Raw genomic sequence first — 288,358 nt, 5'->3', positions numbered from 1 at the left:
GTTTATACTATGGTGCTATGTGCATGCGCGTATTTGGGCAGTGTGCATATATGGGGCTGTGTGTGCGTATGTATGTATATGGGGCTATGTGTGTGCGTATGTATGTATATGGGGCTGTGTGTGTATATGTGGCTGTCTTTGTATGTGGCTTTGCATGTGTATTTGTGTCTCTTTGTGTGGCTGTGTGTGTGCACATATGAGGCTGTGTGAGTGGGGGGGGGGGCACACCATTGTCTAATTCGCCTTCGGGCGTCTGGTTTAAACTTACGCCCCTGCCCGGAGTGTCTGTGGTGTGTTTGTGCACGTGTGTGACATGTCTGAGGCAGGGAGCTCTTCCCATGAGGGAGCCATTTTAGGGACACAGAGTTGTAATGTGGTGGCGCTGCCGGCACACCATGAGCCTGAATGGGTGAAAGAATTACGTGATAGTGTGAATCATATCAGTAAGAGATTGGATAAGTCCGAGTCTCATGCAGAAACCTGGAGAAAATCCGTGGAAGATGTGATTTTTCATAGTTCTGCTCTTTCATCCACAGGTGACCCCTCTGGGTCACATTAAAGGTAATTTACACAAATAGTACAAACTGATACCGACACGGACTCTGATTCTTATGTCGACACTAGTGATTCCAGGGGAATAGATCCAAAATTAGCGAAAAACATTCAATACATGATTGTGGCTATAAAGGAGGTCTTAGAAGTTACGGAGCCCCCTCCTTTACCACAGGAGAAGGCTTACTTTTATAAAGAAAAGAAAATTAATGTAACTTTTCCTCCATTTCATGAGCTGAACAGTCTCTTTGAGGGAGTCTGGGCAAACCCTGAAAAGAAATTTCAGATTCCTAAAATAATTCAGGTAGCTTACCCTTTCCCTGCAGAGGACAGAAAAGGGTGGGAGCCAGCCCCAGTTTTAGACAGTGCTCTGTCACGGTTAACAAAAAAGGTGATTCTGCCTGCGCCTGGGACGGCTTCACTAAAAGAGCCGGCAAACCGCAAGGTAGACACTACGTTGAAATCTATTTATGTGGCCAATGGGACACTTCTCAGGCCTACCATTGCTTGTGCGTGGGTGAGTGGTGCTTTTGAAAAGTGGTCAGAAAGCTTGTTATCAGAAATTGACACAATAGATAGAGACGAGATACTCCTAACGTTAGGTCATATCAAAGACGCTGCTACGTATATGCTAGAAGCCATGAAAGATATTGGTCTCTTGGGATCATGAGCCGCTACCATGGCAATCTCAGCACGGAGGGCATTGTGGATTCGCCAATGGAATGCAGACGCAGATTCCAAAAGGAATATGGAGGCTCTCCCGTACAAGGGTGAGGCCTTGTTTGGAGATGGGCTGGATGATTTAGTTTTTGCGGCTACCGCAGGTAAGTCGACATTCTTGCCTTGTGCTCCTGCACCGGCGAAAAAGACACATCACTCTCAGATGCAGTACTTTCGGCCCAATAAATACAAAAAGGGTAAAGGTTCCCCTTTCTTTGCGGGTAGAGGAAGGGGAAAAGGAAAAAAGGCCACAGTGCCTCCAAGATCACAGGAGCAGAAATCAACCTCTGTTCCTGCCAAATCTTCAGCATGACGCTGGGACTCCCTTGCGGGAATCCGCTCAGGTGGGGGCACGTCTGAAACTCTTCAGTCACTTTTGGGTTCAATCTGGCCTGGACCCGTGGGTCATACACATAGTGTCCCAAGGGTACAAACTGGAGTTTCAAGACTTTCCCACATGCCGATTTTTCAAATCGGCCTTGCCAGCTTCTATCCCGGACAGGGAAGTGGTAGCAGCAGCAATACAAAAATTGTGTTAGGATAAAGTCATTGTCCTGGTTCCCTTGTTACAACAAGGAGAAGGGTTTTATTCAAGCCTATTTGTAGTTCCAAAGCCGGATGGCTCGGTCAGACCGATTCTAAACCTGAAAATTCTGAAACTCTACCTGCAAAGGTGTTATGCACACCAGTGCCTGCAGGAAAGTACTGGTGTCAGAACTGTTATGCACTCCAGTGTCTGCAGGAATGTACTGGTGTTTGAACTGTTATGCAAAACAAATGGACTCACAGACAAACTGGGGAATATGACATAACGTACACAGAAGGTAATAGGGTAACAAAATACACACAAAGTGAACAAAGAAGCCCAGAGGCTAAGGAACTGGGTATCTCCCTTGTATTAGAACTGCACAGATGGAAAAAGCAAGATGTTGTGTTTTAATACGTAGAGAACCCGAAATGCTGTTGCTAAGGGCAACAGCAAAACCCTAAAGGGTTACCAACGGGTGTGGCAGTAAACTCCTTGGTCAGAGATGGAATGATAGACACAAGGAGAGTCTCCACAATCCTATTTCTCACTTGCAGTGCACAGGTTTTAGCTTACTGCCACTAAACTGACCCCTGACACCTAGCACAGTGAGATAGGATTAGACAGGCAAGTCTTAGAATACAGCCGCAAACTTGCTAAGTTCACAGAGTAGTAACAGAACCCCAGCAAGCTAAACGACTGACTCCAGTCTTACTGCTAGGTCTGGATTGGCAGAGTGTAATACCAAATCCCCAGGCCTATTTGCAGTAAGCAACAAACAAATACAAAGCTACACAGTACTGGCTAACTTTCATGAACTGACTAACCAACAAAGATTCAGCAGCATCTGCTTACCCTGAAAAGAGGCCTTATAAAGCAGGTGCTGTCCACGCCCCACTCAGACCTCACAGACTGTGAGCACAAAAACCAGCACCGGATCCCCTGCCGTGCACAGAGCCTATAACCACTGCACAGCAAAAGACCCGAACCGGAGTATCAGCTGCGCTCAGGTTACTCCACTAGCACTTGTCTCCCGGTTGCCATGACGACGTGGCAGCACAGGGCAGGAGACCCTAACAGTACCCCCCCTCTGACGAGGGGTCAAAGAACCCCTACCACCGGGTTTATCGGGGAACTGCGAGAAGAAAGAGCGTATCAGTCTGGGGGCATGAAGATCACAACTGCGCACCCACGACCGCTCCTCCGGGCCATACCCCTTCCAGTGCACCAAAAATGACAGCCGACCCCGAACCACCTTGGAGTCAAGAATCCTTTCAACAACAAACTCCCTCTGGCCACGTATCAGAAGAGGGGAAGGTCTTCCACTGGAAGAAGGATTACTAATCGCCCGTTTTAAAAGGGAACAATGAAATGTTTTATTGATACCCAAAGAACGGGGCAGATCTAACTGAAATGCCACCGGATTGATAACCCTGGTGATCTTATAAGGGCCGATGAACCGGGGCCCTAACTTATGAGATGGCTGTCTCAACTTCAAATTCTTGGTAGACAACCAGACGAAGTCTCCTAATTTGAAGCTGCAGGGTCTTTTCCGCTTATCAAAAACCCTTTTGGTCACTAATGACACAGACACAAGGGCTTTCTTCACGTTCCGCCAAATACCTCTAAGGACCGAAACCACAGAGGAACCACCAGGCGTGGAGTCCAGGGGGTCAAAAGAATTGGCCTTAGGATGATGCCCATACACACAAAGGAAGGGAGAGATCCCTGTAGCAGAGTGAGCCGCGTTGTTATAGGCAAACTCCGCCATGGACAGATGAGCAACCCAGTCAGTCTGACACTTGGAAACATAACACCTGAGGAACTGCTCCAAGGACTGGTTCACCCTTTCAGTCTGCCCATTAGACTGCGGATGGTAGCCTGACGACAAGCTGACAGAAATCTGGAGATCGGAACAAAATGCCCTCCAGAATTTGGCCACAAACTGGGATCCGCGGTCAGAGACCACATCAAGTGGCAACCCGTGGAGACGCACAACATGCAGCATAAATAATTCAGACAGGCGTCTGGCTGATGGCAGCCCAACCAGTGGAACGAAGTGCGCCATCTTCGAAAACCTGTCAACGACAACCCAGATGGCTGTCATCCCCGAGGATTTGGGCAAGTCCACCACAAAATCCATTGAAATGTGGGTCCATGGCTTAGATGGGATAGAGAGTGGATGTAATGGGCCAACAGGAACCCCTCTAGGAGTCTTATTTCGGGCACAGATGTCACATGCCCGAACCCACTGATCCACATCCTTAGCCACCGAGGGCCACCACACCGCCCTAGATAGCAACTCCCGAGTTCTGGCAATACCCGGGTGACCTGCCGACTTCTTGGCATGGAATTCCAGGAACACTCGCTGTCTTAACCTAGGAGGCACAAACAAAAGACCTACCGGAAGGTCTGGAGGAGCCTGCTCCTGTGCTCTAAGGACTAATGATAAGAGGTCCTGGGTAATGCCCACTTTAATACATGATGGGGAAACAATGGGCAACGGCTCCTCGGTGGTCTCCTGGATTGGAGCAAAACTCCGCGAGAGCGCATCAGCCTTGATGTTTTTTGACCCAGGGCGATATGTTATCAAAAAATTAAAGCGAGCAAAAAACAAAGCCCATCGTGCCTGCCTGGCATTGAGACGCTTCGCTGACTCTAAATATGCCAGATTCTTATGGTCAGTGAGAATTGAGACCACAAACTTAGCCCCCTCAAGCCAGTGTCTCCACTCCTCGAGTGCATCCTTAATAGCCAACAATTCCCGGTTACCCACGTCATAATTCATCTCGGCAGGCGAAAATTTACGGGAAAAGTAAGCACAGGGATGAAGGCGATTATCAGACACTCCCATCTGAGAAAGCACTGCCCCAATACCCATCTCAGAGGCATCCACCTCCACCACAAAAGGACGCTCTGGATCTGGGTGTCGCAGCACCTTGGCCGAAACAAATGCCCTTTTGAGACGGGCAAAAGCCGCTTTAGCCTCACAAGACCAGTGAGCAACATCCGCCCCTTTCTTAGTGAGTGCCACCAAGGGCGCCACTATAGACGAAAATCCAGCGATAAATCGTCTATAAAAATTCGCAAAGCCCAGGAAACGCTGAAGCGCCTTCAAACTAGTGGGCTGCACCCAATCCAGGACTGCCTGTACCTTAGAACCCTCCATTTGGAAACCTTCTGGGGAGATAATATATCCTAGAAATGCGATTTGCTGAACTTCAAATTCGCACTTCTCCAGCTTCGCCCCAAGCCGGTGGTCTCTGAGTTTCTGGAGGACTAAGCGTACATGCTTCCGATGTTCCTCCAGGGAATGGGAGAAGATTAGGATGTCATCTAAGTATACAACTAAAAATCTATCCAAATATTCCCTGAGCACATCATTCATGAAATCCTGGAAGACTGCCGGGGCATTACAGAGCCCAAAAGGCATCACCAAATATTCATAATGCCCTGAGTGGGTATTAAAGGCAGTCTTCCATTCATCCCCCTCTCTTATTCGGATTAGATTGTACGCACCGCGTAGGTCAATCTTAGAAAAAATGGTGGCAGTACGAAGCTGGTCAAACAAGACCGAAATGAGAGGCAGTGGGTATGAGTTTTTAATCGTGATACGGTTCAATTCCCTGAAGTCGATGCAGGGTCGCAACGAACCGTCCTTTTTACCCACGAAGAAGAACCCCGACCCAACTGGAGACTGTGAAGGTCTGATAAATCCCTTAGCCAAGTTCTCCTGAATGTACTCTGCCATAGCCTGAGTCTCAGGACGTGACAGGGAGTACAACCTGCTCTTGGGAAGCTTAGCATTTGGCAACAAATCAATGGCACAGTCATAGGGGCGATGGGGAGGTAGTACCTCTGCAACTTTTTTGGAGAACACGTCCGCAAAATCTGCATAACACCCTGGCAATCCTGGCAAACTTAGCTGCGAGAGCCTGACTGGAAGGCTCAAGCAACTCCTGAAACAATCAGTACCCCAACTAAGAATCTCCCCAGAGACCCAGTCAAATTGAGGATTGTGGGCCCTTTACCAGGGTAACCCCAACACCAATGGGGCAAAAGTACAGACAGTCACATAAAAGGACAATTTTTCAGAGTGTGTGGCTCCAATAAACAAAGAAATCTGGCTAGTGCAAGAGGTAATTTTACCTTGGGATAATGGTTCCCCGTTTAACCCACAAATCTCAATTTCCGATGCCAAGGGTACTAAGGGAACAGAGTGTTTCAGGGCGAATTGGCGGTCCATAAAAACCCCGTCGGCCCCACTGTCCACAAAGGCCTCAGTCTTGACAGTTTGACCGAGGATCTTCAAGGTCACCGGAATGATAAAAGTCTTCTTGGGAAATTCTGACTTCTGGCCTGACAGGATATTTCCCATCACCCTCAGGCCCTGAAGTTTTCCGGCTTTTCTGGGCATGATACTACCACATGACCTTTATTCCCACAGTACAAACACAACCCCTGCTGTCTCCTCCGCGTCTTCTCACGCGAGGAGAGGCGGGTAGCCCCAATCTGCATAGGCTCCTCAGAAAATTCCTCAGAGTCTGAGGTTCCCTTGGGAAGGAAGGAAATCTCAGTCTCCCTTTCAAGCCTACGCTCTCTCAGCCGTCTATCCACCCGGATGGATAACTGCATGAGCTGATCCAAGCTATCAGGCAAGGGATATTGTACCAGTTGGTCCTTTATCTGGTTAGAAAGACCTCTTCGGTACTGGTGTCTCAGGGCTGGGTCATTCCACTGGGTATCATGGGCCAACCTCCGAAACTCCGTACAGTAAACCTCAACTGGCCTTCGCCCTTGCTTAAGGATCGAAATCTGAGCCTCGGCTGAGGCCGTCTTGTCAGGGTCATCATACAACATGCCCAGTGCCGTAAAAAAAGCATCAACACTTTTAAGCGACGGACAGTCAGGCTGCAACCCATATGCCCAGACCTGTGGGTCTCCTTGTAGCAAGGAAATCACTATGCCCACCCGCTGAATCTCCGACCCAGAAGACTGAGGCCTAAGCCGGAAGTATAGCTTGCAGCTCTCCTTGAAACAAAAGAACTGCGAGCGATCTCCAGAAAAACGATCCGGGAGATTTACTTTCGGCTCCTTAACCCCTGCAGGTGCTGCTGCTGCTGCGGGAGCTCCGCCAGCAGCCTGGGAGGTGTGCATTTTAATGGACAAATCATTAAATTGTCGAGTCAGGACCTGCACCTGATCGACCACCTGTTGCAACGTATTTTGAGGGGTATGCTCCATATTCCCACAAAATTTCAACAGGAGTATTAGGCTGCTGAATATGTTATGCACACCAGTGCCTGCAGGAAAGTACTGGTGTCAGAACTGTTATGCACTCCAGTGTCTGCAGGAATGTACTGGTGTTTGAACTGTTATGCAAAACAAATGGACTCACAGACAAACTGGGGAATATGACATAACGTACACAGAAGGTAATAGGGTAACAAAATACACACAAAGTGAACAAAGAAGCCCAGAGGCTAAGGAACTGGGTATCTCCCTTGTATTAGAACTGCACAGATGGAAAAAGCAAGATGTTGTGTTTTAATACGTAGAGAACCCGAAATGCTGTTGCTAAGGGCAACAGCAAAACCCTAAAGGGTTACCAACGGGTGTGGCAGTAAACTCCTTGGTCAGAGATGGAATGATAGACACAAGGAGAGTCTCCACAATCCTATTTCTCACTTGCAGTGCACAGGTTTTAGCTTACTGCCACTAAACTGACCCCTGACACCTAGCACAGTGAGACAGGATTAGACAGGCAAGTCTTAGAATACAGCCGCAAACTTGCTAAGTTCACAGAGTAGTAACAGAACCCCAGCAAGCTAAACGACTGACTCCAGTCTTACTGCTAGGTCTGGATTGGCAGAGTGTAATACCAAATCCCCAGGCCTATTTGCAGTAAGCAACAAACAAATACAAAGCTACACAGTACTGGCTAACTTTCATGAACTGACTAACCAACAAAGATTCAGCAGCATCTGCTTACCCTGAAAAGAGGCCTTATAAAGCAGGTGCTGTCCACGCCCCACTCAGACCTCACAGACTGTGAGCACAAAAACCAGCACCGGATCCCCTGCCGTGCACAGAGCCTATAACCACTGCACAGCAAAAGACCCGAACCGGAGTATCAGCTGCGCTCAGGTTACTCCACTAGCACTTGTCTCCCGGTTGCCATGACGACGTGGCAGCACAGGGCAGGAGACCCTAACAAAAGGTTCAAGTTCAAGATGGAATCGCTGAGGGCAGTGATTTCCAGTCTGGAGGAGGGGGAATTCATGGTGTCAATGGACATAAAAGATGCCTACTTACATGTTCCCATTTATCCTCCGCATCAAGCTTATCTGAGATTCGCAGTGCGGGATTGTCATTACCAATTTCAGACGTTACCGTTCGGACTCTCCACGGCACCGAGGGTGTTCACCAAGGTGATGGCGGAGATGATGGTCCTCCTTCGACAGCAGGGAGTCAATATAATTCCTTACCTGGACGATGATCTGATAAAGGCGAGGTCCAGGGAGAGGTTGGTGCAGAACATTGCACTCTCCCTGACAGTACTTCAACATCACGGGTGGATCATACATTTTCCAAAGTCACAATTGGAACTGACGACAAGATTGTCCTTTCTGGGGATGATACTGGACACAGAAGTACAAAGGGTATTTCTTCCAGTAGAAAAGGCTCTGGAAATCCAGAGAATGGTCAAACAAATTTTGAAACCAACAAGAGTGTCGATTCATCAATGCATTTGGTTGTTGGGAAAGATGGTAGCGGCCTACGAGGCCATACAGTTTGCCCGATTCCATGCCAGAGTATTCCAGTGGGACCTATTGGACAAGTGGTCCGGATCCCATCTACACATGCATCAGAGGATAATCCTGTCATCCAAAGCTAGAATTTCACTCCCGTGGTGGCTACACAGTTCTCACCCCTAGAGAGACGCAGGTTCGGGATTCAAGACTGGATCCTGGTGACCACGGATGCAAGTCTCCGAGGCTGGGGAGCAGTCACACAGGGGGAAAGCTTCCAAGGAAGATGGTAAAGTCAAGAAACTTGTCTCCACATAAACGTTCTGGAATTGAGAGCCATTTACAACGGCCTTCTACAAGCGGTGCATCTTCTTCAAGATCAACCCGTACAGATCCAGTCGGACAATGTAACAGCAGTCGCGTACATAAACCGTCAGGGCGGAACGAAAAGCAGAGCGGCAATGGCAGAGGTGTCAAAGATCCTCCTCTGGGCAGAAAGACATGCAAGAGCTCTGTCGGCAATTTTCATTCCGGGAGTGGACAACTGGGAAGCAGACTTCCTCAGCAGACACGATCTCCATCCAGGAGAATGGGGCCTCCACCAAGAAGTCTTCGCAGAGGTGACAGGTCTTTGGGGAGATCCTCAAGAAGACATGATGGCATCTCGTCTCAACAAGAAGCTTCAGAGATATTGTTCCAGGTCGAGAGACCCTCAAGCAATAGCAGTGGATGCACTAGTGACCCAGTGGGTGTTTCGGTCGGTATATGTCTTCCCTCCGCTTCCACTCATTCCGAAAGTTCTCAAACTCATAAGACGAACAGGCGTTCGAGCGATCCTCATTGTCCCAGACTGGCCAAGGGGGGCTTGGTATCCAGATCTTCAGGAGTTGCTCATAGAAGATCCTCGGCCTCTTCCTCTTCGCGAGGACCTGCTGCAGCAGGGGCCGTGCATGTATCAATATTTACCGCGGCTATGTTTGACGGCATGGCTGTTGAGCGCCGGATCCTAGCCCGAAAGGGTATTCCCAAAGAAGTCATCCCCACTCTTATTCAGGCCAGGAACGGAGTAACGTCTAAACATTACCACCGTATTTGGAGAAAATGTGTCTTGGTGTGAAACCAAGAAGGCTCCAACGGAAGAGTTTCAGTTAGGACGTTTTCTCCATTTTCTCCAGGCGGGTGTGAAAGCGGGCCTACGATTGGGTTCAGTCAAGGTCCAGATTTCGGCCTTGTCCGTTTTCTTTCAGAAACAATTGGCCTCCCTTACAGAAGTTCAGACATTCGTGAAAGGGGTTCTGCACATCCAACCTCCATTTGTGCCTCCTGTGGCACCATCAGATCTTAACGTGGTGTTGCAATTCCTTCAATCGGATTGGTTTGAACCTCTACAGGAGATAGAGTTGAAGTTTCTCACTTGGAAAGTGGTCATGCTGTTGGCCTTGGCATCCGCAAGAAGGGTGTCTGAGTTAGGGGCCTTGTCTCACAAGAGCCCGTACTTGGTTTTCCATGAAGATAGGGCTGAGTTAAGGACTCGTCAGCAATTTCCTCCAAAGGTCGTTTCTTTTTTCCATATAAACCAACCTATTGTGGTGCCAGTGGCTACTGACACCTTCGCTGCTTCAAAGTCTCTGGATGTGGTCAGGGCTTTGAGAATCTATGCCGCAAGAACAGCTCGGATACGGAAAACAGAGGCTCTGTTTGTCCTGTATGCTCCCAAGAAGATTGGGTGTCCTGCTTCTAAGCAGACGATTGCGCGCTGGATCAGAGGTACGATTCAGCACGCTCATTCTACGGCAGGATTGCCGATACCGAATTCGGTGACTGCCCATTCTACTAGAAAGGTGGGCTCATCCTGGGCGGCTGCCCGGGGGGTCTCAGCATTACAACTTTGTCGAGCAGCTACTTGGTCAGGGGCAAACACGTTTGCTAAGTTTTACAAGTTTGACACCTTGGCCGATGAGGACCTACAGTTTGGTCAATCAGTGCTGCAGGGTCATCCGCACTCTCCCGCCCGTACTGGAGCTTTGGTATAACCCCATGGTACTGAAGTGGACCCCAGCATCCTCTAGGACGTATGAGAAAATAGGATTTTAATACCTACCGGTAAATCCTTTTCTCCTAGTCCGTAGAGGATGCTGGGCACCCAGCCCAGTGCGTACTTTACCTGCAGTTGTTTATTTGTTAAAAAATGTTTTCATCATGGTTGCTGTAATGTTCATGCCGTTTTCATGTGTTTTGTTGAATGCCATGTGTGCAGCATGGTTGAAGAGTGAGCTGGTATGAATCTCACCATTAATTTAAAAGTAAATCCTTTTCTCAAAATGTCCGTTTCCCTAGGCACAGTTCCTATACTGAGGTCTGGAGGAGGGTCATAGAGGGAGGAGCCAGTTCACAATCTGAAAAAGTCTTAAAGTTCCCATGGCTCCTGCAGAACCGTCTATACCCCATGGTACTGAAGTGGACCCCAGCATCCTCTATGGACTAGGGGAAAAGGATTTACCGGTAGGTATTAAAATCCTGTTTTCTGTTTGTCCACATATTTTATGACTGACAGCCACCAGCACTGGTTTTGCCTATTACATTGCCCATAAAATGTTTTAAGTGGTCCTGGACCACCAACCCACGGCACACAGATTAAGAGCCACTGGCCTTGTGTTAAGTTGAAAATGTATCTGTCACTTACCCTAACAGCCAGCAGGGGTCGCCAAATGATTGGCCTTCTTCAAGTTGTATTGCTGCCAAAGTCGAGTCCTCCATAAAGTGACTGTCTAGCATTTGCGTCTGCTCTCTATGGTGAATGAATACTGTTTGCCACCAGTTATGATAGTGGCGCCCACACTGCACTTGTATCCTCTCACATGCTGTGGTGATCTGATTCTGAAGAAAGGGATTTCTGGGTGACAGAGATGACAGGAAAGTGTGTGTGTGTGTGTTAGCATTGGTTCCCAGCAATTTATCCTGTAGCCTGTGTATTCAGCGTGTGCACTGCACATACGTGTGTGCGTTGTGCCAGTTATAGTTAGATTTGTACTCTGTTCAGATTCATGTATGATTAGTAAACTGTGTTTTCATTTATATTAGGACTCAGTAAAAAGGATGACATTTAATTTTCCTATTAATGGAAGGAAAAATCTGTAAAATCCCATTTCTCCGTTGTTACCACATTGCTGTTACATGTACCTAGTAAAGTATTCTAAATGATTAGACTGCAGTTTACACACCATTAGCTTACCGGGTCTGGGACTCAGGGTCGACAACAAAAAGGTCGACACACCTTAGGTCGACGCCAATTGGTCGACACACCTTAGGTCGACAAGGACAAAAGGTCGACATGAGTTTATTTATGTTTTTTTGGTGTCGTTTTCTTCGTAGAGTGACCGGGAACCCCAATTAGTGCACCGCGTCCCCTCGCATAGCTCGCTTCGCTCGCCATGCTTCGGGCATGGTGCCTTCGCTCCACTTTGCTCGGCACAGATTACCGTTCCAATCGTAGTCCACGTGGATCGTTAAGTATGAAAAGGTTCCAAAAAAGAAAAAAAAAACATAAAAAACTCATGTCGACCTTTTTCCATGTCGACCTTGTTCCTGACGACCTTTTGTCCACGTCGACCTAAGGTGTGTCAACCAATTGGTGTCGACCTAAGGTGTGTCGACCTTTTTGTTGTCGACCTGGAGTCCGGATACCTAGCTTACCTTCCCCAATTCCACCTACTAGACCAGAGGTTCTCAAACTCGGTCTTCGGGGGCCCACACAGTGCATGTTTTGCAGGTCTCCTCACAGAATCGCAAGTGAAATAATTAGCTCCACCTGTGGACCTTTTAAAATGTGTCAGTGAGTAATTAATACACCTGTGCACCTGCTGGGTTACCTGCAAAACATGCACTGTGTGGGCTCCCGAGGACCGAGTTTGAGAACCTCTGTACTAGACTGTGATGTGATTAATACTACTCCATGTAAGGATGGACATCGGAAACCAATGGTTAGGAACCATCCATAGAAACATAGAATTTGTCGGCAGATAAGAACCACTTGGCCCATCTAGTCTGCCCCTTTTTTTTTTTTTTTTATATTATTTTTATCTCTAACCTTATTTGATCCTTATTTCTTTGTAAGGATATCCTTATGTCTATCCCATGCATGTTTAAATTGCTCTACTGTCTTAGCCTCTACCACCTCTGATGGGAGGCTATTCCACTTGTCCACTACCCTTTCTGTGAAATAATTTTTCCGCAAATTTCCCCTGAACCTCCCCCCCTCCAGTCTCAGTGCATGTCCTCGTGTCCTATTGCTTCTCTTCATTTGGAGAATGTTTCCCTCCTGGACTTTGTTAAAACCCTTGATATATTTGAAAGTTTCTATCATGTCCCCCCCCTTTCCCTTCTCTGCTCCAAACTATACATATTGAGATTTCTTAGTCTTTCTGGGTATGTTTTGTGATGTAGGCCATGCACCATTTTAGTTGCCCTCCTTTGTACAGTTTCTAATGTATTAATATCCTTTTGAAGATATGGCCTCCAGAACTGAATACAGTATTCTAGATGAGGCCGTACCAATGACCTATACAGTCAGTGGCGGTTCTTGCCACGGGCAAGCGGTACTTTTGCCCGGGGCGCCGCCTTCCGGAGGGCGCCGGCGCCATCCGGAGGGCGCCGCACCAGGGCAAGATCCGCCACTGTGTCCCCCGCAGTGCCCTGCTGTGCCCCCCCCCCCCCGCTTTGAAGGGAACTAGACGCGTAGCGTCTAGTTTCCCTTCATTGAGGGGACCTTAGTTGTGCGGTGCGCGATGACGTCATCGCGCACCGCACAGCAAAGGTCCTCTCCATGAAGGGAAACTAGACGCTACGGTCTAGTTTCCCTTCGTCTAGAGGACCTTTGCTGTGCGATGTGCGATGACGTCATCGCGCACCGCACAGCATAGTGGCACAGACACTAGGGGTCATAATTGACCTCTAGTGTCTATGCTGTTCTATGGGAGAGACGTAATAACGTCTCTCCCATAGATTGAAGAGAGGAGAGGAGAGGAGAAGAGCGGCTCCGCCGGCGGAGGGGGTCTGGATCAGGAACGGGGATGGTAAGTATACTTTTTATTTATTTTTATTTTTTCTTTCAGCGCGTTGACCACGCCCCCAATTGAAGCCACGCCCCCATATTTTGCCCGGGGCGCCACAAATCTTAGAACCGGCCCTGTATACAGTGGCATTATTACTTCTTTCTTTCTGCTGCTGATTCCTCTCCCAATGCAGCCAAGCATCTGACTAGCCTTCCTCATTGCCTTGTTACATTGCTTACCTGCCTTTAAGTCATCTGAAATAGTGACTCCTAGATCCCTTTCCTCCTCAGTAGTTTCCAGTATAGTGCCATTAATACTGTATTTAGCTTTAGGATTTTTGAGACCCAAGTGCATGATTTTGCATTTTTTGGCATTAAACTGTAATTGCCAGACTCTTGACCATTCCTCTAGTCTACCTAGATCCTCAATCATTTGTTTTACCCCACCTGGTGTGTCTACCCTGTTGCATACCTTTGTGTCATCTGCAAAAAGGCATACTTTCCCTTTAATGCCATTTGCAATGTCACCAATAAAGATATTAAAAAGCACTGGTCCAAGTACAGATCCCTGGGGTACTCCACTGGTAACATTTCCCTCCTGTGAATGCACTCCATTTACCACAACTCTCTGTTTTCTATCCTTCAACCAAGATCTTATCCATTCAATAATCCTAATATCCAATCCCAAACTTTCAAGTTTATTTAGCAGTCTGCGATGTGGAACTGTGTCAAAAGCCTTACTAAAGTCTAGATAAGCTATATCCATGGCTCCACCTTTATCCATCACTTTAGTCACACAGTCAAAAAAGTCAATAAGATTTGTTTGACATGATCTCCCCCCAGTGAATCCATGCTGTTTGGGATCCAGTAAATTGCCGGATTTGAGATAATCTACAACTCTTTCTTTTAAGAGTGTTTTCATCAATTTCCCTACTACTGATGTAAGACTCACTGGTCTGTAGTTGTTTGCCTCTTCCTTGCTTCCACTTTTGTGCAGTGGGACTACGTTTGCTCTTTTCCAGTCCCCTGGAATTACTCCTGTAGCTAATGACTGGTTGAATAAATCTGTCAATGGTGCTACCAGCACCTCTTTAAGTTCTTTTAGTATCCTTGGATGTATCCCATCTGGCCCCATAGATTTGTCCACTTTCAGCTTTGAGAGTTCTGTTAGGACCTTCTCCTCTGTAAATGTACTTGTTTCATTTTCCTGAATATCCCTGCAACTTAACTGTGGCCCCTTCCCCTCTCTTTCAGTAGTAAATACTGAGCAAAAATAATCATTAAGATGATCTGCTATTAAATTGTCTCCTTCAACAAGACTCCCAGTGTCCGTCTTTAGTTTTATAATTCCGCCTTTTGTTTTTCTCCTTTCGCTTATATACCTAAAAAAAGTTTTGCCTCCTTTACCCACTGACTGGGCCATTTTCTCCTCAGCTTGTGCCTTTGCACATCTGATTACCTTCTTTGTCTCTTTCTGTCTAACAAGATATATCTTTTTGTCTTCATTATTTTGTGTCTGCTTATATTTCCTAAAAGCCATCTTTTTTGCTCTCACAATATTTGCTACTTCTTTTGCAAACCACACTGGCTTCCTTTTCCTTGTGTTTTTCCTAACGATGTTCCTGATCTGATGGAAGTACTTCTTCCATCGAGTTGTGGGTATTTGATGTTTGCCAGCCATCGGATGCAGCTTTCTGATGCCCACCCCTGAATGGTTTTGATGCGATAGCTAGTAGCCATTGCATCTCTCGATTTAATGTTGCAAGCCCGGCAACCATTCGTTGTGGGGCTTTCGATGTCCACGGCTACTTCCATGTTCTGGAAGGATTTTGGTGTTGCCTAAATATTTGTCTCATTAACAGGGGGCGGCAGTCTGACTCCTATTCATTCTCAGTATTCTGCTTTCCGCACTTATTTTCCCATTGCAATAACCTGGGATAGATTAAATGTGTGACATTAACAATGGGGGTAATTCCAAGTTGATCGCAGCAGGAAATTTTTTAGCAGTTGGGCAAAACCATGTGTACTGCAGGGGAGGCAGATATAACATGTGCAGAGAGAGATAGATTTGGGTGGGGTGAGTTCAATCTGCAATCTAAATTGCAGTGTAAAAATAAAGCAGCCAGTATTTACCCTGCACAGAAACAAAATAACCCACACATACAGTATGTCGGTGCCAGCAGAGAGTGGAAGGGGCTCTCACCGCACTTGGTGGGGGGACAAAAATAAGATTTTAAACCTACCGGTAAATGTTTTTCTCCTAGTCCGTAGAGGATGCTGGGGACTCCGTAAGGACCATGGGGTATAGACGGGCTCCGCAGACTAAGACTTTAGATGGGTGTGAACTGGCTCCTCCCTCTGTGCCCCTCCTCCAGACCTCAGTTAAAGAACTGTGCCCAGAGGAGACGGACAGTACGAGGAAAGGATTTTTGTTAATCTAAGGGCGAGATACATACCAGCCCACACCATCCACACCGTACAACATGGTATATACTAAACCACTAAAACCAGTTAACAGTATGAACAAAACAGCATCAGCCAGAAGACTGATCTCAACTGTAACATAACCCTTATTTAAGCAACAACTATATACAAGCCTTGCAGAATTTGTCTGCACTGGGACGGGCGCCCAGCATCCTCTACGGACTAGGAGAAAAAGATTTACCGGTAGGTTTAAAATCTTTTCTCTTACGTCCTAGAGGATGCTGGGGACTCCATAAGGACCATGGGGTATAGACGGGCTCCGCAGGAGACATGGGCACTCTAAAGACTTTAGGATAGAATGGGTGTGCACTGCCTCCTCCCTCTATGCCCCTCCTCCAGACCTCAGTTAGATCCTGTGCCCAGAGGAGACTGGGTGCATTGCAGGGGAGCTCTCCTGAGTTTTTCTGAAAAAGACTTTTGTTAGGTTTTTTATTTTCAGGGATCCCTGCTGGCTACAGGCTCCCTGCATCGTGGGACTGAGGGGAGAGAAGCAGACCTACTTAAATGATAGGCTCTGCTTCTTAGGCTACTGGACACCATTCACCATTAGCTCCAGAGGGTCGGAACACACATCCTCGTCATTCGTTCCGGAGCCGCGCCTCCTCAAAGAGCCGGAAGATAGAAGCCGGGTGAATATGAGAAGAAAGAAGACTTCAAAGGTGGCAGAAGAGTTCAGATCGTCACTGAGGTAACGCTGCGCGCCATTGCTCCCAACACACACACACACACACACACACACACACACACACACACACACACACAGCACTGCACGGGTGCAGGGCGCAGGGGGGGGGGCGCCCTGGGCAGCAATTATTACCTCATAAACAGCACTGGCACAGATATTAGATACTGCTGAGGCAATATATATTATAAAAACCCCCGCCAGTATAAAGAAATTGAGCGGGACCGAAGCCCGCCGTCGAGGTGGCGGGGCTTGATCCTCCAGCACTAACCAGCGCCATTTTTTCTCCACAGCATGCTGCAGAGAAGTGCTCCCAGACTCTCCCCTGCTGAACAATAACGGGACAAAAACGAGGGGGGGCACATTTATTTGGTGCAGATGGTACATATATTTATATATATAAAGCGCTATTTAGGCTGGGACCGTGTTTTCAGCATATTGTGGCGCTGGGTGTGTGCTGGCATTCTCTCTCTCTGCCTCTCCAAAGGACCTTGTTGTGGGTCAGTCCCCATATTTATTTATCCCAGTGTGTGTGGGGGTGTCAGTACATGCGTGTCGACATGTCTGAAGCGGAAGGCTCGTCTTGGGAGGTAGCAGAGCAGATGGTGGTGGTGTCTCTGTCGGCACAGCCGACACCTGACTGGGTGGACATGTGGAATGTTTTGCATGATAATGTGGCTTTATTACAGATTGGACAAAGCAGAGTCCAAAAGCGAGCAGGGAATTAACCCAAGGCTTTTACTGTGTCCCAGGACCCTTCAGGGTCCCATAAATGTCCCTTTACCCAGTTAGCAGGCACTGATACCGACACGGATTCCGACTCCAGTGTCGACTAGGATGATGCAAGGTTGCACCCATGGGTCGCGACAGTATTCAATATAGGTTTATTGCAATAAACGTTGTTTTGCATATCACAGAGGACTCCACTGTCCCTGACACGAGGGTCTGCATATTTGAAGAAAAATAACCTAACTCATCTCATGAGCTGACCGTTTTATTTAAAACAGCTTGGGAAGACTCCTGACATTAGACTGCAGGTTCCCAAGGGTATTATTATGGCGTCTCCTTTCTCCTCAAAGGACAGGTTACGGTGGGAATCCTCGCCCACGCTGGACAAGGCCCTAACGCCCTGGTCCAAGAAGGTAGCATTACCGTCCCCTGATACGGCGGCCCTATAGGATCCTGCGGATAGTAGGCAGGAATCTACCTTAAAATAAATTTTATGCGACTGCCGGAGCCCTATTTAGACCTGCAGTAGCGTCAGCATGGGTAGGTAGCACAATTACAGCTGGGGCTGGTAACTTGTCGTCTAACATTGACACCCTAGATAAAGATAGTATGGTGTTGGCCTTAGGTCACATCAAGGACGCAGCACTATATATGAGAAAGGCTGCGAGAGATATTGGGTGTTTGGGTTCAAGGGCTAAGGCCATGGCAGGTTCTGCTAGTAGGTCCCTGCGGAACTGTCAATGGACAGGTGATGCTGACTCAGAGAGTCATATGGAAGCTTTACCTTGCAAGGGTGAAGTTTTATTTGGGGAGGGCCTCGCGGGTTTTCACAGCTACCGCGGGTAAGTCGTCTTTTTTGCCTTATGTTCCCCCACAGCAAAAGGAAACACCCTAATAACAGATGCAGTCCTTGCGGTCACGTAAGTTCAGAAAGGGGCGTGGCTGTATTTCCTCGCCAGAGGTAGAGGTAAAGGGAAAAGATCACCGGCTACGGCCAGTTCACTGGAAAGTGTCCTCCCCGGCCTCTACCACATCCATGAAAGAGGTGCTTCCACACCGATTTTCAAATCGGCCTTGCCAGCTACTTCCCCGGAGAGGAAAATAGTTTTGGCTGCCATACTAAAGCTGGGTCAACAGCAGGTGTTTATCATGGTTCCCCTAGTGCAGAGGCGGCCAAAACGTCGATCGCAATCTACCGGTAGATCGCGGAGCTCTCACCGGTAGATCGCGATCCAAGTGTAACTTGCTGCCCCTGCCCGGAGTGTTCCCAATGATGCATTGCGCGGGTGACGTCATGACGTCAGCCGCGCACCCGCGCAATGCACGATTGGGAACGCGATGTGAGGAGTCTGTGCGCCTGCTGGATCTGGATTGATCCAGTCAGCGCAGTGGCAGCAGGACAGCAGCAGCGGCAGGAAGCGGGAGCAGGCACGGGAGCAGGATCCAGCCAGCGGGGATCCAGCCAGCTAAAGTAAGTATATCTGGCACTGTGGGCACATGGCACTGTGGGGGCATATGTGGCACTGTGGGCACATGGCACTGTGGGGGCATATGTGGCACTGTGGGGGCATATGTGGCACTGTGGGCACATGGCACTGTGGGGTCATATGTGGTACTGTGGGCATATGTGGTACTGTGGGGGCACTGTGGGGGCATATGGGGCACTGTGGGCACATGGCACTGTGAGGGCACATATGGCACTGTGGGGTCATATGTGGTACTGTGGGCATATGTGGCACTGTGGGGGCATATGGGGCACTGTGGGCACATATGGCACTGTGGGGTCATATGTGGTACTGTGGGCATATGTGGCACTGTGGGGGAATATGTGGCACTGTGGGCACATGGCACTGTGGGGGCATTTCTGGCACTGTGGGAGCATATGTGGCACTGGAGGCATATCTGGCACTGGGGGCATATGTGTATCTGGCACTGTAGGGGCATATGTGGCACTGTCGGCACATGGCACTGTGGGGGCACATATGGCACTGTGGGGTTATATGTGGTACTGTGGGCACATGTGGCACTGTGGGGGCATATCTAACAGTGTGGGGGCATATCTGGCACTGTGGGGGCATATGTGGCACTGTGGGGGTATATGTGGCACTGTGGGGGCATATCTGGCACTGTGGGAGCATATGTGGCACTGTGGAGGCATATTGGGCACTGGGGGCATATGTATATCTGGCACTGTGGGGGCATATGTGGCACATGGCACTGGGGGCATATCTGGCACTGTGGGGGTATATCTGGTACTGTGGGGGCATATGTGTATCTGGCACTGTGGGGGCATATGTGTTTGAGGTTTTTACCTGTGGGGGGCCAATGAGTGATTTCGTGCGAGACAGTCATAACACCCAGTGCAGCAAGGATACGCCCCTTTTTGTTATACCACGCCCCTTTTTTGTTATACCACACCCCTATTTGTGGCGCGCGCCTGCGGCACGCAAAATTATCCTGCATGAGTAGATCACAAAAGCTTTTCAGCTTTCAAAGTAGATCACCGACTCCAAAAGTCTGGCCACCCCTGCCCTAGTGCAACAGGGAAAAGGGTTTTATTCAGCCCTATTTGTGTTCCCAGAGCCGGATGGCTCGGTCAGACCAATTCTGAATCTAAAATCCCTAAACCTACATTTAAAGAGGTTCAGATTCAAGATGGAATCTCTCAAGGCAAGGATATCCAGCCTGGAAAGGGGGGGATTTTATGGTGTCACTAGACATAAAGGATGCATACCTTCATGTCCCCATATATCCTCCTCATCGGGCGTACCTAAGGTTCGCTGTACAGGATTGTCATTACCAGTTTCAGACGTTGCCGTTGGGGCTTTCTACGGGCCCGAGAATTTCACCAAGGTAATGGCGGAAATAATGGTACTCCTGCGCAAACAAGGGGTCACAAGTATCGCATACTTGGACGATCTCCTGATAAAAGCGAGTTCAGGGGAACAGTTATTAAAGACAGTGTCTCTCTCCCTGAGAGTACTACAACAGCACAGCTGGATTCTAAATTTACCAAAGTAGCAGTGGGTTCCGACAGCTCGGTTGTATTTTTTTGGGCATGATTCGGGATACGGAAAAACAGAGGGGTTTTTCTCCCGGTAGAAAAGAGCCCAGAAACCCCAGAACATGATCAAAGACCTGTTAAAGCCTAAAAGAGTGTCAGTCCATCAATGCACTCGAGTACTGGGAAAAATGGTGGCGACCTACGAGGCCATCCCCTTCGGCAGGTTTCATGCGAGGACTTTTCAATGGGACCTTCTGGGCAAGTGGTCCGGGTCCCATCTTCAAATACATCAGAAAATAACCCTGTCCCCCAGGGCCAGGGTGTTTCTCCTGTGGTGGCTGCAGAGTGCTCACCTTCTAGAGCAGTGATTTTCAACCTTTTTCAATTCGGGGCACGCAAAACAAAATTCTAAAATTGCCAAGGTACACCGTCAGTACTCCACGAACCAAAACGCCCCCCCCAAAACACACACTTTGGCCCACATGGGGAATTAAAACACACATTGGTCCCCACAGTAATGAAACGAATGCACTGGCTCCCACAGTAATTACACATATTGTCCCCCCACAGTAATTGCACATATTGTCCCCCCCACAGTAATTGCACATATTGTCCCCCCCACAGTAATTGCACATATTGTCCCCCCCATAGTAATAGCACATATTGTCCCCCCCACAGTAATTGCACATATTGTCCCCCCACATTAATTGCACATATTGTCCCCCCCACAGTAATTGCACATATTGTCCCCCTCTCAGTAATTGCACATATTGTCCCCCCCCCACAGTATTTGCACATATTGTCCCCCCCACAGTAACTGCACATATTGTCCCCCCCACATTAATTGCACATATTGTCCCCCCACAGTAATTATACATATTGGCCTTCCACACACAGTAATTACACATATACACACACACACACACACACACACACACACACACACACACACACACACACACACACAGTAATTACACACATGGGCCCCCCACACTAATTATACATATTGTTCCCCCCAGCAATTACACACATTGGCCTTCCACACACACAGTAATTACACATATCATTCCCTTCCCCCTTCCCCCCCAACACACACACACACACACACACACACACACACACACACACACACACACACAGTAATTACACACATGGGCCCCCCACAGTGATTACACATATTGGCCCCCACGTTAATTCCTCACACATACACTGGACCATACCTGTAAGTAGGTTTCAATATTACTTTTCCCTTTGCCTCTCCCTCCCTCAGCGTCAGCCGGCAGGAGTTAAAGAGGCCGTGAGCAGTCAGGAGCAGCAGGGAGTAGCACTTGGCTGGCGGCTGGCGGCGGCGGCGGGCGGGTGGGCGGCGGGCGGGTGGGTGGGTGGGTGGGCGGCCGGCCGGCCAGCCAGCCAGCCAGCCGGGCTTGCAGCGGGCGGCCACGTGATGTGTCATGGTGCGTTGCCAAAGTTTACAGGCGTGCTGACGGGCAGCGCATCTCTGGCGGCACATGTAAAAGCTACTGGCGGCACACCAGTGTGCCGCGGCACAGTGGTTGAAAACCACTGTTCTAGAGGGTCGCAGGTTCGGCATTCACGACTGGGTTCTGGTGACCACGGACGCGAGCCTCAGAGGATGTGGAGCAGTCACACAAGGAAGGAATTTTCAGGGACTATGGTCAAGCCAGGAGGCTTGTCTACACATCAACATACTGGAATTGAGGGCCATATACAACGGCCTACGACAAGCGGAGAATCTTCTTCGCGACCTACCGGTTCTGATTCAATCAGACGTCACAGCCGTGGCTCATGTAAACCGCCAAGGCGGGATAAGGAGCAGAGTGGCAATGGCGTAAGCCACCAGGATTCTGCGCTGGGCAGAAAATCACGTAAGCGCTCTGTCAGCGTGTTCATTCCGGGAGTGGACAACTGGGAAGCAGACTTCCTCAGCAGACATGATCTCCATCCAGGAGAGTGGGGACTTCATCAAGAAGTTTTTGCAGAGATAACAAGTCTTTGGGGACTTCCTCAAATAGACATGATGCCGTCACGCCTCAACAAGAAGCTTCGGAGGTATTGTGCCAGGTCAAGGGACCCGCATGCAGTAGCGGTGGACGCCCTGGTGACACCATGGGTGTTTCAGTCGGTCTATGTGTTCCCTCCTCTTCCTCTCATCTCAAAAATATTGAGAATCATAAGACGAAAAAGAGTGCAGACAATACTCATTGTTCCAGATTGGCCTCGAAGGGCCTGGTATTCAGATCTTCAGGAGATGCTCACAGAAGATCCTTGGCCTCTTCCTCTCAGGTAGGACCTGTTGCAGCAGGGGCCCTGCGTGTTCCAAGACTTACCGCGGTTACGTTTGACGGCATGGCGGTTGAACCCCGAATCCTAGCTGGAAAAGGTATTCCGGAGGAAGTCATCCCTACTCTGATAAAGGATAGAAAGGAGGTGACGGCGAAACATTATTACCGTATCTGGAGGAAGTATGTATCTTGGTGTGAAGCCAAGCATGCTCCTACGGAAGATTTCCACTTGGGCTGTTTTCTCCACTTTCTACAGACAGGAGTGGATATGGGCCTAAAGTTAGGCTCCATTAAGGTACAGATTTCGGCCCTATCTATATTCTTCCAGAAGGAATTGGCTTCTCTCCCAGAAGTCCAGACTTTTGTAAAGGGAGTGCTACACATCCAGCCTCCTTTTGTGCCCCCAGTGGCACCATGGGACCTTAACGTGGTGTTACAGTTCCTAAAATCTCACTGGTTTGAGCCTCTTCAAACAGTTGAATTAAAATTTCTCACTTGGGAGGTGGTCATGTTGTTGGCCTTGGCATCTGCAAGGCGGGTGTCCGAATTGGCGGCTTTGTCTCACAAAAGCCCCTATCTCATTTTCCATGTGGATAGAGCTGAGTTGAGGACAGAGAAACTGTGCCCAGAGGAGACGGACAGTACGAGGAAAGGATTTTTGTTAATCTAAGGGCAAGATTCATACCAGCCCACACCATCCACACTGTATAACCTGGAATATACGTAACCAATTAACAGTATGAACAAAACGGTATCAGCCAACGACTGATCTTAACTGTAACATAACCCTTATGTAAGCAACAACTATATACAAGTCATGCAGAAATATGTCCGCACTGGGACGGGCGCCCAGCATCCTCTACGGACTAGGAGAAAAAGATTTACCGGTAGGTTTAAAATCTTATTATTTTCTCTTACGTCCTAGAGGATGCTGGGGACTCCGTAAGGACCATGGGGTTTATACCAAAGCTCCAGACCGGGCGGGAGAGTGCGGATGACTCTGCAGCACCAATTGAGCAAACATGAGGTCCTCATCAGCCAGGGTATCAAACTTGTAGAATTTTGCAAAAGTGTTTGAACCCGACCAAGTAGCTGCTCGGCAAAGCTGTAATGCCAAGACTCCTCGGGCAGACGCCCAAGAAGAGCCCACCTTCCTAGTGGAATGGGCCTTTACCGAATTTGGCAACGGCAATCCAGCCGTAGAATGAGCCTGCTGAATCGTGTGAAACAGATCCAGTGAGCAATAGTCTGCTTAGAAGCAGGAGCGCCAACCTTGTTGGCTGCATACAGGACAAACAGTGCCTCTGTTTTCCTAACCCGAGCCGTCCTGGCTACATACATTTTTAAGGCCCTGATTACATCAAGGGACTTGGAATCCTCCAAGTCACCCGTAGCCACAGGCACCACAATAGGTTGGTTCATATGAAACGATGAAACCACTTTAGGCAGAAATTGAGGACGAGTCCTCAACTCTGCTCGATCCACATGGGAAATCAGATAGGGGCTCTTGTGAGACAAAGCCGCCAATTCGGACACCCGCCTCGCAGATGCCAAGGCCAACAACATGACCACTTTCCAAGTGAGAAATTTTAATTCAACTGTTTGAAGAGGTTCAAACCAGTGTGATTTAAGGAACTGTAACACCACGTTAAGGTCCCACGGTGCCACTGGGGGCACAAAAGGAGGTTGGATGTGCAGCACTCCCTTTACAAAAGTCTGGACTTCTGGGAGAGAAGCCAATTCCTTCTGAAATAATATATATAAGGCAGAAATCTGCACCTTAATGGAGCCTAACTTTAGGCCCATATCCACTCCCGTCTGTAGAAAATGGAGAAAACGACCCAGCTGAAAATCTTCCGTAGGAGCATTCTTGGCGTCACACCAAGATACATATTTCCTCCAGATACGGTGATAGTGCTTTGCCGTTACCTCCTTCCTAGCTTTGATTAGAGTAGGGATGACTTCCCCCGGAATACCTTTCCTAGCTAGGATTTGGTGTTCAACCGCCACGCCGTCAAACGTAACCGCGGTAAGTCTTGGAACACACAGGGCCCCTGTTTCAACATGTCCTCCCTGGGAGGAAGAGGCCACGGATCTTCTGTGAGCATTTCCTGAAGGTCTGAATACCAGGCCCTTCGAGGCCAATCTGGAATAATGAGTATTGTCTGCACTCTTGTTCGTCTTATGATTCTCAATATTTTTGAGATGAGTGGAAGAGGAGGGAACACATAGACCGACTGAAACACCCACGGTGTCACCAGGGCATCCACCGCCACTGCCTGAGGGACCCTCGACCTGGAATAATACGTCCAAAGCTTTTTGTTGAGGCGTGACGCCATCATGTCTATTTGAGTAAGTCCCCAACGACTTGTTACCTCTGCAAAGACCTCTTGATGAAGTCCCCACTCTCCTGGATGGAGATCGTGTCTGCTGAGGAAGTCTGCTTCCCAGTTGTCTACTCCCGGAATGAAGACTGCTGAGAGAGCGCTTACATGATTTTCCGCCCAGCGAAGAATCCTGGTGGCTTCTGCCATTGCTGCTCTGCTCCTTGTCCCGCCTTGGCGGTTTACATGCGCCGCGGCTGTGACGTTGTCTGACTGAATCAGAACGGGTAGGTTGCGAAGAAGATTTTCCGCTTGTTGTAGGCCGTTGTATATGGCCCTTAATTCCAGCACATTGATGTGTAGACAAGCCTCCTGGCTTGACCATATTCCCTGAAATTTTTTTCCTTGTGTAACTGCTCCCCATCCACGGAGGCTCGCGTCCGTGGTAACAAGAACCCAATCTTGAATGCCGAACCTGCGACCCTCTAGAAGGGGAGCACTCTGAAGCCACCACAGGAGGGATACCCTGGCCCTGAGGGACAGGCTTATCCTCCGATGCATTTGTAGATGGGACCCGAACCACTTGTCCAGAAGGTCCCACTGAAAAGTTCTTGCATGGAACCTGCCGAACGGAATGGCCTCGTAGGTCGCCACCATCTTTCCCAACACTCGAGTGCATTGATGAACTGACACTCTTTTTGGTTTTAGCAGGTCCTTGACCATGTTCTGGAGTTCCTGGGCTTTTTCCGTTGGTAGAAAAACCCTCTTTTTTTCCGTGTCCAGAACCATGCCCAAAAATGACAGCCGAGTTGTCGGAACCAACTGCGACTTTGGTAGATTTAGAATCCAGCCGTGTTGTTGTAGTACTTTCAGGGAGAGAGACACGCTTTTCAGTAACTGATCTCTTGATCTTGCCTTTATCAGTAGATCGTCCAAGTATGGGATAATTGTGACTCCTTGCTTGCGCAGGAGCACCATTATTTCCGCCATTACCTTGGTGAAAATTCTCGGGACCGTAGGAAAGCCCAAACGGCAACGTCTGAAACTGGTAATGACAATCTTGTACAGCGAATCTCAGGTACGCCTGATGAGGCGGATATATGGGGACATGAAGGTATGCATCCTTTATGTCTAGTGACACCATGAAATCCCCCCCTTCCAGGCTGGAGATCACTGCCCGGAGAGATTCCATCTTGAATTTGAACCTTTTCAAATATAGGTTAAGGGATTTTAGATTCAGAATTGGTCTGACCGAGCCATCCGGCTTCGGGACTACAAATAGGGTTGAATAAAACCCCTTCCCCTGTTGCATTAGGGGAACCTTGATAATCACCTGCTGTTGACACAGCTTTTGTATGGCAGCTGAAACTATTTCCCTCTCTGGGGAGAAGCTGGCAAGGCCCATTTTAAAAATCGGTGTGGAGGCACCTCTTCGAACTCCAGTTTGTAGCCTTGGGATACGATTTCGACCGCCCAAGGATCCAAATCCGACTGAACCCAGACCTGGCTGAAGAGCAGAAGACGTGCCCCCACCGGTGCGGAATCCCTCAGCGGAGCACCAGCGTCATGCGGTGGATTTTGTAGAGGCCGGGGAGGACTTTTGTTCCTGGGAACTAGCCGTAGCTGGTGTTCTTTTCCCTCTACCTCTGGCGAGGAAGGAAGAGCCCCGACTCTTTCTGAACTTATGCGACCGAAAGGACTGCATCTGGTATTGAGGTGTTTTCTTTTGCTGTGGGGGAACGTAAGGCAAAAAAGAAGACTTACCCGCGGTAGGTGTGGAAACCAGGTCCGCGAGGCCCTCCCCAAATAAAACTTCACCTTTGTAAGGCAAAGCCTCCATATGTCTCTTTGAATCAGCATCACCTGTCCATTGACGGGTCCACAGGGACCTTCTAGCAGAAACTGCCGTGGCATTGGCTCTTGAACCCAACAGCCCAATATCTCTCGCAGCCTCTCTCATATATAACGCTGCGTCCTTAATGTGACCCAAGGTCAACAAAATACTATCTTTATCTAGGGTGTCTATGTCAGATGACAAGTTATCTGACCACGCTGCAATTGCGCTACCCACCCATGCCGACGCTACTGCCGGTCTGAGGAGGGCACCCGTAGTCGTATAAATTGATTTTAAGGTAGTTTCCTGTCTGCGATCCGCAGGATCCTTGAGGGCTGCCATGTCCGGGGACGGTAGTGCAACCTTTTTGGACAAGCGCGTCAAGGCCTTGTCCACCGTGGGCGAGGATTCCCACCGTAACCTGTCCTCTGAGGGGAAAGGATACACCATAATAATTCTCTTGGGAACTTGCAGTCTCTTGTCTGGAGTTTCCCAAGCCTTTTCAAATAAAGCGTTCAGCTCATGAGATGGGGGAAACGTTACCACAGGTTTCTTTTCTTTAAACATGCAGACCCTCGTGTCAGGGACAGAGGGGTCCTCTGTGATATGCAAAACATCCTTTATTGCAATAATCATATATTGAATACTCTTGGCCACCCTTGGGTGCAACCTTGCATCATCATAGTCGACACTGGAGTTTTTTGTCCCCTGTTACTTGTTCAGCAGGGGAGAGTCCGGGAGCAGCTTCTCTGCAGCATGCTGTGGAGAAAATGGCGCTGGTTAGTGCTAGAAGATCAAGCCCCGCCCCCTCGACGGTGGGCTTCGGTCCCGCTCATTTGTTTATACTGGCGGGGGTTTTATAACATACTGCCTCCGCAGTATCTGATAATGGTGCCAGTTTTATGTAAGGTAATTATAGCTGCCCAGGGCGCCCCCCCTGCGCCCTGCACCCTTGCTGTGCCTTGTGTGTGTGTGTGTGTGTGTGTGTGTGTGTGTGGGAGCAATGGCGCGCGGCGCGACCGCTGCGCGGTACCTCTCTGAAGATCTGAAGTCTTCTGCCGCCTTTGAAGTCTTCTTACTTCATATACTTACCTGGCTTCTATCTTCCGGCTCTGTGAGGAAGACGGCAGTGCGGCTCCGGGACGAACAGCAAGGACGACACCTGTGTTCCGACCCTCTGGAGCTAATGGTGTCCAGTAGCCTAAGAAGCAGAGCCCATCAGTCCAGTAAAGTGGATCTGCTTCTCTCCCCTCAGTCCCACGATGCAGGGAGCCTGTTGCCAGCAGTGCTCCCTGAAAATAAAAAACCTAACAAAAGTATTTTCTAGAGAAACTCAGTAGAGCTCCCCTGCAGTGCATCCAGTCTCCTCTGGGCACAGGATCTAACTGAGGTCTGGAGGAGGGGCATAGAGGGAGGAGCCAGTTCACACCCATCTAAAGTCTTAGAGTGCCCATGTCTCCTGTGGAGCCCGTCTATACCCAATGGTCCTTACGGAGTCCCCAGCATCCTCTAGGATGTAAGAGAAATGGAAGCTCTTGCCGCCAATTACACTCCCTCGCCAAATGCAGTAGAGGATGCTGGGAAGTCCCTATTAAATATGCTGAATCTGTGCCCACATTATTCCTCTTCACCCAGTATACCTTCTCTTCTGCCACTCTTTGTCTCTGCCATGCTAGGAGACAGATCATCTGGGTAAAGGAGGATGTAGAAGTGATTTGTCCGGATTTGTTATCAATTTATATCTTCACTGGCCTCTTCTGTGCAGCGTTACAATACAGATTATCCGTGTTGAAACAGAGTATCACTTCCCAGATAGTACACAATACAAAACGGGTCGCAAAGCTTCTATAGCATAGTAATGTCAGAAGGATGATCTTTCTTTCTATATATGTTCAGAATTGTCTCTTACATTTCCATAACAACCATACAGCCAGCTGCACGTGCCCTTCCCCTGCTCCGGAGAAGCCCAGATCGCTCACGACACATTGTGCCCGGACGCAGAGCCCAGGAAAGGAGGCGTCAGCAAGACATTGAGCATCACAGACAACGTTCTCCATGTGTAAGTGACGCCGCTCCAGCTCTTACCTCAGCTGCGGCAGCCGGGTCTCATGTTCTGCTGTCTGATCAGGGTGTAATAGTCTGGCACTGTTTGTCACATAGGCAGTATATTTCAATGGGTCACTGTCAGACAGAGGGCGCACTGACAGATGGGGGCGCCACACAGCTTTACATAGTAGACTCATCCTAACCCTCTGTTCTACACTCTCTATGTACCCCATCTGTGTCACCCCTGTCTGTCTACCCCTCCCCTTTAGAATGTAAGCTCTCACGAGCAGGGCCCTCTTCCCTCATGTGCTTATCCTTTCTTACTTTAATAATCTTCAACTGCATCAACTCCAGCAGTCTTCTGCCACCTGATACTTATTCCAGTGTCATCTGCTGATGTAACTATGTTTATTTACCCTGTACTTGTCCTATACTGTCATCAACTGTAAGTTGCTGTTTTCCTGTTTGATTATTCATGTACTCTGTAATTGGGCGCTGCGGAACCCTTGTGGCGCCATATAAATAAAGGATAATAAATAATAATAATAATAATAGACGCTGTCCCCTAATCCCACAATGTCTTTAGTTTACAGAGTAAGGCTCCTTTCACTGTTGTTCGCTCCTTGGGGGTCATTCCGAGTTGTTCGCTCATTGCCGATTTTCGCAACGGAGCGATTAAGGCTAAAATGTGCATGGTGCGCAGTGCGCATGCGCTAAGTATTTTAACACAAAATTTAGTAGATTTACTCACGTCCGAACGAAGAATTTTCATCGTTGAAGTGATCGGAGTGTGATTGACAGGAAGTGGGTGTTTCTGGGCGGAAACTGACCGTTTTCTGGGAGTGTGCGGAAAAACACAGGCGTGCCAGGATAAAACGCGGGAGTGTCTGGAGAAACAGGGAAGTGGCTGGCCGAACGCAGGGCGTGTTTGTGACGTCAAACCAGGAACGAAACGGACTGAGCTGATCGCAGTGTAGGAGTAAATCTTGAGCTTCTCAGAAACTGCTAAGAATTTACTATTCGCAATTCTGCTAATCTTTCGTTCGCTATTCTGCTAAGCTAAGATACACCCCCAGAGGGCGGCGGCCTAGCGTGTGCAATGCTGCTAAAATCTGCTAGCGAGCGAACAACTCGGAATGACCCCCCTTCTCACCTATAAAAAAAATGGATTAGACCAGAGGTTCTCAACCGTGGTTTTAAGTATATCCATGCTTGGCCACAGGTGACTTAATTAGCACCTCAGTCAATTTGATTTACCCATCTGTGCTGAGCCATGGATATACACAAAACCTGGACTGTTGGGGTGCCTTGAGGGCCGCGTTTGAGAACCTCTGGACTAGACTAATCATGAGGAAGCAGCGTGGTTTCTGGCCACCCATAAAGTATAAGACTTCCCCAGTTGTTTCTATATGTACACACTGCTTCATAGCTGATTTTAGCAAGTCTTCTTCATAAACCGCTTGACATCAGCTACAAAGACGAGCAGCGAGTGGGAAAGACCAAGTGATCGCTCTGTCCTACAACCAGCTACTCTTCTTTTTCTGTCATCCCCATCTACCTGTTCTGTTCCCCTGCCTGAGGTCATACCCTGCTGGTGTTAGATCCTGATGGCCTGAGTGCTGCAGTTCCCAATCATGGGGGTAAATTTACTAAGATGAGAGTTCTATTTAAGATGGGATGTTGCCAATAGCAACCAATCAGATTCTACTTCTCATTTATCTAGCACCTTCTAGAAGATAATTCCTGGAATCTGATTGGTTGCTATGGGCAACATACCATCTTAAATAGAACTCCCATCTTAGTAAATTTACCCCTTGGTATCCTTACTAAGTGGTTTGTTAGACCATTGGCCAAGGCGATGAGTAGTCATCAATTTCGAAACCCTGTTACCACAACATGGACAGTAATTGCCCGCTCTGACTTTGGGGGTAATTCAGCCCTGATTGCTGCTGTGCTTTTTTCGCACAGCGGGCGATCAGAGGCAAACTGCGCATGCGTATGAACCACAATGCGCAGGCGCGACGGACGGCTGCAAAGCGGATCGTCGGCCAGCGTCGGGTTTGAGCGAAGGATCCACTTGCACCGGCGATCGCAAGGAGATTGACAGGAAGAGGGCGTTTGTGGGTGGCAACTGACCGTTTTCAGAGTGTTTGGAAAAACGCAGGCGTGTCCAAGCGTTTGCAGGGAGGGTGTCTGAAGTCAAATCCGGTTCTGAACAGGATAAAGTGATCGCAGCGGCCTGGGCTGCGCAGAGACTGCACAGAATCAGTTTGTGCAGCTCTGCTACACATGCGATCGCACACCTGCACAGCAAAAATACACTCCCCCTGTAGGCAGCGGCTATCTGATCGCAGGGCTGCAAAAATCGCTGCCAGCAGGGCCGTTTCTTGGGGCAGGCGAGCAGTGCAACCGCACTGGGCGCCCGCCGCGGCACTAACTGTGGCTCCCTGCTTCCCCCTCCTATTTCTCCCAGAGTAACCCGCTCGGGGGGCGGAGTTTCACGGAATGACGCGCTTGCATCGTTACGTCACAACGCAACCCCGTCACTCCGCAAAACTCCCCCCCCCCCCCCCCCCCCCCCCCGAGCGGAGTACAGAGGGGGATCCAAGTTAGGAAGAGGGAAAGGCCGGCGCGAGGAGCGACTGGTGAGGCGGGCCGAAGAGCGGTAATCGCCTCTGTAAGTATTCTCTCTCTCTCAATGTGTAAAATGGGGACACCTGCCGTAATGTGTGAAATGGGGACTTTTGCCTGCCGTAGTGTGGGGATTTAATATATCAAGGGCATTGCTGTGTGTGGCATAATATGGTGCAGGGGGCATTACTGTGTGGGGCTTAATATGGTAGAATTTTTTTTTCCTGTGGTGGTGGTCGTGATCTGTTGGAGCAGGGTCAAAAACTGGATTGTTTTTTCAGACGAGGCCATGCCCATTTAGATGAGGCCACGCCCATTTAGATGAGGCCACACACCCTTTTTTATCTCGCACTGGGAGCCAAATTGGCTAGAAACAGCCCTGGCTGCCAGCGATCAGGTCTGAATTAGGCCCCTTGTCCCTGCTGAGCAGATCCACTCCATAGAACCCAGCGTCTCCTACTCAGAATCACTCATCATTGTGTCTCCTAGTCAAAACAGACCTCCCTGAGCCTCACTTCCCAAATAACTCCCTGGATTGAGAAAGTACCCATCAGACCTTGATGACGGTCAGGTCCCGCGCTGTCTCTTTTTGGTCCTGATGGTGAGCGGATACTATCAGGCCCTTTTGCACTGCCGTGCACACTGTGTATCCCCATACTCATCAGACCAATTTACTGTCATCCAATACGACTTTAAGAACTCCATGGCGATGTATGTATTTAAATCTGAAGTTTGTATTATTTTATGTGTGTACATCATTAAGTTTTAGACTTTGATTCTATGGAGAATGTGTTAGCGGTGTCATGGGCATCATACAGTGAGACGTCACAGCCGTGCATGAATGTCACAGCTGCAATAGGCACCTAAGTAACCCCCAAGTGTTCCCATGTTGCTGACCCACAGGTAGCGGTAGCACCGTGCTGTTATGTGTCCTCAGAGTATGGGTAGACTGCATTCTTATATAGATGTTGGTTTAGCTGTTAAAAATGTCTGCCCCCATGTTATTTAACCAACGTGATCTTCGAATGACTCTCTGATTCCAGCGTAATGTTGTATTTGTGCAGACACTGGCAAGCAGATGAAGCCCGCATCCTCCGAGTGTCCGTCAGCTCTTTCCTGGAGCACCTCTCACTTGTGGTCCAGACAATGGACAGATTCGGCCCTGCAGTGTCCGACTCCTGGCGCCCTATACAGGCACCTTGCTGCGCTGATGACGAGTCCTTCTGTTGGTTGACATCCTGCAAAGTACAGCAGCCTGCTGAGATGTAACGCCATTGTCAGCACCTAGTAGCACAGAGACTCTTTCTTGTCTCGTTCCATTTAACCAAATCTCTGACTGTTTACCACTGTTTCTCTGACGTCCTAGTGGATGCTGGGGACTCCGTAAGGACCATGGGGAATAGCGGCTCCGCAGGAGTCTGGGCACAAAAGTAAAGCTTTAGGACTACCTGGTGTGCACTGGCTCCTCCCCCTATGACCCTCCTCCAAGCCTCAGTTAGATTTTTGTGCCCGAACGAGAAGGGTGCACACTAGGTGGCTCTCCTGAGCTGCTTAGTGAAAAGTTTAGTTTTAGGTTTTTTATTTTCAGTGAGACCTGCTGGCAACAGGCTCACTGCATCGAGGGACTAAGGGGAGAAGAAGCGAACTCACCTGCGTGCAGAGTGGATTGGGCTTCTTAGGCTACTGGACACCATTAGCTCCAGAGGGATCGAACACAGGCCCAGCCATGGAGTCCGGTCCCAGAGCCGCGCCGCCGGCCCCCTTACAGAGCCAGAAGCAAGAAGAGGTCCGGAAAATCGGCGGCAGAAGACATCCTGTCTTCACCAAGGTAGCGCACAGCACTGCAGCTGTGCGCCATTGCTCCTCAGCACACTTCACACTTCGGTCACTGAGGGTGCAGGGCGCTAGGGGGGGGGCGCCCTGAGCAGCAATAAAAACACCTTGGCTGGCGAAAATACATCACATATAGCCCCCAGGGCTATATGGATGAATTTTAACCCCTGCCAGAATACACAGAAAAACGGGAGATAAGGCCGCCGAGAAGGGGGCGGAGCCTATCTCCTCAGCACACTGGCGCCATTTTCCCTCACAGCTCCGTTGGAGGGAAGCTCCCTGGCTCTCCCCTGCAGTCACTACACTACAGAAAGGGTTAAAAAAGAGAGGGGGGCACTAATTAGGCGCAGTATTAAAAATACAGCAGCTATAAGGGGAAAAACACTTATATAAGGTTATCCCTGTATATATATAGCGCTCTGGTGTGTGCTGGCAAACTCTCCCTCTGTCTCCCCAAAGGGCTAGTGGGGTCCTGTCCTCTATCAGAGCATTCCCTGTGTGTGTGCTGTGTGTCGGTACGTTTGTGTCGACATGTATAAGGAGGAAAATGATGTGGAGACGGAGCAAATTGCCTGTAATAGTGATGTCACCCCCTAGGGGGTCGACACCTGAGTGGATGAACTGTTGGAAGGAATTACGTGACAGTGTCAGCTCTGTATAAAAGACAGTGGTTGACATGAGACAGCCGGCTACTCAGCTTGTGCCTGTCCAGACGTCTCATAGGCCGTCAGGGGCTCTAAAGCGCCCGTTACCTCAGATGGCAGATACAGACGCCGACACGGATACTGACTCCAGTGTCGATGGTGAAGAGACAAATGTGACTTCCAGTAGGGCCACACGTTACATGATTGAGGCAATGAAAAATGTTTTACACATTTCTGATAATACGAGTACCACCAAAAAGGGGTATTATGTTCGGTGAGGAAAAACTACCTGTAGTTTTCCTGAATCTGAGAAATTAAATGAGGTGTGTGATGATGCGTGGGTTTCCCCCGATAACAACTGATAATTTCTAAAATGTTATTGGCATTATATCCTTTCCCGCCAGAGGTTAGGGTGCGTTGGGAAACACCCCCTAGGGTGGGTAAAGCGCTCACACGCTTGTAAGAACAAGGGCTCTACCCTCTCCTGAGATGGCCGCCCTTAAGGATCCTGCTGATAGAAAGCAGGAGGGTATCCTAAAATGTATTTACACACATACTGGTGTTATACTGCGACCAGCAATCGCCTCAGCCTGGATGTGCAGTGCTGGGTTGGCGTGGTCGGATTCCCTGACTGAAAATATTGATACCCTAGATAGGGACAGTATATTATTGCCTATAGAGCATTTAAAAGATGCATTTCTATATATGCGTGATGCACAGCGGAATATTTGCCGACTGGCATCAAGTGTAAGTGCGTTGTCCATTTCTGCCAGAAGAGGGTTATGGACACGACAGTGGTCAGGTGATGCGGATTCCAAACGGCATTTGGAAGTATTGCCTTATAAAGGGGAGGAGTTATTTGGGGTCGGTCTTTCAGACCTGGTGGCCACGGCAACAGCTGGGAAATCCACGTTTGTACCCCAGGTCGCCTCTCAACATAAGAAGACGCCGTATTATCAGGCGCAGTCCTTTCGTTCCCAGAAGGGCAAGCGGGCAAAAGGTTCCTCATTTCTGCCCCGTGACAGAGGGAGAGGAAAAAGGCTGCAGAAATCAGCCAGTTCCCAGGAACAGAAGCCCTCTCCCGCCTCTGCCAAGCCCTCAGCATGACGCTGGGGCTTTACAAGCAGACTCAGGCACGGTGGGGGCCCGTCTCAATGAATTTCAGCGCGCAGTGGGCTCACTCGCAAGTAGACCCCTGGATCCTTCAGGTGATATCTCAGGGGTACAAATTGGAATTCGAGACGTCTCCCCCTCGCCGTTTTCCTAAAGTCGGCTTTACCGACGTCTCCCTCTGACAGGGAGGCAGTTTTGGAAGCCATTCACAAGCTGTATTCCCAGCAGGTGATAATCAAGGTACCCCTCCTGCAACAGGGAACGGGGTATTATTCCACACTGTTGTGGTACCGAAGCCGGACGGCTCGGTGAGACCGATTCTAAATCTAAAATCTTTGAACACTTACATACAGAGGTTCAAATTCAAGATGGAGTCACTCAGAGCAGTGATTGCGAACCTGGAAGAAGGGGACTACATGATGTCTCGGGACATCAAGGATGCTTACCTTCATGTCCCAATTTACCCTTCTCACCAAGGGTACCTCAGGTTTGTGGTACAGAACTGTCACTATCAGTTTCAGACGCTGCCGTTTGGATGGTCCACGGCACCCCGGGTCTTTACCAAGGTAACGGCCGAAATGATGATACTCCTTCGAAGGAAGGGAGTTTTAGTTATCCCTTACTTGGACGATCTCCTGATAAGGGTAAGATCCAGAGAACAGTTGGAGGTCGGTGTAGCACTATCTCAGGTAGTGTTGCGGCAGCACGGTTGGATTCTCAATATTCCAAAATCGCAGCTGGTTCCGACGACTCGTCTTCTGTTCCTAGGGATGATCCTGGACACAGTCCAGAAAAAGGTGTTTCTCCCGGAGGAGAAAGCCATGGAGTTATCCGAGCTAGTCAGGAACCTCCTAAAACCGAGCCAAGTCTCAGTGCATCAATGCACAAGGGTTCTGGGAAAAATGGTGGCTTCCTACGAAGCAATCCCATTCGGCAGATTCCACGCAAGAACTTTCCAGTGGGACCTGCTGGACAAATGGTCCGGGTCGCATCTTCAGATGCATCAGCGGATAACCCTGTCACCAAGGACAAGGGTGTCCCTCCTGTGGTGGTTGCAGAGTGCTCATCTTCTAGAGGGCCGCAGATTCGGCATTCAGGACTGGGTCCTGGTGACCACGGATGCCAGCCTGCGAGGCTGGGGAGCAGTCACACAGGGAAGGAATTTCCAGGGCTTATGGTCAAGCCTGGAGACATCACTTCACATAAATATCCTGAAGCTAAGGGCCATTTACAATGCTCTAAGCTTAGCAAGACCTCTGCTTCAAGGTCAGCCGGTGTTGATCCAGTCGGACAACATCACGGCAGTCACCCACGTAAACAGACAGGGTGGCACAAGAAGCAGGAGGGCAATGGCAGAAGCTGCAAGGATTCTTCGCTGGGCGGAAAATCATGTGATAGCACTGTCAGCAGTGTTCATTCCGGGAATGGACAACTGGGAAGCAGACCTCCTCAGCAGACGCTCTGGTAACACCGTGGGTGTACCGGTCAGTGTATGTGTTCCATCCTCTGCCTCTCATACACAAGGTACTGAGAATTATAAGATGGAGAGGAGTAAGCACTATATTCGTGGCTCCGGATTGGCCAAGAATGACTTGGTAACCGGAACTTCAAGAGATGCTCACGGAGGATCCGTGGCCTCTACCTCTAAGAAGGGACCTGCTCCAGCAAGGACCCTGTCTGTTCCAAGACTTACCGCGGCTGCGTTTGACGGCATGGCGGTTGAACGCCGGATCCTGAAGGAAAAAGGCATTCCGGATGAAGTCATCCCTATCCTGATCAAAGCCAGGAAGGATGTAACCGCAAAACATTATCACCGCATTTGGCGAAAATATGTTGCGTGGTGCGAGGCCAGTAAGGCCCGACGGAGGAATTTCAACTGGGTCGATTCCTACATTTCCTGCAAACAGGAGTGTCTATGGGCCTGAAATTGGGGTCCATTAAGGTTCAAATTTCGGCCCTGTCAATTTTCTTCCAAAAAGAACTAGCTTCAGTCCCTGAAGTTCAGACGTTTGTAAAAGGGGTACTGTATATACAGCCTCCTTTTGTGCCTCCAGTGGCACCTTGGGATCTCAATGTAGTTTTTGGGTTCCAAAAGTCACATTGGTTTGAACCACTTAAATCTGTGGAGTTAAAATATCTCACATGGAAGGTGGTCATGCTGTTGGCCCTGGCCTGGGCCAGGCGCGTGTCAGAATTGGCGGCTTTATCCTGTAAAAGCCCTTATCTGATTTTCCATTCGGACAGGGCGGAATTGAGGACTCGTCCTCAATTTCTCCCTAAAGTGGTTTCAGCGTTTCACCTGAACCAACCTATGGTGGTGCCTGCGGCTACTAGGGACTTGGAGGACTCCAAGTTGCTAGACGTTGTCAGGGCCCTGAAAATATATGTTTCCAGGACGGCTGGAGTCAGAAAATCTGACTCGCTGTTTATCCTGTATGCACCCAACAAGCTGGGTGCTCCTGCTTCTAAGCAGACTATTGCTCGTTGGATTTGTAGTACAATTCAGCTTGCACATTCTGTGGCAGGCTTGCCACAGCCAAAAATCTGTAAATGCCCACTCCACAAGGGAGGTGGGCTCATCTTGGGCGGCTGCCCGAGGGGTCTCGGCTTTACAACTTTGCCGAGCAGCTACTTGGTCAGGAGCAAATACGTTTGTAAAATTCTACAAATTTGATACCCTGGCTGAGGAGGACCTGGAGTTCTCTCATTTGGTGCTGCAGAGTCATCCGCACTCTCCCGCCCGTTTGGGAGCTTTGGTATATTCCCCATGGTCCTTACGGAGTCCCCAGCATCCACTAGGACGTCAGAGAAAATAAGAATTTACTTACCGATAATTCTATTTCTCGTAGTCCGTAGTGGATGCTGGGCGCCCATCCCAAGTGCGGATTGTCTGCAATACTGGTACATAGTTATTGTTACCAAAAATCGGGTTATTGCTGTAGTGAGCCATCTTTTCTAGAGGCTTCTCTGTTATCATGCTGTTAACTGGGTTTAGATCACAAGTTATACGGTGTGATTGGTGTGGCTGGTATGAGTCTTACCCGGGATTCAAAATCCTTCCTTATTGTGTACGCTCGTCCGGGCACAGTATCCTAACTGAGGCTTGGAGGAGGGTCATAGGGGGAGGAGCCAGTGCACACCAGGTAGTCCTAAAGCTTTACTTTTGTGCCCAGACTCCTGCGGAGCCGCTATTCCCCATGGTCCTTACGGAGTCCCCAGCATCCTCTACGGACTACGAGAAATAGAATTATCGGTAAGTAAATTCTTATTTTTGTTTTTTCTCCAGATTTTATATAAAAGATAATTTATTACGTATAAAAGTTTATCAGCAGCTGTCACCGATTGTTTCACTTTTATTTTTACTGCGACTTTGAAACTATCATGGTGTGGGATTAATTTCTAGCTCTGTTTTAAAACAATAATCGTCAGCTTTAACAAACTGCTTCTTAGTAAATCTACCTCCTAGACTGTAAGCTCATTTGGGCAGGCCTACTGTAAACCTCCTGTTTCAGGTAATCCTATAACAGAAGTTAGGATCCCCTCTATGTCAGTGCTGTATAAATAAAACATTACGTGAATGGTAACTTGTCATAACGGATGTTGCATACTCCTGTTATTTTATCTTGGACATTATTATCCTTTATATATCGCCAACATATGCTACCAGCGTGTTGTTACTCAGTCACACCAGTCCCTGCCCCAGGGGAGCCTACAGTCTGGGTTCTCTATTGCCATAGTTGCCTACCCTCCCTCATTCTGCAGGAGACTCCCTGAAATAGTAGCAATCTCCCTCACTCCCTGAATAGTCCCTCAATCTCCCTCAAAAAAAGAGAAATCATACATACATTCAAATGGGAACATCAGTGCCATTTCCCTGTATTGGTTATAAGGCACAATGATCCCTATGGCTACATGTATTGTAAAGGTTTCTTGTGGCCACTTACAGTATATGGAACCTCTTGTATAACACAATACACAAAAAAATTATGCTAAATATCTGTATTTTCTTCAACAAATAGATCTTACTAACTTTGGGGATCATTTACATTTGGATGTAAGTAATTTTCATGACACGCCTCTCAGATGTAGCGGTACACACCCGTGCTGATAGGTGTTACTTTCACAATCTCCCTGAAATGCTTTTTTAAAAGTAGGTAAGTATGTCTATTGCTCTCCCAGCACACGGGTCAGGTGTGTTACTAGTAGGTTTCTGGCTGTGGTAGGTGATCCTGCAAACACAACCATACTTCAATGAGACCTTCTATCTGTGCTATTTGTCAATAGTGAACTGTACAGTGTAAACGGATAACACAGGTGCAGTGTAATCTGCCTGCGCACAGTCCTGCAATGTACATGGGAATAGTATGTGTCACGTAACTCACACATGACTAAAAGGATAACATTGCGTGAATCTAGTCCCCGACTATCAGGTGTCACAGTCACCGATACTGTTTCTATGACAACTGCTCTACACACTACTGTCACCCATAGTGACCACACACGCCTTCATTTTCTAAACTAGAAACTTATAGGCTATCTATGGTTGCTATAGGCAACACCACCTGTTCTAAACAATATGAAAATATGGGGCAGATGTATTAACCTGGAGAAGGCATAAGGAAGTGATAAACCAGTGATATGTGCACGGTGATAAAGGTACCAGCCAATCAGATCCTAACTGTCAATTTACATATTGGAGCTGATTGGCTGGTGCGTTTATCACCTTGCACATATCACTGGTTTATCACTTCTTTCTCTGACGTCCTAGTGGATGCTGGGGACTCCGTAAGGACCATGGGGAATAGACGGGCTCCGCAGGAGACTGGGCACTCTATAAGAAAGATTTGGTACTATCTGGTGTGCACTGGCTCCTCCCTCTATGCCCCTCCTCCAGACCTCAGTTAGATTTCTGTGCCCGGTCGAGCTGGATGCACACTAGGGGCTCTCCTGAGCTCCTAGAAAGAAAGTATATGTTAGGTTTTTTATTTTACAGTGAGACCTGCTGGCAACAGGCTCACTGCAACGAGGGACTAAGGGGAGAAGAAGCGAACCTACCTGCTTGCAGCTAGCTTGGGCTTCTTAGGCTACTGGACACCATTAGTTCCAGAGGGATCGACCGCAGGACCCGTCCTTGGTGTTCATTCCCGGAGCCGCGCCGCCGTCCCCCTTACAGAGCCAGAAGCAAGAAGGTGGTCCGGAAAATCGGCGGCAGAAGACTTCAGTCTTCACCAAGGTAGCGCACAGCACTGCAGCTGTGCGCCATTGCTCCTCATGCACACTTCACACTCCGGTCACTGAGGGTGCAGGGCGCTGGGGGGGGCGCCCTGAGCAGCAATAAAAACACCTTGGCTGGCAAAATAACCACAATATATAGCCCCAGAGGCTATATATGTGGTAATTACCCCTGCCAGAATCCAGAAAAAAGCGGGAGAAAAGTCAGCCGAAAAAGGGGCGGAGCCATCTCCCTCAGCACACTGGCGCCATTTCTCCCTCACCGTTCCGCTGGAAGGAAGCTCCCTGACTCTCCCCTGCAGTCTACACTACAGAAAGGGTAAAAAAGAGAGGGGGGGCACTAAATTTAGGCGCAGTATAACTTATAGCAGCTATAAGGGGACATAATTCAGTTAGTCCCTGCATTATATAGCGCTCTGGTGTGTACTGGCATACTCTCTCTCTATCTCCCCAAAGGGCTTTTGTGGGGTCCTGTCTCCTTTAAGAGCATTCCCTGTGTGTGTGCGGTGTGTCGGTACGGCTGTGTCGACATGTTTGATGAGGAGGCTTATGTGGAGGCGGAGCAGATGCCTATAAATGTGATGTCACCCCCTGCGGGGCAGACACCTGAGTGGATGGACTTATGGAAGGAATTACGTGCAAGTGTCGACTCCTTACATAAAAAATTTGACGACATGCCAAATGCGGGACAGCCGGCTTCTCAGCTCGTGCCTGCCCAGACAATTCAAAGGCCATCAGGGGCTCTGAAACGCCCACTACCTCAGATGGCAGACACAGATGTCGACACGGATACTGATACCAGTGTCGACGACGATGAGTCAAATTTAATGTCCACTAGGGCCATTCGTTGCATGATTGAGGCAATGAAAGAGGTATTACACATTTCTGATATAAACCCAGGTACCTCAAAAAAGGGTATTATGTTTGGGGAGAAAAAACTACCAATAGTTTTTCCCCCATCTGAAGAATTAAATGAAGTGTGTGAAGAAGCGTGGGCTTCCCCCCAGGGCCGTCTTTTCGTATGGGCTCAATGGGCTCTTGCCCAAGGGCCCCAAGAGAATAAGGGCCCTAGGCTGATAGCTGAGGGTCTCCTCTTTCCAGGTGTACCAGATTTTTGAAAATCGGCCCTGGGGAACCGGAGATATTCGACTTGAAAGCAGTGGTCCCCATCCAAGCCTATTAATTGCTCTTCCCAGCCTGATATCTCGGGTTCTGTCTGACTTAGAGTATTTCTGAGGGTAAAAACCAAAAGCTGTGGCTCTCCCCTTTTGGTGGACACTTGCAGCTTGTCTCTACTATGCCCAGAACCAGAGATATCAGCCTTCAAGCAGCTGGTCCCTGCTCCAGCTCCACACGCCTGGTATGCAGTTTTATATTTTCGTTGGTGGATTGCTCTGCCTCCTGAACTCTGATCCCCAAGTACCCAGAACCTTCTGAAAGGTGGGCCTCTCTAGTTTTTTTATCACATTCAAAGCTAAGAAATATATTTTCAGGAACTTGAGATATCTGCAGTCAGGCAAGCTGACCTCCCACCGGAAATTGATAAATATTAAGCCCACTCCACTAGCCACCCCTCCCCTATGTATTATACACCCCCTACCACCCTGGAAGTCATGTACCAGGGCTTCTTCATTTAGCCCAATGCCCCTTCTACAGTTTAGCCCCATCTGTGCAGTAAAGGAGTAATGAGAGAAATTACTGCTCCAGGTCCTACATGCTGAGCGGAAGATAGAACACCCCCTACCGCCCGCAGGACATCAAAGCTGCCGCTGATAGCACCCCCACCCCTACCACTGGAGGATGGGTAGGGGGCCCAGTGCATTGCTGTGCCCAGGGGCCTACACTGCTTTTAAGACGGCTCTGCTTCCCCCGATAAAAAATTGGTGATTTCAAAAAAATTACTAATGGCGTTCCCTTTCTCGCCAGAGGATAGGTCACGTTGGGAAACTCCCCCTAGGGTGGATAAAGCGCTCACACGTTTGTCTAAAAAGGTGGCACTACCGTCTCCGGATACGGCCGCCCTAAAGGAACCTGCTGATAGAAAGCAGGAGGCTATCCTAAAGTCTATATATACACACACTGGTGTTATACTGAGACCAGCTATTGCTTCGGCGTGGATGTGCAGTGCTGCTGCTGCTTGGTCAGATTCCCTGTCGGAAAATATTGACACCCTAGACAGGGACACTATATTGCTAACCGTAGAGCATATAAAAGACTCTGTCTTGTACATGAGAGATGCACAGAGGGAGATCTGCCGGCTGGCATCTAGAATAAGTGCATTGTCCATTTCTGCTAGGAGAGGCTTATGGACTCGGCAGTGGACAGGGGATGCAGATTCTAAAAGGCACATGGAAGTTTTGCCTTATAAGGGTGAGAAGTTATTCGGGGATGGTCTCTCAGACCTTGTTTCCACAGCAACAGCTGGGAAGTCAGCATTTTTGCCCCATGTCCCCTCACAGCCTAAGAAAGCGCCGTATTATCAGGTACAGTCCTTTCGACCCCAGAAAAACAGGCGGGGAAAAGGCGGGTCCTTTCTGTCTAGAGGCAGAGGAAGGGGAAAAAAGCTGCAACACACAGCAGGTTCCCAGGAACAAAAGTCCTCTCCCGCTTCTTCCAAATCCGCCGCATGACGGTGGGGCTCCACAGGCGGAGCCAGGTACGGTGGGGGGCCGCCTCAAAAATTTCAGCGATCAGTGGGTTCGCTCACGGGTGGATCCCTGGATCCTTCAAGTAGTATCTCAGGGGTACAAGCTGGAATTCGAGGCGCCTCCCCCCCGCCGTTTCCTCAAATCGGCCTTACCGACAACTCCCTCGGGCAGGGAGGCTGTGCTAGAGGCAATTCACAAGCTGTATTCCCAGCAGGTGATAGTCAAGGTACCCCTACTTCAACAAGGACGGGGTTACTATTCCACACTCTTTGTGGTACCGAAACCGGACGGTTCGGTGAGACCCATTTTAAATTTGAAATCCTTGAACACATACATAAAAAGATTCAAGTTCAAGATGGAATCGCTCAGGGCGGTTATTGCAAGCCTGGACGAGGGGGATTACATAGTATCCCTGGACATCAAGGATGCTTACCTGCATGTCCCCATTTACCTTCCTCACCAGCAGTACCTCAGATTTGTGGTACAGGATTGCCATTACCAATTCCAGACACTACCGTTTGGACTGTCCACGGCACCGAGGGTGTTTACCAAGGTAATGGCAGAAATGATGATACTCCTTCGAAAAAAGGGAGTTTTAATTATCCCGTACTTGGACGATCTCCTAATAAAGGCGAGGTCCAGGGAGCAGTTACTGGTCGGAGTAGCACTATCTCGGGAAGTGCTACAACAGCATGGCTGGATTTAAACATTCCAAAGTCACAACTGGTTCCTTCCACACGCTTACTGTTCCTGGGGATGATTCTGGACACAGAACAGAAAAAAGTGTTTCTCCTGCAGGAGAAAGCCAAGGAGCTGTCATCTCTAGTCAGAGACCTCCTAAAACCAAAACGGGTATCGGTGCATCACTGCACACGAGTCCTGGGAAAAATGGTGGCTTCATACGAAGCAATTCCATTCGGCAGGTTCCATGCAAGGACCTTCCAGTGGGACCTCTTGGACAAGTGGTCGGGATCGCATCTTCAGATGCATCAACTGATAACCCTGTCTCCAAGGACCAGGGTGTCTCTACTGTGGTGGCTGCAGAGTGCTCATCTTCTAGAGGGCCGCAGATTCGGCATACAGGACTGGGTCCTGGTGACCACGGATGCCAGCCTTCGAGGCTGGGGCGCAGTCGCACAGGGAAGAAATTTCCAGGGACTTTGGTCAAGTCAGGAGTCGTCCCTACACATAAATATTCTGGAACTGAGGGCCATTTACAATGCCCTAAGTCAGGCAAGGCCCCTGCTTCAAAACCAGCCGGTTCTGATCCAATCAGACAACATCACGGCAGTCGCCCATGTAAACCGACAGGGCGGCACAAGAAGCAGGATGGCGATGGCAGAAGCCACAAGGATTCTCCGATGGGCGGAAAATCACGTACTAGCACTGTCAGCAGTGTTCATTACGGGAGTGGACAACTGGGAAGCAGACTTCCTCAGCAGACACGACCTACACCCGGGAGAGTGGGGACTTCATCCAGAAGTCTTCCTACTGTTGGTAAACCGTTGGGAAAGGCCACAGGTGGACATGATGGCGTCCCGCCTCAACAAAAAGCTAAAGAGATATCAAGGGACCCTCAGGCGATAGCTGTGGACGCTCTAGTGACACCGTGGGTGTACCAGTCGGTTTATGTGTTCCCTCCTCTGCCTCTCATACCAAAAGTACTGAGAATAATAAGAAGGCGAGGAGTAAGAACGATACTCGTGGTTCCGGATTGGCCAAGAAGAGCTTGGTACCCAGAACTTCAAGAAATTATATCAGAGGACCAATGGCCTCTACCGCTCAGACAGGATCTGCTACAGCAGGGGCCCTGTCTGTTCCAAGACTTACCGCGGCTGCGTTTGACGGCATGGCGGTTGAATTCCGGATCCTAAAGGAAAAGGGCATTCCGGAGGAAGTCATTCCTACGCTGATAAAAGCCAGGAAAGAAGTAACCGCAAACCATTATCACCGTATTTGGCGAAAATATGTTGCGTGGTGTGAGGCCAGGAAGGCCCCTACAGAGGAATTTCAGCTGGGTCGTTTTCTGCACTTCCTACAGTCGGGAGTGACTATGGGCCTAAAATTGGGTTCCATTAAGGTCCAGATTTCGGCTCTGTCGATTTTCTTCCAGAAAGAACTGGCTTCACTGCCTGAAGTTCAGACTTTTGTAAAAGGAGTGCTTCATATTCAGCCCCCTTTTGTGCCTCCTGTGGCACCTTGGGATCTCAATGTGGTGTTGAGTTTCCTAAAATCACATTGGTTTGAACCACTTAAAACTGTGGATCTGAAATATCTCACGTGGAAAGTGGTCATGTTATTGGCCTTGGCTTCGGCCAGGCGTGTGTCAGAATTGGCGGCTTTGTCATGTAAAAGCCCTTATCTGATTTTCCATATGGATAGGGCAGAATTGAGGACTCGTCCCCAGTTTCTCCCTAAGGTGGTATCAGCTTTTCACTTGAACCAACCTATTGTGGTGCCTGCGGCTACTAGGGACTTGGAGGATTCCAAGTTACTGGACGTAGTCAGGGCCTTGAAAATGTATGTTTCCAGGACGGCTGGAGTCAGGAAAACTGACTCGCTTTTTATCCTGTATGCACCCAACAAAATAGCTTCTAAGCAGACTATTGCTCGCTGGATTTGTAGCACAATTCAGCTGGCGCATTCTGCGGCTGGATTGCCGCATCCTAAATCAGTGAAAGCCCATTCCACGAGGAAGGTGGGCTCATCTTGGGCGGCTGCCCGAGGGGTCTCGGCTTTACAACTTTGCCGAGCTGCAACTTGGTCAGGAGCAAACACGTTTGCTAAATTCTACAAATTTGATACCCTGGCTGAGGAGGACCTTGAGTTCTCTCATTCGGTGCTGCAGAGTCATCCGCACTCTCCCGCCCGTTTGGGAGCTTTGGTATAATCCCCATGGTCCTTACGGAGTCCCCAGCATCCACTAGGACGTCAGAGAAAATAAGAATTTACTCACCGGTAATTCTATTTCTCGTAGTCCGTAGTGGATGCTGGGCGCCCATCCCAAGTGCGGATTGTCTGCAATACTTGTATATAGTTATTGCCTAACTAAAGGGTTATTGTTGAGCCATCTGTTGAGAGGCTCAGTTATATTTCATACTGTTAACTGGGTATAATATCACGAGTTGTACGGTGTGATTGGTGTGGCTGGTATGAGTCTTACCCGGGATTCAAAATCCTTCCTTATTGTGTCAGCTCTTCCGGGCACAGTATCCTAACTGAGGTCTGGAGGAGGGGCATAGAGGGAGGAGCCAGTGCACACCAGATAGTACCAAATCTTTCTTATAGAGTGCCCAGTCTCCTGCGGAGCCCGTCTATTCCCCATGGTCCTTACGGAGTCCCCAGCATCCACTACGGACTACGAGAAATAGAATTACCGGTGAGTAAATTCTTATTTTATGCCATCTCCAGGTTAATACATCTGCCCCTATGTACTGTAGCCCAGTGGTTCTTAAACTCAGGCCTCGAGGCAACTCCAGGTTTTATGGATATCCATGCCTAAGCACAGGTGACCTACTTAGTACCTCAGTCAGTATGATTACACCATCTGTGCACAAGCATGTATGTCCTTACACTTGGACTGGTAGGGGGCCTTGAGGACCGAGTCTGGAAAATCCGGGTGTAGCCATTATTTCTCTTACATCCTAGAGGATACTGGGGGCCATTCAGTGCCATGGGGTATAGACAGGTCCACTAGGAGCCTTGGACACTTTAAGAGGGGGGTGGGGGGGGCTTTATTTATTCAAATGTGGCTCCCAACACTCAAAAGTCACGTGACCACAAGAGATCTGTAAACCTCTGCACTCCAGCCAGACATGCAGCTGCACTACGTAGACTGAGAACTGAGGGAGTCAAATACACATGGCGGAGCTGGCTGGAGTGACACAGGCGGGTGCTGGCTGGAGTGACACATGGGGGAACTAAATTGTATTATGTGAATCTGGCTTTTCAATATATTTTATGCGGATCTGGCTTTTTCAATTATTTGATGTAGAAGTGGCTTTTTCATTGTAGTTTATGTTGGATCTGGCTTTTTCAAAGTATTTTATACCAGGGGCGTGGCCTAGCAGGCACAAAGTCACACCCCATATTTGCAAGTGCGCCTTCGGCTCGAAGTCGGCTCTTTGATGTACCTAACAAAATTTCTCTATCGTCCTAGTGGATGCTGGGGTTCCTGAAAGGACCATGGGGAATAGCGGCTCCGCAGGAGACAGGGCACAAAAAGTAAAGCTTTCCGATCAGGTGGTGTGCACTGGCTCCTCCCCCTATGACCCTCCTCCAAGCCTCAGTTAGATTTTTGTGCCCGGCCGAGAAGGGTGCAATCTAGGTGGCTCTCCTAAAGAGCTGCTTAGAAAAGTTTAGCTTAGGTTTTTTATTTTACAGTGAGTCCTGCTGGCAACAGGATCACTGCAACGAGGGACTTAGGGGAGAAGAAGTGAACTCACCCGCGTGCAGGATGGATTGGCTTCTTGGCTACTGGACATCAGCTCCAGAGGGACGATCACAGGTACAGCCTGGATGGTCACCGGAGCCTCGCCGCCGGCCCCCTTGCAGATGCTGAAACAAGAAGAGGTCCAGAATCGGCGGCAGAAGACTCCTCAGTCTTCTAAAGGTAGCGCACAGCACTGCAGCTGTGCGCCATTTTCCTCTCAGCACACTTCACACGGCAGTCACTGAGGGTGCAGGGCGCTGGGAGGGGAGCGCCCTGGGAGGCAAATGAAAACCTATTTGGCTAAAAAATACCTCACATATAGCCTCCGGGGGCTATATGGAGATATTTAACCCCTGCCAGAATCCACTAAAGAGCGGGAGACGAGCCCGCCGTAAAAGGGGCGGGGCCTATCTCCTCAGCACACAGCGCCATTTTCCTTACACAGCTCCGCTGGTCAGGACGGCTCCCAGGTCTCTCCCCTGCACTGCACTACAGAAACAGGGTAAAACAAGAGAGGGGGGGCAAAATAGTGGCAAAAAATTATATTATAAAAGCAGCTATACAGGGAGCACTTATTATAAGGCTATCCCTGTCATATATATAGCGCTTTGGTGTGTGCTGGCAGACTCTCCCTCTGTCTCCCCAAAGGGCTAGTCGGGTCCTGTCTTCGTTAAGAGCATTCCCTGTGTGTCTGCTGTGTGTCGGTACGTGTGTGTCGACATGTATGAGGACGATATTGGTGTGGAGGCGGAGCAATTGCCAAATATGGGGATGTCACCTCCTAGGGGGTCGACACCAGAATGGATGCCTTTATTTATGGAATTACGGGATAGTGTCAACACGCTAAAGCAGTCGTTTGACGACATGAGACGGCCGGACAATCAATTAGTGCCTGTCCAGGCGCCTCAAACACCGTCAGGGGCTGTAAAACGCCCTTTGCCTCAGTCGGTCGACACAGACACAGGCACTGATTCCAGTGGCGACGGTGACGAATCAACCGTATTTTCCAGTAGGGCCACACGTTATATGATTTTGGCAATGAAGGAGGCGTTACATTTAGCTGATACTACAGGTACCACTAAACAGGGTATTATGTGGGGTGTGAAAAAACTACCTATAGTTTTTCCTGAATCAGAAGAACTAAATGAGGTGTGTGATGAAGCGTGGGTTGCCCCCGATAAAAAGATGCTAATTTCAAAGAAGTTATTGGCTTTATACCCTTTCCCGCCAGAGGTTAGGGCGCGCTGGGAAACACCTCCTAGGGTGGACAAGGCGCTCACACGCTTATCTAAACAAGTGGCGTTACCCTCTCCTGAGACGGCCGCACTTAAAGATCCAGTAGATAGGAGGATGGAAAATATCCAAAAAAGTATATACACACATACAGGTGTTATACTACGACCAGCTATAGCGACAGCCTGGATGTGCAGTGCTGGAGTAGCTTGGTCAGAGTCCCTGATTAAAAATATTGATACCCTGGATAGGGACAATGTTTTACTGTCTTTAGAGCAAATAAAGGATGCATTTCTTTATATGCGTGATGCACAGAGGGATATCTGCACACTGGCATCACGGGTAAGTGCTATGTCCATTTCGGCCAGAAGAAGTTTATGGACGCGACAGTGGTCAGGCGATGCGGACTCAAAACGGCATATGGAAGTTTTGCCGTATAAAGGGGAGGAGTTATTTGGAGTCGGTCTATCAGATTGGTGGCCACGGCTACAGCCGGGAAATCCACCTTTTTACCTCAAGTTACTCCCCAACAGATATCTGCCACGAGGCAGAGGAAGGGGGAAGAGACAGCAACAGGCAGCTCCTTCCCAGGAACAGAAGCCCTCCCCCGCTTCTACAAAAGCCTCAGCATGACGCTGGGGCTTCTCAAGCGGACTCGGGGGCGGTGGGCGGTCGTCTCAAGAATTTCAGCGCGCAGTGGGCTCACTCGCAGGTAGATCCCTGGATCCTGCAGATAATATCTCAGGGATACAGGTTGGAACTAGAGACAGATCCACCTCGCCGTTTCCTGAAGTCTGCTTTACCAACGTCCCCCTCCGAAAGGGAGACGGTCTTGGAAGCCATTCACAAGCTGTACTCTCAGCAGGTGATAGTCAAGGTACCTCTTCTACAACAAGGAAAGGGGTATTATTCCACTCTATTTGTGGTACCGAAGCCGGATGGCTCGGTAAGACCTATTCTAAATCTGAAGTCATTGAACCTGTACATAAAGAAGTTCAAGTTCAAGATGGAGTCACTCAGAGCAGTGATAGCGAACCTGGAAGAAGGGGACTTTATGGTATCCTTGGACATCAAGGATGCGTACCTCCACGTTCCAATTTACCCCTCACACCAGGGGTACCTCAGGTTCGTCGTACAAAACTGTCACTATCAGTTTCAGACGCTGCTGTTCGGATTGTCCACGGCACCTCGGGTCTTTACAAAGGTAATGGCCGAGATGATGATTCTTCTTCGAAGAAAAGGCGTATTAATTATCCCATACTTGGACGATCTCCTGATAAGGGCAAGGTCCAGAGAACAGCTAGAGATGGGATTAGCACTGTCTCAAGAAGTGCTAAAACAGCACGGGTGGATTCTGAATATTCCAAAATCCCAGTTAATGCCAACAACTCGTCTGCTGTTCCTAGGGATGATTCTGGACACGGTTCAGAAAAAGGTTTTTCTCCCGGAGGAAAAAGCCAAGGAGTTATCCGAGCTTGTCAGGAACCTCCTAAAACCAGGAAAGGTGTCTGTACATCAATGCACAAGAGTCCTGGGAAAAATGGTGGCTTCTTACGAAGCAATTCCATTCGGCAGATTCCACGCAAGAATTTTCCAGAGGGATCTGTTGGACAAATGGTCAGGGTCGCATCTTCAGATGCACCAGCGGATAACCCTGTCTCCAAGGACAAGGGTATCTCTTCTGTGGTGGTTGCAGAGTGCTCATCTATTGGAGGGCCGCAGATTCGGCATACAGGATTGGATCCTGGTGACCACGGACGCCAGCCTGAGAGGCTGGGGAGCAGTCACACAAGGAAGAAACTTCCAGGGAGTGTGGACGAGCCTGGAAACGTCTCTTCACATAAACATTCTGGAACTAAGAGCAATCTACAATGCTCTAAGCCAGGCAGAACCTCTGCTTCAGGGAAAACCGGTGTTGATCCAGTCGGACAACATCACGGCAGTCGCCCATGTGAACAGACAGGGCGGCACAAGAAGCAGGAGTGCAATGGCAGAAGCTGCAAGGATTCTTCGCTGGGCAGAGAATCATGTGATAGCACTGTCAGCAGTGTTCATCCCGGGAGTGGACAACTGGGAAGCAGACTTCCTCAGCAGACACGACCTTCACCCGGGAGAGTGGGGACTTCATCCAGAAGTCTTCCACATGCTGGTAACCCGTTGGGAAAGACCAATGGTGGACATGATGGCGTCTCGCCTCAACAAAAAACTGGACAGGTATTGCGCCAGGTCAAGAGATCCGCAGGCAATAGCTGTGGACGCGCTGGTAACGCCTTGGGTGTACCAGTCGGTGTATGTGTTTCCTCCTCTGCCTCTCATACCAAAAGTATTGAGAATTATACGGCAAAGAGGCGTAAGAACGATACTAGTGGTTCCGGATTGGCCAAGAAGGACTTGGTACCCGGAACTTCAAGAGATGATCACGGAAGATCCGTGGCCTCTACCTCTAAGGAGGGACTTGCTTCAGCAGGGTCCCTGTCTGTTTCAAGACTTACCGCGGCTGCGTTTGACGGCATGGCGGTTGAACGCCGGATCCTAAAGGAAAAAGGCATGCCGGAAGAAGTCATTCCTACTTTGATTAAAGCAAGGAAGGAAGTAACCGTGCAACATTATCACCGCATTTGGCGAAAATATGTTGCGTGGTGCGAGGATCGGAGTGCTCCGACGGAGGAATTTCATCTGGGTCGATTCCTACATTTCCTGCAATCAGGATTGTCTATGGGTCTCAAATTGGGATCTATTAAGGTTCAAATTTCGGCCCTGTCGATTTTCTTCCAGAAAGAATTGGCTTCAGTCCCTGAAGTCCAGACTTTCGTTAAGGGAGTGCTGCATATACAGCCTCCTGTGGTGCCTCCAGTGGCACCGTGGGATCTCAATGTGGTTTTGGACTTTCTAAAATCTCATTGGTTTGAACCACTAAAAAATGTGGATTTGAAATATCTCACATGGAAAGTGACCATGCTACTAGCCCTGGCTTCGGCCAGGAGAGTGTCAGAACTGGCAGCTTTATCTTACAAAAGCCCATATCTGATTTTCCATTCGGACAGGGCGGAACTGCGGACTCGTCCGCATTTTCTCCCTAAGGTGGTGTCAGCATTTCATCTGAACCAGCCTATTGTAGTGCCTGCGGCTACAAGTGACTTGGAGGACTCCAAGTTACTGGACGTTGTCAGAGCATTGAAAATATATATTGCAAGGACAGCTGGAGTCAGAAAATCTGACTCGTTGTTTATATTGTATGCACCCAACAAGATGGGTGCTCCTGCGTCTAAGCAGACGATTGCTCGTTGGATCTGTAGCACAATCCAACTTGCACATTCTGTGGCAGGCCTGCCACAGCCTAAATCTGTAAAGGCCCACTCCACAAGGAAGGTGGGCTCATCTTGGGCGGCTGCCCGAGGGGTCTCGGCATTACAACTTTGCCGAGCAGCTACGTGGTCAGGGGAGAACACGTTTGTAAAATTTTACAAATTTGATACTCTGGCTAAGGAGGACCTGGAGTTCTCTCATTCGGTGCTGCAGAGTCATCCGCACTCTCCCGCCCGTTTGGGAGCTTTGGTATAATCCCCATGGTCCTTTCAGGAACCCCAGCATCCACTAGGACGATAGAGAAAATAAGAATTTACTTACCGATAATTCTATTTCTCGGAGTCCGTAGTGGATGCTGGGCGCCCATCCCAAGTGCGGATTATCTGCAATAATTGTACATAGTTATTGTTAACTAATTCGGGTTATTGTTGTAGGGAGCCATCTTTCAGAGGCTCCTCTGTTATCATACTGTTAACTGGGTTTAGATCACAAGTTGTACGGTGTGATTGGTGTGGCTGGTATGAGTCTTACCCGGGATTCAAAATTCCTCCCTTATTGTGTACGCTCGTCCGGGCACAGTACCTAACTGAGGCTTGGAGGAGGGTCATAGGGGGAGGAGCCAGTGCACACCACCTGATCGGAAAGCTTTACTTTTTGTGCCCTGTCTCCTGCGGAGCCGCTATTCCCCATGGTCCTTTCAGGAACCCCAGCATCCACTACGGACTCCGAGAAATAGAATTATCGGTAAGTAAATTCTTATTTTCTTGGCTCTTTGTTTTTGACTGGTTGGCCACCCCTGTCCTATAGGGTTAATGGTCCCTTTCCCCGCTGACAGGACTCCGAGCTCCTGAGGGAACCATTCGCAAGCCCCCACCATGGCGAGCGTACGGTCCCGCAGCACACCGCCACCCCTAACAGAGCCAGAAGTTAGAAGAGTGGTGAGTACTATGCCAGCGTCCCGATTAGCGGGTAGCCGGCTATTATGGCGGCACAAGGGTAGGAGCGCAGCTCTGAGTGCAAGCTGCGTCTCCAGGCTCAGATCAGCATTGCTGCACCACTATGAGGGACGAGCTGAGCTGTTTTTAAACAACTACCCACTGGCACAGCGCTTACAGGGGCTCTTACCCACTGTTAAGCACCAAAATCACCTCAGCCAGTATAAAAAAAAGGGGAAGACAGCGCGCCATTGAGCGGATCCAGCAGCTCACCAGCGCCATTTTCCTTCTGCAACTTGCACAGACAGACTGGCAGGGAAGCGCAGCTCCTCCACGAGGACTCCAGATTACCTCAGCGATACCAGGGGGTCATAGCAAGGGGGAAGGGGGGGGGGGGGGGGAGAGCAATATTAGAATACTAAGCCCTATTAAGGTTTGCGACCCAACTAAGCTTGGCATTAGCTATAAGGGCGCGGTGTGGCTGGCTCCATCATACTCTGTGTCTCCCTAGAGCAGTGATGGCTAACCTTGACACTCCAGCTGTTGTTGAACTACATATCCCAGCATGCCATGCTACAGTTTTATTTGGCCATGCTAAAACTGATGCAGGGCATGCTGGGATGTGTAGTTCAACAACAGCTGGAGTGTCAAGGTTAGCCATCACTGCCCTAGGGGGTTCTGTGTCGGTTAACTGTGCTTTTAACCTTTCTCCTGTGTGGGTGTGTTCTTTCACATTTTACAATGTCAAAGGAGCGTGTTTCATGCACAGCAGAGTGTTTTTCTTCCCCAGGGGGATCACTACAGTGTACTCAGGATAGTACACATTCTCAGGCTAGTGGGTCCGAACCAGTATGGTTGGATTCATTAAAAGGGATGATCTCAAATATTTCACATAAATTGTCCCAAAATGAGAGAGAGACGCAGTACTTGAGACAGTCTGTGGATAGATATTCAGTTTCTATACCAGCGTCTCAGACCCCTACCATTTGTACACAAAAGCGTACACTGGCCCATATCCTGCAGGCTGACACTGATGATGATGTATCAGACGCAGAGGAGGGTGAGGTGGACTCGGGAGGGGGGGGATGCAGCTCTGTCACAAGGAATACAGGCCCTGATAGAAGCTATTAGAGACGTCCTGCACATTCCTCACAAAGTGACAGGAAAAGATGAGATATCTTATTTTAATGTAAAAAAGAAATCCTCTGCTACTTTCCCTGCATCTAAGGAATTAAATTCCCTATTTGAGGAAACTTGGATTAATCCTGACAAAAAGTTTCAGATCCCTAAAAGGTTACTGGCATCCTTCCCTTTTCCTCAGGATGATAGAAAAAAATGGGAAAACCCATCGACTGTTGAAGCATCGGTATCTCTGTTGTCACGTAAGATAATCTTACCTGTCCTGGGGGCTGCCTCCTTAAAGGTTACGGCTGACCGCAAGATTGAGACCACTCTCAAATCTCTGTACACAGCTGCGGGGGTGGCCCAAAGACCCACTATAGCTTGTGCATGGATCACTACGGTCATTGCAAAATGGTCAGGTAACTTAACTGAGGGGATAGATTCTTTACCCAGAGGGGAGATAGTTTTACTCCTACAGCATATACAGGACTTTGCAAATTTTATGGCCATACGTACCACAGCCATGGCAGTGTCAGTACACAGGGGCCTATGGCTACGTAAGTAGACTGCAGATACGGATTACAGAAAAGGTGTGGAAAACCTACTATTCACAGGTGAGGGCCTGTTTGGAGATGAACTAGATACGTGGATATCCAAGGCTACGGCGGGTAAGCCTACATACCTTCCTTCCGTAGCCCCCCCAGCTAGGAAGACCTACTCTGCTCCAACTCTACAGTCATTTTGGACAGCAAAATTTGAAAAAATAAAACCAAAGTTTCTTCTACAGCCTTCAAAGGCAATAGAGGTAAACCCAGAAAACAAGCAACTGCAGGTTCACAGGAACAGAACTCAGGTTCTGTTTCCTCAAAGCCTTCAGCATGATGGTGGACCACGCTGCCTGGAAGACAGGCAGGTGGGAGCCCGATTAAGAGATTTCAGTCACATATGGGTGATATCATGCCAGGATTCCTAGGTCAAAGAGCTCATCGCCCAGCGGTACAGACTGGAATTTTAGGAACTCCCACCTCACAGATTCTTCAAATCAGGCTTACCAGCTTCTCAGGAGGCAAGTATATTTTACAGCATGCAATTCAAAAACTGGTACAGAGTCAGGTCATTGTTCCAGTTCCAACTCAGCTACAGAACAAAGGTTATTATTCCAACCTGTTTGTGGTACCGAAACCGGACAGTTCGGTAAAAATAAGAATTTACTTACCGATAATTCTATTTCTCGTAGTCCGTAGTGGATGCTGGGGACTCCGTCAGGACCATGGGGGGGGGGGGGGGGTAGCGGCTCCGCAGGAGACAGGGCACAAAAATAAAGCTTTAGGATTAGGTGGTGTGTACTGGGTCCTCCCCCTATGACCCTCCTCCAAGCCTCAGTTAGGATACTGTGCCCGGACGAGCGTACACAATAAGGAAGGATATTGAACCCCGGGTAAGACTCATACCAGCCACACCAATCACACCGTATAACTTGTGATCTGAACCCAGTTAACAGTATGACAAACGTAGGAGCCTCTGAACAGACGGCTCACAACAAATAACAACCCGATTTTTTTGTAACAATAACTATGTACAAGTATTGCAGACAATCCGCACTTGGGATGGGCGCCCAGCATCCACTACGGACTACGAGAAATAGAATTATCGGTAAGTAAATTCTTATTTTCTCTAACGTCCTAAGTGGATGCTGGGGACTCCGTCAGGACCATGGGGATTATACCAAAGCTCCCAAACGGGCGGGAGAGTGCGGATGACTCTGCAGCACCGAATGAGAGAACTCAAGGTCCTCCTCAGCCAGGGTATCAAATTTGTAGAATTTTGCAAACGTGTTTGCCCCTGACCAAGTAGCAGCTCGGCAGAGTTGTAATGCCGAGACTCCCCGGGCAGCCGCCCAGGATGAGCCCACTTTCCTTGTGGAATGGGCCTTGACAGATTTAGGTTGTGGCAAGCCTGCCACAGAATGTGCAAGTTGAATTGTGCTACAAATCCAACGAGCAATCGTCTGCTTAGAAGCAGGAGCACCCATCTTGTTGGGTGCATACAATATAAACAGTGAGTCAGACTTTCTGACTCCCGCCGTTCTTGAAATATATATTTTCAATGCCCGGACCACGTCCAACAACTTGGAATCCTCCAACTCGTTAGTAGCCGCAGGCACCACAATAGGCTGGTTCAGGTGAAACGCTGACACCACCTTAGGCAGAAAATGAGGACGCGTCCGCAGTTCTGCCCTGTCCGTATGGAAAATCAGATATGGGCTCTTATATGATAAAGCCGCCAATTCTGATACTCTCCTGGCTGAAGCCAGGGCCAGTAGCATGGTTACTTTCCATGTAAGATACTTCAACTTCACCGATTTGAGCGGCTCAAACCAATGGGATTTGAGAAAATCCAAGACTACATTAAGATCCCACGGTGCCACTGGGGGCACAACCGGGGGCTGTATATGTAGTACTCCTTTTACAAAAGTCTGGACTTCAGGAACTGAAGCCAATTCTTTCTGGAAGAAAATCGACAGGGCCGAAATTTGAACCTTAATGGACCCCAATTTGAGGCCCATAGACAATCCTGTTTGCAGGAAATGTAGGAATCGACCCAGTTGAAATTCCTCCGTGGGGGCCTTCCTGGCCTCACACCACGCAACATATTTTCTCCAAATGCGGTGATAATGTTGTGCAGTCACCTCCTTCCTGGCTTTTACCAGTGTAGGAATGACCTCTTCCGGAATGCCTTTTTCCCTTAGAATTCGGCGTTCAACCGCCATGCCGTCAAACGCAGCCGCGGTAAGTCTTGGAATAGACACGGTCCCTGCTGAAGCAGGTCCCGTCTTAGAGGTAGAGGCCACGGATCCTCCGTGAGCATCTCTTGAAGTTCCGGGTACCAAGTTCTTCTTGGCCAATCCGGAGCCACTAGTATCGTTCTTACTCCCTTTTGCCGTATAATTCTCAGTACTTTTGGTATGAGAGGCAGAGGAGGGAACACATACACTGACTGGAACACCCACGGTGTTACCAGAGCGTCCACAGCTATTGCCTGAGGATCTCTTGACCTGGCGCAATACCTGTCCAGTTTTTTGTTGAGGCGGGACGCCATCATATCCACCATTGGTTTTTCCCAACGGTTCACAATCATGTGGAAGACTTCTGGATGAAGTCCCCACTCTCCCGGGTGTAGATCGTGTCTGCTGAGGAAGTCTGCTTCCCAGTTGTCCACTCCCGGAATGAATACTGCTGACAGTGCTATCACATGATCTTCCGCCCAGCGAAGAATCCTTGCAGCTTCTGCCATTGCTGTCCTGCTTCTTGTGCCGCCCTGTCTGTTTACGTGGGCGACTGCCGTGATGTTGTCCGACTGGATCAACACCGGCTGACCCTGAAGCAGGGGTTTTGCCAGACTTAGAGCATTGTAAATCGCTCTTAGCTCCAGTATATTTATGTGAAGAGACATCTCCAGGCTTGACCATACTCCCTGGAAGTTTCTTCCCTGTGTGACCGCTCCCCAGCCTCTCAGACTGGCATCCGTGGTCACCAGGACCCAGTCCTGTATGCCGAATCTGCGGCCCTCTAACAGATGAGCACTCTGCAACCACCACAGAAGAGACACCCTTGTCCGTGGCGATAAGGTTATCCGCTGATGCATCTGCAGATGCGATCCGGACCATTTGTCCAGCAGATCCCACTGAAAAGTTTGTGCGTGGAATCTGCCGAATGGAATCGCTTTGTAAGAAGCCACCATCTTTCCCAGGACTCTTGTGCATTGATGCACAGACACTGTCCCTGGTTTTAGGAGGTTCCTGACAAGTTCGGATAACTCCCTGGCTTTCTCCTCCGGAAGAAACACCTTTTTCTGAACCGTGTCCAGAATCATTCCCAGGAACAGCAGACGTGTCGTCGGGGTCAACTGAGATTTTGGAAAATTCAGAATCCACCCGTGTTGTTGCAGCACTAGTTGGGTTAGTGCTACTCCGTCTTCCAGCTGTTCTCTGGACCTTGCCCTTATCAGGAGATCGTCCAAGTATGGGATAATTAATACGCCTCTTCTTCGTAGAAGGATCATCATTTCGGCCATTACCTTGGTAAAGACCCGAGGTGCCGTGGACAATCCAAACGGCAGCGTCTGAAACTGATAATGACAGTTTTGCACAACGAACCTGAGGTACCCTTGATGTGAAGGGCAAATTGGGACATGCAGGTAAGCATCCTTTATGTCCAGGGACACCATAAAGTCCCCTTCTTCCAGACTCGCTATCACTGCTCTGAGTGACTCCATCTTGAACTTGAATTTTTGTATGTACAGGTTCAAAGATTTCAGATTTAGAATAGGTCTTACCGAGCCGTCCGGCTTCGGTACCACAAATAGCGTGGAGTAATACCCCTTTCCCTGTTGTAGGAGGGGTACCTTGACTATCACCTGCTGAGAAAACAGCTTGTGAATGGCTTCCAATACCGTCGCCCTGTCTGAGGGAGACGTTGTCAAAGCAGACTTTAGGAACCGGCGAGGTGGAGACTTCTCGAATTCCAACCTGTAACCCTGAGATACTACCTGCAGAATCCAGGGGTCCACCTGTGAGCAAGCCCACTGTGCGCTGAAATTCTTGAGTCGACCCCCCACCGCTCCTGAGTCCGCTTGTAAGGCCCCAGCGTCATGCTGAGGGCTTTGCAGAACCCTGGGAGGGCTTCTGTTCCTGGGCAGGGGCTGCTTGCTGCCCTCTCTTACCCCTTCCTCTGCCCCGAGGCAGATATGACTGTCCTTTTGTCCGCTTGTTCTTATAGGACCGAAAGGACTGCGGCTGAAAAGACGGTGTCTTTTTCTGTTGGGAGGGGGTCTGAGGTAAAAAAGTGGATTTTCCGGCAGTTGCCGTGGCCACCAGATCCGATAGACCGACGCCAAATAATTCCTCCCCTTTATACGGCAATACTTCCATATGTCGTTTGGAATCCGCATCACCTGACCACTGTCGCGTCCATAAACTCCTTCTGGCAGATATGGACATCGCATTTACTCTCGATGCCAGAGTGCAAATATCTCTCTGCGCATCTCGCATATAAAGGAAAGCATCCTTTAATTGCTCTATAGTCAATAAAATACTGTCCCTATCCAGGGTATCAATATTTTCAGTCAGGGAATCCAACCAGACAACCCCAGCACTGCACATCCAGGCTGAGGCGATGGCTGGTCGTAGTATAACACCAGTATGTGTGTATATACTTTTTAGGGTAGTTTCCAGTCTCCTATCCGCTGGATCCTTGAGGGCGGCCGTATCAGGAGACGGTAACGCCACTTGTTTTGATAAGCGTGTGAGCGCCTTATTCACCCTAGGGGGTGTTTCCCAGCGCGCCCTAACCTCTGGCGGGAAAGGGTATAATGCTAATAACTTTTTTGAAATTAGCATTTTTCTATCTGGGTTAACCCACGCTTCATCACATACATCATTTAATTCCTCTGATTCAGGAAAAACTACAGGTAGTTTTTTCACCCCCCACATAATACCCCTTTTTGTGGTACTTGCAGTATCAGAGATATGCAAAGCCTCCTTCATTGCCGTGATCATATAACGTGTGGCCCTACTTGAAAATACGTTTGTTTCATCACCGTCGACACTAGATTCAGTGTCTGTGTCTGGGTCTGTGTCGACCGACTGAGGTAAAGGGCGCTTTACAGCCCCTGACGGTGTCTGAGACGCCTGGGCAGGTACTAACTGGTTTGCCGGCCGTCTCATGTCGTCAACTGATTTTTGTAATGTGCTGACATTATCACGTAATTCCATAAACAAAGCCATCCATTCCGGTGTCGACTCCCTGGGGGGTGACATCACCATTATCGGCAATTGCTCTGCCTCCACGCCAACATCGTCCTCATACATGTCGACACACACGTACCGACACACAGCAGACACACAGGGAATGCTCTTATCGAAGACAGGACCCCACTAGCCCTTTGGGGAGACAGAGGGAGAGTTTGCCAGCACACACCCAAGCGCTATAATATATATGGGAACAACCTTATATAAGTGTTGTTCCTTATAGCAGCTTAAATATATCCAATATATCGCCAAAAAATGCCCCCCCCTCTCTGTTTTACCCTGTTTCTGTAGTGCAGTGCAGGGGAGAGTCCTGGGAGCCTTCCTCACAGCGGAGCTGAGCAGGAAAATGGCGCTGTGTGCTGAGGAGAATAAGCCCCGCCCCCTATTTCGGCGGGCTTTCCTCCCGTAGTTTTAGATAACTGGCATGGGTTAAATACATACATATAGCCTTAATGGCTATATGTGATGTATTCTTTTGCCATAAGGTATTAAAATATTGCTGCCCAGGGCGCCCCCAGCAGCGCCCTGCACCCTCCGTGACCGCTTGGTGTGAAGTGTGTGACAACAATGGCGCACAGCTGCAGTGCTGTGCGCTACCTTCATGAAGACTGAAGAGCCTTCTGCCGCCTGTTTCCGGACCTTCAATCTTCAGCATCTGAAAGGGGGGTCGGCGGCGCGGCTCCGGGACGAACCCCAGGGTGAGACCTGTGTTCCGACTCCCTCTGGAGCTAATGGTGTCCAGTAGCCTAAGAATCCAATCCATCCTGCACGCAGGTGAGTTGAAATTCTCTCCCCTAAGTCCCTCGATGCAGTGAGCCTGTTGCCAGCAGGACTCACTGAAAATAAAAAACCTAAAAAACTTTTTCTAAGCACCTCTTTAAGAGAGCCACCTAGATTGCACCCTGCTCGGACGGGCACAAAAACCTAACTGAGGCTTGGAGGAGGGTCATAGGGGGAGGAGCCAGTACACACCACCCAATCCTAAAGCTTTATTTTTGTGCCCTGTCTCCTGCGGAGCCGCTACCCCCCCCCCCATGGTCCTGACGGAGTCCCCAGCATCCACTTAGGACGTTAGAGAAACGTATTTTAAACCTCAAGTCACTGAACCCGTATTTACGGGTGTTCAAATTTAAGATGGAGTCTCAGAGCGGTGATCTCAGGTCTGGAAGAAGGGGAATTCTTGGTGTCTCTGGATATCAAGGATGCATACCTTCATATTCCAATCTGGCTGCCTCATCAGGCTTATCTAAGGTTTGCATTACAGGACTGTCACTACCAGTTCCAGGCCCTGCCATTTGCCCTCTCCACGGCATCAAGGGTGTTCACCAAGGTAATGGCAGAGATGATGTTTCTCCTCCGCAAACAGATAAATAAAAAACAGGGAGTGAATATAATCCCGTACCTGGACGATCTGCTGATAAAAGCACCACCCAGGAAGCGGTTGTTGGACAAGATTGCCCTCTCAACTCGACTACGGGATCACGGGTAGATTCTAAACCTACCAAAATCTCACCTGGAACCAACACGGAGGCTTACGTTCCTGGGGATGATATTGGATACGGAGGCACAGAAGGTATTCCTTCCATTGGAAAAGGCATTGGTAATCCAGTCGATGGTGCTGGATGTTCTAAATCCAACCCGGATATTGGTGAATCTATGCATTCACCTTCTGGGAAAGATGGTAGCTGTTTACGAGGCGCTGCAGTACAGAAGGTTTCACGCAGGGTCCTTCCAGCTGGATCTGTTGGACAAATGGTCCGGATCGCATCTCCATATGCACCAGAGGCTACGTCTGTCGCCAAGAGCCAGGATTTCTCTTCTGTGGTGGCTTCAGACTTCTTACCGACAGAGGTCCGAAGGTTCGTGATTCAAAATTGGATTCTGCTAACCACAAACGCAAGCCTCAGAGGTTGGGGAGCAGTCACCCAGGGGGAACACGTCCAAGGAAAATGGTCAAGTCAGGAAACCATTCTTCCAATCAACATTCTGGAACTAAGGGCCATATACAATGCCCTTCTACAGGCATCACATCTTCAAGATCAGGCCATCCAGGTTCAGTCGGACAATGTGACGGCAGTAACGTACATAAACCGACAGGGTAGAACAAAGAGCAGAGCTGTAATGTCAGAGGTAACAAGGATTCTCCTCTGGACAGAAAGACACGCTGTTGCATTGTCTGCAATCTTCATTCCGGGAATAGACAACTGGGAAGCAGACTTCCTCGGCAGACACGACCTCCACCCAGGAGAGTGGGGCCTTCACCCGGAAGTGTTCGGGTGCTTGACATGTCGGTGGGGAATTCCACAGATCATCATGATGGCCTCTCGTTTCAACAAGAAGCTCAGGCGGTATTGTTCCAGGTCGAAAGACCCACAGGCAGTGGCGGTGGATGCTCTGGTGACTCCATGGGACTATCAGATGGTGTATGTGTTTCCACCACTTCCATTGATCCCAAGAATCCTCAAAAGAATAAAAAAGGAAAAGGTTCAAGCAATTCTCATTGCTCTGGATTGGCCAAGAAGGGCTTGGTACGCGGATCTACTGGAAATGCTCCTGGAGCATCCGTGACCTCTACCTCTTCGAGAGGATATTCTGCAACAGGGGCCGTTCGTCTATCAAGACTTAACGCGGCTACGTTTGACGGCATGGAGGTTGAGCGTCAAATTCTAGCCCGGAAAGGCATTCCGGACAAGGTAATTCCTACCTTGATCCAAGCCAGAAAAGGGGTAACGTCTAAACATTACCACCGTATTTGGAGAAAATACGTCTCTTGGTGTGAAAACAGGAAATTTCCTGAGGTGGAGTTTCAACCGGGACGTTTTCTGCAGTCAGTTGTGGATGTGGGCCTACGCTTGGGCTCCATAAAAGTCCAGATTTCAGCCTTATCCATTTTCTTTCAGAAACAGTTGGCTTCCCTCCCTGAGGTTCAGACGATCTTGAAAGGTGTTCTGCACATCCAACCACCCTTTGTGCCTCCCACGGCACCTTCGGATCTCAACGTGGTGTTGCCGTTTCTACAATCTGAATGGTTTGAGCCTTTACAGGAGGTTGATGTGAAGTTTCTTACGTGGAAGACCTTCACACTGTTGGCCTTGGCTTCTGCAAGACGTGTGTCAGAATTGGGGGCGTTGTCTCATAAGAGCCCCTATTTGATTTTTCATGAAGATAGAGCTGAACTCAAAAATCATCAGCAATTTCTTCCAAAGGTGGTGTCTGCGTGTCATATCAACCAACCTATTGTGGTTCCGGTGGTTACCGACACCTCTACTACTTCAAAGTCCCTAGATGTTGTGAGGTCTTTGAAAATCAATGTGAAGCAGACAGCAAATCCGACTCGCTGTTTGTGCTCTATGATCCCAATAAAATTGGGTGTCCTGCTTCAAAGCAGTCTATTGCTCACTGGATCAGGCTTACTATCCAGCATGCTTACTCTACGGCAGGTTTGCCGGTTCCTAAATCTGTACAGGCCCACTCTACTAGGTCGGTGGGTTCTTCCTGGGCGGCTGCCCGGGGTGTCTCGGCTTTACAGCTCTGCCCAGCAGTTACTTGGTCAGGTTCGAACATGTTTGCTAAGTTCTACAAGTTCGATACTTTGGCCTCTTCAGTTTGGTCAATCAGTTCTGCAGGAACCTCAGCACTCTCCCACCCGGTTTGGGACCATGGTACTAAATGGACCCCAGTATCCTCTAGGACGTAAGAGAAAATAGGATTTTAATTACGTACCGGTAAATCCTTTTCTCGTAGTCTGTAGAGGATGCTGGGCGCCCGCCCGGTGCTTCGTGTGTTCCTGCACTGTTACTTGGTTAAGTATTGTTGGTTCAGCTGTTGCTGTCCCTCGTCATGTTTGGTTAGCATGGCTTTCCTCTTGTTTGTATGTGCTGGTTCTAATCTCACCACTGTCCTTTAAATCCTTCTCTCAAGGTATGTCCGTCTCTTCAGGCACAGTTTCTAGACTGAGTCTGGTAGGAGGGGCATAGAGGGAGGAGCCAGCGCACACAATTGATTTCTTAAAGTACCCAAGGCTCCTAGTGAACCCGTCTATGGGGGTAATTCCAAGTTAATCGCAGCAGGAATTTTGTTAGCAGTTGGGCACAACCATGGGGGTAATTCCAAGTTGATCGCAGCAGGATTTTTGATAGCAATTGGGCAAAACCATGTGCACTGCAGGGGAGGCAGATATAACATGTGTAGAGAGAGTAAGATTTGGGTGGGTTATTTTGTTTCTGTGAAGGGTAAATACTGGCTGCTTTATTTTTACACTGCAAATTAGATTGCAGATTGAACCCATTGCAGTTCTCCCATACATGCATTTGGCCCCTGTATGGCTCATCTCCCACTGTGTAACCTTGTAGTGCGCCCAACATGGCTGCCTTATCTGGTGCGCTTGTGGATGGGATGAAAAATGCGTGGACCTGATGTTTTTATTGGAACCCTACTCTGAACTTAAGGACTCTGCAATCTCCCCATTTTGTGTTCTCTTCCAGGGGTGGACTATTCCACCCTGGTAAATCTTACGCAGTGCGCCTAAGATGGCTGCCGCACCTGGTGCCTTGTGATGGTGGAATACACAACCCCTGGAGGTTATTACTCAAAATGCCTACACCAATCATGCATTATTCTTTCTGTGTCTTTGTCTGTGTGGTTTATCTTTTGATGTAATACTTAAATCTTCTGTATTATGTGCATTGTGGGAGTTCTAGTTGGCGCCGCGGATGGCTGCCTCGATGCTGCTCTGCCAAGCAGCCTTAGTTTTTAGTCTTAAATGTATAATATGTCTACTGTACAGTTGCATATGTGCAGTATGAACTCATATGTGTAATGTTTGTAATGTATGCTACGTTTTTTCCTCCATGTTGCTGCTTGGCGATGCATTGTACCACAAAGAATTCCTAGTGTACGTGAGTACACCTGGCCAATAAAGCTGATTCTGATTCTGAACACACCACACCCAAATCTAACTCTCTCTGCACATGTTATATCTGCCTCCCCTGCAGTGCACATGGTTTTGCCCAATTGCTAACAAAAATCCTGCTGCGATCAACTTGGAATTACCCCCTATATGTACTATTATTAACTAACTGCAAAGCAGCATACATATTCTGTACATCTACAAGGGGGGATTGAAAAGTTTTTGGACTAAGGTACAAGGATTTATTTGGCAGGCTTTCCCTATGAAAATGGCCTTAAAATTGACAGAGTGTCATACACAGTAACAGCCTCTCTCTCTCCCTCTTACCCCCCATGTGCACTGCAGGGAAGGCAGATTTAACATGTGCAGAGAGAGTTAGATTTGGGTGTGGTGTGTTCAATCTGCAATCTAATTTGCAGTTTAAAAATAAAGCAGCCAGTATTTACCCTGCACAGAAACAAAATAACCCACCCAAATCTAACTCTTTCTGCACATGTTATATCTGCCTCCCCTGCAGTGCACATGGTTTTGCCCAACTGCTAACAAAATTCCTGCTGCGATCAACTTGGAATTACCCCCTATACCCCATGGTACTAAATGGACCCCAGTATCCTCTACGGACTACGAGAAAAGGATTTACCGGTAGGTAATTAAAATCCTATTTTCTCTTACGTCCTAGAGGATGCTGGGGACTCCAAAAGGACCATGGGGTATAGACGGGATCCGCAGGAGACATGGGCACACTAAAAAGACTTTTACTGGGTGTGAACTGGCTCCTCCCTCTATGCCCCTCCTCCAGACCTCAGTTAGATTCTGTGCCCAGGAGTGACTGGACACACAGTAGGGGAGCTCTACTGAGTTTCTCTGGAAAATACTTTTGTTAGGTTTTTTATTTTCAGGCAGACCTGCTGGCTACAGGCTCCTTGCATCGTGGGACTGAGGGGAGAGAAGCAGACCTACTTCTTCTTAGTTAAGGGCTCTGCTTCTTAGGCTACTGGACACCATTAGCTCTAGAGGGTATGATCACTTGGTGCGCCTAGCTGCTTGTTCCCGGAGCCGCGCCGTCACCCCCCTCACAGAAGCCAGAAGAAAGAAGAGAGTATTAGAAGAACAGAAGACATCAGACGGCAGAAGACTTCAGTAACGGTGCAGCGGTAGCGCTGCGCTCCATGCTTCCACACACATCACCAACGGCACTCACAGGGTGGAGGGCGCTGGGGGGTGCGCACTGGGCAGCAGTTACTGAGTGTCAATTTAACTGACAGAAAGCATATTCGGTGCCCGGGCACCGTATACAATACCCCCGCCAGTATAATAAATTCAAATTTGAGCTACAGCGCGCCGGGAAGGGGCGGGGCTCAGCCGCACAGCTCACCAGCACCATTTTCTCTCTCTCCACAGCCGCTGCAGAGATGCTGGCCCCGGACCTCCAAGCGCCTTACAAGTAACAAGGGAGCAAAATGGGGGGGCACATGCAATTTGGTGCTTTTTATATTAATATTACAGCGCAGACCACATATATTATTTATTTGTAGTATATGGGTGCTAGGGTGTGAGCCGGCATACTCTCTCTGTGTTTCTCTCTGCAGGCTTCACTGTGGGTCTGTCCCCGTGATTTGGCCGGTGTGAGTGTGGGTGTGTCGGTACTTCGTGTCGACATGTCTGAGGCTGAGTGTTCCTCCCCGGAGGAAGTTACTGGGGGCGCAGAAAAGGATTTGGGAATGACTCTGTCGGCACAGCCGACTGCTGATTGGGGGAATATGTTGAGTACACTGAATGCAAATGTGGCTTTATTGTCTAAGAGGCTGGATAAATCTGATTCTCAGACACAAACATGGAGGAAATCCATGGAGGACGCTTTGTCTCAGGTACAGACCCCCTCAGGGTCACAAAAACGTTTATTTACCCAGGTGGCAGATACAGATACCGACACAGACTCTGAGTCTGATGTCGATTTCAATGAGGCTACTTTACATCCAAGGGTAGTTAGGAGTATTCAGTACATGATTGTGGCTATTAAAGATGTTTTACATATCTCTGAGGATTATTTAAAGGGAAAAAGCCTGAGGTGAAGTTTCCCCCCTCTCATGAACTGAACGCTCTTTGTGAAAAGGCTTGGGAGTCGCCTGACAAAAGGTGGCAGATTCCCAAGAGAATTTTGATGGCATATCCTTTCCCCTCTGACGACAAGGAGAAGTGGGAGTCGTCTCCCAATGTGGACAAGGCTCTATCCCGATTGTCCAAGAAGGTACCGCTTCCGTCTCCTGACACGGCTGCTCTCAAGGATCCGGTGGATCGCAAGCAGGAGACGACATTGAAGGCCATTTTCGTTAATACTGGTGCATGGCTCAGAGCTGCTGTGGCGTCGGTATGGGTGAGTAGTGCTATTGCTAAGTGGGCTGATAATTTGGCTTCTGATATGAATACCCTTCATAAGGATAACATTCTTTTGACTCTTGGTTATATCAAGGACGCTGCAGATTACCTAAAGGATGCGGCAAGGGATGTTGGCCTCTTGGGATCAAGAGCCAATGCCATGGCGGTCTCGGCCAGAAGGGCGCTGTGGATTCATCAATGGAATGCTGATGCCGACTCCAAGAAAAATATGGAAGCTCTCCCTTTTAAAGGTAGTGTCTTGTTTGGTGACCGCCTTGCTGACCTGGTGTCTACCGCTACTGCGGGTAAGTAATCTTTTCTTCCTTATATTCCCACACAACAGAAAAAGGCGCCCCATCATCAGATACAGTCCTTTCGGCCTAATAAATACAAAAGAGGAAGGGGCTCGTCCTTCCTCGCTTCAAAGGGTAGAGGAAGGGGAAAGAGGTTGCCTGCCGTGTCAGGCACCCAGGACCAAAAGTCCTCCCCCGCCTCTACCAAGTCCACCGCATGACGCTGGGGCTCCCCTGCGGGAATCCGTGCCGGTGGGGGGCAGTCTCCGATTCTTCAGTCAGGTCTGGTTTAAATCAGCCCTGGATCTTTGGGCCTTAGACATAGTGTCCCAAGGGTACAAACTGGAGTTTCAGGAGTTACCCCCACGCCGCTTTTTCAAGTCGGCACTACCAGTTTCTCTTCCAGAAAGAGTAGTAGTAAATGCTGCGATACAAAAGCTGTGTCAACAGAGGGTCATTGTGCCGGTTCCACCGTCCCAACGGGGAGGAAGGGTTTTATTCGAGCCTCTTTGTCGTGCCAAAGCCGGACGGCTCGGTCAGACCGATTCTGAACCTAAAATCCCTCAATCCATACTTGAAAACTTTCAAGTTCAAGATGGAATCTCTTCGAGCTGTGATCGCCAGCCTAGAAGGGGGAGATTTTATGGCGTCAGTCGACATAAAGGATGCCTACTTACACGTCCTGATATATCCTCCTCATCAGGCTTTCCTGAGATTTGCGGTGCAGGATTGTCATTACCAATTTCAGACGTTACCGTTTGGGCTTTCCACGGCCCGAGGGTCTTCACCAAGGTAATGGCGGAAATGATGGTTCTCCTTTGCAAGCAAGGGGTCACAATTATCCCGTACTTGGACGATCTCCTGATAAGGGCGAGATCACAGGAAAAATTGTAAAGAAATGTGGAACTCTCCCTGTCGGTTCTGCGACATCACGGTTGGATTCTAAATTTGCCAAAGTCTCAGTTGATCCCGACAACTCGGCTGCCCTTCCTGGGCATGATCCTAGACACGGAGCTTCAGAGAGTGTTTCTTCCGGAGGACAAAGCTCTGGAAATACAGACCATGGTCAAGGAGCTTCTGAGGCCGACAAGAGTGTCGATTCATCAATGCACTCGAGTGCTAGGGAAGATGGTTGCGGCTTACGAAGCCATTCCGTTTGGCAGGTTTCATGCCCGGGTGTTTCAGTGGGATCTGCTGAACAAATGGTCCGGGTCTCACCTGCACATGCACTGGAAAATAGGTCTATCTTCCAGGGCCAGGATTTCTCTCCTGTGGTGGCTGCAAGGTTCTCACCTTCTAGAGGGATGCCGATTTGGAATCCAGGACTGGGTCCTGCTGACCACAGATGCAAGTCTCAGAGGCTGGGGCGCAGTCACGCAAGGAAGAAGTTTCCAGGGAAAACGGTCAAGCCAGGAAGCTGGTCTCCACATAAATGTTCTCGAGTTAAGAGCCTTTTACAACGGACTCCTGCAAGCAAAGAACCTTCTTCAGGGTCTCCCTTTCCTGATCCAGTTGGACAACATAACAGCGGTGGCGTACGTAAACCGCCAAGGCGGAACAAGGAGCAGGGCAGCAATGGCGGAGGCCACAAGAATTCTACGCTGGGCGGAACAGCACGTGAGCGCTCTGTCAGCAGTCTTCCTCCCGGGCGTGGACAACTGGGAAGCAGACTTCCTCAGCAGACACGATCTCCATCCAGGAGAGTGGGCTCTTCATCAAGAGGTATTTGCAGAAGTGACAAGTCGTTGGGGAATTCCTCAAATAGACATGATGGCGTCTCGCCTCAACGAGAAGCTTCCGAGGTATTGTTCCAGGTCAAGGGACCCCCAAGCCTGTGCAGTGGACACCCTGGTAACTCCGTGGGTGTTTCAGTCGGTGTATGTGTTCCCTCCGCTTCCTCTCATTCCAAAGGTGTTGAGGATCATAAGAGAACAAGGGTTCAGGCAATACTCGTCGTTCCAGATTGGCCACGGAGGGCCTGGTATCCGGATCTTCAGGAATTACTAGTAGAAGATCCTTGGCCGCTTCCTCTAAGAGAGGACCTGTTACTGCAGGGGCCCTGCGTGTTTCCGGACTTACCGCGGCTGCATTTGACGGCGTGGAAGTTGAACGCCAAATCCTAGCTCGGAAAGGTATTCCCAGGGAGGTCATCCCCACTCTCCTCAAGGCTAGGAAGGAGGTCACGGCAAAACATTATCACCGTATTTGGAGAAGGTGTGTGTCGTGGTGTGAAACCAAGGCAGCTCCTGCGGAGGAGTTTCCTCCACTTTTTACAGGCAGGCGTGGATGCAGGCCTGAAATTGGGTTCGATCAAAGTGCAGATTTCGGCTTTATCTATTTTCTTTCAAAAAGAATTGGCCGTCCTTCCTGAGGTTCAGACTTTCATGAAGGGGGTGCTGCATATCCATCCTCCATTTGTGCCACCCGTGGCACCATGGGATCTTGAAGTGGTGTTGCAGTTTCTTATGTCTCACTGGTTTGAACCTTTGCGTAAGGTTGAGTTGAAGTTTCTCACTTGGAAAGTGGTCATGCTTTTGGCTTTGGTGTCTGCCAGATGAGTGTCCAAATTGGCGGCTTTGCCTCACAAGAGCCCATATTTGATTTCTCATGTGGATAGAGCCGAATTGAGGACTCGTCAACAATTTCTGCCGGAGGTGGTTTCTTCGTTTTAAATAAATCAACCTATTGTGGTACCTGTGGCTACGGATGCTGTGGCAGTCCCGAAATCTCTTGTCGTAAGAGCTTTGAAAATTTATGTCGCCAGAACAGCTCTTACTAGGAAAACAGAGGCTCTGTTTGTCCTGTGTGCTTCCAACAAGATTGGAAATCCTGCTTCCAATCAGACTATTGCACGCTGGATTTGTAATACGATTCAGCACGCTCATTCTTCGGCTGGGCTGCCGTTGCCGAAGTCAGTAAAGGCCCATTCTACCAGGAAGGTGGGCTCTTCTTGGGCGGCTGCCCGAAGGGTCTCAGCACTTCAGCTTTGCCGAGCAACTACGTGGGTCGGTTTCAAACACTTTTGCTAAGTTCTATAAGTTTGATACCCTGGCTGAGGAGGACCTCATGTTTGCTCAATCGGTGCTTCACAGTTGTCCGCACTCTCCCGCCCGGTCTGGAGCTTTGGTATAGACCCCATGGTCCTTTTGGAGTCCCCAGCATCCTCTAGGACGTAAGAGAAAATAGGATTTTAATACCTACCGGTAAATCCTTTTCTCCTAGTCCGTAGAGGATGCTGGGCGCCCATCCCAGTGCGGACTGTTCCTTGCAGTTGTATTGATACTGGTTATTTTCGGTTACACGAGGTTTGTGTATCCGTTATATTCAGCTTGTTGCTGTTGCTAATTCATACTGTTATCTTGTTCTTGCTGATCCAGTTGTACGGTGTGTTTGTGGTGTGAGCTGGTATGTCTCTCGCCCTTAGTTTAACAAAAATCCTTTCCTCAAAATGTCCGTCTCTCCTGGGCACAGTTCCTATAACGGAGGTCTGGAGGAGGGGCATAGAGGGAAGAGCCAGTTCACACCCAGTAAAAGTCTTTTTAGTGTGCCCATGTCTCCTGCGGATCCCGTCTATACCCCATGGTCCTTTTGGAGTCCCCAGCATCCTCTACGGACTAGGAGAAAAGGATTTACCGGTAGGTATTAAAATCCTATTTTTGCCCTGACAGGTGTGTAAGACATATTGGGTGATAGCCATAGTCGTGTGCAGAGTGTGTTCCCGCACATCCTTAGGTAGGCCCAAACTCTACCCAGCGTGTCCTCCCCACATCTCAGCTGGCTCCGAGAGAAGAGGCAGACTCTTTTGTTTTTCTAAATCCAACATGGCAAATGTGAACTCGCTCTATCCATATAAAGCAGTTTTACATTGGCCATCTTGTATTCAAAACTTGGCTGCGTCTTCCCTAGGAGCCGGCTGAGGTGCAGGAAGGAGACAACAGCAGTGACTGACACAGAGGTGCCCCAGTGAGTAGTTTCTGTCCCGAGGTAGGGGGGTTGCACAACTATGGTGAGAGCACAGAATATCCATGTGTGAGCGCCAGTTATCCTGGTGTCATGTTACAAAAGTGAGAGTTAAAAAAAAGCACCATAATTGGACAATGTAAGAGAATGATTTTTGCAAAACCAGTTGGTGCTGTATCAGTTGTTGCCTAGTTATAGTTACACCCTACTCTGTACCTTTACAGCCCTGCTCTAGTGTCTTTAAACTCCTTTATTACTAAGAAACATTTAGAATACATACAAGCAATGCCATCCTATATACAATAATAATAATACAGCATGGGGGTAATTCCAAGTTGATCGCAGCAGGATTTTTGTTAGCAATTGGGCAAAACCATGTGCACTGCAGGGGGCAGGTGTAACATGTGCAGAGAGAGTTAGATTTGGGTGGGGTGTGTTCAATCTGCAATCTTAATTGCAGTGTAAAAATAAAGCAGCCAGTATTTACCCTGCACAGAAACAAAATAACCCACCCAAATCTAACTCTCTCTGCACATGTTATATCTGCCTCCCCTGCAGTGCACATGGTTTTGCCCAATTGCTATCAAAAATCCTGCTGCGATCAACTTGGAATTACCCCCACAGCATGAACACAGCATTAGTGTCCAATGTCCATATATTCCCCTCCGTGAGCGACCTGATACAGTGTTCTCCTGTAATCAGGCCTGACCCTGTATCTTCAGCCCAGTCGCTGCCACGTCAATAGCGGCTCAAAATATGTCATCATCGCAGATGTCCAGATATACATCAAAGGCCTCCCGGTTACAGTTCCCTTCTGGGGTGAAGACGTACTTGTGAAACGTTCCGTCCACGCAGACCGCTATGGAAAAGAGAGCATGGTTATCCCATCTGTAGTATGAGGCTGGGGGCTGTGGGAAAGGGAGGTAATGGTCTCACCTATGACAGAATTGACATTTTTGGAGGTGTTTTTGCCGAATGCGCAGATACAGGCAGACTCTGCAGGTACGGTGAAACTGGCCAAACTCCACTGTGAATCCACGTACTGGCCAATCATAGGACCCACCTTCCCAACACGCGCCAAGCTGAAACAGTATAACACACCAGTTTAGTACACATAATATTAACAAACCAGTAGATACCGTAATAATGCTGAATCTTCTTTATTGTTTCTTCTACCAGCCATGGGGCTTATGTAATAGCCTGAAAGACGTAGTGCAGGAATTCCGGCGAGTATGCCCGTATTTTTAAAGCGGAAATCACAAGGCAAAACCAACCTGGTTTTGCATTGTAAATGATTTCCACTTTAAAAATGCGGGGATACTCGCCCAAAATTCCTGCACAATATAAACCCCGATATATACTTTTCATCAAAGCCTTAAATCATCTAGTCAGAGAGGTTTATTATCATTGCCTTTAGACATGACATAAAATAGCTCTGTGGATACAATCAAATGCAATATACAGAGCTGTTCTGTATCGTATGCAAAGGCAATGGAAGTAAGCTACACTATATAAAGGCTTGGTGAAATATGCAAAATAAAGTTAGTCAAAGTCCTGTACAGTATGTAGTAAAAGCCGAAGAAGGCAAAAATCCTCATCTAATCATTTATCAGACGGTGGGCAAATCCTTTAGACTTGACCTTAACAAGGTTACTGCCTGAACAATTAATAACTTTCAATAAAAACTTGACCTCCAATGGAGCCACCGCAGCAACAAAAACATCTACACTGGACTTACTGTGAACATAGTTAAAATTGAGTATTTAAAACAACTTTTTAGTATTATTGCCAAATCAGATTGTAGGTATTGTTATAGGGATTTTTTTTTTAACTATTTTTTTCATTTGAATTAACTATTAATTTAAAAATTATTTTATATGATTTGTAGTATTTCACAACCTTATTGTCTCATGATCCTCTCACGGTAGACAGTTATGTGACCGGTGTGACGCCGGAATCCCGCCCCCTTACAGTCCCGACAGTCGGCATGCCGACTAACTGGGACTATTCCCACTTGTGGGTGTCTACGACACCCATAGTGTGGGAATATAACCTGTGGGGAGCGCAAGCCGGGATTCCGGCGTCGGTATTATGACCGCCGGTCACGCATAGCCAACCTCCTCTCACTTTACAGTGCTGTGTAACATGTTGGCCCTTTATAAAAGTATAATAACTGATATTACACAGGTTTTTTTTTTCTTCTTGACATTCTGCGTAGAAGTCAGACCCCAACTGTATTTAATCTGCTTTATGTTTAATTACATTTGAAGTTATCCAATATAAAATAAATAAATTATAAAGTATAAAGGTTCCCTGTGCTATCTTCAGTTCTGCGTAGCTTTTTATTGCGAGCGTAGCATGTGGTGAGCCTGGTTTTACAGTCTCCCCTGACAAATGATTCATCTCGATGAACAGTGGAAGCCCTGAGACAGCCACCAGCTATCTCTGCTGCGCTGTCAGAGTGCAGGATGTCACATACGCAGAGCGGCGGTTCAGCTTGGTGTCCTTCAGAGCGAAGATGTGCACGGTGCCTTTATCGCTGGAACTACACAGGAAGGAGCTGTCGTGGCTGAAACTGATACTGGGGAAACAACACAAGGAAGAAAATTCTATTGCATTTATTTTAGTTCTCTTTTTTTTATTATTTTTAACCATATTGGGTAATAAAGTTACAAAATGAAAGTGGCAATGTTGTACAGTTATTGGTTTGGTGTCACTGTGGTTGTTGGTTCAGTGCTTCTTGTGTAGTATAGATTTAGCAATATCCATGTACATATAATATGTATGTTTTCTTTTGTGCACTCTGGGGGTAATTTTGAGTTGATCGCAGCAGGAACTTTGTTAGCAATTGGGCAAAACCATGTGCACTGCAGGGGAGGCAGATATAACATGTGCAGAGAGAGTTAGATTTGGGTGTGGTGAGTTCAATCTGCAATCTAAACTGCAGTGTAAAAATAAAGCAGCCAGTATTTACCCTGCACAGAAACAAAATAACCCACCCAAATCTAACTCTTTCTGCACATGTTACATCTGCCTCCCCGCAGTGCACATGGTTTTGCCCAACTGCTAAAAAATTTCCTGCTGCGATCAACTTGAAATTACCCCCTCTGTCCATTCCACGAACCTGTCTCAGGGGAAATGATCCAGGTAATGATAACACAGTTATCATTTGCTTGAAGCCCAGGTAAAAGTGGCAGAGACTGTGGGAGAAAGGCGGATGCAGTGGTGCGATGGAGCCGTTTAGTGATGGCCGACACACATATGTAGCAGCTGTCTGCGTCCTTGCACCCAATATACACTGATGTGGCCACTAACCAAGCACAATGCTCAGCCAGGCCAGCAACATCTAAAGATAGGGATCCTACAGACAGAGTGAGTGCTCCCATTTGTGATATACCCCAAAGCAGAGCGCCAAAGTGTTAAGAGGGAGGACACACATCTACCCCTGGCCTATAGGACTGAAATCATTCAAATTAGCTGTCATATGGAACACAAGAGGCTGATGCATGATGGGACACAGACATGGCGATGACTTTTGCCGCAGTTGCGTCTTTATGCTAATGTCAATACAAAGTCTTTCACTTGTGTGCAACAGTGGAAGCCCTGAGACAGCCACCAGCTATCTCTGCAGCGCTGTCAGAGTGCGGGATGTCACATACGCAGAGCGGCGGTTCAGCTTGGTGTCCTTCAGAGCGAAGATGTGCACAGTGCCTTTATCGCTGGAACTATCTTAATTAGCAAGGACTGAGACATTCACTGTCAGCGTCCACAGGCACAGAAATAGCGCTTGGTACGTTATACGTCGCACCATAAACACGTAACTGCCTTCAGAAACTCGCCCACCATACTCCCATGACACGCGTCCTCTCCGCGTGTCTCTTTAGCCTCCCCGTTACCTCCCAGTCACCATCCAGGAATGCTGCTCACATATCTCCTACCGTGCACCTAAATGTGATCAGCGACTCTGTACAAACAAACTCAGGATACATGTGCGGAGCGACTCAGAAGTATGCGCAGAAGAGAAAAACATTGTTCGCGTGAATATCGGCATAGGATCTGGGAGTAATATTTGTGCCAATTGCTAATCTATATAATCCTGATTACAGACCAATACGGCTTAGTGCATGGCATCTTGTGACCAACCATCTCCCATTTGGAAGAAATAATGTATTACCTATCATAGGTTAACCAGACTGGTTTCTTTATTATTCATGGGAACTCCCTAACCAGGTTATCTTGATACATGTAGTTCCCACAGATACAGCTGTGACTTTTCCAACAACTCTATACAGTATATATACCCCATGGGGGCATATATACAGTAGGACAATTATTTAGATATACTTTGTTTTGATTTCCATGTTTTATTAAACATAAATGTTATTACAGTGTCAGAAATGGACTCAATATAAATGTATCTGTTTCTTACTCAGGTATTCACACCTATTATTTGATTATTATTGATGTGTATGGTAGCATTGCGTAACCCCTTACCATTCAATATGTCATACATAGTTTGCTTACCAGTATAAAGTGGCTGGGTCTGTGCCACGCCGCAGTTCCACCAGCTGCTCCCGCGTCTGGGTGTCAAACAGCCGGATTAAAGTGCCTTTGCGGGATGCGGAAGCCACTAGTGTGCCCTGCTGATTGACGGCCAGGCAGCCCAGTTCACTCTGATGGGCGTTTATGGTGAATGGGGCGGAGGAACTGCTGGGCTTGGCATTGCACAGATCCTACAGGCAGAGTGAAGGCTTAGATACGTCATATACCATACCCCGCACCAAAGTGCTATAATGATATCAAACTCACCACCAGCTGCAGGCTGCCACATTTATGTCCCGGGAACACAAGCAACTGTTTCTCCATACTGGGGCACAGATCGCACAGGCCTGGGGAGATAAACATCGGCATAATGATGAATAAGACTCTCATCATTCATTTATAAGAAAAAGATACAAATACAGAATTGGACAGATGAGAAAATAAAGACCTTAGGTGAATGCTCATAAACGGAATACATACTTTTTACCGGCGGCCGGGATCCCGCCACCAGTATGCCGACAGCGGGGCGAACGCTAGAGAGCCCCTTGCAGGCTCGCTGCACTTGCCACGCTGCGGGCAAGGTGGCTCTCTGCGCTCGCCACAGGTTATAATCTCCCTCTGTGAGTGTTGTGGACACCCACAGATGGAGAAAAGCCTGTGGCGCTGGTATTCCGGTACCGGCATTTCACCGCCTGACGGGATTCCGGCGTCGGCATTATGACCACCGGGATCCAGACAGGTGGTCTTGTGAGTGCCTCTCCCCATAAACTGTATGTGGCATTGTATGTGAGAAACATCACTCACTGATCACTACACCCTTGTGTGTGCTGCTGATTGTTATCCATTGTAGCTGTACAGAGCTGCTTAATATGTAGGCGATAGTACCTGTCGTAACGACGCTTAATCATCACAGCAGCACGCTGACAAACTAGTCACAAACCAACCATCAGCATTCATAACCAAGGCACTTATATCTGACAGTTCTATCTAAAAACTATGGGAATATTTTACCTTTAGGGTTGTCTCGGGTGTCAAACTCAAAGAGTTTGGTAGGATTGTCAGGGAAAGAGTAGACATAAATCCGATTTTTCAGTATGATGACGATTCTGTAATAGGAAATGTAATTCTGTCAGAAAGATGAGCAATTTCAAAGAAGAGAGAGGGGTCGCACAGACATTTATTTTGATAAATTATATTCATGTATTATTTTATGTCCTTTCCCTTTATTCAATAAAGCATATGTATGCCTTTTATTGGGAGGTGCTCCAGGGATATCATAACCGTAAGAAATCAAAAAAGAAAGAAAGAAAGAATTCCCTATATTGGGCACACTCGGACTGTCTTATTCTCATAAAGTCAAATATCTATCATGATAGATGACCACTAATCTAAAATATAGCTTTTATTAATTTGTTTAAAACATAGGCGAAATATAGTGCATGTGAATAAATTGTGAAAACATAATAAAGTGAATTAAAAGGCTTAGTCACTGTAATTGTTGTGTTTCTTCACTGTCTCCAGTATTTGAACACTGTTGCAATATCTGTAGCAATGCTAGTTGCCTTGTGTCTGATATTGTTACTTTTGTATCTAGGAGTAAAATACTCCTGTTCCAATTTCAATATGCTACCACTATTATGGTTTTTGCAGTGTGCGCATCACTGACTAGTTATATTTGAGTGGTGGATCGTACTTTGAGTGCCTCCTGTTATTAGGAATTTGCTGCCCCTAGGAGAATTCCCAGTGTTGCTGCTCCCTATATATGAAGCCTGAATTTATAATCTATTCAGGATGTTTAGCTCTATATGTCATTAACCCTATTAGTGATTTATGTTTCACCACCAAATGTATATATACACACGTAAACGTATGGGGAAGTTTATATCACCTCTCACATGCAGTTTTTCATGTACTGCTGAACTAAGAGCACTTGTTTTTTTATATATAATAACTTTTATTGCTAGAATTGCAACGCTCTTTTTCTGTGTGGTTGTGATCCACGCTTGTTGCTTTACCTGTCAGCACACATGTATGATGTGTATTAAGGTTCTATGACACTTTCATATATGTTTTTTCCTTAGAGTTCTCATTTACTGCACATAATGGGAGATTCATTCATAAACACTGTGTGTTCTCTCTCTCTTACATACAGTGTAACATCCCGTTGTAATATATCCCCTCAATAGCGCACTGATCACTATTCCCTCACTGGGATATATATGTGTGTATGTACCCAGTTGTCGGGGCCCCACATTTGTTAGCTGCAGAGTGTGGCTCTGTTGTCCCGCAGCGTTCTATTCAGTAACGCCGCGCGTGTCAGCTGTGAGCCGCTAGCCGCGGCTCTCCTGTGTGGAAACACCCGGCTGACTCAGTGCGGTGGGAGGGGTGTTTGTAGTGCAGTAAGCACACGGTTTGTCCTACGCCAGGAACAGCACCTATCCCAATAGACGGGCACAATTTTATAACAGACTGGCAACAATAAATATATACACAGTGACTATGCTAAATGATGGAAAGGACACATGATGGTTGTGTCCGATCCCCTAACGATCGTTTCGCATCTGCTTAATCATAGGAAACCCGATTTCCGGGTTTGAGGGAAATATATCCACTGTCTCAGTCTCTCATTCGCCAACCATTTTTGATTGACAGGTCTAAAGAGCCTATCCATAATTTTTTGATACAATAAACCTTATTGGGGAAGGAATGTTATTTGAGTTTGTGTAGCAGTGCTCTCATTCCTCTCTAGTTCACTACCTGGAAATCTTTTGTTTTCTATATTGTTGGCAGGCTAATGGGGAGATGTATCTATTTTATTTATCATTCATAGATTTTGTGCTTAGGCTTTAGATGCCTAGTATTGGGCTTATATTACTCAGGGAGCCTTTCATTCCCTTTTATAAATTCTTGATTGATCAATGTGGTGGTGGATTGGTGAATTGTGTCCTATGTGCATTGTGATAAGGGGGATTCATTAGTCCTTGATATAACTCTAATAATTCAACAGTGCCAGTTTACTCTTAATATGTTCTTGTGGATATCATATATTGTACATTAAAAGTGAATTGATGTGAAACTGCAAACGATTTCAAGTGAATAGTGAAAATTATCAAACTGTTAAAAAGTATATAATGATATTATAAGCAGTGAAAATAAATAGTGATGTTAAATACAAAATAATTGTATCTTGATCATTTGACCTTACCCCGTGATCTGTTTAAGTGATCATCCCTACCACTGTTTTTTTGATATTTCATCCTTTTACCCATTATTCATCTGCCCATAGCTTCTTATTTATTATTCTCTTCTGTCCTATCCTTCCAAGAAGGCCGCAAAATTGATGTGTTCATTAAAGATGAAAGATGAGCAAGTCAATTTCATACTAACATGGATGGTACTCTTCCCAATCTTCTACTTCAGTCTCTGCAGAGTATTCCATCTAAGTGTTGTACCATTTGCAGAGACTATTGGGTTTCTAAACATTCTAGGTATCGCTAGAGCATCGCACTGTTGCAGATACCATGACAGATGCAGGCGGATTTATTCTCCATGATACTTCCACTGAAATAGTATCCTGCCCATCTATAGCTCTGCAAATAATTCCTTATATAACTTGGGCAGTTTATTAACACAGCCAAGTGGCCAATGATCAGCTGATGAGATACATAAACTTTTCACATCTATATTAGTAAATATTTACTCTTAACTATAATCCAACTTGTATTGTGGGCTCAGTGGTCCTTTCTAACTGACACGGAACATCAAAAGTGCGCACTTTGTTCCTTTACAACCAATTTGCTCCAACGTAATTACAAGTAATGTATAACACAACTGAGAAAACCAAATACCAATTGGGGAATCTGTTAGCACAACGTGAATAGTTACAAGATGCCCCCAGGTTGCTTGGGACCTATGCTGTTTAATTAACCACATGGGTAGGCTAACCGAAAAAATGCCTGATCATCCAGTGATCAACTCAAACATGCAGTTATACCCAGTAGCAGATCTTGCTATGGGCACGCAGGATTTTTGCCCGGGCGCCGCCTTCTGGAGGGTGCCGCTGCCGAGGCAAGATCCGCTACTGGTGCCCCCGATGCTTGGTAGATGCCCGGTGCTGTGCGGTTTGCGATGAAGTCATCGCGCACCGCACTGCATTGTGGGAGCGGCACATAGACACTAGGGGTCATAATTGACCTCTAGTGTCTATGCGGAGCACAACTGACCACGCCCCTTCTCTGTGAAGCCACGCCCCTATTTTTTCACCTGGGGCTCTACAAAGTCTAGAGCCGGCCCGGTTATACCCTCCCATGCAGCTTCAAGGCATGTTTGTTCTTTAAAGTTATTTTGGTTTTAAGCAGGGTTGGCTGGTTTAAACCAAATGGGCTGTTGGGTTTTTTTTCTTCATTTTTTAAAACCCCCCCCCCACTTTTTTTTGTTATGCTGGGACTACAGGTACTGCGCTGTTACTTCTTTAAAAAAAAGCCTATTATAAGGGAATCCCCCTGGTGAACTGAAGAAATGCAGTAAATTCACACAAACAACAAAGATACAGGGAGGGTGAACCAGATCAAAGAGGTATTAAATCTGCCTAGCATCAGCTAAGACTCCACAAATTCCTCCTCTAACAATCCTATAGACAGGAAAAAATGCACAACATTCTCAATCTTAAACGGTAAACAACTCCATCACATGAAATAGGTGATACACAGAGAAACATGGTTTAATCTCCTCCATGTTTATTTCAATTCAAAACCTTCAGTCCTACTGAGATGCGTCTGAGTGTACTTTGTATGTTTTAATATGTTTAATATATACTTATATTTAGTATAATAGGAATAATAAGCAGTAACAATTTAGTTTTATTGAAAGATGTAAAATATTAAATCTGTAAAATATCAAAGACTAATAACTTTGGATTGTTAATGTTAGAAATAACTAAAATGTGGTTGATACAGGTTTCTAATACATATCAATATTTCACAGTATTAATATAATAAGCACGAGTGATTAAAAAAAAAAAATCATAAAAAAAATTAATGCAAAAAAATATATATATTTTTTAAACAAAACTGGTTTTATTTAACTGGGTTTCCCAACCCTGGTTTAAAGTGTCCCGATGAAGCTTTCTGCCATGGGTAGAATAGTTGAGCAGCTTTTGTTGTGCCACACACCAATAGCCACTACAAAGCTGCGCGCTGATATAACTAACAAAACAAAGATGCAAACAAAAAACAGAAAAACAAAAAGTGCATTCAGTAAAAGTCGCAGGGGCACTTGCCAGAAATTAAAATGAAGTAACCTGAAGGTGGAAAACAGTTACACATTCCTTGTACCAAGGAGCAGCACCTTCCGAAAAAGACTGCTATACCTGTGCAAATACTCACTTGTCAGATCTCAGACGTACACTGAGCACGGGTTTAGTAAATGTAAATTCCAGAACCAGCCTATCCTTTCCATCCCGTGAATCATCCCAGATCAGCACTGGACCCAGAATAGAGACATGTAAGCGTTATGACTGTACCATTGCCATGTTACTTTGTTAGAATGTGAAAGGACAATAATTACAAAGATGGCAAATGAAAGGCTTTAATGTTCTATACCTGATATATCGGAGAATTTGGGATTACTCCCACCTCCAACAAGCGCCAGTAGATTACACCTGTGTAGCATTTCTACTTGTCCGACACTGCCCACCTGCTCCAGGTCTAAGAGAGAAGGAAGACGATTAGCACCGGTGAGTGGAATGAGCACCCGTCCTCACCCCTGCACTCACCGAGGTGACCCTTCTCCATCAGCGGCTCAATGTTAAAGATCCTCACTCCCGTCTCCATGGCACAACAGAAGCAGCCTAGAGCGCAATACAATAACATCTAAACACCAGTCTCACTCAATGGCTGCAGGCCTAAACATACATCACGTCTTGGTTTCAACATCACAACCTGTTCTAGGAAGGGTGGTCCACAGCAATGTGCGGTGGATAACCTGACATATAAAATGGTATGAACACAGGGGGGGCTCTGCACACTGAGAATAGGGTACTAACTAAGTATGGGCAAGCTGCTAGTATTCAACAGGTGTCCCAGCCTCTAATTAGCATAGTAAGTAGAGAGAAATTACAGAGCTCCTCCATATGTGTCAGCAGTGTCGGACTGGGGCATGTAGGGCCCACCGGGGGAATGCAGTGGTAGGGGCCCATGTTTAGGGGTGTGACCAGTCCGCAGAGGGGGTGTGGCCTACCACCTCATTGGTTTGACTAACCATTAGAAAGTGCAACGTCTGGGCCCCTTCATAAATATATGCAGTAAATTCATCTGCTGCATGCATGATAATATACCAGATCAATAACAGCAATGCACTGTAGAATATACACCATAGTACAGTATAAGGTAACATATGTATAATTCAAGTGCACAGTCTGGAACCTGATCCTTAGAGCCAGAGGTGGGCCCCCAGGCAGTGGGGCCCACCGGTGGTTTCCCCTGTACCCCTGTGGGCCAGTCCAGGCCTGCTTGTCAGACCGCTGAGATTGACCGCCCTAGCCAGTGCAGTATTGGGGAAGCATTGGTATAGCCACAGGTGGCAGCTGTATGCACACAAAGAAGGACTAAGGCAAAATACAGTAGGAAGCGCCCGTTGTCTGTATAATACTTTGTATTTATAGCTAAATGTACAAAGGGTGCCCCCTACAGAAGTTACCCCAATCCCTTGACAGAGGGCACTCCCTGATGGATTGGTATCTGGATGTTAGGTCGACAGTCCATAGGTTGACCACTATTGGTCGACAAGCATTAGGTCGACATGGACAAAATTTCGACTTTATTAAAAGGGCAACGTGGCAATGATGGACACAGAAAAAGTTTGACATGAGGGTTTTTTTTTTTACAATTTTTTATTTTCAACTTTTACCATCCATGTGAACTACAATTGGGAATAGTAACTTGTGCCAAGAGCAGTGGTAGTGGAGCGAGGCACCTAGCCCACAGTTTTGCTCGCCATGGGGTGCACTTATTGGGGTTCCTGATCATGTAACGGAGAAAGCGACACCAACAACATAAAAATACCCTCCTTTCCCGTGTCAACCTTTTCCCCACGTTGATGAACGGTGGTCGACGTATCGACTGTTTACCTTATCCTGGCCGACCATTGATCTACACCAGATACTTTAGCTGACTGAGAGCATGGTGTCTCTCCACATAGCAGCGCATTTATTGACCGTAATAAATCCGCTTATTTACCCAGTATATCGCTGTCACCCATGAGGTGCAGCACTGTCACTAGTAAGCCCCATGTTAGAGTGTTATATTGTTAGCATCATTTATTGTTGCACATCCTCATCGGTATATTGCCATCCTCTGTTCTGTGACTGCGCACACTGCTACCACCTGCTGCAACGCCAGCGCTTCCCTATACTGACTAATGAGGTTCGTCTCAGGGAGCCGAGCGCTGCAGTTTCTCTGTAATGACATATGGAAATAACGAACAGACCGATAGTGGTATGGACGATGGACCAGGTCATCAGAATCAGATTACAACATTATTTTTAATTGTTGGATGCAGTTTATGACATAACATCACTCCCCCAGCTCTTTAAATATTGCAAAATAAGAGTACAGTGTGTGTGACCATGCTGGCGGTGTATATGTGACACATAACCAGTGTATACAGTGACTAGGACATAGGCAGCCCGGGCTCCCTAGCAGCTGTGAGACTATAAGTCCCAACATGCCCTGATACCTATAAGCGGGTATACAGTAACACAGCAGCTGTCTGTCACATCTGTGTGCAGGAACGTAGTACAACACATGGCCCTTCAGAATGGTGCCACCCTGGCCCGTGTGACCCTCGGGACCTGCCCAGAGGCACCCTGGCCGCCCCGGTGCTCTCTGCCAGCACCTCCACCTCCACTCACTTTGATCCTGGTTGAACCGGAGCCCGTTCACACCGCGCTGCTGCGTCATGGCTCACCCCAGGCTGTGAAGAAAACAAATGATGACGTCACTGTGACGAACACCCCGTCAGATCAGCCCCCTGTGACTGTCTGGCTCATACCCCGAGTTACCTGGGTCCCCGGGTGACAGCGGTTTTGTTTTTCACTCGGTGCTTCCGTGTTTACATGTTAGGCTGCGTCATACGAAGGAAGTGACGACACAACTGGCAGCGGCACCATGCGCCGCCATTTTACATTCTGGCAGAGACCGTGTGTTGCTGTTACTGTGAGTTCTTGTTACGCACATGACATGGCACAGACTACTAGCAGCTGGCGGGGACCGAGCACAGGGGCAGATGTTACATTGTCGTCAGAAAGTAGTCCGCTTAGTAGTCTCCGATATACAAGGAAGGGCAAGGACGCCAGCGCCGCCATCTTACGTAAGGGCAACGTTAATGTAAAAATATTAGATAGCGCAAACAGCGGCCCCTGACGGCCTCCGCTAGCAATGCCTATGGGACGTGATGGTGACGTAGACTCCAGAGGGCTCCGCCCACCTGTTCCCCAGTAGCTGCTGTAGTACAGTAGCTCAATGTGTCACAGCCGCTGAATCTTGGAGGACTAAACCACTGGTCCTACAGACGCTCTTGCCGATATCGAGGACTCTATGGTGATCCCGGCTGGACCCGGAGATGCAGCTTACGGTGAAAGCGTTAAAAGGGAAAGAGGCCAACCTCCAGGTGGGTGACTTGTGGGGAGAGTACGGTGTGTGTACCCGGGGGCGTCGTGCCCTGCATCGGGCGCCTCACCTATAGTGTGGATGCCTCACCTATAGTGTGGATGCCTCCATAGCTTTGCAGTAACACGCATAACATAATTGCCCCCATTCCCATTTCCCTGCTGTGGGAGACTTACCCCTAGGACCTCCTATCCCTATGCCTCATAGCCCAGCACAGGCCCCTGCTGCCTTCCTGGCTCTGGCTGCTGGATGCAGGGTTGGGCATCTTCTACTACCTCTAGGTGTTGTGTGTGTATATATATATATATATATATATATATACACACACACACACACACACACACACACACACACACACACACAGATATGGCTCTGCTTTGTGGCAGGTTCCTGCTGCAGGGGTGATGTTCTAGTAGGGTGTGATGTAATTTGCCTCCCAACCTCCCTGATTTCAGTGGGGTGCTCCCTATTTGGAGGCTTAGTCCCATTGTCTTGATTGGGACTGAATTGTTCCAGCCGCCACCGGGTAGGTGGTATTTCCATTCAGCAAGCAAGTAGGTGTTGCATGCATGGGGCCCATGTGCAATGTATGTGTGGGTCAACCTCGCTGGCGCATGCCCCAAGTAGACTGTGTCTACTTCGCATGAGCCAATCTCTGGCAATGTAGCGTTTGTGCCAATTTCCTACTGATTTCAGTACTGCACATTTGCAGCGCTTAGGGGGAAAATGATACCAATGCAGTAGGCTCTAGCCCCCCACCCCCATCACTTCGCCTCACCTCACATGTGTGACTGTCCTGCCCCTCTGTTATATGGACATGCCCGCTGTACCTATCTAAACACTTCAAACATTGGGAGGCGGGCCGTAATAGAAATGTTTTACATAATCATGTCATGGTGGATGGGTGTAGTGTCTGTATAGAGGGGGTGATTCAGTAAAGATTGCTTATGCGATTCTTACTGAATTTCCCTGATGCGCAGGACCCATTCTGCGCATGTACAGAAGAGGTCCTGTGATCACACTGCAGGCAGAGGCATTTGCGGGGAGGGACAGGGCGGCCTGTGCTGCCAGAAAAGGGGGCGTGTCTCCCCATTTTATGGGGGTGGCGCCGCCAAGGACTGCGCCGCGAGATGCAGTTTCCTTGGCTTAGCAAGCCACCCTGAAACAGCAAGCCTTAATATGCTGAGGCTTACTCACCCTGCCATCGCAGATGACATCGCTACTGCTGGTCGCAATGTTCATCGCAAATGCAGGAAATCCTCCTGCATTTGCATTGCTGAGGACAGCAATCACAAAGCTGCTGCAAACAGCAATTGCAATCTGTAGTGAATTAGGCCCAGGGTGTAGTGAGGTTGTACTATGATCCTTGCTGGTTAGGACTTATTGCTATATGTAACAGTGGTTCCCAAACTTTCTTGAATCTCGGTCTCCCTAGATTCCCAGCATTTTTTCCATGGCCCCCTAGGCCGAAATTTCTTATTGAGGTAACTCAAATATTATCATCCTTTGGTTCAGTTATGTGGTGGTGGGCAGGGGGTTGCACTTCTCCTTGGGGGTCATTCAGACCTGATCGCACGCTAGCTTTTTTTGCAGCGCTGCGATCAGGTCAGAACTGCGTATGTACTGCAATGCACAGGCGCATGCCCCCCCCCCCCCCCCCGGCAACAGGGATCGCCGGATAGCGACGGGATGAACGAAAAAAGCGATCGCACCGGCGATCGTAAGAAGATTGACAGGAAGAGGCCGATAGTGGGTGGCAACTGATCGTTTCCAGGAAGTGTCTGGGAAAACACAGGCGTGTCCACCCGTTTGGAAGGAGGGTTTCTGACGTCAGCTCCGGCCCCGATCTTCGCAGCGGCTGAGTAAGTCCTGGGCTGTGCAGAGACTTGCAGCTCTCTGCACATCCGATCGCACCCCTGCACAGCGATTACCCTCTCCCCCTGTGCAAAAATCGCCTGCTTGCGACCAGGTCTGAATTAGGCCCCTTGTCCACATAGCTTTTGATAGTCAAAACCAGTGCTGGTGGCGGCCAATAACATTGATCAAAAGAGCAGGAAAGAATAATGGGCCTAATTCAGACCTGATCATAGCTCAGACATGCGGGGGGATGCCCAGCACAGGGCTAGTCCGCCCCGCATGTCAGGCCCTCCCCGCCCCCCTACACAAGTACAAAAGTGTTGCACAGCGGCGATGCTTTTGTACTTGACGAGTAGCTCCTTACCTGCGCAGCTCCTGCGCACTGGCAGGGAGCTACCCGTCGCTGTCCGGGTCGCAGCAGCTGTGTGTGACGTCACGCAGCCGCCGCGGCCCACCCCCCAAAACGGCGGCTATAAGCCGCCGGCCCACCACCTCCTGCCCAACGACTGCCTCTGCCTGTCAATCAGGCAGAGGCGATCGCAGGGCAGAGATGGCCATCAGCTGTCTGGCATGCGCTGGCGCTCTGCAGCGCTGGTACATGCGCAGTTCAGACCTGATCGGCTGCTGTGCGAAAGCGCACAGCAGCGATCACTTCTGAATAAGGCCCAATGTGCAGAGGGGAGAAGTGGAAGTCAATTTAAAAAAACAACTATGGGGGTAATTCCAAGTTGATCGCAGCAGGATTTTTGTTAGCAATTGGGCAAAACCATGTGCACTGCAGGGGAGGCAGATATAACATTTGCAGAGAGAGTTACATTTGGGTGGGTTATTTTGTTTCTGTGCAGGGTAAATACTGGCTGCTTTATTTTTACACTGCAATTTAGATTGCAGATTGAACACACCACACCCAAATCTAACTCTCTCTGCACATGTTATATCTGCCCCCCCTGCAGTGCACATGGTTTTGCCCAATTGCTAACAAAAATCCTGCTGCGATCAACTTGGAATTACCCCCAAGGTGTGGATAGTGGGTTGTGGGAGCCGATGGTATGGGAGGACAATGGGAGATATTCGCACAAAGGCAAATGGGGACAGGGAGAAAGGTACACATACAGGTTAAGGCCAAAATTTACCACAAGGAAGGTGACACAGACAGAGAATGGGACAAACATGGGGTGGGATACTACTTATACGAGTCCTCTCATATGCTGGTACTCTTTGTGTAGGAAGAAGAGGAGAATTGCAGGTGGGGCGGGAATGCACGCTAGGCAGGTCAGCTTGTGTAACCGGCAGTGAGCGGCCCAGTCTACATAGATGCTACCTCATATCAATTGATTTAAGACCATGCCACCTGCCCACAGTACCCCTGAAAGTGTGATGTGGCACCCAGTTTTGGAACCACTGGTATATAGTATAGCAGTCGTATTATGATCATGGCAATGTACCCTGTTCTTGTTTTAAAAGAGGTAAATCATTTCTCTGTCTTTCCATTGAGCCCACATCTTGTGGGAGAAGGTACATCTGCCCCTGATTATATTTGTGATTGGCAAGGCAACATACATGAATAGACTTTACTTGATATGTCATTGTGATTTTTTTTTTTATATTTCTCTTACGTCCTAGGGGATACTGGGAATCCATTTAGTACCATGGGGTATAGGCGGGTCCACTTGGAGCCATAGGCACTATAGAAGTTTGATAACTTGTGCTGGCTCCTCCCTCTATGCCCCTCCTACCAGACTCGGTTTAGAAAATGTGCCCGAAGGAGCCGGTGAAATCTCTGGAAGCTCCTGAAGAGTTTTCTGCATTTATTTTTAAAGTTTATTTTCAGGCAGAACTGGATGGCACCAGCCTGCCTGCTTCGTGGGATTTAGGAGGGAAGGGAGGATGGGCCAACCCCAAGGGTTCATGGTCCCGTTCCCCGCTGACAGGACGCTAGCTCCAGAGAGAACTATTTGCAAGCCTCACCGCGGCGAGCGTACGTTCCCACAGCACGCCGCCACCCCTAACAGAGCCAGAAGAATGAAGAGTGGTGAGTACTGAGCCGGCGTCCCGGTTAGCGGGTCGCTGCCCATTATGACGACATGAGGGTACAGAGACGCACGGCTTCTACACGGGGCGGAATGAGTCTCCAGACTTAGTACACTGTGGTGTACACAGTACCCAGACTGGCAATACAGGCTTAAAAGGGGGCTAACTCCATTTTATGCCCTCAGACACATAAAGCCAGTATAAAGAAGAGCGGGTTCAGCAGCTCACAGGCGCCATCTTACCCTACTGCAGCTACACAGACGCTGACTGACAGGGACGTGCAACCCCTCCGGAAGTCTCCAGATTACCGCAGCGGCACCAGGGGATCATAGCAGGGGGGAGCTGTATACTAGTGTACTAAGGGGGTAATTCAGAGTTGATTGCAGTAGCAAATTTGTTAGCAGTTGAGCAAAACCATGTGCACTGCAGGTGTGGCAGATATAACATTTGCAGAGAGAGTTATGGGCCCTACACACTGATAGATCCGCCGCTGAGCTGCCCGACGGCGGATACGGCCGACGGGCAACCCGGTGGCGGGGGGAGGGAGTGAAGTTTCTTCACTCCCCCCGTCACCCGGCTCCATAGCAGTGCAGGCAAATATGGACGATCCCGTCCATATTGGCCTGCATGCACAAGCGACGGGGCACCAGCGATGAACGAGCGTGGGGCCGCGCATCGTTCATCGCTGGTGCCTCCACACTGCACGATATGAACGAGTTCTCGTTCATCAGTGAACGAGAACGTTCATATCGTGCAGTATCATCTGCTAGTGTGTAGGGCCCATTTTATTTGGGTGGGTTATATTGTTTCTGTGCAGGGTAAATACTGGCTACTTTATTTTTACACTGCAATTTAGATTTCAGTTTGAACACCCCCCACCCAAATCTAACTCTCTCTGCACATGTTACATCTGCCCCCCCCCCCCCCCCCCCTCTGCAGTGCACATGGGGGGTCATTCCGAGTTGATCGCTTGCTAGCTATTTTTTGCAGCGCTGCAGTCAAATAGTCTCGGCCCACAGGGGAGTGTATTTTCGCTTAGCAAGTGTGCGAACGCTTGTGCAGCCGAGTGGTACAAAAACAGTTTGTGCAGTTTCTGAGTAGGTCTGAAATTACTCAGCCGCTGTGATCACTTCAGCCTGTCCGGTCCCGGAATTGACATCAGACACCCTCCCTGAAAACGCTTGGACACGCCTGTGTTTTTTCAACCACTCCCTGAAAACGGTCAGTTGACACCCATAAACGCCTTCTTCCTGTCAATCTTCTTGCAATCGGCTATGCGAATGGATTCTTCGTTAAATCCATCGCCCAGCATCAATCTGCTTTGTACCCGTACGACGCGCCTGCGCATTGCGGTGCATGCGCAGTTTTGCAGAGTTTTGACCTGATCGCAGCGCTGCAAAAAAATAAGATTTTACTTACCGATAAATCTATTTCTCGTAGTCCGTAGTGGATGCTGGGGACTCCGTCAGGACCATGGGGATTAGCGGCTCCGCAGGAGACAGGGCACAAAACTAAAGCTTTAGGATCAGGTGGTGTGTACTGGCTCCTCCCCCTATGACCCTCCTCCAAGCCTCAGTTAGGATACTGTGCCCGGACGAGCGTACACAATAAGGAAGGATATTGAATCCCGGGTAAGACTCATACCAGCCACACCAATCACACCGTATAACTTGTGATCTAAACCCAGTTAACAGTATGACAAACGTAGGAGCCTCTGAACAGACGGCTCACAACAATAACAACCCGATTTTTTTGTAACAATAACTATGTACAAGTATTGCAGACAATCCGCACTTGGGATGGGCGCCCAGCATCCACTACGGACTACGAGAAATAGATTTATCGGTAAGTAAAATCTTATTTTCTCTGACGTCCTAAGTGGATGCTGGGGACTCCGTCAGGACCATGGGGATTATACCAAAGCTCCCAAACGGGCGGGAGAGTGCGGATGACTCTGCAGCACCGAGTGAGAGAACTCCAGGTCCTCCTCAGCCAGGGTGTGCCCCTGACCAAGTAGCAGCTCGGCAAAGTTGTAAAGCCGAGACCCCTCGGGCAGTCGCCCAAGATGAGCCCACCTTCCTTGTGGAATGGGCATTTATATATTTTGGCTGTGGCAGTCCTGCCACAGAATGTGCAAGCTGAATTGTACTACACATTCAACTAGCAATCGTCTGCTTAGAAGCAAGAGCACCCAGTTTTTTGGGTGCATACAGGATAACAGCAAGTCAGTTTTCCTGACTCCAGCCGTCCTGGAAATCTATATTTTCAGGGCCCTGACAACATCTAGCAACTTGGAGTCCTCCAAGTCTCTAGTAGCCGCAGGTACCACAATAAGCTGGTTCAGATGAAACGCTGACACCACCTTAGGGAGAAACTGGGGACGAGTCCGCAGCTCTGCCCTGTCCGAATGGACAATCAGATATGGGCTTTTGTGAGACAAAGCCGCCAATTCTGACACTCGCCTGGCCGAGGCCAGGGCCAACATCATGGTCACTTTCCATGTGAGATATTTCAAATCCACAGATTTGAGCGGTTTAAACCAACGTGATTTGAGGAATCCCAGGACTACGTTGAGATCCCACAGTGCCACTGGAGGCACAAAAGGGGTTGTATATGCAGTACTCCCTTGTCAAATTTCTGGACTTCAGGAACTGAAGCCAATTCTTTCTGGAAGAAAATCGACAGGGCCGAAATTTGAACCTTAATGGACCCCAATTTGAGGCCCATAGACACTCCTGTTTGCAGGAAATGCAGGAATCGACCGAGTTGAAATTTCTTCGTGGGGCCTTCCTGGCCTCACACCACGCAACATATTTTCGCCACATGTGGTGATAATGTTGTGCGGTCACCTCCTTCCTGGCTTTGACCAGGGTAGGAATGACCTCTTCCGGAATGCCTTTTTTCCCTTAGGATCCGGCGTTCAACCGCCATGCCGTCAAACGCACCCGCGGTAAGTCTTGGAACAGACATGGTACTTGCTGAAGCAAGTCCCTTCTTATCGGCAGAGGCCCTGAGTCCTCTGTGAGCATCTCATGAAGTTCCGGGTACCAAGTCCTTCTTGGCCCATCCGGAGCCACGAGTATAGTTCTTACTCCTCTACGTCTTATAATTCTCAGTACCTTTGGTATGAGAAGCAGAGGAGGGAACACATACACCGACTGGTACACCCATGGTGTTACCAGAACGTCCACAGCTATTTCCTGAGGGTCTTTTGACCTGGCGCAATACCTGTCCAGTTTTTTGTTCAGGCGGGACGCCATCATGTCCACCTTTGGTCTTTCCCAACGGTGCACAATCATGTGGAAACAACTTCTCGATGAAGTCCCCACTCTCCCGGGTGGAGGTCGTGCTGAGGAAGTCTGCTTCCCAGTTGTCCACTCCCGGAATGAAAACTGCTGACAGTGCTATCACATGATTTTCCGCCCAGCGAAGAATCCTTGCAGTTTCTGCCATTGTCCTCCTGCTTCTTGTGCCGCCCTGTCTGTTTACGTGGGCGACTGCCGTGATGTTGTCCCACTGGATCAATACCGGCTGACCTTGAAGCAGAGGTCTTGCTAAGCTTAGAGCATTGTAAATTGCTCTTAGCTCCAGTATATTTATGCGGAGAGAAGTCCCCAGACTTGATCACACTCCCTGGAAATTTTTTCCTTGTGTGACTGCTCCCCAGCCTTTCAAGCTGGAATCCGTGGTCACCAGGACCCAGTCCTGAATGCATAACTGTGGCACTTTAGTAGATGAGCACTCTGCAGCCACCACAGAAGAGACACCCTTATCCTTGGAGACAGGGTTATCCGCTGATGCATCTGAAGATGCGATCCGGACCATTTGTCCAGCAGATCCCACTGAAAAGTTCTTGCGTGAAATCTGCCGAATGGAATCGCTTCGTAAGAAGCCACCATTTTTCCCAGGACCCTTGTGCAATGATGCACTGACACTTTTCCTGGTTTTTGGAGGTTCCTGACTAGCTCGGATAACTCCCTGGCTTTCTCCTCCGGGAGAAACACCTTTTTCTGGACTGTGTCCAGAATCATCCCTAGGGACAGCAGACGTGTCGTCGGAGACAGCTGCGATTTTGGAATATTTAGAATCCACCCGTGCTGTCGTAGAACTACTTGAGATAGTGCTACTCAGACCTCCAACTGTTCTCTGGACCTTGCCCTTATCAGGATATCGTCCAAGTAAGGGATAATTAAGACGCCTTTTCTTTGAAGAAGAATCATCATTTCAGCCATTACCTTGGTAAAGACCCGGGGTGCCGTGGACAATCCAAACGGCAGCGTCTGAAACTGATAGTGACAGTTTTGTACCACGAACCTGAGGTACCCTTTGTGAGAAGGGCAAATTTGGACATGGAGGTAAGCATCCTTGATGTCCAGGGAAACCATATAGTCCCCTTCTTCCTGGTTCGCTATCACTGCTCTGAGTGACTCCATTTAGAATAGGTCTCACCGAGCCGTCTGGCTTCAGTACCACAATATAGTGTGGAATAATACCCCTTTACTTGTTGTAGGAGGGGTACTTTGATTATCACCTGCTGGGAATACAGCTTGTGAATTGTTTCCAATACTGCCTCCCTGTCGGAGGTAGACGTTGGTAAAGCAAACTTCAGGAACCTGCGAGGGGGAGACGTCTCGAATTTCCAATCTGTACCCCTGGGATACTACTTGTAGGATCCAGGGGTCCACTTGCGAGTGAGCCCACTGCGTGCTGAAACTCTTGAGACGACCCCCCACCGCACCTGTTTGTACGGCCCCAGCGTCATGCTGAGGACTTGGCAGAAGCGGTGGAAGGCTTCTGTTCCTGGGAATGGGCTGCCTGCTGCAGTCTTCTTCCCTTACCTCTATCCCTGGGCAGATATTATGGGGACGAAAGGACTGAGGCTGAAAAAACTATGTCTTTTTCTGCTGAGATGTGACTTGGGGTAAAAAAGGTGGATTTTCTAGCTGTTGCCGTGGCCACCAGGTCCGATGGACCGACCCCAAATAACTCCTCCCCTTTATACGGCAATACTTCCATGTGCCGTTTGTAATCTGCATCACCTGACCACTGTCGTGTCCATAAACATCGTCTGGCAGATATGGACATCGCACTTACTCTTGATGCCAGAGTTTCGCATATATAGAAATGCATCTTTTAAATGCTCTATAGTCTATAAAATACTGTCCCTGTCAAGGGTATCAATATTTCCAATCAGGGAATCCGACCAAGCCACCCCAGCGCTGCCCATCCAGGCTGAGGCGATCGCTGGTCGCAGTATAACACCAGTATGTGTGTATATACTTTTTAGGATATTTTCCAACCTCCTATCAGTTGGCTCCTTGAGGGCGTCCGTATCTGGAGACGGTAACGCCACTTGTTTTTATAAGCGTGTGAGCGCCTTATCCACCCTAAGGTGTGTTTCCCAACGCGCCATAACTTCTGGCGGGAAAGGGTATACCGCCAATAATTTTCTATCGGGGGAAACCCACGCATCATCACACACTTCATTTAATTTATCTGATTCAGGAAAAACCACATGTAGTTTTTTCACACTCCACATAATACCCTTTTTTGTGGTACTTGTAGTATCAGAAATATGTAACATCTCCTTCATTGCCCTTAACAAGTAACGTGTGGCCCTAAAGGAAAATACGTTTGTTTCTTCACCGTCGACACTGGAGTCAGTGTCCGTGTCTGTGTCGACCGACTGAGGTAAAAGGACGTTTTAACGCCCCTGACGGTGTTTTAGACGCCTGGACAGGTACTAATTGGTTTGCCGGCCGTCTCATGTCGTCAACCGACCTTGCAGCGTGTTGACATTATCACGTAATTCCTTAAATAAGCCATCCATTCCGGTGTCGACTCCCTAGAGAGTGACATCACCATTACCGGCAATTGCTCCGCCTCCTCACCAACATCGTCCTCATACATGTCGACACACAAGTACCGACACACAGCACACACACAGGGAATGCTCTGATAGAGGACAGGACCCCACTAGCCCTTTGGGGAGACAGAGGGAGAGTTTGCCAGCACACACCAAAAACGCTATATTATACAGGGACAACCTTTATATAAGTGTTTTTCCCTTATAGCATTTTAATATATATATACATATCGCCAAATAAGTGCCCCCCCTCTCTGTTTTAACCCTGTTTCTGTAGTGCAGTGCAGGGGAGAGCCTGGGAGCCTTCCCACCAGCCTTTCTGTGAGGGAAAATGGCGCTGTGTGCTGAGGAGAATAGGCCCCGCCCCCTTTTCGGCGGGCTTCTTCTCCCGTTTTTCTGAGACCTGGCAGGGGTTAAATACATCCATATAGCCTCCAGGGGCTATATGTGATGTATTTTTAGCCAGAATAAGGTATTATACATTGCTGCCCAGGGCGCCCCCAGCAACGCCCTGCACCCTCCGTGACCGTTGGTGTGAAGTGTGTGACAACAATGGCGCACAGCTGCAGTGCTGTGCGCTACCTTCATGAAGACTGAAAAGCCTTCTGCCGCCGGTTTCTGGACCTTCAATCTTCAGCATCTGCAAGGGGGGTCGGCGGCGCGGCTCCGGGACGAACCCCAGGGTGAGACCTGTGTTCCGACTCCCTCTGGAGCTAATGGTGTCCAGTAGCCTAAGAAGCCAATCCATCCTGCACACAGGTGAGTTGAACTTCTCTCCCCTAAGTCCCTCGATGCAGTGAGCCTGTTGCCAGCAGGACTCACTGAAAATAAGAAACCTAAAAACTTTTTCTAAGCAGCTCCTTAAGAGAGCCACCTAGATTGCACCCTGCTCGGACGGGCACAAAAACCTAACTGAGGCTTGGAGGAGGGTCATAGGGGGAGGAGCCAGTACACACCACCTGATCCTAAAGCTTTAGTTTTGTGCCTTGTCTCCTGCGGAGCCGCTAATCCCCATGGTCCTGACGGAGTCCCCAGCATCCACTTAGGACGTCAGAGAAATAGCTAGCGTGCGATCAGGTCGGAATGACCTCCATGGTTTTGCCCAACTGCTAACAAATTTGCTGCTGCGATCAACTCTGAATTAGGCCCAAAGTCCCTAATGTAGGTACTTAGTCTGCGACCCGGCTAAGCTTGGCTTTAGTGATAAGGGCGCCGTGTGCTGGCTCTGTCCTCTCTCTGTGTCTCTCTGTAAGGGCTCTTTGTGGGTTAATTGTGCATTTAACCTTTTCCTGTGTGTGTGCTGTCACTGCTGCAGTATGTCAGGCAAAGAGTGTGTTTCATGTAAGGCACAGTGTTCCTCTTCTACAGGGGGTTCACTAGTGTGTACTCAGTGTCGTATCCCTTCTCAGGCTAGTGGGGCGGAGCCAGCATGGCTGGACTCCATTAGAGGGATGATTTCCACCATCTCTACTAAATTATCTCGTAATGAGAAAGAGATGCAATACTTAAGACAGTCTATGTCTGAGTTCAGGCAAAAGGACTCCGTACTCAGACCAGCGTCTCAGTCCGCAAAAATGTACTTTGGCCCATATCCTGCATTCTGACTCTGATATTGACGGGTCAGGAATGGAGGAAGGTGAGGTGTACTTAGAGGTGGGGGAGGGTACTCTGTCGCAGGGTGGAGAGGCTCTCATAGATTCTATCAGAGACGTCCTAAATATCCCTGATAAGGTGACAGAGGAGTGTGAGGAATCTTTCTTTAATATAAAGAAAAAATCCTCAGCCACTTTTCCTGTGTCATAGGAACTAAATACCCTGTTTGAAGAACTGTGTGTTAATCCAGATAAGAAATTTCAATTTCCTAGGTGGTTATTATCGTCTTTTTCTTTTCCTCCTGAAGATAGGAAAAACCGGGAAAATCCACCGATAGTGGATACATCAGTCTCCAGGCTCTCACGTAAAATAGTATTACCTGTTCCTGGTACAGCCTCCCTAAAGGATACAGCTGATCGTAAGATTGAGACTACACTCAAATCTTTGTATAGAGCTGCAGGGGTGGCCCAGAGACCCACTATAGCATGTGGGTGGATTACTCGAGCCATTGCTAAATGGTCTGGTAATTTAATTGAGGGGTTAGACGGGTGGTCTTCAGTATGCCGACTGTCGGGATCCCGGCGCACAGTATACCGGCGCCGGAATACCGACCCTTTTTCTCCCTCGTGGGGGTCCACGACCCCCCTAAAGGGAGAATACGCGCGCCACCGAGCCCGCAAGGGGCTCATTTGCGCTCTCCACACTGTCGGTATGCCGGCGGTCGGGCTCCCGGCGCCGGTATGTTGGTCGCCGGGAGCCCGACCGCCGGCATACCATACTACACCCGGTTAGACACCTTACCTCAAGAGGAAATTGTTTTACGCCTGCAACACATACAAGACTCTGCGAAGTTTAGGTGGAAGCCATTAAAGAGATAGGTTTGCTTAATGCACACACTACAGCTATGGCAGTGTTGGCACACAGGGGATTATGTCTACGTCAGTGGACTGCTGACGCGGACTAAGAAAGGTGTGGAAGTCCTGCCTTTCAGAGGTGAGGCCTTATTTGGGGATGAACTCGACAAGTGGATCTCACGAGTTACTGCGGATAAGTCCACTTACCTACCTTCTGCAGCTCTGCCAGCTAGGAAGGCCTACTCAGGGACCAATTTACAGTCCTTTCGGACTGCCAAGTTGAGGGGCAAGGCTAGAGATTCTTCTACCACCGCCAGAGGTGCTAGAGGTAAACCACGCAAACGAGCGACTGCTGGTTCACAGGAACAGAGCTCAGGGTCTGCCTCCTCAAAAACTTCCGCATGACGGTGGACTGCGATGCCTGGGAGACAGTCAGGTGGACAAGATCTTGCCAGGATCCCTGGGTCATAGACCTTATATCCCAGGCCTACAGACTGGAGTTACAGGATCTCCCACCTCACAGATTCTTCAAATCAGGCTTACCAGTTTCACAAGAGGCAAGTATAAACTTACAGGACAGAAACTGTTGCAGACCCAGGTCATTGTTCCAGTTCCACCTCATCTACAAAACAAGGATTACTATTCCAGCTTGTTTGTAGTACCGAAACCGGACGGTTCGGTAAGACCGATTCTGAACCTCAAGTCACTGAACCCGTACTTACGAGTGTTCAAATTCAAGATGGAGTCTCTGAGAGCGGTGATCTCAGGTCTGGAAAGGGGGGGAATTCCTAGCGTCTCTGGATGTCAAGGATGCGTACCTTCCCATCTGGCCGCCTCATCAGGCTTATATACGGTTTGCACTGCAGGACTGTCACTACCAGTTTCAGGCCCTGCCATTTGGTCTCTCCACGGCACCGAGGGTGTTCACCAAAGTAATGGCAGAGATGAAGATACTACTCCGCAAACAAGGAGTGAACGTAATTCCTTACCTGGACAATCTCCTGATAAAGGCTGCATCCAGGGAGCAGTTGCTGGAGAACATTGGTCTCACAACCAGATTACTCCTGGATCATGGGTGGATTCTGAACATACCAAAATCTCACCTAGAACCAACGCAGAAGCTTAATTTCCTGGGAATGATACTGGACACAGAGTCTCAGAAAGCGTTCCTTCCCTTGGAAAAGGCAGTGGTAATCCAGTCGATGGTTCGGGCCGTCTTGAAGCCGACCCGGATTTCAGTACTTTTATGCATCCAAAAATGTTGTGGGGACTAGCCCCAAAGAAAATTCCTTTTTTGGAGCACTCTTTTGAAAAAATTAGTGATATAGTATATAGAGGGTTAATGAATAGTATTAAAACTTAACTTTTATTTCTTACCTATCTAAAATAAAAGGGAGAGTGTTCAAACACATCTAATATCAGACACTGAGGTGATTATCACCCGTATTCAGTGAATGTCCCTGTCTCCCGTAGTGTCAAATCATGGATAAACAATTGTGTTCATACAATAACTTATTACTTTTATTTTTCCTTTGCTTAAAAATAATTTCAAGGCTCTATAGTTGCTAATGGAATCACAGCATATTTATGGAATCACAGCATATTTCGTATATGTCTCTAGGACTTTCAGTCCTTATTCAAACGCACGCTCTGTGTAACCATATATATATTGTCTGGTTAAATTTTAAAGGAAAAAGATTTTATACACATCATGCAGTGGCATTGGATTATAAACCACTCACTGGCTACAATTTACATATAAGCCATCACTTTATTAGCTCAGCAGTGTTCCTGATCACATTCTCAGCTTGAATGAAACTTAAGGCCCATACACATTAGACGATGTCGCTCTGTGAGCGACATCGTCTAACGTTTCCCCCTCCTGGGCCGGCCGGTCGGCGGCCGCCTGTACGCACTGAGCGATATGACCGCTCATATCCCTCAGTGACGTCACGCCCCCGCCAGCCCTGCATGAAGGTCGTGGACGACAGTCCACATCCTTCATGCATGCCCTACCGACAGCGACGATCGTTGCCGACCCGCGGGGCCGCGCATCGGTCGTCGCTGGCGGCATACACACTTGACGATAAAATGAGCGACGTCGCTCAAGGAGGGGGAAAATGAGCGACGTCGCTCATTTTATCGTTAAGTGTGTATCACCTTTAGTTGCCAAATGGCAAACTGTTGCAAAGCTAAATATTTTCAAAACACTCTGGTTACAGACAAATACAATGTATGTTTAGCATGTGTCTTTGAAATTAGCAATCATCCTTGAGGTGGACACCATGCGTATGTCATGTGACTCTAAGAAATACAAGTCATAAATGGCATTCAGTTCAAAATCACTCTCTAACACATGCAGAATTGTGGATTTTTCCAATTGCAGAACAACCAATATTGTCTACTGTATATCATGCACCTGTGGTAAATTATATGTGGGGGTTACCACCCGCATGTTCAAGATAAGGATTCTTGAACATGCAGGAACCATTCGCAATGCAGCTAAAGATATCAGGAATTTCAAACAGACAACAACAGAAGCAAGACACTTCCACAAACATCATAATGACGGTTCACATAAAATGAAGGCTTTTGGCCTTGAAAAAATGTAATTGGGCATCAGGGGTGGCAATGCTATGCAAGAGCTCTTAAAAAAGGAAAGTGAATGGACATTTAGGCTGGGAAGTATGGCACCGAATGGAATGAATGAACACATTAATTATACTGTGTTTTTGTAATAATATCTCTATAATATTTCATGGTGAAACTACAATCCCAATGGAGGATGCAGGAAGGATAATTTATCCAGTTATGAAACACTCCAATATATATTATTTTTCCCCCATGCATAACAGAATTGATTTATTTGAGACTATAATCTCATAAATGAGGAATAACAACTTTGTTTCTCTGTGTTTTTTAGGTTTATTATAAATTTCACTGTTTTTCACTAGGGTTTTCTTTTCTTCTCCCCTTTTCCCTTCCCTCTCTTCTTTCGTCTTCCCCTTTTTTTCCCCCTTTTGTTCACATTACACTTATGCATGTGTCTCCATCACTGTTTTGGACTGTAAGGGGTCCTCATCTGCTTCACAGTCAACACCATATAGAAATTGATAATCGTATATACACAACTTGAACAAAAAAAGTTTTAGCACATGTCACTTTTGTTTATATTATCATACTTTATGGTACTCACGCAATATCAAATCCACTAACTTCACTGTTAGGACATATTCACTCCCTCATTCGATTTCACTGGGTATTAATTTTCAATATAAACACAAAGTGTTATACACACAATTTGTTATTTACAAGATGCATAGGAGGACATTTCTTTACATAAAGATGGAAGAAGATATTAATGTCTGCTAGATGAGCACTATACCTATAATCCCAGTGCTCCGTATGTCTATCTTTCCTTTCCTTTAAGTGGAGTTTATTCCCACTTATGATTTAACTACTGGGGGATGACATTGCTTAGGAGGGCGGAGCTTGTAGTGGTATTGTAGCATGGACATAACAATATTTTACGTTCCTCTTAGAAGGGTATATACACACTTTTATGCCTTAAGAGGCATATCCTTTCTTTCATTCAGGAGCTTATGATTTCTGCATGAAACCTATGCATAATTCATAGCCAGTCGTCTCATTTTCCAACAAAAATAAATATGAAAGTCCAAGTAGCAACTACATTTTGATGCAGCTTTATGTTCTTATTTTGGTATCTTAACAAGAGAACATCTCGGTGCAGATGGACACCGAGTATGGCTCTCTAATTATTTGAATCATTTCACGGTAATATCCTCTTCATTAGCTTAAAAGCTACGAACATCCTCCCATACTCATTCAGCTATATTGGCGGTTATCGTAAATGCCTCCAAACTAATTATATGGAATTCAAAACAGCTGAGTGGCCTGGAGGTACTTGAAATAGTGGACAGGCTGGTGATCAAGCACGGTTGTGAAACGTACGTACAGCTGAGATGTTGCGCTCCACTGAACAGCTCCTCTCTGCAGGAGGACGCTGTGTCGGGCGGCATGTGAAGCCGCTACTCAGGATCCGGCATATCAGCCGTGGCAAGCGGCAGTGGTAATCGCTTTTAGAGACGCACTAACTGGAGAGGTTGGACGGGGCGGTATGTGAAGCCACTACTCAGGAGCCAGTGAATCAGTCGCGGCAGAAGGCAGCGGTAATCACTTCCAGAGACGCATTAACTGGAGAGGTTGGACGGTATATGAAACTCCCCTTGAGATGCGGTAACCAGCAATGTCCAGCGTTATTTAAAACTGGGGTTTCCCGTTGGGAGGCATGTAAAACTGTTTCTTGGTAACCAGCAATGCTCAGTATCATCTGGAATAAGGGTATCCCACCGGGTGGCACGTGAAAACACTGCCTGAAAGGAGTTTTAACTGTTATGTCCAGAGGCATGTCAAAACGCTATTCTGATGAATTGACAGTGTGATTTTAGATCTGGTTACGAAGTGGCAGCAGTTTAGCCGCAGGGTGCGGCGCAGCATATACCCCTTTCTCTGACGTCCTAGTGGATGCTGGGAACTCCGTAAGGACCATGGGGAATAGACGGGCTCCGCAGGAGACTGGGCACTCTAAAAGAAAGATTAGGTACTATCTGGTGTGCACTGGCTCCTCCCACTATGACCCTCCTCAAGACCTCAGTTAGATTTCTGTGCCCGGCCGAGCTGGATGCACACTAGGGGCTCTCCTGAGCTCCTAGAAAGAAAGTTCATTTTAGGTTTTTTATTTTACAGTGAGACCTGCTGGCAACAGGCGCACTGCATCGAGGGACTAAGGGGAGAAGAAGCGAACCTACCTGCTTGCAGCTAGCTTGGGCTTCTTAGGCTACTGGACACCATTAGCTCCAGAGGGATCGACCGCATGGAACTGGCCTTGGTGTTCGTTCCCGGAGCCGCGCCGCTGTCCCCCTTACAGAGCCAGAAGCAAGAAGAGGTCCGGAAAATCGGCGGCAGAAGACTTCGGTCTTCACCAAGGTAGCGCATAGCACTGCAGCTGTGCGCCATTGCTCCTCATGCACACTTCACACTCCGGTCACTGAGGGTGCAGGGCGCTGGGGGGGCGCCCTGAGGGCAATATATGACACCTTGGCTGGCAAATCTACATCATATATAGTCCTAGAGGCTATATAGATGTAAAATTACCCCTGCCAGTATTCCAGAAAAAGTGGGAGAAAGTCAGTTGAAAAAGGGGCGGGGCTTCTCCCTCAGCACACTGGCGCCATTTTCTCTTCACAGTGCAGCTGGAAGACAGCTCCCCAGGCTCTCCCCTGTAGTTTTCAGGCTCAAAGGGTTAAAAAGAGAGGGGGGGGGGGCACAAAATTTAGGCGCAATATTGTATATACAAGCAGCTATTGGGAAAAATTCACTCAATATAGTGTTAATCCCAAAATTATATAGCGCTCTGGTGTGTGCTGGCATACTCTCTCTCTGTCTCCCCAGAGGGCTGTGTGGGGTCGTGTCCTCAGTCAGAGCATTCCCTGTGTGTGTGTGCGGTGTGTCGGTACGGCTGTGTCGACACGTTTGATGAGGAGGCTTATGTGATGGCAGAGCAGATGCCGATAAATGTGATGTCGCCCCCTGCGGGGCCGACACCAGAGTGGATGGATAGGTGGAAGGTATAAACCGACAGTGTCAACTCCTTACATAAAAGGCTGGATGACGTAACGGCTATGGGACAGACGGCTTCTCAGCCCGCGCCTGCCCAGGCGTCTCAAAGGCCATCAGGGGCTCAAAAACACCCGCTCCCTCAGATGGCAGACACAGATGTCGACACGGAGTCTGACTCCAGTGTCGACGAGGTTGAGACCTATACACAATCCACTAGGAACATCCGTTACATGATCCCGGCAATAAAAAAATGTGTTACACATTTCTGACATTAACCCAAGTACCACTAAAAAAGGGTTTTATGTTTGGGGAGAAAAAGCAGGCAGTGTTTTGTTCCCCCATCAAATGAGTGAATGAAGTGTGAAAAAGCGTGGGTTCCCCCGATAAGAAACTGGTAATTTCTAAAAAGTTACTGATGGCGTACCCTTTCCCGCCAGAGGATAAGTTACGCTGGGAGATATCCCCTAGGGTGGATAAGGCGCTCACACGTTTGTCAAAAAAGGTGGCACTGCCGTCTTAGGATACGGCCACTTTGAAGGTACCTGCTGATAAAAATCAGGAGGCTATCCTGAAGTCTGTATTTACACACTCGGGTACTAGACTGAGACCTGCAGATAGTGCTGCTGCAGCGTGGTCTGTAACCCTGTCAAACAGGGATACTATTTTGCGAACATAAGACGTCGTCTTATATATGAGGGATGCACAGAGGGATATTTTGCCGGCTGGCATCCAGAATTAATGCAATGTCCATTCTGTCAGGAGGGTATTAGAGACCCGACACTGGACAGGTGATGCTGACTTTAAAAGGCACATAGAGCCTTATAAGGGTGAGGAATTGTTTGGGGATGGTCTCTGGGACCTCGTATCCACAGCAACAGCTGGGAAGAAAATTTTTTACCTCAGGTTTCCTCACAGCCTAAGAAAGCACTGTATTATCTGGTACAGTCCTTTCGGCTTTAGAAAAGCAAGCGGGTCAAAGGCGCTTCCTTTTTGCACAGAGACGAGGGAAGAGGGAAAAAGCTGCACCAGTCAGCCAGTTCCCAGAATCAAAATTCTTCCCCCGCTTCCTCTGAGTACACCGCATGACGCGGGGGCTCCACAGGCGTAGCCAGGTACGGTGGGGGGCCGCCTCAAAAATTTCAGCGATCAGTGGGCTCGCTCACAGGTGGATCCCTGGATCCTTCAAGTAGTATCTCAGGGGTACAAGCTGGAATTCGAGGCGTCTCCCCCCCGCCGTTTCCTCAAATCTGCCTTGCCGACAACTCCCTCAGGCAGGGAGGCTGTGCTAGAGGCAATTCACAAGCTGTATTCCCAGCAGGTGATAGTCAAGGTGCCCCTACTTCAACAAGGACGGGGTTACTATTCCACACTGTTTGTGGTACCGAAACCGGACGGTTCGGTGAGACCCATTTTAAATTTGAAATCCTTGAACACATACATAAAAAAATTCAAGTTCAAGATGGAATCGCTCAGGGCGGTTATTGCAAGCCTGGAGGAGGGGGATTACATGGTATCCCTGGACATCAAGGATGCTTACCTACATGTCCCCATTTACCATCCTCACCAGGAGTACCTCAGATTTGTGGTACAGGATTGCCATTACCAATTCCAAACACTGCCGTTTGGACTGTCCACGGCACCGAGGGTCTTTACCAAGGTAATGGCAGAAATGATGATACTCCTTCGAAAAAAGGGAGTTTTAATTATCCCGTACTTGGACGATCTCCTTATAAAGGCGAGGTCCAAGGAGCAGTTGTTGGTCGGAGTAGCACTATCTCGGGAAGTGCTACAACAGCACGGATGGATTCTATACATTCCAAAGTCACAGCTGGTTCCTACCACACGCCTACTGTTCCTGGGGATGGTTCTGGACACAGAACAGAAAAAAGTGTTTCTCCCGCAGGAGAAAGCCAAGGAGCTGTCATCTCTAGTCAGAGACCTCCTGAAACCAAAACAGGTATCGGTGCATCACTGCACACGAGTCCTGGGAAAAATGGTAGCTTCTTACGAAGCAAAATTCCATTCGGCAGGTTCCATGCAAGAACCTTTCAGTGGGACCTCTTGGACAAGTTGTCGGGATCGCATCTTCAGATGCATCGGCTGATAACCCTGTCTCCAAGGACCAGGGTGTCTCTACTGTGGTGGCTGCAGAGTGCTCATCTTCAAAAGGGCCGCAGATTCGGCATACAGGACTGGGTCCTGGTAACCACAGATGCCAGCCTTCGAGGCTGGGGGGCAGTCACACAGGGAAGAAATTTCCAAGGACTTTGGTCAAGTCAGGAGTCGTCCCTACACATAAATATTCTGGAACTAAGGGCCATTTACAATGCCCTAAGTCTGGCAAGGCCTCTGCTTCAAAACCAGCCGGTACTGATCCAATCAGACAACATCACGGAAGTCGCCCATGTAAACCGACAGGGCGGCACAAGAAGCAAGATGGCGATGGCAGAAGCCACAAGGATTCTCCGATGGGCGGAAAATCACGTCTTAGCACTGTCAGCAGTGTTCATTCCGGGAGTGGACAACTGGGAAGCAGACTTCCTCAGCAGACACGACCTACACCCGGGAGAGTGGGGACTTCATCCAGAAGTCTTCCAACTGTTGGTAAACCGTTGGGAAAGGCCACAGGTGGACATGATGGCGTCCCGCCTAAACAAAAAACTAGATATTGCGCCAGGTCAAGGGACCCTCAGGCAATAGCTGTGGACGCTCTAGTGACACCGTGGGTGTACCAGTCGGTTTATGTATTCCCTCCTCTGCCTCTCATACCAAAGGTACTGAGAATAATAAGAAAACGAGGAGTAAGAACGATACTCGTGGTTCTGGATGGGCCAAGAAGAGCTTGGTACCCAGAACTTCAAGAAATGATATCAGAGGACCCATGGCCTCTACCGCTCAGACAGGATCTGCTACAGCAGGGGCCCTGTCTGTTCCAAGACTTACCGTGGCTGCGTTTGACGGCATGGCGGTTGAATTCCGGATCCTAAAGAAAAAGGGCATTCCGGAAGAAGTCATTCCTACGCTGATAAAAGCCAGGAAAGAAGTAACCGCAAACCATTATCACCGTATTTGGCGAAAATATGTTGCGTGGTGTGAGGCCAGGAAGGCCCCAACAGAAGAATTTCAGCTGGGTCGTTTTCTGCACTTCCTACAGTCAGGGGTGACTATGGGCCTAAAATTGGGTTCCATTAAGGTCCAGATTTCGGCTCTGTCGATTTTCTTCCAGAAAGAACTGGCTTCACTGCCTGGAGTTCAGACATTTGTAAAGGGAGTGCTACATATTCAGCCCCCTTTTGTGCCTCCTGTGGCACCTTGGGATCTCAACGTGGTGTTGAGTTTCTTAAAATCACATTGGTTTGAGCCACTTAAAACTGTGGATTTGAAATATCTCACGTGGAAAGTGGTCATGTTATTGGCCTTGGCTTCGGCCAGGCGTGTGTCAGAATTGGCGGCTTTGTCATGTAAAAGCCCTTATCTGATTTTCCATATGGATAGGGCAGAATTGAGGACTCGTCCCCAGTTTCTCCCTAAGGTGGTATCAGCTTTTCACTTGAACCAACCTATTGTAGTGCCTGCGGCTACTAGGGACTTGGAAGATTCCAAGTTACTGGACGTAGTCGGGGCCTTAAAAATTTATATTTCCAGGACGGCTGGAGTCAGGAAAACTGACTCGCTTTTTATCCTGTAGGCACCCAACAAAATAGGTGCTCCTGCTTCTAAGCAGACTATTGCTCGCTGAATTTGTAGCACAATTCAGCTGGAGCATTCTGCGGCTAGATTGTCGCATCCTAAATCCGTAAAAGCCCATTCCACGAGGAAAGTGGGCTCATCTTGGGCGGCTGCCCGAGGGGTCTCGGCTTTACAATTTTGCCGAGCTGCAACTTGGTCAGGGGCAAACACATTTGCTAAATTCTACAAAATTGATACCCTGGCTGAGGAGGACCTTGAGTTCTCTCATTCGGTGCTGCAGAGTCATCCGCACTCTCCCGCCCGTTTGGGAGCTTTGGTATAATCCCCATGGTCCTTACGGAGTTCCCAGCATCCACTAGGACGTCAGAGAAAATAAGATTTTACTCACCGGTAAATCTATTTCTCGTAGTCCGTAGTGGATGCTGGGCGCCCATCTCAAGTGCGGATTGTCTGCAATACTTGTATGTAGTTATTGCCTAACTAAGGGTTATTGTTGAGCCATCTGTTGAGAGGCTCAGTTATATTTCATACTGTTAACTGGGTGTAGTATCACGAGTTATACGGTGTGATTGGTGTGGCTGGTATGAGTCTTACCCGGGATTCAAAATCCTTCCTTATTGTGTCAGCTCTTCCGGGCACAGTATCCTAACTGAGGTCTTGAGGAGGGTCATAGTGGGAGGAGCCAGTGCACACCAGATAGTACCTAATCTTTCTTTTAGAGTGCCCAGTCTCCTGCGGAGCCCGTCTATTCCCCATGGTACTTACGGAGTTCCCAGCATCCACTACGGACTACGAGAAATAGATTTACCGGTGAGTAAAATCTTATTTTCTCATGCCTATGAACTGCAGTGTCCCGCTTCCCCTTTTACGGAATAATTCTTTTTATTCACAAATAATGCTTATGGTGATAAGAGGGTGGATGAACTGTTCGGGACTATAATTTTCAAGACAGCCCCCCTCTCTCTCTTTTTTTCATGTGCTCTCGAGTGGTCACAAGCCACGGATCACATTTACAAAGCGTATTATTACATCAATTCAAACAAGTGATCTTCAGCTTTAATTGAGTATTCAATATTTATTGGTTTATCAGGTCTACACACTCTCTTTCTTATTTCACAGGTATCCCACCGGTCCCCGCGGCGCATTGCAGCCCTGCAATGCTTAAAGCAACAGGACTGCTCTAACACCGGAGACACGAGGGGATACTGTGGCTTTTTTTCTATCAATCCATCAGTTCCCCTACTCTCACCCTTCTTCCGCTCTTCTGATGAGGATGGGCAGCAGATGGGGGTAACTGTACATTGGATTGTACTATTTCTCTCTACTCCCCACACAAAAGCCTGACACAATTCATAGTAAAAAATTTAAAATTGAGGCCTTATGATAATAAATTAACAGAGGTGCACCTATGGTCCTAATTGACTAAATGTTTTTCAGACAAATCACACTGGTATGACGGTGAAAGATAAGGTGACATTTTGTCCCTCACCGCATACCGTACGTGATAAAGTCCAGATATATGATTTTTCATGTGATAATTCACGGTTTGATATGCTCCTATTGAAATTGAATAAGGAGGTATATGTCTGCCAAAAAAAATGACATTCTACAATATTTATGGGCAATGATATGTTTCAGTGCAATATATTACATGTGATGGGTATAAGTGTCTCTATAAGAAATTGTGAGGCCGTGTGTGGTCTTATTTAGAAACACTGTGGGGAGAAATTAGATTTTGCATTAATCTGCCAGTGGCAACTTAGTTTCATTTGAGCTGAGAATGGGCTCAGGAATACTGCAGAGCTGACAAAGTGATGTGCCATATGAGAATTGTGAAAAAACGTTTAGAGAGTGATTTTGAACCGAATGCCATTTATGACTTGTATTTATTAGAGTCACATGACATACGCATGGTGTCCACCTCAAGGATGATTGCTAATTTCAAAGACACATGCTAAACATACATTGTATTTGTCTGTAACCAGAGTGTTTTGAAAATATTTAGCTTTGCAACAGTTTGCCATTTGGCAACTAAGTTTCATTCAAGCTGAGAATGTGATCAGGAACACTGCTGAGCTAATAAAGTGATGGGTTATATGTAAATTGTAGCCAGGGAGTGGTTTATAATCCAATGCCACTGCATGATGTGTATAAAATCTTTTTCCTTTAAAATTTACCCAGACAATATATGTATGGTTACACAGAGAGTGCGTTTGAATAAGGACTGAAAGTCCTAGAGACATATACGAAATATGCTGCGATTCCATAAATATGCTGTGATTCCATTAGCAACTATAGAGCCTTGAAATTATTTTTAAGCAAAGGAAAAATAAAAGTAATAAGTTATTGTATGAACACAATTGTTTATCCATGATTTGACACTACGGGAGACAGGGACATTCACTGAATACGGGTGATAATCACCTCAGTGTCTGATATTAGATGCGTTTGAACACTCTCCCTTTTATTTTAGATAGGTAAGAAATAAAAGTTAAGTTTTAATACTATTCATTAACCCTCTATATACTATATCACTAATTTTTTCAAAAGAGTGCTCCAAAAAAGGAATTTTCTTTGGGGCTAGTCCCCACAACATTTTTGAATATGAGTTTTTCATAATTCCAGGAGCACCTCCAGCCTGTTCATGACTCAGATAGGATCGTCCTTAGTACCAAGAGTAGCTGGTTTTCAGTAAAAGATGTTCAATAGATATCAAATATCCGGTGCAGGATAATAATTTTAGCTTTTATGCATCCGCTTTCTGGGGAAAATGGTGGTTTCTTACAAAGCAATTCAGTACGGAAGGTTTCATGCAGGCCCTTCCAGATGGATCTGTTGGACAAATGGTCCGGATCGCATCTTCACATGCACCAGAGGATTCGTCTGTCGCCCGAAAGCCAGGATCTCCCTCCTGTGGTGGTTACAAACGTCTCACCTAGTGGAGGGTCGAAGGTTTGGGATTCAGAATTGGATTCTTGTAACCACAGACGCAAGCCTCAGTGGTTGGGGTGCAGTCATACAGTTTCAGAGAAGATGGTCAAGTCAGTAAGTCATCCTTCCAGTAAACATCCTGGAACTCAGGGCTATTCACAACGCCCTTCTGCAGGCCTCACCTCTTCTTCAGAATCAGGCCATTCAAGTCCAGTCGGACAATGTGACAGTGGTAACGTACATAAACCGACAGGGCGGAACGAAAAGCAGAGCCGCAATGTCAGAGGTGTCAAGAATTCTCCTCTGGGCAGAAAAACACGCTGCGGTGTTGTCGGTGATCTTCATTCTGGGCGTAGACAACTGGGAAGCAGATTTCCTCAGCAGACACGACCTGCACCTGGGGAAATGGGTCCTCCACGCAGAGGTGTTCCAGTGGTTGACACGTCGGTGGGGGTATCCACAAATCGACATGATGGCCTCTTGACTCAACAAGAAGCTCAAGAGGTATTGTTCCAGGTTGGGGGACCCACAAGCTGTAGTGGTCGACGCCCTAAGTACTTTGTGGGTCTACTAGCTGGTGTACTTGTATCCTCCCATTCCTCTGATCCCAAGAATTCTCAAAAGAATAAAAAGGGAAAGAGTTCAAGCAATCCTCATTGCTCCAGACTGGTCGCGAAGGGCCTGGTATGCGGATCTTCTCGAGATGCTAATAGAAGATCTGTGGCCTCTACCTCTTTGAGAGGATCTTCTGCAACAGGGCCCGTTCGTTTATATAGACTTACCACGGCTACGTTTGACGGCATGGAAGTTGAATGGCTGATTCTAGCTAGGAGAGGGATTCCTGACAAGGTCATCCCAACTATGATCCAGGCCATGAAGGGGGTAACGTCAAAGCATTACCATTGTTTCTGGAAAAAAAATGCCTCTTGGTGTGAGAGCAGACACTATTCCACGGTGGAATTTCATCTGGGACGTTTCCTGCTTTTTCTGCAGTCGGGTGTTTACGTGGGCCTATGCCTAGGCTCCAAGTTCAAATTTCTGCCTTGTCTATTTTCTTTTAGAAACAAGGAGTCTCTCCCTGAGATCCAGACGTTCTTGAAAGGTGTTCTTCACAACCAACCTCCCTATGTGCCTCCCACGGCACCTTGGGATCTCAATTTGGGTCTGGCATTCCTCCAATCGGATTGGTTTGAACCGTTACAGGAGGTAGACGTAAAGTATCTTACATGGAAGACCGTCACACTGTTGGCCTTAGCTTCGGCAAGGCGCGTGTCGGAGCTGGGGGCGTTGATTCACAAGAGCCCCTACTTGATTTTCCATGAGGACAGAGCTGAACTCAGGACTCGTCAGCAATTCCTTCCTAAGGTGGTTTCTGTGTTTCTTCAAAGTCCTTGGACGTGGTAAGGGCTTTGAAGGTATATGTAAAGCGAGCTGCTCGTCACAGGAGATCGGACTCGCTGTTCGTTCTAAATGATGCCAACAAGATTGGGTGTCCTACTTCAAAGCAGTCAATTGCTCGCTGGATCAGGCTTACTATCCAGCATGCTTATTCCATGGCAGGCTTGCCGATTCCAAAATCTGTACAGGCCCACTCTATTAGGTCGGTGGTTTCCTCTTGGGCGGCTGCCCGGGGTGTCTCGGCATTACATCTCTGCCGAGCAGCTACTTGGTCGAGTTCGAACACGTTTGCCAAGTTTTACAAGTTCGATACCTTGGCTTCTGAGGACCTTCAGTTTGGTCAGTCAGTTCTGCAGGAAACTCAGCACTCTCTCACCCGGCTTGGGAGCTTTGGTACTTCCCCATGGTACTAAATGGATTCCCATTATCCCCTAGGACAGAGGTTCCCAAACGCGGTCGTCAAGGCACCCTGACTGTCCTGGTTTTAAATGTATCCATGCTTGGCCACAGGTGACTTAATTAGCACCTTAGTCATTTTGATTTAACCATCTGTGCTGAGCCATGGATATACCTAAAACCTGGACTGTTGGGGTGCCTTGAGGACCACGTTTGGGACCCTCTGCCCTAGGACGTAAGAGAAAATAGGATTTTCTCCTTCATCCACTAGGGGCCACTGGAGCGTAGTTACAATGGGGATATAGTAGGCAGTAATTGGGAGCTGGCACTTTAAAATTCTCAACCTGTGGCTAGCTCCTCCCCTACTATCTCCCCTCCAAGCCAGTCTTAGTATGTGCCCGATGTGAGCTGGTTCACTTGGGTTTAGCTGAAGAAATTTTTCTTTTTTCTTTATTATTTTATTTTTCTTTCTTACACTCACAGACTGGCAGCTCTGCCACTGCCAGTCTGCACCGTGGGAGCTGCCGGCGGGGTCCCATCGCAGCTGCGTGCGGCTAGGGATGGGCCCCGGCTGAGGGAGACACTGAGCTCTCCTGAGTCGGCGGACACCGCTGCGTGCGGCGCGTGTCGCGGCCACTCCATCCAGCAGAAGATTCCGGCAGCATGGCAGCGGTGAGTATCAAAAATGGCCGGACACCGCTGCGTGCGGCTCGTGTCGGGGCCACTCCATCAGAAGATGAGTACAAAAGGGACCGGACACCGCTGCGTGCGGCGTGTGTCGGAGCCTCGGGGTCGAGTTGGAGTACGCCTAAAGTGTGGTGAGTACAAACATCCCCCCTTGTCACTGATGTATGTTTTATCATGTGTTTGAAGTGCTTGCTTCGGCAGCACTAAATTGGAACGATATAGAGAAGTTTAGCAAAGCCCCTGCGCAGCATGAGCCCTGTGCAAGGATGACATGCAAATTCTTGAAGCGTTCCATATAATCCTGACCAGAATTAAACAGTTTCAGTTTTCAACATAGGTATGGTCCCCTATACTCCAGTCATAGAAGGCTGGAGTGCATCAAAGGCGCTTAATAATTTGAACTTGGCGCCATTATATGGGGGGCGGAGCTTCAGCCCGCTCTGTAAGCGGGCTCAGCGCTCTTCACTACCCGGCTGCAGAAGGCAGCCGGGGGATACACAGTGAGAATAGAAGCTGTATGCCAGAGTCTAAGGAGCATACTTAGCACATTATTATTTGCAAAAGTGAGTCATTATTGCTCACACAGCTAGGCTCCAGACTCTGGCACACAAGGTCACATGGGACTCGGTGCATGAAACGCTCCCCGGCCACAGCTTACAAGCGGCCGGGGAGATACAGGGCGCTTCCCGCTTATGGTAGAGCAGGTTTAAATTTGGCGCCGAAGCGGAGGGGGCGGAGCTAACTCCCGCTCTGTTCGGCGGGCTAAGCGCACTCCGTCCCCCGGCCGCTACAGGACACGCCGCTGCACTGTCACACCGCTCCCCGGCCGCTGCAAGCTCCCTTCCCTCTCCGGGCTGTTCAGGGAGGATAAAGGTAGGATGTGGGGGTGAAGGCTATTCCCGCTTTGCTCAGCGGGCTCCCGGCGGCGGATCGCAGCGTTCACTGCCTCTAGACACAAATCCTGTCTCAGGGGGGGTTTTTAAATTTTCTGTGCAGGGAGTTGCTGACATTCCTCCCTGCAGGAGAGTCCTCTGACAGGCATTTCATACAGGAGCCTGCTCTATTACAGGAGCTGGGGCTCATCTCATAATGATTCAAAAATGTGCACAATTTATTTACCATACATATACTACAGTATTTATCTACCCTAATGGGTTCACATACAGGGTTGGATTCACTGTGGGTGTGTATATATATATATATATATATAGATGTGTATGTATGAATATATATATATATAGATGTGTGGAGGTATGTATATAGATATATGCATACAATGCCGTATATAGGGCAGTGCGGATGGTGTGGTGGTTGGCGTTGCTGCCTTGCGGCATGGAGGGCGTGGGTCTGGTTCCTACCAGTGCCCTACTTTTGTGTAGTTTGTACAGAGGTGTCCACATACATCTTTAAGATAAAACAAACCACTTCCGCAATGTTTTCTAATAACAAAATACCTCCTTGCCACATAACAATTTCCCCCATCTTTTCTCACAGTCTGGTCACCATTTTGAAAAGCCAGCGGAACCTCCGAGAAACATCTGGTGCACCTAAATTTAGCGGTACACTACATACAGTGTGGTCTTCCCTTTATTATTCCTTGGCTAGTTACTAATGCTATTTGTAATTTGGGGAATGCGTGTAAGGCATCAGACAAATAGCGCTGCGGCTCAGTACGCTAGTAGCGGGTATCTGTACAGGGGGACCAGGGTTTGAAAATAAAGAAACTTTAAGGGGAGCCCCTATAGCCTAGGGCTAAGACTCCTGTCCCACAGCGCAGCGCTACTGGTTCAGGTCTCCGCTGCTCCAGAAAGTTTATTTGATGTCGGTCACTATATATTATAGTGCAGACTTTACATATGGCTGTGTTTCTTTAACCCACCTTTTCTCCTCTCACCTGGGATAGTTAAAGAATTCCCTCTTAGGTGTGAAGTATGCGGTGGAGCCATCTGCAGAGCCCTCCACGCGCCTGCAGGACACTCCTGTTGAACAGCTCAGATTATACAGGTAATGTCACTATTAACCAGAGATCTTGTACGTCATTTCACCTCTCCAGGTTTCTAAAGGAACCTTGCTAACCTTCCAGGTTACAATACTAATGATGTCTGTTTTCTGTGGAGTCTGAACCAGTGTCTCAGAATATCCAGGTGCATTATACAGCAGTTCGTCTGGTACTGCAGGTAAAGGAGGCGGACACGTCAAGTCCATCAGGGTTCGACGCCAATGACGAAATGACAGCGACTGGCCCAGTCTCGGATGAGCTGGGCAGGCTCCGGTAGGCGGCCGTCAGACACCCGAACACACAAAATCAGGTATCAAACAATGTTTGTTTTCCCTACCCTCTTCCCACAGTCGTCAGGAGATGGTATCAGAACCTTTCTAGGATATACCCCTCGATGTACCGCCGGTCCAACAAGCTGCCGTTTTCCTGAGCAACCTTGTTCAGGGACCCATCGAAGACATATACGGCAGCATGTTTCTACCTTGTCCGGAACAGGTAGGTTGTGGAACAATTGTCCTCTAGGTTACAGGATGTTTCACATCAGGATCAATTGATACTTTGGTACAGGTCCGAATCACGATTCTGCTCTATGATCTTTGAAGGTCACCACGTCTGCAGACTCGGACCCTGCATTTTCGCTTGGGCTGTCTTAAACCGTCGACCTCTGGGGCTGCGACTGTGACAGGTGAACATGTAATCCTACGGGGCAGATGGTTCAGGGGAAGGAACTTTCTGCAGGATTTCTTGAACCATTGGAGGTAAGTCCACTTTGCTTTCTCCTAATACTGCCCCAGCTCCAAGACAGACCGTTACCGGTCTTTCCTTTAGATTTTTCCGTGACCCTTCGGAAACTTTCGACTCCACACGGGCGATATTTCAGTCGCCAGGGGATCTCAAAAAAAAAAAAAAAAAAAAAGAGCTGAAGCAGAGGTTCAGCATCATCCTTATAAACCCACTACAGGTCAGACTTTCCTACCACCTGGAGGGTCCCAGGGTAGGCGCAGGTCGGTGGTCCTATGGGAAGAACTGAGAAGGCTGGGGCAAACTAGATTTCGGAACAACCATCTCAGGAGTCCCTCGGCAGGGGGCGGCCGATTTACGATGACAAGAGTCATACTGCAGGCGGCGCTCCATATGCTTCTAACCGCAAAGAGTGTTGATCCCTGTTTTTCACATATCATTTGAATCGGGACAGTTCTCAGGCCTTTGTTTTCTTCTCACGTTCCGAAGCCAGTTGGCTCGGCCAGACCTATTCTGGCCTTACAATCCTTTCAGTCTGTGATTGCTATTTTTTTTTTGAACAAGAAAGGGAGTTTTTACGTGTCCCTTGTCTTCAGAGATGCCTGTTTACTGATTTCAGTTGGACGGGCTTTTCTCAGATTCACATTACAGGATTCTCATTTTCACTGTCAGTCCTTTCCTCTCGGTATCTCTTCCGCTCCCACAGAGTTCAGGAAGATCACAGAATAACTCTTTCAAGGGCAGAAGGTGACGTTGGTTCCCTAAATGGACAATCTACTGCTGCTTTCCCACTCTGTACATTAGGTGGCTTCTGAATATCCGGAGGATCCAGGAGCTTATGGTTCAACACAGATCCAATTTATGCTCCTCATAGACGTTTCTCAACTTGGTCCGTCAGAGGATTTTTCCTTCCTCGGCACCAGGTACTCTATTCCTTCAGTCAAGTTGCGACGCAAGGAGTGGTCGCCTCCATTCCTCTCTGAGCGGGGGACAACATTCCTCTCTGAACGGGGGACAACATCCCTCTCTGAGCGGGGGACAACAATCTTCTTTCCGGGTCAAGCCACCAGGTCAGACTCCCGGGGGAGAAAACATTCCCCGGAGTTTTGTCAGCTGGTCCGCTGTGGGCGGAGATTTCGGATCGACCTCAGGGCGTTCTGACTGACTTTTTAACCCTTTACTACTCTCGGGCGTGAGCTCGGGCAGTAGCCGAGGAGGCCCTCAGGGCTCCGGGGAGTTTTCTGGTTATTCTATCCGGCCTCCCTTTTTAATTTCTACCTCCGGTTCGGTAACACAGGAGGGGATTATGCGTGCTAGTCCTCTCGGTGGCTCTGGTTGGGCCACAGATGTCTTGAAGATACAGATACACCTGTTGTCAGTAGAGGAGCCTATGCTACTACCTCGACTGGACTGTCCACTTCAACAACTTTTCCTTGTTCAATCTTACACTGGTTCCGTGTAACCGTGTGACTGTTCACGAGACCTCAGAAGGGAGTAGTTCCCTAGGTTGGTTAGGCCTACCGGGCCCCGATTTCAGAAGTCTGTTACCTCTTCTCGCTTTTGCCACTTTTGGAAAACTGTATCGGACATAATAAGCATAAAAGGGGTTTTCCCCTTCTTTCAGTTACCATTCAGCCGTCATCTTTGGTTTCTCTGGGAGGTTTTGCTCCGCTGCGCTTCATACCACACTGACCTGAATTTTAGGTCTCTGTTTTTTTCGGTTTTCTTCCAAAAGAGATTAGCCTAGCGGCCGTAGGTTCGGCCTCTTTTTCAGGGAGTGCTCTATGGCATCTCCCCCGGCTGAGTTTCGGTCTCAGCGGTCGTTTCTTCCTGAGGGGATGTCCATTTTTCCGACAAATCTGACACTAGTGTTTTTTGGTCCTCTTTGAATGTTGTCATGGCTCGCCGACTCTCCCTACAGAGGTCTTCGGCTATTCGACAAAGTGTTTTCTTCTTGGTGCTGTACAATGCTCCCGTGCTAAATAGCCGGGGTCCCAACATACGCTGGGCCGTTGGATACATCTAACCATCAGACAGTCTTCTTGGAGGTTGCTAGGGAGCCTCCGTATTCCATTTCAGCGCACTTAACGCGCGTGGTAAGACCTTTGTGGGCGGCTGCCCGTGGGGTCTCCATAAATAGTTTGTCGGGCGGCTACTTGGTCGGACTGACATTCCTATTGTCAAATTCTACAAGTTTGACACTTTTGCGGCCTCTGCATCACAATTTGGCCGAGCAGTTTTTACAGGACTCGCAGCGCTCTCCCGCCCGTTTTTGGGAGCTCTGGGACGTCCCCATTGTAACTACGCTCCAGTGGCCCCTAGTGGATGAAGGAGAAAACAGGATTTTGGTACTTACCGATAAATCCCTTTCTCCGATTCCACAGGGGCCACTGGACGCCCGCCCAGCGCTGTTCCTCCTTGTTTTTTGCTTAACGGTTTGCAGATCACCATATGACTGCTTGTTGAGTTCAGGCTAGCCTGGTTTTTTGTCAGGTTCTGTTCCAGGTTTAGTTTGGGTTATCCTGGTTTACAGGGCGTCATTAACCTCCTCTACCTTAAGGTTTGTTTATTCCATCTCTCATCGGGCACAGTTTTACGTAGACTGGCTTGGAGGGGAGATAGTAGGGGAGGAGCTAGCCACAGGTTGAGAATTTTAAAGTGCCAGCTCCCAATTACTGCCTACTATATCCCCATTGTAACTACGCTCCAGTGGCCCCTGTGGAATCGGAGAAAGGGATTTATCGGTAAGTACCAAAATCCTGTTTTAATTACCTACCGGTAAATCCTTTTCTCGTAGTTAGTAGGGGATACAGGGCGCCCGCTCAGTGCTTCGTTCTTCCTGCACGATTACTTGTTTAACTACTGTTGTTTGGTTCAGCTGTTGCTGTACCGGTTTTCAAGTTTGGTTAGCATGGCTTTCTCTTGTTCTGGTTGTGCTGGTTCGAAATCTCATCACTTTCCTTATCTATATCCTTCTCTCAAAGTATGTCCGTCTCAGTGCCGTAACTAGGTATTTTGGCGCTGTGTGCAAGAAATGGCATTGGCGCGCCCCCCCCCCCCCTACGCAAGACAGGAGCAGTGCGCGCCTCAGGCACGCAAAAAATATATAGGGGCGTGGCTTCGTGGGGAAGGGGCGTGGCCACAAAATAATGCCAATTCATACTACGGTGCATAGTAGTCTCCATTATTCAAATTACGCTGCACAGTAGAGCCACTACACCGGGTAGAGCCCCTTTTTACAAATTACGGCAGAAGGCATGCCTTTTTACACATTACGGCAGACAGTGTCCCCCTTTTTCCACATTACGGCAGACAGTCCCCCTTATTACACATTACGGCAGACGGCATCCCCTTTTTTACACATTACGGCAGACAGCGTCCCCCTTATTACACATTACGACAAACAGCGTCCCCCTTATTACACATTACGGCAGACAGTCCCCCTTATTACACATTACGGCAGACGGCATCCCCTTTTTTACACATTACAGCAGACAGCGTCCACCTTTTTACACATTACGGCAGACAACGTCCCCCTTTTTACACGTTACGGCAGACAACGTCCCCCTTTTTACACATTACGGCAGACAACATCCCCCTTTTTACACATTACGGCAGACAACATCCCCCTTATTACACATTACGGCAGACAGCGTCCCCTTTTTGTACACATTATGGCAGACAGCGTCCCCCTTTTTACACATTACGGCAGCCAGTCCCCCTTTTTACACATTGCGGCAGACAGTCCCCCTTTTTACACATTGCGGCAGCCAGTCCCCCTTTTTACACATTGCGGAAGACAGACACCAGAGAGAGAGAGAGAGAGAGAGAGACAGAAGGGGAGAGAGAAAGAGAGAGAGCTATATACTTACCATCTCTCAGGCTCCTCGTGCTGGCAGAGATCCTGGGCAGCCGCAGTGGAGAAGGAGGAGGAGGGAGGGGGACTTGAGCCGCAGCAGCGCTATGTCATTGGTAGCGGCGCAGCTGCAGCACTCCCCTCTCCTTCCGTATTGGCTGGCCGCAGCTGAGAATGCTGGGATGCGGGTACCGCATCCCAGCATTCACAGCAGCGCCGGGCAGCCAGTACAGAAGGAGAGGGGAGTGCTGCAGCGGCGCAGCTACCAATGACATAGCGCTGCTGCGGCTCAAGTCCCCCTCCTTCCTCCTCCTTCTCTGCCTCCGGTGCTGCTCTCTCCTACACAGCGCGGCGCACGGCACCCAGCAGAGGCGGCATGTAATGAGTCAATTTGACTCATTTCATGCCGCTCGCCGTGCGCCCTCAGTGTAACTGCGCTGTGTGCCAGGCACACCTGGCACATAGGTAGTTACGGCGCTGGTCCGTCTCCTCTGGCACAGTTTCCTAGACTGAGTCTGGTAGGAGGGGCATAGAGGGAGGAGCCAGCACACGTTATCAAACTTCTATAGTGCCTATGGCTCCAAGTGGACCCGTCTATACCCCATGGCACTAAATGGATTCCCAGTATCCCCTACGGACTACGAGAAAAGGATTTACCGGTAGGTAATTAAAATCCTATTTTTCTTTTAAAGGTGGCAAACCTGTATGGTAGAATATACTGTACCTAATGGTTCTGCCCCCTGCCCCATTGCAAACCACACATTGCAGAGAAATACCCCCAGTTCAAACCACCTTTCCCTCTACACCATACTTACCTACCTGTTTTAGCCTTCCCTCCAGGAGATTCTGCATCTGTGTTCCAAGGGGCAGCTGCTTCGGGTGTGACAATGGGATTTGTGTCCACAGCCCCTGCTTAAAATGCCACCATTCATTGCGTTTAGCAGCAGAGAGTAATGGTGACATTTCCAGTGAATCAAGGCCCTGCCCACTGCAGTGGGGTAGTGACGGGATGCGAGAGAGTCGTCTTCTCTCCAGGCAGTAATCTCAGACTGTAGCAAGTATGCGCGACACCCCTTCCCACATCATTTGTAGGTTGGATGTAAGAATGTGAGAGGGGTAAAGAGAGTTGTATTTTGTTTCATCCTAAAATCAGAAATATTTTTATTTTGCTTTGTGTGCTGAACACCTGTATGCCAGATCTCATATTCTAGACCAACAACATTTCACAAGTCTTTTGTTTTCAATGTGACAGGTCTCTGAGAGTGACACCATTCTTGCAGTGAAGAGACTGGTGGAAGAGAAGCTGCAGGTGCCAGTGTCGCAGCAGCGGTTGTTGTTCAGGGGCAAAGCCCTGTCAGGTATAGTACCAATCGCTAGATTTTATACATTTTAATAAACCCTTTTTCTCTTACGTCCAAGAGGATGCTGGGGACTCCGTAAGGACCATGGGGATAGACGGGCTCCGCAGGAGACATGGGCACTTTAAGAAAGACTTTAGGACTTGGGTGTGCACTGGCTCCTCCCTCTATGTCCCTCCTCCAGACCTCAGTTGATTACTGTGCCCAGTGGAGACTGGGTGCTTTTCAGTGAGCTCTCCTGAGTTTTCTGATAGAAAGTATTTTGTTAGGTTTTTTATTTTCAGGGAGCTCTGCTGGCAACAGACTCCCTGCATCGTGGGACTGAGGAGAGAGAAGCAGCCCTACTCTCTGAAGATAGGTCCTGCTTCTTAGGCTACTGGACACCATTAGCTCCAGAGGGATCGTACGCAGGATCTCGCCCTCGCCGTCCGTCCCGGAGCCGCGCCGCCGTCCTCCTCACAGAGCCTGAAGGTAGAAGCCACGTGAGTATGAGAAATTAGAAGACATCAGAGGTGGCAGAAGACTTCACTGTTCTTTGCTGAGGTACCGCACAGCACTGCAGCTGTGCGCCATTGCTCCCATTCACCTCACATACTCGGTCACTGTAAGGGTGCAGGGCGCAGGGGGTGCGCCCTGGGCAGCAATTTAACCTCTCCTGGAAAAAGAAGGGTATATACAGCTGGCCACTGTATATACCCACGAGCCCCCGCCAAAGTTTGTAATTTAGAGCGGGACAGAAGCCCGCCGCCGAGGGGGCGGGGCTTCTCCCTCAGCACTCGCAGCGCCATTTTTTCTCCACAGCACCGCTGAGAGGAAGCTCCCCGGACTCTCCCCTGCTTAGATCACGGTGACAAGAAGGTTTTAAAGTAGAGGGGGGGCACATAACTGGCGCATTGAGCATAAAAGCGCTATCTGGGTAAACATACATATTGTGTTTTTGTCCTGGGTATTATAGCGCTGGGGTGTGTGCTGGCATACTCTCTCTCTGTCTCTCCTAAGGGCCTTGTGGGGGAACTGTCCTCAGATAAGAGGGTTCCCTGAGTGTGTGGTGTGTCGGTACGTGTGTGTCGACATGTCTGAGGTTGAAGGCTTTTCGAGGGAGGAGGAAGAGCAAATGAATGTGGTGTTGTCGTCGACGGCACCGACACCTGACTGGATGGATATGTGGAATGTTTTAAGTGCCAATGTAAATTTATTGCACAAAAGATTGGATAAAGCTGAGGCTAGGGAACAGTCAGGGAGTCAACCCATGCCTGTACCTATGTCGCAGGGACCTTCAGGGTCCCAAAAGCGCCCACTATCCCAAATAGTTGACACGGATACCGACACGGATTCTGACTCCAGTGTCGAATATGATGATGCAAAATTACAGCCAAAAGTGGCTAAATGTATTCGATATATGATTATTGCAATAAAAGATGTTTTGCATATCACAGAGGAACCTCCTGTCCCTGACATGAGGGTACACATGTATAAGGGAAAGAAAACTGAGGTAACTTTTCCCTCCTCACATGAGCTGAACGAGTTATGTGAAAAAGCTTGGGAATCTCCAGACAAGAAACTGCAGATTCCCAAAAGGATTCTTATGGCGTATCCTTTCCCGCCAATGGACAGGATACGGTGGGAATCATCCCCTAGGGTGGATAAAGCTTTGACACGCTTGTCCAAAAAGGTAGCGCTGCCTTCCCAAGATACGGCTACCCTCAGGGATCCTGCGGATCGCAAGCAGGAAGTTACCCTGAAGTCCATTTATACACATTCAGGTACCTTACTCAGACCGGCTATTGCGTCGGCATGGGTGTGTAGTGCTGTAGCAGCATGGACAGATACCTTATCAGCGGAATTTGATACCCTGGATAAGGATACCATCTTATTGACCCTAGGACATATAAAAGATGCTGTCTTATATATGAGAGATGCTCAAAGAGACATTGGTCTATTGGGTTCGAGAATCAACGCTATGTCGATCTCTGCTAGAAGAGTCCTTTGGACTAAACAATGGACAGGTGATGCCGACTCAAAAAGGCATATGGAGGTTTTACCTTACAGGGGTGAGGAATTGTTTGGGGAAGGTCTCTCGGACCTGGTCTCCACTGCTACGGCAGGCAAATCAAATTTTTTACCTTATATTCCCTCACAACCTAAAAAAGCACCGCATTATCAAATGCAGTCCTTTCGATCAAATAGAAACAAGAAGGGCCGTGGATCGTCCTGTCTTGCCAGAGGTAAGGGCAGAGGGAAAAAGCTGCACAACACAGCTAGTTCCCAGGAACAAAAGTCCTCCCCGGCCTCTGCTAAATCCACCGCATGACGCTGGGGCTCCACTGAGGGAGTCCGGCCCAGTGGGGGCACGTCTTCGACTTTTCAGCCACATCTGGGTTCACTCACGGGTGGATCCCTGGGCAATAGAAATTGTTTCCCAGGGTTACAAGCTGAAATTCGAAGAGGTGCCCTCTCGCCGGTTTTTCAAATCGGCTCTGCTTACGTCTCCCCAGGAACGGGAGATAGTGTTAAATGCAATAGACAAATTGTATCTTCAACATGTGGTGGTCAAGGTTCCCCCGCTTCAACAGGGCAGGGGATATTACTCAACCCTGTTTGTGGTCCCGAAACCGGACGGTTCGGTCAGACCCATTTTAAATTTAAAATCTTTGAACCTATACTTGAAAAGGTTTAAATTCAAGATGGAATCGCTCAGGGCGGTCATCGCAAGCCTGGAAGGGGGAGATTTTATGGTATCTCTGGACATAAAGGATGCATAACTTCATGTTCCCATATATCCACCTCATCAGGCATACCTGAGATTTGCGGTACTGGATTGTTATTACCAATTTCAGACGTTGCCGTTTGGGCTTTCCACGGCCCCGAGAATTTTCACCAAGGTAATGGCGGAAATGATGGTGCTCCTGCGCAAGCAAGGTGTCACAATTATCCCTTACTTGGACGATCTCCTCATAAAAGCGAGATCAAGAGAAAAATTACTGAAAAGCGTGTCACTTTCACTGAAGGTGTTACAGCAACACGGCTGGATTCTCAATATCCCGAAGTCGCAGCTGGTTCCTACGACTCGTCTACCCTTCTGATTCTGGATATGGACCAGAAAAGGGTGTATCTGCCGATAGAAAAGGCTCAAGAACTCGTGACTTTGGTCAGGAACCTATTGAAACCGAAAAAGTTGTCAGTGCATCACTGCACGCGAGTCCTGGGAAAGATGGTGGCATCTTACGAGGTCATTCCCTTCGGCAGGTTCCATGCACGGACCTTCCAATGGGACCTACTGGACAAATGGTCCGGGTCGCATCTACAAATGCATCGGTTGATAACCCTGTCCCCCAGGGCCAGGGTGTCTCTCCTGTGGTGGCTGCAGAGCGCCCACCTTCTGGAGGGCCGCAGATTCGGCATTCAGGACTGGGTCCTGGTGACCACGGACGCGAGCCTCCGAGGTTGGGGTGCAGTCACGCAAGGAAGGAATTTCCAGGGTCTGTGGTCAAGTCAGGAGACCTGTCTTCACATCAACGTCCTGGAGCTGAGGGCCATATTCAATGCCCTTCGTCAAGCGGAGACTTTGCTTCGCGACTTACCAGTTCTGATCCAGTCAGACAACATCACCGCAGTGGCTCATGTGAACCGCCAAGGCGGCACAAAGAGCAGAGTGGCAATGGCGGAAGCCACAAGGATTCTGCGCTGGGCGGAAAACCATGTAAGCGCCCTATCAGCAGTGTTCATTCCGGGAGTGGACAACTGGGAAGCAGACTTCCTCAGCAGGCACGACCTGCATCCGGGAGAGTGGGGACTTCATCAGGAAGTCTTCACACAGATTGCAAACCAGTGGGGCCTGCCCCAGATAGACATGATGGCGTCCCGCCTAAACAAAAAACTGCAAAGGTATTGCGCCAGGTCAGGAGACCCTCAGGCGGTGGCGGTGGACGCACTAGTGACACCGGTGGTGTTCCACTCAGTATATGTGTTTCCTCCTCTTCCTCTCATCCCAAAGGTGTTGAGGATAATAAGAAAAGGAGGTGTTCGGACAATTCTCATTGTTCCAGATTGGCCACGAAGGGCCTGGTATCCAGAATTGCAGGAGATGCTCACAGAAGATCCGTGGCCTCTTCCTCTAAGACAGAACCTGTTGCAACAGGGGCCCTGTCTGTTCCAAGACTTACCGCGGCTGCGTTTGACGGCATGGCGGTTGAACGCCGGATCCTAGCGGAAATGGGCATTCCGGATGAGGTCATTCCTACTCTAATAAAGGCTAGGAATGATGTGACAGCTAAACATTATCACCGTATATGGCGAAAATATGTTTCATGGTGTGAGACCAGGAATGCTCCTACGGAAGAATTCCATCTGGGCCGTTTCCTTCACTTCCTACAAACTGGAGTGGATTTGGGCCTAAAATTAGGCTCCATTAAGGTTCAGATTTCGGCATTATCCATTTTCTTTCAAAGAGAATTGGCTTCGCTTCCTGAAATACAAACTTTTGTAAAGGGAGTGCTTCATATTCAGCCCCCTTTTGTGCCTCTGGTGGCGCCTTGGGACCTTAACGTGGTTTAGAGTTTCCTTAAGTCGCACTGGTTTGAACCACTTCAGACAGTAGAGTTAAAATATCTCACTTGGAAGGTGGTCATGTTGTTGGCCTTAGCTTCGGCTAGGCGAGTGTCAGAATTGGCAGCTTTGTCCCACAAATCCCCTATCTAGTTTTCCATATGGATAGGGCGGAATTGCGGACCCGTCCTCAATTCTTGCCTAAGGTGGTGTCATCCTTTCATATGAACCAACCTATTGTGGTGCCGGTGGCTGCACAGGACTTGGGGGATTCCGAGTCTCTGGATTTAGTCAGGGCTTTGAAAATTTACGTGGCCAGGACGGTTTATCCTGTATGCAGCCAACAAGGTTGGCGCTCCTGCTTCAAAGCAGACTATTGCTCGCTGGATCTGTAATACGATTCAGCAGGCGCATACGGCGGCTGGATTGCCGTTACCTAAATCGAAGGAAAGTGGGCTCTTCTTGGGTGGCTGCCCGTGGGGTCTCGACTCTACAGCTGTGCCGAGCGGCTACTTGGTCAGGGGCAAACACGTTTGCAAAATTCTACAAATTTGATACCCTGGCTGAGGAGGACCTCCTGTTTGCTCAATCGGTGCTGCAGAGTCATCCGCACTCTCCCGCCCGTTTGGGAGCTTTGGTATAATCCCCATGGTCCTTACGGAGTCCCCAACATCCTCTAGGACGTAAGAGAAAATAAGATTTTAAACCTACCGGTAAATCTTTTTCTCGTAGTCCGTAGAGGATGCTGGGCGCCCGTCCCAAGTGCGGACTTCTTCTGCAAGACTTGTATATAGTTATTGCTTACATAAGGGTTATGTTATAGTTTCATCGGTCTTGGACTGATGCTATGTTGTTTTTCATACTGTTAACTGGGTAGTTATCACAAGTTATACGGTGTGATTGGTGTGGCTGGTATGAATCTTGCCCTTGGATTAACAAAAATCCTTTCCTCGTACTGTCCGTCTCCTCTGGGCACAGTTTCTCTAACTGAGGTCTGGAGGAGGGGCATAGAGGGAGGAGCCAGTGCACACCCAAGTCCTAAAGTCTTTCTTAAAGTGCCCATGTCTCCTGCAGAGCCCGTCTATCCCCATGGTCCTTACGGAGTCCCCAGCATCCTCTACGGACTACGAGAAAAAGATTTACCGGTAGGTTTAAAATCTTATTTTTATTTTTTATGCTGCTTTCAGATACGTGATCCGGAAATTTGCCGGGTCTAGCAAGCCGGCAGATTCCCGGGTCTCGGCTCCATGAACCTGGCCGTGAACTTGGGTTGTTTCCTTTCACGCATGCAGAAATCCCGGGTTGATGCGTATTCACGTGCATAAACCTGGGATATAGCTGCATGTGTGAAAGGGGTATTACTGACCTCAAAACAGTCAGAACACGGCAGGCATACACATCGCAGTTTGGGTGGGAATACATTTGTTTTGGGCACCACGATAATTAATGGGCACCCAACAGAGCAATTCAATTGTTCCGGGTGCCCATTATCATGCTGGTTGCTGGTTAGAGCACTAAAACCACTGACTTTCCATACATTACTGCTCGCCACCTCAGGAGGCTGCGAGAAAAAACTTGGGCACCCTCAGCAACAATTAAATTGTGCCATCAAGCGCCCATTAATTAGCCCAAAACAACTGAATTCCCCCCTAGTGTTTGATATAAATTGTATGTGGCTTGTGGCATGCCAGCTTTTACTCTGTCTTGTTGAACTATTACTGTTACCTAGAGATGAAGGCATATATGTTGTGTCAGCACTCAGACTGTTGACTACATTGTAAAATGTCGAGACTACCACAATGTCAACAGTTAACGCTAACACCTACTGTCGACATGCCATATGTCAACATTTTGAAAAGTCCTCTCAGTTTACTAACAAGATGTCCCTCCTTTGACATCTCTGTTGTCACTGGGTTAAAGCTTACTGACGGTTATATATAGCATTTATAAAAGGGACAGGACACTCTGCAATACCGCAGCTGCTGATTGGATAGCAACGTCAGTCCGATAGACTTGCATCATTTGGAAATGAAAAACAGGGATACCGTTTGTGAGCTTACATTTGCTTTAGTCGATAGATCCACTACATCCTATAATGTTCTAGTAATGCTGTGTTCTTTCTCCGCTAACTAGCTTCAGCAGTTTGGGAGGGGGAAGTCTTGATCCCTCAGACTGTCACGCATTGCCAAGATGTTGGTGCCTGTCCTATGTACAAGCAGCTCGCACTTTACATATTCATTTGTATGAGCTGTGCTTTAATAAACCGTTTAATGATTGTCATCCTCAGACGAACACAGTCTTTCTTTTTACGCCATTGGGCCTGGCTCAAGACTGAACCTAATGGTGAAGGAGCGAACGTCTGTGGAGGTCGGGGGGAACGCTGTCTGGAAATCCCTGGCTGTTATACTGGGGAAACATTTCAGCCCCTCTGATGCAGAAAGAGTTCTGGAATATGTACAGAAGGTAATGCAATGGGAAAATCTGTTTAACTGTCCTTGGATTTTATTTTGATATAATTGGGGGACAATTCAGTTCTTGGAATTTAAGCCGTTTCCCCGGAAACTCATGGCCACACCTATCGCAGATTTTCCTCCGCAGCCCATGGATGTGTAGTGTATACCGTGGTGATATGCGCCTTCACGCACATGGCCGAGAATTAAATGACACCTTAAAAGTGAAGTATTTAATACAATGACTAATTCTCAAGTAATCAATATTCACTCTTGTGTACTCACTGGACCCCATTCTGAGTCAGGCGTAAGAGCAAAAAAAAAAAAAGTTTGCTCCTGGAATAAAACATGTAGCAATAAAAGGGGTACATGTGCAGTTATTTTTTTCTTGCATGCAGGGAAAATACTGATCTTGTGAGCAAATACGCAGCTTGGTCTTTACACTGAAATGTTGAACTACCCTAGGACATGCCCCTTCCTACTCTATACATTTTACATCTGCCCCACCTGCAGTGACATGGGTACACACTGCCCAATTGAATGGCTGATGTATGGTGGACACGTTGGCAGGTGTGTACACAGACGTATTGCAACGGCTGTGCAGCACAGCGGATGTACGATATATATCTACAGATATTGCAAATCGCGCGCTATGTACGAGCGGGCGGTACACTTGCGGCAGAGGCTGCTGGTGAATAACATCACATCTGGGTGGGCACATGTAAATGCCCACCCAGTTGTGACGTCAGGCACGACACATCAGGCCGACGATTGGTAAGTGTGTATACACTTGGCAGTCATCAGATAGGTCTGTTGTCCAAGTGTATACCCAGCATAACTCTGAATAAGGCCCTATGTTTGCCAGACACTGGGCCTAATTCAGATCTGATCGCAGCAGCAAATTTGTTAGCTAATGGGCAAAACCATGTGCAGTGCGGGGGGGGGGGGGGGTGGGGTGGCAGATATAACGTGCAGAGAGAGTTAGATTTGGGTGGGGTGTGTTCAAACTGAAATCTAAATTGCAGTGTAAATATAAAGCAGCCAGTATTTACCCTGCACAGAAACAATATACCCCACCCAAATCTAACTTTCTCTGCACGTTATATCTGCCTCCCCTGCAGTGCACATGGTTTTGCCCGTTAGCTAACAAATTTGCTGCTGCGATCAGATCTGAATTAGGCCCACTGACTCAATCCTATGCATTTTAGTTTCACAGCCTGGGGTAGAGCCCAAGGGTACTTAGGGCTTTTTATCATAACATTTCATCTGCCAGGACAAATGACTGCACAGTGCTAAAAATGGCAATGAAACCATTCTTTAATTGGTATGTCTAGTATGGAAGGGGAATTCTGGGTACCTGTAATCTCCCAGTGCTTATCTATATCATTTATTTTGCAAAGAATAAAGCCAGTTGAAACGTAATCAGAAGAGGTATTTTGAGACATATAAATGTAAAGGCATACATACACTCTGATTAGGGGATGGGTACTTAGTGTAAACAAAAATAAGATTTTACTTACCGGTAAATCTATTTCTCGTAGTCCGTAGTGGATGCTGGGGACTTCGTAAGGACCATGGGGAATAGACGGGCTCCGCAGGAGACAGGGCACTTTAAGAAAGAATTTGGGTACTGGTGTGCGCTGGCTCCTCCCTCTATGTCCCTCCTCCAGACCTCAGTTAAAGAAACTGTGCCCGGAAGAGCTGACAGTACAAAGAAAGGATTTTGGAATCCAGGGCAAGACTCATACCAGTCACACCGTATAACTTGTGATAAACTTACCCAATTAACAGTATGAACAACAACGGAGCATCAGATCAACCCTGATGCAACCAAACATAACCCTTATTTAAGCAATAACTATATACAAGTATTGCAGAAGAAGTCCGCACTTGGGACGGGCGCCCAGCATCCACTACGGACTACGAGAAATAGATTTACCGGTAAGTAAAATCTTATTTTCTCTAACGTCCTAGTGGATGCTGGGGACTCCTTAAGGACCATGGGGATTATACCAAAGCTCCCAAACGGGCGGGAGAGTGCGGATGACTCTGCAGCACCGAATGAGCAAACACAAGGTCCTCCTCAGCCAGGGTATCAAACTTGTAAAACTTTGCAAAAGTGTTCGAACCTGACCAAGTAGCTGCTCGGCAAAGCTGTAATGCCGAGACCCCTCGGGCAGCCGCCCAAGAAGAGCCCACCTTCCTTGTGGAGTGGGCTTTAACTGATTTTGGAAGCGGCAAACCAGCCGTAGAATGAGCCTGCTGAATCGTGTTACAGATCCAGCGAGCAATAGTTTGCTTTGAAGCAGGAGCACCCAGCTTGTTGGATGCATACAGGATAAACAGCGACTCAGTTTTCCTGACTCTAGCCGTTCTGGCTACATAAACCTTCAAAGCCCTGACCACATCTAGTAACTCGGAATCTTCCAAGTCACGAGTAGCCACAGGCACCACAATAGGTTGGTTCATATGAAAGGATGACACCACTTTTGGCAGAAATTGTGGACGGGTCCGCAATTCTGCCCTGTCCATATGGAAAACCAGATAGGGGCTTTTATGTGACAAAGCCGCTAATTCTGACACACGCCTAGCTGAAGCCAAGGCTAATAGCATGACCACCTTCCACGTGAGAAATTTTAACTCCACGGTTTTGAGTGGCTCAAACCAGTGTGACTTCAGGAAACTCAACACCACGTTAAGATCCCAAGGTGCCACTGGAGGCACAAAAGGGGGCTAAATATGCAGCACTCCCTTTACAAACGTCTGGACTTCAGGAAGAGAAGCCAGATCTTTTTGAAAGAAAATGGATAGAGCCGAAATCTGGACCTTAATGGAACCTAATTTCAGGCCCAAAGTCACTCCCGACTGTAGGAAGTGAAGGAAACGGCCCAGCTGGAATTCCTCCGTAGGGGCATTCCTGGCCTCACACCAAGCAACATATTTTCGCCATATACGGTGATAATGTTTAGCCGTCACGTCCTTCCTAGCCTTTATCAGCGTAGGAATAACCTCATCCGGAATGCCTTTTTCTGCTAGGATCCGGCGTTCAACCGCCATGCCGTCAAACGCAGCCGCGGTAAGTCTTGGAACAGACAGGGCCCCTGTTGCAACAAGTCCTGTCTTAGAGGCAGAGGCCATGGGTCCTCTGTGAGCATTTCTTGCAGATCCGGATACCAAGTCCTTCTTGGCCAATCCGGAACAATGAGTATTGTTCTCACTACTCTTTTTCTTATGATTCTCAGCACCTTTGGTATGAGAGGAAGAGGAGGAAATACATAAACCGACTGGAACACCCACGGTGTCACTAGTGCATCTACAGCTATCGCCTGAGGGTCTCTTGACCTGGCGCAATATCTCTGTAGCTTTTTGTTGAGGCGGGATGCCATCATGTCCACCTGTGGCAGTTCCCACCGCCTTGAAATCTGCGTGAAGACTTCTTGATGGAATCCCCACTCTCCCGGGTGGAGGTCGTGCCTGCTGAGGAAGTCTGCTTCCCAGTTGTCCACTCCCGGAATGAACACTGCTGACAGTGCTCTTACGTGATTCTCCGCCCAGCGAAGAATTCTGGTGGCTTCCGCCATCGCCACCCTGCTCCTTGTGCCGCCTTGGCGGTTTACATGAGCCACTGCGGTGATGTTGTCTGACTGAATCAGCACCGATTGGTCGCGAAGCAGGGTTTCCGCTTGACTTAGGGCATTGTATATGGCCCTTAGTTCCAGGATATTGATGTGAAGGCAAGTCTCCTGACTTGACCACAGACCTTGGAAATTTCTTCCCTGTGTGACTGCCCCCCACCCTCGGAGGCTTGCATCCGTGGTCCCCAGGACCCAGTCCTGAATGCCGAATCTGCGGCCCTCTAGAAGGTGAGCACTCTGCAGCCACCACAGGAGAGACACCCTGGCCCTGGGGGATAGGGTGATCAGCCGATGCATCTGTAGATGTGATCCGGACCACTTGTCCAACAGATCCCATTGAAAGGTCCTCGCATGGAACCTGCCGAAGGGAATGGCCTCGTATGACGCCACCATCTTTCCCAGGACTCGCGTGCAGTGATGCACCGACACCTGTTTTGGTTTTAATAGGTCTCTGACCAGTGTCATGAGCTCCTGAGCCTTCTCCATTGGGAGATAGACCCTCTTCTGGTCTGTGTCCAGAATCATGCCCAGGAAGGGCAGACAAGTCGTAGCAATCAACTGCGACTTTGGAATATTTAGAATCCAGCCGTGCTGTTGTAACACTTCCCGAGAGCGTGCTACGCTGATCAGCAACTGCTCTCTGGACCTCGCCTTTATGAGGAGATCGTCCAAGTATGGGATAATTGTGACCCCTTGCTTTCGCAGGAGCACCATCATTTCCGCCATTACCTTGGTAAATATTCTCGGTGCCGTGGAGAGACCAAACGGCAACGTCTGGAATTGGTAATGAAAATCCTGTACCACAAATCTGAGGTACGCCTGATGAGGTGGATAAATGGGGACATGAAGGTAAGCATCCTTTATGTCCAGAGACACCATAAAATCCCCCCCTTCCAGGCTTGCGATGACCGCTCTGAGCGATTCCATCTTGAACTTGAACCTTTTCAGGTATATGTTCAGGAATTTTAAATTTAATATGGGTCTGACCGAACCGTCCGGTTTCGGTACCACAAACATGGTCGAATAATAACCCTTTCCTTGTTGAAGGAGGGGAACCTTGACCACCACCTGCTGAAGATACAATTTGTGAATTGCAGCTAACACTATTTCCCTCTCTAAGGGGGAAGCTGGCAGGGCCGATTTGAGGTATCGGTGAGGGGGTATCTCTTCGAATTCCAGCTTGTATCCCTGAGACACAATCTCTATCGCCCAGGGATCCACCTGGGAGTGAACCCACTTGTGGCTAAAATTTCGGAGACGCGCCCCCACCGGGCCTAGCTCCGCCTGTGGAGCCCCAGCGTCATGCGGTGGATTTAGTGGAAGCCGGGGAGGACTTCTGTTCCTGGGAACTAGCAGTGTTGTGCAGCTTCTTTCCTCTGCCCCTGCCTCTGGCAAGAAAGGACGCACCCCGGACTTTCTTGCCTTTTTGTGATCGAAAGGACTGCATTTGGTAATACGGTGCTTTCTTAGGCTGTGAGGGAACATACGGCAAAAAATTTGACTTTCCAGCAGTAGCTGTGGAGACCAGGTCCGAGAGACCTTCCCCAAACAACTCCTCACCCTTGTAAGGTAAACCCTCCATGTGCCTTTTTGAGTCGGCATCGCCTGTCCATTGCCGAGTCCACAGCACCCTTCTGGCAGAAATCGACATTGCATTTATTCTAGAGCCCAGAAGGCTAATGTCTCTTTGAGCATCTCTCATATATAGGACAGCGTCTTTTATATGCCCCAGGGTCATTAATATAGTATCCTTGTCCAAGGTATCAAGTTCCTCAGATAAGATATCCGTCCATGCTGCTACAGCACTACACACCCATGCCGACGCAATTGCCGGCCTTAGTAAGGTACCTGAATGTATATAAATGGACTTCAGGGTACCCTCTTGCTTTCTATCCGCAGCATCTTTTAGGGTGGCCGTATCCTGTGACGGCAGGGCTACCCTTTTGGATAAGCGTGTGAGAGCTTTGTCCACCCTAGGGGAGGATTCCCAGCGTAACCTGTCCATTGGCGGGAAAGGATACGCCATAAGCATCCGTTTGGAAATCTGCAGTTTTTTATCTGGAGATTCCCAAGCCTTTTCACATAACTCATTTAGCTCATGTGAAGGGAGAAAGGTCACCACCTGCCTTTTTTCCCCATACATATGAACCCTCTTGTCAGGGACTGGGGTTTCCTCTGTGATGTGCAACACATCCTTAATTGCTATAATCATATAACGGATGGCTTTAGCCAATTTAGGCTGTAACTTTGCATCATCGCCATCGACACTGGAGTCAGAATCCGTGTCGATATCTGTGTCAACAATTTGGGATAGTGGGCGCTTCTGAGACCCTGACGGCCTCTGCGACATAGGATCAGGCATGGGCTGAGACCCCGACTGTCCTAAGGTTTCAGCTTTATCCAACCTTTTAAGCAAGGAATTAACATTATCATTTAAAACCTTCCACATATCCATCCAATCAGGTGTCGGCGGCGACCCCACATTCATTTGCTCCCGCTCTGCTTCCACATAGCCTTCCTCGTCAAACATGTCGACACACCACACACACACACAGGGGATGCTCTTTTTGAAGACCGTTCCCCCACAAGGCCTTTTGGAGAGACAGAGAGTATGCCAGCACACACCCCAGCGCTATATGTCCCAGGAATCACACAGTAACTTAGTGTTAACCCAGTAGCTGCTGTATATAATGTTTTTGCGCCTAATTTATGTGCCCCCCCCTCTCTTTTTACCCTCTTCTACCGTGTTTCTGCAGGGGAGAGCCTGGGGAGCTTCCTCTCAGTGGAGCAGTGGAGAGAAAATGGCGCTGGTGAGTGCTGAGGAAGAAGCCCCGCCCCCTCAGCGGCGGGCTTCTGTCCCGCGTTTCTGTGTAAAATTATGGCGGGGGCTCATGCATATATACAGTGCCCAACTGTATATATGCCCAACTTTTGCCAAGAGGTCTCTAATTGCTGCCCAGGGCACCTGCGCCCTGCACCCTACAGTGACCGGAGTATGTGGGTTTAATGTGGGAGCAATGGCGCACAGCTGCAGTGCTATGCGCTACCTCAGTGAAGACTGGAGTCTTCTCCCGCCGATTTCGAAGTCTTCTTGCTTCATTCACCGGCTTCTGTCTTCCGGCTCTGCGAGGGGGACGGCGGCGCGGCTCCGGGATCGGACGACAAAGGGTGAGATCCTGTGTACGATCCCTCTGGAGCTAATGGTGTCCAGTAGCCTAAGAAGCAGGACCTATCTTCAGTGAGTAGGGCTGCTTCTCTCCCCTCAGTCCCACGCTGCAGAGAGTCTGTTGCCAGCAGATCTCTCTGAAAATAAAAAAACCTAACAAAATACTTTCTTATAGCAAGCTCAGGAGAGCTCACTAAGTAGCACCCAGCTCGTCCGGGCACAGATTCAAACTGGAGGAGGGACATAGAGGGAGGAGCCAGAGCACACCAGTATCCAAATTCTTTCTTAAAGTGCCCTGTCTCCTGCGGAGCCCGTCTATTCCCCATGGTCCTTACGGAGTCCCCAGCATCCACTAGGACGTTAGAGAAAGAGGTACTTGTTTAATACTGACCATCACACAGGAAAACATAAAAAAATAAATTGTTCAAGTAATGCTGATGTACGGTATAGGGTTACTAAAGGGCAGGCTATACATCATAGTGGGGCTGTAGCTTGGAGCAGTGGGGTCACAGCACCCTTTATACGTTGGTGATACTCACTGTTACGTATATATCACAGTCTATGTATAAAATAAATCCTCAGACAGTTTCTGCTATTTGAGTACTACGGGGTATATTTACTAAGCCTTGGATGGAGATAAAAGTACCAACCAATCAGCTCCTAACTGCCATGTTACAGGCTAGTTTTGAAAAATGAGGAGCTGATTGGCTGGTACTTTATTCTCCATTCACTTTACCGCCACCCAAAGCTTCGTAAATAGACCCCTATGTTTTCTTGGCTATCAGCTGTGGTCATCCTTCCTTTCTGTTTGCCCTTCCCTAGGACTACGAGCGCAGTCTGTCACTTCTCAGCCTGGATGACATTGAACGGCTGGCTACACGAATTCTCCACCCTCAGCTCCCGGATACCATAGACCTTGGATTCCTGGACTGAGAAACTGAGTCCTCTCCCACCCACCTCCCTTCCACAATGCACTTGTTGTCCTCCCCTGTACAGTCACCAAATGGCATCACAGCTGTAATAAAATGCAACATTACAAGGATCTGTGTCCATGACTTTGTCTAAGGTCTGTAATGCTGGAAAAGAAGGATGCAGTCCAATAGGGACACGGTTGGTTCTAAATCGGAGTGGGAGAAGGGACCTTCGGACGTCACATGGGGAGGAGACACACGTCACCAGGGGGAGGAGCTACGGCTGAAGAGGGTACCCGAAAAGCACGCTCGCCACCTGATTACTAAAGGTAATAGTTGGTGGCGTGGATAGTGTAGGACCTATCACGCTGGCCTAGCTCCTCCCCCTGACGGAAAAGGTCCATTAGGCCACTTGAATCTAGCATCTACCATAGGGACACCCCTTCAGGTTGCTGGGAACGGCCACTATGTATTTGTTGGTTTGTAGACAAGTGTTATTTAAAGTTTCTTGATATTACGTTACCTATTCGATTAAAACAACACTTTTATCAGAATAAGACTATTTATTCAACATTTCAGCTTGTTGAAGGTACAATTTAAATGTTTCAAAGTTATTACAATATATTTCTTTCAAATTTACACTATATACATGTAAACACAATACCCAATATATAATACTGTAAAACTAGGAGATAATTTGATTTTTGGCTTACATCATTAGAAAAGTGAAAATTGGTCATATTGTGGGCAGTTAAAACCATAAATCCAATTATATTTAAGAAAAACACAGCGACATTTGTAAATCCAAGTATAAAGGGCTGATTCTTTTATTATAATATGGTCATCTTTTTCAGCCTCTGTGACACAGAATGTGTTTCACCAGCCACGTACTGCCCGCTTGCACCATTGGCTGACCCCACAGTGACCACCAGCCATGTACTACCCGCTTGCACCATAGGCTGAACCCACAGTAACCACCAGCCACGTACTGCCCGCTTGCACCATAGGCTGACCCCACAGTGACCACCAGCCACGTACTGCCCGCTTGCACCATTGGCTGACACCACAGTGACCACCAGCCACGTACTGCCCGCTTGCACCATAGGCTGACCCCACAGTGACCACCAGCCACGTACTGCCCGCTTGCACCATAGGCTGACCCCAAAGTGACCACCAGCCACGTACTGCCCGCTTGCACCATTGACTGACCCCACAGTGACCACCAGCCACGTACTGCCTGCTTGCACCATAGGCTGACCCCACAGTGATCACATGGTGTTCCTATGGCCACACGTGACTGCATAAACCACTTCAGCCTCTCTGGTATTGGAGGAATCAACAAGGAAAGCACCAGGAAATTAAACCTCCAAAGCAGGATTAACCTCTACCTGCCAAATGCCAACTCCAGCCATACATTTTGGTCCATAAAGAAAAATGTGTGTTAAAAATATCATGGAGGTCAATGGGAAATAGTGGATGACTGAAGGCACAATATTATTGGTGGCAGATCACTGTCGTGGCATAACCATTGACTATAGTAGTAATCACTACGGAATGATCATTATGTTTGTCCCAACTGAGAAGAAAAAGCAGATGTCGTTTTCAAGTATAGTGCACAAATTCTACCTGCTTGTAAGGACTCCACAGAGGGGACATTGGGCTGTATTCCGGTTTCTTAGCAAACCACAAACGTAAGCAATTAGGCAAAACCATTCTGCACTGCAGGGGGGCAGATGTAACGTGCACAGAGAGAGTTAGATTTGGGTGGGGTGTATTCGAACTGAAATCTAAATTGCAGTGTACAAATTAAGCAGCCAGTATTTACCCTGCACAGAAACAATATAACCCACCCAAATCTAACTCTTTGCACGTTACATCTGCTCCACCCACAGTGCACATGGTTTTGTCCAATTGCTTACTTTTTTGGTTTGCTGACAAACCTGAATAACCCCCATTGTCCAGCTGTACCATATGCTATACTCTGTGAACGTGAGGTGAGTGGGAAGGCGTCTTACGGTTAGTCCTTTTCCTGCTTCTGTGCTTTCTCCAGGCCTTCTGAATAACCGCTGCAGCTTGGTTTTTGCGCTGGAAGAGCTGCTTTCTAGCCTTCTCCCTTTCTACTAACTGCAGTCTTGCTTCCAAGGGAATCAGCTCAATGTCCAGCTGCTGCCAGTCAGTAGCACTCTGCCCAGGCTTTACATTCTCTCTATGAATTGGTAAGGTCAGTGCCCTCCTGAAGCCAATGTCACTTGTTGGAGAGCAGATCACTGCTTTTCTGTCCATGTCTGTCTGTTTAGTCTGCCTGGAGCGAGAACCAGAGGTGCTACGTTGTACTTTTCCTACATGTTTTTTCCCATTGCATCTATACTGTTTTCCAGTTGAAGGTCTCTGTCCACCTCTGGCTGAGCTACCTCTGTCCTGGTACTTCTGCGAGTCTGAATTTTCCCTAGGATGGCTAGAATTATCCTTGTTGTTTGTTATCTGGATTATCAGATCCGAAGAGGTTTTGTTTACCCTAGACGATCTAGTCTCTGTAATGCTACAAGCGTCCATTTTTGGGGTAATTCTATCTAAATATTCTCTTTTGTTCCTTGAGGATCGAGTACTTTTTATTTGCTTTTGCTCTTTATGGATAATGTTTTCTTCTCTTTCTGGGAGTCTATCTCCACCAACTTCATCATTGTTCTCTACTTTTACAGGAGAATCAGAATCCTCTCTAAGCTCCCGGTGAGATTTCCTATGACCAGCCTTTTGGCTATGATGCTCTTTTTCAGGGATAATAATACTGTTGGATTCCTTTTTATGTCTGGAGCTTTTCCTGTTATCTTGTTTTTCAATGGCCCCATCCTCATAATACAGCTTCTCAGCTAGTACTGTTGGAGATGAAGAGGACTGAGAATGAGATGAGTTTCTTGGACTACACTTATTGGGAGTGCCACAAACCTCTTTTTGTCTTGGAGATGTGCGCCCTAGTTCCTGCAGTTGCTGTACTGACCTGTTTTGGCTTTGGTGCTCTTTGAGTTTTGTCTTATTTGTAATCTCTTGTAGTCTTTCTTTTGTGCTTCTTTTACGTTGTACTTCTTTATAACTGTTGTCTTCTTGTTGGTCCCTTACACACTCTTGGATATCGGCCTGTTTTCCTTCTATCTGCCCATCTTCGACTGCCTGGCCAATTCTTAGTTTCCTCTTACTTTCGCCCTCTCTCTTTTTAGCTGCTGCATCTTTCCTCAGCTGTTCATGTTTCATTAGCAGGTTCTTCCTGTCTCTGAAAGCCCTCCGCACTTTGTGTGCCTTGTATACAGCCTGAATTTTTGAGGCAGCAATATCTTGTATTGCAGCAATAGAAAGGGCACCATGTTCCAGCATAAACTGTATTACCTCCTGGTGCCCACCAAGCAAAGCGTAATCCAGAGGCGTGTATCTCTCTTCTGTGCTCTCCATCTGGTTAGGAAAAGCGTTATAGTGTAGTAGAAGTTTTATGGCATCTAGGTAGCCATTGTTGCATGACCAGTGCAGAGCTGTGCGTCCATTCTTATCCTGGATGTTAGGGTCTGCCTTATTCTCCATTAGTATTTCCATGCAGCCAATGTAGCCTCCGTAGGCGGCACACTGTAACGGAGTCCTGCCTTCATAGTCCTGGGCATTAGGGTTAATGTTATTTTCTATAAGTATTTGACACACATTGGCATTGCCACCTAATGCTGCCCAATGAAGAGGGGAGCGTCCATCTTTGTCCACAAGATGAACCTTTGCACCGCCTTTAATTAAGGTATATATGACCTCTCTGTGTCCCATTTCACATGCTCTGAACAGTGGTGTGTGCTTCATGACGTCTGCGGCATCCACCTGGGCACCGTTTTCTAACAGAATGCGCACAGTGCTAATCTGTCCGGATAAAGAGGCTGCGTGAAGCGCGGTTCCACCATATTTATCGGTCCTGTTTATCTCTAACTCTGAGTCCAGCTCTAGCATAGCTTTCACTGCCTCGTCACTGCCTTTCCCTGCTGCCCACATAAATGCAGTCCTGCCCTCTAAATCTGCCTCATCTCTTACAGAAGGATGAGCTAGCAGAATCTTTACAGTGTCCGGGGAATTCCCCTGAGCAGCATAATGCAGAGGGGTTGCTCCTTGGCTGTCAGACGGTATGTTGGGAGAACGATTTCTCTCCAGAAGTAGATTTGCAATTGGAGTATGACCTAACAACGCTGCCCAGTGCAGAGGAGTACGGAAGAGATTGTCATAAGGCGCCACATTACATCCCCGATAGGACGTCAGAAGAAGCACTACTTCTTGGTTACCATCACCAACAGCAAGGTGCAGAGGAGTGCGGCCTTCGTAGTCCTGCCAGTTGAGTAAGGACTCTGTAGGAGCTGCCTCCAGCAGGCAACGTACGGTTAGCGCCGCTTCTGGATCTTTGTGCCCAGCTGCCCAATGTAGGGGTATCTTTCCTTCCAGGTCAGGGATGCCAATGTTGGATCCATGCCGCACTAACAACCTGACATGCTGTGGGCGATTGTAGTAGGCACTCCAATGCAGCGCGGTTTGTTTCTTTTGATCCTGTGCATCCACCTGGCCTGGTGGCGTGTGTTTCAGAAGAAGCGCCAAACAGCGAGTGTCCTGGTGACGGGTTGAGAGGTGTAGCGCCGTGATGTCACGCAAATCTCGATGAGTACAGTCAGCCCTACGAGACAGGAGTAGTTTCAGCAGACGGTGGTTGCCCGTTTGGGCTGCAAGGTGTACGGCGGTCCTACCACTCTTATCAGAACGATTCACCTGGGCCCCGTAACGTAGGAGAGCTTCTGCGCAGGCTCTACGGTCACCCAACACGCTGTACATCAGAGCAGTTCTCCCAAGTTGGTCCTCCTGATCAATAAGGCCTGAGTTGGAGCCAATGAGACGCAGGAGGGTGGCCTTGTCCCCTGTCACAGCAGCTGCATGTACAGGGGAGGCCAAGGAAGAGCCCTGGGGCTGGCTGGTCATCTTTCTACAAGCTGAATTCCCCAGCTCTGTTGTTATAGCAGCCAGGAGCTACCGGCTTCCATTTGCCATAGCAGGTGTGGTCCTGTAGACACTGACGGCTGCCTGTGCATCTCTATGACAACTGGAGGGCTTTCTGTCACACGTGGCTGCCTGGTCTCTATGGTAAGGCGGCGGCAGAGAGGCGCATGCGCGCTGATGACGCGAGTGGGGGCGTGGGTGTCTCGTCACATGATCTGGATTATGACTCCGGAAGCGGCGCCGCTGCCGCGCTAGTTGTGTCTCTGCCATCATGGCTGCCGGATCGCTGCCTGCCTCCATGGCTCCGTACTTTCCCGGGTACCGGCCCTTCGACCCGGAGTCCCTGGGGCTAGGGGCGGAGTTCCGCCTCACCTCGTTCTCCGATATGAAGGGCTGAGGGTGTAAGGTCCCGCGGGAGACTCTGCTCAGGCTCCTGACGGGACTGGAGGAGGGAGAGCCCCGGGAGGCGGGCGGCGGAGGGGAGTCGGAGGGTTTATGTGTGCTGCAGGACGGAGGGAACCCGCGGCTAGGTGAGCATCACACCAGCTCTTGTAATAGACCCAGCTTGGAACCACAAGTCGCTGCAGGCACCGCTGCCTGGGCTAAACATCTTTTGCAGAACTACAAGACCCAGCATGCTGTGCTGCAGACACCTGAGACTAGGGTAATGCCGCTTTTGTATAACTACAAGTCCCAGCATGAAGTTCTGCAGACACCTGAGACTGCGGTAGTGCAGCTTTGGTAGAACTACAAGTCCCAGCATGCCGTACTGCAGATAACTGAGCATAGCACTAAGTCCCAGCATGGTGTACTGCAGTCACCTGAGCCTAGGGCTACACAGTTTCTTTAGAACCACAAACCCCAGCATGCTGCATTGCAGACATGGACCAGTGATGGATCTTAGGACATTGTAGAACCATAACTCCCTGCACGTTCTGCAAACAAGGACCAGCTGTTGTCCCACTCTTTGAAGTTTTGCAAAAGCTGCAGCTGGTCTCTGTGCCAGCCTGCTCTGCCCTCAGCGGAGGTACAATTTGTTTGTTTGCCGCAGATATTGTAGTCTTTTTTTTTTTTTTTTTTTTAAATCTTTGCAGGGTCCCCAGGATCCCCGATGGGTGTAACACTCCCAGGCTGACTGTGGCAGCGCATCGCATGCTTTCAGTGTACACTGTTCCAAGAGGCTGGAAATGCTTTATTTCCATTTATGCAAGCGCCAAAGGCATTCTACTTTTTATTCTTAAGTCATTGTGCAATATGGTCCATCATAGCAACGGTGATCTGTTTCACGTTACTTGCCATGTTTCTGATCTGTGATCACGGTGACAGTTTTGACCACAAAGGGAAGCTTTAAGGAAGTGACTTTGCAAAGTGTTCTTGCATAACAATGCTGAAATAAGGTTCCGTAGGGATGATGTTATTCAAAGACCGCTGGTCAAACAAGAACTTCCAGTCTCTGGAGACCTGTATGTTTGTAATGAAAACAGAATGTGGTCCTTTATCAATGACCCCTTTATTATTTGCCCGAATTATATATTTTATATTTACAAGTGATAAATGATGGTAAATACAGTCTAACTAACTCGGCATAGGGCTGTGGTTCCCAAACTTTTTTGAGTCACGGAGCCCTAGAGTATCAAAAAAATCTTAACGGCACCCCTAGGCCAAAAGTTTCTTATTGAGAAATTTAGAAAGAAATATTAAATTACGTAAGTTGTGTTTATGCCATCCTTAGGGTCAGTTATGTGGTGAGGGACAGGATTTGCTTCTGTTTGTCCACGTAGTTTGCTTGGCAGCCACCAGTACTGATTTTGCCTATTACATTGACCATAAATAATTTGAATTGGTCCTGGACCACCAACCCAGGGCACCCCTGCAAGTGCCTCGCGGCACCTCAGGTTGCACGTCACACAGTTTGAGACCACTGGCATAGGTGTTCCTGGAGTGCTGGCTCTCATTATCTAAACTGCTGACGCTGCTCTCTGGGTATGTGGACTTTGTCACCCCACTGACACTGAAACCTACACAAAACTACGTCCCTATGTGACGACGTGTGCTTGTATATCCCTTTGCATGCAATTACAAAGACTGAATTATATGCAGCCACATGTTCCGATTATTCATGTCCTCCTATGTTAGTCAGTAAAGTGTTACTACTGTGATCTTTTATGTATTCATATCAGGACTAGAGCACAATTTCTACCTTTTCTTATTCTAGTTAAATATAGAGCAAAGTTCCTCAGTGCAGACTGGAATGCAGGAGAGAGACTATGGGGTGTATTCAAATAGATGTCGGATCCCTTCCGCTTCTCAGTATTCAGGGGCGTGTCACAATTTGTGACCACTATGTACGCCTGATGGTGGTTCCTGCACAAGCGGCAGATCTGAGACACTGCCATTGCGTTTCTCTATGCAGATCCCATCGGCTGTGACGTTTTAATATGTTCACACAGCATCTGCCTACGGGATCGCGGTTGCCACTGCATTTGAGTCAATCTCTGAATCAGGCACTTAGGGCCTAATTCAGACTTGATTGCAGCAGCAATTTTTTTCTCTAATGGGCAAAACCATGTGCAGTGCAGGTGGGGCAGATATAACATGCAGAGAGAGTTAGATTTGGGTGGGGTGTGTTCAAACTGAAATCTAAATTGCAGTGTAAAAATAAAGCAGCCAGTATTTACCCTACACAGAAACAAAATAACCCACCCAAATCGAACTTTCTGCACATGTTACATCTGGCCCACCTGCAGTGCACATGGTTTTGCCCATTAGAGAGATTTTGCTGCTGCGATCAGATCTGACTTATGGGCCCTACACATTTAACGAGGTGCCGCCGAGATGCCCGACGGCCGATACGGCCGACGAGCGACCCGACGGCGGGGGGGCAGTGACGGGGGGAGTGAAGTTTCTTCACTCCCCCCGTCACCCGGCTGCATTAAAGTGCAGGCAAATATGGACGAGATCGTCCATATTGGCCTGCATGCACAGCCGACGGGAGACCAGCGATGAACGAGCGCGGGGCCGCGCATCGTTCATCGCTGGAGTCTCCACACTGAAAGATATGAACGAGTTCTCGTTCATTTATGAACGAGATCGTTCATATCTTTCAGAATATCGGCCAGTGTGTAGGGCCTTTTAGGCCCATAGACTCTTCAGACAATGCCTTTTCTTTCCCCTCCTTGTTTTAGGAGTAATCCATGCTTTTGGCAGAATGAAAAGAGAATGAGTGTATTAGGTTACTGTGATTGACATAGGGAAATGAAGGCACCTTTTCTGATTTTAAGTGCAGTTTGCATGTTATAAAGACAACACTTAAGATCTTGTGTCTTTTGTTGTAAGTTTAAGCACCAGTCTGGTATTAATGCAGATATTCCCACATAAAATATTACTAAGTGCAGTCTGTGACCACGATTGGTGAAAACATACACTCTCCACGCTTTGGCCAAGGTGGCTGTCTCCACTTGGCACGGGTTACTAATCCCAGTCATAGTCCAAGTGGATGGTAAATGAAGCAAAAATTGTGTGGGGGGGGGGGAACCACCAAAACCTTGTGTCGAACCTTCGTACCATATGGGGTAGAACTATTAACTGTCTAACTAGACCCTGTCTGTCCATGGACTGGAACCCCTTATTGGTATACGGAGAGCTGCACAGGAGAGTAGCGCACCAGCTTGCTTAGTGTACCTTGCTCTGTGTCTTTGGAACGATTGCACGCATCTTCCGCATACAGCTCCTAGTCCTCGCCATGGCAAAGACAGGACACCGGAGGAAAGGGGTGATTTCATTTAGGCCGTGTTCAGTAAGATCGTATTCATGTAAGTACAGCTCAGACAGACCAGCAGTTGTAGTAATAACTATATGTAGTGCTGGTCTCCAGATGACCCCAGGCGCTTATGCGCTCAAATGCCTGCTAGGAGGTGTAGGGGTGGGTGCCGTGAACTAGGCGTTTCTGCTGCCGATGCTGATGTGTGTATAGCTCAGCACTAGGCTGCTATTGTCTGCGTTATTATTTTGTATAAGGTACAACCATGTTGCTACCATCTCTGCATACTATGTTTTTGAGGGAGTGTGATGGTTTTATATATATATATATATATATATATATATATATATGTATATATATATATATATATATATATATATAAAATATATATTATATATATATATATATATATATATAATATATATTTGCTGCGAGAGGTGGCACTCAGAGGATTTCTCATAAAGAAGTACTGTACTTGTGCAGTGTGTTTCTTTGAGAAGTCTTCTGAGTGCCACCTCTCGCAGCAACACATTGTTTATTCCGTTTGGATGGCACCGGGGCTGTGTACATCATTTATATAGAGTGCTGGGCTTGCATAAAATTTTGAATGTGTATATATATATATATATATATATATATATATATATATATATATATATATATATATATATATATATATATATATATATATATATATATATATATCTAGACCTGTGTATCCAATGTCTCTATTTTGTGCTTTTGCTGCAGGTATTGGGATGGACTCGTGTGTGATTCCTCTAAGACACAGGGGACTATCCCTGGTTCAGACCACTGACTTCTTCTATCCATCTGTTGAAGACCCTTACATGCAGGTGAGCTAAAAAACCCAAAACCTTTTGTGTAACCTTTGTAAGCAGAAAACACATAACAGCCTAATCCTCCTAATCAGTCCCGTGTGATTTCATTCCTGCTGCCTCTTGTGTGTAGCCATCTGCTGAGTCACCATGATATTGCTGGGCCTGCATCTATAGGAGGGAGAGCAGGAATGTGCTTATAATGCATGATGTGGATGTAGGTTCGCACAGTTATCACATTATTTGGTTAATGATTTGCCCCTGCATCCGCTGCAGTTTCTGCAATATACAGGTTGAGTATCCCTTATCCAAAATGCTTGGGACCAGAGGTATTTTGGATATGGGATTTTTCCGTATTTTGGAATAATTGCATACCATAGTGAGATATCATGGTGATGGGACCTAAGTCTAAGCACATAATGCATTCATGTTACATATACACCTTATACACACAGCCTGAAGGTCATTTTAGCCAATATTTTTTATAACTTTGTGCATTAAACAAAGTGTGTCTACATTCACACATTTCATTTATGTTACATATAGACCTTATATACACAGCCTGAAGGTCATTTAATACAATATTATTAACTGTGTATTAAACAAAGTTTGTTACATTGAGCCATCAAAAAACAAAGGTTTCACTATCTCACTCTCACTCAAAAAAGTCCGTATTTCGGAATATTCCGTATTTCGGAATATTTGGATATGGGATACTCAACCTGTATTAGGCCAGTGGTTTCCAGACTTTCTTGTATTACAGCACTTTGGAGTATCAGTGGTTTTTTTTTTTTTTTTTTTATTTATTTTACGGCACCCCCAGGCCAAAGGTTTCTTATTGAGAAATACTGACTATTAAGTAAATTGTGCTCACCTGTCACCTTGGGGCAGTTATGGGTTGGTGCTTCTGTTGTTCACATACGTTGTGATTATTAGCCACCAGCATAAATAGATTTGATCCTGGACCACCAACCTGGGGACCCTGCACCCAGTCTGGGAACCACTCTCTGGCCATGATTAGATGACTGTGGGGCAAATATATAAAGTTCTGAGTTGAGTTGTCCGTCTCCCCCCCCCCCCATTGCATTTTTCAACGAAAAAGGGGTTATTACAGCTATCCAAAATGTATTAAAAGGCAGTACATGGAGAAATCTGATTTATTTAGCAGCGCCAAATGTGTCTCTTAAATCACCACGCAACCATTTCCATCTATGGCCGCAAACTGTGATGGCCTCTTACTAAGCTCTCTGTCTGTTAACACACAGTGCCATCTGAGAATGGCGCAGTGGTTACTTGTATGTCCCAGCGCCGGACATGCTCACATGTGCGCAGTTCACTCGCATTGAGATCTGTTTTTCGAGAGCTGATTCAATAGAGCTGGAGTGGCGAGTTATAACGCCTCTGTTGACTCTCTAATACATTGCTGCAGTGATGCAGGATGTATTATAGAGGGACATGTACTAAGCAGTGAAAAGAGTGGAGAAGTGAGCCAGTGGAGAAGTTGTCCATAGCAACCAATCAGCATAGAAGTAACCTTTATAATTTGCATACTATACAATTATACAGAGCAGCTGATTGGTTGCCATGGACAACTTCTCCACTGGCTCACTTCTCCACTCTTTTCACTGCTTAGTACATCTCCCCCACAGTGCAGAGAAAAGTGAGCTGTTAATACATCTCCCCCCTACATCTTCTCAACGGCTTCACAAGACAGCCATAGGTTAATGTACTGATCTAAGCGCACAGATGCTGCCTGCTTGCGTTCTTCTTATAGACGTATCCTGAGTCGCACACAAAGCGGCAGTAGTTGCGGGCAGTCACAGAAGCCTCACAGCCCACTTAATACGAGTAACCGCTGCACCGGTCATAATAGTATCTGCACTTGTAGCAGCCCTGTGCTATATGCAAGCGATCCTTCCGAAATTGGCTTCCCTTCCCCACATGCATGACTCAGAATCACACTTTTGAAACCTGCACACAACACTCCCACAAGTCAGTACAGTTACGTGCGATTGCATCATCATCAGCCAGTCACTGCCATAAAACGTCCTATTTAGCAGAAAAGCAGATACGACCAAGTCACATACATTCACTTCTGTGCATGCACCATTCCGTCCGCTAAGATGGTGTAATGGTTATCATTACTGCTTAACAGCACTGAGGCTGTGGGATGGAATTTGTATATTCTCCCCATACTTGCGTGGGTTTCCTCTGGGTACTCCGATTTCCTCCCACAATCCAAAAATATACTGGTAGGCTAATTGGCTCCCAACAAAAATGAATCCTAGTGTCTGTGTGTGTGTGTGTGTGTACATGGGCAGGCTAGATGGGCCGCGCCCTATGTAGATGTCTTTACATATAGCTGTGCAATATACAAGAGCTTCAATAGCTGCTCCCTTTTTCTGCATAATTATATGGAAGCGGTCATAAGACTTAAGCAGCTGGCTCACCCACGGGTATATTTACTAAAAGTGCAGGATTTTAGATGTGGAGATGTTACCCATAGCAACAAATCTGATACTACATATCCATTTATTTTCTATTTATCTAGCACCTCCGAGAAAATTATATCTAGAATCTGGTTGCTACGGGCAACATCTCCACTTCGGTAAACCTGCACTTTAGTAAATGTCCTCTGTGTCCATTCAGTTATGTGACTTGTGAAACGACACATCCCGAAGAAAGAAGAGAGAATGTCTTTGTTGGCGCACAAAAGTTAATTAAAAATTAACCTGTCACAGTTCTGCTATTAGGGCATCGTGGGATGTGTAGTTCCACCGCAGATGGATCACAGAAAGAAAAACACCAGTTGTCTTCTACAAAAGCCTGCTAATAACAGCTAGGGATATATGTAGTAGTTGTCACACCTTGACACAACAGGAGATACGTTACATTGTACATACATTTATACAGTTATCTCAGGCTGGGGAGAAACTGGCTGTAGTGTCTTCCAATGGGATTACTGGTGATACACCATGAAACATGTATTTGTGCTTTTTAGTAGTATCGATTTGTGTAAGTAAAGCTATATACTTCTATTTTAGTTTCAAGGGAGAGACTTAATGGAGAAGTTGCCCATAGCAACATAAATACTCACGTGCTCCCAGCTAGTCTCTATCACGCACACTGACAATATAGATTTAAAGTACATTCTATTTGTTGATAAAGGCCAGACATTGGTCCTTATCTAGCCATTGTAGCAATATATTCACACACAAGCTGATCATGGAAGTGTGCAACCAGGACTGCAGAGCTATAGTCATCTTATTTTCTTTCTGTATTATGTTGTATTTTAGATGTCAGTGTAGCATGCATAATAAGTTGCAGAATGAGCTAAACACTTACACGGGTTGTCTCTGTTTTCAGGGCCGCATTGCCTGTGCTAACGTGCTGAGTGACCTGTACGCCATGGGAATTACTGAATGTGACAATATGCTGATGCTTCTTAGTGTCAGCCAGAAGATGACCGAGGAGGTGAGTCTTAAAAGATCGCAGTAGGTCCCCCTTCTCCTTCAGCTGGCCAGCCGTATACTCTGAGCTCACGCTTATACCCCTTTTCCACTGAAATCCCAGGGCAGACCCGGGATTTGGAACACTGTTCCAATGCGGGACAGACCCCATAGGGGGGGAGGGAGATTTCATTAATTGAATAACCATGCAACTTTTTATTGTGTTGAATAAAATAAAAACTATATATATGTATATATATATATGTGTATATATATATATATATATATATATATATATATATATATATATATATATATATATATATATATATATATATATATATATAGAATGTAACCAAATTGCGCTAATAAAGACCGCCTTAGACACAATAGTCCTTGGAGGAACCGGCCGCAAATCTCCAAAACAAGTCCTCTTGCCAATTGAGAACTGATGGTTAAACAGTAAAGATGGTAGTCAGGAGAGCGCTCGAATAAATGTCTCTTTACAGTAATCTCTAGAGTGTTCTTTAAGTTATGGGTTACCCACCAAGAGATGTAGATATCTGAAAAAAAACCCTCTCGCCAAAAATCACCCAAAACAATAGCGTCATTCGTTGATCCTTAATTTTCATATATTTATTAAAAATCTTTAAAATTATTATTCCGTATCTCTTACATTCGTCTTAACAGTCGTGGGATTGATCTTAATAAGACTTGCTGCCCACCTCAGCCGGGGAGGAGCTCCTAGGCAGCCTGTCCACCCACTATGTTCAAGACAATCACCCAACGCGTTCTAGATATATAAATATTAAAACATATACATTGTCTGTTTTAGGAGAGGGAGAAAGTCACACCCCTCATGATTAAAGGTTTTAAGGATGCTGCGGAAGAGGGTGGCACCTCTGTAACTGGGGGCCAGACTGTGATAAACCCCTGGATCATCATTGGTGGAGTGGCTACAGTGGTTTGCCAGTCAAATGAATTTATCATGTGAGTAGAAACTCTGCTAAAGACGGTTCCCTGATACAGAATGTCTGTCACATGCTCTGATTGTCGGTATGATCATTGCTGTCTCTTTCCTGTAATCATATTCATGTATTTTCAGCACACAAGATATTATACAGAGTGTGTGTCCGTCCTAGACCACTGAGAATGGATCAGATTATACTGTAGCTAGCAGGTTGCATAGATCCAGTTGTACGACTAGGTTCAGGCCTGGTGTAACACATACTTGTGATATGTGAACTGATAATATACCAATAAGAAATAGTGTCTCCACCGTCGTGGCTTTTTCTTGGGTTATCATGCAGAAAATAGGATTTTGGTACTTACCAGGTAAATCCTTTTCTTTGAATCCATAGGGGGCACTGGAGTACTCTTGGGATATGGACGGGCTTCCGTAGGAACAGCACTGAATATTTAAATTTAGAAACACTCCACCCCTCCATATCCCCGAGCACTTCTCAGTGTTTTTTACTGAGCCGAACAGGAGCTATAGAGAGGTTGACAATGGAGTATTACATATAACATAACTGACAATAACGAAGTTAACACATAACGTTACTGACAACTAAACAGTTGACACCCTAACCAGCACTTGTAATTTGAACCAGTCGGTGAAAGTGTGTTACCATAAGATCCTCAGAACTAACCACAAGTAGGTAAAACTGCTCTGGGTGGGCGTCCAGTGCCCCCTATGGATTCAAAGAAAAGGATTTACCTGGTAAGTACCAAAATCCTATTTTCTTTATCATCCACTAGGGGTCACTGGAGTACTCTTGGGACGTACCAAAGCTTCCCCCGTGGGCGGGAGAGCTGTTTGGCACTTGTAACACTAGGCGGCCAAAGCTAGATGCTGATGCCGCAAAAGTATCAAACTTGTAAAAGCGCACAAACGTGTGCACTGAAGACCATGTAGCCACCCGGCAAAGCTGCGTCGCAGAAGCCCCACGACCAGCTGCCCATGAAGTTCCCACAGAACGTGTGGAATGAGCGGTTACTGACGTAGGCGGTTGTAACCTAGCATGAAGGTAAGCCTGACGTATGGTCAGTTTTATCCATCTGGATAAAGTTTGTTTAGATGCTGGCCAACCTATCTTGGCAGCATCATAGAGAACAAATAACGTATCCGTCTTACGAACTGAAGACGTTCGGGATACATAAACGCGTAATGCGCGTACCACATCCAGAGTTCCAGAATGTGCTGTCAACACAGGAACTACTATTGGTTGATTGATGTGAAAAGATGACACTACCTTTGGTAAGAAGGCGGGATTCGTCCGAAGTTCCGCTCTGTCATCATGAAACACCAAATACGGTGGCTTGCATGACAAGGCACCCAAATCCGAAACACGCCTTGCCGAAGCTAAGGCTAGGAGAAAAATTGTTTTCCAAGTGAGAAACTTTATATCCACTTGTTGTAAGGGTTCAAAATATGAAGACTGTAAGAACTCCAAAACCAGATTCAAGTCCCATGGCGCTGTAGGTGGAATGAATGGAGGCTGTACCCTGAGTACACCTTGGAGAAAAGTGCGTATAGACGGCAATAGAGCCAAACGTCTTTGAAAGTAAATTGACAAAGCAGATACCTGCACCTTCAGTGTAGATAAACGCAATCCTCCATCTAACCCTGTTTGTAGAAACAACAACAGGCGGCATACCTTGAAAGCTGATGTCGGAAATTTCCGAGCTTCACACCAACCTATATAGGCACGCCATATTCTGTACTAATGAGCTGCCGTAACCGGCTTCCTAGCTCGTAACATGGTTGGTATAACTGAATCTGGAATGCCCTCTCTTCTTAAGAGGGCGGTCTCAACAGCCACCCCGTCAAACGCAGCCGCGCTAAATCGGGGTAAAGAAACGGACCCTGTTGTAACAGGTCTGGACGTATCGGGAGCGGCCAAGGATCGTCTGCGAGTAATCCTCGGAGATCCGAGAACCAAGCTCTCCGAGGCCAATGAGGCGCCACTAGTATGACTGTGACCGACTCTCTTTTGATCCGTTTTAGCACCAAAGGGAGCAACGGAAACGGTGGAAACAGATACACAAGACTGTACGGCCACGCGACAGTGAGAGCATCCACCGCCACTGCCTTTGGATCTCTTGTTCTGGACACATACTGGAACGTTTGGTGATTGTGTCGAGATGCCATCAGGTCCACCTGAGAATAACCCCATCGCTGAACCAACATGTGAAACACTTCTGGATTTAATGACCATTCGCCTGGATGAAAATCCCGACGACTGAGATAATCGGCTTCCCAGTTGTCCACTCCCGGAATGAACACGGCCGACAATATCACCTGTTGGCATTCCGCCCAATTGAGGATTCGAGCTACTTCCCGCATTGCCATGCGGCTTCTCGTTCCTCCTTGTTTGTTGATGTATGCGACCGCCGTCGCATTGTCCGACTGCACTTGGACAGGCTGAGAGCGAATCCTGTGCACTGCTTGTCGTAGCGCATTGTAAATTGCGCGGAGTTCTAGAACATTTATAGACAGCAATTTCTCGTGATCCGCCCAGAGACCCTGGAGCTGACAATTTTGAATTACCGCTCCCCAACCTCTGAGACTGGCGTCTGTAGTTAGAATTATCCAGTTCCAAACTCCGAACCGTCTTCCTGCGGTTAAATTGTGTTCCTTGAGCCACCAGAGCAGAGAGACTCTTGCTATTGGCGACAACCTCACCCTGTGGTGAATCTGTAGATGCGAGCCCGACCACTGGGCAAGCACGTTCAGCTGAAATGGACGAGAGTGAAATCTTCCGAACTGAAGCGCCTCGAAAGCTGCCACCATTGTGCCTAAAAGGCGAATGCACAAGTGTACCGACACTGTGCGTGGCTTGAGCACTAATTGTACTAGATGGCGTAGCATTTGTACTTTCTGTTGTGGTAGGTAAATTCTTTGATTGACCGTATCGAGAATCATACCTAGGAACTGAAGGCGTTGAGACGGAATTAGATGTGATTTCTTGAAATTTACAATCCAACCGTGGTGAACCAGTACATTGTATGTTAGCAGCGCATGTTGGGTAAGTATCTGTCGAGACGGAGCTTTGATGAGCAGATCGTCTAAATACGGAACTATTGTCACTCCCAGGGATCTGAGGTGAGCTATCATCACAGACATCACTTTGGTGAATACCCGAGGCGCTGATGACAGGCCAAACGGTAGAGCCTGAAACTGGTAATGGTTCTGGCGTATTGCAAACCGCAAGAATTTCTGATGAGGCTGCCAAATTGGAATGTGTAAGTACGCATCCTTGAGGTCTAGCGCAATCATAAATTCCTTGGTCTCTAACCCCGCAATCACCGAACGTAGAGACTCCATTTTGAATCTGTAGTAAGTTACGTACTGATTGAGCCCCTTTAAGTTCAATATTGGTCTGACTGAGCCATCCGGCTTCGGTACCACAAACAGACTTGAATAATAACCCTGACCCTGTTGGTGTACAGGGACCGGAATCAACACTGCCGAATCCAGTAAGGACTGAATGGCAATTTGCAAAACCGTCCTCTTGTCGTCCGACAGAGGCAATCCTGTCTTGAAAAACCGCAGAGGCGGAAGACAGTCGAACTCTATTTTGTAACCTTTTAACACTAAATTGCGGATCCAGCCCTCCGCGGATGTGTGGAACCACGCCACATGGAACGTCTGAAGGCGTGCTCCCACAATTGGAGAACCGAGATGGGCTGGTAACCCGTCATGCCACTGGCTTGTCGGTAACCTTAGCGTCTTGGCGAGTTGTGTTGGTTTGATGGAAACCACGTCCTCGACCACGTCTAGCAGGCGTGGCTGATCCTCTGCCACGTCCTCGAAAGGGCTGAGGTCTAAAGGATTTGAACGAAGGTCCAGCGTACCTTCTTCTTGGAGCCGGTGGAGGCAATGGTAAGAAAACAGACTTACCTCCCGTAGCCTCCGCAATCCATGCGTCCAATTCTGGACCAAACAACTTCTTGCCATCGTAAGGCAACGCCTCTATACTTCGTTTGACCTCTGCCTCCGCCTGATAAGTACGCAGGTAGAGTGCTCTTCGTGCCGTAACTAGCGACGATGAAATACGAGAAGTGAGCTGACAGACGTCAGTAGACGCTGTACAGAGATACTCTACAGCCTCAATCATTTGATTTACCAGAATTATTAGGTTTTCATCATGTAGAGAAGATTTGAGTTCTGTAAGCCATATTATGAGCGCCTTAGTTACCCAAATGCCAACCAATCCAGGTCTTAGCATCACACCTGCTGCTACATACATGGATTTTAGCATAGTTTCTATCTTGCGATCTGAAGGATCTTTAAGCGTAGTAGCTGCTGGCACTGGTATGGTTAATTTCTTGGTAAGCTTTGACACTGAAGTGTCATTGGTGGATTCTCCCATGTACACGTTACCGAGTCTGGAAACGGATAAATAGACTTAAACCTGCGAGGTATAGAAAATAGGATTTTGGTACTTACCAGGTAAATCCTTTTCTTTGAATCCATAGGGGGCACTGGAGTACTCTTGGGATATGGACGGGCGGAGCCGAACAAAGGCACTGAATATTCAAATTTAGGACCCTCCCACCCCTCCATATCCCCGAGTACCTCAGTGTACTGTCTCAGTGTTTTTTACTGAGCGAACAGGAACGATATAGAGAGGTTGACAATGGAGAATACCTATAACATAACGGACAACAACAATGTTGACCCATAACCTTACTGTCAACTAAACAGTTGACACCATAACCGATAGAACTTTATAATTTGAACCAATCGGTGAAAATGTGTTACCATAAGCTCCTCTGAGCTTAATATCAATCAAGTAAAACTTGTTACCCTAAGCTCTCTTGAGCTTAAAACAACCCAGGTAAACTGCTCTGGGTGGGCGTCCAGTGCCCCCTATGGATTCAAAGAAAAGGATTTACCTGGTAAGTACCAAAATCCTATTTTCTTTTTCATCCACTAGGGGTCACTGGAGTACTCTTGGGACGTACCAAAGCTTCCCTCGTGGGCGGGAGAGCTGTTTGATACTTGTAACAGTAGGCAGCCCAAGGCTAGATGCTGATGGCGCCACCATTTATAACGTGTAAACGTGCACAAACATGGTGCACATGAAGGCTATATAGCCGCGTTTTAGACACTCCACGACCCACTGGGTCTGACATTCCCACAGAACCTGTGGGATGAGTTATTACTGACGTAGGCGATTGTAACCTAGCCTTAAGGTAAGCCTGACTTGTAGTCATCATTATTACCCAACTCGATAATGTCTGCTGAGAAACTGGCTAACCCCAGTTGGCAGTATCATAGAGAACAAACAACGTATTCATAACACGTACTGTTGACGTTCGGCACATATATAAACGCGTAATGCGTGTACCACATTCAGTTCTAGAATGTGCTGTCCACACAGGAACCCCTATTGGTACATTGATGTGAAGAATACGAAAGCGTGATTCGTCCGAAGATCTGCTTTGTCATGAGAAAACTGAAATACGGTGGCTTGGAATACAAGGCACCCAAATATGAAAACAAACCCTTGCCGAAGCCAAGGCTAGAAGAAAAAATTGTTTTCCAAAGTGAGAAACTTAATTCCCATTTGTTGAAAGGGTTCACAATATGAAACTGTAAGAAATCTGAACCCAACTTCAAGTCGCCTGGCGCTGTAGGTGGGATAAATAGAGTGTGAACTTTGATGACACCTTGTAGAAAGATGTGTACAGACGCAAATAGAAGCAAACGTCTTTGAAAATAAGTTTACCACACAGATATCTGCACTCTTCGTGCAGATCAACGCAGTTTTCCATCCCACCCCGTTTAACAGAATACGGGTTACTTGAAGGATGATGTTGGAACTTCCGAGGTTTACAACCTATGTAAGCACACGAAATTTTGTAAAAATGAGCTGCCTTAAACGGCTTACTATTTCGTAACATGGTTAGTATAACCGATACTGTAATGCTCAATTTCTTAAGAGGGCGGTCTGAACCCTCACCCCGTCAACCGCAGCTGCGGTACCTAGATAATAGGTACCTAGGGAACTATGGGTAAACTAACGTTCCCTGATGTAACAGGTTGGACGTATTATGAGCGGGCCAAGATCGTGTGCAAGTATTCCTTGAAAATTCGAGAAGCAACTTCTCCGAAACCCATGAGATACCACCAGTATGACTGTGACAAACTGTCTTATGATCCGTTTTGACAACGGAGAGAGCAGCGGAAAATGGTGGAGCCAGATACACGATGCTGAATGACCACATGAATGTGAGAGACTCCACCGCCACTGCCCTTGTGATCTGTTTTGTACACATACTGAACTTTCGTAATTGTGGCGAGATGCCATCATGTATACTTGAGGGTAACCCCCTTCTGTGGACTCACATATGAAACACCTCTAGATTTAATGTCCAGTTTTCAGGATCCAAATCCTGACGGGTGAGATCCTCTGTCTAACAGATGTCCACTCACATAATGATCTCTTGACATTTTCACATAATGGTGTTCTGAGTCATTGAGGATCTGAGTTACCTGCCGCATTGCCATGCGGCTACTTGGTTCTCACTGGTTGTTGTGTATGCAACTGCCGTTGCCTTGTTTGACTGCTTAAGGCCAGCGTGGGACATGCATCAAAAATTTACATGAAACTCATGGTTGTTCCTCTCCACCGAAATCTTTAGTAAAAGGCGAAAGATTTATTCGTTCTGAAGAGAAACCAGAGTATATACCTGGTCAGACTGAAAGCGAATTATGTATTGCATTGTAAAATGCCCAGAGTTCTAGGACATTTATCGACAGCAATCTGTCGTGTTTTAGAACCTTTGTTGCTAATTTTAACTACAAATCCTGACCCTCTGCGACTGTCGTCCAGAGTATATGCACCCTTTTCCCTCTGTGGGAAACGCGAGTGAAGGGTGGCGAACTAAATTGAAAACACATCGTTATTCGTAATAGGTGAATACACCAATGTACCGCTAGTGTGCGTGTTTTGCACTAATTACTAGACGTACATTTGTTATTGCTGGTGTAGTAGGTAAAAGTCTTTGATTTACCGTATTTATCATCTTACCTAGGCATTGACATCGTTTAGACGGAATTAGATGCGATTGTTTTCGAACTTGCTCTGCTACCGCAGTATACCTTAGTAGCGCAAGTTTAGAGGAACTTTGTTGAGACAGAGTTCGTATGTGAGATGAGCTATCATCCCAACATCACTTTTGGTAAACACCCAAAGCGATAAGCAACGGTAGACATGAAATGGTTAATGGTTGTGGCGAATTGCAAACGCTAAAACCTGTGATGAACAAACCGGAATGGGTATATACGCATTGCAAATGCCAGTATTTTGTGGCTCCAATATGCCAATACTACCCGCAGCAAATCCATTTTCAAACTGCAGTAAGTGATTTGTTGATTGCAACTGCGACGGAGCTGTATGGATTGGTTACCCCAACCAGAGGGGAATAAGCCACCCTGACTCTGCCTGTATTATAAAGACAGCTGAAACCCAGTAGAGACCAAATGGCTACCTGCCAATCCGTTCGACAGAGGCAGTCATGACCCTGTTGAAGTCTGGAAACCCCGCAAAGGTAACATGTAAAGACGCGCTCCCACAATTGGAAAAGAGGTCATCAACTACTGGCTTGCAGACCGTAGCGACCTGTCGTTACAAGGCGTGAGTGTTTGTATCACCGCCTTGAAACTGAAGTCTAAAGGGATTAAATGCCGGCACAAGAATTCCGTTTCGATTAACGGCTGAATATCAAATGTAGGACCAACAAGCTGTGGCCTTGTCGTGCTGAACTGGCGACGATGAAACGTCGTTAGAAGCTTTACAGATATACTCTGTAGCTTCTTTTAACCGTAATGTCTAGTGACCCAAATGTTTCATGGGTCTTTATGTTTGACACAGACGCATTTACCAATGTCGGATGGCGTCATATTGTAAACGATTAAATAGTGGTCAAAGTCTACTAAGTGGAACAATGGAGACATTGACTCCCTGTAATTTAGCAATGTATGTTCGCAACAACCCTGCACTATCTGAGTGCTGGTCTAATGAACCCTTCTCACTCGTGGTTATCGGTGTGAGATTTGACATAGAATCGTGCATTACATTATAAGACCAGTTAAATAAGCACTGTGGTACCCAAAGGGAATTCCTCTGGAAAACTGTCTTTTGTTAGAGCTGGCGGAATAACTTCCGAGACTCCGATGCCAATGGTATTTTTTTGGTCTGTACTAGAGCCTTACTCGCTATGCAGACAGACACCCCAATAGGCCACGGACAGCCATTGCACGCCTTATGACGTTATCATGTCATATATATATATTGTATTGGTGAACAGCATAATAATATTAAACTCAAGGTTGATTCTCTCTACGGAAATCTTTAGTAAAACTAAAGATTTATTCGCTGTGAAGAAAAAACAGAGTAATCTTTATGTGAAAAGCAGTTCACATGGCCTATGAAACCCGAACCAAATTCCTACTAACCCCCCTACGCCTCTGGTGGCTTAGAGATGTAGGGCAGGAATGTTCTAGAATCATGTAGAAAAACAGTTTACATGGCTTACTTATGCCGATTAAAATTTCCCACTAACACCCCTGCGCCTCCAGTGGCTTAGAGATGTAGGGCAGGAATGTTCCAGAATCACAAACTGGAAAACAACAGGCAGCATGGTTAAAATGGCCCGTTTGCCATGCTGACCTTTCCGTATAGGTTATTATACAGTATAACCACAGGACGGTTACAACTGTTCTATGAATAAATATATATATAAGCTGATAGGCCATGATCACATCAGACATTAATATTAATATATTAATATAGGCTCCCTAGCTTTGTTAATAGCAGCCATTAATATAGGTTAAACTCTGAAAATCACAGCCAGTAATATAGTTCAATTATTACTGTCAGTATCGGTAACAAGCTTATATCTGTGATAGATATATATATAAATATATATATACCCAGCTGGTCATATATCCGCCAGCTTCCACCGTGCCTCTTCCCCCCCTATGATCATCTGCGGGAAGCCTGCACTTGTGATCGTCTCTGTAGTGAGACTGATGGGCGGCCGGACGTAGCTGGGCGGCCGTATATATATACCCAGTGTTGGAAGCCTGCCCTGGCATTTGCAGGCCGTGACGGAGCGGCGGTCATACTGGTACTAAGTATGGCTTACCTGCTGTGCAGCCGTACGGAGCCCAGTGTGCGGCAGGACGGACTGGCGGCTACCGGAGCGCTGGGACGGGCGGCCTGATGTCAGACGGAGCAGCTGCTTCGTATGAACTCCCCCTGCTGCGGCAGGAGGGAGCTTGGCGGCGACCGGAGCGCTGGGACGGGCGGCTTGATGTCCCCGTCTGTGTGATACATAGCGGCTGTTTAGCGTCGTCTGATCTCCCCCTGCTATGCGGCAGGACGGAGTTGGCGGCTGCCGGAGCACTGGGACGGCTTGTCTCCTCAGAAGGTAGTGGCTGTCTTGGCGGGTATGAGCTCCCCCTGCTGTGCGGCGGGACGGAGCTGTATTGTATTCACATTAACCCACACATAGCGGGGCGGCAGCCTGCGCTGACCGCCCCGCTCCCCAGCCTACCTTTCTGTAACTTCTGGCTGTGGCGGGACTTTCTGTATAAGCTCCGTCCAGCTTCAGTGGTGTGACTCATGGCTGCAACGGGGCTTCGTTGTGTAAGCTCCGTCAGCTCTGTAGTCCTTGTGACGCAGTCAGCTTCCAGTGATCTATTGGCTGCGACGGCTTTTTGCAAGCCCGTCCAGCTCTCTAGTCCTGGCTGCTGTTTGTAGAAGCAGTGCTGTCTGTGGCCGTGAGGGTGCTCTTTGTGAGGACCGACACGCCATGCTGTCTGTGGCTGTGAGGGTGCTCTTTGTGAGGACCGACACGCCATGCGCTGCCCGTGCAGCGGCACTATCCCGGACCCATGTTTTTTCAGAAACTGGGAAGGGATGTGCTAAGTTGTAAAAATAAAAATTAAAAATAAAATTTAAAAATAAAAATCCAAGTGTGGCTATACCACAAGCCGATGTTCGTGCTGTGAGCACCGAAAAAACACTGAGACAGTACACTGAGGTACTCGGGGATATGGAGGGGTGGGAGGGTCCTAAATTTGAATATTCAGTGCCTTTGTTCGGCTCCGCCCGTCCATATCCCAAGAGTACTCCAGTGACCCCTAGTGGATGAAAAAGAAAACCGTTTATCTGGATTCTGTCGTGTTTCTACTAACATCTGATTTAAAGAATCCGACACAGGAAAACTTACTGGCGTCTTCCGTCGTTTAGTAAATACGACCTGATCATTGGTGAGAGGCTGCTCAGCTTCAGGAAACCTTAGAGACTGACGTACCGCTCTGATGAGATCATCAATGCCGGAACTGTTAAAATCCTCGCCATCTGACTCCACTTCGCCCTCCTCACCCTCATCGTGTTCCGTGAGGTCTGGCATGGAATCGTCAGAATGCAACATAGCAGACACTGGAAAATCATAAGACATATGAAAATTATCCCGTCTGCCCAAAATGGATTTGGACCTTACGCAAGGCTGAGATGTCTCCGGTAGTTCTGGCGGTCTCACCCTAGACTCAGATCTTATCGTTTCTCGCTCCAGACGAGCAGCGGTCATTTCTGTCTGTAATCTATCCAGTACATTTACTAACATACCCCACGGAGGATCCGGTGAGGACATTGGTTGTAAAACTGGCGCAGAAATGGTATTCTGAACGGAATCCACAAAACATACTGTACATGTGGTAGATGCATCCGGTAACACACTGCCACATACTTTGCAATTATGCTTTTTAGTTTTTGCTGGTGCCTTACTCATTATGGCGACAGACAATACAATACACAACAAACAGACACCTGCACGACTCAGTAAAATAGCAATAAGGTGTCTCTGTATATAAATCTGGCCAAGTGCAGTACACGTTGCCAGTACTAAGAAAATGTGATCCCAAATTCCCACTAACACCCCTGCGCCTCCGGTGGAGTAGAGATGTAGGACAGGAACAGTCTGGAATCACAGCAGGAAGACACAGGAAGCATGGTTAAACATGGCTGCCATGCTAACTTATACATATAATCCTAGTGCTGGTTTCAAAACTTTCACTGATTATAATGCAACCATCTCTGCAGCCTCTTATCTGCTGCTGCAGTATTTCATATGCCGCTTATTGCCCCCTGTATTTATTATTGTTTGTCCCCCCTGTAATGGCTGCCTGCTCTTTCTACTTAGAGCAGCGCAGCGTGTGGGGCCCCAGCGGGTATCGCAGAGCGCTGTGAGTCCGAGTGAGCAGCGTGTTTCCCAGCGGTGGGACCCGGTGTAATAGCGGCGGCCAGCCTAAGCGAGAGAGCTGCGGCGGCCGAGATCAGCGCCTGCACGGAGGTCTGTTATGGGCGTTGGGAGGGCGCCTGAGTGGGGAGAGCAGCGGCGTGTACAGACGCCTGGAGCGCTAAGCGCTAACAATGTCCCCACACCTCGGGGCGGCAGCGGGAGCTGACCGCCCCGTCTTTCACATACCTTAATCCTGCAGTTGTGCGGAGGCTCCGACGGGGCTTCTTAAACAAGCGCCGGCCAGCCTGTGCAGGAGGCTGTGTGTGTGGCTGTGAGGGAGCTCTTTCAGAGAGGCCCGACACGCCCGTGCTGCTATCAGCAGCTGCACTATCCCTGACCCTGCCTTTTGGAAGGGGGAAAGGGATGTGTCAAATAGTAGAAAAAAAAAGAAAAATTAAAAATTTCTTCAAGTAACCGTGACTTCAGTTACCAAGCTGTTGCCACGTGCAGCACAGAAAAAACACTGAGAAGTGCTCGGGGATATGGAGGGGTGGAGTGTTTCTAAATTTAAATATTCAGTGCTGTTCCTACGGAAGCCCGTCCATATCCCAAGAGTACTCCAGTGACCCCTAGTGGATGATTAAGAAATATAGCCCCCTATATTGTATGCAACCAGTAGCTGGACACATTGTCTAGTAGACCGTATATATGGAGCCATTACCTCTCCTGTAATCTTTGTGGTTCCGGGCAAGCAGTTTCACCAAACTTTTCAAACCTGTAGCATTGACAAGATGGCACACTGTGCGGGCTGGGCCATAGACCAGTCAAACCTGTAGCATTGACAAGATGGCACACTGTGCGGGCTGGGCCATAGACCAGTCAAACCTGTAGCATTGACAAGATGGCACACTGTGCGGGCTGGGCCATAGACCAGTCAAACCTGTAGCATTGACAAGATCGCGGGCTGGGCCGTAGACAAGTCTTGTGTAAGCAGTTTGGTGAAGCTGGAGAAACTACAGGAGAGGTAACTGATGTATATTATACACTGTAATAGATGTACATATCTCAGGGGTTCCTAAAGTGATGTATATGTGGGCTGCTTCTCTCCAGAGTTGATAAGATATTCCAGATGTTTGATGTATATAAGTGAAGGTCGTAGAACGGGGGTTGGGTACGGGATCCTGGCGGTCAAAATACCAATGCCGGGATCCCGACCGTCAGAATGCTGGCAGGGTGGCGAGTGGAAAGAAAGCTTTTAACCAATGAAAGTGCTTTTTACCTGGTTCTCACACACACTTTAATTCCACAGTGTGTCTTCTGCTGTATAGGAGTAGACCAATAGGCTTGTGCTCTTTTGACATGAATTTTACCAATAGCTACCAGAAGAGGCACATGTATGTAATGGGCACCAATCAATGCCTCACATATTTGTATTCGGCTAAAGGAGACTTTTCCAGCATACATACTAAGGCTGCTAAACGTAACGTCTGTTCTTCAGGCCACACAATGCCGTTCCAGGAGATGTCCTTGTGCTGACAAAGCCTCTGGGGACACAGGTGGCTGTGAACGCCCATCAGTGGTTGGACAATGTAAGTGTAATAGAAACTTTCACAAAATCCTTTCATTTGAATTTCATCCAATGACCTCGCTTTAACAATCTCTTATTAGCCTGACCGCTGGAGTAAGATCCGTCTTGTGGTGAGCAGAGAAGAAGTTGAGCTGGCCTATCAGGAAGCCATGTTTAATATGGCTACTCTTAATCGTACAGGTACGCATGACCTATATGGCTGCAGTTTGGTTTCCATAAAGCGAAGTCATTCCTACATCAGCACGTGACCTGCCTGACAGGTGTACCTGTGTAGTGAGGGACCTGCATCAGATCCCCCACTATGGAACTCTGCCCCACTAAGGGGCAACCAGCGTAGTAATTGCTGGTACTGGCGCCATATGCTTATCAGGGGAGCGTGGTGGTGTTGTTTTGTTTATTTATACATGTCCAAATTTTCTTTGTGAAATTTGAATATATAAGACCTATTTAGTTTCTGACTATATCCAGAAATATCTACATCAGTGGTTTTAAACTCCAGTCCCCAAGCACTACCAACTGCGTATGTTTTCAGGATTTCTTTACTCACGCACAGGTGTATTTTACTGTGAAATCTTGTAAATGTGACCTGTTGAGGCTATGTGAAGATTGGCATTGAAAACCACAGACCTAGAACATTATTCTGACGTGTTCTATAGATTTGTCTTCTGTGGTTGCCTCACTCTACTTCAGTCAGCTGTGACAAGTTACTGGCACCTGCTGCTAGAGCAGCTAGAAGATTCCCAAGCAGAATGCTTCAGCCTGCATCCTTAACAATAAAATGAACTTGCCTGGCATTGTTGCATGAGGTGCGGCCAATCAGAAAGCCACTGTGCAGCTTAATTACTGCTCGCTCTCATAGGGACCTCCGGTCCCCCTGCTTCCTGGTTCCCTTCTCCCCAGTACCTGCCGCCTACTGCTGATTGGTCAGCCTGGCAGCTGCAGACAGCTTACTGCTGATTGGTCAGCCTGGCAACTCCCTCCACCCAACAGCTGCAGACATTAGCAATGTAAAAACAAAAAAAAACAGCCCCTCACCTTACTGAAGGGCTCTAGAGATGCCTAAAACGGGAAGTCGCAATGTTTCAACAATCATGATGTTATCATCAATGTTTGCATCAATGTTTTTTAGAGAATTTTTTTTTTAAATGTTGGTATTTTCTTTTATCCGAAAAACATTTTGGACATTATTTAATATTCTTAACCTAATTCAATCATAAAAAAAAAAAGACATCTCTGCTGATTTTGAGAATTTCTGTCCGTTAAGTGGTTAGAGATTGGCTATCTAGGGGCCTATACAAAGTGAAATCGGCAGCATTCTGGTGTGTGCAGTCCATAGTCACAAGGAACTTATGATATCACTAGCCTAGGTACAAAGTTGGCTGAATATTGGCTTAGTCTATAGGATTAGCACTGTCTCTGTGTTTAGGTGGCAATGCCTACCCTTACGTCTTACTATGTTCTGTCTTCTCTCAGCTGCAGCTCTGATGCACACGTTTAATGCCCATGCTGCCACGGATATTACTGGATTTGGGATCTTGGGACATGCTCAGAACCTCGCTCAACAGCAGCAAAGTGAAGTTAGCTTTGTTATCCACAATTTGCCCATTATCGCCAAGATGGCAGCCATCACAAAGGCCTGTGGAAACCGCTTTGGTTTACTTCAAGGGACATCAGCGGAAACATCTGGTAAGGGTTAAATTACCTGTCTGATTTCAAATTAATCACATAGGGGGAGATGTATTTAAGCTTGGTGAGAGAGAGTACTAACCAATCAGCTTCTGTCACTTTACAGGCTAGTCAAAAAATGACAGGACCTGATTGGTTGGTAGTTTCTCTCTCAAACCTTTGTTAAATCCCCCCCATACATTTAACGTTTTGTCGGATTTAATAGTGTAATTGGAGAGTTGAGTCTGTGTTTGGTGAGAAGATGTCAAGGGAGTCGTGACCTAATTATAGAATGGGAGCAAATTGGAGTCTATTCTGTTGCTATGTTTGTGTCTCTATTCACCCATTTACTCACTACCCAAGGAGCTGGGGTGGGTGGTATGAGATCAGTGGACACATTTTCCAGTTCACTGGTAAATTACATCTTTCTCTTATGTCCTAGAGGATACTGGGGTCCACATTAGTACCATGGGGTATAGACTGGTCCACTAGGAGCCTTGGGCACTTTAAGAAGTCAATAGAGTGCACTGGCTCCTCCCTCTATGCCCCTCCTACCAGACTGTTTAGAAAATATGCACGGAGGAGACTGTCACGCTTATGGAAGCTCCTGAAGAGTTTTCTGCATTTATTTTCTGTTTGTTGTTTTCAGGCAGGTCTGATTGGCACCAGACTGACTGCTTCGTGGGACTTAGGGGGGACAACGGCCCAACTTCCTGAAGAGTTAATGGTCCGTTTCTCCGCTGACAGGACACTGAGCTCCTGAGGGAGTAATTCGCAAGCCCCACCACGGCGAGCATACCCTCCCGCAGCACTCCGCCACCCCTAACAGAGCCAGAAGATAGAGTGGCGAGTACAGTGCCGGTGTCCAGGTTAGCGGGTCGCTGGCGGGAATGGCGGTACAAGGGTAGGAGCGCAGCACTGCTTACAGGCTATGCTCCAGGGGTTCAGTAAGGTGATATACGTGGATGTGTCCATGCTGTGAGGCAGGCGCGCTGAGCCACCAATGAAACCCAGATCTGGCCACTTGCCTAACAGAGGGTTTTAACCTTCTGTTAGTCACAAAGTCCTCAGGCCAGTATAAAAACTGCGGGAAGCTGTGTGCCATTATGGGGGCGGGGCTTCACTATGAGCGGATCCAGCAGCTCACAGCGCCATTTTCCCTCTGCGCCTTGTACTGACAGGATACACAGGGAAGCGCAGCTCCTCCACAGGGAGTCCACGTCTCCTCAGAGGTACCAGGGGGTCTTAGTAAGGGGGGAGCAGTGTTAGACTACTAAGCCCTATTAAGGTGCTTAGTTTGCGACCCAGCTGAGTTTTACTGAAGCTAAAAGGGCGCTGTGTGGGTTAAAACTGTGTTTTCACCTTTTGTGTGTGTGTCCCTTCCAGTTGCCATGTCAGGGACTGTTTTTCCTGTACAGCAGAGTGTCTGTCCTCCCCACGAGACTCACTGCCCTGTACTCAGGATAGTGCACATTCTCAGGCCAGTGGGGCTGCACCCCTATGGTTAGATTCCATTAAAGGGATGAGATCTACTATTTCTACTGAATTATCCCATACTGAAAAAGAGACTCAATTCTTAAGACAGTCTATGGATGACCTGATCAATAGAGATTCAGTTCACATGCCAGTGTCTCAGCTCTCCGCCATTTGCCCATAAAGCGCACTCTGGCCCAGCTCATGCAGGCTGATACTGATAACGATACATCAGACCCAGAGGAGGGTGAGGTGGATGCAACTGGGGGGGAAGCTGTCCTGTCACAGGGCATACAGGCTCTGATTGAAGCCATCAGAAATGTCCTGCACATTCCTGACAAGACGGTGGTGGTAGAGGAGGAATCTTATTTTAATGTAAAAAAGAAATCCTCAACAACTTTTCCTGCATCCAAGGAATTGAATGCCCTATTTGAGGAAACTTGGGCTAATCCTGATAAAAAGTTCAGATCCCTAAAGGATTGATTACATCTTGTCCTCTGGATGATAAAAAATAAATAAATGGGAAAACCCACCGATTGTGGATGCATCAGTGTCTAGGTTGTCACTTAAGATAATCTTACCTGTCCCTGGGGCAGCATCCTTAAAAGATACGGCTGAACGCAAGATTGAGACCACTCAAATCTCTATACACTGCTGCAGGGGTGGTCCAGAGAACCACTATTGCTTGTGCATGGATCACTAAGGCCATTGCTAAGTGGTCAGGTAACCTAATTGACAAACTAGATTCCTTACCCAGGGGGGAAATAATTTCTTTTTCATCCACTAGGGGTCACTGGAGTACTCTTGGGATATGGATGGTGCGTAGCAAAGGAAGGTACATTTAAATATTTAAATGAGCAACCCTCCTCCATACTCCCAGGATCCTCAGTGTTTTTATGTGCCTCAAGGAAGCACATCATGAGCTGAAAGCTCAAGTTTGATTTTACTTTTTACACTTTCATTTTTGATTGATTTTACAGACAATACCTTCCCCACTTACTAAGAAGTGTGGGTCCGGGATTGTACTGCCTCCAGCCGCTGCTGACACGTGGGCGCTTGCAGGAGAAGCACGGCCGTGTCAGCCAGGCAGCATGCGGTCCCTTCCCCACTTACAGAGAAGTGAGGGTCCGGGATTGAGCGGCCATCTCCTCCACATGTACACGCTGGGTGGAGGAGATTTCAGAGGAGTCATCATTTCTTTTTCATCCACTAGGGGTCACTGGAGTACTCTTGGGGATATGGACGGCGTAGCAGAAACAAAGGCACTGAATATTTAAATTTAGAACTCTCCACCCCTCCATATCCCAGAGTACCTCAGTGTACGACCTCAGTGTTTTTTCCGTGCTCAAAGCACTAACAACGGCTTGTGGGATTCCCACACTTTGTGGAAGATTTTTATTAATTTTTCATTTTTATTTTTTAATTTTCAATTTTTACTATACATCCCTTCCCAGTTTATTGAAAAACATGGGTCCGGGATAGTGCCGCTGCAACAGCGCATGGCGTGTCGGTCCTCACAAAGAGCACCCTCACAGCCACAGGCCCACTGGCCTGCAACAGCTGGACGGAACTTACATAAAGAAGCCCCGTCACAGCCATAAAAAAGTGATCAAAGAGCTGGACGGAGCTTACAGAAAGAAGCCCCGTCACAGCCATGAAGAGGATCAAGCAGCTGGACGGAGCTTACAGATAGAAGCCCCGTCGCAGCTACGCCCGGGAAGCTCTGAGCTTAGAATAAGGTATGCTGGGGAAAACGGGGCGGTCAGCGCAGGCGGCCGCCCCGCTGTGTGGTGTGCCGTTCACAGTGAAGGGGGAGGTCAGCTCCCGCTGCCGCCCGAGGTGTGGGGACATTGTAGCGCTTAGCGCACGCCGCTGCTCGCTCCACTTGGCGCCCGTTCCGCCGCTGGTCTCCCCACTCAGCGCCCTCCCCACACGGCCACAGTCTTCAGCACAAGACCTCCGGCCAGGCCTCCGCTGATCTGCTCTCAGAGGCCGCCGCCCGCCGCAGCTCTCTCGCTATGGGGTCCGTTACAGCCGCTCCGTACAACAGGGCGCCGTCATCGCTCCCTGCAGTGAGCGTCCCAGCTCACCGCTAACAGCAGAGAGTACAAGGAGGTACGGAGACCCGCCGCACAGACAGCGGGGCTCTCACATAGAAACCCGGGCAGCTTGACTAGCAACGCGCTCCGGCCAGCCGATTTTGGCTGCTCGGGGTTATGGTCCTTCGCCTCCCTGCATTCCCAGCTCCCCGCTGAGACAGCGCTACAGGGAGTACAGGGAAGGGGGAGGGAGTGGGGGACCTGGCAGATTACTGCATGGCTGCAGCTGCCAGATGCATGTAATAGGCTGTTGAGCCTATATATATATATTTATGTATAAAAGTTATTAATATTAACAGAAGATATTAAAGGCAGAGCTTATATTAAAGGTCATCTGCCTGTGATGTTATTGTAACCTGCATGTGCTGTGATTATCAGTGTATATTAGACTGTGATTATCATGGGCAGCAGATATTGTAATTTCTCCTATGAGTTACAATGTAAGCATGGCATGGGGGCCATTTTTAATCATGTTTCCTGTTGCTGCCATAATTCCAGAACATTCCTACACTACATCTCTTCGCCACCGGAGGCGCAGGGGTGTTAGTGGGAAAAAATTTGGGTCAGGTTTCACATAGGCCATGTAAACTGTATTTAGCCATAAATATATTTATCCATAAGTGTGTGTGTGTATGTATGTATGTATGTATGTATGTGTGTATATATATATATATATATATATATATATATATATATATATATATATATATATATATATATATATATATATATATATATATATATTACGCACTTTAAGTCTGTCCTTTGGCTATTGTGGTGTCTGTCCGTATAAGCATACAACACAGACTAAATATAAGGTTTACTATAATGTCGGTACATAAATCTACCGCAAATTCTGTTGGTTTGTACGTTTCCACTCCGGAAGCAGGGTCAGTCCCAGATCCTATGTTAAGCATAACGCCTCTCCACACGAGCGGTAAGATCGGAGTCTCCAAAGTTACTCCGCAAGCTCTAACAAAGGATTTTCAGTCCAGGGTATTAATTTATACTTATAATTTAATCTGACAATTATACAAACCTCACAGCGGTACCTACCACTGACAAGGGTACATTAAACCAGCAGTCAGATAGTGCGGGGGTTTGACAACCATACATTGCTAATAACAGTGAGTCAGTGTCTCAAATTTTACAGAGATTAGGTAGACTCTAACATCTAATCTGTCGATTTTCCTAAACAACAGATTTTCAATGAGTTATTAGTTACAATATCTGACTAACAGTTAACTCTATTTACCCGTTCTAAATGGGACAATACGTCATTGGTGAATTCGTCTGTGACAAACATTATAAACATTTGGGTCACTAGACGCTCTATGTATGTAAACAATGACGATCATTGTTAATAAAAAGCTGCAGAGTATTTCTGTAAAGCTTCGGCTAACACGATTCTAGCTTTTCATCGTCGCTAGTTTCACCAAAACAAGCCTAGAACTTGTTTAATGCTAATTTGATATTCAGACAAAAGATTACCCGACGTTTAATCCCTTTAGACTTCAGTTTTTGTTTCAAGGCTGTGGTACAAAAACAGTCACGACTTGTAACGACATGGTGCTAAAGTCAACAAGCCAGTGGCTTAACGGCCTCTTAGGTCATCTAGCATTTCCAATTGTGGAAGCGCGCCGTTACACGTGACATTTGCCGGGTTTTCCAAACATCCACTCATGGATGTATCAGCTATTTACATCTGCTGGTTTCAGCTGTTTTTATTTCCACACCTGGTACACCAACAGAGTCAGGGTTACTTATTCCCCTCTGTTTGGGGTAGCGAAGCCGAAGGGCTCCGTCGCAGTATCAATCAGCAAGTCACTTACTACAGTTGGAAATGGATTTACTGCAGTTAGTACTTGCATAGTTGAAGCCACAAGATTGCATGATTATGCTTGATCTTCACAATGTGTATTTACCCATTCCGGGTTGGTCACCGCATAACAGGTTCTTGCGTTTTGCAATACGCCACAACCATTAACCATTTCAGGTTCTACCGTTTGGCCTCTTGTCAGTGCCTCGGGTATTCACCAAGGTGATGTTGGGGCAATAGCTCATTTCAGAGCCCTAGCGGTGACCATCGTTACATATTTAGACGATCTGCTCATAAGAACTCTGTCTCAACAGAAGTTCATCTTACTTGCGCTACTAACGTACACCACGGTAGCAGGTCAAGTTCGAAAACAATCGCATCTAATTCCGTCTAAACGACTTCAGTTCCTAGGTAAGATTATAAATACGGTAAATCTAAGAGATTTAACTACTACACCAGCAAGAACAAATATACCAACTAGTACAATTCGTGCAAAAGCCACGCACACTAGCGGTACATTGGTGTATTCGCCTATTAGGAACAATGATGTGTTTTCAAAGCGCTGGAACAATGATGTTTTTTCAAAGCGCTTTAGTTCGCCGGGTTTCAGGGCGAGAGTGTATATACTCTGGACGAGAGTCTCAGAGGTACAGGAGTTGTAGTTAAAAAGATCAGCGACAGGGGTTCTAAAACGGATCACGACAGATTGCTGTCTATAAATGTCCTGGAACTCCGTGCAATTTACAATGCACTATATGCTTCGCTTTCAGTCTGTCCAAGTGCAGTCAGACAACGCAACGGGAGTTGCATACACAACAACCAGGGAGGACCGAGAAGCCGCATGGCAATGCGGCAGGTAGTTCGAATCCTCAAATTGCCCAGAACACCATTAGGTGATGTTGTCTACGGGGATCATTCCGGGAGTGGACATCTGTTAGACAGATGATCTCAACCGTCGGAATTTTTATCCATAAAACTGGGCATTTCATCCACAGGTGTTTCATATGTGAATCCACAAGTGGGGTTACCCTCAGGTATACATGATGGCATCTCGCCACAATTACAATCGCTCAGTATGTGTACAGAGCGAGAGATCACAAGAGCAGTGGCAGTGGAGGTCTCACATTCGTGTGGTCATACAGCTTCGTGTATCTGGCTCCACCATTTTCCTCTGCTCTCTTTCTATCTCTCCGTTGCTAAAACGGATCATAAGACAGTTCGTCAGTCATACTAGTGATATCTCATGGATTTCGGAGAGCTTGCTTCTCAAAGCTCCAAAGAATACTTGCACACGATCTTGGGCCCTCATAATACGTCCAACCTGTTACAACAGGGACCGTTCGTTGACCCCTATTCACATATGTACCGCGGCTGCGGTTGACGGGGTGGGGGTTCAGACCACCCTCTTAAGGAAATACATAGGGCATTACAGTATTGGTATACCAACCATGTTATGAGCTAGGAAGCCGCTTACGGCAGCTCATTATTACACAATTTGGTGTGCCTATATAGGTGGGTGTGAGGCTCAGAAGTTTCCGACATCATCTTTCACGTTACCCGTATTCTGTTATTTACAGACGGGGTGGGATGGAGAACTGCGTTTATCTGCACTGAGGGTGCAGGTATCTGTGTGGTCAATTTATTTTCACAGACGTTTGAATCTATTGCGTAGGTACACACCTTTTTTACAAGGTGTGTCATTAAGGTGCAGCCTCCATTTATCCCACCTACAGCGCCATGCGACTTGAAGCTGGGTTCAGATTTCTTACAGTTTTCATATTTTTTGAACCCTTACAACAAATGGGTATTAAGTTTCTCAATTGGAAAACGTTTTCTTCTAGCCGTAGCTTCGGCAAGGGGTTTTGTTTTCATATTTGGGTGCCTTGTATTCCAAGCCACCGTATTTGAGTTTTATCATAACAAAGCAGAACTTCGGACCAATTCCGATTTCTTATTCTTCACAGCAATAAACCAAGAGTGGTTCCTGTGTTGACAGCACATTCTAGAATTATGAATGTGGTACACGCATTACGCGTCTATATGTCCCGAACGTCTACAGTACGTAATACGTATACGTTGTTTGTTATATATGATGCTGCCAACTGGAGTTAGCCAGTTTCTCAGCAAACATTATCCAGTTGGATAAAAATGACTACAAGTCAGGCTTACTTTAAGGCTAAGTTACAGTCGCCTACGTCAGTAATAGCTCATCCCACAGGTTCTGTGGGAATGTCATGACCAGCTGGTCGTGCAGCGTCTACGACGCGGCTACATAGCCTTCAGTGCACACGTTTGTGCGCGTTTACACGTTATAAAACGGTTGCACGTTTACACGTTATGAAACGGTTGCGGCATCAGCATCTAGCTTTGGCCGTCTACTGTTACAGGTGTCAAACAGCTCTCCCGCCCACGAGGGAAGCTTTGGTACGTCCCAAGAGTACTCCAGTGACCCCTAGTGGATGAAAAAGAAATAGGGATTTTTGTTTACTTACCGTAAAATCTCTTTCTCTGATTCCATCTGGGGGACGCTGCGCACTTACTGATGGGTTAGAGGTGTGTGGTTGTGGAGTTTGGCACAGAACTATTAAAACCTGACTCCTCCCCCCTCTAACCCCTCCCATCTCCTTCCTGTCCAGCCAGCACCTCAGTTAACGTTTAGCCAAGCCCAAGGAGATGGACCGAAAAAAATTAACTGGTTAAACCAGACAAACATATGGGAGGGATCGCAGCGTCCCCCAGATGGAATCAGAGAAAGAGATTTTACGGTAAGTAAACAAAAATCCCTATTTCTCTTTCATCCATCTGGGGGACGCTGCGCACTTACTGATGGGACTTCCCAAAGCAAGCTAAGTAGAGGAGGGAGACTCAGACGGCATAGCAGTCTGCAAAATCTGACGCCTAACAGAGGCAGTCTCCAAGGTAAAAGCATGAAAACGGTAGAACTTCGTGAAGGTATGTACGGACGACCCGGTTGCAGCTCTACACATCTGCTGACAGATAAATCACCGCGAACAGCCCAAGAGGCTCCAACAGCTCGAGACAATGAGCGCTCAATGAATCAGGAACAGGCAATGTCGAAGAAACATAAGCCTGCCGAATAGCGCCATTAACCCTGCGCGCCACCGTGTCCTTAGAAGCCGGTCAGCCATGCTTGGCGCATCAATCAAAAACCAACAAGGTATCCGTACTACAAATAGACTCTGTACAGGACAAATAAATGCAGAAGGCTCTAACAACATCCAATAGCGCTAAGTGACAATCTCTTCCCGAAGACTCTGGGAAAAACGCTGGAAGTACTTTGTCCTGATTCATATGGAAAGCCGACCCAACATTTGTCAAGAAGGAAGGCTTCTTACGGAAGACCACTCGATTGTCGTGAAAAACCAACAATGGTGGTCTGCAAGAAAATGCCTAGCCGAAGCAATGGCCGAGAGAAAACAAAAAAAAAACAAAAATCACTTTCAGAGTAAGAAAGGGTAACCCAACAGATCCTAGTGGTTCAAACGAAGGCTTCTGGAGAGCCTGAAGAACCAGATTTAAATCCCAGGGTGGAACCGGAGGAACAAAAGGACGTTGATTCCTGATAACACCTTAAAGGAGTGCTTGGACCTCCGGAATAAGAGCCAATATTATTTTTTATTTAATTTAATTTATTTTATTTATTCTTTTTTTTTTTTTTTTTTTTTTTTAAAGTATCGATAATGCCAAAACTTGTCCCGTAAGGTTAGACAACTAAGTCCTTTAGTCAGACCATCCTGATAGAAAAACAACAGACGAGGCAAACGAAAGAGGTGCGGTGACAGCCCACGTCTTTCACACCAAGCAATGCAGATACACCATACTCTGTTATCAATACGAGAGGTGACTGTGTTGGATTCAAGAACCAAGCCATCAAAGCCAGATGGTTTAAATTGTGGTGTGACAAAGACCATGTAAACGTAGATCGTACATCAGAGGTAGACAGAACGGGTCCTCGGTCACTCTGCTGCGGAGAAGAGTACCACTGATGACGAGGCCAGTATTGTGTTACAAGAAGGACCGAGAGACCTTCTCTCCGGAGGTGTTGAAGTAAACGCAGTATCAAGGGAAATGGCAGAAACAGATATCCCAGTCGAAATTGCCATGGAGCTGTCAAGGCATCTATTAGCGTTGCTTGAGGATCCAGAGTTTGGGAGCCGTACCAAAGAAGCTTTCGGTTGAGACGAAATGCCATGAGGTCGACGTCGGGAGTTCCCCACAGAGATACTAGGGCCAGAAAGACTTCTTGATGAAGGTCCCATGCTCCCAAATGTATCGTGCGACGGCTTAAGAACTCTGTTTCCCAGTAGTCCAATCCTGGAATGTGAAGTGCGGAGATGGTTAAAATCCACCTTTTCGCCCACTGGAGAATATGGGCGACCTTCTTCATGTCGTTCCACCCTGTTTGTTTATGTAAGCCATCGGCCTGGCGTGGTCTGAGCGTATGCGTATCTGGATGACCCTGGACGCTGGTTTGTACCTGAATTAGAGCATACCGAAGTGTTCTCAACTCGAGAATGTTGATCAGTAAGTTCGATTCTTGACCTTTTTAGAGTCTCTGGAAGTGCTGAGATTGAAGTCACGCCCCACCCAACCTATGAGGCTGGCGTCCTTGGCGATCGTCATCCGAGACCAAACAGTGAACGGTGCCCACCTTGATTAGAGTGCGACTGTGAAGCCACCAATGGAGAGACTGTCAAGTCTGAACAAACAGCCGGCATAATTGCAAGTCCAGATGTGGACCCGTTTGATTCCAAGAACCCAGAATCTGAGTCTGAAGGGGCCCCAGCATGGAATCTGGCATATAGTACTGCTTCGTAGGTCGCCACTATCCTGCCCAACCATGCATACATCTGAGAACCGAGAACCTCGGTAACAGCAACAGGGAGCGGACTGTGGTGCAGATCCTTGAGTTGTCCTGAGGTAGAAAAACTCTGACTTTTTGTGTCGAACAGGAAACCTAGAAAAACTATCTCCTGAGAGGGGATGAAGGAAGATTTCCGGAAATTCACAATCCCTCCGAAAGATTGTAGTGTCCATGTTGTGTTGGAGGTGTTGTTGAAGAAGTTCCTGTGACGGAACTTTTGGGAACTAATCATCCAGGTAAGGAATAATGTTGACCCCCTGACATCCGAGGATCGTCACTACGTGACCCAATATTTTGTAAATACTTGAGGGGCGGTGGAAGGACCGAAAGGAACAACTTGACACTGGAAATGTCAAGGCTCTAGTGCGAACCTCAACAGATGTTGAGGACCCGACCAATTGGAACATGGAGGTACGCGTTGATAGATCAGAAATACTCCTCCAGGTCCAGGCGGCGAAGATTGGACGCATCGATTCCGTCTTGAATTTCTGGATGGAGAGATTCAGGCATTTTAGATTTCAAATGGGTCGAAACTAACCACACGGTTGTTTATGAGAAAAAGACTTGGGTAAAAAAACCCTGACCGCGTTGAAGTTTGGGAACTGAAAGAATTACTCCATGCCTTAAATTTTTTTTTTTTTTTTTTTAAATAAATAAATAAGTGGATGAAAAAGCGGGCTGGTACAGGTTCCTCGAGATCTAAAATGTAAGCCCCGGGTTATGACCCCCATCACCCACCGATCCGGTTGTGACAGGAGCCACATTTGTTTGTACTGTAGTCCACCACCAAGGATCCCTCCGGAGACCTCCCCGCATCATGCTGCAGGCTTGTTGGTAAGCTTGACTGCCCGCCTGCGGGGTGCATGTTAATACAATAGTATACTAAATAAACCCTGGGGGCACATTGGATTCGAACCCACGACCTGCTGTATGCAGTGCAGAGTGAATTTCCTCTGGGCTATGAGAGCCACTGCTGAACGGCTACCATGTTCATAAGTTCCGGATCAAAAAGGAATTCTCCTTCAACTGAACGGCACTCAATCTCTGTTTTGACTCAGAGTCAGCGTCACAAATATGAAGCCAGAGTGAACGCCTCGTTGTATCCGCTAGAGCAGATACACGCGGCCATAGCAAGGCCGAGTTCAACAAGGCCTCATCAGCATAAGTGAGAGCCTCAGAAATTTGTTCAGCTAGCCGAATAGCCTCCAATGAGTCGTCAAACTGCATGCCAAATACCACTTAAGCTAGCCCTTAATGGCCCAGGCGCCAGCGAGGACTCGACGCAGAGAAGTACCTGTTAAGGTAAAAATAGATTTAAGAAACGCCTCAGTCGTCCTATCCATTGGATCTTTCAATGTCATTGATTGTACCACAGGGATTACTGTAGCCTTCACCAAATGAGAATTAGGAGCATCCGCCTACGGAGCAGTTTCCCAGAATTTTGAATCCTCTTTTGCAAAAGGATATAGAAATCTTAATTTCAATGTTTTTTGAAAGAACCTGAAAGCGTGAACTTGGCTTAAGCCAAGAGTCTTTTAAAGGTTTGCAAAATGTGTATACGAGTCTGAGAAATATAAATCAGCTATAGCAGCGGCCATGTTTCTGGCCCACATAGAGAAAGACTGATCTGTAGATCCATTAGACTGCACTACACGGTATCACGGAGACTGTGCCATGTGTCTTAAGGTACCCTGACAATCAATATAAATAAAAGGGTTATGCAGAGTACCGAAATCAGAAAGACACCTAACCATAGATCTGGCTCAAGGGGGGTCTGGCTGACTCCCCTGGAGCTGTGTCCAACCCAGAGTGACACAAGTCAGCCATGGCATCTGCCCTGTGTCTTGCCCACATTGGCAAATAGTGATCTGTGGAGCTACCCGTTTGCTCCGCAACTGGCGTCCCTGAACTACAGATGGTACCTGGGTCCGTGCTACCTTTTGAGAGTATGGAACCCCATAGGTAACATATAAAGGGAACTACTGAACCTGCCTTCTCTTTGCAGGTTTGACAGGTTTACTGGCTATGGTGTAAATCCACAGTAAATACACAAATGAACAACTATAACTGCAGCCCATAGTGGAATTGAACCTAGGACCTCTGGGTTGGCAGTGTAACATATACTATTTAATTCCCGCCTGTAAACCTATCAGATAGGCTGTGCGAAAATTCTGACAGTTTGTGTGAAAAGGTTGATGCAGAGTACTGATCTAACCCAGAACATATAAATATATCTATATCGTCTAATCCCCGCCTGTATACTTAACAGGGTGAGATGGGCCGTGTGGAAAATTCCCTATCCCTGCTTAGGATGCTGTGCAGCTTCATTAAGAAAGTGTGTGTGTGTGTGGGTGTTAAAACGGCAGCTGCTGTTAGAGTCTGCCACCTTGTTGCTAGCGGAGCAGTACGGCAGCCAGAGCGGTAACAGCAGTGGCGGGAAGCAAGAGACCGCCAATTGTTGTAGATCCCCTTCAGTTAAAGGACCCGTTGCGCTCTTCAATAATGGGACAGCCGCTGCTGTTTGTGTAACACAGACAGCAAGCGGCATAAAGCAGTGGTGAGAGCTCTGACCTTCCGCTCGAGGACTATGAACCTCCGCTCAGTGGCGCTTGGAAGCCGCTAGCAAACACCCAGGCTGTACTGTGAGGGGGAGGGTAATAGCGGGGACAATAGAAAACGCTGCCAGAGCAGGTTACTTGTCCTACCTGAATTAGAAGCCTCCTCAGAGTTGATCTGGTAAAGGAAAGTCCCAGAGGCCGCTGGCATGGTGACTGTTCCAGAGGCAGGGTGAGTGAGGACTGTATCTATCTATCTAACCTCACTCACAACATGCTTGTCACCTGTGAACAGGGACTAAGCATATTAGAAAAACAAAAACAAACAAGAGCAAATAAAACCTAACTAAAAACTAAGAGCAAGAAAAACTGTGCCTGTCCTCCAAGGCACAAAACTAAAACTGAGGTGCTGGCTGGACAGGAAGGAGATGGGAGGGGTTAGAGGGGGGAGGAGTCAGGTTTTAATAGTTCTGTGCCAAACTCCACAACCACACACCTCTAACCCATCAGTAAGTGCGCAGCGTCCCCCAGATGGATGAAAGAGAAAGTAGGATTTTGGTACTTACCAGGTAAATCCTTTTCTTTGAATCCATAGGGGGCACTGGATGCCCACCCAGAGCAGTTTTACCTGGGTTGTTTGTTTTACCTGGGTTGTTTTAAGCTCAAAGGAGCTTATGATAACACATTTTACCAGGGTTGTATTAAGCTCAGAGGAGCTTATGGTAAGAAAATTTCACCGATTGGTTCAAATTATAAAGGTCTATCGGTTATGGTGTCAACTGTTTAGTTGACAGTAACGTTATGGGTCAACTTTGTTGTTGTCCGTTATGTGATAGGAATTCTCCATTGTCAACCTCTCTATAGTCTTGTTCGCTCAGTAAAAAACACTGAGGTCGTACACTGAGGTACTCTGGGATATGGAGGGGTGGAGAGTTCTAAATTTAAATATTCAGTGCCTTTGTTTCTGCTACGCCGTCCATATCCCCAAGAGTACTCCAGTGCCCCCTATGGATTCAAAGAAAAGGATTTACCTGGTAAGTACCAAAATCCTACTTTTTTTCTAACAGGCGCTTTCAGCGCTGCTGCCGCAAGACGAAGGAGAGACTGCATGCGGTTAGCTTCCGCAAGGTTAGTGCACTCCCCCAGTACTGCACGCTCCCAGACACACAGCAGGTTCTGGGAGCGTGGTCTTCCGCCGCTGGCTGCCCGCTCCATGCTCCCCGCCGCTACAGACACCCCGTTGGCCGCCGCTACTTAAACCCTGCTAGCCGCCCGATGCCTGCCTCACTGCCCGCCCGGCGCTCAGGCCGCACATCGTTCTCAGCGGGAGCACTCTGATCACAGTGCGCTCCCGCTGCCCGCTATTCAGCCCAGCCGCGGACAGACAGGCTGCCGCCTCTGGGCTTCTGCATCCGTCCCCCGCTGCTCTCCGGCTCCCCTCCGCTAGCTATGTCAGGGGAGAGCACTACGGCTGCACAGGGGGAGATCGCGGGACACGGGGGGAGGGGATGATTATATCCGCAGGTATGCCAGATCCCGATTGCAGGCATATGTTATAAATAATATGCATATGTTATATCTAATATATGCATGGTAATTTATTACACATATTGTAGTATGTCATATATACGTGTGGAGTATATTACATATGTATATATAGGCGGTAATATGTAATGTATGCCTGATCTGTTGTGACTAATATTACTGTAAATGGGAAATTGATTTCTATTGTTTATTGTTCTTATGCTTAACATATGGTGAAAGCACATGGCTGGACACCATTTTAACTCAATTTCCTGTTTCTTTGTCCAGGAAATTTTTCTGCGGTCCTTCAACACTTCCCCACTTCCCCACTAGAGGAGCAGGGGTGGTGTTAGGAATTTTCTGTCACAAGAAAGTGTGCAGCAATACTTTTCTAGTTTATGTACACGTTACTTATCTAAGGGAATCCACGTGCACAGTGGAAATACCAGTCCGCATCCGTACATATATCCTAATCCTATTTGGGCGGCTACATCTAACTGTTTATAACGAAGTCACATGCTCATCTGGAGGGTATGTATTCTCTGTGAGAGCGCTGCGGAATATGTGTGCGCTATATAAATAACTGATAATATATAATAAATAAACAGTACCCATCAGAAGAGGTGATGGTGGACTACGAGAACTAACATGGCTGACAGCTATAGCAGACATGCGGAAATTCTCAGGCGATATACCAATGTGAGTAACAAGCCGTCGAAACTGTTCTGAGGCCAGAACTGGCTATTAACTACGTTATTTCTGCGACTATAATGTCGGTAACCCAAACCCCAACTACAGCATAGACATTGCCTTTAGCATAGGTGGAATGTCCACTCTGACTAGTCATTGTAGGTGCAAGTGGGACCTGGACAGTTTTGACACCAAGAAATGCTGTCATAGACTCTGGTATAGTGAATGGTTGAATAATAGAATTAGAACAATGAACACACACACACCCGCACAGGCGCTCGCTGCGTTCTATCCTATACGAACGCTTGCATTTGAAATAGGTTCCTTAGTGGCATTAAAAACTCAGAACCTTGCGTCTGGCATTGAATCTTTGTGGTTGACAGACGCTTTGCGTGGCCTTACACGGAAATGTGTTATTTACTCCTAAATTAGAAAGTTTCAGTTCTCACGATCCGGCGTGAGAGTCTATTTACAGCCATTGCCACACCAGTTCTTACAAAACTGCACCAGGGTTCAAATCTTTTAAACCTCAGTCTTTTCCAGTTGTCCTACAACACACGACACGACTACACGTGGTCGAGAAGGTGATTTAACCGTCGTTCAGACACAACGGCTGCTGACAAGCCAATGGCATGGCAAGTTTTTTAATTGTCTTGTTTCTTCTTTTGTGCAAGCAATTCTTCTGATGTCTCATTCGACATTATTACTGAAATCCACAGATCTGCGGTTACATAATTAGTGTTCAATCACACATAGAGTTCCATTGTCTACCACCTTGGCTGTGGTTTGTCAAGGCTAGATCCAAAACTAGCCGGCCTGTGTCAGAAGACAAAAAGGCAGTTCTGTAGACCGCAATTCAGTGTCTCCTAGATTCAAGGTTATTACAATATTTTTTGTAGTACCGCAGCCGGCCGACTGTTATATACCAAAAGTGGCTCAATCAGTGGAATTCATGCGGTCAGTGATTGCAGGTTTACAACCACTGAAATCATATTCTCCCTAGAAGTCAAGAATGCGTTCTTACGCGTTCACAATTTTGCCACTCCATCTGGCATACTTAGACGTTGGCAGTCCATCATTCAAGCTCTCCTGTTTGGTTTCTCATCAGCGCCTCGGGTTGTCACAGGGGTGATGTCTGTGATAAGTTATTCTCAGATCCCGGCTGGTGATAATGGTTCTGTGCTTAGATAACCTTCTCATCACAGCTCTAGTTCAACAAATACTCCTTCAAAAAACATTACTAACGTACAATGTACTAGTTCAACACGGTGGAATTGTCAACTTCAAGAAATCACTTCTGAATTCGTCTCAATGACTTAAATTCCTAGGAATGATTCTCAATACAGTAGATCAAAGAAATTACCTACCAGAAAATAATGTACAGAGTATTCGTCATCTGGTACAATTCGTGCTCAAGCCACGCACAGTCTCGGTACATTTGTGCATTCGCCTCTTAGGCACAATGGTGACGGCTTTCGAAGCGCTTCAGGTCGGAAGATTTCACTCACGTCCTTTTCAACTGGATGTGCTCGCACAGTGGTCGGGCTCGCATCTGCAGACTCACCACAGGGTGAGGTTGTCGCCACGGACCAGAGCATCTCTACTCTGGTGGCTCAAAGTACACAATCTAACCGCAGGAAAACAATTCGGCGCCTGGAATTGGATAATTCTAATGACGGACTCTAGCCTCAGAGGTTGGGGAGCTGTAGTTCAAAATTGTCAGCTCCATGGTCTCTGGGCGGATCACGAAAGATTGCTGTCTATAAATGTCCTGAAACTACGGGCAATTTACAATGTGCTACGGCAAGCAGTGCACATGCTTCGGTCTCCGACTGTCCGGGCGCAGTCAGACAACGCGACGGCGGTCGCGTACATCAACAAACAAGGAGGAACGAGAAGCCGCATGGCAATGCGGGAAGGAGCTTGAATCCTCATTTGGCCCGAGCATCACCAAGTGTTATTGTCGGCAGTGTTCATTCCGGGAGTGGTCAACTGGAAGGCGGATTATCTCAGCCATCGGGATTTTAATGCAGAGGAAGGGGCATTAAATCCAGAAGTGTTTCACATGCTGGTCCACAGGTGGGGTTGCCCTCATCTCGCCACAATCACCAAACGCCCCAGTATGTGTCCAGAACGCAAGATCCGATCCAACGGCAGTGGCGGCGGATGCTCTCACAATCGCGTGGCCATACAGCCTCGTGTATCTATTTCCACTGTTTCCGCTCCTCCCTTTGTTGCTAAAACGGAACACAAGAAAGTCCACCACAGTCATACTAGTAGCGCCTCATTGGTCTCCGAGAGCTTGGTTCTCAGATCTCCGCGGACTACTCGCAGACGATCCTTGTCCGCTCCTACTACGTCCGGACCTGTTACAACAGGGTCCGTTCCTTTACCGAGTTAGCGCGGCGGCGTTTGACGGGGTGGCTATTGAGACCGCACTCTTAAGAAGAGAGGGCATTCCAGAAAAAAAAAAAAAAAAAAAAACTGTTATACCAACCATGTACGAGCTAGGAAGCCAGTTACGGCAGTTCATTATTACAGAATTGGGCGTGCCTATATAGGTTGGTGTGAAGCTCGGAAGTTTCCGACATCATCTTTCAAGTTATTCCGTCTTTTGTTATTTCTACAGACGGGGTTAGATGGAGGACTGCGTTTATCTACACTAAAGGTGCAGGTATCTGCTTTGTCAATTTAATTTCAAAGACGATTGGCTCTATTGCCGTCTATACACACTTTTCTGCAAGGTGTCCTCAGAGTACAGCCTCCATTCATTCCACCTACAGCGCCATGGGACTTGAAGCTGGTTTTAGATTTCTTACAGTCTTCATATTTTGAACCCTTACAACAAGTGAATATTAAGTTTCTCACTTGGAAAACTATTTTTCTTCTAGCCCTAGCTTCGGCAAGTCGTGTTTCAACTTTGGGTGCCTTGTCATGCAAGCCACCGTATTTAATGTTTCATGATGACAGAGCGGATCTTCGGACGAATCCCGCTTTCTTGCCAAAGGTAGTGTCATCTTTTCACATCAATCAACCAATAGTAGTTCAATCAACCAATAGTAGTTCCTGTGTTAACAGGAAATTCTGGAACTTTGGTTGTGGTACGCGCATTACGCGTTTATGTATCCCGAACGTCTACATTTCGTAAGACGAATACATTGATGCTGCCAAGATGGGTTGGCCAGCTTCTAAGCAGACTTTATCCAGATGGATTAAACTGACCATACGTCAGGCTTACCTTCATGCTAGGTTACAGCCGCCTACATTAGTAACCGCTCATTCCACACGTTCTGTGGGAACTTCATGGGCAGCTGGTCGTGGGGCTTCTACGACGCAGTTTTGCCGTGCGGCTACATGGTCAGCAGTGCACATGTTTGTGCGCTTTTACAAGTTTGATACGTTTGCGGCATCAGCTTCTAGCTTTGGCCGCCTAGTGTTACAGGTGCCATACAGCTCTCCCGCCCACGGGGGAAGCTTTGGTACGTCCCAAGAGTACTCCAGTGACCCCTAGTGGATGAAAAAAAAAATAGGATTTTGGTACTTACCAGGTAAATCCTTTTCTTTGAATCCATAGGGGGCACTGGACGCCCACCCAGAGCAGTTTTACCTGGTTTGTGGTAAGTTCAGGGGATCTCATGGTAACACATTCTCACCGACTGGTTTAAACTTTCAAGTTCTATCGGTTATGGTGTCAACTGTTTAGTAATTCTCCATTGTTCACTTCTCTGTCGCTCCTATTCGGCTCAGTAACAAAAACCACTGAGGATCCTGGGAGTATGGAGGAGGGTTGCTCATTTAAATATTTAAATGTGCCTTCCTTTGCTACGCACCGTCCATATCCCAAGAGTACTCCAGTGCCCCCTATGGATTCAAAGAAAAGGATTTACCTGGTAAGTACCAAAATCCTATTTTTACTCCTACAGCATATTCAGGACTCTGCTAACTTTATGGTGGAGGCCATAAAGGAAATTGGTTTGCTCAATGCATGCACCACTGTCATGGTAGTGTCAGCACGCAGAGGCTTGTGGCTGCTCTAGTGGACTGCGGATTCCAGGAAAGGTATGGAGAGCCTACCATTCACAAGTGAGGCCTTTTTTGGAGATGAACTGGGTAAGTGGATATCCAAGGTTACGGCGGGTAAGTCTACGTACCTGCCTTTCGCAGCACCCTCCGCTAGGAAAACCTACTCTGCAGTCCTTTGGTACAGTTAAATTTCAAAACAAACCCAAGAGTTCTTCTATAGCATTCAAAGGCAATAAGGGTATACCCAGAAAACCAGCAGCTGCCGGTTCTCAGAAACAGTCCTCTGGATCTGCTTCCTCAAAGCCTTCAGCATGACGGACGGCACTGCCTGGAAGACAGGCAGGTGGGAGCCCGGTTACGTTATTTCAGTCACATCTGGGCGGCATCTTGCCAGGATACCTGGGTCACAGACCTTGTCACAGTGATACAGACTAGAGTTTCAGGAACTCCCACCTCACAGATTCTTTAAATCAGGCTTTACCAGCGACTCCAGAAGCAAGTATAACTTTATTCAAAACTGGTACAGTCTCAGGTCATTGTCCCAGTTCCACCTCCACTACAAACCAAGGGTTATTACTCCACCCTGTTTGTGGTTGCGAAACCGGACGGTTCGGTAAGGCCCATCTTAAACTTCAAATCACTGAACCCGTACTTGCGGGTGTTCAAGGTGGAGTCTCTGAGAAAAGTGATCTCAGGTCTGAAGGAATGGGAATTTCTGGTGTCTCTGGACATCAAGGATACATACCTTCATTTTCCGATTTGGCTGCCTCATCGGGGCTTATCTAAGGTTTGCAGTACAGGACTGTCACTACCAGTTCCAGGCACTGCCATTTGGCCTCTACACGGCTCTGAGGGTATTTACCAAGGTAATGGCAGAAATTGTTTCTCCTCTGCAAGCAGGGACTGAACATAATACTGTACCTGGACAACCTGCTGATCAAAGCACCATCCAGGGAGAGGTTGTTGGACAGCATTGTCCTCTCAACCAGACTACTCCAGGATCACGGGTGGATTCTGAACCTGCCTAAATCCCACCTGGAACCAACACAGAGGCTTCCGTTCCTGGGGATGATCCTGGATATGGAGGTACAGAAGGTATTCCCTCCGCTGGTGCGGGATGTTCTCAAGCCAACCCGGATATCGGTGCATCTCTGCATTCGCCTTCTGGGGAAGATGGTAGTCTCTTACGAGGCTCTGCAGTACGGAAGGTTTCATGCGAGGCCCTTCCACCTGGATCTGTTGGACAAATGGTCCGGATCGCATCTTCATATGCACCAGAGAATACGTCTGTCCCCAAAAGCCAGGATTTCTCTTCTGGGGTGGCTTCAGACTTCTCACCTGACTGAGGGTTGAAGGTTCGGAATTCAGAATTGGTTTCTGCTGACCACAGATGAAGCCTCAGAGGTTGGGGAGCGGTCACCCAGGGGGACAGGTTCCAAAGAAAATGGTCAAGTCAGGAAGCCATTCTTCTGATCAACGTTCTGGAACTAAGGGCCATATACAACACCCTTCTACAGGCAGCACATCTTCAAGATCACGCCATTCAGGTTCAGTCGGACAATGTGACGGCAGTAACGTACATAAACCGACAGGGCGGAAGGAAGATCAGAGCAGCAATGTCAGAGGTAACAAGAATTCTCCTCTGGGCAGAAAGATGCGGTGGTGCTGTCGGCAATCTTTATTCCGGGAGTGGACAACTGGAGAGCGGACTTCCTCAGCAGACACTATCTCCACGCAGGAGAGTGGGCCTTTACGCGCAGGTGTTCGAGTCCTTAACATGTCTGTCCACAAATAGACATGGCTTCTCATCTCAACAAGAAGCTAAAGCGGTATTGTTACAGGTTGAGGGGCCCACAAGCAGTAGTGGTGGACGCTCTGGTGACTCCATGGGTCTACCAGATGGTTTACGTGTTCCCACCTCTTCCATTGATCCCAAGAATTCTCAAAAGAATAAAAAGGTTCAAGCAATTCTCATTGCTCTGGATTGGTCAAGAAGGATCTGGTACGCAGATCTTCTGGAGATGCTCCTGGAGGACCCGTGGCCTCTGTAGAGGATCCTCTCGAGACAACAGGGGCCGTTTGTCTATCACGACTTACCGTGGCTACGTTTGACGGCATGGAAGTTGAGCATCAAATTCTAGACCGGAAAGGCATTCCGGACAGGGTTATTCCAACCTTAATGTAAGCCCGGAGAAGGGTAACCTCTAAACATTACCACCGTGTTTGGAAAAAATGTGTTGTGGTGTGAACACAGGAAATTTCCTGCAGTGGAATTTCATCTGGGACGTTCTACAGTCAGGTGTGGATGTGGGCCTATGTTTGGGCTCATTGAAAGTCCATATTTCAGCCTTGTCCATTTTCTTCCTAAAGCAATTGGCTTCCGTCCCTGAGGTTCAGACGTTCTTGAAGGGTGTTCTGCACATCCAACCGCTCTTTGTGCCTCACACGGCACCTTGGGATCTGAACGTCGTGTTGCAGTTTCTACAGTCGGACTGGTTTGAACCTTTACAGGAGGTTGACGTTAAGCTTCTTACGTGGAAGGCTGTTGGCTTCCGCAAGGCGTGTCCGAACTGGGGCCATGGTCTCACAAAAGCCCCTGTTTGATTTTTCATGAGGATAGAGCTGAACTCAGAACTCGTCAGCAATTTCTTCCTAAGGTGGTGTCTGCATTTCATATCAACCAATCTATTGTGGTTTCGGTGCTTACTGACACCTCTGTTACCTCAAAGTCCTTGGATGTTGTAAGGACTTTGAAGATCTATGCGAAGAGGACAGCTCGTCACAAAAAAAATATCTGACTTGCTGTTTGTTCTCTGATCCCAAGAAAATTAGGTGTCCTGCTTCAAAGCAGGCTATTGCCCGCTGGATCAGGCTTACTATCCAGTATGCTTATTATATGGCAGAATTGCCAGTTCCTAGAGTACAGGCCCACTCTACTAGGTCAGTGGGTTCTTCCTGGGCGGCTGCCCGGGGTGTCTGCTTTACAGCTCTGCCGAGCAGCTACATGGTCAGGGTTGAACACGTTTGCTAAGTTCTACAAGTTTGATATTTTGACCTCTGAGCACCTTCAGTTTGGTCAGTCAGTTCTGCAGGAACATCAGCACTCTCCCACCTGGTTTTGGAGCTTTGGTACATACCCATAGTACTAATGTGGACCCCAGTATCCTCTATGACGTAAGAGACAATAGGATTTTAATTACATACCGGTAAATCCTTTCCTCGTAGTCCGTAGAGGATATTGAGCGCCCGCCCGATGCTTCGTGTTTCCTGCTTTGTTACTTTAAGTATCGTGGTTGGTTCAGCTGTTGCTGGTCAAGTTCAAGTTTGGTTAGCATGGCTTTCCTCTTGTTTGTGTGCTGGTTTGAATCTCACCACTGTTCTGTTAAATCCTTCCTCAGGATATGTTCGTCTCCTCGGGCACAGTTTCTAGACTGAGTCTGGTAGGAGGGGCATGTAGGAGCCAGTGCACACTATTGATTTCTTAAAGTGCCCAAGGCTCCTAGTGGACCTGTCTATACCCCATGGTACTAATGTGGACCCCAGTATCCTCTATGGACTATGAGAAAAGTATTTACCAGTAGGTAATTAAAATCCTAATTTATTTATTTATTTTTCAAAATACTGTAAATGTTTGCTTTTCGTAAATAGGTGGACTTCTCATTTGCCTTCCCCGGGAGCAGGCTGCGCGCTTCTGTGCAGAGATCAAATCGCCAAAGTACGGTGAGGGACATCAAGCCTGGATCATCGGCATTGTAGAAAAAGGAAATAGGTCAGCACGTATCATTGAGAAACCACGGATTATTGAAGTGACCCCGCGAGGTGCTGGAACAAGCGACAGCAGCACTACACCAAGCCTAGATGGGACATGCTAAATAAACAACCAACAACCCACAAATCTGTTTCATGGCAGAACTGGAACTTACTTGTATAACTGTAAACCATGCATTAGGATAAAATGCTTACATTGATTGGCATTAAATATTTCATAATCTGAAATGGCAGCTGAAATTGCACCGATGGAACTATAAATTGAATGATTATTTTGTTCTCTTGATACAAACGGAGGACTATGGCGAAGCCCAAAGATGGAATGATTTTTAATGACACATTGGTTATTTTCTCACCTATACTCCTAGGTCCAGGCCTGAGCAGCTGGGTCTATGTGTTTAGGAGCAGAGGAACTGATCTCCTGGGAACCCCTCCTATCTATGAAGCCTCTCTTTTAAACCCATTTTTGGGCTGGATGAGGTTGACACTATTTCGGAAGAGGGGGAGGAAGGGTAAATACATTCTTGGGTTATGCTTTCAGATTGTTTTCAATAAAATACCATTTTTTTTTGTTGATGAAACCATATAGACTTGATTTGTATAAACATCATAACCTGATTATATTGTCTTCAAGATTTTGCTCTCCATTGAAACACCATGTTAGAGCAGCTAGATTTTATTTACAGAGAGGAACAGACTTATCCAACAACAGGGAGGCACTGATCAAGCTTGATGGTAGAAGGGTGTCAAATAGTATGCAGTATTGCTCTTTGGGCACAAGTCACTTCCCAGTATACTAAAAATCAAAACTAGCCTTTAGGAAAGGATTTGTAGACCTCTTATTCATCTTCAATAGAATTGGTCTGTATGTTTGTAAAGCCAAAGGTTGATCCACTCCATGCCAAATACTTTACTACCTGAAACGTGTTATGCATCCTTCAGCTCCAAGCCATTTGAAAATCACAGGTTTGCAGTCAGATTGAGAACACCAATTTGCATTACGTAAATGCTAAGCAGTCCATATACACCATGTATAATCTGTATGGGCAGGCTGAGCAGTCCTTAGTGTTAGAGCTACTCTATACAATCCATAACATGTATCTGCAGAGTGTCCATGTCTGGAGCCTTGTACTGACACTTGGGGCAACAGAACTCCTGAAGTTCTAGCACAGGGTGGAAGGAAGCAGCTTGTGGATTAGAGTAGGGCATATAGGACCCTATAAAGAAAAGAGATATCAGTGATGGGCACGTGTGTCAGGATTCACAGAACACACTATAGGCATATGACATACCAGGCAGACTTGGTCGTAAAGTGTCAGAATGTCTATTCATCATCTCTTCAATCCTAGCCCTGAAACACAAACCAACTTGTTAGATGGAAATAAGAGATAAAGACTCGCCAATAGAACAGTGCTAATACATGGTTAGAAAAGACCTGGCCCCTTCAGACTCGTTCCTCAACCTTTCTCGCTGCAGTCTGTCCAATTGCTCCTGCAACTGTTCCTTCTCCGCATGAAGCCTCTCACGGGCCTTTCGTTCAGCCTGAAAATCTGCACGATAGATCTCTGCCTGCATGTTAAGGAGAGCAAGAGATTCAGTTTAGGAGAACACCATGACTGTGCAATAACCAGGTCTAGCATTGCTGATGGCCCTACCTGAGCTTTCAGAAGAGCAACGGTTTCTGTCAGGCCTTTTTGCTCATCTGTTTCAACCTTCAGCTTGTCTATGAGTTCTTGTTTGGCTACGAGAGCTTCTTCTGCCTCCTGCAGCTGCTGCTTTAGCTCATGAAGTTCAATTTCTGTGCCCTGCAGAGAGCACAGCACATGTAAATCCACTAATCTCAGGCAGTGAAACTGGATGGTTTCACTAGTTTCTTCTCACCTGCATCCGTTTTTCCTGCTGAAGGCTCGTCTTGATGTGCACATCGTATTCTTGAAACAACTTGTGATATGCAGCCTGGAGCTGGGCAAGCTTCCTCCTACAAAACAGGCAGTTATCCCAAAGTAAGACACTGATCATATAAGGATTCCTTACAAAGGGCTAGAATTAACTTTACATATCAATCCCAGGTCCTGAGAAAGACCTCTAGAAAGACCCGAGGTTAGAAGATGATCCAGGATTCGGCTATAGCATTTAAGGCCAAAACAGTACAGGAATGGTACCACTAGTATACAACACCTCAGACACGGGTGGTCTTCAGTATGCCGGCTGTCAGGATCCCGGCGCCGGCATACCGACACTTATTCTCCCTCGTGGGGGTCCACAACCCCCCTGGAGGGAGAATAAAATAGCGTACAGTGTCCACAGCGTGGCGAGTGCAGCCACACTGTCGGTACGCCGGTGGTCGGGCTCCCGGCGCTGGTATGCTGGTCGCCGGGAGCCCGACCGCCAGCATACCATACTACACCCCTCAGACTCAATGGATTTATACAGAAAGGTCTGACATGGTCATTATATCTGAATATGTGAGAAGGTCACTGTGGAAAGCAGATTAAGATTACCAAAACCATGATCTGTGGCACAAGAAGTAGTAAGGGACTTATCTTAACCGTTCCTGTCCTATTTCTCTCTCAGCGGATGAGCGCGACAGTCATACAGAACACTGCAATCTATTCCTTTTGTAGAAGATTGTGTCTGTGCACTGGCAAAAACCTTACCAAATGGATTATATAACTGTGTCTAGTGTCCACAACTAGCAGATTATCTCTTGCCTTCTAATTGTGAACACAGAAGTTAACAATAAAAATGCCCTACCTGTAATTCAAATAGACTAGGTAAATTACTACTTGGCATTGATACTCAAATAGCTTTGTGACCGCCCTCTGTATAGGTGCTACAATTACATAAGGTAAATGATGTTTTGATTTAACCAACCTCCTACATGTACATAAATCCATAGACGTCAGACCCAGTTTATTGGTATATTGTATGTTTGCAGTATAAACATTATTACATATTTCATGAAAAAGTAGTTCATGACCCCCTCCAAACCTCTATCCAGTACCACCTCATGACATTAGGCGTGTTAAACACCTAGGATGCAGATTACCCACCCACTGCTGAAAGTATTGTACAGCCCACAGTCTTACTGAAACGTGGCAAAAATTACAAGAGGACTACCACTTTGACTTCCGGTCAGTGAATAAGATGCAGCACTGACAACTAAAGCAATGTATCGCCAACAAGAACTGACAATAATCATGAGTTCTAAACCAGGCTTGTATAGCATTTGTTCATTACCGATTTAAAACAAACAACTTCGTCAAATCAAGACTTAACTCCTTGGTAAATATAGCCCTTGGTTCTATGACCCCGCTAAAATAAAAGACCATCAAATATATATGGTGGTGAAGTTATAATCTCGGCAGTGTACTTGAAGGACCTAATGTAATAAGGTGCCAAATTTGGAAAATGCTGTAATTTTGGCTAGGCATGTATTCAAATTTAAAGACCAATGTTCAGTAAGGCAAACCCAGGTTTCAGAATCCAGCAGCCTAGTACATCTGGCCCCAAGTCTACTTCACCTGTACATTTAGCATTTTATCAATTTTAAAATACTGCTGGAGTTGGACAGTAATTTGTCAAGTTGCCAACAGTTCCCGCAATGGAAACCGGTCTTTATATTGATCAGAAAGCGGCTGGAACCTGTTCCTCATACAAATGGGCACTTGAAAGCCCTCCATATTAAATCGGCAGTGATAAATTCCTTACCATCAATTGGATCAATGGGAACTGTAGTCTCTAGCTCAGGGGTTCTCAAATGCGGTCGTCAAGGCACCCTAACGGTCCAGGATTCTAAAGTCAAATGACTCACTAGGGTAAATTTCACATGTGCTCAATCATGGATATCCTTAAATCTGGACCGTTGGGGTGCTCTGAGGACAGCATTTTGGAACCTTTGCTCTAGCTGAATATTAGCTCCCAGCTTCTGGATGGAAAAGGTCTGAAAACTATAAGTATCCCGACAGCCTACATCCCAAATGTAAGTATGCAAGGGTGGGGGGGAATGTTAGGGGGTGGCGTAAGTCTAATTACCCGACCGCCATTCTGCTTCTCAGCATCAGGATATTTGTGTCGGTCTTTAGACCGCCGGCATCCCAAATGCTGGTCACACGTATAACACCCCTCGTTCTTGTGGACTTATCTGCTACTATAGCCAGTGAGGTCTTCTGCCTGGGACGGGTGTAGCATGGTATGCCGGCGGCCGGGCTCCTGGCGACCAGCATACCGGCGCCAGGAGCCTGACCGCCAGCATACCAACAGCGCAGCGAGCGCAAAGGAGCCCCTTGCGGGCTCGCTGCACTCTCCACGCTGCGGGCACGGTGGCGTGCCACGCTATTTTATTCTCCCTCCAGGGGAGTCGTGGACCCCCACGAGGGAGAATAGCTGTCGGTATGCCGGGTTTCCGGCGCCAGTATACTGTGCGCCGGGATCCCGACATTCGGCATACTGAAGACCACCCACCTGGGACCACATATGCCGTGATCCTGTGTATACAAGTTGCACAAAACAAAGACATGTGGCAACAACACTACAGGGTTCACTGCAACTTGAGCAGAAGATGATCCAAGAAAAGAGCCACCAGTCTGAAGGACAGGCGTATTGGTAGAAGGACCAGAATTGCATATAACAAGTGGAGTGCTGTAGCCTTATCATTCATGGCTACTATTTAGCTTTTTCTTCTTCAGGAACAGTCAGGTCTGCAACCTCTAGGAATTCCTACATCCCGTTCCCAGCATGGCTTGAAGGGTGAAAAACTGATCTAAGTAATTACTGATGGTCTGGTGCATGGACTTCCTACTTAGCAGCAAGAAAAGCTCCGTATGGTCTCCTGCCATCTTAAATTTTCCTCAGCCAGAGACCAGGAGCGAAAGTTAGAGACTACTTCGACGTAGGATTGACTTGGCAGTTTAAATCAGCAACAATATTACGTCCAAAACATGCCATTCTTTGCACTTAGTGCTGCTTTAAATTTCCAGGTCAAAGCCACTGCTTTGTATATCTAGCCCCACATGCCAAGTGGGGACCTAGTAAAGAGGAACAGGGACAGAATTATGCTTCCTGCTGCAGAACGTAGAACAGAATAAGGGGGCAGTGCCCTGATCCACCAACATAGACATCATTGCCCAAACACAAACTGATGGAACCAGTGCATAGTATACCACATTTCTCTAGTGTCCATAGGGGATACTGGGGTCACTTAGTACGATGGGGTATAGATGGGGTCCAAAGGAGCCGGTCCACTTTAAATTTCTTCAACTGGGTGTGCTGAGTAGAAATTGGTGTCCTCTGGTTCTTGGTGCGGCGCAATCGTAGGGGTGGTATACGGACCCTCCCTGGGGAGATCCCATAGCCCTCCTGCGTAGACTGGCCAGCGGTTTGGTACAAACAGGTACTTTTACTTCGTTTGACACCACAGGAGACATTTGCCAGTATAAAAAAGATGCACAGCTCTGGCGCCATTACAGGGGGCGGCGCTAACTCAGAGCGGGACCAGCGCCTTCCTCTACTTCCAGCAGCACGGCACACAGCTCCTCCAGGGACACTCCAGATACAACAGGGGTGTTAGTAAGGGGGAAAGCCGTTATTATACAATATAAATAGAGCCCTGAAAAGGACCAGCTCAAGTGTTTACACCAAACTCAGTGTAAATACAGCCTGCAGTCTTACCGAGTCTGCTAGGCTTAGTGTGCTGGTCCTCTATCTCTGGGTCTCCTACTCACATACCAGTCTGGGCAGGCTTGCTTGTACAGTGTTTGTGTTTTGTCTCCTGTAAACATGGTAAAACACCAATTATGCATGGCATGTTTTATCAGATTCTCCCCCTCTGGGCTGGTTCACTCATGTGAACAATGTAGCCAGTCCTCTCAAACTAGTGAGGGGGAGGTTCAAGAGCCATCCTGGTTAGTTTCTATAAAATACATGATGGCGGACATGTCCTCTCATCAAATGGTCAAAAGGCTGTTGCAGACCTTGCTGCAAAGGCAGGTGACAGAACCCTCTCCCTGGCTCAGGGCCACATAAAAGTGGGCTGCCTGACTTACTCTCGGAATCTGATGAAGAGGGACAGGAGGAGGGGGAGGAGCTGGAGCCTATCACAGAAGATCCATCTCCGGCGCAGGGGATTGAATCCCTCACACTTGCTATCAAGGATGTGTTAAAAATCCCGGCGGAAGACTCTGCAGTACAGCAGTCATTCTTCTCCTCACAGAAAAGGGTTAGCATCACATTCCCTGATTCAAAGGAACTAGATGAGATAAAAAAAAAAAAAGTTCTAGGTGACAAGACGTTTTCTAAGCACTTTCCCATTTTCCCCAGAAGGCAGGGTAAATTGTGACAATCCCCCTGCTGTGGACCTATCAGTCTCACGCCTATCTAAAAAGGTGGTATTACCAGTCCCTGGCACCTCTGCCTTAAAGGATCCTGGGGATAGGAAAATAGAGACTACATTAAAGTCTATTTACACAGCAGCTGGTGTATCACAAAGACCTGTGATAGCGGGTTGCTGGATGACACATGCCATTCACACCTGGACGGGCCAGATTCAAGAGGGCCTTGCGGGGATATGTCTCTGGTGAATATGGTTACGGTGATCAAACACATTCAGGATACTGCACGAGTCCTATGTGATTCTATCAAGGAGATAGTTGCTATTAATGCAAGGACTACTGCCATGGCAGTGCCTGCGCGTAGAGCTTTGTGTCTGCGTCAGTGGATTGCGGATGCAAATTCTAAGTGCAATGTGGAGTTCCTTCCTTTTTCAGAAGAGTGGCTTTTCGGGGGTGAGATGGATACGTGGATTTCAAAAGCTACTGCAGGGAAATTCACATATCTCCCCTCTGGGGCCCCACCGGCCAGGCGCTCCTACCTGGGGCCGACCCTGCAGTCCTTTCGGACCGCTAGGTTTAGGTCAAGAGCCAGAGGCGCCTCAAATGCTACAAGAGGCACCAGAGGTAAGACAAGAAAAACAGCCGCTGCAGGCTCTCAGGAACAAAAGCACCAGCTCTGCTTCGACCAAAGCCTCGGCATGACGGTGTCTTCCACCCCAAGGAAATCTCGAGGTGGGAGCTCGTTTGTGTCACTTCAGCCGCATCTGGGAAAGGTCCTGCCAGGATGCCTGGGTAAAGGAGCTCATTTCTCAGGGCTACAAGCAGGAGTTAGACACTGCTCCTGCTCACTGATTTCTCTAACGTCCTAGAGGATGCTGGGGACTCCGTAAGGACCATGGGGAGAGACGGGCTCCGCAGGAGACATGGGCACTTTAAGAAAGAATTTAGTTCCTGGTGTGCATTGGCTCCTCCCTTTCTGCCCCTCCTCCAGACCTCAGTTTGATTCTGTGCCCAGAGGAGCTGGGTGCTTTTCAGTGAGCTCTCCTGAGTTTGCTGATAGAAAGTTTTTTATTAGGTTTTTTATTTTCAGGGAACTCTGCTGGCAACAGACTCCCTGCATCGTGGGACTGAGGGGAGAGAAGCAGCCCTACTCTCTGAAGCTAGGTCCTGCTTCTTAGGCTACTGGACACCATTAGCTCCAGAGGGATCGGTACGCAGGATCTCACCCTCGCCGTCCGTCCCAGAGCCGCGCCGCCGTCCCCCTCGCAGAGCCGGAAGACTGAAGCCGGGTGAGTTGAGAAGCAAGAAGACTTCACAGGCGGCAGAAGACTTCGTGATCTTCACTGGTGGTAACGCACAGCACTGCAGCTGTGCGCCATTGCTCCACACACCTACACATACTCCGGTCACTGTTAGGGTGCAGGGGGGGGCGCCCTGGGCAGCATTTGGGACCTCATTCTGGCAAATGAACGCCTATATACAGCTGGGCACTGTATATATGTAGGAGCCCCCGCCAAAGAAATAAAATTTAAGCGGGACAGAAGCCCGCCGGCGAGGGGGCGGGGCTTCTCCCTCAGCACTCACCAGCATCATTTTTTCTCCACAGCACGCTGAGAGGAAGCTCCCCAGGCTCTCCCCTGCTGATACACGGTAGAAGAGGGTTGAAAAGAGAGGGGGGGGGCACATAATTAGGCGCAAAAAAGTATATAAACAGCAGCTACTGGGTTAACATTAAGTTACTGTGTTATTCCTGGGTTGTATAGCGCTGGGGTGTGTGCTGGCATACTCTCTCTCCGTCTCTCCAAAGGGCCTCGTGGGGGAACTGTCTTCAGAAAGGACATTCCCTGTGTGTGTGGTGTGTCGGTACGCTTGTGTCGACATGTCTGATGTGGAAGGCTATGTGGGAGAGGAGCGGGAGCAAATGAATGTGGTGTCTCCGCCGACACCTGATTGGATGGATATGTGGAAGGTTTTAAATGATAATGTAAATTCCTTGCATAAAAGATTAGACAATGCTGATGCATTGGGACAGGCAGGGTCTCAACCCGTGCCTGATCCTATGTCGCAGGGACCGTCGGGGTCTCAAAAGCGCCCAATATCCCAAATTGTTGACACAGATACAGACATGGATTCCGACTCCAGTGTCGATTACGATGATGCAAAGTTACAGCCAAAGTTGGCTAAATCACTCCGATATATGATTATACCAATTAAGGAGGTTTTGAACATCACAGAGGAAACCCCTGTCCCTGACACAAGGGTTTATATGTATAAGGGAAAGAAACCTGAGGTAACTTTTCCCCCCTCACACGAACTGAATGAGTTATGTGAAAAAGCTTGGGAATCTCCAGATAAAACACTGCAGATTTCCAAACGGATTCTTATGGCGTATCCTTTCCCGCCAACGGACAGGTTACGATGGGAATCCTCCCCTAGGGTGGACAAAGCTTTAACACGCTTATCCAAAAAGGTAGCCCTGCCGTCCCAGGATACGGCTACCCTCAAGGATGCTGCTGATCGCAAACAGAAGGGTACCCTGAAGTCCATTTATACACATTCAGGTACCTTGCTCAGACCGGCAATCGCGTCGGCCTGGGTCTGTAGTGCAGTAGCGGCATGGACGGATACCATATCAAAGGAGTTTGATACCCTAGATAGGGATACTGTTTTATTGACCCTGGGGCATATTAAAGACGCTGTCCTTTATATGAGAGATGCTCAAAGAGACATTAGTCTGCTGGGTTCTAGAATAAACACTATGTCCATTTCTGCCAGAAGGGTCCTGTGGACTCGGCAATGGACAGGTGATGCCGACTCAAACCGACATATGGAGGTTTTACCTTACAGGGGTGAGGAATTGTTCGGTGAAGGTCTCTCGGACCTGGTCTCCACAGCTACGTCTGGAAAATCAAATTTTTTGCCTTATGTTCCCTCACAGCTTAAGAGAGCACCGCATTATCAAATGCAGTCCTTTCGTTCACAAAGAAACAAGAAAGTCCGAGGTGCGTCCTTTCTTGCCAGAGGGAGGGGCAGAGGAAAGAAGCTGCACAATATAGCTAGTTCCCAGGAACAGAAGTCCTCCCCGGCCTCTGCAAAATCCACCGCATGACGCTGTGGCTCCACTGGCGGAGTCGGGGCCAGTGGGGGCGCGTCTTCGGAATTTCAGCCACATGTGGGTTCACTCCCAGGTGGATCCCTGGGCAATAGAAATCGTGTCTCAGGGTTACAAGCTGGAATTCGAAGAGGTGCCTCCTCGCCGGTTTTTCAAATCGGCCCTACCGTCTTTCCCACTAGAAAGGGAGATAGTGTTAAATGCATTACAAAAATTGTATCTTCAGCAGGTGGTGGTCGAGGTTCCCCTCCTTCAACAGGGAAGGGGTTATTATTCGACCATGTTTGTGGTTCCGAAACCGGACGGTTCGGTCAGACCCATATTGAATTTAAAATCTCTGAACCTATACCTTGAAGAGGTTCAAGTTCAAGATGGAATCGCTAAGAGCGGTCATCGCCAGCCTGGAAGGGGGGGATTTTATGGTGTCACTGGACATAAAGGATGCGTACCTTCATGTCCCCATTTATCCATCTCATCAGGCGTACCTAAGATTTGCGGTACAGGACTGTCATTACCAATTTCAGACGTTGCCGCTTGGTCTCTCAACGGCTCCGAGGATTTTCACCAAGGTAATGGCGGAAATGATGGTGCTCCTGCGCAAGCAGGGTGTCACAATTATCCCGTACTTGGACGATCTCCTCATAAAAGCGAGATCAAGAGAGCAGTTGCTGAAAGTGTTACAACAACACAGCTGGATTCTCAATATCCCAAAGTCGCAGTTGGTTCCTACGACTCGTCTGCCTTTCTTGGGCATGATTCTGGACACGACCCAGAAAAGGGTTTATCTTCCGATAGAAAAAGCCCAGGAACTCATGACTCTGGTCAGGAACCTTTTGAAATCAAGACAGGTGTCAGTGCATCATTGCACTCGAGTCCTGGGAAAGATGGTGGCCTCATACGAGGCCATTCCCTTTGGCAGGTTCCATGCGAGGACTTTCCAATGGGATCTGTTGGACAAGTGGTCCGGATCACATCTACAGATGCATCGGTTGATCACCCTGTCCCCCAGGGCCAGGGTGTCGCTCCTGTGGTGGCTGCAGAGTGCTCACCTTCTCGAGGGCCGCAGATTCAGCATTCAGGATTGGATCCTGGTGACCACGGACGCAAGCCTCCGAGGTTGGGGAGCAGTCACACAGGGAAGAAATTTCCAAGGTCTTTGGTCAAGTCAAGAGACTTGTCTGCACATCAACATCCTGGAACTAAGGGCCATATACAACGCCCTACGTCAAGCGGAGGCCTTACTTCGCGACCAACCAGTTCTGATCCAGTCAGACAACATCACCGCAGTGGCTCATGTAAACCGCCAAGGCGGCACAAGGAGCAGAGCGGCAATGGCGGAAGCTACCAGGATTCTTCGCTGGGCGGAGAATCATGTAAGCACACTGTCAGCAGTGTTCATTCCGGGAGTGGACAACTGGGAAGCAGACTTCCTCAGCAGACACGACCTACACCCGGGAGAGTGTAGACTTCATCCAGAAGTCTTCGCACAGATTGTGAGTCGGTGGAAACTGCCACAGATAGACATGATGGCGTCCCGCCTCAACAAAAAGCTACAGAGGTATTGCGCCAGGTCCAGAGACCCTCAGGCAGTAGCGGTAGACGCCCTCGTGACACCGTGGGTGTTCCGGTCAGTCTATGTATTTCCTCCTCTTCCTCTCATACCCAAGGTGTTGAGAATAGTAAGAAGAAAAGGAGTGAGAACAATCCTCGTTGTTCCAGATTGGTCACGACGGACCTGGTATCCAGATCTGCAGGAAGGACCTGTTGCAACAGGGACCCTGTCTGTTCCAAGACTTACCGCGGCTGCGTTTGACAGCATGGCGGTTGAACGTCGGATCCTAGCGGAAAAAGGTATTCCGGTTGAGGTTATCCCTACGCTGGTAAAGGCTAGGAAGGAAGTAACAGCAAAACATTATCACCGTATATGACGAAGATATGTTTCTTGGTGTGAGGCCAGGAATGCTCCTACGGAAGAATTCCATCTGGGCCGTTTCCTTCACTTCCTACAAACTGGAGTGGATTTGGGCCTTAAATTAGACTCCATTAAGGTCCAGATTTCGGCCCTATCCATTTTCTTTCAAAAAGAATTTGCTTCTCTCCCAGAAGTTCAGACTTTTGTTAAAGGAGTACTGCATATTCAGCCTCCGTTTGTGCCTCCGGTGGCGCCTTGGGACCTTAATGTGGTCTTGGACTTCCTAAAGTCACACTGGTTTGAACCACTGAAAATGGTGGAGTTGAAATATCTCACTTGGAAGGTGGTCATGTTATTAGCCCTGGCTTCGGCTAGGCGAGTGTCGGAATTAGCGGCTTTATCACATAAAAGCCCCTATCTGGTTTTCCATATGGATAGAGCGGAATTGCGGACACGTCCTCAGTTCCTGCCAACAGTGGTTTCATCCTTTCATATAAACCAACCTATTGTGGTGCCTGTGGCTACACGGGACTTAGAGGATTCCGAGTCCCTTGATGTGGTCAGGGCTTTGAAAATTTATGTAGCCAGGACGGCTAGAGTCCGAAAAACAGAAGCACTGTTTGTTCTGTATGCAGCTAACAAGCTTGGCAGCCCTGCTTCAAATCAGACTCTTGCTCACTGGATCTGTAACACGATTCAGCAAGCGCATTCTACGGCTGGTTTGCCGTTACCAAAATCGGTCAAGGCCCATTCCACTAGGAAAGTGGGCTCTTCTTGGGCGGCTGCCCGAGGGGTCTCGGCACTACAGCTGTGTCGAGCTGCTACTTGGTCGGGTACAAACACCTTTGCAAAATTCTATAAGTTTGATACCCTGGCTGAGGAGGACCTCATGTTTGCTCAATCGGTGCTGCAGAGTCATCCGCACTCTCCCGCCCGTTTGGGAGCTTTAGTATAATCCCCTTGGTCCTTACGGAGTCCCCAGCATCCTCTAGGACGTTAGAGAAAATAAGATTTTACTTACTGGTAAATCTATTTCTCGTAGTCCGTAGAGGATGCTGGGCGCCAGTCCCAAGTGCGGACTTCTTCTGCAATACTTGTATATAGTTATTGCTTCAATAAGGGTTATGTTATTGTTGCATCGGGCGTGAACTGATGCTATGTTATTGTCATACTGTTTACTGGATTGTTATCATTGTGGCTGGTATGAATCTTGCCCTTGGATTAACAAAAATCCTTTCTTCGTACTGTCCATCTCCTCTGGGCACAGTTCTCTAACTGAGGTCTGGAGGAGGGGCAGAGAGGGAGGAGCCAGTGCACACCAGGAACTAAATTATTTCTTAAAGTGCCCATGTCTCCTGCGGAGCCCGTCTCTCCCCATGGTCCTTACGGAGTCCCCAGCATCCTCTACGGACTACGAGAAATAGATTTACCAGTAAGTAAAATCTTATTTTTTCAAATTGCGCTTATAAGTTTTGGAGGATACACAAGTTACACTGCAACAGGTCATCCTGAAGTTGGTCCAGTCCCAGGTCATTGTTCCAGTGCCACTGCAACAACAAGGAGAGGGTTACTACTCCAACCTGTTTGTGGTACCAAAGCCGGACGGCTCGGTAAGGCCCATTTTGAATCTGAAAAATTGTTGAACCCTTACGTAAAGGTCTTCAAGTTCAAGATGGAATCCTTGCAAGCAGTGATTTCAGGTCTGGAAGAACAGGAGTTCATGGTTTCGCTGGATAGAAAGGATGCTTATCTCCATATCCCGATTTGGCCACCTCACCAGGCTTACCTGCGGTTTGCCCTGTTAAACGACCACTACCAGTTCCAGGCACTGCCCTTTGGCCTGTCCACGGCTCCAAGGGTCTTCACGAAGGTGATGGCGGAAATTATGTCTCAGCTTCGAGTCCAGAGGGTCAATATTGTCCCTTACCTAGACGATCTCTTGTTAAAGGAGACATCCAGGGTGCTTCTACTGCTCAATATCAACCGCATTATTCAACTTCTGTCACGTCATTGGTGGATCCGAAATTTGCAGAAGACTCACCTGGAGCCAACTCAGTGGCTCCTGTTCCCGGGAATGTTTTCCGGATACGGTGGCTCAGAAGGTATTCCTCCCGGAGGACAAGGCGAGGATGCTTTAGGAGATGGCCTGAGCGCTTCTAAGACCGAATCAGATCTCCATCCATCTTTGCATACGACTGTTGGGAAAGATGGTTGCCTCATACGAGGTGATCCAGTATGGAAGGTTCCATGCCAGAACATTTCAATTGGATCTCCTGAGCAAGTGGTCCGGATCACATCTTCAGATGCATCGGATCATTCATCTCTCACCTCAGGCCAGAATTCCCCTCCTGTGGTGACTGCAGTCCTCAAACTTGCTGGAAGGTCGAAATTTTGGGCTTCAGGATTGGATTCTCCTCACCCGAGGGGCTCCATTCCAGGGCAGGTGGTCAGCCCACGAAGCCCTTCTTCTGATCAACATTCTGGAACTTCGGGCGGTCTACAACGCTCTGCTTCAGGCCTCTTCTCTGTTCCGGGATCAGGCCATTCAAGTTCAGTCAGACAACGCCACGGCGGTGGCATACATCAATCGACCGGGAGGAACAAAGAGCAGAGCCTGCATGCGAGAAGTGTCAAGGATACTCCTCTGGGCAGAAAGAAATGCAAAAGCAATGTCAGACATCTTTATTCTGGGGGTGGACAACTGGGAAGCGGACTTCCTAAGTCGCCACGATCTCCACCTGGGAGAGTGGGGCCTCCACCCACAGGTGTTTCAGCAGATCACCGACCTGTGGGGCTGCCTGCAGATCGACCTGATGGCATCTCGGCTCAAGAAGAAGCTTCACCGGTATTGTTCAAGAACCAGGGACCCTCAGGCGATCACAGTGGATGCAAGGACGCCACCGTGGCCTTACCGATTGGTCTACCTGTTTCCTCCAATTCCGTTGCTCCCGAGGGTGTTAAAAAGAATCAGGCATCAAAGAGTCCAGGCAATTCTGATTGCCCCAGACTGGCCTCGGAGGGCATGGTACGCGGATCTTCGGGACATGTCCGTCGAAGACCCTTGGCCTCTACCAATGAGAAGAGACCTCCTGCTTCGTTTGACGGCATGGCGGTTGAGTGGAACATCCTAGCTCGCAAAGGCCTTTACAAAAAGATTATTGCAACCATGGTTCAGGCCAGGAAACCTGTGACGTAAAAGCTTTACCATCATATCTGGAGGAGATATGTCTCTTGGTACGAGGAGCACAAATAACCTCCTGCGGATTTTCACCTGGGATGTTTCTTACGTTTCCTGCAGACTGGAGTGGATATGGGCTTACGTCTGGGCTCCCTTGAGGTCCAGATTTCAGCTCTATTTTCTTCCAGAAGACGTTGACAGTGTTGCCGGACGTTCAGACTTTCTGGCAAGGGGTACTTCACATACAGTCTCCCTGGGAGACCAACGGCACCCTGGGATTTGAATGTGGTATTGGAATTTCTACAGTCCTCCTGATTTGAATTGTTGATGACGGTAGAAGACAAGTACCTTACGTGGAAGACGGTGATGTTACTGGCCCTGGCTTCTGCTAGGCGTGTCTCAGACTTGGGGGTCTTATCATGTAAAAGTCCATACGTGGTCTTTTACGAAGACAGAGCAAAGCTCAGGACTAGGCAGCAGTTCCTGCCGAAGGTTGTCTCTGTGTTCCACTTGAACCAACCTATTGTGGTTCCGTCAAGTTCTGTCACTTCTGCTCCTCCGGAGGCATTGGATGCTCTGCGAGCCTTGAAGATCTATATCAAGAGGACGGCTTGGATCAGAAAGACGGATTCCCCGTTTGTGCTCTATGATGTGCAGAAAAAGGGTTGCCCTGCTTCTTAGCAGTCCATTGATGGTTGGCTTAGGCTTACTATCCAACCGTCCTATGTGTCGACAGCCTTACCTGTTCCTAAGTCTCTGAAGGCCCACTCTACAAGATCGGTGGGGTCTTCCTGGGCGGCTGCCCGTGGAGTCTCGGCCTTGCAGCTATGCCGAGCTGCTACCTGGTCGGGGAAGAACACCTTTGTGAAGTTCTACAAGTTTGATACCCTAGCCAAAGAGGATACCCAGTTTGGGCAGGCGGTGCTGCAGACGTCTCTGCACATTCCCACCCGTTCTGGAATCTTTGGGACGTCTCCATCGTACTAAGTGACCCCAGTATCCCTTATGGATGCTAGAGAAAATAGGATTTTAATTACCTACCAGTAAACCCTTTTCTCGTAGTCCATAAGGGATACTGGGGTCACTTAGTACGATGGGGTCCAAAGGAGCCAGTGCACTTTAAATTTCTTCAACTGGATGTGCTGGCTCCTCCCCTCTATGCCCCCCTCCTACAGCTAGTCTAGGTAAAACTGTGCCCGAAGGAGAATGGACATACTTGAGAGAAGGAACATAACAAACAACGAGTGGTGAGATTCACACACCAGCACACCACAACATAAACCGACCAGCAATGGCTGGTAACAAAACAGCAACAGCTGAACAGAAACTTTTATACAAGATAAAACCTGCAGAAAAGTCAACGCACAAAGGCGGGCGCCCAGTATCCTTTATGGACTACGAGAAAAGGATTTACTGGCAGGTAATAAAATCCTATTTTTACCAGTCATGCAAAGCTGGGTACATTCGTTTGATTTAACCAACTATTTTGTCTGTTTTCCGGCATTTGAGCAAATGGTTAGTTGCAGATTGGAAAGATATCTTTAGGTTTGGATCCAGCTTTATAATAAATCTAGTGTAAACTTAAAACATAAACACACACTTCTAAAGTAAACCAGCTGCAATACATTTTTTTCTTTCCTCTTGGGTGCTGAAGTACTTGGCTACAATTTGCAATGCCACTGAAAACATGCAAAGCTATTAAACGGCACGTGTGAATATTCTGGAGCTCGTTAGAAGGTAAACTGTAATTATCATTGAGCTTTGTTTGAAGCACTTACACACTCATGGATAGGTATGTAAACTCTATATATTGCCCAATTGACTTGTTCTCACACTGGGAAATCTTCAGAACATAGGGGCAGATGTATTAACCTGGAGAAGGGATAGTGATAAACCAATGATAAGTGCAAGGTGATAACGCACCAGCCAGTCATTATGGATTTTAAAAATGACAGTTAGGATCTGACTGGCTGGTGTGTTATCACCTTGCACTTATCACTTCTTTATCCCTTCACCAGGTTAATACATCTGCCCCACTATCTGTTGTGTTACTTAAGCAGCTAATTGAGAAACTGGTTTTGTAGACACTCTGATCTCTGCACTGACAGCGTTGCTTTAAGAAAAGTGCACTCCTGTGCGGCAGATGCTGTTTGTACGTATGGCATAAAGCAAGAACTAGAAACATATACGGAATTTCAGATACAAATGGAACTGGGGTCAGTTTACAAATCGGTGCACATAAAACCTAACTGGGACTTTTTGCAAAGTGGTGGCTTGTAACCAGTCCCACCAAGAGGAGGGGGAAGTGTGTGTTAGCGGGTACAAAGTACTGAGGCCGCAGAGGATGCAGCTATGCCCCCCCCCCTCCCCCACAAAACAAAGGGGGGGGGGGGGCTTGATAATCCCAATTGCATGTGGCCACGCGCCCTTGTAACAGTGTGGTGGATATCCCGATGGTACTAACAGCAACTTCATGTTTTCTGTGATAAATTATGCCTAGCGAGGAATATAGACCTAGTTTCGTGTTCTCCCTGCCTATGAGCTCTGGGAGAAGTTAATGTTTATAATGGGGAAGTAAAAGCAAATAATGGAACTGTACTATATGGTGATCTTTACAAGCTGACTGGCACTATTATTCAAACTAGATAAAAGTTCTATAAGAAGAATATGTTTATACATTCATCCCTTAACATATATACTGTATAACAAAACAGTTTATGGAACAATATCTGATCCTTCTCATATTCAGCACAAGCTTGAACAGCAGGATTCTATCTATCTGCAATGCCCTGTATGAACCGCTCGCTGTGGAATACGAGTTGTACTGCTGGTAACTTACATCTCCTCGCTGGCATTCTGTCTCTCCACCTTCAGCGCTGACTCTAGGCTCTGCACCTGCATCCTGCGCTGGTCCAGCTGGATCACGTGCTGCTTCATTTGAACCTCCCACTCCTGCTTCTGCTCTTGCACACCCCGCAGGCTGCAGAAAGAGGCACCATGATCACAAATTTGCACACGGGGCTTCCAATGTGCCAGGAGTACTTTGCGCATGTGCATCGTTAGACCCACTACGGCTGCAGGCGTCGACAGATTGACAGTCTGTCAGTGCAGCCGTTTGGGGATGGCTATGGGTCGGATTCCCATTCAGGGTCTCCCATTAGAAGATGGATATTTCCTGGCCTCTTTGGTCAGAGCTGCTGCGGCCGGCTTGCGTAAACCCCCCATGGGTGACGCAGCCAGTCGATGGCGTCACAGGTGATCCGATGCCAAATCCTAGGACGCAGCACGGATCAGTAATGCACGCAGGAGTCTATTTATACTAGGTGCCTCCTGCTGCATTACAAGATCTGTGCATCTCACAACAATTTGTAGGACTCGAATGGAAAGCGCCTTCCATTTAAGTCCTACAAATTGTTGTTGTGTAATGTTTTGTTATCCTTTGAACTTTTGGTGAGGTTCATCTGTGGTGAATCAATATGCGGGCTGCTTTTAGTGCGCCATTTACCAGGGATTCTAAAAAAATTTTACTTTTTAAGATCTGTGCATCGCTACCGTTTCCTAGTAAGCCGCAGCGATGCAACACTCCAACCACATCTGAATTGGGTCTAATGTGCACAGCTTCGCAGCAAGGACTATATGGAAGCTGAAAGGAAGAAAATGCAGAATGCGCAATGGTCAATTCCAACATTCATTAGAAATGCGGTCAATAGGGATCAGTGATCCTTATTGCAAATAAATGCTGTATTTACTGTGCAGATGAAAAGCCAACAGGTACATAATAAAACAGTGTATGCACAGCTGTAGTCTCTGCTACATAATTCGGAAATCCATAGAACCAATTGGAGTCATTTTGCCAAAGCTTTATGGAGTACACTTTGGGGGTTATTCAGTACGGATTGCAAGTTCTGCTAAAAAGCAGAATTTGCAATCCGTTCTTTCGCATGCTGGGGGCCGCTCATCACAGGGCAAGACCACCAAGCATGCTAAATGGCCTGCCTAGTGGCTGCAGTCGCAGCACCTGGATGGCCCCCTGCCGCAGCAAAGCTGCGTATGCAGGCGGTCTGCCATTTTCTTGATTGGAGCGGCTGCATGTGACATCACGCCACCGAACCACCCCCGCAATGCTCAGTCGCCGCTCGGCGAACACCTCTGCCTGTCAATAAGGCAGAGGTGTTAGCAGCCAATGCAATCAGATCGCATTGGCTGCTAGCACACGCGCTTGCCGGGACGTGCGCACTGCCGCTGCAGCCGGGTGTTATTTCGGTCGCATTGATCAGCATTGCGACTTGAATAACCCCCTTTGTCTGCAATGTAGCTGGATTACTTAACAGTTTGCAAACGAAAAACAAAGGCTGAGACAAGATTAAAAACAGAGGTTCCCAAACACGGTCCGCAAGTCACCATAACAGTCCCAAGTTTTAAGGATATCCATGGCGGAGCACAGATATTTAAATCAAATTAATTGAGGTACTGATAAAGTCACCTGTGCCCAAGCTTTATTATCAAATAAAACCTGGACCATTAGGGTGCCTCGAGGACTGCATTTGGGAACCTCTGGACTAACCTCTTTTTCAACTTCAGAATGATATTTCTAGGTCGTTCCCGGGAAATGAAGTAGGTATACATCTTAAAATGCACTAGGCAGAGACATAAGCGCACTAGGGCATATATCAGATTACAGCGCAGAAAACAGTGTAGTCAGCCGCCACTCTGCATTAGATATAGGTCCGCACAGAGAGAGGGTAAACATGTAAAAGTACAGGTGCCATTACTAGACCTCTCACCTTTCCTCCACCTTTCTCTTCTCCTTCAGAGTGGTCTCCAAGCTCATTTGACTCTCGTGTAGCTCTCCCAATAGGGAGGTCACCTGGGCTTTCACAGACATCTTCTCCTCAGAGAGTTGCTTCAAGACAGAGATGGAGAATTATATTATATGTAGACATAGGGGGTCACTCCGAGTTGATCGCTCGCTGCCGTTTTTCGATCAGGTTACTACTGCGCATGCACCGCAATGCGCATCGTACGGGTACAAAGCGGATCGTAGCTGGGTGATGGATTTAACGAAGAATCCATTCGCACAGCTGATCGCGAGGAGAATGACAGGAAGAGGGCGTTTGTGGGTGGCAACTGACCGTTTTCTGGGTGTGTTTGGAAAAATGCAGGCGTGTCCAGGCGTTTGCAGGGCGGGTGTCTGACGTCAATTCCGGGACCAAAAAGACTGAAGTGATTGCAAGGGCTGAGTAGGTCCAGAGCTACTCAGAAACTGCAAAAAACTTTTTCGTCCCGCTCGGCTGTACACCCGTTCGCACACTGGCAAAGCAAAAATACACTCCGCCGTGGGCGGCGACTATCCGTTTGCACGACTGCAAAAAGTAGAGGGCGGGCGATCAACTCGGAATGAGGGCCATAGTCCGATGCTGGTTGTTAAAGATCGCCTGTACTGACAATGCAGCCTGTGTATGTCATATGTCACTATCAGGTGCCCTAGGTGCAGCAAGTGAATTTTCATCATAGAGCAGGCCAGAATTGCATTCTTACTGTACCAAAACCCTTTAAGTTGATTTGTTTGTCTTTTTTAATAACATTCCTGATAGAGAGTGTGGGAAGTGGTGTGTACACTAAACGGAATGGACTTGGAAAAGATTTATTTTTTCAAAACTTTAATTTTTTGCCAAAACCTTGCATCACCCAGCAACTTACAGCTACGTTTCTACGGTTACTGGAACTAGCCATGGCTTACTAAAAGCCAGGCAGATTCTGCTCTCTTCTAACCAGTCTATCCATCCTCTTGTAATTAACTAAACAGGCCCCATCTACATCTAGAAAACCAGCACTTTGTTGGACAGTGTCCCACAGTGAAATGCAGTGGCCACATTGGCCCAGAGTGTAAATTCCGGATGCAACATGGGAGTCTGTGGCATTTCCCAGGCTTCTCCTCTGGCACCCTCATGTCAGGGGAAGCCTTCTGAGGAAGCAGAGCGCACTAAGCTGCCTGACTTGAGGAGTGGAGTTGGCAGCTGTACAAGGGCTCTTCCATGCAACAGGGCCACAGCAGAACCAGATTTTATTTTATACATGCTCAGGGCCAAACTCAATTCAAACGCAATGATTTGCCCATTATGGTAGGAAGATTCTGGGCGCACCTGCATAGGCCGAGAGCTGAATCTTTCATCTTAAGTTAATGCTCGGAAGTCACTACCCTTTGTCCTATTTGCGGGGCAGTTTGTTTTTAAGACTTTGCCAGGCAGTTGAAGTCTGTACGCCATATAAAGGTCACGTTATAGCACACGGGATTGGTTGAAGGCAAAGTTGTAACCTGCTCTGTGTAGATCCTGCTCTTGCTGTGTTTGTGCTACAGTATATTGCGGTAGTGTGAATGATTTTTACCTGCAGCTGTCGCCGTGCCTCTGCTCCCTGATCTGCCAACTGGCACTTAAGATCTGAAACCTCATTCTGCAGCTTCTGTAACTGTTCCTTGAGCTGAGCATTCCTGTAACAGAACATAGTATGTTTTCTGCTGTCTTCAAACTCTCCTAGTTGTCAACAGCTTCAAATTAATACTCACCAGCTCTCTGTCTCCTTCAGCCTGTCCCGAAGACCCTGTTCCGTACTCACCCTCCTGAAAACAGACAGACAGTGAGCAGGGAACGAGGTCAGGCGATTCTGAAACCCTATCTGTCACACCGGCAACTCACCCGTCATTTGGCGTGACTTGTAAGTCTGGAAGAGACTTCTGCTCTGCAGGCTCTTCCTGGAAAAATAAGGCAGAGATCAATGTAATAACGGGAGACTAGAACTGGTGACCAGCGCACTGAACTGCTGATCCCTCACATGAATTTACGACCCCTTATGTAAGCGCGGAGGCCTAGATCCGGTGTGCTTTCTTCAGGTTAAAGTTTACTACTTTCAACATTTGCAGCTCCAATACCGTAACATCCTACATAGTAACAAGCCCATAATTAAATCCAAAGTGATGTTTAAACACACACAATTTTATGATGCAATCGCTGTTAGTATGTTAGAAATGTTGTTATCCAATTACCTATTGCCCCCGGGCAACCAGAAGTTCACCTTTGCAAGTGTATAACCTGTTTCTAGTTTGCTATATTGGGGAAAAAGCCTCCATCATGTGTCTTCAGGTTTAAGAGGAATTACTTAACAACATTGGCCACCATCAAATGACTTTTATATATTGGTGTATGTCCTACTGCAACTTTTACTACTCTTAATTGGCCTTACTGCCAGTCTTCCATATAGTTTAGCAATGCCTTTATATCAGTAAGCAGAGGTTTATTTCCATCATCCTGAGGCACAGCACACCTCTGGTGCATAGGATACAACGTTATCCATGTTTATGTGTTGTCCCTACTGTAGTATATACAGCCATGGTTAAAAACTACAAAAGGAATCCACAATTGTTCTTTTTAAACGTTGCTGAAGGGCACACACATAATAAAAAATTTAAAGTTGCATGAAGGTGGAATACCATTGTAACTAGAGCTGCAATGGCACTCTTACGTGACATCACGTACATTTTAAAACAGTGTGGTTCTTAAAATATTCTATGCAAAGTGTGGTTGACCCGTAGTCATCAGATCATTCCCTGATAATAACAAACCTGATGTCACTTCCCATCAGTGCTATGGGTACTTGAGGCTGCGCTGTGTGAACGGATGTGTGTAAGATATGAGGACTTGGTCTCACCTGCGTGGCTCGAGATGGTCCCTCGTGATTTCGTGCTGTCTCTTTGATTGTTTCACACACACTGGGTGTCAGAGTTTCGCAGGAGGACATAGAGCTCCCAGGGCTGCGGTTATCCTAATAAGACACAGCACAGAAGTCAAGCAGGGGCCAAGCCGCGGAGTCAGGCAGAGGAAAAGACATGGGCACGTTTCTGTAAACTAGTGGACAGGAAATCTGTGGTGTTGCTCCTTACAGACAATCAAATAACAGCATTCCTTTTCTAGTCTGCAAGAACGCCAGCTGGTACATGACTGGTTGCTATGGGCAAATTCACAGTCTCCCTGTGCACTCGTTTTCATAAATGTACTTTTGCGGTACACAAGGATAGCTAAACTGAGGGAGGCGATTTACTGAAGGCCTACACTGTCCATATTGTCCTCAGCTAGGCAGGGTTTACAACTAACTTTATTAGTTAGTTGCACGTGAACACAAATCCATCATGGTGGAGGTGGAATCTTATACCACCTTCAGACAGAAAAGTCTGAAAGTCCCAGCAATTACCAGACATTCGTTTTGCCGGGACCTACGAAGCCTCCCTCATCTAGCCTTCTCTGCTGCACCATGGTGCACCACGGCTTATTAGCATAAGCCTTTCATCTATTGTTTTCGGCTGCAGTACAATACAGAGAGAACAATACAGCAGGGGATTAAGTCCGACGGCCCTGGCTCACTTAATCCTATTAAAGGGACAGATGAGCAGGGCTCCATCTGTACCTGACCCCCCCCTTTCACACACACGTGCAAAATTACTGGGTCGAGAATTTCGACCTGGAAATTTGCAGATCAACACGGCTATTTTGTCTGTGTGAAAGGGTCAACCCGTGTTGAAATTCCCATGTCTCCGACCCTCGTAGATTCCAGGGTCTAAGTCCCGGGAATTACAACCCGGGTCGACCCTTTCATACAGAAAAAGGACCCGTGTGTTTCATGAAATTACCGGGTGGAACTGCTTCACCCTGTCATTTCTGTTTCTCTCTGAAAGGGGTATTATAGTGGTCTGATTTGGGGCAGGAAAGCTCCCCCTGGTAATCAGGTAAGACTATTGCAAACATGCCCAATCAGACAAGTTAATCAATTAATACACGCACTATTCGTGTAGCTGTGGGCATACATTTAATATTCCAGTAGGTGGAAATCCCTGATCTACGCATTTACTCGTAGGACATTTACACCTGAACAACGCTGGGCATGGGGAACCGGCGTTTAAGGTCGTTAAACGCCATACTGAAAATTGCTGTGACTTGTGGGAGCTGCTACAATTACCAGAGCCGTAGTAAACAGATTGCTGATTAAACTATTTTATACATCAATGTCCATCCAATGTGAGAAGCACATAGATGTGGAGTGTGGCAAAGAATGGCTACTAGGAGGAAGAGTTATAGCTTTAGACTTAGCCACAGGAAATGGCTGAATGGTAGCAGTTAAAGGAAACAGGATAGAACAAAGCACAGCTGGTATCCATGTTTTAAAGTGTAGGTAAATGCTGTACACAGCAAAGGCAGCCATTTTGTTTAATCAAAATTGTGTGTTTCTCACACGTTTTATGGCGTACGTTCATGAAAGCACATGTGGAGGAAAAAGCAAAATGAAATGTGTTAAATATTGTTTACACTTTTTACCTATCTTGAACAGTAGTTCCCTACATAATCTAACATGGACACATAGAATCACTTATCTGCCCGCAATTGCAAAGTAATGTCCACTCCCTGTTCGCCAGGGATGACCTTGTCAGATTACCTTTAAATGGTCAGTCAGATAAAGGTGGACAGAACATTTAAAAGGAACATTGACTGAAAATAGGAATTATTTTTACTTGACTTTTCTCCAATTATCAGTAAAACATGCTGGTGTGAGGATACTGGTGTTATGGTATTTATAGGCTACTTTCACAAAATAGATTCATATGATCAGCATGTCATTGATCCCAGTAATATGAGTAAATACCTCTTGAGGAAGTCTCTGAATACATGCAAGACCCCGGTCCGTCTGGGCATCTTTCACAGGCCGGTCGTCCCTGGTTGTTAAGTCTTGCTGCTTTTTTGCAGCTTCGAGTTGATCTTGCAGGAGATGCCGTTCGTTTGTCAATCTCTGCACCAAGTTCTTCGCTTCGTTGAACTTGTATGCAATGAATTCCCGCTCCCTCCTCTGCGTGTCCTGAAAGTCCAGCATCTCACCGTGCCTCTTCCGCAGCATGGCGTTGCTCTGCTCTAGGGCCACTGGTGGAAGGCGATGCACAATATCAGAGGATATAGCAGGCAGCTTACATGTATTATGTGCCGATCAAATAGAGTCAAGAAATTACTAAATCTTAAAAGAACATTTTCACTTTGTGTTCTACTGAATGATTATTAGAAAATAATGATAAAATGCTATGAACTGCGGACTCTTTCTTCTAACTAGTCTTACACTCGCACCACCCATCCCCTCCAAAATATAAACCCATGGGGAGCATGATAATAAAGGGTGTGGTATGGAAGGTAGATAGTAACTAGGTCGACAGTGTCTAGGTCCACCACTATTGGTCGACAGTAACTCGGTCGACAGGAGTTTTTTTTTTTTTGTGTTGTTTTCTTCGTAGTGTGACCGGGAACCCCAATTAGTGCCTCGCACCGCTACCGATTCGCTCGGCACAGATTACCGTTCCAATCGTAGTCCACGTGGATCGTGAAGTACGAAAATGTTCAAAAAAAAAAGGGGGGAAAAATCATGAAAAACTCAAGTCGACCTTTTGACCTAGGACATGTCACCCTAAAGACCCTGTCGACCTAGAGACCGGATCCCATAATAAATGCAGGCATGTTAATCTCCAATTATAAAACATATAATTTCTAACTTCTGGATTAGATCAAGTAGAAAAAAAAAAGAAAAGAAAATGCACTACAGACAAATAAGCTTTAGAGAGAAGCTTGGGGCTTGAACCCCCCCCCTCGTGCATTAGCAGAGCGAAGAGGACGGGTGGGAGTGTAAAGCGAGATAAGATCAGAGATGTAGATGGGAGAGGAGTGGGCGAGGGCTTTGTAAGCGAGTGTGAGGAGCTTGAAATGGATTCTGAAAGGGAAGGAGAGCCAGTGAAGGTCTAGTAAGAGAGGAGAGGTGGACGTAGTGCGTTTGGTAAGGATAATGAGCCGGGCAGCAGCATTGAGGATAGATTGGAGTGGAGAGAGGTATTTGTCAGGAATGCCGGTCAGGAGCAGATTACAGTAGTCCAGTCTGGAGATGACCAGTGAGTGGATAAGAGTCTTAGTAGCATCCTGGGTCAGAAAGGGTCTAATCCTGGAAATATTTTTTAGATGAAAACGGCTGGTTTATGAGAGGTGCTGAATGTGTGGTTTGAAGGAGAGGGGAGAGTCAAAGATTACTCCAAGACAGCGCACTTGGGGGCTAGAGGAGATAGTGGTGCCATCAATAGATAATGAGATTGTAGGAGGTGAGGTTATGCGGGAGGGAGGAAAGATGATCAGCTCGGTCTTAGACATGTTAAGTTTAAGAAAGCGCTGGGACATCCAGGAAGAGGTAGCAGAGAGACAGTTGGAGATACGAGTGAGGAGAGCAGGGGAGAGGTCTGGAGAGGAAAGATAGATTTGAGTGTCATCAGCATAGAGAGGATAATGGAAACCAAAAGAACTAATGAGCTTACCTAGGTGAGGACGTAAAGAGAGAGAAGAGAAGAGGACCAAGGACAGAACCTTGGGGTACCCCTACAGTTAGTGGAAGTGAGGGGGAGGTGGTGTCATGAGAGGAGACAGAGAATGAACTCTCACTAGTGTGATTCCTTGGGGTGGTTGGCTTGTGGGGATGTAGTTAAGTGACCGGCAGTTGGCGATAGATAGATAGATAGATAGATAGATAGATAGATAGATAGATAGATAGATAGATAGATAGATAGATAGATAGATAGATAGATAGATAGGGGGACCCAGCACACGCACCATTTCAGTGGAGCTAAATTTTAATTGTTACAACTCTGTACAAGTAGGAAATTATGGATCCATCAGCAGTTTATGACGACAGTTTATTAGATTTACAAACGGAAAGTTAGCAGAAGTATATCAGATGTCCTACTCTTACTGTCCTAGACTACACCACAATGAGAATCCTTTTTTTCTGAAGAAATTAATCTCAAGTCTGTCTGACCGATATCTTTTGCCTTATAATTATCGTCCTGTTTTTTTTCCCCTTTCTTTAATTAACATCTTATTGAGGCATCATAAAGATACAACACATTATATAAATACTTCAAAGAAGAGATATCCAAAGACATGACTCATATCAAACTGACAGGTACATGAATTTCCACAATAAATACAACTATTGTAATAAAAGTACCCAGCAAAACAAAACAGCAATTCTGAAATTAAATTGGGGGGGGGGGGGACGACACAAGAATGAGGTAAGTGGAAGTGGGGAGTGGAATCATCCTGACGTCAGCTATTGAAGCCGGGTAGAAAGGATGGCGGGGTGGGGGGCAAACATTTGAAACCGGCCCTAGGAGTAGGGATTATGATATCCACAAGAGGGTACAAAGGCAAGCTGACGGAATAAGGACCAGGTAGTAGACATGGGGGTCTATTTACTAAGCCTTGGTTGGTTGGAGATAAAGTACCAGCCAATCAGCTCCTAACTGCCATGTTACCGGCTGTTGTAAAAATGACAGTTAGGAGCTGATTGGCTGGTACTTTATTTCCTTCCACTTTATCTCCATCCAAGGCTTAGTAAATAGAACCCTTAAACACTTCACAAAGATTGGACTGATCTGCTGCAGCCTATTTCTGGTGTGAAAGGAAGGACTGAAAATTATCTAGTTCATTTATATTATATTATTTCCACCATGATTATACCAGTCAGGCCTTTTCGACATAGCAATACACGTGTGGCCAAATCCATGTAAGGCCAGTCACAACAGATATTTACATGGCTGGCCAGATGGTCACTGCCCCACCAGATTTACCAGTCATCCTAGTCAACATCTAGGATGATAACAATAACTGGGTTGGGGGCTTTGTTTTGTGCACCTTTGGTGGGCATATACTTTATTCTGTAGACAAAGTGTGCCCACTACAGATGAGGGGAGGTGGAATCTCATAAGCTCCTGTGTCCTTCTTTAGCTATACAGGTTGAGTATCCCATATCCAAATATTGCGAAATATGGAATTTTTCGAGTGAGATAGTGAAACCTTTGTGTTCTGATGGCTCAATGTACACAAACTTTGGTAAATACACAAAATTATTAATAATATTGGCTAAAATGACCTTCAGGCTGTGTGTATAAGGTGTATATGAAACATAAATGCATTCTGTGCTTAGACTTGGGTCCCATCACCATGATATCTCATTATGGTATGCAATTATTCCAAAATACGGAAAAATCCGATATCCAAAATATTTCTGGTCCTAAGCATTTTGGATATGGGATACTCAACCTTTACTTGAAGAATTATCTGCTGCATGAATACTATTATAACCAAACGGTTCCACATGTTGCTGTGTTTTATAACAGGGCTACTTGAAAAGACAGGAAGCAATTACAGCAATGTTCCCTCATACGGAAATCTTGTCCCGTGGAAGTCATGCTTTTTGGGGACTTCTGTCTCGCGGTTCAGCCTGATGCCTAGAAGGCTCACACATCACTCACCTCTCAGGTCCTGATTCTCAAACCACAAGCGTTGAAAGGCCTCATGGTTAGAGACATCAGGTGGTAGAGTCTCCGGCTTTCCTAAAGATTCATCCCCAGAGCTTCCTCCACAGAGAGGGGCGTAGCTACAACCCGGGCTCTCATTGGGATGCACCATATCGGCGGCCTGCCCTTGGGCGCTCATTCACTGCGCACGGACTCTTCAGGTTACCAGCCTGCATGAAATGGATGGAAGCCATAATTACATCACGCCACATTAGAAACACGTGTCATCTTTAAAATGGAACTCAAAACATTTTTAAAACAATAATAAAAAAATAAAAAAAATCATATTCTCAGCTGATAACAATGATTGATTTGTAAACCACCTTATTTGTTCATTTATAGTATCCTGCTGGTGTTCATTAAAGGAGTTTGGAGAACAATCTTCCACTCAATCAACTGGCTATCACAGAACCTACGCCACTGCAGCCAGTATCAGCAATTACATATTTTCTTTGAAAATTACCCTAAACTCTGATAATGAATCTTACATTACTCAGAGGCTCATTATTGGTCATGGCTGAAAAGTGTTATCCTCGGACAGCACCAACGGGCTACTATGGAGTCCTCCTAAAAGAGCATAATAGACTGATTTTGCAAGTTTGGGGCATCGGCAGTCAAAAAAGTTATATTCCTATTAAAATAAATATTATATGTCACTAGACCCTTGGTTAGTTTAGCAGAATTGGCTGTTTGTGGCCAGCCATACACTGTAGAAACCATTACCCTTTGGTGCCGCAGCCATACACCATAGAAACCATTACGTGCCGCAGCCATACACCATAGAAACCATTACGTGCCACAGCCATACACCATAGAAACCATTACGTGCCGCAGCCATACACCATAGAAACCATTACCCTTTGGTACCGCAGCCATAAACCATAGAAACCATTACGTGCCGCAGCCATACACCATAGAAACCATTACGTGCTGCAGCCATACACCATAGAAACCATTACGTGCCACAGCCATACACCATAGAAACCATTACGTGCCGCAGCCATACACCATAGAAACCATTACCCTTTGGTACCGCAGCCATACACCATAGAAACCATTACGTGCCGCAACCATACACCATAGAAACCATTACCCTTTGGTGCCGCAGCCATACACCATAGAAACCATTACGGTTTGGTACCGCAGCAATACACTGTAGAAACCATTACAGTTTTGTGTGGCAGATAAGTCAATACATATTAGATTCTGTTTTTCCATACTGAGACAGCAAAAAAACACTTAATGATCTGCAAACCATATTATTAATGGGGATATGGACGAAATGATAATTCCACCTCTGGATACAAGCACTTAGAGTAGTTCCATCTACTTAAACATTGTGGGCTCAATTTACCCGTACTGTTGAGGTTCATGAAGAAATCTGGAGCATACAAAGGAGGACCTCATTTGAAGTATGCTGCAATAGGCTGCTATGTTAGCAGCGACTCCTGCCCCTTGCAGGCCCACTGTTAAAGTGCATACACACTTGCCGATAAAGTAAACAACGTCGCTCATTTTGCCCTTCCTGAGCGACAGCGTTTACCGTATCGACTAGAGCAGTGGTTCCCAACCTCGGTCCTCAAGTACCCCCAACAGTTCATGTTTTCCAGGTCACCTAGCAGTTGAACAGGTGTATTCATTACTCACTGATACATTATAAAAGACCCACAGGTGGAGCAAATTATTTCACTTGCAATCCTGTGAGGAGACCTGGAAAACATGAACTGTTGGGGGTACTTGAGGACAGAGGCTGAGAACCACTGGACTAGTGTGTACGCTGCCAAACGACGACCCTCGCTGTAAAAAAAAAAAAAAAATAGAAATTTCCTTTAGTCTATTACATAGGTACATACATGTATTCAAATTATAAGTATTATTTGATGTTTTGATGCATGTAAACAAATGCAAAAATAATAATTGTATTAAATGGGACTGCACCTATCTGTCTTTAATGTGCGTGGTACTGTTATTTTCAATGCTTCTCATTCCATTTCTGCATGAATGCAATTAAAAACATTCACCTTAATGGGAGCAAACATATTTGTACACGTTGCTAAATACACTGCAAACAGCTCATGGCCTAAACATTGCATTGGGCTCCAGAAGAAGACTGACCACAACAAACTGCTGCCGATCCCTAATTCTAGCAGCAGGTCTCTACCAATCTGATATTCATCTGATAGCAGACCTCCTTAGTCTACAATCACAGGACATGGCATACAGAAAAGCCGTGATATAACATACGGAATAGGAACACAGCTGAGCTGGGCATAGAAATGACTCAGCCTTTCATGGACGGAACACTGAGGGTACCTGGTCCCAGGTTCAACTTCTCTCTGCAGTATTATAAAAACAAAGCTAATAGTTTATTTTTCAATGAACATTATATATAGTTATCTATAGTTCCACTTCAAACAACCAGTAAGTATCAGCAGTCTGTAAGAACGCTATGGACAGTATACGGAACGATTCACTCATATAGTTATATTAAGGAGTTCCTGACTATGTAACATCTAGGGGAGGAAATAAGAGGCGACATCAGCCTAGGGGTGACCATCAATGGTCTGATAGTGATGGTGAGCGATTCACCATTGATGCAAGACCACTGATGGCAAACAAACCATCAATGCTTTCTTACCGATTATGAAAAACCCACGAGCCTCAATGGCAGAGCTGTCAATTCCCATCACTACTTGGGTCACCCATAACAAGAAGGGATACACAAGCTCTCCTTCTGAACACAGAGGTCATAACTTCATAACACACAGCCGGTACACTGACTGCATCCTGTTTAAACAGACACTATTTGGCACAATGTATCCAATTCTAGAAATCCCTTGCAAAGACATAGAACCATAAATATCTGAGCGACAATACTGCAGAGGAATACTTTCTCATATAACCCAGACATCTGAGCTGTGGGTCCATTAGGACAGGGAAATGGGGCAGCAACAGGGAGGTGTCTCAGCGCACACGCGGAGATGGTCCGTCTTATGGGAGCGTTGGTGTACGTGGCTTTGCACACAAACCGCTCACATAGGAGGCCATACTCTGACAGAGTAACTGCACCTGCCCAAGGACGCACAAATCAGCGTTTACTGCGGGCACGGACGCTGACAGCGGGTGGCTCAGTCCTTGCACATTCAGACGCACGGATATACACAAGGTAGGGACTGTAGCAGCATATGCATACCGTCGTAGACAGGGTGACCAGCAATAGACGTCCACATCTGCGTCCCCCTCTGAATCAGACCCTTTGTGTCCCTGTAAGAGTGTACAATGAAGGACACAACAGATGAGCTCAGGGGAGTGCACAGCTCTAACCCCATTTTAAAGTTGCACTACCACGTACGTAACGCTTTCTACTAACATACCTCTCAACACTGAGCCATGCAGTATCATCACAAATAGCCCCGGCCCTGGTCTAACCAAGTCCCACCCACTTTGGGGTCAAAAGAGTCGCCCCCTTTCACACAAGTCCTGCTATTCAGGACTGTTCCAAGCCCAGAGGCTGCTACACACTGGGTTTTTTTTTATTTCTACTTTGTGAAAAGTTCATTACGTACATAATTGAACATTTATATGTAGAAAATTTCCCATACATCCTGAAAAAAAAAAAAAAAAAAAAAAAAAAAAAAAAAAAGGGGGTGCTGGTAACCATCCATAGCAACCAATCAGAAGTTTGAGTTCATTTACCTACATCCACTAAATGGCAGCTAGAATCTGATTGGCTGCTATGGACAACGCCTTCTCTACACAGAGACCTATAGCGAGTCATTCCCTAATGTCCTTCAGTGTCCTAGAAAAGCCAGTGGAGGGTAACGGTAATGCAAACTTAAAATATGAAACCGCTTGCGTTGTGTACCGATGGTGACCAATATTATATACAGTATTTAAACCGCCAGTCAGCCTGACACCATTCAAGAATACAGTTTGCTTTAGAAGACACATGACCAATTAATAATATAAACACTCATCTGTACTGGCATCAACCTGCACATACCAATAGGATTTATAGAAAGAAACGTCAACCAAACCCTTACTACAATAACATGATTTACAGGATGACCAGTAAAGATAAGGACAGGGAAGCAATGGAGATTTTAACTGTGCAAAAAGTCAATGGTTACTTTTCCCCCATTACAATGGAAGTATAGAAAGAAACAAAACCAAAAAAAGAATGTTAAAACTTGTAACAAGGACTCCCGGTGGGCGGAGCATCGTGATGGCCGCATTTTACCGATACCTCTGTCTCCCAGCTGCTGAATCTACCTTCATCCTATAGCAAATCTTATGCAAAAGAGACAATAACTGTCCAAAAGTGTGGCGGTGGATCAGCTCTACCTAATACACCGAACATCGGGGAGATTGGAGCAATTAACCACCGGAATCCAGCCTGCTAAAGCTGAGGCCTACCTGTCTCCCAGTGGCGTGGACCGGCGCCATTATCGGCCCTGCTGCCTTTCTGGAGCTAATCCTGCCCTCCCTCCTTAAGCTTCACCAAGCGCTGGAAATCTTACCGGGGGACTCTGTCGGCCATCCTGCACACTGGAGGGGAAGAAGTGGAGACCACTGGAGCGAGTGCCGGGATCTTGCTGAGTGCGGAGCTCGTGGCGGAGACCGCGATCGGTTCCTACTGCAGTGGGCGCACTGACCAGGCCAACTCACCCCGCTAGCTGTCCCGTGCTGTGAGATTGGGGGGATCGGGAACCTCACCTGGGCAGCCGTGGCTCGACACGGAGAGATCGGAAGCTGTGGGAGCGGATACCGGGTGCTTGCTGGTCTCCGGGGCTGAGCTATTACGGCCACCTAACTTCCTGAACTGAGGCAGTCGTGGTGCTGAGACGTGCCTTTGCCTGCTACATTTACTGTACGGCACCCGGATCTCGGCGCAATGCTCAGGTTTGGGAATCCTATTGCCTGCAATGGACAATTCTGCTCTGCCTGATTTAGACCCAGTCTCCGTGTGGTAATACCTCTTCAGGAAGGAGGCAGTCTTCCGAACTTTATATCCTTGCCTGGAGACAACTTCTCAAGAGGGGAAAGGACTCTTCTCTTGCTAGCCTTGTGTTAGCTAATCTGGTACCATTCACCCCTTTCACCATATCTGGTGTTCATTTCTACCTCTTCCTGAATATCTCTCCTCTCTCTTACTATACCTTTCCATTATATCCTAACTTACACTTCTTGCTCACTCTACTTTTACGACATATGGGGACACGTTGCAACTGATAGCTGCAATGCCTCTATTGACCAGGAAACTAGATGATATCTTGACATCTTTAAAAGCTGTACTGTCACATCTTAATGTCTCACCTGTTTCTAGTTCCCAACATGCTCCTAATGACAGTGATAGTGTACCATTTCCAATGTTGAATGATACTCACATAACTTTTCAGGAAGTTACTTCTATACCCACTGCTTTGGCCAAATGGATTACCCCTGAGCTTTGTCCTAAAGTTACTCCATTTGATGTACGTGTGAGGTCTGGGGAGTTTACTTTAACCAAATCATCCTTTTTGGGTCATGTGCCTGTGTTTGCAAATGTACCTTTCACCAATTTTATTGCTCCTAATCTTTATTTTACAGTTACAAATATTGGCACGGCTAAGGCGATTGGAGCATTTCAGGGGCCAACCTGGGTATTTGAGAATTTCCTGAGACTAGTTAAAACTAGCCTTCCTGTTTTTCCAAATTGTCCCTTTATCATTCCTAAACGGGGAGAGGGTTGATGTCTAAAGTGACTTGTCTACATAGCCGTATTTGGCGGACTTGTTTTTTTCCCATGGAATCTCTGCGATTTTCCTCAGACCACTTCTCTCATCGATGATTGACACTTATGACTACTGTTTCTAGGCACAAATATTGCCTTTTGGCTCAGATCTATCCATTATAAACCTTACTCTATTAAGTTTACATATGTAACTGTGTCTAACCTGGTTACCTTAATTATATGGTGCCTTTTATATCTTATTGCATAAAGTGTTATGTAAATGATTATTTGTAATTTCTACTGTGCTTGTTTTATCATTATGACACATTAAGCAAGAATATACATACTGGTCTGGATGATATTTGTAACAAAGCACGATGGTATATTTCACTTTCTATGTTGATTTGTCAACCTCTTCTGTAATTGTTCTGGTATAAGTATATCTTAAGTTATGATTTTTAAAAGAAAAAGCAAAGGATACTCATGTTGTTCAGAGACATTGTAAGTTTCTTTGGTTTCTCCCTTTGGGAGACTGGTCATTATCTTTCGATTATACATTGGTAATTATCACACTACTTACTGAAAATGCTTTTGCGACTTCTATATTCTTAGTAACAAAATTCTGTTTCTTGATATTCTGTACTGGCATATACCTATCTGATATTACAATTGTAATGTCTATTGTTGTTCTAATTAAAATGTTAAAACTCCAATAAAAACGTTAAAAAAAAACAAAAAAAACTTGTAACATAAAATAATGGTTCCACAAATGTGATCACAACTGAAACGCTGAAGGGATGTTGAGAGTGCAATACCTGGAATCTCTGAATGGATGTTAGCGCTCTCCTGTAGAACGCTCCCAGGCAACATGCAGTATGCATATTCAGTGAACAAGTTCAGCTTAGCGTGGAAATGCTAATGTCCGAGACGCCAGAAGTGCTTCTGAAGGGCCCCATACACTAGAAAGATTATGCCCGATTTCAGCCCAATTCGGGCATTTGGGCCGATATATCGGGTGAAATCGGGCATTTCGGCTGTGTATCCGATCCGATGCGCGGCCCCGTGAGGGTCGGATCGGCTCCCCTCCCCTAGATCGTTAGTGCTGCACTCGTGATATGTCGGTTCCCGCAGGCATAGCTGGGATCGCATGCAAAATGTACCAAATCATATGGAATCACTCCCGGGAGAGTTCAAGGGAAATCGCCCCGACTTCAGCCTCAGACATATCGTTCTAGTGCATGGGACCTTTTAATGAAAGCTCTTTACTATAAGCTAGTCGTATAGAATAGGGAGCACCGATCTCTTGCCTTTCCAAGAACCTTCCCACCCCACAAATAAAGCAAACATTTTATAGGTAGAATCAAAGCCTAGGAGAAAGCAGCCAAATCAATTTACCAACAACTAAGCCTCATGTCTTACACATGTCACTATTTTTTTAAAAACCATACTGGTCAGTAAGAACAGTGTAATGGTTAGCGGAACTGCCTAATATCAATGAGTTCATGCGTTCCATTCCCACTACGGCCCTAACTGTGTGGAGTTTGTATATCTCCCCCCTCAAATTACCCCAAAGGTACCTTTTATCAACTTTTTTTTGGCATTTTTCATTTAAATCTTTTGTAATTGATCCAAATTCTTAAACTTTTTCTTTCCATTATTTTACTTTAAAAGAAAAATGCAAAAGTCAGCCATTTGACACATTTTAAAAGAATCCAGTACTTTCCTTATGCCCAATAATATGCCTTCCATATAATTCTGCTATCAAAACAGTCACTTTTGGGGGTACCAAGAAGTCTCCTCACTCCGTGTACTTCTCCCAGATCGCATTTAGTAGAAAAATAAGATTTTACTCACCGGTAAATCTATTTCTCGTAGTCCGTAGTGGATGCTGGGAACTCCGAAAGGACCATGGGGAATAGCGGCTCCACAGGAGACTGGGCACAACTAAAGAAAGCTTTTAGGTCACCTGGTGTGCACTGGCTCCTCCCACTATGACCCTCCTCCAAGCCTCAGTTAGGACACTGTGCCCGGACGAGCTGACATAATAAGGAAGGATTTTGAATCCCGGGTAAGACTCATACCAGCCACACCAATCACACCGTATAACTCGTGATACTATACCCAGTTTAACAGTATGAAAACAACTGAGCCTCTCAACAGATGGCTCAACAATAACCCTTTAGTTAACAATAACTATGTACAAGTATTGCAGACAATCCGCACTTGGGATGGGCGCCCAGCATCCACTACGGACTACGAGAAATAGATTTACCGGTGAGTAAAATCTTATTTTCTCTGACGTCCAAGTGGATGCTGGGAACTCCGAAAGGACCATGGGGATTATACCATAGCTCCCAAACGGGCGGGAGAGTGCGGATGACTCTGCAGCACCGAATGAGAGAACTCAAGGTCCTCCTCAGCCAGGGTATCAAATTTGTAGAATTTTGCAAACGTGTTTGCCCCTGACCAAGTAGCAGCTCGGCAAAGTTGTAAAGCCGAGACCCCTCGGGCAGCCGCCCAAGATGAGCCCACCTTCCTTGTGGAATGGGCTTTTACGGATTTAGGATGCGGCAGTCCAGCCGCAGAATGCGCCAGCTGAATTGTGCTACAAATCCAGCGAGCAATAGTCTGCTTAGAAGCAGGAGCACCCAGTTTGTTGGGTGCATACAGGATAAATAGCGAGTCAGTTTTCCTGACTCTAGCCGTCCTGGAAACATAAATTTTCAAGGCCCTGACTACGTCCAGTAACTTGGAATCCTCCAAGTCCCTAGTAGCCGCAGGCACCACAATAGGTTGGTTCAAGTGAAAAGCTGATACCACCTTAGGGAGAAACTGGGGACGAGTCCTCAATTCCGCCCTATCCATATGGAAAATCAGATAAGGGCTTTTACATGACAAAGCTGCCAATTCTGACACACGCCTGGCTGAAGCCAAGGCCAATAACATGACCACTTTCCACGTGAGATATTTTAGATCCACGGTTTTAAGTGGCTCAAACCAATGTGATTTTAAGAAACTCAACACCACGTTGAGATCCCAAGGTGCCACTGGAGGCACAAACGGGGGCTGAATATGCAGCACTCCTTTCACAAACGTCTGAACTTCAGGTAGTGAAGCTAGTTCTTTCTGGAAGAAAATCGACAGAGCCGAGATCTGTACCTTAATGGAGCCTAATTTCAGGCCCATAGTCACTCCTGCTTGTAGGAAATGCAGAAATCGACCTAGTTGAAATTCCTCTGTTGGGGCCTTTTTGGCCTCACACCAAGCAACATATTTCCGCCATATGCGGTGATAATGCTTTGCAGTTACATCTTTCCTGGCTTTAATCAGCGTAGGAATGACTTCCTCCGGAATGCCCTTTTCCTTCAGGATCTGGCGTTCAACCGCCATGCCGTCAAACGCAGCCGAGGTAAGTCTTGGAACAGACAGGGCCCCTGCTGCAGCAGGTCCTGTCTGAGCGGCAGAGACCATGGGTCCTCTGAGATCATCTCTTGAAGTTCCGGGTACCACGCTCGTCTTGGCCAATCCGGAACCACGAGTATTGTTCTTACTCCTCGTTTTCTTATTATTCTCAGTACCCTTGGTATGAGAGGCAGAGAAGGGAACACATAAACTGACTGGTACACCCACGGTGTCACTAGAGCGTCCACAGCTATCGCCTGAGGGTCCCTTGACCTGGCGCAATATCTCTCTAGTTTTTTGTTTAGGCGGGACGCCATCATGTCCACCTGTGGCCGTTCCCATCGATTTACAATCAGCGTGAAGACTTCTGGATGAAGTCCCCACTCTCCCGGGTGGAGGTCGTGCCTGCTGAGAAAGTCTGCTTCCCAGTTGTCCACTCCCGGAATGAACACTGCTGACAGTGCTAGTACGTGATTTTCCGCCCATCGGAGAATCCTTGTGGCTTCTGCCATTGCCATCCTGCTTCTTGTGCCGCCCTGTCGATTTACATGGGCGACTGCCGTGATGTTGTCTGACTGGATCAGTACCGGCTGGTGTAGAAGCAGGGATTTTGCCTGACTTAGGGCATTGTAAATGGCCCTTAGTTCCAGAATATTTATGTGTAGGGAAGTCTCCTGACTCGACCATAGTCCTTGGAAGTTTCTTCCCTGTGTGACTGCCCCCCAGCCTCGAAGGCTGGCATCCGTGGTCACCAGGACCCAGTCCTGTATGCCGAATCTGCGGCCCTCTAGAAGATTAGCACTCTGCAGCCACCACAGCAGAGACACCCTGGTTCTTGGAGACAGGGTTATTAGGCGATGCATCTGAAGATGCGATCCGGACCATTGGTCCAACAGGTCCCACTGAAAGATTCTGGCATGGAACCTGCCGAAAGGAATTGCTTCGTAAGAAGCCACCATCTTTCCCAGGACCCGCGTGCAGTGATGCACCGATACCTGTTTTGGTTTCAGGAGGTCTCTGACTAGAGAGGACAGCTCCTTGGCTTTCTCCTCCGGGAGAAACACTTTTTTTTTTTCTGGACTGTATCCAGAATCATACCCAGGATAGACGTGTCGTCGGAACCAGCTGTGATTTTGGAATATTCAGAATCCAACCGTGCTGGTGTAGCACCTCCTGAGATAGTGTTACTCCCACCAACAACTGCTCCTTGGACCTCGCCTTTATTAGGAGATCGTCCAAGTACGGGATAATTAAAACTCCCTTTCTTCGAAGGAGTATCATCATTTCCGCCATTACCTTGGTAAACACCCTCGGTGCCGTGGAGAGTTCAAACGGCAGCGTCTGGAATTGGTAATGGCAATCCTGTACCACAGGTACTCCTGGTGAGGATAGTAAATGGGGACATGCAGGTAAGCATCCTTGATGTCCAGGGATACCATGTAATCCCCCTCGTCCAGGCTTGCAATAACCGCCCTGAGCGATTCCATCTTGAACTTGAATCTTTTTATGTATGTGTTCAAGGATTTCAAATTTAAAATGGGTCTCACCGAACCGTCCGGTTTCGGTACCACAAACAGTGTGGAATAGTAACCCCGTCCTTGTTGAAGTAGGGGCACCTTGATTATCACCTGCTGGGAATACAGCTTGTGAATTGCCGCTAGCACAGCCTCCCTGTCTGAAGGAGTAATCGGCAAGGCAGATTTTAGGAACCGGTGGGGTGGAGACGCCTCGAATTCCAGTTTGTACCCTTGAGATACTATTTGCAGGATCCAGGGATCCACCTGTGAGCGAGCCCACTGATCGCTGAAATTTTTGAGGCGGCCCCCCACCGTACCTGGCTCCGCCTGTGGAGCCCCACCGTCATGCGGCGGACTTGGAAGAAGCGGGGGAGGACTTTTGCTCCTGGGAACCTGCTGTTTGTTGCAGCCTTTTTCCCCTACCTCTGCCTCTGGACAGAAAGGACCCGCCTTTTCCACGCCTGTTTTTCTGAGTCCGAAAGGACTGTACCTGATAAAACGGCGCCTTTTTAGGCTGTGAGGGAACATGGGGTAAAAATGCTGACTTCCCAGCAGTTGCTGTGGAAACTAGGTCCGAGAGACCATCCCCAAATAACTCCTCACCCTTATAAGGCAAAACTTCCATGTGCCTTTTTGAATCTGCATCCCCTGTCCACTGGCGAGTCCATAAGCCTCTCCTAGCAGAAATGGACAATGCACTTATTTTAGATGCCAGCCGGCAGATCTCCCTCTGTGCATCTCTCATGTATAAGACTGAGTCTTTTATATGCTCTATGGTTAGCAGAATAGTGTCCCTGTCTAGGGTGTCAATATTTTCTGACAGGGAATCTGACCACGCAGCGGCAGCACTGCACATCCATGCTGACGCAATAGCTGGTCTAAGTATAATGCCTGAGTGTGTATATACAGACTTCAGGATCGCCTCCTGCTTTCTATCAGCAGGTTCCTTGAGGGCGGCCGTATCCGGAGACGGTAGTGCCACCTTTTTAGACAAAGGTGTGAGCGCTTTATCCACCCTAGGGGGTGTCTCCCAACGTGACCTATCCTCTGGCGGGAAAGGGAACGCCATTAGTAACTTCTTAGAGATTACCAATCTTTTATCAGGGAAAGCCCACGCTTTTTCACACACTTCATTTAATTCTTCTGATGGGGGAAAAACTACGGGTAGTTTTTTTTTTTCTCCCCAAACATAATACCCTTTTTAGTGGTACCTGGGTATATATCAGTAATTTGTAACACCTCTTTCATTGCTTCAATCATGCAACGAATGGCCTTAGTGGACATTAGACTAGACTCATCGTCGTCGACACTGGTGTCAGTATCCGTGTCGACATCCGCGTCTGCCATCTGAGGTAGCGGGCGTTTTAGAGCCCCCGATGGCCTTTGAGACGCCTGGACAGGCACGAGCTGAGAAGCCGGCTGTCCCGCATGTCGTCAAATTTTTTGTGTAAGGAGTCGACACGTGCACGCAATTCCTTCCATAAGTCCATCCACTCAGGTGTCTGCCCCGCAGGGGGTGACATCCCTTCTATAGGTATCTGCTCCGCCTCCACATCATTATCCTCATCAAACATGTCGACACAGCCGTACCGACACACCGCACACACACAAGGAATGCTCTAACAGAGGACAGGACCCACAAAAGCCCTTTGGGGAGACAGAGTGAGAGTATGCCAGCACACACCAGAGCGCTATATAATGCAGGGACTAACTGAATTATGTCCCCTATAGCTGCTGTTATATATACTGCGCCTAAATTTAGTGCCCCCCCCCCTCTCTTTTTTTACCCTTTTCTGTAGTGTAGACTGCAGGGGAGAACCAGGGAGCTTCCTTCCAGCGGAGCTGTGAAGGAGAAATGGCGCCAGTGTGCTGAAGGAGATAGCTCCGCCCCTTTTTCGCTGACTTTTCTCCCGCTTTTTTATGGATTCTGGCAGGGGTAATTATCACATATATAGCCTCTGGGGCTATATATTGTGGTATTTTTGCCAGCCAAGGTGTTTTTATTGCTGCTCAGGGCGCCCCCCCCTAGCGCCCTGCACCCTCAGTGACCGGAGTGTGAAGTGTGTATGCGGAGCAATGGCGCACAGCTGCAGTGCTGTGCGCTACCTTGGTGAAGACTGATGTCTTCTGCGGCCGATTTTCCGGACCTCTTCTTGCTTCTGGCTCTGTAAGGGGGACGGCGGCGCGGCTCCGGGACCGAACACCAAGGCCAGTTCCATGCGGTCGATCCCTCTGGAGCTAATGGTGTCCAGTAGCCTAAGAAGCCCAAGCTAGCTGCAAGCAGGTAGGTTCGCTTCTTCTCCCCTTAGTCCCTCGCTGCAGTGAGCCTGTTGCCAGCAGGTCTCACTGTAAAATAAAAAACCTAAATTATATACTTTCTTTTTAAAAGCTCAGAAGAGCCCCTAGTGTGCATCCAACCTCGGCCGGGCACAAAATCTAACTGAGGCTTGGAGGAGGGTCATAGTGGGAGGAGCCAGTGCACACCAGGTGACCTAAAAGCTTTCTTTAGTTGTGCCCAGTCTCCTGCGGAGCCGCTATTCCCCATGGTCCTTTCGGAGTTCCCAGCATCCACTAGGACGTCAGAGAAATGTGCAAACATTCACCGTATCGCGAATTAGCAGTTCTAATTAAATTAGCGAGTTCTCAAGTGCACGCAAAGTCTGCAAGTTTTGTGAAATAAACTTGCATTAGCAGTCTTGCACCTAAGTGGATTGACCTCATACAATCTATAAGGAAATAGAAGTTTGAAATATATTGCATAATGCATATTGGTGCAGCCAGATTGGGTATTGTAGGGAATACAATACATGTATGAGATCTATAATGCTTAGCATTTAAGATTTCTCAGGTAAGTTCTCCCCTCTGTAATTTCAGGCCCAAAGCCAATAATATTCCCCTGGTATTCCCCTCACTAGTGACTGTATAAGGAGACAGACGTGATTACGTCTGGCAAAAGCTTCCTTTTTCTTCTTCTTCTTCTTCTTCCCTGTTTTTGAAACTTTCTGAATAAGAGAACAACACAAAAGAGATCAGAAGGCACCCAAGGATCGCCTGATCTTAGGTTGCTTTAAATGGTCTCTGAACTCCTTAGTGACTTCTAATGGACCCTACACACTTGGAGATATCTCTGAAAGATATCGGTCAAAAATGAATGATAAATCATTCCTATCTTTCAGTGTGTATGCAACAACGATGAACGATGCGCGTCCCTGCAATTGTTCATCGTTGATCGATCATCATTTAAACATGCAAGCCAATTTGGACGATACTGATGTATGTAATGTCATATCGTCCAGTGTGCATGCTTAAAATCGCTGAAGATAAGGTAATTTGCTAAAGTTCATTTTAAACAGCAAAAATAAGATTTTAAACTTACAGGTAAATCTTTTTCTCCTAGTCCATAGAGGATGCTGGGGACTCCGTAAGGACCATGGGGTATAGATGGGCTCCGCAGGAGCCATGGGCACTCTAAAGACTTTAGATGGGTGTGCACTGGCTCCTCCCTCTAGAGAACTGTGCCCAGAGATGACGGACAGTACCAGGAAAGGATTTTTGTTAATCTAAGGGCAAGATTCATACCAGCCCACACCATCCACACCGTATAACTTGGAACATACGAACCCAGTTAACAGTATGAAACAAAACAGCATCAGCCAGAGACTGATCAAAACTGTAACATAACCCTTATGTAAGCAATAACTATATAGAAGTCTTGCAGAATTTAGTCCGCACTGGGACAGGCGCCCAGCATCCTCTACGGACTATGAGAAAAAGATTTACCGGTAGGTTTAAAATCTTATTTTCTCTTACGTCCTAGAGGATGCTGGGGACTCCGTAAGGACCATGGAGATTATACCAAAGCTCCAGACCGGGCGGGAGAGTGCGTATGACTCTGCAGCACAGATTGAGCAAACATGAGGTCCTCCTCAGCCAAGGTATCAAACTTGTAGAATTTAGCAAAAGTGTTTGACCCCGACCAAGTCGCCGCTCGGCGAAGTTGTAATGCAGAGACGCCTCGGGCAGCCGCCCAAGAAGAGCCCACCTTCCTAGTGGAATGGGCCTTTACCGAATTTGGTAACGGCAATCCAGCCGTAGAATGAGCCTGCTGAATCGTGTTACAGATCCAGCGAGCAATAGTCTGTTTAGAAGCAGGAGCGCCAACCTTGTTGGCTGCATACAGGACAAACAGTGCCTCTGTTTTCCTAACCCGAGCCGTCCTGGCTACATAAATTTTTAAGGCCCTGACTACATCAAGGGACTTGGAATCCTCCAAGTCACCCGTAGCCACAGGCACCACAATAGGTTGGTTCATATGAAAAGATGAAACCACCTTAGGTAAAAATTGAGGACGAGTCCTCAATTCTGCTCTATCCACATGGAAAATCAGATAGGGGCTCTTGTGAGACAAAGCCGCCAATTCGGACACCCGCCTTGCAGATGCCAAGGCCAACAACATGACCACCTTCTAAGTGAGAAATTTCAATTCCACTGTTTGAAGAGGCTCAAACCAATGAGAATTTAGGAACTGTAACACCACGTTAAGGTCCCATGGTGCCACAAAAGGAGGCTGGATATGCAGCACTCCCTTTACAAAAGTCTGGACTTCTGGGAGAGAAGCCAATTCCGTCTGAAAGAAAATTGATAGGGCCGAAATCTGTACCTTAATGGAGCCTAACTTCAGGCCCATATCCACTCCTGTCTGTAGAAAGTGGAGAAAACGTCCCAGATGGAAATCTTCCGTAGGAGCATTCTTGGCTTCACACCAAGATACATACTTCCTCCAGATGCGGTGATAATATTTCGCCGTCACCTCCTTCCTAGCCTTAATCAGAGTAGGGATGACTTCCTCCGGAATACCTTTCCCCGCTAGGATTTGGTGTTCAACCGCCATGCCGTCAAACGTAACCGCGGTAAGTCTTGGAAAACGCAGGGCCCCTGCTGCAACAGGTCTTCCCTGAGAGGAAGAGGCCACGGATCTTCTGCGAGCATTTCCTGAAGATCTGAATACCAGGCCCTTCGAGGCCAATCTGGAACAATGAGTATTGTCTGCACCCTTTTTCGTCTTATGATTCTCAGTACTTTTGAGATGAGCGGAAGAGGAGGGAACACATAGACCGACTGAAACACCCATGGTGTCACCAGGGCGTCCTCCGCTACTGCCTGAGGGTCCCTTGACCTGGCACAATACCTCCGAAGCTTCTTGTTGAGGCGTGACGCCATCATGTCTATTTGTGGAAGTCCCCACTGACTTGTTATCTCTGCAAAAACTTCCTAATGAAGTACCCACTCTCCTGGATGGAGATCGTGTCTGCTGAGGAAGTCTGCTTCCCAGTTGTCCACTCCCGGAATGAAGACTGCGGACAGAGCGCTTCCGCGATTTTCCGCACAGCGAAGAATCCTGGTGGCTTCCGCCATTGCCACTCTGCTCCTTGTCCCGCCTTGGCGGTTTACATGAGCCACAGCTGTGACGTTGTCTGATTGAATCAGAACCGGTAGGTCGCGAAGAAGATTCTCCGCTTGTCGTAGGCCGTTGTATATGGCCCTCAATTCCAGTACGTTGATGTGTAGACAAGCCTCCTGGCTTGACCAGAGTCCCTGAAAATTTCTTCCTTGTGTGACTGCTCCCCATCCTCGGAGGCTCGCGTCCGTGGTCACCAGAACCCAGTCTTGAATGCCGAACCTGCGACCCTCGAGAAGGTGAGCACTCTGCAGCCACCACAGGAAAGACACCCTGGCCCTGGGGGACAGGCTTATTTCCTGATGTATTTGTAGATGGGACCCCGACCACTTGTCCAGAAGGTCCCACTGAAACGTCCTCGCATGGAACCTGCCGAAGGGGATGGCCTCGTAGGTCGCCACCATTTTTCCCAGTACTCGAGTGCATTGATGGACTGACACTCTTTTCGGTTTTAACAGGTCTCTGGCCATGTTCTGGAGTTCCTGGGCTTTTTCCATGTGGAGAAAACCCCTCTTTTGTTCCGTGTCCAGAATTATGCCTAAGAAAGATAGCCGAGTCGTTGGAACCAACTGTGACTTTGGTAGATTTAGAATCCAGCCATGCTGCTGCAGCACTCTCAGGGAGAGCGACACGCTTTTCAGCAATTGATCTCTCGATCTCGCTTTTATCAGGAGATTGTCCGCCATTACCTTGGTGAAAATCCTCGGGGCCGTGGAAAGCCCAAACGCAACGTCTGAAACTGGTAATGACTGTCCTGTACAGCGAATCTCAGGTACGCCTGATTAGGAGGATATATGGGGACATGAAGGTATGCATCCTTTATGTCTAGTGACACCATAAAATCCCCCCCTTCCAGGCTGGAGATTACTGTCCGGAGCGATTCCATCTTGAATTTGAACTTTTTCAAGTACAGGTTTAGGGATTTTAGATTTAGAATGGGTCTGACCGAGCCATCCGGTTTCGGGACCACAAACAGGGTTGAATAGTACCCCTTCCCCTGTTGAACTAGGGGAACCTTGACAATTACTTGCTGTTGATACAGTTTTTGAATTGCAGCTAAAACTATCTCCCTCTCTGGGGGAGAAGCTGGTAAAGCCGATTTGAAAAATCGTCGCGGAGGCACCTCTTTGAATTCCAGCTTGTAGCCTTGGGATACAATTTCCATCGCCCAAGGATCCACGTCTGACTGAACCCAGACGTGGCTGAAGAGTCGAAGACGTGCCCCCGCCGGCGCGGACTCCCTCAGTGGAGCCCCAGCGTCATGCGGTGGATTTAGTAGAAGTCGGGGAGGACTTCTGCTCCTGGGAACTAGCTGTAGCAGGCATTCTTTTCCCTCTACCCTTACCTCTGGCGAGGAAGGAAGAGCGCCGACCTCTTCTGGACTTATGCGACCGAAAGGACTGCATCTGATATTGTGGTGTTTTCTTTTGCTGTGGGGGAACATAAGGTAAAAAAGATTTACCCGCTGTAGCTGTGGAAACCAGGTCCGCGAGACCTTCCCCAAATAAAACCTCACCCTTGTAAGGCAAAACTTCCATATGTCTCTCTGAGTCGGCATCACCCGTCCATTGGCGGGTCCACAGGGCTCGCCTAGCAGAAATCGCCATGGCGTTGGCTCTTGAACCTAACAGCCCAACGTCTCTCGAAGTGTCTCTCATATATAAGACTGCGTCTTTAATGTGACCCAAGGTCAATAAAATGCTATCCCTATCTAGGGTATCAATGTCAGATGACAAGGTATCTGCCCAAGCTGCTACAACGCTACAAACCCAAGCCGACGCTATTGCCGGTCTGAGCAAGGCACCCGTATGTGTATAAATTGATTTTAAGGTAGTTTCCTGTCTGCGATCAGCAGGATCCTTGAGGGCTGCCGTGTCTGGGGACGGTAGCGCTACCTTTTTGGACAAGCGCGTTAAAGCCTTGTCCACCCTGGGCGAGGATTCCTACCGTAACCTGTCCTGTGCAGGGAAAGGATACGCCATAAGAATTCTCTTGGGAATCTGCAGTTTTTTGTCTGGAGTTTCCCAAGCCTTTTCAAATAACGCGTTCAGCTCATGAGATGGGGGAAAAGGTTACCTCAGGTTTCTTTTCCTTAAACATGCACACCCTCGTGTCAGGGACAGAGGGGTCATCTGTGATATGCAAAACATCTTTTATTGCAATAATCATATAATGAATACTTTTGGCCACCATTGGGTGTAACCTCGCATCATCGTAGTGGACACTGGAGTCAGAATCCGTGTCGGTATCAGTGTCTGCTACTTGGGACAGGGGACGTTTTTGAGACCCTGGAGGGCCCTGTGATACAGCCAAAGCCATGGATTGACTCCCTGTCCTTTCTCTGGACTCTGCTTTGTCCATTCTCTTATGTAATAAAGACACATTTGCATTTAAAACATTCCACATATTCAGCCAATCAGGTGTCGGCGTCGCCGACGGAGACACCACAATCATCTGCTCCACCTCCTCCTTAGATGAGCGTTCCGCTTCAGACATGCCGACACACACGTACCGACACCCCCACAGAGATAGAGATATATATATATATATATATATATATATATATATATATATATATATATATATATATATATATATATATAGATATATATATAGATAGAGATAGATAGACAGTCCCCCATTAAGGCCCTTTGGAGAGACAGAGAGAGTATGCCAGCACACACCAGCGCCACTGGAATAAAATCCCAGTCAGTACAGCGCTTTTATAAAAATATACCCACTGCGCCAAATAAATGTGTGTCGCCCCCCCCTCTTTTTTGCCCTCTGTACTCGTGTTCAGCAGGGGAGAGTCTGGGGAGCCAGCTTCTCTGCAGCGTGCTGTGGAGAAACTGGCGCAGGTTAGTGCTGAGGAATCAAGCTCCGCCCCCTCACCGGCAGGCTTCGATCCCGCTCAAATATTTATACTGGCGGGGTTTTTTGTAATATACTGCCTCCGCAGTATCCAACTATGCCAGTGTCCCTAGAGGTTTATTAAATTGCTGCCCAGGTCGCCCCCCCTGCGCCCTGCACCCATACAGTGCCGCCAGTGTGTGTGATAATGTGGGAGCAATGGCGCGCAGCGTTACCTCATAGAAGATCTGAAGTCTTCTTTCTTCTCATACTCACCCGGCTTCTATCTTCCAGCTCTGTGAGGAGGACGGTGGCGCGGCTCCGGGACGAACGGCTAGGGTGAGACCTGCGTTCCGACCCTCTGGAGCTAATGGTTTCCAGTAGCCTAAGAAGCAGAGCCTATCATTTAAGTAGGTCTGCTTCTCTCCCCTCAGTCCCACAATGCAGGGAGCCTGTTGCCAGCAGTGCTCCCTGAAAATAAAAAACCTAACAAAAAGTATTTTTCAGAGAAACTCAGTAGAGCTCCCCTGCAGTGCACCCAGTCTCCTCTGGGCACAGGATCTAACTGAGGTCTGGAGGAGGGGCATAGAGGGAGGAGCCAGTGCACACCCATCTAAAGTCTTTAGAGTGCCCATGTCTCCTGCGGAGCCCGTCTATACTCCATGGTCCTTACGGAGTCCCCAGCATCCTCTAGGACGTAAGAGAAAATAAAATATCCAGTAACATGAATAGCGGTGAGAGAACTTAAATAAGGAAACATCTGCACACATTACAAATATAAAACAGATTGGGCATTCAGACAAATAAAAAACAGATTCTCCTACATAACACCGTACCAACATTCCAGCAGATGAAGAATAAACTGCAAATACATTAGGCACCCCGGTCTTACCTAATCGGTGAACGGTTGCGGGATTCTCTGTGCGGCAACTCAGATGTCACAGATCCTTCATTTCTTATAGGACTTGTCTTGCCATTAGCGTTTCTCAGCCCCCAGTGATAGCTAAGACAAGAGAAGATTTACTATTACCTTGTTCTGATATTATCATCCACATTTACTTATATAGCACCAGCATATTACACGTTGTACTTTACACTTGGGAAGAAGACGAGAATGAGGAATGAGAGACAGACTATGAGGTCAGAGGGCCCTGCTTACTATCTATCAGGGAATGGCTACGTAGCACTCGCTCTGGATCAATCTGTTCCCCTTTCACCGTGTATGTAACATAAGACTGTAACCTATAGATGGCAAGCTCTTGAGGCCACCAATGCAGGTTACTGTGATGTGGTATATACCGGCACTATGTATAAAGTACACAACTGTAAAACTCATTTACCAAAAATAAAAACTTTGACCAAAAAAAAACCACAACAATGATACAAATGCAGCCCGGAATATATGATCCCGGCAGCCCCCACGCCCCTGGCGGCCAGGTGGATTGGGGTTTTCTGGGTGCTATAAGAAAGGGAGGGTCTAGGATGGAGACTTTGCTGGTATTTGTAGTCCTACAACTCCTAGGGAGCCCCAGCTGCCTTGCTATGTTGTAAATAGCAGCCTGGAATGTATAGCACAGCAGTACACTGGGACTTGTAGTTCCACAACAGTTGGAGAACCATGTCCCACACCTTGTCCTCCCTTCCCATGGACCTTGGCATGAGCTCATCACTATGCCAATATCACAGAGTACAAGCTCCAGCTGCCTGGCTGTTACCCACCTTCCAGCAGGAGACGGCAATCAGCGACTGAAATGAAAGTGACTCTGCTCCAGTACTTACCTCTGAGTGTTTTCTCTCCACTAGTTTCCGGGTTGCTTCCCCCCCACTACATGACGTAATCACGTCGGGACTTTTTCTGGGCGTCACGTGCGGTGGTGGACTGAGAACAACAACGGAAGTGGGGCAGGCCGACGGAAGTGTGGCAAGAGTCGGCCGCCGCACCCGCCCGTCAATCATGCGAGTCGCTCTCCTGATGCCCGGCACGCTCTTCCCTGATTGGTCGCCCGCTTCCGACGCGAGCTCTCATTGGATCAGGGGGGAGAGGCACGATGACGGGCCCACCGTCTGGCGCCGCGAACGCCACGCCTGCCGCTGACATAGCCGGGTTGTGATTGGACGCGCGGCGCAGTGTGGTGGGTGGAGCCTAGCTTGTGGGCAGAAATGGGGAGCAGACCCAGTGTGGGTGAGTGAGAGGGGGTGGGGCTGTGTTCGGCTCACACCCCTCCTGCAGCTGCAGCTTCACGTATGTGAATGTGAATATGTGAATATGTGAGCTTCACGTATGTGAACGTATGTGAAGATGTAGCGGCCGTCTCTGTGCTGTGTGTGTGATCCCAGTATATGTTTCAGGTTGTGTGTAGGGTACTCTATGGCCCTGGCACTACAAGAAGCCTCCAGTTCCACTGTAGAGCCACGAGTTTCCCTTAAGCCTGTAGTGCATAGGTTTTCAACTTGTGACCCTCCAGCTGCTGTGGAACTACACATCCCAGCATGCCCTGCCACATTTATCCTATTAAGGCATGCTATAACTGGGGCAGGGCATGCTGGGATGTGTAGTTCCTCAGCAGCTGGAGGGCCGCAGGTTGAAGACCCATGCGTGTAGTGTGTAGGTCTGTGAATATATAAATAAAATAAATAAATAAATAAAAAAAAAAAAAATATATATATATATATATATATATATATAGTTCAAGTGGACATGAGGTCCTCTAGTTTAGCAAAACTAAACTTCTGTAGAAAATCTTTAAACTTCTTGAGAACACTCTTTGGGCAAGGTGGCCTGCATCAACATATTATGCACAATAAATAATGTCCACATGTATACTGTAGTAGTAGTAGCCCAGGGGGTCCCATGTTCTGAACTCGAGCATATTATATATATTATAGGACAGATGCATTTTCACTTCTCTCTGTCTCCCAGAGGGGGCACAAGCTCAGATCTCAGGACAGGCTTTGTAGAATTATAATATATATATATATATATATATATATATATATATATACATACACACACACACACATGCTTAGAAATAGGGTGCACTCATTGATAAATTAACAGCTGGGTGCCAGATACGTTTCATAAGTAACGGCACACAGAACACACACTAGGAGATTTTTTATTTCAAAAGACTTTGACAACATCTCTGAAAGATATATCTTTCACCTAAAGTAGTGCATACACACTGAGTTATTTTCCCAAAGAGCAAGAGATTTTCAGGAGGCGAAAGACTTTGCTGAAAATCTTTCATTAGGCTATTTACATAATGGGCTGGCCCAGCAATGTATATATTACTGCCTTTAAAATAAATAATCATTGGTGGGCAGTGGTATATACATTGCTGGCCTGTGCCAGCAATGTATATAACCCGGGGATACAAACTTGTTGGCAGCGACTCACTTCACAATGTGCTGCTGCCGCTGCAAGATGCTCCTCAAATGTGCGTCTCCGAGTGAGCTGGAGGGAGCAGGGCGGGACCGCAGCGCCGTAGCCGGAGGGGGTTGTGGAGGGTGCAGGGCGGGACCGCAGCACCGTAGCCGGAGGGGCTTGTGGAAAGAGCAGGGCGGGACCGCAGCACCGTAGACGGAGGGGCTTGTGGGAGGAGCAGGGCGGGACCGCAGCGCCGTAGCCGGAGGGGCTTGTGGAAAGAGCAGGGCGGGACCGCAGCGCCGTAGACGGAGGGGCTTGTGGGAGGAGCAGGGCGGGACCGCAGCGCCATAGCAGGAGGGGCTTGTGGAAAGAGCAGGGCGGGGCCGCAGCGCCGTAGCCGGAGGGGCTTGTGGGAGGAGCAGGGCGGGACCGCAGCGTCGTAGCCGGAGGGGCTTGTTGAGGGAGCAGGGCGGGACCGCAGCGCCGTAGCCGGAGGGGCTTGTGGGAGGAGCAGGGCGGGACCGCAGCGCCATAGCCGGAAAGGCTTGTGGAAGGAGCAGGGCGGGACCGCAGCGCCGTAGCCGGAGGGGCTTGTGGAAGGTGCAGGGCGGGACCGCAGCACCGTAGCCGGAGGGGCTTGTGGAAAGAGCAGGGCGGGACCGCAGCGCCGTAGCCGGAGGGGCTTGTGGGAGGAGCAGGGCGGGACCGCAGCGCCGTAGCCGGAGGGGCTTGTGGAAAGAGCAGGGCGGGACCACAGCGCCGTAGCCGGAGGGGTTTGTGGAGGGTGCAGGGCGGGACCGCAGTGCCGTAGCCGAAGGGTCTTGTGGAGGGAGCAGCGCGGGACCGCAGCGCCGTAGCCAGAGGGGCTTGTGGAGGGAGCAGGGTGGGACCGCTGCGCCGTAGCCGAAGGGGGTTGTGGAGGGAGCAGGGCGGGACCGCAGCGCCGTAGCCGGAGGGGCTTGTGGAGGGAGAAGGGCGGGACTGCAGCGCCGTAGCCGGAGGGGCTTGTGGAGGGAGAAGGGCGGGACTGCAGCGCCGAAGCCGGAGGGGCTTGTTCAGGGAGCAGGGCGGGACCGCAGCGCCGTAGCCGAAGGGGCTTGTGGAGGGAGCAGGGCGGGACCACAGCTCCGTAGCTGGAGGGGCTTGTTGAGGGAGCAGGGCGGGACCGCAGCGCCGTAGCCGAAGGGGCTTGTGGAGGGAGCAGGGTGGGACCGCAGCGCCGTAGCCAGAGGGGCTTGTGGAAGGAGCAGGGCGGGACCGCAGCGCCGTAGCCGGAGGGGCATGTGGAGGGAGCAGGGTGGGTCCGCTGGGCTGAAAGTAGTTCATCTTTCAGCCATCATCGCTAAAGGATGGGAGCAGAGGCCATTTTACGACTCTGCTGCCATAATGTGTAAAAAGGGGGACTCTGCTGCCGTAATGTGTAAAAAGGGGGACAATATATATTACTAGCATAAATAATCATTGGTGGCAGTAATATATACATTGCTGTCCTCTGCGCTCCTGCTTCTGAATATCCTGCTGCTGCCGCTAAGGGGCTTGGGGAGGGAGTGGGGCCGGACTCCAGAGTGCCAGGACAGTTCATCATCACTCGGCGCTGCACACACTGAGCGATGATGGATGAACAAGCAGTCAGGTGTGCAAAACTTTGTGTGCAAAACATACGATTGCCCACCTCGCTGTTGATGATGCGGGAGCGCGTATCAGCGCTCATCGCCCACCGATACACACCAGTATATTGTGAACTCAAAGCAGCTCAAAACGCCAAAAGCGAGCTGCTTTCAGCTCAAAATCTTCTAGTGTGTATGGGCCTTAAGGGGGTATCCTATTAGCAGCGGTTCTTTACTGCTGCTAATAGGATCACCAGGGGCTATCCTATTGGCCGTGATGCGGCACGCTTCTCCCTCCGATGCCGGCACTTATCAGGGATTATGCCACAGGCACCCGTTGCATAATCCGCCACAAGCGGGCTGTCTGAGCCATGATAACATCTGGAATAAGGGACTAATCCCCAATCCTATGTGTTATCGTACGACCGCGAGTCCGTTTTTTTCAGCAGATGGAAATGGCCTCTAATTGGATACCGCAGTAATGACCATCGGTGATTAATCTCGATTTCCGGCTGTATTTATCGGCTGAAAACGGATCGGGGTAATTGGATACCGCCCTGAGTCAAGTACACAGACCTTGGTTTGTTTGCTTGATAAAGGGCTGGATATGGGGGGCACTTATCAAAGCTCGGAGAGATAAAGTACCAGCTTCTCAGCTTCTGCCATACACGTTACAGGCCGTGTTTGAAAAATGACAGAAGCTGATTGGTTGATACTTTACCTCTCTCAGTTTTATCTCTCTACACTCTTTGATATATACCACCCTAGTGGCCAGATGCATCATCGCTTGGAAAGTGATAAAATGGTGAGTGAAAAAGTACCAGCCAATCAGCTCCCAACTGCCATGTCACAGGCAGTGTTTGAAAAATGTCAGTTAGGAGCTGATTGGCTGGTACTTTATCTCTCTCCATTTTATCACTCCCCAAGCTCTGATGCATCTGGCCTTAAGTCCGAAATGTTGCAATTTGTCAGGGTGGCAGTACACAGGAATAATGTGTCTCCAGCATGACTAATCACTATTCTCTCACAGGTGAATGCTGCTGGGCAGACATGCCGTATGTAGGGAAGAATGATCACGACTCAGGTGGATGACAGAGGGAGGAGGAGAAGGAGGAGGGAGAGAGGCAGCAGCAGATGTGGGCTGGGTAACACAGCAGGGGAATGTGATGCACTATTGGGGAGAGGGTGTGGAAAACACATCTCCAGTAATGGGGAAATACCATGATCCGCCTCTCACAGATCCGCCTCCATCACATATACACAGAGGTCCAGGCATCCAGATTCCACAGACCCTGAGGACAGAGACAGCTGATTTAAATCCCTGAGACAGCACCGGAGACCCCAGTGAGTAAGCCACCCACAGATGTCAGTGTATGGAGGGAGGGTGGAGTGAATCATTGAAGCTGTCTTTAGTCTCTGCTGAGTTTTGGAAAGGAAATGTAGTTCTGCAGAGATGCCTCTCAGGCCGTTTCATATATAAAAACACATAAGCCACAAAATAGAAAGCAAAACAATAGAAAGATTGCTGGCAAGAGTAACTTATTCTCCACAATCTGTGCAGCCTATGGGGCTGTGCGTTCCACCCTCCAAGGGAAACTACACAAAGGAAAACATTTCTCATGTGTTCCGTCAGTACATAGCACGTGAGGCTACAGCACTTCTGGATGACATGATTTAGTTCTTGCTGCCTCTAAGCTTTAAGGGGTTAACGGTGGCACTTTTTTTCTGTGCAATAAAAAATATTGCAAAAACTTCAGAGGACAGGTAATACAGGTAATAGAAAAGTGATTCTTAAGGTGAATACATACTGTGCAATGTTTGTAGTCAAAATTGTAAGAAAAGTTAGCACATATCGCACTGTGTGTACACAGCTTGCGATACCGATGGGGTCGGTAGCGCAATACAAAAATAGACTGTGCAGGCAATGCAATTCTGTCTCTACAGGTTGAGTATCCCATATCCAAATATTCCGAAATACAGAATTTTTTGAGTGAGATAGTGAAACCTTTGTTTTCTGATAGCTCAATGTTCACAAACTTTTTTTTAATGCACAAAGTTATTAAAAATATTGTATTAAATGACCTTCCGGCTGTGTGTATAAGGTGTACCTGTATATGTAACATAAATGCATTCTGTGCTTAGACTTGGGTCCCATCGCCATGATATCTCATTACGGTATGCAATTATTCCAACATACGGAAAAATCCCATATCCAAAATACTTCTGGTCCCAAGCATTTTGGATAGGGGATATTCAACCTGTATTGTGTACAAGCTAGCTTCTAGTATAGTCAAAATTGTATATGGTCAAAATCGCACTTAAAGGTCAATATCTGTGGTTCTGGGCTCCGGGGAGTTCAAGGGAAATCGCAAAGTCAACATCGGCACTTAGTCAGTATCTCACCGTGTGTATGCACCTTTTAATCCGGGTTGGGTTTGTGTTACCGGCAGCCGGGATCCCGGTGGTCAGCATCCTGCCGGTGGAGAAGGGGGCAAGTGCAACAAAGCCTCTTGCGGGATCGCTGCGCTGGCCATGCTGCGGGCTCGGTGGCTACGCTCGCCACAGGTTCTATTCCCACTCTATGGATGTCATGGACACCCGCGAGTAGGAATAGTCCCTTTTAGTTGGCATTGACAGTGTACAGTGCAGGGGGGAGGCGCTGGTCACATAACTACATCCCTTTTAATCCAGAGGTTCTCAAACTCGGTCCTCGGGGGCCCACACAGTGCATGTTTTGCAGGTAACCCAGCAGGTGCACAGGTGTATTAATTACTCACTGACACATTTTAAAAGGTCCACAGGTGGAGCTAATTATTTCACTTGCGATCCTGTGTGGAGACCTGCAAAACATGCACCGTGTGGGCCCCCGAGGACCGAGTTTGAGAACCTCTGCTTTAATCCATTACACTGCACATTAGTGACCATAGATACAGCACAATAAATCCTGGAAATGGGTTAAATACTTAAGTGACATTTGGTGACCATTTGGAAGCAATGGGAAGGCAGGAGACATTGATGCTCTGTGGGCTTTGCGCAATAAAAAGGTTACATATCGCGGATCTCTAAGGAGTTCTACAGTGTTACTGTGCTGGATATTTATTTAAATAGCCCAAGCATATTACACAGTGTTTTCCTAAAATGTACTGAAGGGTTAAATTGCTCTTTGCAGAACTTTTCAAAGAAGGGTTAATTGCATTGCACTAGCAAGAGATTGCATAGGGATCATCTTTCAGAAATAGGGGTTAGGCAACAAGGCTTGCATCAGTGCTCTTCTGCAAACTACACAAGACCAGCTCGGAGCTGTAGTCCCACAGCTGTGCTCCTGCACTGAATGGGTTAGCACTGGTATCTACCTGTGAGTGGGAGAGGTTGAATCCATTTGCTGTATCATGCTGACTCTGCCTTGCATGCTGTGTGTTTTACTTAAGCTTTTGTCAGACTGTATGTACATTGGCGGCAGTGCCGCTGCCCCTTCATACAATGCAGCGAACACACCCTGCCCGTCTTGCCCTGGCATGTTTAATCTGCCCTGGCAGCAACAGGCAGGGGAGAGCGGTTTACTTAACCCCTCAATTGTTTTTAGTTCTAAGCAAAGTAGCGTAATTGCTACAGGTCAGCAATGGGTTACGATCTCACCTTGCCTTATTGTTTTCTGACATTACCCTACATGTATATTGAATTGTAATATTTGGGTGTGGATCATCAAATCGACAGTGTCTAGGTTGCTAGGTCGACAGGCCAAAAGGTTGATATGAGTTCTTCATGGTTTTTTTTTGGTGTCGTTTTCTTCGTGATCGGGATGCCCAATTAGTGTACCGTGTTCGCTCGCCTTGCTTCGCTCGGCACAGATTACCGTTCCAATCGTAGTCCACGTGGATCGTTAAGTATGAAAAAAATAAAAAAAATGTGAAAAACTCATGTCAACCTAGAAACCCTGTCGACCTTCAGACCTATAGTGGTCGACCTAAACATTGTCGATCTTCAGACCGGATCCCATCTATTTAATCCCTTGAATTGATCAGTCGCTATCCTTTCTGTAATGCGTAATTGGGCAATGTCACATTTAGGTCTGGTTCGGGTATGTGAGCTGCTACCGAAAATCAAACAGGTGGTGAAACCTGCACCCTTCTATTGCATAAGCTTCTCCGTTTAGAAACATCAGGTCTGTTTTATTCATTATACTTAATACACGCTTCTCTTTTTGAAAGACTGCCTGGCTTCTGTTTCATATCTCATCAGTCTTCACAAGCCTCCACTAAAGCAGCGTTTCCCAAGCTCCACCATTAGGATATCAATGCTTGAAATCAGTCACCTGTGCTCAAGCAAGGATATCCTTAAAACCTGGACTGTAATGGCAGAGTTTGGCCACCTATGCAGTTATGCACTAAGGCATAGGTTCTCAAACTCGATCCTCGGGACCCCACACAGTGCATGTTATCCAGGTCTCCTTACAGAATCACAAGTGAAATTAATAGCTCCACCTGTAGACCTTTTAAAATGTCAGTGAGTAATAAATACACCTGTGTACCTGATGGGTTACCTGGAAAACATGTACTGTTTGGTGTCCTGAGGACCGAGTTTGAGAACCTATCCACTAAACCTGGGAATACACTATACTAGTGGTTCTCAAACTCGGTCCTCAGGACCCCACACAGTGCATGTTTTGCAGGTAACCCAGCAAGTGCACAGGTGTATTAATTACTCACTGACACATTTTAAAAGGTCCACAGGTGGAGCTAATTATGTCACTTGTGATTCTGTGAGGAGACCTGCAAAACATGCACCGTGTGCATGTGTGAGGACCGAGTTTGAGAACCTGTGCACTATACAATTATCTGCCAGATCTGACTGGTTGGAATGAAAATCTGGTAATGCATGAGAGCAAATGACAATCGACTATTTTCTCCCAAACATTGGAAAACAGACAAAGTGTTGTTCCTACAAATTGGATAAATCACTGCGGACCTTTTTAAAATGTGTCAGTGAGTAATTAATACACCTGCTGGGTTACCTGCAAAACATGCACTGTGTGGGGTAATGAGAAACAGCACCAAGGATTATTGATATTTTTGAATGCAGACTTTAAAACCAGCCGTACAATTAAGCGAAAGTACAAGTGGGTTTTAACTTTATAGTACTACAGTGTTAAATTGTGCCGGCAAAATGCAGATAAACTGCGGTTATGAAAAGGTGCAGTTTAATAAATAAACCTGTATGTGTAGGCTTGCCATACCATCCCTTTAAACTGGGATGCATATGGATTACACAGGTTCTGTGGCTGATTGAAACTAGGTGAAATGCAAGCTTGAGTTAAGCCAGCCACAGAACCTGTGTAATTAATTAGTGTCCCTATTTAAAGGGACAGTATCATACCTCCCCAAATGACCCTCTCCAGGAGGGACACAATGCTCTGTTCCTGGACTTTCCTCTTAATTTATGATTGCTGGCCCCTGTGTTGAACAGGTTAATAGATAAGAAAGGTGTTTCACCACAGGTGATGGCAATCATAAATTAGGGATCGGTATGAAATGCCTACAATCAAATTTCTGACGGTCAAAATCCCCACAACAATTGACTGATGGTTAAAATCCTAACATTTAAAATGCAGACAAGGTCAAAATGTCAACAGGTCAAAAAGTAGACACAAGTTTTCATATATTTTTGTGTATGTCGACATAGGTTGACATGGACATCATATAAGTGTACCGCGTCCCCTTGCATGGCTCGCTACGCTCGGCACACTATTATATTCCCCTTCCAGGTCCACTGGGATGGTTTCAATAAAAAAAAAAATCATGAAAAACTCATGTTGACTTTTTTGTCAACATTTTAAATGTCAGGATTTTGACCGTCGGTCAATGGTTGTCGGGATTTTGATTGTGGGTAAATTGACCGGGTGTGGTATGGAAGGTAGATAGTAACTAGGTCGACCACTATTTGTTGACATTAACTAGGTCGACAGGGTCTTTAGGTCTATGTCGACAGGTCAAAAGGTCGACGTGAGGTTTTTTTATGGGGGGTTTGTGTCGTTTTCTTCGTAGAGTGACCGGGAACCCCAATTAGTGCAACTCATGTCGACCTTTTGACCTGTCGGCCTAGAAACCCTGTTGACCTAGTTACTGTCGACCAATAGTGGTCGACCTAGATAGTGTCGACCTAGTTACTGTCGCCTTAGAGACCGGATCCCAAATTTTCCGCCTCCCATAAATAAAGAGAGAAGTCCAGGAGCAGAGCATTCTGTCCCTCCTAGAGAGGGTCATCTTGGGAGGTATGTAGTATGGTAAGCTTACGTAAGGCTAATGGGCAGTGGTAACTATCATTGGGGCAGATGTAAGAACGTGCGCTAACTCCCGCTGTTACAGAATCACAGCTATGTATAATGCGGCTCCTCACAGCGGGAGTTTAAGGCAATCGTAATGCGCATGGGGCTGCTTAGTCTGTGGCGCTCTGCCTATATGAAGCCGATAACCACCTGATCTATGAAGGTTGTGACGGCGCTACAGCGATCGTTAAGTCCCTTCTGTCATTTCGGCAGGTTGGGGCTGGCGCTGCAGCACTAGCTCTTCGTTGTGTTTTTTTTTTTAAATAAAACTTTATTGTCTGGCCAAAGTGCCTGAGGGCTACTCCACGCATGCGCCGGTTCACACTGCATGGCTCACTGGGAGCAGGGGAGTTGGCACATGCGTGCTGCGACGCCCACCTCAAGTCAAATCAGTTGAATGGTGCCTGTGCAGGGTAACACGCGCAGGGGCCGCTGGGTAGTATGATTACTGCGCATGCGCGACACAACAGCAAACAGCGAAATCTGCAGAGGATGCTGAACACCCGGCCAAGGAATAAAGAAGTGGTATGAACAAAGGGCTAATGTTCATACATTAGGGTGATGTGTGTGGGCAGATCACTGATAAAACGGAGATATGCCGAACGTTAAGGACATAATAATACATCTGCCCCTCTGTTCCTATTGCAGCAATACATACAGGTATATTCAGGGTTGGACTGGCCCATAGGGATACAGGAAAAACCACCAGTGCGCCCCACTGCCTGAAGGCCCATCTCCACCTATAGGAATCAGGTTCCACACTGTGCACATGAATTACACATTATACTGCACAGGACTATACAGCGCATTCCTGTTATTAATCTGCTACATTATCATGCATGCACTAGCAATATTTACTATATACACTGCTCAAAAAAATAAAGGGAACACTAAAATAACACATCCTAGATCTGAATGAATGAAATATTCTTATTAAATACTTTGTTCTTTACATAGTTGAATGTGCTGACAACAAAATAACACAAAAATTATCAATGGAAATCAAATTTATTAACCCATGGAGGTCTGGATTTGGAGTCACCCTCAAAATTAAAGTGGAAAAACACACTACAGGCTGATCCAACTCTGATGTAATGTCCTTTAAAACAAGTCAAAATGAGGCCCAATAGTGTGTGTGGCCTCCACGTGCCTGTATGACCTCCCTACAACCCACACAAGTGGCTCAGGTAGTGCAGCTCATCCAGGATGACACATCAATGCGAGCTGTGGCAAGAAGGTTTGCTGTGTCTGTCAGCGTAGTGTCCAGAGCATGGAGGCGCTACCAGGAGACAGGCCAGTACATCAGGAGACGTGGAGGAGGCCGTAGGAGGGCAACAACCCAGCAGCAGGACCGCTACCTCCGCCTTTGTGCAAGGAGGAACAGGAGGAGCACTGCCAGAGCCCTGCAAAATGACCTCCAGCAAGCCACAAATGTGCATGTATCTACTCAAACGATCAGAAACAGACTCCATGAGGGTGGTATGAGGGCCCGACGTCCACAGGTGAGGGTTGTGCTTACAGCCCAACACCGTGCAGGACATTTGGCGTTTGACAGAGAACACCAAGATTGGCAAATTCGCCACTGGCGCCCTGTGCTTCACTGATGAAAGCAGGTTCTCACTGAGCACATGTGACAGACGTGACAGAGTCTGGAGACGCCAAGGAGAATGTTCTGCTGCCTGCAACATCCTCCAGCATGACCGGTTTGGCTGTGGGTCAGTAATGGTGTGGGGTGGCATTTCTTTGGGGGGCCGCACAGCCCTCCATGTGCTCGCCAGAGGTAGCCTGGCTGCCATTAGGTACCGAGATGAGATCCTCAGACCTCTTGTGAGACCATATGCTGGTGCGGTTGGCCCTGGGTTCCTCCTAATGCAAGACAATGCTAGACCTCATGTGGTTGGAGTGTGTCAGCAGTTACTGCAAGATGAAGGCATTGATGCTATGGACTGGCCCGCCCGTTCCCCAGACCTGAATCCAATTGAGCACATCTGGGACATCATGTCTCGCTCCATCCATTGCACCACAGACTGTCCAGGAGTTGGCGGATGCTTTAGTACAGGTCTGGGAGGAGATCCCTCAGGAGACCATCCGCCACCTCATCAGGAGCATGCCCAGGCGTTGTAGGGAGGTCATACAGGCACGTGGAGGACACACACACTAAAAAGCCTCATTTTGACTTTTTTAAGGACATTACGTCAAAGTTGGATCAGCCTGTAGTGTGTTTTTCCACTTTAATTTTGAGGGTGACTCCAAATCCAGACCTCCATGGGTTAATAAATTTGATTTCCATTGATAATTTTTGTGTGATTTTGTTGTCAGCACATTCAACTATGTAAAGAACAAAGTATTTAATAAGAATATTTTATTCATTCAGACCTAGGATGTGTTATTTTAGTGTTCCCTTTTATTTTTTTGAGCAGTGTATATTCTTTCCGACAAGACTGCAACTTCCGACACTTATTGAATATACCCCTTAGTGTAGTAACTGCACGATTTACCATAGCATAAGTGAGCCTTGGTGCAAATCCCATATTTCCCTTCCTTCAATAGCCTATCGATACTGGTTTACTGAGGAAGTACTAAGCTTATAGTGCTTTTACCTGATTAAATGATAAGGTCATCCTGAGATAATTAAATTGTCTCTCAGTCCCTGTTTTTTTCTGTTAGCATCATGCCTAGGCTTACCATACTATCCCTTTAAAATTTTAAACCAGGACACTTTCATTTATACAGGTTCTGTGGCTGATTAAAACCAGGTGAAATTCAGGCATGAAGTCAGCCGCCACAGAACCTGTGTAATTAAAGAGTGTTCCGCTTTAAAGGGACAATATGGTAAGCCTACACTTGCCACACAATTTATTAATGAGGGTTGAAGCTAGATCCAAGTGGGCTTAGGGACCTTTTCCGTCGGGGGGAGGAGTCACAACAGAAGGGGGAGGAGCTAGGCCAGCGGGATAGTTCCTCTACTATCCACGCCACCAACTATTACCATTAGTAATCAGGTGGCGAGCGGAGCGAGCCACCGAGGCCGAAGCATGGCGAGCGAAGCGAGCCCGCGAGGGTACTTTTCGGGTACCCTGTTCGGCCGTAGCTCCTCCCCCTGGTGAAGTGTCTCCTCCCCTAGGTACGTCAGAAGGTCCCTTCTCCCACTCCGATATAGAATCAACCATGATGCTAAGGCCATTCTTGGCAGAAGTGGTTCTCAACCTCCACCCTCAAGGTTTCCCAATAGGTCATATTTTCAGGATTTCTGTTTGTGGGATAATTACTGACCCAGCAAAATAGACTACAGCTAGGTAGTGCCTGATAATTGGATAGTGTGTATGCAGGATCATTAATGTACAGTATATGAAGCAGATAAATAGCTTTGCTACGCTCCTGCAAAGCTCAGATCAGGGGAACGAGCTAGCATGTGCTGCTCACACTTACATACCTCCCAACATGACCCTCTCCAGGAGGGACACAATGCTCTGCTCCTGGACTTTTCTCTTAATGTATGATTGCCGGCACCTGTGTTGAACAGGTTAATGGATAAGAAAGGTGTTTCAGCACAGGTGATGGCAATCATACATTAAGAGGTAAGTCCTGGAACAGAGCATTGTGTCCCTCCTGGAGAGGGTCATGTTGGGAGGTATGTACTTGTTCCCATCATCCTGATCCCATTCTAGAGATGAATGAGAAGTACACATTGGGGGTAATTCCAAGTTGATCGCAGCAGGATTTTTGTTAGCAGTTGGGCACAACCATGTGCACTGCAGGGGAGGCAGCTATAATGTGCAGAGAGTTAGATTTGGGTGGGTTATTTTGTTTCTGTGCAGGCTAAATACTGGCTGCTTTATTTTTACACTGCAATTTAGATTGCAGATTGAACACACCCCACCCAAATCTAACTCTCTCTGCACATGTTACATCTGCCTCCCCTGCAGTGCACATGGTTTTTGCCAAATTGCTAACAAAAATCCTCCTGCGATCAACTTGGAATTACCCCCATTGAACAAGAAATTGCTCAGTGTGTACCAATCCGATATTCACTCCATTGGATCGGCAGTACCCGACAGGGAGCGTGGTAAGTTGCTTTACTCGGGTGTGGTATGGAGGGTCGACAGTGTCTAGGTCAACAGTAAGTAGGTCGACAGGGACTCTAGGTCGACATAACGTAAGGTCGACATGAGTGGTTTGGGGGGTTTTTTCCACTTTTTTTTTTGGTGTTGTTTTCTCCGTACAGTGACCGGGAACCCCAGTTAGTGCACAGCGTCCCCTCGCATGGCTTGCTTCGCTCGCCATGCTTCGGGCAAGGTGGCTCGCTTTGCTACCGCTGCCGGCACATGTTGCCATTCCCAATCGTAGTCCACGTGGATCGTAAAATATTAAAAAGTTTTTTACATTTTTTTTTTTTTTTTTTTTTTTTTTTTTTAAAGTGGAAAAACTCATGTCGACCTAGAAACTACCTACTTACTGTCGACCAATAGTGGTCGACCTAGACACTGTCGACCTAGAGACCGGATACCGCTTAACTGACCTGTGCATGATCCACAAAACATGACCTGTTGGCAATACTGGAGGACTGGGGTTGAGAACCAGTACTCCAGGTTTGTAGCTGATCGCACTGGCGCACACACACCTGCAGGTGAGGTACCGTATATATGCATGATTAATATGAACACTATCTGCCTACCATTACCACCAGTGTATGTTTGCCATACATGAACGGTAACCCCTCCTCTTCTCCTCCTCTCCCCCTGCAGAGAAGAAGATGAGTGCCTCCCAGGAACAAGTGCACCTCAGCAGGTCAGAGGTGTGTGGGATGATGAGGGAAGAGCTGTACAGTGAAATGGATTTTCAGCAGTCTCAGACCCACATGTTCATTGTAGTTGGCGCTTCGGTGAGTAGTTTATTACTTTTGATGCTGTTATGTTTTGACAACTATATTAAAATATACTTGGCTTGATTATAATATTGTGTGACTTACAGTGCACTGTCTGTTTATTAAGCATCTGTCTGTGGATATATTTGTTTATGTTCTTAAATAGTTACTCGCTTAGATTGACCACAAAGACTGATGATGAGCAAGTGTGTTGCCAGGGCACAGTGTTTTGTGTCAGCCGGGCACAGTGACCAATAACATCAGGTGTAGACAGGATGTAATATCCAGCTGAATCAACACTGTATGCAATCACATTATGATTGTACTGAGAGATTTGTTTTATTTTTTTTACTAGTGATTTCAACTAAATTAGCCACGTGGGTCCTGGCACTTACGCTAAGGTTAGCCATTTGTGGCAGCCGTTCCTAGTGATCTGGTAGGCTGCACTCTTACTAATATTGTCAACGTCCATAAAACTAGTTGGTTCTACCGAGTCCAGGGTGGCAAAAAAAAAGACAAAGGAGCAATTTTGCATCTGAACAGACAATGCAGCCAAGTATAGGTCCCTAAATGATGAAAATATATGTAATATATTTTTTTGTTTTGCATGCACGGTAAATCATACCCGGATCGGCCTGGAGGCTCGTGCGGTGTTTATAGTAAATAACGTTTGAAAGAATGGTCTTATGCAGTATTACGTTTGTAGCAGGTGATAACTATACACATATTGATTTTTCAAATCTCTCCTCCCCCCCCCCCCCCCCCCCCCAGAGCACCATGCGATTAGGCCTCTTTTTGCCATAAGGGGGCCTAAAAAAAAAAACACTGTCGGGGGGCGGCGGCGGGTTTCTGGGCACTCAGAAACACCCCTTCCTTGCACCACTGCCACCTTTAACATGGTTTATCCAGGTGCAAATTTGCTCTCAACCTTAAATCAGTCTCTAAATCCCATAATAGAAATCATAAGATACAGATCTGCCTACTGACCTTTTACTACAATATGCGAATAACAGAACCACGCATGTAACCAAACCAATGTATTTTTTTTTAAAGTTAACTTATTTAATTTAATCCTTTTTGTTTTTGTCATGGATTTTCAATCACAGCCTGTGTATTACTGCTTTTTGCATTTGCTAAGCATTCTAATTTGATTGTGAGGGGGAGGAGACTGCAAGCAGCGCCGTAAGTAGGAGTGTACGAGCGCCGCCATCACATAGAGCGCAGGGCCCTGTGGGTGGAAGATAAGAAACGATCTCTACCCCTTTATCACCAAACTTTTAACCCTGGTTATTGTCGGGGCAAACAGGGTCGAGGTTTGGTGTGAAAGGGTCAGATAAAATTTACCCTGGGCACTTACCCAGGTAATGGTGCAATGTGAACTGCGTGACCCGGGTCATCCTAAAAGTATACAGAGAGCCTGATTACTGGTGCTTGAAGATGATGTCATCTCTAAGCGCCAGCAGTACAGGCAAACTGCACATGGGTGCAGTCTGAACGGGGTCTACCTGCCAATATGCTGGGTCCAGCCTGCGGTGTGGACATGGGGCCTAATTCAGACCTAATCGTAGATGTGCTAAATTTACGATCAGTAACACAGACAAGTAGGGGGACGCCTGGCATGTCAGGCCCGACCCCTCCGCACAAGTACAAAAGCCTCGCACAGCGGCCATGCTTTTGTACTTGAAGAGTAGCTCCCTACCAGCGCAGCTCCTGCACACTGGAAGGGAGCTACTCGTCGCTGTGAGGGTCGCAGCGGCTGCGTGCGACGTCACGCAGCCACCGCGGCCTGCTCCCTGCACGGCCCGGACCACACCCCTAAAGCGGCGGCCAAATGCCGCTGGACCGCCCCCCTCCTGCCTAGCGACCGCCTCTGCCTGTCAATCAGGCAGAGGTGATCGCTGAGATGGCTATTGGCTGTCTGGTATACGCCGGGGGCACTGCGGAGCCGGTGCATGCGCAGTTCAGACCTGATCAGCTACTGCGCGAAAACGCGCAGCACCAGTCAGGTCTGAATTAGGCCCAGGGTTTGAACCGGCTGTCACACGAGTTTCGACACTGTTTTCGAAACTCCGGTTCAGACCCGGTATTTTGGTGGAAAAGGGGTATTGGTATAAGGTGCTGGGACTCTAGTGTAACACACTGTTAAGACTGGCACTGGCTGCAGCAGCTAGGAGCACATTGGTTGTTTGACCTGCTTTCCTAATCACATGCCCACAATACACACACAGCGCTGCTTAATGGTGATGTCACTGTGTGTGTGTGTGTGTGTGTGTGTGTGTGTGTGTGTGTGTGTGTGTGTGTGTGTGTGTGCACATTGTGTTACCCAATACAGGAAGACCATTCCTTGCTACATTTCAATTTAGCAACTTAGTGGGTAGCCACACACAACACCCTGCCATTGTCTCATACAGTGTGAGCACATCACCAGTGACAGGCAGAGCAGGGGGGTGTTATTGCTGTATAATACATGTGTGGACCATGCACTGGATTTTCTTAGCATTATCTGCGGCCGCCGCGCAGTAACATCTCTCTTGTGTCTCTGCACAGCGCTGCCCATCTTGTTCTGGGTAACATTTCCAGTGTATGTTCTTGTTGGGTTCGGTATATTTTGTTGATGTGATCTTAATGTGTAAACCTGCTTGGCATGTTGACATTAACCACATCGCTATTCAATGTGTCGACACTGATTAAATGTTGTCATGACTAGAGTGTCGACAAAATGTTCCAGGTGGTACAATGGTGTCTTACCTGGGTCAGCGTCTTTTCTGACAGTGAGTATCGCTAATCCCTATCCCTTCCCCTAGTGTCTAACCTAACCTCCCCTCCTGTAGCCAACCCTAACCCTCTGCCGCCGTTGCCTAACCCTACCCCCCCCCAGTGCCGGACCCTAACCCTTTGCCAGAGCCGGCCCTAACTAATATGATGCCCTAGGCAAGATTTTGGCTGGTGCCCCCTAGCACCGCTGCTAGTTCTGCAGGAGATGCCTGGCATGAGTCAGCTGGCAGCTCTGCTAATGCCGGGCGCCTTTTGTTTATGAAAATGCATCTTATTTGCATTACTTTGTAGCTAGGATACACAAGCCGCTTCTGCTGATTAAAATGATATGCAGCATGCCTATATTCTATGTGCGACTGCGGCTGTATCTACATATGAAATGCTACATTACAGTGATTTCCAGGAATACACTGTAACATATGCAGATACAGCCGCAGTCACACACAGAATATAGGCATGCTGCATATCATTTTAATCAGCAGAAGCTGCCTAAGAATACCAAATGCCCTAGGCATTTGCCTAGTTTGCCTATGCCTAAGGCCGGCTCTGCCCTTTGCTCTCGTAGCCTAACACTAACCCTCTGCTTCCGTAGCCTAACCCTAACCTTCTGCTGCTGCTGCAGTCTGACCCTAACCCTTTCCTCCCATAGCCTCTGCTGCTGCAGTCTAACCCTCTGCTGCTGCAGTCTAACCCTCTGTTGCTGCAGTCTAACCCTAACCATTTTCCTCCCATAGACTATGCTGCTGCAACCTAACCCTCTGCTGCTGCAGCCTAACCCTAACCCTCCTGTCTGTGCAGAATGTCAGCTTTCCAAAAATGTTGACATAATTGACATTGTTGTTGACATAATGACTGCACCATATATTTGTTCCATGTACCACACATGTATAGAAATGATTCCCTAATCTACAGCGTGGCATTATAGAAAACTAAGGGGCTGGGGTGGTGTGGGAGGGGCGGCTAGGGGACCAACATCTCTGAACCATCTCTTGCTGTATTTTGGGCACCTGCCTGTGTCTTCCCAACTAGTACATGTCTTAGTATTTAGGCTAAAATAGCTACCTGTGTGTTGTATTTCTCTCTCAAATAATGGGCCTAATCCAGACCTGATCGCTCCTCTGCCAATTTGCAGGGGTTTGCAATCAGATAGTCACCGCCCAGACAGAGTGAATACCTGCCTTGTGCAAGTCTGCGTACGCTGTGCGAAAAGTTTTGCAAACGCCGGTAAACTGCAAATCCGTTCGCAACTCACTCACCATCTAATGATTTTTTCCAGTCTGTGTGTAGCCCAGGACCTACTTCTACAGTGCGATAGCAACGGGCTGATGAGGCCGGAGCTGATGTCACACACCCTCCCTGAAAGCGCTTGGCCACGCCTGCGTTTTTCCTGACACTCCCAGAAAATGGACAGTTACCACCCTCAAACGTCCGCTTCCTGTCAGTCAACTTGCGTACGCCAGGCGATCAAAATAGACCCTGGATACTTTTGCAGTTTGGCCTCGCACATGCGCACTATGATCCGTACACATGCGCAGTCGATTGATATTCAGCCGCCTTGCAAATTCGCACAACAGCGATCAGGTCTGAATTAGGCCCTATGTATCTTATACCGTGCCCTGCGCACAGACTTCATCACATAGTCGCTTCAGGAATTAGGGAATTATTCTCACTTTAAATGAATATATACAGACCAAGATTTCCTTCTGGCTATTCTGTGCAAGCTGACAATACAAACCCTACAGTCACTTTACAATGGCCCTCATTCCGAGTTGATCGCTCGCTAGCTGCTTTTAGCAGCATTGCACACGCTAGGTCGCCGCCCTCAGGGAGTGTATCTTAGCTTAGCAGATTTGCGAACGAAAGGTTAGCAGTTCTGCTACTAAAAAATGTCATGCAGTTTCAGAGTGGCTCAAGACTTACTTCTAGCTTGCGATGACTGCAGTCTGTATGGTTCCAGGTTTGACGTCACAAACACGCCCTACGTTCGGCCAGCCACTCCCCCGTTTCCCCAGCCACTCCTGCGTTTTTACCTGGCACGCCTGCGTTTTTTAGCACACTCCCTGAAAACGCTGAGTTGCCGCCCAGAAACACCCACTTCCTGTCAATCAAACAACGAACACTGGAAAGCGTCGCTCGAGCTTGTGTAAAACTACAAAGTTTTGTGTGAAAGTACTTAGCGCATGCGCGCTGCGTACCATGCGCATAAATGCCGTTTTTTTCACCTGATCGCTGCAATGCAAAAAAGGGCAGCGAGCGATCAACTCAGAATGAGGGCCATTGTTTTTTAACTGTCCTTTATACAGAATGGAGCCCAATGCTTGTACCAAATTATGCATCGTGCAAAAACCCTCTCCAGCCTCCCATTATGTGTAGGCTATTGTGCAGTGAGACCGGGTCTATCGGGCCCCTCCCTTCCCTGTACACACACAGCTACAAAAGCTGTGTTCTGGCAATTTGCCCGTCTCCCGGCACGTACATTTGCTTGTCTTTGGACCTAATTCAGACCTGATCGCAGCGAATTCATACCTCCCAACTGTGCCGATTTTCGCAGGACAGTCCCATTTTTTGGGGACTGTCCCACCCGCGGGCCACAGTGTCCCGCAGTAGGGGGTGGGGGGGGGGGGGGCAGTTGGGAGGCTCCTGTAGTCATTGCTCTGCCTAGCAGAGCAGCGCTGAATAGACTCTATGCGTACAGCGTCTATTCACAGGAGACAGAAGGTGAGGGTGTGTGCCAGCAGCTCACAGAGCTCTGGTCATGCCCCCTCAATGACAGAAAACGAGGGCTTGGCAGGCGGTCGGCGCATTCCCGCAAAGCCACGCCCCCTTTTGGTGAGGCCACGCCGCCTTTCCGGACAAGCGCGGCTTCGATGCGCAAAGGAGTCCCGCTTCACATTACTTCAAAGTTGGGAGGAATGGCAAATTTTGTTAGCTAATGGGCAAAACCATGTGCACTGCAGGGGAGGCAGATACAACATGTGCAGAGAGAGTTACATTTGGGTGGGTTATTTTGTTTCTGTGCAGGGTAAATACTGGCTGCTTTATTTTTACACTGCAAATTAGATTTCAGTTTGAACACGCCCCACCCAAATCTAACTCTCTCTGCACATGTTACATCTGCCCCACCTGCAGTGCACATGGTTTTGCCCATTAGTTAACAAATTTACTGCTGCGATCAACTTTGAATTAGGCCCTCTGTCAGTTACTCAGCATATTGCTCTGATTATAATTACTCTTGGTGCCAGGCTTGTAAGCAGCCACGCCTTCTGTATACAGCTCCTTGTCCCTGGCACTGCGGTCTCATGTCTCTGCCCACGTATACGAAAGTCCATTCATTCCTGATCGCACCCTTCACATGCTGTAAAACAGAACATCTAGCTCCAAATAATCATTTCCATTAATGGGGCTCATATAGAGTTGTACATTAACAAGATTCACATTAATGCTGTCAGATGTATTAAGCTTATGAATCATGTTATATCAGTTACAAAGATATAGGGTGTCTATTCCAGTGTCCCCCTAGTACTGTACATAGACTTCATATTGGACTGAGACATAATATCCATTACTGTAACAATTTCCTTATAGAATCTATTCCTTATCCGGGTGGTCTTCAGTATGCCGACTGTCTGGATCCCGGCGCACAGTATACCGGCGCCGAAATCCCGACAGCCGACATACCGACACTTTTTCTCCCTCGTGGGGGTCCACGAACCCCTGGAGGGAGAATAAAATAGCGTAGCGCGCCACCGTGCCTGCAGCATGGCGAGCGTAGCGAGCCCGCAAGGGGCTCATTTGCGCTCAAGAGGGGGGGGCACATAATTGGCGCATATACATTCAAAACAGCGCTACTGGGTAAACATTCTGTGTTTGTTTTTTCCTGGGTCATATAGCGCTGGGGTGTGTGCTGGCATACTCTCTCTCTGTCTCTCCAAAGGGCCTGGTGGGGAACCTGTCTTCAGAAAAGAGCTTCCCTGTGTGTGTAGGGTGTGTCTGTACGCGTGTCGACATGTATGAGGTTGAAGGCTCACCTAAGGAGGAGGGGGAGTGTATGAATGTAAAGTATCCGTCGGCAGCGCCGACACCTGACTGGATGGATATGTGGAATGTCTTAAGTGCGAATGTAAATTTATTGCACAAAAGATTAGACAAAGCTGAGGCTAGGGAACAGTCAGGAAGTCAAACGATGTCTGTCTTAATGTCGCCGGGACCTTCGGGGTCTCAGAAGCGCACACTATCTCAAATAGTTGACACAGATACCGACACGGATTCAGACTCCAGTGTCTACTACGATGATGCAAAATTACAGCCAAGAGTGGCTAAATGTATTCGATATATGATTATTGCAATAAGAGGTTTTGCATATCACAGAGGAACCCCCTGTCCCTGACACGAGGGTACACATGTATAAAGGGAAAAAGCCTGAGGTCACCTTTCCATCCTCACATGAGCTGAACGAATTATGCGAAAAAGCTTGGGAAACCCCAGACAAAAGACTGCAGGTTCCCAAACGGATTCTTATGGCGTATCCTTTCCCGCAAAAGGACAGAATACGGTGGGAATCCGCTCCTAGGGTAGACAAAGCATTGACACGCTTATCAAAAAAGATAGCGCTGCCATCCCAAGATACGGCTACCCTCAAGGATCCTGCTGACCGCAAGCAGGAGGTTACCATGAAGTCTATTTACACACATTCTGGTACAATACTCAGACCGGCAATTGCGTCGGCCTGGGTTTGTAGTGCTGTAGCAGCATGGACAGATTCCTTATCAGCAGAGATTGAGACCCTAGATAAGGATACCATTTTAATGACCCTAGGGCATATAAAAGATGCTGTGTTATATATGAGGGATACTCAAAGAGACATTTGTTTACTGAGTTCCAGAATAAACGCTATGTCTGTTTCTGCTAGGCGAGTCTTATGGACCAGACAGTGGACGGGCGATGCCGATTTGAAGAAGCATATGGAGTTTTTACCTTACAAAGGTGAGGAATTATTTGGAGAAGGCCTCTCGGACCTCGTCTCCACAGCTACGGCAGGTAAATCGAATTTTTTGCCTTATGTTCCCTCACAGCCTAAGAAAGCGCCTCATTATCAAATGCAGTCCTTTCGTTCAAATAAAAGCAAAAGAGTACGCGGATCGTCCTTTCTTGCCAGAGGTAAGGGCAGAGGAAAAAAGCTGCACAACACAGCTAGTTCCCAGGAATAGAGGTCCTCCCCGGCCTCTGCAAAATCCACCGCATGACGCTGGGGCTCCCCTGAGGGAGTCCGCTCCAGTGGGGGCACGTCTTTGACTTTTCAGCCACATCTGGGTTCACTCACAGGTGGATCCCTGGGCAATAGAAATTGTTTCTCAGGGATACAAGCTGGAATTCGAGGAGGTGCCCCCTCACCGGTTTTTCAAATCGGCCCTGCCAGCTTCTCCTTCAGAGAGGGAGTTAGTGTTAAATACAATTTTTGAATCGCATCTTCAACAGGTGGTGGTCAAGGTTCCCCTACTACAACAAGGGAGGGGATATTACTCAACCTTGTTTGTGGTCCTGATACCGGACAGTTCGGTCAGACCCATTTTAAATTTAAAATCCCTGAACCTGTACTTGAAAAGGTTCAAGATGGAATCACTCAGAGCGGTCATCGCCAGCCTGGAAGGGGGGGATTTTATGGTATCCCATAAAATGCGTACCTTCATGTTCCAATAAATCCACCTCATCAGGCGTACCTGAGATTTGCGGTACAGGATTGTCATTACCAATTTCAGACGTTGCCGTTTGGGCTTTCCACGGCCCCGAGGATTTTCACCAAGGTAATGGCGGAAATGATGGTGCTCCTGCGCAAGCAAGGTGTCACGATTATCCCATACTTGGACAATCTCCTCATAAAAGCGAGATCTCGAGAGACATTACTGAACAGCGTGTCACTTTCATTGAAGGTGTTAAAGCAACACGGCTGGATTCTCAATATCCCAAAGTCGCAGCTGGTTCCTACGACTCGTCTGACTTTCTTGGGCATGATTCTGGACACATACCAGAAAAGGGTTTTTCTTCCGACGGAAAAAGCTCAGGAACTCATGACTCTGGTCAGGAACCTGTTGAAGCCAAAACAGGTGTCAGTGCATCACTGCACTCGAGTCCTGGGGAAGATGGTGGCATCATACGAAGCCATTCCCTTCGGCAGGTTCCATGCGAGGACCTTCCAATGGGACCTACTGGACAAGTGGTCCGGGTCACATCTACAAATTCATCAGCGGATCACCCTGTCTCCCAGAGCCAGGGTATCTCTCCTGTGGTGGCTGCAGAGTGCTCACCTCCTAGAGGGCCGCAGGTTCGGCATTCAGGACTGGATCCTGGTGACCACGGACGCAAGCCTCCGAGGTTGGGGAGCAGTCACACAGGGAAGGAATTTCCAAGGTCTTTGGTCAAGTCTAGAGACTTGTCTCCACATCAACGTCCTGGAGTTGAGGGCCATATACAACGCCCTACATCAAGCGGAGGCATTACTTCGCGACAAACCAGTTCTGATCCAGTCAGACAATGTCACCGCAGTAGCTCATGTCAACCGCCAAGGCGGCACAAGGAGCAGAGTGGCAATGGCGGAAGCCACCAGGATTCTTCGCTGGGCGGAAAATCATGTAAGCGTACTGTCAGCAGTGTTCATTCCGGGAGTGGACAACTGGGAAGCAGACTTCCTCAGCAGACACGATCTGCATCCGGGAGAGTGGGGACTTCATCAGGAAGTCTTCGCGCAGATTGCAAGTTGGTGGGGACTGCCCCAAATAGACATGATGGCGTCCCGTCTCAACAAAAAGCTACAAAGGTATTGCGCCAGGTCAAGAGATCCTCAGGCGGTAGCTGTGGACGCCCTGGTGACACCGTGGGTGTTCCGGTCGGTCTATGTGTTTCCTCCTCTTCCTCTCATACCCAAGGTGTTGAGAATAATAAGACAAAGAGGAGTGAGAACAATCCTCATTGTTCCAGATTGGCCACGAAGGACCTGGTATCCGGATCTGCAGGAGATGCTCACAGAAGATCCGTGGCCTCTTCCTCTAAGACAGGACCTGCTGCAGCAGGGGCCCTGTCTGTTCCAAGACTTACCGCGGCTGCGTTTGACGGCATGGCGGTTGAACGCCGGATCCTAGCGGAAAAAGGTATTCCGGATGAGTTAATTCCTACACTAATAAAGGCTAGGAAGGACGTGACATCGAAACATTATCACTGAATATGGCGAAAATATGTTTCTTGGTGTGAGGCCAGGAATGCTCCTACGGAGGAATTCCATCTGGGCCGCTTCCTTCACTTCCTACAAACTGGAGTGAATTTGGGCCTAAAATTAGGATCTATTAAGGTTTAGATTTCGGCCTTATCCATTTTCTTTCAAAAGGAATTGGCCTCTCTTCCCGAAGTACAGACGTTTGTGAAGGGAGTACTGCATATTCAGCCTCCTTTTGTACCTCCGGTGGTGCCTTGGGACCTTAACGTGGTGTTAAGTTTCCTTAAGTCACATTTGGTTTGAACCACTCAAAATGGTGGAGTTAAAATATCTCACTTGGAAGGTGGTCATGTTGTTAGCCTTAGCTGCGGCTAGGCGAGTTTCGGAATTAGCGGCTTTATCACATAAAAGCCCCTATCTGGTTTTTCATATGGATAGGGCGGAATTGCGGACTCGTCCTCAATTCCTACCAAAAGTGGTCTCATCCTTCCATATGAACCAACCTATTGTGCCTGTGGCTACGTGTGACTTGGAGGATTCAGAGTCCCTTGATGTGGTCAGGGCTTTGAAAATGTACGTGGCCAGAATGGCTAGAGTCAGGAAGACAGAAGCACTGTTTGTCCTGTATGCAGCCAACAAGGTTGGCGCTCCCGCTTCAAAGCAGACTATTGCTCGCTGGATCTGTAACACGATTCAGCAGGCGCATTCTACGGCAGGATTGCCGTTACCAAAATTGGTTAAGGCCCATTCCACTAGGAAGGTGGGCTCTTCTTGGGCGGCTGCCCGAGGGGTCTCTGCACTACAGCTGTGCCGAGTTGCTATTTAGTCGGGGTCAAACACCTTTGCAAAGTTCTATAAGTTTGATACCCTGACTGAGGAGGGCCTCCTGTTTGCTCAATCGGTGCTGCTGAGTCATCCGCACTCTCCCGCCCGTTTGGGAGCTTTGGTATAATCCCCATGGTCCTTACGGAGTCCCCAGCATCCTCTAGGACAGGGGTGTCAAAGACAAGGCCCGCGGGCCAAATCCGGCCCGCCAGACCTCGTCTGATGGCCCGCGGTGCCGCCGCCATGAAACCCCCTTCTCCCGAGTGCCCAGCTCGGGGGGGGGGCGGGGTTTCGCGGAATGACGCGATTGCGTCGTGACGTCACGGCGCAAACGCGTCATTCAACGAAACCCCGTCGGAGGAGGGAGAAGGGAGCCGCGCAGACGAGGAGGGAGAGGCGGCTGAAGAGCGGCGAGAACCGCTTCAAATGTAAGTCAGCCCCTCTCCCTTCCTCTCTTTCTCTCTCTCTCTCTCCCTCCTTCCACCACCTGCCGCAATGTGTAAAATGGGGACCTGTACCTGCCGCTATGTGTAAAATGGGGACCTGTGCCTGCCACAATGTGTAAAATGGGGACCTGTGCCTGCCACAATGTGTAAAATGGGGACCTGTGCCTGCCACAATGTGTAAAATGGGGACCTGTGCCTGCCACAATGTGTAAAATGGGGACCTGTGCACTATAAAAGGGGGCACATGGCTGGGCACTATAAAAGGGGGCAGATGGCTGGGCACATATAAGGCAGGTGGAGCGGTAAATTTTGGATAGACCTACAGATACAACCGGCCCTTTGATGGGGACCAAACTGCTGATGCGGCCCCCGATGAATTTGAGTTTGACACCCCTGCTCTAGGACGTTAGAGAAAATAAGATTTTAAACCTACCGGTAAATCTTTTTCTCGTAGTCCGTAGAGGATGCTGGGCGCCCGTCCCAAGTGCGGACTACTTCTGCAAGACTTGTATATAGTTTTTGCTTACATAAGGGTAATGTTATAGTTTCATCGGTTTTGGACAGATGCTATGTTTTTTTCATACTGTTAACTAGATAGTGTATCACAAGTTATACGGTGTGATTGGTTTGGCTGGTATGAATCTTGCCCTTGGATTAACTAAAATCCTTTCCTCGTACTGTCCGTCTCCTCTGGGCACAGTTTCTTTAACTGAGGTCTGGAGGAGGGGCATAGAGGGAGGAGCCAGTGCACACCCAGATCCAAAGTCTTTCTTAAAGTGCCCATGTCTCCTGCGGAGCCTGTCTATCCCCATGGTCCTTACGGAGTCCCCAGCATCCTCTGCGGACTACGAGAAAAAGATTTACCGGTAGGTTTAAAATCTTATTTTAATCATATTGCACTCTTTTCCAATAGGACTCAAGGCGCTTAACAGTATGAACATAATACAGTACAGAGAACTATTAACATAGAAAGAGGTTTAGCTTTGCATGCCATGCAGAGAAATAATACAAATGTGAGGCAGCCATTTTGTTGCAAGGATTAATCATCCTACCCACGAAGGATCCAGGTGAGGCAGCCATTTTAGGCACATTACAAGGGATTACACTGGGCAGAATAGGCAATGTCTGGGACACACAATAGAGATACAAAACCATGCATTGTTCATTCTACACAGAGTACCAGGCAAGGCAGCCATGTAGGTGCACTACATTGGTTCCAATGTGCGAATAAGCAATACATGGAAAATAAGACATACAAGCATAAAAAAAAGCAGTATACTAACAGGATACTCGCTGTTATAGGGTAGTATTCTCAAACCCAGTTGTCAAGCAAGACACATGAACAGTCCAGGTTTTAAGGATATCCATGCTTGAGCACAGATGGGTAAGTCAAAATGAAAGAGGTACCAATTAAGTCACCTGTGCTCCAGCATGCATATCCTTAAAACCTGGACTGTTAGTGTGTCTTGAGGGCCAGGTCAGAGTATTGACAGCGCTATCCTGACTGCCATACATCCGATGGGTTTGAGTAACTAAGCTAACCCTACCCCTAACCCTCCCGGCAAACGGCCTAACCTTCCCCACAGCCTAAGCCTAACCCTTCCCGACGTACCTACGTTCGGGATTCCGGGTTCTGGATTCTGACCGGTATCTGCATTCCGGCGCCGGTCTTCCCATTAACCTACTGTATGTAATCTCACCACCTCCTCCAAATACCCTCACTCAAATTCCCCAATGCCTCCAGAAAGGTGCATAGGAAGCTAACGTTGGCTATGGGGGGCCAGGGATGTACTGTTCCGCTACCGTCCTGGTCATGGGGCTGCTGGAATTCAGTTATCATCATGAAAACGAGACAGTGTGGCAGAACAGATGGTGTAATGGATAGCATTACTGCCTCACAGCACTGAGGTCATGGGTTCTATTCCCACCATGACCCTAACTGTGTGGAGTTTGTACATTCTCTCCGTGCTTGCGTGGGTTTCCTCCGGGTACTCCGGTTTCCTCCCAGACTCCAAAAATATGCTGGTAGGTTAATTGGCTCCCAACAAAATTAACCCTAGTGTGAATGTGTCTGTGTGTACATGTGATAGGGAATATAGATTGTAAGCTCCACTGGGGCAGGGACTGATGAGAATGGCCAAGTATTCTCTGTAAAGTGCTGTGGAATATGTGTGCGCTATATAAATAACTGGTAATTAATAATATATAAGGTGGGATGCATCAAATGGTATGTTGTGGTCAAACTTCTGAAAATGCAGTTTTCAGGGGTTTGGCTGCTTCTCACATATGCACTAAGCTCCAGAATGCAATACACAGGGAGAGATGTATCAAATCTTGGAGAGAGAAATAGTGAAGAGATACAAAGGGCGGTATCCTATTGGCTGTGGTAAATTTACCACTGCTAAAGGTTACGCCGGGGGCTGTCCTATTAGGCCCGATAAGCCGGCACGAGGCCCACCTTATCGGGGATTGTGTTATTGGGAGAAATGGCATTTTTTTTCCAGGCAATATAACTGGTTAGCCTGTAAAAAAGAAAAAAAAAAAAAAAAATACCCTGGAAAAAAACTAGTTTTACCGCAGCTAATAGGATACTGCCCAAAGTATCAAGTAATCAACTCCTAACTGTCATCTTTCAAAACAGCCTGTAAAGAAGGGAAGAAAAAATGGTGTAATCTGGCTTTTGTATGACCTTTGATATACGGTGTATTATTGTGTTTGGGAAGTGTTATGTAGAGCAGGGAGACCATATCTGGAGGAGAGTTGGTAGTGCATAATATAGAGATTGTTCTCCTGTAATAATTTATATTCTGTTTATTCTACAGGGAGATCTGGCCAAAAAGAAGATCTACCCGACCTTGTGGTAAGCAATACATATGGGGGCTGTAACATAAATTTTATCGACCTAGCAGAAGGTGGACGCAGCGTTCTGTGAAACCCGACACGGGTATATTCAATAAGAGTCGGAAACTGCCGTCTTGTCGGAAGGGGTTCCGACCTATTCAATACGGGCACATTTTTTCCGACAATTTGGGAAACCCAACTTGTCGGAAAGCAGGTGGATCGGCTGAATACCCTCCAATCCGCCTGCTGCTGTCTGAAACGAGGCCAAATCCGACAGGTTCTGACCCCTTTCCGACAAACTCAATCCGACTTGAAAACAAGTCGGATTGAAGTGAGGAGACGGGGAGCGGTTCGGCGGGCTACGGGGATCGGGGATGAGAGGTACCTTGACGGTCGTCCCCCGGCCAGGCACCTCTCTCCCTGCAGTGCCTTCCCCGCCGCCGCAGACATCACCCCCGCTGCCAACTTCGGCCGCCGATCTCTGCTCTCCCACCGGCTGCCACACTGTTCCCCCTGCCGGCCGCCGCTCACTCCCCCCACCCACCGCTGCTGTCAGCGCACCCGGCAGGACAAAACACAGGGAACGGCCATATCTTTGTATAGGGGTTGTCTGGTCCATTCCGACAACTGCATGGAATGGACCCGACTCTTATTGAATATACCCCATAGTAGTAATGCAGCCTACAGCTTTACCATCATGTTTTCAGTTCGTAAGCCATGCTTGAAGACATTCTGAATGTCGGTTAGCCATTCCCATCCCCTATGGGATGCTTGTCATAGGTTAATACCAGGGTTGGACTAGCCCACAGGGGCCCAGAGGAAACCCCGGTGGGCCCCACTACCTATGGGCCCACCTTCTCCTATAGGGCTCAGTTTCCAGACTCTGCACTTCAACTATATATTATACATATATTACCTCATACTGCACAGGATTATGGTGTATTATCTGCAGTGCATTACAGTTATTAATCTGGTACATTATCATGCATGGACTCGCAGTATTTACTGTATATATTTATCAAGGGGCCCAAAACATGCATTCTCTAATGGTTAACCAAACCTCTGTGGCAATTAACCACACCCCACTGGAGGCTGGCCACTCCCCTAAGCATGGGCTAATAGCACTGCAGTCCCCCGGTGGGCCGTTCATACCCCAGCCCGACACTGGTTAATATGAATAGTTCTTCCATCTCTATATCTCATCCTGGCCATTTAGTCTCACAGTAAAACACATGGGGCCTTTTGTATGAATCATATAGTGTCTGATATCCAAAAAGACACCGTACTATGAATGGCTTCATATTTTATTAATACAAATATTAATCTGCTATACAGGTTCAAAAAATAGTAAGGGTATTCTGTTATTTTTTTTTTGTTTGTTTGTTTGTTGTTTGTAAAGCTTTTGGGGACAGATGAAAACATTAATTTATAGTCTATTGTGCCCTACACACTGGGCGAGAATACTGAAAGATATGAACGATCATTAATGAACGAGATACCGTTCATATCTTTCAGTGTGGAGGCACCACCGATGAACGCTGTGCGGCCCCGCACTCGTTCATCGCTGGTGCCCCGTCGCTTGCGCATGCAGGCCAATATGGACAATCTCGTCCATATTTGCCTGCACTGCTATGGAGCCGGGGGGGGCAGTCAAAAAACTTCACTCCCCCCGTCACTGCCCCCTGCCGCCGGGTCGCCCGTCGGGCAGCTTGGAGGGATCCAGCATTAGACCCTAACAGCAAGCTTCCCGACCTGGCAATATGCCGGGCTGGGTTGCCATAGCAGCAGGGGGTGGAGCTGGCACTGGGGGCGGAGGTGGTGCTGGGAGATGAGCTTATCTCCGCGCCGCCTCTCCCTATGCCGTAAACGGTTCCTGGGTAGCATCGACCCGGCAACCCGTTCACACTGCCACTGACCCGGTATTCAACCCGGGAATAACACTGCTTTATTCCCGGGTTAAATTACCGGGTCAGGCGACCCAGAAATTCCACCATGGCCCCTTTCACACCACACAGCAACCCGGGTCGACCCGGCAATATGCCGGGTCGATACCGGGTTATTTGTGCGATGTGAAATGGGTATACATGAGTGTTTTGGCCCTGGAAACACATCATCAATGTAGATTGATTTGCAATTATTTAAAAAATGATAAAAATCTATGTAAATCAACCTTTAGTAAATATACCCCAAGGAGTCAAGGGTTAAAATAATGGTTATAAGCCAATTGTTCCCAAATGTGGTCCTAAAGGCATCCCAGCAGAAAGATATCCGTGCTTAGGTACAGGTGACTTTGGGCCTAATTCAGACCTGATCACTGCTTTTCGCCAGATGTGTTCACCCACCCATGTCCCATCTAACGCCCCAGTTTCCCCTTTTGATACCCATACTATATTATGGGGGAGGGGTGCTGCATTAGAAAGAGGACTATCTGTTAAGGTTCTATTACAGTTTCTATAGTGTTTTCATTATACCCTTTATTTATAAGCCAGCACATTGCTGCACATCTGTATGAGTAGTCCTGTGTTATGGGCCCTACACACTGGCCGATTACATTGAAAGATATGAACGATCTTGTTCGTTAATGAATGAGATATCGTTCATATCTTTCAGTGTATATACACCAACGATGAATGATGCGCGGCCCAGCGTTCGATCATCGTTGGTGCTGGCTCGTTTATGCCTGCAAGCCAATATGGACAATTTCGTCCATATTAGTATGCAGGGCCGTATCGTCTGTCGGGCACCTTGGCAGCCAATCAGCCAGTGTGTAGGGCCCTTTAGTGATGTACTAGATCTCTTGGCAATAGGACTCATGTTTTTGGATTGCAACCTATAGAAGAACATGGAAAATGGAGTGGTGGGGGGACTGGGCTTGACTGGACTGCACACCTTGGGGCAGATGTATTAAGCCGGGAGAAGTGATAAAGCAGTGATAAGTGCAAGGTGGTAACGCACCAGCCAATCAGCTCCAATATGTAAATTGAGAGTTAGGAGCTAACTGGCTGGTGCGTTATTCCCTTCCACTTATCACTGGTTTATCACTTCTCCAGGCTTAATACATCTGCCCCCTATTTCTAAGCATATTGAGAGGTGCTACCATGCTAAGGCTTCTAATACTATGCTGGAGAAAGGAACACTGCTGATGCACACTCTGATCACTGGGAACACTGATAGTAAATAGAATTCTGCTAAACGCTCACAATTAGCATTGATTAAGTGAAGTTCGTAGCACACATCTGCGCAAATATGTGGGTTCATCCACCGCATCCAGGTGACTTCATTAGATGGGTCACTAACATCTCTAATACTATCACATTATATACATTTTTCTAGGTCTTACCTTCAAATAGAGCCATTATTAATGTGTTGTCAGCAATGTAGGAACCTGTGCTAATTAAAATAAAAGAACATCTCCGTGGCATGCTAAGGACCTAAACAAAAGTCTGGAACCTCATTTCATGTTACAGATTCATTGTCAAAATAAAAACATGTCGGTCATAGGATATTACCCTCAAAGCTGCCCCACCCTTGAATATGAAAATTGCAGGTGCACAGTCATTGAAGGACTATGCTCTCTGATTAGGCTTTGTAAGTTATCGGATAATTCTAAAAAAATCCCTTTAATTGTTTGGTTCTCCTACAGGTGGCTGTATAATGACGGGCTCCTTCCTGAAGATACCTATATAGTGGGGTTTGCACGTTCAAAGCTGACTGTGCAGGACATCCGGAAACAAAGCGTGCAGTACTTCAAGGTATTGTAGTGGAGGGGTAGGTTCTAGGTACGAGGACAGGCAAAGATTGGAGGGACTGTGGGGGTCATTCCGAGTTGCTTTCTAGCTACTTCTAGCAGCCGTGCAAACGCATAGTCGCCACCCACGGGGGAGTGTATTTTCGCTTTGCAAGTATGCGAACGCGTGTACGGCCAAGCGGGATGAAAAAGATTTTTGCCGTTTCTGAGTATCTCTGGACTTACTCAGCCCTTGCGATCACTTCAGCCTGTCCAGTTCCGCAATTGACGTCAGACACCCACCCTGCAAACGCTTGGACACGCCTGCGTTTCTCCAAACACTCCCTGAAAATGGTCAGTTGCCACCCACAAACGCCTCCCTCCTGTCGATCTCCTTGCGATCGGCTGTGCAAATGGATTCTTCGTTAAATCCATCGTCCAGCACCGATCCGCTTTGTACTCGTACGACGCACCTGCGCATTGCGGTGCATGCTCAGTAGTAACCTGTTCGCTCCGCTGCGAAAAACGTCAGCGAGCGATCAACTCGGAATGACCCTCTGTGTCTTGTGAATAGCGGGGCATTTGAGGAGTGTAATCACCTTTCTGTTACTTGTGGTAATGGGGGCATTTTTATTTGCTTTTATAGTGATACGAAATGTCGGCTCTAAATTACTGTCTAATTTACACCAATTAATACCTGAATAAGGGGACTGCCCCGCGAAATGTATGTGTGATTTTATTTTCTCCTGTGCGTGCACATATAAACATACCCCCCCCATTGCGATAATCCAGTTATTCCTTTGTGAAGACTGAACAATATTTGCAAGTGTGCTTTTTGTAGACACTTATCAGAACTTGTTATTATTTGTTGTGCGTTTGCAATTGAATGCAGCCCCTGTAGCAAAAAGTATGTCCCATGCCAGGGGTTGCAGCGCCACCTTGTGGTGCACCAAAGAATGTTGGCAACAACTCTGATTTGCTTGTGTGCTTCAGGTTACAGACAGTGATGCAGGGAAGCTGGATTCATTCTTTAAGAGGAACTCCTATGTCTCTGGACAATACTCTGATGAAGCTTCTTTCAAAGCTCTCGATAAACATCTGCAGTCACTGCCCAATGGGTCAAAAGCCAACCGCCTGTTCTATTTAGCAGTACCACCCAGTGTGTATCTAGATGTGACCCGGAACATCAGAGTCACCTGTATGAACACAACGTAAGTGAATCACTTCTATTACCCTTTATATTGTTGTATGTATTCATTGTTAGTGTTAAGAGTTCACATGTTTTGCCTGGGGCAACCTGAGTCCTGGCCTTGTGTGAAAGGGATTTCCTATGACCCGGGTCGAACCAGGGACTGCCTCGGGTGGTCTGTAGTGTGAAAGCACGACCTATGTTATCCGACCTGGGTCATACAAAAAGCAGCCGAGAGGTGGATCACCGATGCTTGGAAATTGTCTTCTCCAAGTGCCGTCAAAGGGATAACCCGGTAATAACTCTGCAGCCTGTAGTGGGAACGCGGCTTCCAGCAACTCTGAAACTTCTTGATAATTGTGTTCAGTAACCCAGGTTGGATCCGGGTTTTAGGTGTGAAAGAAGTATAGAGAAGAGTGCGTTTATAAGGTCACAACGGGTCATCTTAAACATGGCTCTGATAAGACTATATGATTTATATCTTCTGGTAACACCTGCGCATATTCTGGTGCGATATCGCCCCCAATATTCTCACTACGTGACACAATCCTCCGATATCCGTAGAAATATGAGCATGTTTATTGTTCCACTAATAATCATTATTCCACGGTTGTTCACTTTCCCGGTTTGTCTCACTCTCTCCCTGCAGTGGCTGGAATCGGGTGATTGTGGAAAAGCCGTTTGGGAAGGACCTGGACAGTTCAAATAAATTATCTGAGCACATCTCCTCCCTCTACCAGGAGAACCAGATCTACCGTATTGACCATTATTTGGGCAAAGAGATGGTGCAGAACCTCATGGTGCTCAGGTTAGACCCAAGAACTATTTTTCTACTTCTGTTTTTCTAATCCCGGCCTCTGTTATTTTACTGACTTTAGTATAACACACCTTCCCATACTTTCTCTAGATTTGGCAACAGGATATTTGGACCCCTCTGGAACCGGGATCACATTGCCTCTGTGGTTTTGACATTTAAAGAGCCGTTTGGAACACATGGTCGTGGAGGATACTTTGATGAATTTGGCATTATAAGGTACAAATAATATCCATGATCCGATTATATGAGCCCATCTGGCCTGTGTAATATCAGTAGCACTATTATATGCCCCGCCTGGCCTGTGTAATATCAGTGACCCTATTTTATATGAGCCCGTCTGGCCTGTGTACTATCAATGACTCTATAGTATGAGCCTGTGTAATATCGGTGACACGATTATATGCCTCCGCCTGGCCTGTGTAATATCAGTGACACTATTTTATATGAGCCCGTCTGGCCTATGTAATATCAATGACACTATAATATGAGCCTGTTTGGCCTGTGTAATATCAGTGACACTATTATATGCCCCCGCCTGGCCTGTGTAATATCAGTGACACTATTATATGCCTCTGTTTGGCCTGTGTAATATCAGAGAAAATATAATATGAACCCGTCTGGCCTGTGAAATATCAGTGACAATATAATATGTGTCCTTATGGCATGTGTAATATCAGTGACACTATTGTATGCGCTGGTATGGCACTGGCTCCATATTCATTCTCTTTGTCATTCCAGAGATGTGATGCAGAATCACTTGCTGCAAATGATGTGCTTGGTGGCCATGGAAAAGCCGGTGTCCACTAACTCTGATGATGTGCGGGATGAGAAGGTAATGCATCGCTATTTGTAGGACTGTATTATGCACCTTACATCATACACCAGGTACCTTGTGATAGAGAGGAGGAAGAGACTAGCAGGGGTAATTAATGGGAGAGGAGGAAGAGACTAGCAGGGGTAATTCATGGGAGAGGAGGAAGAGACTAGCAGGGATGATTAATGGAAATACTAAGTCTCACACTAACCATTAGTGAAGGGACAATTGTACGCAGCATGGTGTAATTGGTATACCATCAGCATATTTTTTAAAATTAACAAAAAGTTAATTTCATCCCTCCTTCTCCTGAAGAGTAGAGAATACTAGTACATTACTGTAGAACAGTGATTTTCAACCTTTTTTTACTCGCGGCACACCGAACAATATTTTAAAATCGCCAAGGCACACCATAAGTTCCCCACAGAAAAAAACAAAAGACACACATTGGCCCTCATAGTAATAAAAAATCTACACATACATTGGCCTACACAAAAAAAAAAAACAATCACATTGCTCCCCACTTAAATCATATTGCTCCCCACATGAATTATTCACATTGTTCCCCCCATAAATCCTTATTCTCCACACATAAATCCTATTGTTCCCCACGGGAGAAAAAAACACCCAAATATTAGACCCTACCAGTCAGCTGTCCTTCTCCTTGTCCCTAAGTGGCGGGGGTTGTTCATAGCGGAGTGCTGCGAATACTGACCAGCGGGTGGTCGGGCAGGTGTGGATGTGGGTGGGCAAGGAAAGCTGTGTATGCAGGCAGGAACTGGAAGATGTGTATGCGGGTGGGCTGGCTGGATGGTGAGACGCGGCGGCCGTGACCTATATCACACCGCCGCGTCTTCAAGGCATACGTCACGGCTGGAGCACGACTGATCCTCTAAGAAGAGCCCGGGCCAACAGTTCACTCTGAAGGTGCAGGAAGCTGCTCTGGCTTCGCGGCACACCTTGCAACTGGTCGCGGCACACTGGTTGAAAAAGCCTGCTGTAGAAGATCCATATGAGAGAGATTAGTAGATGGAAGCCTCCGCCTAGATTTCAGGATACACATGAGAAATACAGTATTTGTCTTGTATCCATGAAGCCAAAGGACAGATGTTTGTGGTGGAACTGTCACACGTTGTTTCCTGAGCAGACTCTGATTCCTTTGTTTGCGCTTGTCTAATTCATGTTTGACCTTTCACAAAGTTGCTGGGCTGCATTTTTATTCTGCTGTCTCTCCCCAGGTGAAGGTGCTGAAGAGCGTACCTGCGCTGACCCTTAACAATATTATTTTGGGTCAGTATGTTGGTAATCCGGAGGGGCAAGGGGAGGCTCAGAAGGGCTATCTGGATGACCCCACAGTACCTAAAGGATCGGTCACCCCAACATTTGCCACGGCTGTGCTGTACGTGCAGAACGAGCGGTGGGACGGTAAGTACATCCACTAGTTACAGTAGTTAGAACATAAAAACTGCTGGGTGATGGGTCATACACTACATTATTACACTTATCATGGAAGGCATGGAGAGCTGAATATGTAGGGCTCAGAGGAAAGCAGGGACAGAGGTGGTCTGATAGAAACATTCAGATATATTGAAGGTAGGAAGAGTTCAGTAATGCAGCGTGTCTAACTATATAGGGATTACTAGAACTAGGGGAGACTCCTTACAACTGAAGACTGACCGGTTACATAAGGACACAGGGCCTAATTCAGACCTAATCACTAGCAAGCAATTTTTGCACGGCTGCGATCAGATAGTCGTCGCCTACAGGGGGAGTGTATTTTAGCTGTACAGGTGTGTGATCGCATGTGTAGCAGAGCTGTACAAACAGATTTTGTGCAGTCACTGCACAGCCCAGGACTTACTCAGCCGCTGCAATCACATCAGCCTGTTCAGGACCGGAATTGACGTCAGACACCCTCCCTGCAAACGCATGGACACGCCTGCGTTTTTCCAGACACTCCCTGAAAACGGTCAGTTCACACCCACAAATGCCTTCTTCCTGTCGGTCACCTTGCGATCGCCCGTGCGAACCGATCCGTTGCACAAACCCATCGCTGAGCGGCCATCCGCTTTGTACCCATGCGACGCCCTTGCACATTGTGGTGCATATGCATGCGCAGTTTAGACCTAATCGCCCGCTGTACAAAAACGCAGCCTAGCGATCAGGTCTGAATTACCCCCTTAGGTCTTTGCAGAAAATGTGATCTATGGAATGAGTGTCTACATTGATAGAATGCTAACAAACCATCCCTGGTGGCTTAGCGATGACTTGCCTGCTCCCAGCGGCAGGTTCCAGCGGTCACATGTGGAGCGGCAGTTCAGGTAAGTATTCTTCTCCTATCTCTAACCCTAATTCCCACTCCTCCCCCTGCAGCCTTTGCTTAACCTCCCCCAAGTGCCCAATCCTAACCTTTCCGTCCCACAGCCTAACCCAAATGTAGACATTCTGAGGGGGGTTATAGTTCCTATATAATACATCTAAGAGGTTACAGAATCAATGAGTCCCAATCATTTTGAGGAACAAATGCCTCCCTTATAGGAATAGTCGCCTCAAGCCTCTGGTTGTGAGACTAATGAAAGGTAAATGGCACCTGCTTACATAGAACCTTTGCTTCCAGTTACCTTGCATTTTGAAATAGGCCCTTTAATACTCTTGTAGATGGTGGTTGTTTGTTTTTGGGCTTTAGGCATGTGAGTGACACATACTGTAATATATCTGTCCCCCCTTCCAGCCTTTGCTATGTGCCACTGAACTGCAATTCTCCTGTCCCCAGGTGTTCCGTTCATCATGCGCTGCGGGAAGGCTCTGAATGAGAGAAAAGCAGAGGTAAGGCTGCAATTCCGTGAGGTTCCAGGTGATATTTTCCAAGGACAGTGTAAAAGGAATGAGCTGGTGATAAGAGTTCAACCAGATGAAGCCGTCTACACAAAGATGATGACCAAGAAGCCGGGGATGTTCTTCAACCCTGAGGAGTCTGAGCTAGACCTGACATACGGGAGCAGATATAAGGTAACTGTGTATCCTACAGCGTAAACCGGACAGATATAATATCCATAGCACTTGCACAGTTTGTGCAGGACGTGTTGCCCTAAGTGCACAAAGGGGGTCATTCCGAGTTGATCGCTAGCTGGAAATGTTCGCTGCGCAGCGATGATGCAAAAAATCAGCACTTCTGCGCATGTGGCGCAATGCGCACGCGCGACGTACTTTCACAACAGCCGATGTAGTTTCACACAAGGTCTAGCAAAGCTTTTCAGTCGCACTGCTGGCCGCAGAGTGATTGACATGAAGTGGGCGTTTCTGGGTGTCAACTGACCGTTTTCAGGGAGTGTTCGGAAAAACGCAATCATGCCAGGAAAAACGCAGGCGTGGCTGGGCGAACGCATGGCGTGTTTGTGACTTCAAAACAGGAACTGAACAGTCTGAAGTGATCGCAAGCGCTGAGTAGGTCTGAAACTGCACAAAATTATTTTGTAGCCGCTCTGCGATCCTTTCGTTCGCAGAAGTGCGAAGTTAAATTACACTTCCAGTGGGAGGCGGCATAGCGTTTGCACAGCTGCTAAAAACAGCAAGCGAGCAATCAACTCGGAATGACCACCAATATGTAGTGTACATAAGCCCCGATGCCTATAAAAAAAAATGTGAAAAGGCCTTAAAATCTGGCAAAAATGGCCCGCAATTAAATAGAAGGGGGGTGAATTTGATAGCTCCGAAATTGTCAGAGATAATTGAATACCCCCCTTAGTAAATTTAACCCTAAATGTTTCGGCATATAGAGTGATTTGTAGCCTGTTCATGCTACCCCCGATGTCTTTGGAAGTGCTGCTAGTTTATCATAACTGTGCACATTATGATCAAATCAGTGGCAGTGTTCAGGTGTAATTTATATTTTGAGTCTGCCTTCTTTGTGTCGTATTAAGCACATTATTCCGATGGTTTAATTCTACCACTAAAGCTGCCACCCAGGAACCTAGAATAATAATAATTATTATTATTACATAGACATTTCACAGTGGGTATCAGCACTTGAATAATGGCATACCATAGCATACGTACCGAACAATATAAAACCACAGACTGGGTAGGACAGATAACAGGGGAAAGGGTAGGGCAACTCAAAGCTGGGTACACGCTAGACCAGTGATTCCCAACCTCGGTCCTCAAGTACCCCCAACAGTTCATGTTTTCCAGGTCTCCTCACAGGACTGCAAGTGAAATAATTTGCTCCACCTGTGGGTCTTTTAAAATGTGTCAGTGAGTAATGAATACACCTGTTCAACTACTAAGTGACCTGGAGAACATGCACTGTTAGGGGTACTTGAGGACCGAGGTTGGGAACCACTGGTCTAGACGATAGACATATCGGCCACATCGTCTAGTGTGTACCCGCTATATAGTCGGCATCATCCTCCGTCGGTCCTGCATGCAGCATGGCCCCGGCCCTCACTGGCGGCATCGTCAAGTGTGTATGCACTTGCCGATACTGGCACTCCTGCTGGGTCACGTCGTTGACTATGTCACTGGGTACACACATCGTGTAGTGTATACCCAGCTTTAGTGCGAGCAGACAGACAGAGGGCCATATTCAATTAGCAGTGATAACTGACTTTTCACGTGAAAAGTCCGGTTTTCGGGTGAAAAACCGGACTTTTCACGTGAAATGCAATTACAGCCTATTCAATTATCCTGGAAAATTTATCGGTGATCATGTTTTCACTAATTTCACTTCACCTTCTCTGAAGCAGGTGAAAAGTTGGGAAAAGTCACTATTTTAAGGTAAAAATGTTTGGATATGGTACAGAACTCCTGGGACACCCCCCTTTATGACTAATTAGGCACGTTGAAGTTTTTAATTATTTTTAATTGGCCAATAATGACATATCATTTTTGGGGTGAAAAAGTAAAAAGTGATGGAAATTGGGGTTCAAGGTATGGGACAGGTATATTGGGGTGCTTTATGAGTGGGACAGGTGTTTTTTAGGCTTGCAGATGGGAGTAATCGGTCTGTTTCCACTTTTTTTTTAAAGTACCCTAAAATGACCCAAATATATACTTATACCCATTTTCATGTACCCCAAATTTAGTGAGAGCATTTATTTTGCTCAAAAAAACTTGCTTTCTATCATTTTTTTGCATTTTAAAAAAAATGCATATAACCGCCATTTCACACAATTTAAGTCCCCAAAAACTCTCTAATGTGATCTGTAACACACTTCTCTTCTGTTTTCCTATGTTAGTTTAGCATTTTTTGGGGTACAGGCTGATTTCCCCATTTTCACCTGCACTTTTCACTGCAAGAATTTTCACGTGAAACCCGGTCGGAATTGAATAGGTCGAAAAATGGAGCGTTTTCGCGGCAATTTTCGGCTGATTGCCGCGAAAAATTTTCGGGCGAAAAATTGCCGCGAATTTGCGAAAAATTGAAAAACTGAGCGTTTTCGCTGCAATTTTCGGCCGATTGCCGCGAAAAAATTTCGGGCGAAAAATTGCCGCGAATTTGCGGATAATTGAATACCCCACAGAGTCCGAGTCACTGAAGAGGAGAAGGGGACAGGGTAGCAGAGCACTGGTGAGAAGGGAGTGTGCAGGGAGGACAGAACTTGTACACTAATAACTTTACACCTTGCATATAATAACTCCTATGTATGTCAACCAACAGGATGTAAAGCTGCCAGATGCGTACGAGAGACTGATTCTGGATGTGTTCTGTGGAAGCCAGATGCACTTTGTGCGCAGGTAAGTCCGGGGTATGTGGCACGTAATGGAGGGGTGGCGGAGTGTCTCTGATCTTGTCCATAACTGGTCCCTATTTCCTTACGACAGTGATGAGCTGAGGGAAGCCTGGCGAATCTTTACTCCCATCCTGCACCAACTGGAGAAAGAGAAGATCAAACCCCTGCCCTACAAATATGGGAGGTGAGCATGGAGCCGGCTCTACAACATAAATAGCCTGGTTTTGGGTGACCCTAACCCGTTAACACTTAGGTCCGGGAACTTATCCCGGATTTTATGTGTTAACGCCTGTTAACAGCTAGCTTATCAGGTGACATTATTATATGAGCTCGTCTGGCCTGTGTAATATCAGTGACCCTGAGATTGGTTCTACTGTAATTCCCCCCCCTTAGCCTCATAACTTACCATCTAAAATGGAAACACAGCCAAGCATGGTGCAGATAGGGTAATGTAAGTGCAGGACCACTCCATATCTCCAGGGTAACTATAAACAGGGGGCTGCAAATAAATGGGGCTTCCGTATTGAAATGTTTTTTGTTATTTTTATAATATGAATATTGAAAGAATCATACAAAATATCCGTAACAAAGAAAATAGTGCATTACGGAAATGATCCATGATGGTTTCAAACAGTGACCCAGAGAAAACAGATTGGTAAATGTCATTTATAGGAGTCAGGAACAGAGCACAGTGGCAGGTGGGGAGTAGAAATGTTCTGGGTTCTAGATCACCAGAGTACTAATATGGGAGAGACACCCTGGCTAGCATTTTCATATTAGGTATACGTATTTAATGCAACAATATTGGACGCATGCTGTGATTGCATAATAATAACAACAACACAATTTTTGCTGTACATAGGTGGTCATTCCGAGTTGTTCGCTCGCTAGCTGCTTTTAGCAGCATTGCACACGCTAGGCCGCCGCCCTCTGGGAGTGTATCTTCGTTTAGCAGAATAGCAAACGAAAGATTAGCAGAACTGCTACTAAATAATTCCTTGCAGTTTCTGAGTAGCTCCAGACCTACTCCTAGATTGTGATCAGCTCGGTCCGTTTAGTTCCTGGTTTGACGTCACAAACACACCCTGCGTTCGGCCAGCCACTCCCCCGTTTCTCCAGACACTCCCGCGTTTTTACCTGGCACGCCTCCGTTTTTTAGCACACTCCCTGAAAATGCTCAGTTACCACCCAGAAACACCCACCTCCTGTCAATCACTCACCGATCAGCAGTGCGACTGAAAAGCGCCGCACAGACAACAGCAAAACTGCTAAGTTTTTAGTTAAATAACTAAGCGCATGCGCGCTGCGTACCATGCGCATTTAGCAACAAATCGCAGCATAGCGAAAATCGGCAACGAGCGAACAACTCGGAATGACCACCATAGTAAAGTGCAGAGCATTAAGGAGAAGTGGTGTCCTGGAGACAACCAAAAAGTTACTGCAACCCATAACATTAGCCATTGTTTCCTGAAATGTACTAGAAAAATGACATTTATGAGGGGTATCCAATTAGCTGTGCTAATTTTTTGGCCAATAATAACGGGCTAGTATTTTAGCCCAGTGGTCATTATCGTGCTATCCAATTATAGCCTGCTTTTCTTATCCAAAAAAAATTTTTTTTTTCAGCCGATAACACATGGGATGTGGGATAAATTCCCGTGTTGTGAGGGCTGATTTTAGGGATTATGTTTAGCATGCCTGAGGCACCTGAAGCATAATCCCCAATAACTGACAGCTATCTGGGCTAATTAGAAAGCCCCCGGCAAATCTATTAGCCATGGTAAATTACCACCCTTAGAATATTATCGGCTGCTATACTTTGCTATCACCCGTTTTCAGTACTTACCTTTTTTTTTAGATGAATGTTCAGGAACACAAATGAAAATCTGATAAACAGAAAAAATATGGGGAGGACAATAACTGGCAAAGCACGTGACAGACGTATCCTCAGTCACCCATAACTGCATTCCAATGGGCCTGTCTGGGTCCACAATGCTTTTAGATGGGCCTGTTTGGGTCCGCAAAGCTTTCAGATGGGGCTGCTTGGGCCCAAGGTGTATTCCCAAAGGCCTGCTCGTGTCCCCTGTGCATTCCAATTGGACTGTTGGAGTCCGCAGTGCATTCTGATGGGCCTGTTCGGCAGTTATGCTAACCACACGGATGGTGTAATGGTTAGCATTACTGCTTCACAGCACTGAGGTCATGTGTTCAATTCCCTAACTGTGTGGAGTTTGTATATTCTCCACATGCTTGCGTGGGTTTCCTCCGGGTACTCCAGTTTCCTCCCACAATCCAAAAATATATTGGTAGGTTAATTGTCTCCCAGCTTGAATGTGTGTGCATGTACAGTACATGTGGTAGGGAATATAGATTGCAAGCTCCACTGGGGCAGAGACTGATGTGAATTGGCAAGTATTCTCTGTAAAGCGCTGTGGAATATGTGTGCGCTATATAAATAACTGGTAATAATAATTTAGGCTTTTGATTGGGCTAAAATCGTCTGACACTGCTTTTTATTAAAGTTCCAGGAGCATTGTAAAAGGAATACCTATGAAACAAGCTATAACCGCCAAGCAAATAATATACAACATACAGTACTGTAGTGTTCACAAGTCTCCTTTTGTTATTGCTATATAATAAGTATTGTATAAAAGTGGTTTTCTGTGCTGTTTGCTAAACTGCGCCCATTTTTTACTTTATTAATAACATTCTGATATTAGGATTTACAGTGTAACTAAAAATTGAGTCAAATGCCTCCCCTTTAGTTACATCACTTGTGAACGCTGAAAACCGTCTGATATATTTATTCCTAATATCTCCCAATCCTATTCCAGCCGCGGTCCCCAGGAAGGTGATCTGTTGATGCAGAGTGTTGGCTTCCGATATGAAGGAACATATAAATGGGTAAATCCTAACAAACTGTGATCCCTTCCCTGAAGACATCTCCATCTGATGGATTCTGGCATCTCAACAAACTCCCCATCGCAACCAGTTGCAACATCTCAGACTGTGGGGACCAAAGTACAACAACAATAATACTATAATGCTACATACAGCATTAAGTGACGTCGCAGTTTACATTTCATACCCTCTGTCCCTGTTGCTTCCTCCGGCTTCTCTGTAATACCTACCAGGTGCATTCCTGGAGCTACCTGTATACCCTGCTGCTGTAGATCAGATGGACTGGTTGTTAGTGATGGAGATGAAACGTTTCTGGCCTCACTGATGACGTTAGACAGTTTGACACGTGTTCTCTTGGTAGCTTTTGTGTTTTGCTTTTATTTTGATACCGGTTATATAGTAAATACTTTCATGCATATAGGTTAGTTTTGTGTATTTTTTTTATATTCTACAAGACTTCAGCAAACTGTAATTCACCAAGTTCTGTGCACCTAAGAGCCCTTGGCCTTGTTGGTGCTAGTGCTGTAGCTCCTAAGCAACACGAGAGTGGTGCAAGTAGAAAACATTTCTTAGTGGTACTGTGTGCATGCGCCCAATAATGGGTGTGGCCAATGAAAATAGGGGCGTGATAGACATATGAGGAGCCAGATACACACATGACCCCAATAGCGCAGTGCCAGATACACATATGCCCCGACAGTACAGATACACATATGTTCCGACAGTGCCAGATACAAATATGCCCCCAATAGTGGAGTGCCATATACACATATTCCCCCAATAGTGCCAGATACACATATGCCCCTAGTAGTGCCAGATATGTTCCCACAGTGGCAGATACACATATGCCCCCATAGTGCCAGATATGCCCTCATAGTGCCACATATGCCTCCACAGTGCAAGATAGACATGCCCCCATAGTGCCAGATACACATATGCCCCCACAGTGCCAGGTACACGCACTATTCACCCAGCCCTTGCTCACCACTACTGCTGCTGTGTGTGAGGGGAGGAAAACGCAGCGCTCGCCTCTCGTGCTCATCCGGTCTCCGGCGGTGGCATGTCTCTCAAATGAGGTGCCGGTTCATGAGCCAATCGGAACTCACGGACCGTCAGCCAATCAGGAGCCGCAGCTGCCGGTCCGCGAGCTCTGATCGGCTCACGAACCGGCAGCTCATTTGAGAGACACTCCTCCAGAGACCGGATGAGCACCGAGGGCCACAGGAGAGGCGCACGCTGCACTCTCCTTCCCTCACATTCAGCACAGCAGTGGCTGTAAGCATGGAGGTCGGGCCGGCGGTACTGTGTACCGGCTGCCTATTTCTTATCGGTACACAGTACTGCCCCATACCACCATGCTTGCAGCACTGGGCCTACCTCTTATTTATACTGTGGAGCTATAAGGAGGAGTTTTTAAATTTTTTTATGATGTGTTTTGGTTCTAACGGCAACTACTGGTATCGGCTGTGGTCTCCCCAGATGACAGAACAGACATTTCTTATTGAGCGAATTCGGCAATTTGTCCTTAAATCGCACGTTTTCATTGGAATCCTCATAGGGGTGCATATTAAAATATGCCAATTACTGGCTACCATATGGAAGCGCACTATGGGGGTCATTCCGAGTTGTTCGCTCGTTGCCGATTTTCGCAACAGAGCGATTAAGGCGAAAATGCGCATGGTGCGCAGTGCGCATGCGCTAAGTATTTTAGCACAAAACTTAGTAGATTTACTCACGTCCGAACGAAGAATTTCCATCGTTGAAGTGATCGGAGTGTGATTGACAGGAAGTGGGTGTTTCTGGGCGGAAACTGACCGTTTTCTGGGAGTGTGCGGAAAAACGCAGGCGTGCCAGGATAAAACAGGGGAGTGGCTGCCTGAACGCAGGGCGTGTTTGTGACGCCAAACCAGGAACGAAACGGGCTGAGCTGATCGCAGTGGCAGAGTAAGTCTCGAGCTATTCAGAAACTGCTAAGAATTTTCTATTCGCAATTCTGCTAATCTTTCATTCGCAATTCTGCTATGCTAAAATACACTCCCAGTGGGCGACGGCCTAGCGTGTGCAATGCTGCTAAAATATGCTAGCGAGCGAACAACTCGGAATGAGGGCCTATAAGCCATTTACTGGCTACCGTATAGGGGCGCAATATATTTTATGAATTGTCCCTAATTGAATCGATCCTAAAATATATTGACATTCACTTGGGTCACACACAGTATTCAACTGGGCAGCTGCATATAGCCCAATTGGTCTTATGCTTGTGTGGCTGAGTTGGCTATAGATCCAGTCACTCAGCAATCAGGCCAAGCAGCGAGACCTGTCTGTGTATGGGCAGCTTGTAACAGAAGTTCCTGTTGGAGAAATGAAAGTTATTTACCAAGACTGCATTAAAGCATAGCAACCCGTCTGGCTTATTATACACAGATTAATGCTTATTGCTGTTTAGCATAATCTTGCATTTAGCCTAACAAGTGACCACAGGAGTAATGTATTGCTATTATAATGCTTGTGCTTTTCACTCTCCATTAAACATGGTTGGAATAATGTAATTTCCCCCGCTGTATATCCCTATAACTACTTCCAGCAGGAAGACTTTCCAGTCCATAGGACTTGTCTTGTTGTATGTAGCCATGTAACAAATAATAAGATTTTACTTACCGATAAATCTATTTCTCGTAGTCCGTAGTGGATGCTGGGGACTCCGTCAGGACCATGGGGATATAGCGGCTCCGCAGGAGACAGGGCACAATAATAAAAGCTTTAGGATCAGGTGGTGTGCACTGGCTCCTCCCCCCATGACCCTCCTCCAAGCCTCAGGATACTGTGCCCGGACGAGCGTGCATAATAAGGAAGGATATTGAATCCCGGGTAAGACTCATACCAGCCACACCAATCACACCGTACAACCTGTGATCTGAACCCAGTTAACAGTATGATAACAACGAAGGAGCCTCTGAAAAGATGGCTCACAACAAGAATAACCCGATTTTTGTAACAATAACTATGTACAAGTATTGCAGACAATCCGCACTTGGGATGGGCGCCCAGCATCCACTACGGACTACGAGAAATAGATTTATCGGTAAGTAAAATCTTATTTTCTCTGACGTCCTAGTGGATGCTGGGGACTCCGTCAGGACCATGGGGATTATACCAAAGCTCCCAAACGGGCGGGAGAGTGCGGATGACCCTGCAGCACCGAATGAGAGAACTCCATGTCCTCCTCAGCCAGGGTATCAAATTTGTAGAATTTAGCAAACGTGTTTTCCCCTGACCAAGTAACTGCTCGGCAAAGTTGTAAAGCCGAGACCCCTCGGGCAGTCGCCCAAGATGAGCCCCCTTCCTTTTGGAATGGGCTTTTACCGATTTTGGCTGTGGCAGGCCTGCCACAGAATGTGTAAACTGAATTGTATTACAAATCCAGCGAGCAATCGTCTGCTTAGAAGCAGGAGCACCCATCTTGTTGGGTGCATACAGGCTAAACAGCAAGTCAGATTTTCTGACTCCAGCCTTCCTGGAAACATATTTTTCAGGGCCCTGACAACGTCAAGTAACTTGGAGTCCTCCAAGTCCCTAGTACCCGCAGGTACCACAATAGGTTGGTTCATGTGAAAAACAGAAAACACCTTAAGGAGAAATTGAGGACGAGTCCTCAATTCTGCCCTGTCAGAATGAAAAATTAAGTAAGGGCTTTATATATGATAAAGCCGCCAATTCTGACACACGCCTGGCTGAAGCCAGGGCTAATAATAAGAATTTACTTACCGATAATTCTATTTCTCGGAGTCCGTAGTGGATGCTGGGGTTCCTGAAAGGACCATGGGGAATAGCGGCTCCGCAGGAGACAGGGCACAAAAGTAAAGCTTTTACAGGTCAGGTGGTGTGTACTGGCTCCTCCCCCTATGACCCTCCTCCAGACTCCAGTTAGGTACTGTGCCCGGACGAGCGTACACAATAAGGGAGGATTTTGAATCCCGGGTAAGACTCATACCAGCCACACCAATCACACCGTACAACTTGTGATCTAAACCCAGTTAACAGTATGATAACAGAGGAGCCTCTGAAAGATGGCTTCCTAAACAATAACCCGAATTAGTTAACAATAACTATGTACAAGTATTGCAGATAATCCGCACTTGGGATGGGCGCCCAGCATCCACTACGGACTCCGAGAAATAGAATTATCGGTAAGTAAATTCTTATTTTCTCTATCGTCCTAAGTGGATGCTGGGGTTCCTGAAAGGACCATGGGGATTATACCAAAGCTCCCAAACGGGCGGGAGAGTGCGGATGACTCTGCAGCACCGAATGAGAGAACTCCAGGTCCTCCTTTGCCAGGGTATCAAATTTGTAAAAATTTACAAACGTGTTCTCCCCTGACCACGTAGCTGCTCGGCAGAGTTGTAATGCCGAGACCCCTCGGGCAGCCGCCCAAGATGAGCCCACCTTCCTTGCGGAATGGGCCTTAACAGATTTAGGCTGTGGCAGGCCTGCCACAGAATGTACAAGTTGAATTTTGTTACAAATCCAACGAGCAATCGACTGCTTAGAAGCAGGTGCACCCAACTTGTTGGGTGCATACAGTATAAACAGCGAGTCAGATTTTCTGACTCCAGCTGCCTTTAAATGTATATTTTTAAGGCTCTGACAACGTCCAACAACTTGGAGTCCTTCAAGTCGTCTGTAGCCGCAGGCACTACAATAGGCTGGTTCAGGTGAAACGCTGATACCACCTTAGGGAGAAAATGCGGACGCGTCCGCAGCTCTGCCCTATGTCGAATGGAAAATTAAATAAGGGCTTTTATAAAACAAAGCCGCCAGTTCAGATACTCTCCCGGCCGAAGCCAGGGCCAGTAACATAGTCACTTTCCATGTGAGATATTTCAAATCCACATTCTTTAGTGGTTCAAACCAATTGGATTTGAGGAAATCTAAAACTACATTTAGATCCCACGGTGCCACCTTAGGCACCACAGGAGGCTGTATATGCAGTACTCCTTTGATAAAAATCTGGACCTCAGGGACTGAGGCCAATTCTTTTTGGAAGAATATTGATAGGGCCGAAATTTGAACCTTAATAGATCCCAATTTGAGACCCATAGACAATCCTGATTGCAGGAAATGTAGGAAAACGACCCAGTTGAAATTCCTCCATCGGAGCACTCCGCTGCTCGCACCACGCAACATATTTTCGCCAAATACGGCGATAATGCTTCGCGGTGACTTCCTTCCTTGCCTTTATCAAGGTAGGAATGACTTCTTCTGGAATGCCTTTTCCTTTTAGGATCTGGCATTCAAACGCCATGCCGTCAAACGCAGCCGCGGTAAGTCTTGAAAAAGACAAGGACCCTGCTGAAGCAGGTCCCTTCTCAGAAGTAGAGGCCACGGATCGTCCGTGACCATCTCTTGAAGTTCCGGGTACCAAGTCCTTCTTGGCCAATCCGGAGCCACTAGTCTTACTCCTCTTTGCCGTATAATCCTCAATACCTTTGGTATGAGAGGCAGAGGAGGAAACACATATACCGACTGGTACACCCAAGGTGTTACCAGCGCGTCCACAGCTATTGCCTGCGGATCTCTTGACCTGGCGCAATACCTGTCCAGTGTTTTGTTGAGGCGAGACGCCATCATGTCCACCATTGGTTTTACCCAACGGTTTAATAGCATGTGGAAAACTTCTGGATGAAGTCCCCACTCTCCCGGGTGAAGGTTGTGTCTGCTGAGGAAGTCTGCTTCCCAGTTGTCCACGCCCGGGATGAATACTGCTGACAGTGCTATCACGTGATTCTCCGCCCAGCGAAGGATCCTGGCAGCTTCTGCCATTGCCCTCCTGCTTCTTGTGCCGCCCTGTCTGTTTACATGGGCGACTGCCGTGATGTTGTCCGACTGGATCAACACCGGTCTTCCTTGAAGCAGAGGTTCCGCCTGGCTTAGAGCATTGTAGATTGCTCTTAGTTCCAGAATGCTTATGTGAAGAGACTTTTTTTCAGGCTCGACCACACTCCCTGGAAATTTCTTCCCTGTGTGACTGCTCCCCAGCCTCTCAGGCTGGCATCCGTGGTCACCAGGATCCAATCCTGCATGCCGAATCTGCGGCCCTCCAATAGATGAGCCTCCTGCAACCACCACAGAAGGGATACCCTTGTCCTCGGCGACAGGGTTATCCGCAGGTGCATCTGAAGATGCGACCCTGACCATTTGTCCAACAGATCCCTTTGCATGAAATCTGCCGAAAGGGATTGCTTCGTAAGAAGCTACCATTTTTTCCCAGGACTCTTGTGCATTGATGTACAGACACCTTTCCTGGTTTTAGGAGGTTCCTGACCAGGTCAGATAACTCCTTGGCTTTTTCTTCGGGAAGAAAAACCTTTTTCTGAACTGTGTCCAGAATCATCCCCAGGAACAGCAGACGAGTTGTCGGCATTAATTGGGATTTTGGAATATTCAGAATCCATCCGTGCTGCTTTAGCACCTCTTGAGATAGTGCTAAACCCATCTCTTGCTGTTCTCTGGACCTTGCCCTTATTAGGAGATCGTCCAAGTATGGGATAATTAATACGCCTTTTCTTCGAAGAAGAAATATTATCTCGGCCATTACCTTTGTAAAGACCCGAGGTGCCGTGGACAAACCAAACGGCAGCGTCTGAAACTGATAGTGACAGTTTTGTACAACGAACCTGAGGTACCCCTGGTGTGAGGGGTAATTGGAACGTGGAGATACGCATCCTTGATGTCCAAGGATACCATAAAGTCCCCTTCTTCCAGGTTCGCTATCACTGCTCTGAGTGACTCCATCTTGAACTTGAACTTCTTTATGTACAGGTTCAAGGACTTCAGATTTAGAATAGGCCTTACCGAGCCATCCGGCTTCGGTACCACAAAAAGAGTGGAATAATACCCCTTCCCTTGTTGTAGAAGAGGTACCTTGACTATCACCTGCTGAGAATACAGCTTGTGAATGGCTTCCAAAACCGTCTCCCTTTCTGAGGGGGACGTTGGTAAAGCAGACTTCAGGAAACGGCGAGGTGGCTCTGTCTCTAATTTCAACCTGTACCCCTGAGATATTATCTGCAGGATCCAGGGATTTACCTGCGAGTGAGCCCACTGCGCGCTGTAATTCTTGAGACGACCGCCTACCGCCCCCGAGTCCGCTTGCGAAGCCCCAGCGTCATGCTGAGGCTTTTGTAGAAGCCGGGGAGGGCTTCTGTTCCTGGGAAGGAGCTGCCTGTTGCTGTCTCTTCCCTCGTCCTCTGCCTCGTGGCAGATATGAATAGCCCTTTGCTCTCTTATTTTTAAAGGAACGAAAGGGCTGCGGTTGAAAGGTCGGTGCCTTTTTCTGTTGGGGAGTGACTTGAGGTAGAAAGGTGGATTTCCCGGCCGTAGCCGTGGCCACCAAATCCGATAGACCGACCCCAAATAACTCCTCTACGCATCGCCTGTCCACTGTCGTGTCCATAAAGCTCTTCTGGCCGAAATGGACATAGCACTTACCCGTGATGCCAGTGTGCAGATATCTCTCTGTGCATCACGCATATAAAGAAATGCATCCTTTATTTGTTCTAACGACAGTAAAATATTGTCCCTGTCCAGGGTATCAATATTTTCGATCAGGGACTCTGACCAAACTACCCCAGCACTGCACATCCAGGCAGTCGCAATAGCTGGTCGTAGTATAACACCTGCATGTGTGTATATACCTTTTTGGATATTTTCCATCCTCCCATCTGATGGATCTTTAAGTGCGGCCGTCTCAGGAGAGGGTAACGCCACTTGTTTTGATAAGCGTGTTAGCGCTTTGTCCACCCTAGGAGGTGTTTCCCAGCGCTCCCTAACCTCTGGCGGGAAAGGGTATAAAGCCAATAACTTCTTTGAAATTAGCAGTTTTTTATCGGGGCACCCCACGCTTCATCACACACGTCATTTAATTCTTCTGATTCGGTAAAAACTACTGGTAGTTTTTTCACACCCCACATAATACCCTGTTTAGTGGTACCTGTAGTATCAGCTAAATGTAACATCTCCTTTATTGCCAAAATCATATAACGTGTGGCCCTACTGGAAAATACGGTTGATTCGTCACCTTCACCACCGGAATCAGTGCCTGTGTCTGGGTCTGTGTCGACCGACTGAGGCAAGGGGCGTTTTACAGCCCCTGACGGTGTTTGAGGCGCCTGGACAGGCACTAATTGAGTGTCCGGCCGCCTCATGTCGGCAAACGACTGCTTAAGCGAGTTGACGCTATCCCGTAATTCCACAAATAAAGGCATCCATTCTGGTGTCGACCCCCTAGGAGGTGACATCCTCATATTTGGCAATTGCTCCGCCTCCACACCAATAACGTCCTCATACATGTCGACACACACGTACCGACACACAGCAGACACACAGGGAATGCTCTATACGAAGACAGGACCCACTAGCCCTTTGGGGAGACAGAGGGAGAGTCTGCCAGCACACACCAAAAAGCGCTATATATGACAGGGATAGCCTTATGATTAAGTGCTCCCTTATAGCTGCTTTTATATTAATATATTGCCATTTATTTTGCCCCCCCTCTCTGTTATACCCTGTTTCTGTAGTGCAGTGCAGGGGAGAGACCTGGGAGCCTTCCTGACCAGCGGAGCTGTGACAGAAAATGGCGCCGTGTGCTGAGGAGATAGGCCCCGCCCCTTTTTCGGCGGGCTCGTCTCCCGCTATTTAGTACATTTAGGCAGGGGTAAATATCTCCATATAGCCTCTGGGGCTATATGTGAGGTATTTTTAGCCTTTTTAAAGGTTTTCATTTGCCTCCCAGGGCGCCCCCCCCCCCCCCAGCGCCCTGCACCCTCAGTGACTGCCGTGTGAAGTGTGCTGAGAGGAAAATGGCGCACAGCTGCAGTGCTGTGCGCTACCTTAAGAAGACTGCAGGAGTCTTCAGCCGCCGATTCTGGACCTCTTCTTGCTTCAGCATCTGTGAGGGGGCCGGCGGCGTGGCTCCGGTGACCATCCAGGCTGTACCTGTGATCGTCCCTCTGGAGCTTCATGTCCAGTAACCAAGAAGCCAATCCATTCTGCACGCAGGTGAGTTCACTTCTTCTCCCCTCTGTCCCTCGTTGCAGTGATCCTGTTGCCAGCAGGAATCACTGTAAAATAAAAAACCTAAGCTAAACTCTCTAAGCAGCTCTTTATGAGAGCCACCTAGAATTGCACCCTTCTCGGCCGGGCACAAAAATCTAACTGGAGTCTGGAGGAGGGTCATAGGGGGAGGAGCCAGTACACACCACCTGACCTGTAAAAGCTTTACTTTTGTGCCCTGTCTCCTGCGGAGCCGCTATTCCCCATGGTCCTTTCAGGAACCCCAGCATCCACTTAGGACGATAGAGAAAGCATCGTCACCTTCCATGTGAGATATTTTAAGTCCACAGTGGTGAGTGGTTCAAACCAATGTGACTTTAGGAAACTCAAAACAACATTGAGATCCCAAGGTGCCACTGGGGCACAAAAGGAGGCTGTATATGCAGTACCCCTTTTACAAACATCTGAACGTCAGGCACTAAAGCCAGTTCTTTCTGGAAGAAATTCGACAGGGCCGAAATTTGAACCTTAATGGACCCTAATTTTAGGCCCATAGACAGTCCTGTTTTCAGGAAATGTAGGAAACGACCCAGTTGGAATTCCTCTGTAGGGGCCTTCTTGGCCTCACACCACGCAACATATCTTCGCCAAATGCGGTGAAAATGTTTTGCGGTTACATCCTTCCTGTCTTCGACCAGGGTAGGGATGACTTCATCTGGAATGCCCTTTCAGGATCCGGCGTTCAACCGCCATGCCGTCAAACGCGGCCGCGGTAAGTCTTGGAACAGACAAGGCCCCTGCTGGAGCAGGTCCTTTCTTAAAGGTAGAGGCCACGGGTCTTCCGTGAACATCTCTTGAGGTTTCGGGTACCAAGTCCTTCTTGGCCAATCCGGAACCACGAGTATCATTCTTACTCATCTCCCTCTTATGATTCTCAGTACTTTTTGTATGAGAGGCATAGGAGGGAACACATACTCTGACTGGTACATCCACAGTGTTACCAGAGCGTCCACCGCTATTGCCTGAGGGTCCCTTGACCTGGCGCAATATCTAGTTTTTTGTTCAGGCGGGACGCCATCATGTCCACCTTTGGTTTTTCACAACGGTTTACAATCATGTGGAAGACTTCCCGGTGAAGTCCCCACTCTCCCGGGTGGAGGTCATGCCTGCTGAGGAAGTCTGCTTCCCAGTTTTCCACTCCCGGAATGAACACTGCTGAGAGTGTTATCACATGATTTTTCGCCCAGCGAAGAATCCTTGCAGTTTCTGCCATTTCCCTCCTGCTTCTTGTG

The 288,358-nt window shown here is 47.5% G+C and overlaps 6 protein-coding genes, 1 long non-coding RNA gene, 1 other non-coding gene and 2 pseudogenes across 17 annotated transcripts; 5 read left to right on the top strand and 5 right to left on the bottom strand.

Annotated features, from left to right (window-relative positions):
* The first annotated feature begins 11,324 nt into the window (after nucleotides 1-11,324).
* On the top strand, nucleotides 11,325-33,009 carry LOC134947493 (uncharacterized). The gene is made up of 3 exons (XR_010182582.1): nucleotides 11,325-11,396; nucleotides 28,891-29,019; nucleotides 32,702-33,009. It is a non-coding gene; the product is annotated as an uncharacterized LOC134947493 (long non-coding RNA).
* A 38,708-nt stretch (nucleotides 33,010-71,717) lies between these two features.
* Nucleotides 71,718-84,188, bottom strand: WDR45 (WD repeat domain 45). 2 transcript variants are annotated; one of them, XM_063936538.1, is made up of 11 exons: nucleotides 84,084-84,188; nucleotides 83,934-83,995; nucleotides 81,798-81,872; nucleotides 81,625-81,729; nucleotides 81,409-81,505; nucleotides 77,036-77,130; nucleotides 76,292-76,371; nucleotides 76,007-76,215; nucleotides 73,962-74,063; nucleotides 72,419-72,564; nucleotides 71,718-72,341 (listed from the first exon to the last, which is right to left on the bottom strand). In XM_063936538.1, the coding sequence occupies exons 2-11, from the start codon at nucleotides 83,980-83,982 to the stop codon at nucleotides 72,232-72,234; spliced, it is 1,068 nt and encodes a 355-aa protein (XP_063792608.1). In that variant the 5' UTR covers nucleotides 83,983-83,995; nucleotides 84,084-84,188; the 3' UTR covers nucleotides 71,718-72,231. The 2 variants fall into 2 exon arrangements, with proteins under 2 accessions (XP_063792608.1, XP_063792609.1); XM_063936539.1 differs by having other exon boundaries at nucleotides 84,074-84,164.
* Nucleotides 84,189-84,496: 308 nt separating this feature from the next.
* On the top strand, nucleotides 84,497-134,425 carry UBL4A (ubiquitin like 4A). Its single transcript, XM_063936540.1, has 4 exons — nucleotides 84,497-84,691; nucleotides 119,482-119,587; nucleotides 126,420-126,595; nucleotides 134,206-134,425. The coding sequence occupies exons 1-4, from the start codon at nucleotides 84,644-84,646 to the stop codon at nucleotides 134,314-134,316; spliced, it is 441 nt and encodes a 146-aa protein (XP_063792610.1). The 5' UTR covers nucleotides 84,497-84,643; the 3' UTR covers nucleotides 134,317-134,425.
* On the top strand, nucleotides 111,819-111,934 carry LOC134953832 (U6 spliceosomal RNA; annotated as a pseudogene).
* A 91-nt stretch (nucleotides 134,426-134,516) lies between the features above and the next one.
* On the bottom strand, nucleotides 134,517-139,446 carry INVS (inversin). The gene has a single exon (XM_063936526.1). The coding sequence runs from the start codon at nucleotides 139,272-139,274 to the stop codon at nucleotides 136,269-136,271; it is 3,006 nt and encodes a 1,001-aa protein (XP_063792596.1). The 5' UTR covers nucleotides 139,275-139,446; the 3' UTR covers nucleotides 134,517-136,268.
* A 66-nt stretch (nucleotides 139,447-139,512) lies between these two features.
* LOC134948515 (selenide, water dikinase 2-like) lies at nucleotides 139,513-186,271 on the top strand. Of its 2 annotated transcripts, none has more exons than XM_063936536.1 (8): nucleotides 139,513-139,822; nucleotides 143,803-143,906; nucleotides 147,255-147,362; nucleotides 148,173-148,327; nucleotides 161,100-161,190; nucleotides 161,270-161,369; nucleotides 162,663-162,875; nucleotides 185,571-186,271. In XM_063936536.1, the coding sequence occupies exons 1-8, from the start codon at nucleotides 139,564-139,566 to the stop codon at nucleotides 185,792-185,794; spliced, it is 1,254 nt and encodes a 417-aa protein (XP_063792606.1). In that variant the 5' UTR covers nucleotides 139,513-139,563; the 3' UTR covers nucleotides 185,795-186,271. The 2 variants fall into 2 exon arrangements, with proteins under 2 accessions (XP_063792606.1, XP_063792607.1); XM_063936537.1 differs by lacking the exon at nucleotides 139,513-139,822 and adding an exon at nucleotides 139,853-139,956.
* On the bottom strand, nucleotides 154,921-155,037 carry LOC134953745 (U5 spliceosomal RNA). Its single transcript, XR_010185750.1, has one exon. It is a non-coding gene; the product is annotated as a U5 spliceosomal RNA (small nuclear RNA).
* LOC134953807 (U5 spliceosomal RNA) lies at nucleotides 156,644-156,751 on the bottom strand (annotated as a pseudogene).
* Nucleotides 186,272-186,350: 79 nt separating the features above from the next.
* On the bottom strand, nucleotides 186,351-234,500 carry IKBKG (inhibitor of nuclear factor kappa B kinase regulatory subunit gamma). Of its 5 annotated transcripts, none has more exons than XM_063936534.1 (15): nucleotides 234,361-234,499; nucleotides 233,474-233,584; nucleotides 213,597-213,811; nucleotides 209,909-210,180; nucleotides 207,926-208,039; nucleotides 206,917-206,972; nucleotides 206,787-206,840; nucleotides 206,609-206,711; nucleotides 205,006-205,124; nucleotides 203,061-203,201; nucleotides 187,572-187,668; nucleotides 187,346-187,495; nucleotides 187,153-187,259; nucleotides 186,983-187,041; nucleotides 186,351-186,907 (listed from the first exon to the last, which is right to left on the bottom strand). In XM_063936534.1, exons 3-15 carry the CDS (start codon nucleotides 213,778-213,780, stop codon nucleotides 186,765-186,767), a joined length of 1,599 nt encoding a protein of 532 aa, XP_063792604.1. In that variant the 5' UTR covers nucleotides 213,781-213,811; nucleotides 233,474-233,584; nucleotides 234,361-234,499; the 3' UTR covers nucleotides 186,351-186,764. The 5 variants fall into 5 exon arrangements, with proteins under 5 accessions (XP_063792604.1, XP_063792602.1, XP_063792601.1 ...); XM_063936532.1 differs by having other exon boundaries at nucleotides 187,126-187,259; nucleotides 234,301-234,497; XM_063936531.1 differs by having other exon boundaries at nucleotides 187,126-187,259; nucleotides 234,361-234,497.
* A 187-nt stretch (nucleotides 234,501-234,687) lies between these two features.
* G6PD (glucose-6-phosphate dehydrogenase) lies at nucleotides 234,688-278,430 on the top strand. Of its 4 annotated transcripts, none has more exons than XM_063936528.1 (13): nucleotides 234,688-234,763; nucleotides 248,623-248,759; nucleotides 262,814-262,851; nucleotides 266,476-266,584; nucleotides 267,553-267,770; nucleotides 268,398-268,556; nucleotides 268,656-268,781; nucleotides 269,304-269,397; nucleotides 270,618-270,804; nucleotides 272,153-272,388; nucleotides 275,039-275,115; nucleotides 275,203-275,295; nucleotides 277,946-278,430. In XM_063936528.1, exons 1-13 carry the CDS (start codon nucleotides 234,742-234,744, stop codon nucleotides 278,034-278,036), a joined length of 1,587 nt encoding a protein of 528 aa, XP_063792598.1. In that variant the 5' UTR covers nucleotides 234,688-234,741; the 3' UTR covers nucleotides 278,037-278,430. The 4 variants fall into 4 exon arrangements, with proteins under 4 accessions (XP_063792598.1, XP_063792599.1, XP_063792600.1 ...); XM_063936529.1 differs by lacking the exon at nucleotides 234,688-234,763 and adding an exon at nucleotides 238,767-238,899; XM_063936530.1 differs by lacking the exon at nucleotides 234,688-234,763 and adding an exon at nucleotides 240,828-240,910.
* The last annotated feature ends 9,928 nt before the right edge of the window (nucleotides 278,431-288,358 follow it).

The sequence above is a fragment of the Pseudophryne corroboree genome, chromosome 8 (assembly GCF_028390025.1).
Source record: "Pseudophryne corroboree isolate aPseCor3 chromosome 8, aPseCor3.hap2, whole genome shotgun sequence".
In the NCBI taxonomy this organism is placed as follows: domain Eukaryota; kingdom Metazoa; phylum Chordata; class Amphibia; order Anura; family Myobatrachidae; genus Pseudophryne; species Pseudophryne corroboree.
This window is presented reverse-complemented; position numbering and strand designations above follow the sequence as displayed.

What these genes read in the sequence shown, in the direction of transcription:
- UBL4A (XM_063936540.1), top strand. Translation starts at nt 84,644, where the DNA reads ATGCAGCTTACGGTGAAAGCGTTAAAAGGGAAAGAGGCCAACCTCCAG. An exon ending in CAGGGGCAAAGCCCTGTCAG is followed by an intron (nt 119,588 to 126,419) that starts GTATAGTACCAA and finishes TGTCATCCTCAG; the next exon opens with ACGAACACAGTCTTTCTTTT. An exon ending in TTCTGGAATATGTACAGAAG is followed by an intron (nt 126,596 to 134,205) that starts GTAATGCAATGG and finishes GCCCTTCCCTAG; the next exon opens with GACTACGAGCGCAGTCTGTC.
- IKBKG (XM_063936532.1), bottom strand. Translation starts at nt 213,780, where the DNA reads ATGAGCGCCCAAGGGCAGGCCGCCGATATGGTGCATCCCAATGAGAGC. An exon ending in AAGAGAAAGGTGGAGGAAAG is followed by an intron (nt 203,202 to 205,005) that starts GTGAGAGGTCTA and finishes CTCTTTCTGCAG; the next exon opens with CCTGCGGGGTGTGCAAGAGC. An exon ending in TTGCTCTTCTGAAAGCTCAG is followed by an intron (nt 187,260 to 187,345) that starts GTAGGGCCATCA and finishes CTTAACATGCAG; the next exon opens with GCAGAGATCTATCGTGCAGA.
- WDR45 (XM_063936538.1), bottom strand. Translation starts at nt 83,982, where the DNA reads ATGACGCAGCAGCGCGGTGTGAACGGGCTCCGGTTCAACCAGGATCAA. An exon ending in CACCCGAGACAACCCTAAAG is followed by an intron (nt 76,372 to 77,035) that starts GTAAAATATTCC and finishes TTATCTCCCCAG; the next exon opens with GCCTGTGCGATCTGTGCCCC. An exon ending in AAATGTCAATTCTGTCATAG is followed by an intron (nt 72,342 to 72,418) that starts GTGAGACCATTA and finishes TCTTTTCCATAG; the next exon opens with CGGTCTGCGTGGACGGAACG.
- LOC134948515 (XM_063936537.1), top strand. Translation starts at nt 143,811, where the DNA reads ATGGACTCGTGTGTGATTCCTCTAAGACACAGGGGACTATCCCTGGTT. An exon ending in GCCAGAAGATGACCGAGGAG is followed by an intron (nt 147,363 to 148,172) that starts GTGAGTCTTAAA and finishes TGTCTGTTTTAG; the next exon opens with GAGAGGGAGAAAGTCACACC. An exon ending in GACATCAGCGGAAACATCTG is followed by an intron (nt 162,876 to 185,570) that starts GTAAGGGTTAAA and finishes TTTCGTAAATAG; the next exon opens with GTGGACTTCTCATTTGCCTT.
- G6PD (XM_063936527.1), top strand. Translation starts at nt 248,417, where the DNA reads ATGACCTGTTGGCAATACTGGAGGACTGGGGTTGAGAACCAGTACTCC. An exon ending in AAGATCTACCCGACCTTGTG is followed by an intron (nt 262,852 to 266,475) that starts GTAAGCAATACA and finishes GTTCTCCTACAG; the next exon opens with GTGGCTGTATAATGACGGGC. An exon ending in CAGAACCTCATGGTGCTCAG is followed by an intron (nt 268,557 to 268,655) that starts GTTAGACCCAAG and finishes TACTTTCTCTAG; the next exon opens with ATTTGGCAACAGGATATTTG.
- INVS (XM_063936526.1), bottom strand. Translation starts at nt 139,274, where the DNA reads ATGACCAGCCAGCCCCAGGGCTCTTCCTTGGCCTCCCCTGTACATGCA.